The sequence below is a fragment of the Crocodylus siamensis genome, chromosome 4 (assembly GCF_052110815.1).
Source record: "Crocodylus siamensis isolate JL-2025a chromosome 4, ASM5211081v1, whole genome shotgun sequence".
Lineage (NCBI taxonomy): Eukaryota > Metazoa > Chordata > Crocodylia > Crocodylidae > Crocodylus > Crocodylus siamensis.
Window position 1 is genome coordinate 86,641,848 of NC_143398.1, and position 241,366 is coordinate 86,883,213.

Here is a 241,366-nt window from a genome sequence, read left to right on the forward strand (position 1 = left end):
GGGGGGGCGCTTTCCGAAGGTGAGTGAAATCATCCAGAGCATTGGGGAGATGCTTGCTCTCAATAGCCAGCCCTTCTCCTTAGCTGAGCAGCCAGGGTTCAGGCAGCTCATGGCACTCATGGCCCCATTCTACCAAGTGGCCACGTGCACCACCTTCAGCAGGACGGTGGTGCCCTCCCTGTATGAGGCATGCAGGGAGTACTTGAGGGAGGAGCTGTACAAGGCAGGGCTGCAGGTAACCTTGCACTTCACCTCAAACATCTGGAGCAGCCGGGGTGGAGATCATGCATACCACACCCTCACAGGGCACTGGTACAATCAGTCAGGCCATCGGGGGGGCTCTCCTTCAAGCCGAGGTGATGGACGAGTCCTCCACAGCAAGGGAGATCATAGTGGCCACGAACCGCATGGTGCAGGGGTAGCTCGTTGGGCAGGGTGAACTCACCTGTGGGTCCATGGTCAGTGACAATGGAGCCAATATGATCAAGGTAGTCTGTGATGCCAACTTTTGTTGGCATTTGCTGTGTGGCACACAAGCTGCATGTCACAGTCAGGGACACCATGGAGGGGGACAAGGCTGCCAGTGATGGCACCATCACTACCACCCAGCTGATTTCAAAATGCAGGAAGGTGGTAGGCTACTTCCACCACAGCATCAAGACAGGCAAGGTGCTGCGGGACAAACCGGCAGAGCTGAGCATCCCACAGCACAAAATCATGCAGGATGTGGAGACTCAGTGGAACTCCACACACCTGATGCTGGAAAGGCTGGTGGAGCAACAGAAGGCCATTCACAAGATGGCCTTGCTTGGGGAGATTGGGGTCAGCAGCCCCCTTAATACAGTGGGATACCATCTCCCAGATCTTGGTGGTCCTCAAGCCCTTCCTCGAGGCCACCAAGACCCTCAGTGCTGGTGATGCCCTCCTTAGCCAGGCAATCCCCTGGTAGTCAAGGAGCTTGAGAACCAAAGGGAGAAGTTCCAGGAGATTAATATTCCCAGCTGGGGCAAACCACTTTCACCAGAGGCACAGGCACTGGTGAAGCGGCTGAAGGAGGGCATCAAAAAATGGCTGGATCTGTTGCAGTCCAGTATCATCCATCTGCTGGAGGACATATACCATCCAAGGGCAAAGGGGAGCACATGCAACACCAAAACCCTTGATCACTGGACAGAGATGCTGGTGAACAGAGTCAGGGAGGCAGAAGGGCAGATGCGAGTGGCCATGGAAGAGGAGGAACCACTTTCCCATGCCAACACTCCCAGCACCAGCACCAGCCAGTCTTCTCCACACCAGCTGCTGCCAAATGTGGGCCAAGGGCATGGCTTCAATGTTGGGGTCCCAATGCACCAGACCCCAGCCTTGGGCAGGTAGTGCTAAGGCTTCGGTGGCTACCTATCCCACCAAGGACACGAAGCCGCTGGATTGTGACCCCTTAGCCTATTGGGCAGCCCCCAGCCAGATGTGGCAGGTTCTGGCTGCAGTTGCCTGGGAACACCTGTCCTGTCCACTGACCAGTGTTCCAAGGAAGAGGGTGTTCAGCACTGCTGGGGATGTCGTGACACCCCACTGCACCTCCTTGGATCCTGGTTTGGTGGCACAGCTGATGTTCCTGAAGGTGAACCTCCCACTGCTGGGGTTCCCCAAGCTCCACCTGCAGATAGAGTGAGTGCCACCTTCCTCACTCCATCTGCACCTATTTTTTTTTTTTAAAAAAAACCTCTCTGAGCTGCAGGCAGCACTCACTGCATCACCAGCCAGCAGGGGAAGAACATGTCCCTGCTGGGCTCCCATGCCAGGATGAACTTGGAGGTATGGGCTGGGGCTATGGGGAAGGAGGAGGCACTCTGCCAGGGTTGGGAAGCCTGGTGGGACTGCCAGAGGCGTGGTAGCCCCAGGAAATGCCAGGACTGAGGATCTCCCTGGTGAAAAGAAGGTAGGAGGCACCATAACCTCCAGCTACAACACACATGCACACAGTCCTGGCTAGGGAAAGCCCAGACCCATCATGTCTTTGACAGGCCTGAGGCTTGCTGGTTGCAGTGGAGTTGTGAGGTATCAAGTAAGCTCAGCTTAGCTGCCTGGGATGCCAGCTTTCTGGTTGAAAAACCCATTGTCAGGCTGAGGAAGCACCTGCAGTTGGTGCGTTCGCTGTTCCTGGATGGAAGGAATAGTAAAGAAGCCAGAGGCTGGCATGCAATGCAGGCAAGAAAGCCTGTCAGTAAAAACAGAAATGGAGGAGTCAGGGGGTGAGAGAGACAGGCTGCAGTAGGAAGGAAAGGGGATGTAGCAGGTAAAAGTGGAAAGGCACCTGCTGCTACCTGGGGAGCCAGATATCTGGCAGGTTGTAGTGTGTCATAAATCCAATGTCTATATTGAGTCCATGAGTTTCTGTATGTAGGAGGTTGATGAAGTAAAGTTCATAGGGCTGTGTGTGAAAAGTGGTTTGTAAATTCCCTTTGAGGATCAGGCCTGAGAGACTGGAGACAGAGCAGTTTTTTTGTGAGAATGTGCCCCCACAGTGAGGGCACGCCTTAACACTCACACGTCATGAGTTTTCCACGTCAGCAGCTTAAGGTGCAGTGTCCCAGAAACCCCTGCACCCATCCTCTTGAAACCTGGCAGGCTTCATGGCCTCAGCGTGGGCTACCATGCCTGCAATTTTTATCTGAATCAGCCAAAAAATGACAAAGTTATAGGTATTTCAGTGACTCCTCATTATATACTATGGCTGAATCTCCAAATCTCTCCAAATCAGCGCCAAATCTTCAGAAGCCAATTCAGCCAAATCTGTTCGGGACAGCGATCCGAACTGAATCGCTGTCCTCCGAATCTGAATATAAGATCGAATTGTTCCCTATTTGCACATGCTTACTGTTTACCTCATGCTTCCCATTGAATTAAGGTGGCCTAGCAGCTACAAGGACTAAGAAACAGTTTAATCCTACAAGTTGTGCCTCCTAGCACTAAGGACATTTTTCAGGCTGCTGAGCAGAAAATATTTCTTCTTTCCACAGTTGCTTTGTGCCTCCAGGCTCCCAGCTCTGACTGCTTCTCCTGGCAGAGCCCAGGCTGCAATGCTAATTGCCTATGACATGGAGAGGAAGTTTCCCTTGCCTGTGACAGGTCACACACATTAGTTTGACAGGTCACACACACTAGTTAATTGGAGCAGGCACCAAGCAGCTGTTCAGTTGGGGCAACTAGCCCTATAGTACCCTGCTAAAGTACATTTCAGATCTAGAGACCGGCTGCACATAGGCTCTCCTGCATGACAGTAGCATAGACAGAACCAAAAGTTTCCAATACTCAGCCTATTTGGAATAGTGACTCTCCATAGCCCAAACGAAACAAATGAAGAAGATGCCTGTTATTGTCTTCACCAGGCTCAGGAGCCAAGAGAGTGAAGCAAAAGTGTTTCCACCCCACCCCCTCCCCCTAGCCTCACACACAGAAATGACAGTATGCATGTTGGACTCTGAAACTTGACACATTGAACTGCAGCCAATCCACTACTCAGGCCATCCAAAATAACTTTGCTTTCACTTTCTTTTCCTCTAAGCACAGTTCAAATGATTTCTTAGAAATTGAAAAGGGGAAAATGCCGTTCTGAAAAAAGAGGACGAGCTCTTTATATTTTGCACAGCATCAGCTGAATATTACTTGCATTTCTGACCCTGGTTATGAAGCCAGAGCTACAAAAACCCATGGTCAGTTAGGCACACTCAGCCAACACTGCTATTGCCCTATGGTTTATTTCTCCAAGATCTGTCCACTTCAGCTTTGAATACCTCAAATACTGAAGCCTCATTTGGTGACCTTAAGCAGAAAGTACTCTTTGCTCAATAACCTCAGTATACACGGTGCAAAATTGAGAAGAGGAACACAGAAAAAGAAATACAAGATTTTCTACCCCCATTACCCAGGCTAGGTGGGGTGAGCTCAGCTTTTCTAACCTCTGGGAAGTACTTGGCTAACTAGGGCTCTATGTTGAAGTGCTTTTAGTAGATCTGAAGTCTCCCTGCAATGCTTCACGTGACATGGACATGACCTCAGGAAGGAAGGGAAAGTGTAAAAGGGTCAGTCCCTGTTGTGAGTCAAATTTATGTTCCTTTTTGACTATCCAGGAAGATGGCAGGAACAATGATCAGCAGTTCACCAAGGTATGTAACCTGTTTAGCCTACCAGTGGACAGACTACATATACAAACCACTTATCTTTTTGGGAGACCATCTAGGAAGCTGGCTGTCTTCTCCATGCTCCTAACCCTTCAGTGGCATGGGAGCAGGAGGTTTGAATTAGGATTCTCTTCTATTACCTCATGCAAAGCAAGACTTGTTGACTACCATAAACAGGCAGCTGACTTAAAAGATGTTCACATCCACTACAAGGATCAAGGGGTCCTCTGCCTCATAATTGCCAAAGGACAAAAAAAAAAAAAAAAAGGACAAAAGAAAAAAAAAAAAATAGCAAGCTTGCTAGGTGGAAAATGGCACAAAGTCACTGGGCATCAAGGTAAGAAGAGCGCACAGGTGGACACTAAAAATATTACCACTGGAGAATCCTGTTATGCCCCAAACCAGGAGTGCGCAACCTCTTTACCTTGCGGGCCAGATGGGCAGTGCCCAGTCTATTTCTGGGTCAAATCCAACTTGTAGCTCCAATCTGATGCCCAGGGCAGGACCAGTGGGGACCCATAGTCGTGTGAAGGGGTGTGGGGGGCAATCTGGCCCTGATCCAGACATGTAGGGGAAGGGGGCATGGCTTGGCTTTGACCCTCTGCACCAGGCTTGGGAATCTGGCAGTGGGAGAGGGGTAGTGATATTAACTGCCACTGCTAAGTTTCTGACCTGTGGGCAGGAAGCTGCACACCCCTGCCCTGGTTTTGCTGTCTGGGTAAAGCATTCACCCGAGATCACCTTACCATTTGCCTTGTGACACTGCTCCCAGCCAGAGGAAGATATAGGGGGAAGGGCAGTTGCACCCCCACCACTTAGGATTTATGCAATGCACTATGCTGCCAGGGTGCTTTAAAACAAATTCTTGAATACTGTGGGTCCCTTTCTCCCCTCCATGCAGCCACTGCTGAAATAGAAGGCTGATCTTACGCTTCACTTTTAAAACCTGTCCTAGGTCTCTCTCTCCCAGCAAAGGATTAATTCTGCTGCTGCTGTTTCACCTGCCTCCCCCGCAGCCTGTTTTTTCTCCAATTCTCTTTGCTCCTAATATAGAGGGATGAGAGAAAAAGTAGGGGGACAGGGGGAAGGCAGGTAAAACATCAGCAAAAGCAGGATTAACCCCTTCCCCTCCACAGGGCCATGACTAAAAACAGTCTGCAGGGCTGAGACAGATTATCAGAGAAAAAGATAGCTTGATTAGTGGAAGATCAAGATTGTGAAAAAGAGGGAAGGGTCATAATAACATCTGTGGATTGAAGAGAGAGTAGCAGCAATCAGGTAGAGTAAGGCAAGCTATTATTTCTTTTGCAGTTTTACTGTCTCTTAGCTGTCCCCTCTTCTGACCTGAAGCAGAATGCCCCATAGCTGAAATGGAAGAAAAGAGCAGAGAAGGGCAGACTGAAAATGAACTGGTCATGTTCAACATTAACTCAGGAGTGGAAATAACTGAGTGACATTTTGGATGCACAGTCAAGATGCTCAACAGGGCTACATTTTGTTTTATGAATCTGAAAGTGATATACAGCTAATTCTATGACTACAGGACTAATGAAACATCTTTTGGATATTTTTGCCTAGTTTTGTTATAGTTAATATATAGCAAATTAATGCACATTCTAGTCAAAAATTTGTTTTGGTTTCAATCTTAAACTAAATATAGCCATAGGTCCTTGGCATATTAGTAAATCTTCTAGTTCCTTAACTGGAGAAAAATATGTGATGATACATATGCCACATCACCTAAAAAAAAGGGAGTGGGGAAGAGACATGGCTCAAAGATATGTTACATTTCAAACTGCTGCCTTTAAAGGCAAACCAGGGTCTTCAGTGCTCCTGCTCTTTATGAAGAAGTGGAGGAGAGGGCACTACAGACTGGCTGGCTGGCTGGCTGTGCACTGCAAGCAGCAGTTATGCACACATCCCCTTTCTACTCCAAAGGAGGCTATTGCAAATGAAGCTTTGCAGGGGACTTACAATCTTCACCCCATTCCCAGAACAATATAGACCTATACCTTTGTGGCAGCGTGGGAGTGAGGGTATAGCCATGGTGATTCAGGAAATAGGCGAGAGGAAAAGATTTTTGTGGGCAATATCTTTTATTGGACCAACTGTGCAGCTGAAAGAGTTTTAAACATGCTTTTGAATGCGGGGCATTCTGCTTCAGGTCAGAAGAGGGATAGCTAAGACAGTAAAACTACAGAAGAAAGAATAGCTTGACTGTACTGTACCCAATTCCTGCTAATCTCTCTTCACTCCAGATGTTAATGACCCTCCCCAGGAGGTTGTGGGAGTGGGCTGGGGTTAGAAAAACATAGTTATAAACAAGATGAAACAAACAGATCAGAAACTATCCACTTTTGTCATGTCCAAACAAACTTACCAGACAAAAGCTATATGCGAAACGCATTTTCATGTGAGGTCTCTAATTCCAAGGGATTTCTTTGCTCATAGACATGATCCCAACAGCAGCAAATTGAGGCAGTATGCTGCAGTGGGGTCCAAACTGAATGGTAGTCCAAATTCTTATTTGGCTGCACGTGCATAGAGTACCAAAGAGAAAAAAGAAGTAAGATATCAGCACCATGATGCCCATGTAAAATGCTGCTGCCAAGCAAGAATTATTTTTGATCTTGCAGTGCCTTTCACCTTGAAGGATCACAGCATTTCACACTTTCTTAGCAACTTTGGGATGAAATGTGCATATTGCACAGCAATGCCACAGAACAGCTTACCACAAGCAGTTAACTGTGCCACTCTTGGGAACTGAAGGCAGAATTATATACATACCTGGGTTGAATAATTCTCACAAAGAACCTGATCTTTGCCACCTGAAAAGAATAAACTTTAATTACAAACAGGCAAGGATGTCCTAAGGCAGCGAGGGCCAACCTTTTTGAAGGACATGCCACAAATTAGTGCTGCGCTCTTCCCTGAGTGCTACATTGATCCCTTTCCCATGCCTGCCCTACTATTCTGCTTTCTGTCCAATCTATCAGTGTACTGCCTGTCCCCTCCCCACTCTGCTAGGTGCCACACACAAACACTGATCATGCTGCTTGTGGCACATGAGACAGGTTGGCTCCCAGTCGTAGGGGACAGGAGGAACTTCTCAGAGAACTGGTCAGTGACAAGTCAGACATCAAAGCACTTTGGTTAAGGAACTTCTGAAAGGTTGAGAGCTGATCAAGAAAGGAGCCTATTGAACTATTATTTTCATCTGCACGGTTTTTCTGGTGTTGTGCAACAGGAAACTTCACAATTGGCATGAAGCGTTATAGAGGTTGCTTTTATGCATACAGAATGGAGCATGACCACCTTTTTAACTCTTTAAAGCATTTTTTTTTGTTTAAATGAATGGCAGGAAGGGGTTCATTTCACATACCACAGTTCCATCTGATGAAGTAAGCTCTTGCTCATGAAAGTGTATGCATCTCTGATTCAATTAGTCTGAAAGATGCTCTCTACTTTGACTTCCATTGATAACAGTATACACATTTTAAGATGAACACAGATTGGATACAATGCCCCAGGTCATTAAGTTTAGCTTCCTTTCAGGCACCATGACACCATCATTCACCCCTATATATTTACTGCAGTCCCATTTAAAAATAGTTTGGCTGTAGCCTTTACTTTTTGATAATGCGGACTAACTTTTCACATGGAAGCTGCTAAGGGTAAACATCAGTAACAGACAGGACACTAGGATTTTAAGAACATTTGCCTATTTAATGACCTTCAAATGATAAGGATTTAACTTATGTTTCACTAGACAAGACATCTTCAGTAGTATAGCAATGTGTATTTTAAATAAATTCCTCCAAATGATAGGGTTCGGAACTGTTTTTTATTCTCCACATTTGATTGACCTGTTAAGAGAAATACAATTAGCAGCACATAACTTGAGAAATCAATGTGCTCAGTTTGATTTACTGGACAATGACATTTCCTTTTTTATTTTTATTTTATTACAATTAAGGATGTGCAGTTTACACCCCACAAGAAAAAGCAGAAAAAAGTTTTTATGGAAAAAACCCAGATATACTGAACACATACCAAATGAATGGTACAGAGATGTGGGACTGGCTTTGATTTCAGAATTTTAGTAAAAATAAAGATGTAATGCAACAGCTGCTCAATTTCCAAGTCTAAATAGGCACTGTAAAAAATGACATTTCAGCATTCTCCAGCACATATTCCAGTCTAAATGCTCCCACTGTAACCAACTCCTAAGTTCCCATACTACTGCTGGGAAGATAACCTTAGAATAGAAGTTTAGTACCTGCCCACCCTCTTAAAACAAAACAAAAAACAAAACCTTTCAATGTGGCTGTTTGGACTGGAACAGAATTGGAGAATTTTATAAAGGTTTGAGAGCACCCAAGGCAAAAAGTACAATATAATTTGTTCACTATTTAACTTGTATTTAAAAGGAGATTAAAACATTGAGATCGCACCATGGTACATAAAACTGTTGTCCTGAACAGAGATAAATCTTTCAAAAAAGTTTTACATCTTGGTGGAATCAAGGACACAGCTTTAGGCATCAATTGAAGAGGATTTAAATTTATAGTTGGTTATAACCGCTTTTATATACTGTACATCTACCCTAGTTGGATCAGTGTCTGGAACTGCTCAATGGTGTCCCTTTAAATTGTAAACTAAACCATAGTATGCAACTCCATAGGAAGCTAGAGATCAGGTGAATGTATAGCCACGGTTATATCTCCCCTGCTTCACGCTCTTCTGAGCTTCTCCGGTCTTCTGATCGTCCATTAGCACTTTCATAGGAACGTTTCTTGTCTTTCTGCTCTCGGGGTGACCTCTCTCTTGAGCTTCTGTCTTTGTCACGCGATGTTCTGTCACTATCTTTTGATCGTTCTTTGTCTCTGGAAGATCTTTCTTTTGAGGATCTGCAAGGGCAAGTACATTTGGAAATTCAAATTAGTCATGGATTTGTAATTACAATACAGAACACTCTGATTGTGTTATCCCTTTTCATATATCCTTTGCAGCCAGACAGACCTGTTTCATTCCATACCAACACAAACATGTAAGAAGCCATCAGGACACATTCCTCTGTATACTGCCCATTTTCAATTTCAAAATAATAAGCTAATCAGAGGCAGCATTTTTATGTATATTATACATATGATGAATATTATATGCATGTATCTGGAGCCAAGGTAAACTCCAGATTTTCCTTTTCATTAATCTTGATTTTGAGCCATTTCCTTGAAACTTTCATCAATGGAAAAGTCTGCTTACATTTCCCTTCTGTGATATAAAGAGCAAGACCATTTTATGCACAACTTGAAGTCAGCCAGATTTTCAAAATGCACATTTGAGACAATTTTAAAACTAATTTAAAAGCTTCCTTGTTTTGTACTAACATCTTCTAAGAACAAACTGTTCTATGGACTCTATGCTGTTTTATCAGATCATCTCCTGATGAAAATTATTTCTTGAGTGGTTTTAAGAAAGCTTAGTAGTTTATTTAATATTTAGATATTTCACTAGACTAATTTGAGCTTCCAGAAACTACTAAAGTTAGCCACGAAAGGTTTGTTCTGCCACAGATTTGCTAAATTAGCACAATCAAAAAAACCCAACCGGTGCTTAATTTTTCCAGTTTGAAAAATAGGGGTTAAAACAATCCCACTTATACCACCTTCCTAAAGCAGAGAGATTTGTGGCTGAAAAAACCTCTAATGCCCAAATTTGAACACTGAAATCATAACAGATCTAAAACAACAGCCTAATACAACATTTTTAAATAATGTTATAAAATCTAATATACAATGACATCTCTTATTGTCAAGAAATGCTACATGTTTAACACCAGAATAAAAGGTTGCACTGTCCCCACCAATGGAAGGCCTCTAAGAATTAGAATGTTAGTATCTTCAAAGCATAAGACACTCTGGAAATAGAGGAGGATCTACAAAAAGTTCCCAAGTCAATGCCTTAAAAACTCAGAAGCTGCAGCTACTTAGTATTTCAGTATTAATTTCACAGTAACTCCAATTACAAGTGATTATATACATTTTGCATCTCTATTTTTAAAATCTACTTTTGATTTATTTTTTGTGGCTTCCATCCTTCCGAAAGTAGACATGGCTGCTGTGTCACACTGCTTCTAAAGCAATTAGGACAGGGGAGATTTGACTAGTAGCTGTTTCTAGCACTGAGTGTACATGACACATTTATAAGCTCACATATTTTGTTCAATACTTCTTTGGGACATGGGATAGAAGCCCAGCCATTTCAGACCTTAAGATCAGTGACTGAGGTCTTTGGATCCACCAGGCAATTACATACACTCTGTCAATCCTCTGTTTTTGCTGTGGGTACTCCAAATATCTAAATTTAGCCCCTTTTGACACTATGTTTCTACAAATATGTTGGTAGCAAGAGGAGGAGAAGGGAAAATGTGGGTCCCTTACTGAATGGGGGAGGCAACCTTGTGAGAAAGGATGCAGAAAAGGCTGAAGTGCCCAATGTCTTTTTTTGCTTCAGCTTTTATGGTCAAGGTCAGCACCCAGACTACTGCACTGGGCAGCATAGTTTGGGGAGGAGGTGAGCAGCCAACAGTGGCAAAAAACAGGTTAGGACCTATTTAGAAAAGCTGGACACAACAGGTCCATGGGGCTGGATGGGATGCAGAGCCACTGGCCATCATCTCTGAAAACTCATGTCAATCGGGAGAGGTCCTGGATGACTCGAAAAGGGCAAACAGTGTCCATATTTAAAAAAAAGGAAAAAAGAAGTTCCAGGGAACTACAGACCAGTTGGCCTCACCTCAGTTTCTGGAAAAATCATGGAACAGATCCTCAAGGTATCCATCTCTAAGCATTTGGAGAAGGAGATTAGGAACAGTCAGCATGGATTCACCACGGGCAAGTCATGCCCGACTAACCTGATTGCCTTCTATGACAAGGTTTTGGCTCAGTGGGTGCAGGGAGACCAGCAGATGTGATATACCTTGATTTTATCAAGGCTTTTGATACAGTCTCCCACAGCATTCTTGTATGCAAGCTAAGGAAGTATGGGCTGGATGAATGAACTGTAAGGTGGACAGAAAACTGACTCGAGACATCAGGCTCAGAGGGTAGTAGTCAATGGCTCGATGTCTAGTTGGCAGCTGGTATCAAGCGGAGGGCCCAAGGGGTTGGTCCTGGGGCCGGTTTAATGTCTTCATCAACCCAGAAGATGGCATACAGTGCACCCTCCACAAGTCTGCTGATGACACCAAGCTGGGGAGAAGGAGGGGGAGAAGTAGTAGATATGCTGGAGGGTAGGGCTAGGATTCAGAGTGACCTAGACAAATTGGAGGACTGGGCCAAAAGAAATCTCATAAGGTTCAACTAAGACAAGTTCAAAGTCCTGCACTTAGGGTGGAACAATCCCATGCACTGGTATAGGCTGGGGGTTGACTGGCTGAGCAGCAGCTCTGAAGAAAAGGACCTAGGGGTCACAGTGGACAATAAGCTGAATATGAGCCAGCAGTGTGCCCTTGTTGCCAAGAAGGCTAATGGCATGCTGGGCTGACCTAGTAGAAGTGCTGCCAGTAGGTCAAGGGAAGTGATTATTTCCCTCTATTCAGCACTGGTGAGGCCAGATCTAGAGTATTGTGTTTAATTTTGGGCCCCCCACCACAGAAAGGATGTGGACAAATTGGAGAGGGGCAGCTTAGGGCAATGAAAATGGTGAGGGGGCTGGGGGGAACATGACTTCTGAGGAAAGACTGAGGGAACTGGGCTTATTTATTCTAAAGAAGAGGAGACAGAGGGGCCTTAATAGCAGCCTTCAACTACCTGAAGGGGGGTTCAAAAGATGGCAGATAACAGAACAAGGAGCAATGGTCTCAAGTTGCAGCAAGGGAGGTTTAGGTTAGATATTAGGAAGAATTTTCTTACTAGGAGGGTAGTAAAACACTGGAACAGGTTACCCCACAGGTGGGCAATTATTTTGGGCAGAGGGCCGCTTACTGTGTTTTGGAAAGTTGTTGAGGACCACAAGGGTAACCCTACCCCTTGACAGTTGCGCCATCCCCTGGTCACCATCTTGAGACCAGAAATCCCACCCCCTAGTCCCTGACCTTTGCCACCGGAAGTCCCTTCCCTCTTCCCCAGAAGTACTCCTTTCAGCAAGGGTTTGCCATCTCACAACCAGAAAAATACCAAGTTATATTCTAAAAATAAAACATCTACTACAACATTCATTAATTTGATTTCAAAAAATATTTTTGTCCTGATTTACATGAGTTTGTGTAGTGTACATAGAGGTGATTGCATAATAATTTAAAATGAAACCTTACTCTTGTATATTATGTAGGGGTGTATGTGGGGAGGGGGAGGAAGAGAGAGAGAGGTGGCAGAGCATGTGTGAGGTGGGGGAGCATATGGGGAAGGGTCGCTGGGGAGGGTTGTGGCATGTGTGGAGGGGGAGGGTTTGCCTACAGCCCCCCTGCAGCAGGCAGAGATCCCTGCACACTACTCCAAACCCAGGCTTCTGCTTCTCCTGGTCTTGGTGTGGCCCCATGCTCGCGCTCACAGCCACTTCCCCCTCCATCTGCCACTGCTGCCCTTCTGCAGCTGTAGGGGCTGTGGTGGCATCCCCTGCTTACCCCAAAGCTCCCCACCCCAGACATCCTGGACTCTCCTTGGCCCTGCCCCCAAACCCTCTGGTGACATATCAAGGGTAGAGGGAATTTGCCACCCCCCCAGATCTCTGCACTGATGGTGGGGTGCAGGGCTGCAGCCCTGCTAGAGCCAGTGCCCAGCAGCACTGGGAGGTGGCAGGGGTGCTGCCCAGCCAGGGCAATGCCTAGGGCCAGGGCAGGCACCTGTGGCTTTCAGGCATGGGGTCTCTGTGAGGCTGCTGTGAGGGGGGACAGGCAGTGGGCTGACAGAGACCCTAGTGCCTCCCCTGCACTCTGAGGGGTGGGCACATGCCCCCCCAGTGCATCCTCGGGGGTGGGGGGTTAGGTTTTATGAGGGCTGGGGGCCGAACTCTGGCAAGCCCGAACCATCTGCACTATTGGGGGGGGGGGGGGGCGGGAATGGTACAGGGCCAGTGCAGGCATGCCCCTTCCCCAACTTGCTCCCCTGGGCAGTTGCCCTTCCTGGAAGTGGCAGGGCAGGGGTGTGTAGGTCAGGGCAGGGGAGTGCAGTGGCAAGTCTGGGTTGAAAGCAAGGGGCACCAGCATATTAGGGCTGCTTAGTGTCACAAAGCAGTGTGGGGGACAGCTTTCAGCTGGAACTGAGTCCTAGTGCGCGAAGGGGGCAGGGGAAACTAATTTTCCGTGATAAAAAATACCCAAAGTCAAATGCCAAAATACACAGGTATTTAGAATTATTTATTATAACAACAGATGCACTGGTAGGCTTCCAAATTGCTTTAAAATTGTAAATATATCAACAAAACACTGTGTTGAATGGATTTTGGGGGTTTTAAATCAGAATTTTTGATTATTTTTTTTTTAAAAACAGAAAACCAGGATCCCTGGTCATGAAATGGAAAGTGACTAAGGGTAGTAAAACACTGGAACAGGCTGCCCAAAGAGGTTGGGAAGTCTCCATCCTTGGAAGTTTTTAAGAGTCGGTTAGACAAATACTTGATTAGGACGGTTTAGTCAGGGATGATCTATCCTGAGCAGGTCCTATGGACTAGATGACCTCTTGAAGTTCCTTCCAGCCCTATTTTTGTGATTCTACATCTCAGAAACTGGTAACTAAGGCAAATACATAACCATGTTTTTCTTCAAGTATGCATTCATGTGGACCCCACTGTAATGAACTGGCAAGGAGTAACCTCCTTAGACAGTAGGATGGCAGACTGACTGCTGGCATGGTTACCTACTTGGCCTTAGTTACCAGTTGTTGTTTTTTTGAGATGTAGTACAACAAAAAATAAGTGAGGGGTACTAATCAATGGCTTGATGTCTAGTTGGCAGCAGATATCGGGTACTGCTTTGGTTGTCACAAAGCAATTTATTTAATGAACATCAACAGGTTGCCTCTTGAGGCCCCCCCTCCAATTTCAAAATATTTTGCCAATAGTACCTACCATCCAAGGACAGGGGAGGAGACAAGCAGCCTAGAGTAGTGGAAGAACATGTTAGGGTTACCTAGATGTTTGCAAGTCAGCAGAACCAGATGAGATCCACAGCAGAGTACTGAAGGGATTGGCTAATGTAATTTCAGAACCATTGGCTATTCTCTTTGAGAATTCAGAGGGTGGCAAGGTCCCAGATGTCTGGAAAATGGCAAATATAGTGCCCATAAGCCAGTCAGCTTGACCTCAATATCCAGAAAGATCTGGAGCAGGTCATCAAGGTATTTATTTCTAAGCACATGGAGGAAACAAGGTGATCAGGAACAATCAGCATGGAATCATCAAGAGCAAGTCACACCTAACCAATCTGGGCTCTTTCTATGACAAGGGAAGAAGCTTTGTGGATGTGTTATACCTTGACTTTAGCAAGCATTTTGACACTGTTTCCCATGGCACTCATTAGTAAGTTAACGAAATACAAATTAGATGAAAGTACTGTGAGGTACATAGCTGGCTGGATCATTGTGCTCAACAGCAGTCATCATGGTTCAATGTCTAGGTGGAAAGAGGTATCCAAGTGGAGGTCTCTAGGAGTCTCTCCTGGGTTTGGTATTGTTTAATATCTTCATTAATGATTTGGAGGACAGGATTGAGCTCACAGTTGGGATACATCCAGATGACACTAAGTTGGGTTGAGTTGGAGACAGCCTGGAGGATAGTGCTAGAATTTAGAATGACCTGGATAGGCTGGAAAAATGGTCCACTGTCAACCTGATGAACTACAAAGATGACAAATGCAAAATCCTGCGCTTGGAACAGAATTATTGCATGCATAAATACACACTGGAGAATGGGTGGCTAGGCTGCAGTACCTCAGAGAAGGACCTAGGGGTTTCAGTGGATCAGAAGTTGAATATGAGCCAACAATATGCTCTTCTGCTGGGAAGGAAATACAACAGTGTGCACACAATCTGTCGGGGACAACTTCCTGGTGCAAGTGCTGGGGTGGCCAAGTAGGGGCCATGCTTTTCTTGACCTGCTGCTCACAAACAGGGAAGAATTGGTGGGGAATGTACTAGAAGATGGCAACTTGGGCAGCAGTGACCACGGGATGATTGAGTTCAGAATCCTGAGGAAAGGAAGGATGGAGAGCAGCAGAGTAAAGACTCTGGACTTGAGAAAAGCAGACTGACTCGCTCAAGGAACTCCTGGGCAGGATCTCCTGGGAAGCCAGTTTGCGGGGCGAGGAGTCCAGGAGAGTTGGCTGTACTTTAAAGAAGCTTTGCTGAGAGTGCAGGAACAAGCCATCCTGATACGTAGTAAGACTAGCAAGTATGGCAGAAGACCAGCTTGGCTTAGCAGGGAATGCTTCAGTAAATTAAAGTAACAAAAAGGAAGCTTATAAGAAGTAGAAGATGGACAAAGAACTAGGGAGAAGTATAAGAATATTGGTCAGGCATGCAGGGATGAAGTCAGGAAGGCCAAAGCTCAACTGGAGTTCAGCTAGCAGGAGATGTGAAGGGTAACAAGAAGGGTTTCTACAAGTATGTCAGTAACAAAAGGAAGATGTGGGAAAGAGTGGGTCCCTTACTAAATGGGGGAGGCACCCTAGTGACAAAGGACGCAAAAATGACTGAAGTACTCAATGACTTTTTCACCCCAATCTTCAGATGCAAGGTCAGCTCCCATACTACTGCATCACGCAGCACAGTTTGGCAAGAGGTCAGCAGCCAACAGTGGTGAGAGAACAGGTTAGGGACTATTTAGAAAAGCTGGGCATATACAAGTCCATCAGGCTAGATGGGATGCACCCAAGGGTGCTGATTGAGTTGGCCAATGTGACTGCTGGCCATCATCTTTGAAAACTTATGGCAATCGGGAGAAGTCCTGGATAATTGGAAAATGGCAAATATAGTACCCATCTTTAAGAAAGGGAAAAAGGAGGATCCAGGGAACTACAGAATAGTCAGCCTCACATCAGACTCTGGAAAAAATCATAAAGCAGATAATCAAGGAATCCAATTCTGAGCACTTGGAGGAGAAGGTGTACCTTGATTTTAGAAAGGCTTTTGATACCGTCTCCCACAACATTCTTGCACACAAGCTAAAGAAGGACAGGCTGGGTGAATGGACTGTAAGGTGGACAGGAAACTGGCTAGAGCATCAGGCTCAGAGGTAAGGAAAGTGATTCTTCTCCACTGTTCTGAACTGGTGAGGCCACATCTGGAGTACTGTGTTCAGTTTTGGAGACCCCACTACAAAAAGGATGTGGACAAACTGGAGAGAGTCCAGCCGACTGGAAACAAAAATGGTGAGGGGGCTGGGGCACATGACTTGAGAAGCTGAGGGAACTGGGCTTATTTAATCTAGAGAAGACAAGACAGAGGGAATTTAATAGCTGCCTTCACTACTAAGAACAAGGAGAAATGGTTTCAAGCTACAGCAGGGGAAGTTTTGGTTAGATATTAGGAGGAACTCTTTCACTAGTTCTCACTAGAAGAGTAGAAAAACACTGAAAAAACAGGTTACCCAGACAGGTTATGGACTCTCCATCCTTGGCTGGGATGTTCTAGTTGGGGATGGTTCTGCTTTGAGCAGGGGCCAGACTAGTTGACCTCCTGCAGGCCTTTCCAGTCCTAATTTCTACAATTCTATGATTCTCGTTGTAAAAAGGAGGCCAATAGCATACTTGGCTGTATTGATAAAAGTGCCACTTGCAAATCAAGGAAAATGGTTTGCCTACTTTGTTAGGCACTGCTGAGGCCCTGTACTGTGTTCAGTTTGGGGCCCCTCATTGCAACCAGTGTCACGCCTTAACTCCACAGTGTTGATTCAGCCAGGGCTTGGCGAATTAACTAGAGTAAAAATAAACAGGGAATGCCTGAACCCTGGATGCTTCTTACAACGCTCATGGATCTAGATGTATTATTCACTGCTTCCACTGAAACTTGGTGACCCATTTTTGCCATCAGCCAGCCAACCAGCTCTCCTAAATTCTCTCCTGAGGAACTCCTCGCTGCTTTCATGGGAGAACCTGACAATGGACAGCAACACCTGCACCAGGTCTGAAATTTTTATTTACAATGCAAGTGATGCCAACACACTTTGTCACCAATGCTGGTGCTGCCCATGTCAGTTTCAGCTGCTTGCTTAGTATAAGTTTCTCTGCCAAAGTTCTGGGCATCAGTTTTCTTCTCTGTGTTGCACTGAATGATGCTGCCTTGGCAAGGGTCTTGGAACATAGATGTCTTCTGGAGTGGACATCACTCTCATCACCTGTCACAAGGCATGAAATTTCAGGTTTTACACCTCTGAATTTGCAGGTCCAAGTGAAGAAGCAGACTGAGCATTTACTTGGGAGATGAGAGTCATTCAGGTGAAACTGACACCTGCTGTGTCTGTCTGTAAAGGGAATCGTTCCAAACAAAGCTTAATGCCTAAAATTCTGAATTTGAAAATTCCGGTAAATGGCTCTACAGGGCAGCTGTAAATGGCTCTACATGGCAGCTGATTTCAATCCAGATGGGTAGGTTACAGTCTAAAATATTAAGTTTAGAACAGTGAAGTCTGCTCTAAAGTACCTTAGAAGTCAAAGACCTGTAAGGGAATCAGCTGGACTTCTGGATGATCAGAATGTAAAAAGGGGCACTAAAGGATGACAGGACCATTGCTGAGAAACTAAATGCATTCTTTGCATCAGTCTTCACTGTGGAAGATGTTAGGGAAATTGTCACGAGATCCACTCCTCTCTAGGGATAAGTCAGTGAAGCTGACCCAAACTGAGGTATTAATAAATGAGGTTGTAGTGGAAATTGAGAAACTAAACAGCAACAAATCACCAGGACTTAATGGCATTCACCTTCAGGTCCTGAAGGTCAGAAACTGCTGAACTCCTAACCAGTATGCAAGCTATCACTAAAAACAGCTTTGATACCAGAAGACTGAAAGGTTGCCAATGTGACATCCATATTTTAAAAAAAGGTCTAATGGGGAAGCACGGAACTACTAGCCGGTAGCACTGTGTGAAACAGCACTGTTCTGCTTCAACTTCTGTTTCGACGGAACAGCGTTTCATTTTGTTTCAAAAGCACTGTTGTGTTTCGTTTCGGAAATGGAACAAAAGGAGGCTGCTGCTGCCACTGGCCCCAGGTGGCAGAACCAGCGTCCTGTCATCCAGCACGCAGATCAGAGGCCTACACCTCTGGGAGGAGTCCAGCACAGCCCTGTAGCCCTCCCAGTGGGGCAGGCCCCCAATCTGCCTGCAGGATGACAGGAGTCTTCTGCTGTCAGCTGGGACCGGTGCTGGGCGCAGTCTGTGCCGACCGCCAGGAAGATTGGTGCTGCCACTGGCCCCAGCCGGCAGTGACAGCATGCTGTCATCTGGCACAGATCCAGGGGCCCACAACCCCAGGATGGCTGGGGGCTGTGCCAGAATCCTCCCGGGGACTGAGGTGAGCCAAAAAGCCTTCAAAACAGCCCTTGTTTCATTCTGAAGCTGTTTTGAAGGCTTTTGTTTTGTTTTGATTTTGGTGTTTGGAGCTCGAAATGCATTGAAACAGCTTCAAAACAAGACACCCAGTGAAATTTTGCGCAGCCCTACTGGCCAATGAGCTTAACTTCTGTTCCTCGAAAACAACAACAAAAATAAAAATGGTTAAGTACATGGATGAACATGACTTGTTGGGGAGGAGTCAACACAGTTTTATCAAAGGAAAATTGTGCCTCACCAAACTATCAGAGTTTTCTGAGGGCATCAATAAGCAGGTGGATTTAGTGATTCAGTCAACACAGTATATCTGGACTTTCAAAAAGCATTTGACAAGGTCCTCCATCAGAAACTCTTAACTAAGTTAGATTCTGTGTTGGGTTCAGTGCTGTTTTCCAGATCATTTATGAATACAGGTTTCCCTTGCTTTACGTGGGTTTCATATGTGCGAATTCGCTCTTATGCAGTGACTGCTTTTATACCAAAAATTTGTTATATGCAAGGTAAATTCACTCTTAGGCGATCAGTGTGGTGGAAGCATGCAGTAAGCTGCTTTGTGTGGTGCATTGTGGGAATGACTCGCACCAAAATATAGTCTCCTGTGTGGATTTTCTTTCATTTTTTTTTCTTTTTTTAAAAGAGATTTTTTTGTGTTCCAGGCCAAATCAAGTACAAATCCATGAGTCGGTTCAGAACTGTAAGTGGCCCTACAACTAGCAAACATCCTCAACCCTCACTGGGAGCTTCAGATATTTCCAAAGTCTTTTGGTAGGCATCCTACATGCAGGCCCAAGCCCGGAGGCTTGGGGTTCGGATGCCCCCAAGTTTTGCCTGCCCTCAGCCATATGGCTGCAGGAGGAAGCTAGGGAGGAGTCTCCCATTTCCATAAAGCGGGCATAAAGCCCTAACACCATAGTGGGTACTAACCACACCAGAAGAACAGTTATCCCCAGGAATGCTTAAGGAAAACTGCCTTCATGGACCCAGATACATGGTGTTTCCAAGGGATCTGTATTCCTTGCTTCTTGTCTGCAACATGTTTCTGTAGTTGCTGTTCCCACTATGATAGTGCCCTGTGCTTGTGTGTACTGTCTGCTATTGGCGAGTACCAAAATTGTCTTGTAAAAGTAGTAGAAATGTGTCTGGGAATCAGTACAGTTGTGGTCTTGGATGTATCCCTATGTGTTACAAAGTGGGTACCTTTATCCAATGAGTTATGCACTATTTTCCAAGAATGCAGGTACAGCATAAAGCAAGGGAAACCTGTATGTTAAAGGGGGTGAGTAGAAAGATGGCTTAATCTGCCAATGATAAAATTATTCCAAGTGGTAAAGACCAAGGTGAGGAACTATAGACAGATTGGTACAATTGAGTGAACAGGCAAACAAACTGCAGGTGCAATTCAATTCAGAAAAGTGTAAAGTGATGAACCTGGGCAAAAATAATCCAAACTATACCTACATTATTTATTATTACAGAGGAGAGATCTGGAAATCACTGTGGACATTTTGCTAAAAACATTAGCTCAGTGCTCAGCAGCTACCAAAAAGGCAAATAAAATGTTAAGGGTTATTAAGAAAGGAACTATAAATGGGAGATCCTGGGGTCGAAAAAGCCTGTGAGGAAACAAAGCAGGGTGGCACATGTGGTGGCAGCATGTGCTGCCCAAAACTGGAGCTTGGCCAACTGGAGCCATGCTCCAGCTGCCAGCCAGGCTCCCAGTTGCAGGAATGCCATGGCTGCAGCTTCCCTGGCCTCCAGGACCCCAGGTAAGGCTGCTGGCCCCAGGTTCCCCTACCCCATCCAGGGTAACCTGCTGCATGCATGACACAGGTGTTCCCCCAGGGACAAGGTGTGCTGCTGCTACTTGTCCCCAGGGTACTAAATATCTGTGCTCGTCTGGACACAGCCATATAGGAGCAGAAGAAAACTAAGAGCACATGCAATCTCAAGAGATACTGCTGTATAAAAATAAGTCAATCCTGTAGGGTGGGTGCATATGTACTTAGAGTAGGATTTAAACTGATAAAGTCAATGCAAAACACAGACCTAGTAAAATAATTTCTCAACCACATTTACTTTGTGTGCTTTCTAGAGTTACAAAACCTGAGATTCATTGAAACCAGGCATCTTTCTTGTGAGGCCAAACTCTGTAATGATTTCAGACTGGGCACCCTATCCTCACTTCTGTAAGTGCTTTTTATGTACAACTAACCCTGTCTCTCTGCTATGTGTTCACTTAAGAAGCTCTGGGCCTCTTTTGCAGTTATGCTTGTGGCACATCTAGAAAAAAAGATTATTCCTGAGGGATGGGCCAGTAATACAGTCATTCACTGCCAGTGTTCCCTTCAATGAGGTATTAAAATGACTTCCCCCAGCAAAACAGTTCTCTGAAACGCAGCAACAATAAGTTGCCTTTACGATCACCTCATTTTATTTAAACTCCTGCTACAACATACAGTTTATACATTTGACATGGCTATATCCCACTGTCACGTCACAGCAGTCTTCGCTGCCATAAACCAGATAAAAAAAGAAATCTTATTGTTATTATCACAACTTTGTACACACGCTAAAACAAATTGGAAAAGCTTCAAAATGTTTATTAAAATCGATAAATGGGCTTGGAAACCATTTTTATTTTTCGGAAAAATGCTACAACCATTTTCTAATCTGTATCTCTAAGAAGGGAAAACTAGCAGTCCCTCTCTGGGACAACACTTACCGTTTTTTGGAGCTGCGCTCTCGGCTCCTGTCCCTGGAACTATGCCTGCTTCTATGGTGGCTGTGGCTCCTGCTGCGGCTGTTAGAGCGAGATCTGTGACGGTGGCGTTTCTCCCTGGACTTGGAACGAGTTCTCCTTTTTCGTTCCCAGGAAGGAGAACGAGACCGATGTCTGCGGCGATCTCGAGACCTAGATCTGTAAACAGTATGAAGGATTTACACTGAATGACAGTCACCCTAATGCTTTACCAAAATAATTATTTTGTGTTCTATACATAGTAGCCTGTCTGTCCAGAGACCACTCTCTAATTTCCAGTTACAACATATTTTTATTGTAGATCAACCCAAAGAAGAGGGAGAACCATTTAAGAAATCTGTTTCCTTTGTGATTAAGCACACATGGCTAAGTGGGGGAGCATGGTTAGAGTTTTGTCACTTCTCCCCCACAACTCCCCTAAAAAAAAAAAAAAAAAAAAAAAAAAAAAAAATTCAAAATCGCCCATTTGACCAAGTTGCCAGTTCAATGGACAGATACCGTTACAGCATGTTGGTGGCAGTTATGAATAGATACTTAGCCTCTGGCAGCTGTTGTATACTTGCATTTGCTTAACTAGAAAATGCAATGCATTAATCTGATGTACTTACTACTGAAGTTTTAAAATAAGAGACTTTAAACTGACTACTACAATGAGAGTATATTGCATGCTTTCAACACTGATCTCATTTATATATACACACTACTGCACAGTCAACTGTAGCATTCCTCATGGGTAAACAAGGTACTTGGGACTTCTGAATCTAAATGCATGAGCTGCTTAGGCTAAAGAACTTAGACCATGAGGTAGTGGCTGATTTAACCTTTTGCATGTGTTCCAACCACTACCAGAAGACAAAAAAACCCCCAAACACTTCACCGCAGCTATGTGTTGTGTAAGTAGTGCAGTATGTTGGTGAGGAGCATAAAAGCGGAGAAGGATGGCAATACAATAAGATTCTCTGTCCCTAAAGGAAGACAAAGCAGTCTAATCATGTTTCATAATGAGATTTATAAAAGGATCTAGCAGCTTGACTTTACTAGCAATGCAGATTCCTGCAGATTACACACCTTTTAGCTTGCTTGCTATGGGATCTGGACCTAAAAACAAATTAGAAAATTAGATCAGGTTGCATGTCACAAACAAGGACATTTCCAGTTAAAGTGTTGGTCAATACTCACTTTATCCCACATCCAAGGCAACTTTGAATTTAAGATGACTCCCCACCACCCCATCCAGATGACGTACCAGGGGTAGGCAATGTTTTTTGGCCTGAGAGCTGAAAAACTCACAACGTCTACCTTGTAAGGTGTCAGAGTGCCAGCACACGAGAAAAACAAAACTGGGGTGGGCGGTATATGGCAGGATGCACTGAATATTAATATAGTTAATAATCATAAGTGTTTCTTTTTATAGACATTTTGCAATTTTTTTTTTTATGGTAAATACCAAGTTTTCTAAAAATTCGAAACTTGGTGAGAAACAAAACTTCATAGGGGGGAAAGAGAGAGCAAAGAGAGAAGGAAGGAGGGAGAGGCAGAAGGAGAGGGAAAGAGAGAGAGGTGCAGGGGGGAGGCACCCCAGGTAGGCTGGCCTGGCCAGGCCCTTAAGAAGGTGGCAGCCAGAGGAAAGAAGGGGCCAGGAGAGGCATGGGGACTGCCCCAGAGCTCTGCAGACTCAGGCCACGGTGGAGGCACCCAGTGGCACCCAAGGCGGGGGCCTGGCTTAGGTCGGCCTGCACAGCTCCTTGGAGATGGGGTGCAGCTGCCATGCCTGCAAGAGGATGCTGGCTGGCCAGGGCAAAATGCTGGGCTTGGGGGCTCCCGGCTTGACCCATGCACGCTGGGCACAGCGCGAGTGGGGCAGAGTTCCCCAGGCCGCGGCAGGAGCCCCTGGGGCTCTGGGAACAGATTTGCAATGCTTGCCCTGGCCCTTTATGGGGAGCTGCAGGTGGGTAAGCCCAGGGCCTGGGCAGGCTGGGTCAGCCATGGCAGCTGTTCCCAGAAGCTCCTGCAACCAGGCCCTTGCACTGGGGGCAGCTCCACCCTGCTTGTGCTGTGCCCGATGTGCAGGGAGGCCAAACCTCGAGCCCCACCAAGCCCAGCGTCCTGCCCTGGCCAGGCAGTGTCCCCCCAAACAGCTGTGCAGGCTGGGACAGACCACACCTTGGGTGCCACTCAGCACCCTGCCAGTCCACCATGGCCCCAGCCTGGGAGCAGCCCTTGCTTCCTGCCTGGCCCCTGCCTTCCTAAGGCCCAGTTGGGCCAGCCTGCTCATCCAGGGGCCTGGCTGAGCTGGGGGATGCAGCCCAGGGGCAGGGGGTGGGGTCAGCAGAAAAGAGACAGCTTCCCTGCCTGTGTTCTTCTGATTTTACCCCTGGTGCCTTCTGTGGTGCTGGAGAGCACAGTGCAGCAACTTAAAAAAAAATTAAAACAATTTCCTCACCCACCTCTTGGCATGCTGGGGAAAGTGTCTCTGCGTGCCACTAATGGCAGGCGTGCTGGGGGTTGCTGACCCTTGTGCTATATGTAGAAAACTTATAATTTGGAGGGTTGTCTTATATTTGTCCCCACCACCACTACAGCAGGGAAAGCAGTGGCAGGAAGACAAACAGCCTGGCCATCCTTTCCCAGCCTTGCCTTCCCCTCCCCTTCCCCCAATGCCTACCCCCACCCTTTGGTGCCCGTCTGTGTCCTTCTCAGTGCTTACGCCTTCTAGCATCTGCTCTCCCCTCCCTGCTTGTTCAAAATATGTCCCAGGTTCCAGCCCTGCTTCACTTGGGGCCTGGAGCACATGCTGGCTCTGGCCCCCACTTAACTCACAGCAACAGTTGCAGTGGAGGCAGCTCCAGCCCTGGGGCTGGAGCTAGAGCTGTGGCCAGTGCTGCTGCTGTTGGGACAGGGTTCAACTGAGTGCAAGCGTCAGCAGCAGCTGGGGGTGGGGGAAGGGGAAAGAGAGAGAGGAATAAGCAGCACAGAGCAGAGATAATGGGGTCAGGGATGATGTAAGGTCATGGCCATAGCAGTTGCCTGATCCCTGCTGCTTTGTACTGTAATCCAAAATGACCACCAACCCCACCATCAAAAGAAAGGAGAAGAAAAAAACTAACTCATCTTGGATTCAAGTAAAGATTATATACTGAGAAAGTGTACTGACACAGAATTTAGGCTTAACAAGTTTCTAAAATGGCTATTAAATTATTCAGGCAAAAATAAAACAGATTTCTACCTCCTCAGCTTCTCTCTTTCCTCTCTTTCCCTCTCCTCTCTCCGTTTCAGACGTTCCTGATTTCTTTTTTCTTGTTTATCAGCCACAATCCTCTTAAAAAACAACAAAAAAAAGTTACATTCATAATCTTATATTCCAAGACCTTCAGGGGGAATGTGTTATAAAAATAACTTGGACAGACAACAGTCAGTTTTTTCCTTTTGTCCTCAGCACTTGTCATGCCTCATTTTCTCCTCAGTATGGTATCTGGGAACAACTTTGTTAAAAGAATGATAGTTACTGCAAGAGAACTACAGAGAAGAGGAGAGTATTACACCAAGACCTGAAGGAAGTAAGTTTATACAAATCACCGTTTCTCATGAAATGAAGAGCAAATGCAGTCAGGTCAAAACTTTAATGTGCAAATTTGCAGATGAGTCAAACCATATTCTGGTTAGCAGCCGGCAAATCAGAAAAAACAGAGGTAGGAATTTAATAAACTCTTTCTATTTATACTGGAGCGTAATTTCCTATTCTTGTTAAGTCTCTGGCTGATGCCTGGCTCTAAAGCTCCTTGCCTCTGAAGTGCAAGCATGGCAATTATAGGCCTCAGACTCATCTGTACCATGACAAAATGGTGAGGAACTTGCACTACTACAAAACTTAGAGCACTATAGGGGAATATACACATTTAAAGCCCCCTGGTTGGAGAACTAAAGTTAACCACAGTATACTCTCTGAGGAGGGAGCTGGCCCAGAGGAAGTTAGGGCAGAGCTGAAGTCAGGACTGCAAGAGAGTGAGACAGGGGAAAAGAGTCCTGTGGAGAAGGAACTAGGGACCCCACATAAGGAGGCTCTGCTAACGTTCCTGAAGGAATGGGGCCTGAGATGGGAACGGTGGCAAGGGCAGAGCATTATGGAAAGAGAACAGCTGAGATGCCAGCTGGAAGAATTACTCCGACCTCGAGAGGAGGGGGAGAGTGTCCAAGTTCCCACAGGAGGTGAAGTGTCTCTCGTACCTGGTGGAGATGCAACACGACCGGCCAGGGGTCCAACACAGCAAGGGCCTAAGAGAGGCCGGAGGAAAAGGGAATGAGTGGAGCCCAGTGGAAAAGGAGGTACCAAGGGGCAGGAGACAAAAAGTAGAAAGCCATTGCCGAGAGGGGACGCAAGGCAGGAGAAAAGGCCTGAGATTTATGTTAACGGCATCCCCAGGCTCATTGGGTGGCACTTGTTGCAGGCTGTCCTTGAAGAGAAAGTAGGAAGGGTAGCCTACGTGAAGATCCATAAGGGGCCCTGGGGAGAATCTATGGGGCGAGGAAAAATAGAGTTCTGGAGGAAGGAGGATGCTCAGAAAGCCTTAGATCAGCAGTGGGAGATCTGGGGAAGAATCCAAGATCTCCAAGGGTCTATGGAGGGGCGACGGCCCCCACGATGGCTTCAGAGAGGAAGGCCAGGGGAGGTGGGGGCAGACCAAAGAAGAAAAGGAAGAAACCCCCAGGGGGAGGCCTGGTCTGTGATGGTCAAGGCAGGTGTTGTACCAGGGTCTGCTAATGTGGGGGGACTGCCTGTGGCGGGGCAAATTCCGAGAAATCCCACAGGTGGCGCCCTCGGTAAAAGGGGAGCAGGAGGCGCCTTAAAACCTCTGCCAGTGTAGGTTGGAGACGACCGTGGAAGAAAGACCCGAGCTGCAGAAGATGGACGCGCAGGCGTGAGTGAAGAACGAGAGTGAAGACTTGGCTCGGTGAGTGAGAGCTGAAGAGGGGGAGGTGTGTAGCAGGGCTATTGAGTTGCCTGCTACTGAAGATAGGGAATGGCTTAGCTGCCAGTTAGTAAGGCAGCAGGTGTTAGTTGTTGGGAGCTGATTAGATTAGCTGACCGCCAGGGGGCGAGGCTTGGCCTTCATAAGGAAGGGAAGGCTGAGGCCAGACAATTCCCCTTTGGCAGCCGCAGGAGCTTTGTGAACTGAGCTGAGCAGCCCGAGTCAGTGGTTGCAGCCTGACCACTCTGACTGGCTGCAGTGATGCAGGGGTAAAGAGAACCCTGATGGAGGTACAAGAGAGAGCCAGCATTGAATGGAGCGGGCATTATGAGCTTGGGGGCTTATGATGCTTTATAGCCGGCTGGCTTCTAGTTTTGTGGAGTTGTGAGTATTACACCGGAGGACCGGGCGAGGCTGTAGGGGTGGAGGAGGCCTCAGCAGGAGCTCCCCAGTAAGGTGGGGGAGTTCCTGGCACCACGGAGGGTGCTGCGTTGTGGGGTTGTCCCAACCCCAGCCCACTGGGGCAACTTCAGGAAGAGTCTAGTAGAGGCGGAAGCCCAGTAGGGTGTGGGCCCAGGCAGGTGGGTCTAAGCAGTGGGGGTGTCCCGACCCCAGCCCAGCGTGGGCATTACTGGGACAGGCCCCAATTGGAAGTCCCAATTGGGAAGAGCCCCAGTGGGGTGTAGGCCTGAGTCAGGCATAGAAGGCCCGAGTGCGGGCAGCGAGCGCAAGGGGAGCAAGCAAGGGCCCCAGTGGGGGCATAGAAGGCCCAGTGTGGGCAGCGGAGTGCAAGAGGCGCGATCACAGGCCCCAGTGCGGGCGGAGAGTGTGAGGAGCGCGAGCAAAGGCCCCAGTGCGGGCATAGAGACCGCGGGGAGCGTGGGACACAGGTCAGGACGCGAGTGGCCGCGGAATATAAGGGAGGCAGGCCCGAGTGGGGCGCTGCCTGTGAGATACGAAGCCCGGGAGGGGGCGCGTGTATTGAGTTGGCCCCGGGAGAGGACCAGCACCGGGACTCGGAGAAAATCCTGGCATAGTAAGATCAGCCCCGTTCCAAGAAGGGTAGGAAGACAGCCTCCTTAACTGAACTAATAAGATCAAAGATGTGGCGGGCGAGACGGAGGATGTGTTAAAGACCGAGACTTGGCAGGCAAGGGCATTAGGGGAGGTCACGGCACCCTTAGGGGCCGTCCTGCCACAAGGGGGTTACTCCTTTGTTCCCTCAAAATCCAGGGCACTTGGTCAGTGAGCCCACTCACTGACAACTTGCCTCTTTCCTGCTGGACATCGATTCAGGAGGCAGTCTACCTCTCACAGAGGGCCTCACCCTGCTGTCTTAATAAATAGGGTGGCTGTGGGCTGCCATCTTGCCACCCTCCCTAGGACGGTTGTTACACTTGTCACCAGGGCTTTCATAACAGCAGCGGCAGGCTTCTCTGTTTCCATGGCAGTGGCAGCAGGATCCCAGCAGTGGACTCTGACAGCTTACCCAGGTGAGCAAAGCTGCAGCCCCAGGTCTTGGCTGGGCTGCAGCTCTGCTCCTGGTGGGCTGTTAGGGAGACAGCTGCTCTTCCCTTCTCCCCTGCCTTGGAGGGGAAAAGGGAGTGGGGGAGGGACAGCAGAGCACTGTGGGATACTGAGGGTCCAAGACCTCTAAGTGGACACACACTGCATGTGGTGCTATGAAATTTGGCACTACAGAGAAGTTCCTGGTTCAACTGTCAACACTCAGCAACAAAACAGGAACATTTCTGTAGTGCCGGAGCCACTTTTGTATCACTAGTGAAGGTGTGCACAAATGCATTCTAACCTTTCGGAGTGCTACAAGGACATATATAGTACTACAGATATAATGTGTCTATGGCCATAATCAGAAAGGATGCTTCCTTGAGCTCCCATAGTTTGGTATCTCTTTTTCAATTTATTAACATTCTTTTCAAAATGTGGACACCAGAACCAGGCACTGGTTGTTGACAGCAAAAAATTAAATAAATATTGCTTTCCTAATTTACTAGATATGGGATCAGCAACCTTTCAACAACAGTGAAATGAATTAGCAGAGTGTAGTTCTAAAGCAGGCTGCCACGTCCCTGGCTTGGCAGGCTAGGTAACAACTCTATGTGTCGCAGGTTGCCCACTTCCTGCACTAGATCATTCCTTACTACTATATCCAAGAATTATAATTCCCTCTGTCATTGTATCACACTAGAAACTTATGTTCAGTTTGTTAGCCATGATCATTCCTACTTTTTTTTTTCTGTCACTGCTTTTCAGGTTACAGTTCCCAAGTCTGTGACCCTATATTTTTAACTTCAAGTAGCATGACCTTGCATTTGGCTGAATTAAAACATTGCTCAAATGAATTCAGATCACCAGGTTACTCTGAACCATCTATCTCTATTAATACTCCATCAATCCAGAATACCTCAAATTTTAAATGTACAAATTGAACACAAGAACAAAATGCATGTATGTGTACACACACAAAGTATAAATTTCCATCAAAATCTCTGGGTAAGTAATCAAGTAAAGAAAAACAGTAAGCCTAATTTACCCTGAGCTCCTCAAGTTTCTCTCTTATTTCAATAAATCCTAAGTGAAGTTTTCCTCCAAAGTGGTCAGCAAGTCGCCTGTCGTTATCATGGAGACCCAGGTAGGCAGAACACACTTCACAGACCCGGAGCTTCTGCTGCTGAAAGCTAGATGCAGGCATAGAGTTCCTGTATACTTCCTGGAGAAAGAGACATTTGGAAAGCAAGAACTTATTAGAAGTAACATGTATGATAATCAATCAGATTCAGTCATTCTTGGTTTTGAAGGAAGGGTGACATTTAAAATGATGTAAAACTTGTTTGGCCATTTGAGTATCTGAATACAGATAGCCGAGACAGCAAAACCATGCTTATACTACTGTATAAAAAGGATCCAGTTTTCTAAACTAGAAGATGAAATACAATTTCAAGTGTTCCCCCTTGAAGACTCTGCTACTTGATTGTTCCAGCCAAAAAACAAATTTGACTTGTCTGAACTGCAAGTATATTGAGGAGAGGGGTCAGGAGGGGACACAGCGCGGGGGGGGCAGGGGAGGTCTCACATCTTGCTGGGGTCATTTGACCCCAGTATTCTTTCCTGCCATGGCAGGGGGTCGGACTAGATGATCTGCTCAGGTCCCTTCCGACCCTAGAAACTATGAAACTATGAGGTATAAACAATAAAAAGAATGTGTCCTTTATTGAAGCATTTCAGGCAGTAACTATTAGTAAATACTAAAGACTCATTACTAGGGGTCCACCTAAATTGCAGAGGAAGGCGGGGGAATTGCCAGTTTTCACAGGTTGACTGAAGCCTAAAGCTTTAATTCTGTGGTCATGTCGCAGGGGCCCTGTCCCCCACCCCTCAGCAAGGCCTTGGGTGGCGAGGCCCCACCCCTTAACACTGGCAGGCAGAGGAGGCCCAGTGCAGGAGAGGGATAAGGGGGCAACCACCATCTTTTCTGCTGCCCTTCTGGCACCCTGCCCGCCAGTGACTTCCCCTCCCAGCAGCAAGGATAGCTGGCTCCCGCTGGGAAACTTGCATTTTGTTTTTAGTAGGTGCTTTTTTGTTGTTGATCTTACAGATAATCCCCAACTTTGTTATTTCTCAGAAACTGAATTAAGTAAGCCCCTACACATCAGTAGAAAAAAAATATTTTAACAGTACAAAACTATATATCTATTGATCTATGGCTGTTTTTTGATATATAAAATTGATGGGAATACAACAGATACCTCCAAAAGCTCCACTGAACTGACAGAACAGCAGTGAAAAATTCTTGTTACTGAGGCAGCAAAGTTAAGATAGCTTTATAATCAATTGCCACCAACTTGCACTCAAAATTTAGAAAATGCTAGTTGATACGTCAATATATAGCACAGGGCTGGCTGCTATATTATCTCTGTGTCCAAAAATAGGCTAAATGATTGTCTAAATAAAAACTTCAGTCAAAAACATACCAAACCATTTCCATTTTTGCCATTAAGAACAGTTTCAAACCTTTAAAATTAAAAAAACCAAAATGCTGAGGAATCTGAACCAGCCTACTTGGAGAATGTGGTTTATTTTATCCTGCCTCTACTCCAAAGAACTATTTGGAATGTGAAAGGTCAAAGAATTCATGTAAATGAAACAAAATTACCTCTGCTTCTCTCTTCTTGGCCCGGGCTTTCTCCACTTCATCCATTACTTTCTGAGACTCTTCCACATTTCCATCAGCTCCAAGCTGTTCGACTTTGGCAAGAAGCTTCCCAATCTCTTCATTCAATTCATGCACTCGCTCAGCCTTGGAAAGAACAAAAGCAGCTCAATACAAGCAGTGATTATTGGGTATGGGTTTTGTTCAGAGTGTGCTTTTTGGAACTACTGATGCTTAACATTCAGAAACCATTGCTGCATGAAACAAACTAAGTCAATGGAAACATGCGTGAAGACTGGACACTTCTGGATATAAACAGAAACAAATGGCATTTCCCAAATCAAACTGAAGGAAAAGCAACCATGCCTCCATGAGTATTCTCCAAGCAGAAGACCCCTCAGCATATGTACCTACCAGTTAGATTTTTCAAATTGTGGCTTAATTCAAGAGTCACCTCTGGGAGTTTTGTGATTAATGTATGATGGGAAAACTTGCCTGGTTGTAAAAGAGCTGTATGTGCATTCTACTTACTTTACTCAGGGTTATAATTCTGCTTCCAAAGTATAATTTTGTTCAGCAACTTAGAATAATGCAAAAATCACATGGTCATTGTTCTCCCATGAGCACATTTGCAAAGTAAATGTTTTATATAGGCTTTGCTTCAACGCATGCATGCACACTGGAAGGAGGCCTGAATTTTACAGTTACACAAACTAGAACCAACAGCAAGAAACACTATATTTTCTTCACAGCTTAACTTTTCAGTAACAGCTAGGATGATTTATCACAACTTTACAGTATGCTTTGCCACAAGGCTGGAAATTTCCTGAAGGAAAAACAGACTAACCAGTCCTTTTTCCCTTGTACTTCCACCTCATTTTAGGACCAGATCTGGAGACAGTTGAACTAAATCTTATTTCACCTATACATACAGGTCTGTTAAAGCCTAACATTGCTTTCTTATATGTAATTTCTATTTTCACCACTGGATTCAGCCTCATTTGGATTTCAACCTAAGTACACTTGAGTTAAAAAGAAATGGTTTCTTACTGATTAATAAAACACTCCTTTTCATAAGTATCTCTCCTAAGTACTCCTGCAGTGCTTTGTATAATAGCAGAAACCAGTTATAAATGCTTACCTTAGCTGCAACTTCAGCACTGATCTCTTCCTGGGTTTCTGCTAATCTCTTCTTAGCAACTTCAGTTCTTCTGTCACAGTCTGCAATAAATGACTGCAGGTGATCCATTGCCTAGAACAACAATCAAAAGACTATCACTTACAGAAAGAACATGCATTTTTATTAAACTAAAAACAGTGACTATTAATAAGAATTTGAAAAAAAGGGTTAGTTTTACAGAAGTTTTGCTCTCTGGACCAATCTGTTTTTAAGCTGCCACTCTGCCTTCTGCCCGACTTCAAACTAACACAGCTAACTACGTCTCTCTAAACAGCCTAGTTTCCTTCAACTACTACATAGTACTTCAATCGCTTTGTTATGTGACATAAACATTATGCCTGTAAACTTGTAAGAAGCTTGTAATTTATTATATATTTCTGCTTCCCATGCAAGTCAATACTGACACTTTAAATCAAGCCAGTGTTATATTTAGAATAAAGATCCAAAGTATGAGAATAGTAAGTTATCTGACAAAGAAAGAAAAAGGAAAGAAATGCCATTATAGGCTACTAAAATTATGAAAGGTGTGACATTCACATGTTACCCAACACATGCTAATGAACACGTTAAAATCCGAATCTACACAAACCTATAGCTAAAGAGTGCACGTGGAAATTCTAAAGTAAATTCCATGTGGGCTCTCCTTACGAGGAAAAATGGAAGCATTTTAAAACAGTGAAAAATTATAGAGGGGAAACCTCATATTTATCTCATGCAATCTATATATGAAAATTACATCTGTCTTGGCTTCACATGTGGATTGGTCAACATGAGTTAAAGACCATGCATTACTAATTCAAAGCACTGTGGACTGGACGATGGCATGCTAAATGTTAGCCAAGGAATACATTCTGTCTTCTGCAAACAGGATAAAACGTAAAAGACTTCTCAAACCATGCATTTGTGTTTAGCCATTTGTCTACTTAGTGGGAGAATGTTAACAGCTTAACACAGTGGTACTCAACCTTTTTAGACTAAAGGCATCCCTTGGAAAATGTCAGCTCTTAGGTTTTCATTCATATTTTGACTACAGAATAATAATACAGAAACATTTCTGTTGCAAAAAGCTCAGAACACCACAACAGGTCTTATGTATATGTATATATATTTATTTAAATACTATGGATTTTTAGTTGAAATCATTGGGTTTATCTTCTGAATAATGCTTGCACACCTAACAGCACTAACATTGTGTGGCACCCTTGCTAAGAATCATTGGCTTAGCCCCACAAACAATCCTCAGCATTATCTAGCCTAGCACACCAGATTGGATACTCAGATACTACAAGAGAAGGGCATGTAAATGTCTAGTCAGTCATATAGGTGTCTTTCAGGATCCCTCAATCTCTAAACTAATTTTAATAAATTTACTGGCAAGATTTATGATCTTTTAGTACAAAGAACAATGCTGTTGAGTAGCTCTTCCATTATAAGCATATAACTAATGTTAGCAAGAATAGTATAATTAAAGACAAAAACATACATCAAGTTCAAAGAAGAAGTCTTGTTCTTTAGACGCGATTTCATAATCTGCTCTTAATGCCAGGTCATGTACCTTCAGACACTCTCCAAGGTCCATTCTCTGCAAATAGACAGCAAATGGTCACGGAAGAGAGAAAAACATTTTCATTTTATGCAACATAAATATTACTCCAAGTGGAGTTTGCATAACTCTTCTTCGCTTGTCAAATATTGCGGAGCAAGTGGTGAAGCACAAACTGCGATTTGTTTTACTTAAGACAAAGTTATTTCAATATTTGTCAGTGTATTCATTCCATAAATTACTTTTAAGGAGTTTTTTTTCTGAGGGCTGGGCTGAGTAGCAGGACTAGAGTTTTCTTTAACTGATGCACAGAACTTTAACCATTTTGTTATGTGACATATGTAATAAATTACAGATTTAATGCTTATTTCTGCTTCCCATGCAAGTCAATACCAACAGACTTTAATCAAGCCAGCATTATATTTAGGATAAAGATCCAAATATGAGAACGATGAGTTCTCAGATAAAGCAGCAAAGAGATTCTTTAAAAATAAATTCCAACACATTTGATTAGAACATTAGGAAGTGCCTGCCTTGCAGCGTCAGAGAATACTACACAGTGAATTAAGGGCACTGTTGTAATTTAGCTAGCCACAATTTCAACCAGTTAAAGGACTGACCTTGGATTTAAAAGTAAATTTACTCCAATTTAATTTGTGTACAAGACTTTACATCAGATTTTGGTGACAAGGCAATCAATATAAAATACTTACATAAAATCTAAAATATGATCAATCTAAGTGTTAAAAGTAAATAAACTCATACATTAGTAAACCTGAAATCTTACTAATACAAACACACAAATATTAGGTTATAAAAAGAACTGCAAGTTATGCTTTTAATTAGTACATTAAGTAACATTCTCTTGCCCCCCAAAGCATCATGGAATTAATGTGATGTTTGCTGCCATCACTATATTCACTCTGCTTCTTTTTTACCCCTTCCTCCACCTTTTGCTCATCTTATCTATTTATTCAGAGTACAAGCTCTTTTGGGAAAGAAGCATCTAAAATTCTGTAGTTGTACTGTACTATTCACGATTAGGTCTTAGATACCACTATAATAAACAGGAGGAAGAGGACAAACAAACTTTGGGACAACAGAAAATTCATATTTAAGACTCCTGTGCCAAGTTCTAAACACATAAGTGAAATCTGGAAACAGGACTCTAAAACTGGTAAGCAGATGATGCAGTAGGAGCCAAGGGGAAGTCAGCCAGTTTCATAAGCAGTAGGCTCCATTTGGTGTTCAAGTCCAAAGATGTGGTTAATATTGGTCTATTCATCTAAACAGGTTCTAAACAGGTTCTTGGCAAACTGATCAAGTTCTTCAATACTTGGAAGCATCAAGACTTGGTAGTGCTTGTTATCATCACTAAGTCTTCTGTACATGTTCAGGATTTCCTAGATTCCACAACAGTTAACACTGATTTGCTTAGCTTGGGCATTTGACTACATGTAAGTCTAGCACTTGGAATGGAATTGGAAGATAGAAGAGAAAGTTACTTTCATCATAGTAGGCCTCTGCCTTATGTGATTGGAGGCTAGGACTTCTCCTTCCTATAAGGATAGGGAATACATGTTGGTTATCCATTTTTGGAAGTGAAAAATGATGGCACAGTAATTCTATATGGCTCTTCATAAGATCCAGCCATTATATAACTACTGAACATTTAATGGAATTAAATCATTTTAACACTTCTCTACTCATGTCATGTCTTCTAAACAGATCAGCTATGTTCTTAGAAGTCCAAATGATTTACAAAGGAGCCATATTGGGTAAAAACATGAAAAGAGAATGACTAGATCAGGAGAAATCTTTGGCTGAATTTGATTGCCATTTATAGATTATCTGAAGTAAAATGCAGTAGCTTGCAGGGGACAAAGAAATACATCTTTATTTCTGCCCCATTTGTTACATCTCTTACTGCAAGTTTGATCTAAGCTGTCTTGGTTACTGAAGGCCAGCATGTAAGTACAGAATATATTAACAGAGAAATAGCCAGGCCTTTTAGCATCTGACGTGGGTGGGAGGTGGGGGAAAGAAAAGGAATCTTACTTGCCATAGTAGCACGGGTTCAGGCTGCTGTCACTGGGGGATATCCCAGGGGGCTGGGCTGTGCCTCCCATGACAAAGTTCCCAGGGTAGGGTGGAAGTATTATTTCTTTACCCTAGATATAGTGTTAAACACGGGGCTGCTCCTGCTGTGACAAAGACTTCTGGTGGGAGAAGCCATACCCATGCTCCCTTTAAGTCAGTGCCAGGGGCTTACCCTGCTTATGCTGCTTACCCTACCATGGTTATGCTATTGCATATTAACAGTTGAGACTGTCATACCACTCTGAGGCTTTTAAATGGCATAGGATATAAAAAATCTAAATAAATACATAATAAAGATATCTATATCATCACAAAGCCCTTCCTTAAGGGACAAATAATTTTATTTTTTTTTAAACAATTAACAATCCTACCACCCATGTTCAAGCCTTTCTTTTTGGCAATGTCTTGAGTCCCAAGATTTCCTAAATTAAAGTTAACCAACTTTAGACAAGAACTCACATGCAGACTACTGCAGGCATGTGCAGGTTAGATCTGCAAATCTTACAAATTATGTAGAGGTTGGCATACTGCTTACTCTGGCAGAGTTTACTACCATGTACATTTAAATGAGGTCATTACAGTAAATAAGGAACTATGGATAGCAATGAATTCAGCATGCTAAACGGCATCTCTTTCAAGCACATCAAATGCAACTATATGGTTAAATGAATAATGTCTTTATGAAGTCAGAACAGATGAGGGAAAATGGATGGGAATTAATTCAAACAATACTGAAATTATAAGGGTACGATGGGAGAACAGCTGCAAGCTGACTATGCACACATATGCAGGTGATTCACAATCTTAGCACTGAATCTAATACAGTTCAACTTCAGGAAGCTTAAAAAGAAGTTACAACTAAATAGGCCTGTCCCTAGAATCCAGTTAGAGTGAGAGTATATTAGATACATAATGTATTACTGTTGTTTGTCCCTTTATCTCTGAGACAAAGCATTATGTGGGGCTGGAAAGGGACTACTCAGAAGCTGCAAGCCATGCAAAATGAAGACAGACTTATATTAAAGCCAAGGATAATACAACCATATACAGCATGAATACTGCCATGAGTAGCACAGGCTCCTGTCAAGTTTGAGAAGAGTAGTTTTTTATTCTGACTTTAGAACTATAACATTTTCCCTTAGAAAAAAAGAGACTATGTTTCAAGACTATCTGGAGCATATCAACAGATTGTGGAAATTAGGCCATGAAGGCAGCTGTCAGATGATTCTTTTAGAGAACTGCTAAAAATATCACCGATCTATTTATTATAAAACAATGCCTCTAAATGTTGTTTTGGCATGGTGAGTTACACTCTTCCTCTTAATTCCCAGATTCATGACACATGAAACCTGAGGAAAAAAACAGGAGATAACATCAGCCTCAGCAAGTGGAGGCTGAGGGGGGATTTGGTGGCTGCCTACAAACTCATTAGGGGAGATCAGCAACAAATTAGGAAGGGCCCTATTCCCCACAGCAGCACCTGGGGTGACGAGGAACAATGGCCAGAAGCTGCTGGAGAACAGGTTCAGGTTAGAGATTTGGAGGCCCTATTTCACTGTTAGGGTGGCTAGGATCTGGAATCAACTTCCTAGGGAAGTGGTCCTCACTCTTACTCTGGGTAAATTCAAAAAGAGGTTGGATGAAAACCTGTCTGGGGTTGTGTGATCCCAGCGCGTGCTCCTGCCAGTGGCAGGGGGTGTCAGACTAGATGAACTGTTCAGGTCTCTTCTGACCCCTAACTACTATGAAACCATGAAACATAAACATTTAGTTTATTTTCTAAATTTTATTCCCTTTCCCAAGGTTTCATCAGGCAATGACATCAAGGAAGAAGTATGAAGCTATATGCTTAGCAGGACTGTTGTTCACTCATCTGCTAGCACACAGAATGATTTGAGATTTGGAGCCAGTGGGTGAGCTATGGCATTCTGAGGCTACCAAAGGAGGGATTTCTAGTGGCAGCCAGCAGTCACTTTCACCACCAACCCACTAGAGCAGGGGTGGGCAACCCCCGGCATAGGTGTCAGATTGTGGCACATTTTGCTTGGCACACATGCCTCTGGGTAGATGGCGGGGAAGGGGCCAGCATTGGGCCCCTTGTAGCTCCCCCAACATCCACCCCTAGCACATCAACATCTTACAGGTTGGAAGTGGTGGGTGTTTTTGGCACTCTGCCCAAAAATGTTGCCGACCCTGCACAAGAGTGAGCACTTGCCTATTTCTGGCAGCTCCACTAAAGCAGCTGTACTACCAAAGCATGAGATACACTCTGGGAAGGCACTGAACTTCTCAGCAGACTACAGCAGCCAGCTGAAGTCACAGTCTTGGCACCTCTTTAACTGAATGCCAGATAGTAGTAGAAACCCTGACTCCACTCAGAACTGAAATCACTCTGCTGACAGAGATAAGGGTCCTCAGCTGGCACAGAGGCACTCTGAGATGTACTCACTCAGTTTGGCTGGCAAAACAAATTTTGTCAGCAAAAATGTACATACCAGAGTCTTGCTTAACTTGCCAAAATGAAAGAAGATAAGGCTTAAAGTGAGCTTGAGTTTTGAGGTCTTATGTTTCTAGAGCATTCTGAAGAATGGGGAAGGGCTGGGGTCTTTTAGTTTTACATGTGCATTAGCACACTTTTCCTAAGGTGCATTAAATTTAGTACCTCCAATGTGAGCTACTAAATTAATGCGCAGCAGGCTGCCCTAATGTGCAGTTGTGCACGTGCACACTTTTTAGGTGACAATGCGCAGTAACCTATTTTACTGTTTATTAGAGTAACACATAGTTGTGTGGGTTTTTTTTGTTTGTTTGTTTTTTTTACACAAACACCTCTTTAATGCAGAGTAAAACAGGTTACTGTGCATTAAAGCGTACATACAGACACATCCACAGTTATCTTTCAGACTGGATGAAAAATTAGGTTGAAGTATGGAGGAGTCTGTTTACACATACCTTTGTAATCTGGTGAAGTAACCCCCATCAGATTAGAGAGAGCAATTACAAATTTTGAGCATTTTTGTGGAAAAATAACTTTATAACAAAAATAAATTATGATAAATCTAAAATAATGTCTTGCGGAAGCTGTTTGATGAAATATCCAAGGAAGGCAGGCTGGAATGAAATTTGAAGTTGTTAAATCCTATAGGTACTTGGGTGTGATGTTTACAGCTTTTCCATCATGGAAACACCACATTCAGTCGGTTAAAATTAAGGCAACCCAATCAGCAGTGGCTATAAAGAAATTTTATGATACCACAACAGGATGATTAGAGATGTACTGAAAAATTTGAAGCCATGGAAAAATGTTTTCCCCTCATTTTTTGTTGGGTTTTTTTTCCTGGAAAAAAAATAGAAGACTTGGGAAAAATGAAATATATGCAATACTTGTTTTCTTAACACCCCTTGCAGCTCTAAATTTACTTTACTACTTTAAGAATATAAATGTATTATGTATAATTTGGTTTGCTCAGAACATGATCATGTTTGGTATATTTACTGAATTTAAAAGTATAGTTTATTTAGGCAAGAATTACAAATTTACTAATTGAATTCACTTTGAAACATTTTTAATTTTTGTTACAAGTGGAGCTACAAGCTGCTGAACTCTAAGGAACCTAGCATCTCTTAGTTTTTGCCAGTTTATGAGAAGCAGGCAAAAATTAAAAGTTGAAAACAGAAGAAACCATCAACATTATAGTCAAACAAAGAAAGTTATTATGCATTCTGGACTTAGTCTCTTCCATAGTGTCAAGCACATACAGAAAGAGAGCTGAGAAAAAAAAGGCAGAAAACCCCCGACTCATTGAATACAAATTTTGCTATATGAAACTTTGTCTAATCAGTCTCATTTTCTGAGCTATCACTATCAGCAGTTTTTGCTTCTTCTGATCCTTCATATTTAACACCTTCATGGACTTCTGAAAACTGAAGGTTTGCCCTGATTGAGACAAGCTTCTCTACTCTTTCACATGTTAGTTCATTTCTCAATTTGGTGCATTTCCAAACATAGACCAGTTTCTTTCACATTCTGCAGAAGATGGAAGAATCTGAAGCAGGTGAGAAGCAAGGACTCAGAGGCTGTATAGTTCAAAGGTCTTGCCACCATGTTGCAGGAGGAATATGCTTGGCAGTTGCAGACTGCATTCCTGGACCAAAGACCTGAAGATGTTCTGTATTCTGCAACATTTGAAAAGTACCTTGTCAACATCAAGTCCTAAGTATGTTGCTTGTTTTGTAATCCAGTCAAATGCAGTAGCAGTGCTATCATCATCACTAACGTTTCTGCCTTTGAATCTTGGATCCAAGAGATTTGCAGCAGCATGAATTGATTGGCAACAAAATTCTTCCCATCTGTTAATAAAGTCTTTCACTTTTCTTCCTTCTGTACTTGTAAGTGGAGATAAAATCAACTGCTTTTGAGAACTGAAGTGTATCTGGACCATTTGGTAAGGAATGTCTGACAAAAGTGCAGTTTGATTCAGATGCAGTGATTGCTGAAGAAATTGGCTTTGCAATCTTTAGGGAGTTCTGCAGCTGAACTCAGAAGACATCCTCATCAAGTACAGTATTCCTTACACTTCTGGGTAGTTTAAGACCCTCAATTATTACTGTTTCTTGAACAGCTTTGTTTTTTAGTAAACTTTCAAATGAGATCACCACTCCACCCCATCTAGTTTTGCTACAGTTTGTCACTATTTTATTCTTTACATTCTTTTCTTCCTGCTTCTTCTTAAAGACTGCAGCTATAATACAAGTAGCTTTTACATGTTTTATAACTTCTTTTGCTCTTCTATAGATCTTTTGCTGTGTCCAACTTCACAAGGTCATTAAGAAGCAAGTTTAGCCCATGGGATGCACATCCGATTGCAGTTATATGTGGATATTTATCTTTTATCATCTCCCATGCTGCTTTCACGTTACTTGCACTGTCAGTCAGCAAAGCAAATACTTTACCACTCCCAATCTTATGTAGAACTTCACATATTTTACTACTGATATACTCTGCAGTATGTCTGTTTTCTCATTTCAATGTTTCTGTAAAAAACTGGTTGAGGTGTTATCACAATGTTTGATTCCTTCTTCCCGCACATTTGTCCATCCATCTGTAAGTACTGCAAGACACAAGGCTTCATTGATTTTTCCCTGCAGATTGCATTACACATTCATATTCTGACTCTAAAAGAAGTTTGCTCAAAGAATGTCTGCTGGGCAAACGTTATGATGGTCTTAGTAATTTAAAGGACTCCTGCTAGTACACATTTTCAGTTACTGGCAATGGTGTCCCAGAAGAATATATTGCTCTTGCAAGAACTTGGTCATTTTTTTCCTGATCTTCAGGTGTCATGTTGTCTACAAATTAAGCTATTGAGAGTCTTTTGTATACAGTTGTTGGTTGCAATATTTGGTTACCTGAGAATGTTTATTGGGCACCCCTTTGTGATGCTGATGTTATAAAAGCAGCAGCAGCAGGAGGATTTCTGGATTGAGAACACTGAAAAGAGCTACTTGCACTTTCACCATCATGATCTACTTCCTCCTCACTTACACCCAAGAAGGATTTTTTAATGTCAGGGAAACTTGTTACATACAAGAATGTGTTTGGCCATCCTAGTATCATTTGGAAATGCGTATTTCATTTGACGTTATTTGCAAATCAGATTTTTTTTCCTCAGACTAAGTTGCAGTGTGGAAATGCTTCCATATGCTAGAAGTTGGTTGTACCACTTTGCTGAGGGAGAAAAAAGAAAAATGTAATTTAGTGGCTAGCTTGCATATATAAACACTAAGCTATAGCATGTAGAAATTTAGTCATGATGGAGGAGAGGCCTCCTCAGAGTTAACTGTGAACAATTTCCCTGCCTTGCAGACCTCATCTCACTGCTGAGGTTGGGTGATTTGTCACAAAACATCAGATTAGTAGGAATTCAATTATGAATTACATAGGTTATGAAAATATACCAATGCAGCTAAAATACAGTTGAATAAACTAAATTCAGAGAAATGTAAACTCTTACCTTTCAAGACAGTATACTTTCTTTCAATTTCTTTGTGCTGCTTCTGTACTTCTGTGGATCTCAAGATCACAGGGCCAGAAGGCGGCAGGTTCTTCCAGCTCTAGAACCTTTAGATTTACTTTGTCTCCTCTCCTGAGGCTTTTAAGCAAGAGGGCAATAAGCTCCTTGTTTCTAATCTTTACAGGAATGAACAGATGCTGCTGCTGGTGTCCACACCCAGTCCTTTGACGCTTAGTCAGGAGGACAGGAGGAGACCACCAACCTGTAGATCAAAAATCAACAATAGAGGAAGTGCACAAGCAAAGGCGGCACTGAATCCTTCTTCCTTCTTTTGTGAAAATGGCAGTGCCCCCTGGGGGCAGAAATGCATCTTGCTCTTGCATTTGAGAGTTGTACCGTACTGCTTGCCCTTAGCATACAGCAGAAGTAGGCAACATTTTTTAGCCGGAGTGCTGAAAACCCCCGCAATGCCTATCTTGGAAGGTGCCGGAGTGCCAGCATGCCAGAAAAACAAAATGAGGGCAGGGGGTACATGGCAGGATGCCCTGCTTGTGCCCCTTGCCCCCCACCCAAAGCCCCCGCCCCCCAGCGTGGGCTCTGTGGCTGTCAGCAGCTACCCAGAATTTGGGCAGGCTGCAAACTTCTGTTGCCTCCGCACCGCGGCTCCAGCTGCCTCTCAGCCCCAGACCCGGCCCCGGGCTCTGAGGAGGCAGCAGATACCAGCAGTGCTCCCCGTTGTGCTGCCCTCACCGCTTCTGCAAAGCAGCGTTGGAACCCAGTGCGGCAGGGCACAGTGGCAGGCACAGAAAGCTGCCTGCTCTGAGCTCCCTGTTGCCCTGCCACACTTTCTGTGAGCATGCTAGCAGCGTGGGCAGCAGCGCAGGGTTGTTCCCCTCACTGCTGCCCCTGCCTACAGGGGAAGTGTGGCAGGGCAGCGGGAAGCTCAAGAGCAGGCAGCTTTCTGCACCCCCCACTGTGCCCTGCCATGCTGGGTTCCAATGCTGCTTTGCAGAAGCGGTGAGGGCAGCACAGCTGGAAACACTGCTGGTACGTGCTGTCTCCCCGGAGCTTGGTCTGGGAGGCACCTGGGACTGGGGCACAGCAGCAGCAGATATTTGCAGCTGGGCTTTCATGGGAGCAGCCCAGGCTCCGTGGCCATCAGCGGCTACCCAGAGCCAGGGCCAGCTGCAGCCAAGAGGCTACAAATAGCTGTTTGCCTTTCTGCCCTGGCCCTGGGCAGGCAGCAGGTGCCAGCACAGTGCCCTTTTGGGGCTGGGGAGGCAGTAGTAGTCTCCCGGCTGCAGGCGGTCCCAGCTCTGGGTAGCTGCTGGAGCCTGGGCTGCTCCCAGCAGGGTTTGCAGTGTCCCAGTTGCCTGCTGGGAGCAGCCCAGGCTCTCTTCCAGCTGGCAGCAGCTATCCAGAGCTGGGGCCAGCTGCAGCTGAGAGGCTGCAAACAGCTGCCGCCTCCCTGGCCCCAGTGAGTGCTGAGGAAAATGGCCTCATGTGCTATGCTTGGCACATGTGCTGGGGGTTGCCACCCCTGGCGTATAGGAATTGTAATGATCTGATACTGTAGATAGTCTTACATAAAAGTCTTCCTATTACACAGTTATTAGAAAACATTTTTGTGGACTAAAGGGTAGATATATATGAACACTTTATCTTAAACATTTTATTCATCATTCTAAAAGAAAATATTTCATAAGGTTTTTTTTTTAATTTTTCCAAAAATTTTCAATTTTTCAGAACAAAACAAAAGAAGTCCTTGGAAAAAATGGGGACAAAAAAAAAAATTCTGCCCCTGAATTTTACTGCTTTTTTTCCAAGCCTTCACAAGTCCAAGCTCCCATATTAGCATATAAAGTCAAAGTTGCATCTCAGATCCTTTACGGTGCTGAAGTATGGGGCTATGCTGTCAACAATGATGTAGACAACTCTCAGAATAAGTTTACCTGGGCTCTTTTGGGTCTTTCTCCTTCAACTCCTGCATCCTTGACGGGATTAGATTCCATTTTAACTAATATAATCATCAAAATGGCAGGATTGTGGTTTAAAATCCTGCCTCTTCCATTGTCTCACTTGCTCAAACAACCAGAGTGCTCCAACAGAGTTCCAAACCGGAGGCAGCAGTGCAGCAGCGGCCCCATTATGGCGGGGATGGGGCGAGGACAGAGTGGGGGTGGCAGAGCGCTGCCATGATGGTGAGGTTGGGGCAGGGATGGAGCAGAGAGGCCAGAGGTGCTGGCCTCGCCTCCTACCTGCCCGGCGGTCCCTGCTGTCACGGTGGGGGCATCCCCACTACCCTACTTTGCTTCCAAGGAGCAGGGCTGCAAAAGGGGGGAGGGAGGGGGAGGAAGAGGAGAAAGAACAAGGCCAGTGCTGCTAGCATTGACCCCACCCCCCAGCTGTCATGGCAGTGCCACCCCACAGCAGGGCCAGAGCAGGGGGGCAAGTGGCACTAGCCTCACACCCCACCGCAGCCCTGCTCCTTGGAGTCAGAGGGGGAAGGAGAAGGAGCAAGAGGCCTGTACCTGATATTGGGGGGGGGGGGGGGGGGATAATGGGGGAGGAACAGGGCCGGATGAGAAGCGGTGGCAGGGCCAGATGCGAGACTCCATCGTTGCCTCCTCAACACGCCCCCCACCCAAAAACAATGACACAGAAACAGGAGCAGCTGGGCGAGCTGCGGAGGGGGGCAGCCATAGGCAGAGTGGCAGCACTCCGTTATTATTATGTTTGTATTTCTATTATTTTTGTTTAAATTTATATTATGGTTCGATGTCTGTTATGTTGTTTTTGGGAGCATGGCTTTCAGCCAGAACTCTTAATAAACTGAACTGAATCCGGTGAAGTTACAAATGGGCTTTGTAAATGAACCCTGAATAGAAAAAGTCCAACTACTAAGAATCCATTACATTTTCTTTGTTGTTAAAAGAAAACAAGTCCTCCAAGTCAGCTGCACAACTTATTTTTCCATTTTTTCTTCTTTGCTTTTCATCCATTGGAGCTAGACCTACATTTTTAGAAGCTACTAAGAAGGATAGACCAGAACTTTGAATTACTGATCTTGACAGAGAATGTCAAGATTAGTAAAATAGGACCAAAATAGGGATGCGGAAGAGTCCTGTGAAAAACAGCCACGAAAGGTACTAAGTGCACTCTTTTGGGCATGGTAAAGGTAAACTGGATCAGTCAGCATGGCTAACTGGTATCTGCATTCCATACAAGGTGCCAGGTACATTGCTCACCAGCTCCACCAATTTCAGTACTTCTGTCTTCCAACTAGGGTACCATTAGCTCCTATGTTGCTTGAATTATCCAGGAATGTTTTCTGGAAGGTCGAAGCACAGAAAACTTGTGAGAAAAATAAGGGGAGGTAAGATCCTGCTTCAAATGGCTAAACATTATAATTCTGCAATGGTACTAAAGTAGAGGTAAGGGTTGCCCATGTGTGGTATTATGAGTAGAAGCAGGAGGAAACCTCTGGGATTGTCATATTGCATCCTTGTACTACTATTAATACTCCTGGCACCAGGGAAATGCTGCAGCATTTCACCAATCAAATATCTCTCACTCACCCTTTAATGTTTAACAACAGTTCTGGGGACGGAAAGCAGTTCAGCTAGAAGGAGATGAAAAGGCAGCAAAAAATTTGTACTGAGAGAATTAGCAAAAGAATCTCTGACTGATCAACATGTCACACAGGCATGGCTGCTGAGACTCACAGAATTAAGGATGGTGGTATCTCAATATTCTTTTCTGAAGAAGGAATTGTCTTTGAACCTGTTTTTGAGCTTTGTGGGAGTGGCACAACAGTCAGAAATAGAGGACATAGAGCAGATTCTACAACAGGGTCTTCTTTTTCAAGAAGTGATTTCATGGGTAGCATGGCACCCTAGCTTCAATTCTAAATAGCCAATGTCTTTTGTTGTATTGGAAAGGCTATAAAAAAAAAAAAAGCGTCAAAAGTGACTGAAATACATGCAGATTGTATAGGATACTATGCATGCTAGAATAAGAGAGAGTGAATTTGAGAAATACATTCATGGGTTGTGGGGGAAATAAGAAGGTACAAGGTGTACACCCAAATATTTTGGCTACACACAAAGAAAATGCCTATGCTACGCTGAAAAACTAACAGGAAATCAAAGGCAGATATTTGCTGAAAAACTGCAAAGTTAACATAGGTATCAAAAAGGGTATATTACAAGAATTAAAGAATGACTATACTAATGTTTCTATTTTGTGTCTGAAAATAAAATGTAAGATTTAGCTACATACGGTTCCAGAGAGGACATCATGAGGGCAGCAGTTGAGGAGGTGACTCTTGCACACTCTGTCATCACTGAATTTGATTCGCTGACGGGTAGTGTCTCCTGTAATATAGAAGCAAAGACACTCCAGGTTAGATGTGTGGGGAAGGTAGCCTCTTTTCACAGGTTACATACAAATGATTAACTTTCTTTAACCTACAACAATGAAAATTTAAGAGAAGCTAGAATTTAAAAGTACTATTTAATCCCTATCCAAAGTTTAAATATCTTACACACTATATAATGTTGTTTAACTATAAGTAAGCCTACACTTACACTTTAAAAGTATGCCTGAGGCTGAAAAAAATCAGTGTCGGGTGAAAACATACCTTTGCTATGTAGCACCTCTTTAAGATGCTGCACAGGTGGCTATTCCAGAACCTGTATAAACTATACTGATGTAACTGTACTTGGCAATTAGCATATACAACAGCTTTACAAATATTTAATATATACTAGGAGTCTCCACTGAACCCCACCTGCTTCTTCTTCTATTAGTTTGTTCTTGGATGCAAAACATCCTCTTACTTCTAGTGGGGCAGTGCAAACAGATGTCAGAAACAGATTACATGCTTACAAACCTGGAAAAAAATCTGTCACACATATGGATATATTGCCTACGTGCAACATTACTTTTCTAGAAGCTTACATAACCCATATCATAAACCATATATGCTGCATGTTGCTGGACTGGGAGAATTTTAATTATATCTTCATAATGGCAGGGGCAGTTCCTATTGAATCAGCAGAGGCATCAACCTGCTTACCACACACCGAGGTCCAACCGCAAGTTTAAATATTCCCATCTGTGAACAAGGTTGGAGACTAGTTCCAAATAATCAACTAGTGAGGTTACAGCTATTGTTTTATTGCAGAATTCGTTTCCTTAAAAGTCATAACAGAACTGTCACCATTCAGGTTTTGGAAGTGAAGTCTCTCATAAGGATTTTTTCCTGTAAAGATACAGGAGTTATAAAACATCTAAAAATCCTTTCAGGGTGCACTATTTATTAATTAAAATATAACAACCTGTGAAGATTGCTAGTCAATGAAAACCTACCGGTGAATTACTGAAGCAAGGGCAGCTGCTGGAGAAAAAGTACGACTTCAGTTTCCAACTTTTTCCCACCTCACCTTAGAATATGTTAAAAGTGTGGATAAATTTTGCAGTTATGAATGTTATCATTTCATTATATTGAACCTGAGACAGCTAAGAGGTCTTAATCTATGAAATGGTTCAACAAACCATTAGTTAGATAACCATATAAAAGGATGCTTTTAGTTGTCGTGTCCTTTGTTCTATGTTACCTTTTTTTAAACATCACAGCTATGTATAAGTAAACTAAATGCAACATTTTCAGAAGGCTTAAATTTCATACACTTTACTAAGCAAATAAAAAAACTCTCCAAAACAAGACAGACTTAACTGCCTGTAGGATACAAGAAAATCATAACACTAGGATTCACAGGCTAGAACAACTTCACAGCATATCAACAATAGGTCTTCTAGAGGCTAAGTCTCTTTTGATAGGCCGTTTGTAATACTAAAAAATTTAGAGTTATCCCTTTATAAAATCATGCCTGCCACTGTAGTGAAAGACTTCCTGGGAAGGGGGAGGGCCCATTTTTTTAAAAAACATAACTGCGTTTGTTCCACATTCATTAACACATCTGAAAAGTTAGTGATAACTCACGGCTCGGCGAATGCGGGGCCTTTCTGACACTCCCTTGCAGACTGAAGTAGGCAGGCATAGATACATTGAACCTTTATAAATAAAACAAGGGGCTAGATTGTTCAGTTTGTATAGAACAATAGACTCTGCCAGCAATTTCAACACAGCATCTAGAAATACATGTTGACTGTAAAGATTCATGTACATAAAAGCAAATGAACAAAATCAGAGTATTAAGAAAAGACAGCTGATGGCCTCATAGGACTAGACTACTGAGATGGATATTGAGACAATGAAGCTTCTAAAGTTCCTCACCCCAAATGGGGAAAGGGATTTTCATAAAGGTTACAGCCTCCAGATGTAAGATTCTTTGTACCTCTCTCACTAACCACTAACAGCTGATTGTACAAAAGCAGCATATTCAATCTGTCTTGCTTTTTCATCTATGAACTAGACTATGGCAAACTACAGTTTACTACTGGGAGAATAAGAAAGAGGGGATGGGTTGACAAAGAGAAAAGAAATAGCTGGAGAATGAATGCATGAGTGAAAGCCGTAGGAATCAGTTCAATATTTACATTTTAGTCTATTATGATTTTTGTTACTGTTCTCACCCCAGTATTCAAACATTGCCCAGGTAAGTGACACTTATATGAATTCTAGTCTATACCTTTAGTTGCTTCATTTAATGTATACTTTCATTTTTTAGTCTATACTATGATGGCAGGAAAGCTGTTTCAGAGACTTGCATATATTTACACTATACCCTAAAGAAGGTTAAGCTCCAAGTTAGCAAGAGCTCATTCCACAGCCAGATCCCCTAAAATGAATATAGGCTTCACCTGTCACACACTGTGAACTCTACTATCCTAAAGTATTGCACATGCCTTGGGAATTCACAGATGAAGCCTGCTTTTAAATATACTGATAACCGTTTACCTTCAGGAGGTGGGGGCCCTTGTGGTATGTAACCTTCTTTGGAGGATTTATATAAAGGGAGGAATGAGAACTACCTCATGCCTCAGGTTCAACCTACTGCAAGAGGAGGGAACTTCCAGACATTTTTGCATATTCAACTGCAGATACTATTTTATGTAGCTTCTCAAAAGCCGAATAAATTGAGGCATGAAAACCGCCAATTTATGATGTCATTTGATAATCAAGATGAACACACCTCTTTGCTCTATTGGGTTTAATTAAACAATCACGGAATCCAGTGTACAGTAATACTTTATCATCAAAAAGTTGCTGAACAAATTTATAAATTAAACCTGTTCCCGCCCTCCCCCCCCCCAGGAAAAAACCTGTTTACCTAAATACCCAGTAGTAACATAAAATGTTTTTTAAATTAATCTAAATGCAGTTAAACAAATACAATTAAACTTATCCTTTTAACAATTATGCATATTTATAAGAAAATGGAAAACTACCAGTGGTGGTCTGGACATTGTTACATATCCAATTTTTGTAAAAGAAACCCCCAAAACAAATTGTAGTTATTACAACAGAAATAATAGGGAATATATTAAATCCCATTTCTATGGAGCAGCAGAGTGTTTAAATGCTTGATTTCTGTATGTTTTTAAGCGTAAGCCTTAAAAAGTCGGTGTCACTGAATCAGTACCCATTCCTACACTAGGATCCATTCTAGCATTCCCTCTCAATTAGATCTTATTTGTTAAAAAGTTATACACTGACTGACAGTGGGTTTATATGGAAACACAAGAATGACTAAAGTTCACCTAGAGAAACAGTAGCTTTAGTTTTTTTTAAAGGCATCTGGACCAAACCACATTTCTATGATGCGTTACTTTGAGAATAAAGAAAAGAAGGATTTTAAAGCAGGACTAAAACTATTCAGGAAAAAATCCAACTATCATTGATGTTTTTATGTTTACATACTTCATCTCCCCTAAATACATGGGCACAACACATCTATTTTTGTGCATCAGGAGACCAAACCACGAAAAGTGGCAACAAGGGCTAAGAGTACAAGTACCAGCAACCTGTCAGTATTTTAAGTACAAGTAATTTTCTATATTAAGCTACATTGACCAAAACTGGTCACTTTTGCCAATAACATATATTGTGATACCACCTATAATGTCTTTACCGCAATATTTTAAAGATATACTTTTAGTGTCTTACACTATAACAAGTAAGAATGACAGCTACATTCTGTACTCACAACTAGCTCTCTCACTGGCTTTTACCTTTGTGCATCTAAAGCAGCAAAAAAGGAACACCACTGCCATGACTATGCCAACAAATCACCAGAGGTGTCACTCCACTTTAGGTTTCAGTTCCTGAGCCTGAATCTGACAGTACTCGGCAAATTTCAAGGGGAGAAATTTACAACAGTGATATCAGGTTGCTGTTTTAATCCATATCCCCTTTCCCCAAGGAGGCAGCCTACCTTCTCCAAAAGCAGATACACTGAGCATAGTCACTGTCCTTGGAATCTTTCAATCACTTCTGATGGCATAAGGAATAGTATTCCCAAGAAATAGGCCAAATTGATAGAAATTAAAATAAGCATCAAGAAGTGAAACAAAAAAAAGAGTTAAAGGTGAAAAAGCAGGATCTTTTCAATAAAAAGATTCTGAAAATCAGAGTTTAGATGAGCAAGTAAAAAAAATTCTGGTGGAATTGTATCAGGATTTACTTCTTGTTTAGAAGGGACCATCTAACAACATTCTAACTCCTGGAGAGTATAAAGCAAAACACTATATACTCATGGGATGCCCAAAGACAGAGCCAGGCTGATGATCCAAAGGATAAATTAAAATTGAATAATGTAAATTTTGCTAAATTTTAATATAGCCTATTCCCCTACCATCAAACAAGCAAACCACTGCTAACATAAACAACGTAGAAAACCTCAAAATTAAGCAACTCAACTACTGGGGGTGGGGAGGAAAGAGTAATACCTCACCACCACTGCCCTTTAGTGTCAAGAAAGTATTATTTACTATTCTGAGGCAGATTCTGTAGCAGACCTAAAAATGAGAGGCTTCCCCTCAATAACACTCAATTCCAAGCAGTGTTGCTTCAAGAATATGCAGGAAAGAACCATGAAAATGTGATACAAAACACCCCAAAATAAGGAAAACAGGTTTTGTTTTGATTCAATAAGGCTTGACATCACTAAGCTGACTCAGACATTTCTGCAACAATGCAAAGAGTCAGCCACTTGGATCTAGTCCTTATACTACTAAATAGATTTCAACTGAAATAAATTAATGGATATCAAAGGAAGCTCCCAAGATGTTTTAACATTAAATATATGGAGCAGGGTAGGCCTCAGTTGGTTAGTTTATATCAGTGGTTTTCAACCTTTTTTCATTTGTGGACCCCTAAAAAATTTTGAATGGAAGTGTAGACCCCTTTGGAAATTTTGAATGGAAGTTCAGACCTCTCTGAATTTTAAATGCAAGTGTTCACATACTTTTGATTGATCACAGTCATCTTTCACAGACCCCTTAGACAGAATCTGCAGACCCCCAGGGATCCTCAGATCACAGGTTCAAAGCCACTAGTTAATGGGAAACTAGAGGGGCCTACCTGGCATTTTGGACACTGCATTACTAGAGGTGCAGCGATATATCAGTTCATAATGTACTGGTACTGATAAAAGCACAATTGACATTATTGGCAATCGGCTGTTTTTGGCTGATGCAGTCAATAATTTCTCCAATAAACGCTGTGTGCATGAGTGCAGCCTGGTAGCTTGGAGAGCAGCATCCAGCCGGTAAGTCTGTGGGGGAGAAAGGGGTGGAGGGAGAGGACAGATTGAGGCCCCTGCAGTAAGGGAGGGGGTGGGGGTGGGGCAGGCGCTGCCCAGCCAGGGCAGGGGATGGAGCTGTATGTGGCTCGTTCGAGGGAGTGGGGGCTCCCAGTGCTAGTATACCGTGCGGGAGGCATGGGGGGCACTTGCCCCCCAGATCTGTGCAGGGTGAGGGTGGGCTGTCATTGAGGGCTGGGGTCAGGGACGGTGCCAAGCTCTTCTCAGTGACGGGGGCTAAGCTGGGGCTGCGTGCGGAGCAGACTGCAGCGGCACTGGGAGGAGGGGCTCCAGGGTGGGCTATGGCAAATTTTGAGGTGGCTGTAGCTCACCCCATAGCCCTCTCTCCCAGCGCTACCACCTGCCCCATGCACAGCTCAGGCCCAGCCCTCTCACCAAGAAGAGCCTGGCACCACCCTAGCCCGCAATAGCAGCCCACCCTTGCCCCGCTCACGTCTGGGGGACACATGCCCTTCCGTGCCTCCCTCAGGGTGTGCCAGCAGCAGGAGCCACCCCCACCCCAAGCCCCTGGATGAGATGCTCACAGCTCCATTCCATGCCCTACCCTGGCTGGGCAGCACCTGCCCCTACCCCAGCCCCACTCCCTCCCTCACCATAGGGGCCTCAATCTGTCTGTCGCTCCCCCCCCATACACCTTTCCCCCCGCACAGACTTACCAGCTGGGCTCTGCTCTCCGAACTGCTGGGCTGCATATTGGCAATCGGATCAGTATCGGCTGACATGGTTCGTTCATAAATTGCCCATCGGTATTGGCCCAGAAAATCTTTATTGGTGCACTCCTACGCATCACCTTTTCAGACACCAGATTTCAGAATGGCTACAATCTATTTTAGAAATATTTGCATCACTGGAAAACACATGTATAGATTTTATTTCCAGCGACACAACAAATTTTAGACATGGATTTTAGTTCTGCTGTCTGGTTACCCCAACTCAGGCTGAACAGACCTATGGCCACTACTTTCATGGCAGTTTAAGTCCATTTCTAAGCAAAGCCTGTCCAAAACAGCCCTGAAGCTGTTGGTCCAAGGACCACTGGCAAATAGTGTGCAATCCATTTTCACTGGATCTCATGATCCACTGAGATTCTCTCATACAGAGCTGTAGCTGTGGGATGTCAGTTTCATTTTTTTAATGGTCAAAGGCAGCATTTCATCTCAAGATTGACTCAAAAAGAGATAGTTTCTCTAGTGTTTGATATGCTCAGTTTTTGCCTAGAATTTAAAGTTACAAACTAGACGGATTATGTCAAATGTTTCAGCTTTTTGAAGGACTAATCCTGATGCCAAAACTTTCATCATAGGCATCTGTTCTCTGCATATCAGACGCAATGATCCCCAAAACTGGGTATGTCATCACAAATCAAGGTGTATCATGTTTTTTGTACATGGGCTTTTGTTCCCAGTTCTGAATGCCAATACCACACTGATTAAGGATTATTAAAAAACAAAAAACCCCAAAACCCATGTATCTTTATCACTGCCCAATATGTAAGTCTCCCTCAAAGTACAGTTTCCATAAAGAACTTTTTGTCAGCAGTTATCAGACTACTAGACAACTGGATCACCTTTATGGTGTCTTCACACATTGTAGTGCCATGACAAATGTTTGCTGGATGGATTTGGGATTCCCTCGCCATTAGATAGAAATGGTTCATCTTTTTGGCATTATGATGATAGATTATCCACAGTTCAAAAAAGTAAAGTGGTCAAGACTACCACCTTGGAGAGCAGTGATTCTTAGCTATTGCACTGCAACAGCCTATGCAAGATTAGCACTGCAAGCACCTACACGTGGTTCACAAGATAAACCCATATATTTCAAATCTGCATCTACAGTATCAAAACTATTCTGACCTGTTGTGGTCTTCCTACGTCCTCTGCAACACAAAAATTGTTCTATTATTTTCCCATAGTCAAAAATGTGTGAAAGGTAAGAGCTGGCATTTTCCAAGGAGCACCTTGAGCGTAACAAGATGGAGAACCACTAAATGTAAACTTTCAATTTTGTCCGAAAAGTTATACCTCTCTGTCATGGACTAAAGACACTCATGTAACATTCCAGAGACAGCAGGCTATTCAGTGGAGAACAACATTGATGTTCACTTCACACGAGCAAGTTCAACACAGGTAAGTGAACTCAGCTACAGACTGAAACATATGCACTCCACTTATAACTGATGGCAAATAGGAATTACCAGGAGTAACCTTATACATAAACATATATTTTTAAGGACTATAACTGATCTGAAAGAATGTGAGCATGCAGTAGCAAAGCAATCCATGACAACTTTCATATCATCCCAGGAATGAACAGTCAAAGCCCAGGTGTCAGCAAACAAAACTTATATGGAAATGTTCCTCAAGAATCCTTACTTTTGCTAGCAGCTACTTGGGATTGAACAGTTTTCTATCAACCATTAATTTAATTTGAATTCCTAATATCAAGACTGGAAAAACCAACTAACAGCATGGCAACAAACAAGCTATTTTATAGTCTGAATGCAAGGGCAAAGCCATGTTTTACACTGCTTGTTACAGGAAGCAGACTGAAGATATTCCCATCTTCCATCATGAAACTGTGGCACATTCATTATAATTGAACAACAAGAGCCAGTCAAAAGCCTGGGTCAAATTTCTCTGTAAGATCAAAGACAGTAGAAATCAATACTCTGCTTTCTCCATTTCCCTTGTATTTGCTGTGCAGAAAAGGTCATGTGTGTTGTTCCTCTTTCTTCTCTGAAACCACACTGGCTATCCAGCAAAATTATTTCATCTATGTCAAGGAACTGAGTATGAGTCTGACAAGGATCCTGTCATCAAACATTATTAAGGAGATGCCCAGGTGATTGTCTCACATGACACAATTACCTTTCTTCTTTAATACAATTGACAATAGAAGCATCTTTGTTTTCTTGTATATGGAGCATCATTCTTTTACACCACCCTGATTAGAAGAATTCTTTGAAATGCTTGGTTAAGTGGTCCTAGACATCTATATAGGTCTTCGCTGGAATGGTACTAGAGTTAGATGAGAGCAATGCAATTGCCTTTTCACTCTTGTAACAAATAGCTTTCAGTGAACATTTCAATGATGGCATGTAAAGCTAAGGTGTGAAGAGATGAACAAATTATAATAAGTTAAAGGGCTAGATTTGGCACATGTCCCCTGATTCACATTTCTTTTGTGCATCTGTTCTGTCCCAGTAAATACAAGCCATAGTTGATCAACAACTTTATCATCAAGCTGGATTACCTGTTAACCATATTTTTTAAACTTTTAGCTAACTTTTTCAGAACTTGGCTGTTTTCAGTTAAGAGGGTGTTTCCATCTGAATCCCTCACAAGTGTGTAGCCCCTTGGCTGAGGCCCACACAGTTTTATAAGCATCAAGGAATTGTTTCATATTGTTTTAGTCCAAGTGTGACTATGGCTCACTGACATCCTTGCTCCACCAAGCATCACATACAGCTTTTAATTTTAGTTTACAACATGTGTATTGTTTTTCAATAAGTGGATTTCTTGAAAGCTTATATTTTATCAGTCATCCAAGATAAATGCAGTGGATGGTTCTCATCAGGCAATTTTTTCATATCCTCAGCACTCTCACCAAACCAGTCTTGATGTTCCCAGACTGTTAAGCCCAGTCTTGAGAGCAGCTGTGTAAATAGTAGTTTGAAGCACTTCCAGTCAGGTTCAACATCACCATAGATCAATCACAGATACTTCAAGGATTGCAACCATGCCTTTAGACACTCTTGAATACAACACATCTCTCCCCCCAAATCCAGGCATTCTCAGCAATGAAATATGGTAAAAGCAGTTTCTGCCTCTAAGGTTGGGGGGTGGTGGTGGTGGTGAAAGTAATGCTACAGTACTGCACATGGGGCTCCCTAGCTGCTGGCTGTGGACTTGCACAAACTGCCCCTCAGTTACTTACTGCTACTTACGACTGTTCTTAAGGAAAAATCTTTTGTTCCTTCATTCTACTTCTCAGAAAAAAGGTACATACTTTGTCTGGGGGCCTGGTATATGTGAGCTTTCTAACAGCATTGAGAGGCAGAACCACATACTGAAAGACTACTCTTAAAGCAGAAATCAAACATGAAAGCCAGCTTAGCCAAAAGAACCAAACCTCCCCTTCCTTCCTTAATAAAAGGTCTGAGAAAACACAAGGGAGCCCGATTTCTTTATCATTTTGCCATGGGACTTCCATGTGGCTCCCCCCCATACCTCCAAAAAACCTCTCCAATGCAAAATCTCTGAACTTTCTGATGGAAGCCAGAGACTTGAAAGTCAAGCAGGTAACAGTCCATCCTTGCCAACATGTGACCTGCATCAATGGCTAATGATACAGCATAGAATCACAGAAAATTAAGGTTGGAAGGGACCTCAGGAGGTCATCCAATCCAACCCCTTAAAACAGGGGACGATCCCCAATTAGATGATTCCAGCCAGGCCTTTGTCAAGCTGGGCTTTAAAAACCTCCAAGGATGGAGCTTCCACCACCTCTCTAGATAACTGGTTCCAGTGCTTCACCACCCTCCAAGTGAGAAAGTTTTTCCTAATATCCAACCTAAACCTCCCCTGCTGCACCTCAACACAACTGCTCTTTATTCTGTCATCTGCCACCACTGAGAACAGTCTAGCTCCATCCTCTCTGGAACCACCCTTCAGGTAGTTAGATGCTGCTATCATATCCCCTCTTAGTCTTCTCTTCTGCAGACTAAATAAGCCCAGTTCCCTCAGCCTCTCCTCAGGAGTCATGTGCCCCAATCCCACAACCATTTTTGCTGTCCCTCTACTGGACTCTCTTCAACTTGTCCACATCCTTTCTATAGGGGGGGGTCCAAAACTGGACACAATACTCCAGATGTGGCCTCACTATTGCCAAATAGAGGGGAAGAATCACTTACTTTAATCTGCTGGCAATGCTTGCACTAATGCAGCCCAGTATGCTGTTAGCTTTCTTCTCATCAAGCACACACTGTTAACTCATATCCAGCTTATTGTTTATTGTAACCTCCAGGTTCCTTTCAGCAGAGCTGCAGCATAGTCAGTTGGTCCCAAGCCCGTAGTGACACATGGGACTGTTTCGTTTTATGTGTAGGGCTTAGTACTTATCCTTGCTGAACCTCACAAGATCTCTTTTGGCCCAATCCTCCTTTGTCTAGATCACTCTGAATCATATTCCAACAATCCAGAATATCTATTACTCCTCCCAGTTTAGCATTCATTGCAAACTTGCTGAGGGTGCACTCCATTCAATCTTCCAGATTGTTCAATATCTTCATTAACAAAACAGGCCCCAGGGGCATTCCACTTGACGCAGACTGACAGCTAGACATCAAGACATTGATCACTACCTGTCGAGCTTGATGATTCAGCCAACTTTCTATCCTCCTTATAGTTCAGTCATTCAACCCACACTTCCTGCTTGCAAGAATGCTGTAGGAGACCGTATCAAAAACCTTGCTAAAGTCAAGGTATATCATGTCCATTGCTTTCCGCACATCCACAGGGTCAGTCATCATCATATCATAAAAGGCAATCAGGTTGGTCAGGCATGACTTGCCCTTGGTGAATCCATGCTGACTGTTCCTAATCACTTTCTTCTCCTCCAAGTGCTTAGACATGATTTCTTGATGACCTGCTCCATGACTTTTTCTGGAGACTGAGGTGAGGGCTGACTGGTCTGCAGTTCTCTTTTTAAATATGTGCACTATATTTGCCCTTTTCCAATTGTCTGGGACCTCCCCAGTCACTATGAGCTTTCAAAGATAATGCCCAGTGGCTCTGCAATCACATCAGCCAACCCACCCACTCCCCTCAAATGCATTGCATCAGTGCCATGGACTTATACAGGCCCAGCTCTTCCAAGTAATCCTTAACCTGTTCTTTTACCACTGAGGGCTGCTCGCTATCTCCTCACACCGTACTGCCCAGTGCAGTAGTCTGGGAGCTGATTTTGCCTCTGAAGACCAACGTGAAAAGAGCACTGAGTACTTCAGCCTTTTCTTTATCTGTCATTAGGTTGCCTCCCCCATCCAATAAGGGACCGACACTTTCCCTGACCTTCTTGTTGCTAATGTGTTGGACCTTGTCTGCATCCTTGCACAAGATTTTCTTAGAGATTTAACCCAAATGGAAAAAAAGTGAGGCATTGTCTTGCTTTTAGTCACTGCTACCTTCACGATCAGCCACATTTCTGGTTTTTTTATGAAAGGTTGATGACATACTCTGGGAAGACTCATCACACTTACCTTTAAGATAGCAACAGCCATACGAGGTATCTGCTACAAATTCCCACACTTCATTCTATGCTAAAACAACTGTTAGGACATAACTATTTGACTTCAGTCATGGTATCTCTTTATAGTACTACTTGTAGATTCCAGGACTGGAAAGCATTTTTTTGTTTTTTGACAGCTGCTGAAAAAAAATTCAGAAAGTCAGAATCACTCCTGCTAAGTTATTTTTGTGTTTTTTTCTGTGATAGAAATACAGCGGACCTGCGGAGTCTCTTGCCTAATCATCTCAAGTGGCCAGAGCAGTCTATTATATGGAAAAAGTCGTCGAACATCAACACTGCTTTGGGAAGTGCCATCTACCATGGACAGAACTTTTGTCCATGAAGAACAATAGCCTTAATACAAAACCTACCCTCAAATACTTTGAGAGTTCTAACCATGTTAACCATATATAGATAAATATTCTGAAATTGTTACTGCCTTACAGTAGGCCCATCAAGGATTTGCAATGAGTTGGCTACACTGAAAAACACTTACGGAAACAACAAATTATCATATCCACCTCAAGAACAGAAGAGAAAATTTAAGGCTTTCTGACACAGCTGTTTGAAGACTGAGATACTGCAGCAGCGCAATAGGGCAGGCCTGCCCAACTGGCAGCCAGTAGGCTGCATGCAATCCCCATAGAATTTATTTTTGACCCCCCCCCTCCAGAGCTCTCATCCAACTATGGCTCCCCCCATAATCCTGACTACAACAGCAGCCAGCCAGGGTCTCTATGCTCCCTCTCATTCCTCTGGCTTCTGCTTCCTGCCCACCCTAGAGGGAGATGCAGCAGGTGGTAGGGGAAGGAAGAGGGAGAGAAAAACGTTTTCAGTGTGGGGTTGCCTGGCCACTGGATGTCTTCATTGTGGGGGACACTGGCTGCTTATAAGTTGGGAAGTTGGAGAGCCCTGCATTGATTCTGATACCTGAGGAGTTAACAGGAATAGAGTATCATTGATTTCAAATACTGAAGCTTCAAGCATTATGAGAAAACAAAGTACAGCAGAGCACTTGAATTCAACATGTCTCCTTCACCAGAAATAACCTACGTTTGTCCCAAACATGTGACCATGACTCCATGTCCCAGGGTTAAAAGGCTGCTTCCTCCTTGTGAAACTGGCTCACAATTCTTCAAAGGCTAGATCCTCATCAGATGTATAGGAGGTTCCCTGGCTGCCTCAAGTACAGATGTGAGAAGTTCTTCATGTTCTCTCAGAGTCCAAAATGATATATGCAAACATATCTGGCACTGTAACTTTGTAGCTGACTGTGAGGCAGACAATGTTACACATATGGCCATCTGTCATCCCTATTTCAAGGATAGGGTCCGGGGCTACTGAATGACCTTTCTAGCTCCCTACATTTTGGGGGAGAGGGAAACAAACATCCACACACAAGTTTTAACCAACCTATACTTAAAAGTGATCCACAATTTCATGCTTGTAAAGCAGAGGTTAGCAACCTTTTAGGACCAGCAGGCTGAATTAATGGAGCTTGGTCCAAAGGCTGACCACAGCTGCCACTTCATCCCTCACATTGCCACCAACATCCCCTGTGATCAAACTGTTGCAGACACCCTGGCTTCACAGGCTGGACAAAATTGCTTGGTGGGCCTGATGTGGCCCATAGGATATACGTTGCCACTCTGTTCTTCTAATTCATCATGTCTGTTTTAAATTAATCCACTTGTGTGTGACCTTCACTGCACCCGTTTTGTTTAAAAGTGAATTGGCAGCGGAGTGTACCTTTACCTTTTCATGTTTCGGTTGATGTGGATGAAAAGTGTGTTACATGTATACTTATCTAAGATTCTGTAAATGCCTTAGATAAGATTACTTAAGTGATTTTTCTAGTATATATCCCAAGTGTATCTGCCAATACCAGCCCTGTTACTCAAAAAGCAGAAGTATTTTTCATAACTGAGTTCTTTCTACTGTCAAATAAGCAAAGTCAGAAAGGTCAGTGCAGTAAATCACGAGGGTCCTTAAGACCAAATATTTTTTCTATGGGTGCACTGATAGATTTGTTGGGCCAATACCAAGGGTCGATTACTGACTAGCCGTATTGGCTGATACTGATTTGATTGCTGATATGCAGCCTTGTAGCATGGAGAGCAGCATCTGGCTGGTAAGAATGTTGGGGGGGGGGCATAGGAGAGGCAAGGGATGAAGTGGGGGCAGATCGAGGCCCCCTCAGTGAGGGAGGGAGTGGGGCAAGGGTAGGGGCTGCCCAGCCAGGGCAGGACAGGGCGCAGGACAGAGCCATGGACAACTCCTGCCGCTGCACGCACCCTAGGGCAGGTATGGGAGGGGGCATGTCCCCCAGATCTGTGCCTGTGGTGAGGGCTGGTTGCCTGCTGTGGGCTCACAGCTGCACTGGGCTCTTCCTGGAGGAGGGACTAAGCTTGGACCAGGGTGGGCAGTGGTGGGGCGGGTGGGGGGGAGGGGCTACAGCCACGAAGATTCACCATAACACCCCCCCCCACACACACAGTATCCTTCCTTCACAGCATGGCTGCTGCCCACCCCAAGTGCAGCCCTGGCCCAGACACTGGCCAAGAAGAGTCTGGCACACCCTCGGCCCTTGGTGTGCAGCAGGCAGCCCACCCTTGTCCCATGCACAGATCTGGGGGCCATGTGCCCCCCATGCCTCCCTCAGGGTGCATGCAGTGGTGGGAACCGCCCCCCTGGACGAGCTGCCTGTGGCTCTGTCCCATGCTCTGCCCTGCCCCAGCTGAGCAGTGCCTGCCCCTATGCTGCTCTAGCCCCACTCCCTGTGGGGACCTTGATCTGCCCCTTCCCCGCTACAGACTTATCGGCCACATGCCGGTCTCCAAGCAGGCAGGCTGCATTCACATATGCAGCATTTATTGGTGACATTATCAGCCACATCAGTCAAAAAAGGCTGACTGCCGATAATGTCAATTTTCCTTTTATTGGTGTCAATACCATATGGTCCAAAGTATAGGCGCACCTCTATTTTTTTCTAAAAACGTTTTGTTTGCCGTTGATTTTCTAAGCAAACTTCAAATGCGGGAAGCACTGTTATCTAAGTGTTGTTAGCAGGTGCTTTAAAAGTCTTAATGAGCTTTAAGACACAAGCTTAGGATTGCATCTGTATATCAAATACTTCAAAACAACTATCACTCAACAGTAAAAAACAAACACACACAAAAAATCCTTTCCGAGAGCTGAAATTTTATTTTCTTTCTGCTTTAAGGATTAATCTTTGCAGCAAAGCCCTTATCTACAAGTCAGAGCAACTGCCTTCCTATGCATATTGTACAGTACTGCATCTGTGCTAGGGCCTAAAAAATTCTCTTCTCACAACACATTTATGATATGCAGAATACAGAACGTTTATAAAAATGAGCCTATTCAGAGTGCTGCCCTGGTCTGTTTTTTTTTTTTTTTTTAAATGGCTACAGAGAACAGACTGGCCTTATACAGACTGAGGGAAGGGGGCTTGTCAGGGTAGTTTCCTACACGTCAGTGTCAAACTTAAAGCAAAAATTGGCAAAGTTCTTCTAGCCCAGCAGTTCTCAACCTTTTTGTACCAGGACTCATTTGTAGACATAAGTGGTCAGTTCCCACCCACTGTCCCTCACTCCTGACAAGGACTCCATCTTTTCTCCAACACCAGATTTACCTGCTAGGAAGGGGGGGCCAAACACTTTCTCGTCTGACAAAGCTCAGCACCCCCTCACCGGCCTGAGGCTACTGAGAAAGTTGCAGGCCCAGTTGAGGCTCTCAGGCTCCTTACAAGGGAGGCAGCTGCTGCTGAACTTGAGTCTCCCCTTCCCCCATCAACGTTTGTGAACTAAGGGGCTGCTAATTTCAAGATCTAGTGCATCGAGGGCAGCTCGGGCCTTACACGAAGGATGGGCGGGGTAAGGCCCGTCCAGGCAAGGACAAGCCTGCGGCAGCTGCGCTCCTCTGCCGGTTCCCGCGGAGACTCCCGCGAGGGCGCTCGGCACGGCTGCGATAGCTGCGCCCGCCCGTGGGTCGAAAGTTCGAGGCCCCGCTGTTTCTCGCGGGAAGAACTGAAGGGCCGGGGGAGCGCTGGCCGAGGCCGAGGCCGGGGCCTGTTCTGCGCGGCAGGAAGGGATGAACTGGGCCGAGGCGGCGCTGCGGGACGCTCCGCCCCCGCGGCCTCCCAGCGCCAAGCCCGGCCCCGTTCCCGACCTGCGGGCACCGCGCGGCGGCAGGCGCCTCCCTTCCCGCCAAGGGCAACCCCGCCCGCCCGCTCCCGGCGGCCGCACTTACCGTCCCGGGACGTGCCCATGAGCTGGTCCAGCATGGCGCGCATCTGGGCCTGCGCCGACATCCTGCGCGCGAGGCCCGGCCCGGCTCGACAGCTGCGGCCTAGCGGCTCCTTGCAGCTCGGCCCGGCCCGCGGGGGATGGGAGGAGCTCCGCGCCGCGCGCTCCGGACTCAAGCCTTGACCGACGCGGGAACCCACCGCCTCGCGCTGGTCGTGGCCTCGCTTCCTCCCCCTCCCCCCGCGCGGCGCCCCCCCCAACAACCAGCCTAGCCGCTCGCGCGCCGGCGCCAACGGAAACCCGCCCGCGCGCGCGCGCTGCCCCCACCCCTCAGTGCAACGTCAGCGCCAGCAGGCCCTCGGATTGGGCGAGCGGCCGCGTTTGTGAGCCCAACGCAGGGGCGCTTCGCGTTTCCCGACAGCCGCCCCAACCCCTGGCAAGCTTTCTTCGGGCTGAGGTAGCGCGTGCCGTGATTGGCCGCGAGCTCTTCTGCGCCTGCTGTGACGCCGTCGTCCCGTCCCCGCGCCTGGCTAACCTAGAAGGGCCGTTTCCCCTTTAGCTACAGTCCCAAGGGTCGTTCCCCCCCCCGCGCAGCAGTGGTACATCCCGGGTGCCCGTTGGGGGTGGGGGGCGCGCCTGACCTTTCTGGGCTCCCTGCATAACATAGGCTGCGGAACGGGGTGGGTCACTCGCGCCATGGCCCGACCCAGTTTTAGCACGTTAATTTAGCTAGCTACGCAGTTAAAAAAATAGCTATACAGTTTTAACTGGAATGACAATTGCGCATTTGTGGGTTATATAAATTAACAGGCTAAAAGTGTGTTGGGCCACTGCCCGGGTGGCCCAACCCGTTCCACAGCCTATGCCCTGCAACGAAAGACTTGCTGCTTTCCTTTCGTCCAAAAATAAATACATACAAAGGGTGAAGACTAAGAGCTGGCCTTTCTCCAAGGCCATGGGCAGATCTAGGACATTGAAAAGGGGGGTGCAGATGGCGAGGTGCCTCATCCCAAAGAACACAATGCACATTTCTCTCCAGTTGAAAAGGAGCTAGGAGCTTTATGAACATGCCAGGGGCCTAGGCTTGCCTCGTGGTTTAAGATTGAAGCAGAAATGGGCAGAACTTCACTGGAATGAGTTCTAAAAACAATCTGCAGGATCGTGAGCCAGGAGCTCCATTACCAGGAACAGGCAGCAGAATCTCAGAAGAAAGGCCAGCTGGATTGGTGGGGCATCAGGGGCATTAAAAAGAAAAGAGGCTTGTTAAGGGTATGGAAGGAATAAAGAGTTTAGAAGGGATTGTCAGTAGATGGTGAGCCATGAAGTCAGCTGACTCCCTCAGCGCTGCCTGATGCCCCTGCCACACAACTGGCTTTGAACTTTGAATGGAGCAGGTGTGAAACATGGGTTTCCCACTGCAACCCCTGGATCTGCCCCTGCTCAGCCCAAGCAATGCCTGCAGCCTATTGAGGAAGGCCCAGTCTAAAAAGTTTGGGAACCACTGAGCTAGAGCAACCAGCTAGATCTGTGATCTGGCTGAGCTCAAAAACAAGACAGGCTTCCCATCTCATTGTACTGAATACGAAGGAGCTTGATATGTCCTCAAGATATCAGAAATAATATATTAAAAATGAAGAAATTCTAGATAGGCAAAATAAAGGAAGTGGTAAAGATAGCCCTGCAGTATGTAGGTGTACTGGATCAAGTCTGGACAATGATACATGCATTTAATAATCAATACTTTTATGTAGTACTTTTCATCCAGTTTTCAAATCGCAGACAAATACAATCCCTCATTTTACAGAGACCACTGAGAAGTGAAGCCAAATGCTTAAATCCAAACAGTGAATACAGAGCAGAACCAGGTAGAGAACTCAGATTATAAAATAAAAGTTATGAAATAAATATTCACAAAGCCATATGCTGACTAGATTGTCCATTTAGAATATTTACCTTTCACATAAATAGTCATTTTCTCTCACAGCTTTGTACTACTTCCGTGGCAATAACATGCTATCTAAAGGAATTTTAAATAGAGGCAGGGGCAGATTGGGGCAGGGTGTGCAGTAGTGCAGGTGCAGCCTCTTCTTGGCTCTGCCACTGGCTGTTCCAGGTACAGGGGAAGCCCAAGCCACTTTTGTCCTGCTTCAGACACAGGCTGCAGCTGTGTGTAGTGCTAGGCTTGCAGGGGACAGTGGCGGTAGGATGCAGGTTCCCTTTTCCAGTGTAGTTAAGACCCAAGGATGTCCCCTACTGGCTAGGAGTTGGAAAGGGAAACCTGCATGCCATCACTGCCGTCCCCTGCTGACAGGGACATGATGGGAACCCCAGAGCTGCCCCTGCCCCTCACTGCAGGGAGTGGATGTGCAGGGAGCCCAGGGACAGCAATGGCAGCATGCAGGTTCCCCCTTCCAGTGCCTGTTCTCTGTTAGCAGAGACCAGGAGGGGGAGGTGTGGACAGGAAGCAAACCCAGATCTTCCCTCAAAATAATTAAAGCCCCAAAATTTGTGGAAAATTCATGCTGCTCTTTTCCCTCCATCACTGCTACATAGCCCATGGCAGGGTATAATGCACTAGTTAAGTGTTGCAGACTTAGTTCTTCCAGATTAAATGCTGATTCAAGGTCTAAAGAATTCACACTCATTAGGAATCCCCAGACATTTTCCTTGTGAGCCATCTTCTCTCTTAAACCATTCAGCAATTGTGGGATGGATGGATCCCAGGAAGCACGTGTGTATAGGTTTTAGGCAATACACTGGCCATACGCCCCTTGCCTAAAGCCTTGGGAAAGTTTCTTGAACAGAGGATGGCAACCTATGGCCTCTGGTGGCAGGGCTAGCAATCAGCAGCGTTTAGTGAGGGGAATCAGCAGCACAGGGTGGCAAATGCCAGCAACAGAGGGGCAGTGGCTTACCTTGGAACTGGGCTCTGCTAATCTGGACCAACACTAGTAAAAGGTGGCCCACCCTTGCCCTGGAAGATAAGGGTGATTGGAGCAAAGGTATAATCCAGGCTTAGCAGAGGCTGGTACAAACTGACATTTCTAATGGATGGTAATTTTCTGACAACTTGGTTCAAGCAGGACTGTGCCTAAATAAGAAACAGCAAGAGAGTAATTACTGTAATACAGCAAACACCCAAAGCAGGTACAGAACTAGGATCCACCAGTTTTAATCAGAAAGTGATGTATTTACAGGTGTAGAGATCTAAGAAGAACCCAAGAACATAAAAAGTGTTATACTGGGTCAAGACCAATAACCCATCTAGCTCAACATCCTGTCTCTGACTGCCCTGAACCTAGCTGACCAACACCCAATAGGCCCCTCCAACAACAGGGGGAGCTGACCATTACTTTGTGGACGCTAAACCCATAGTTCCCCTATGCATCAAACAGGCCTATCTCGGAGGTGGCAAGGGTGGATGCAAGGAGAGCGCTCAACCACACAGATGTTGAACAGCGGTGTTTGAACATTTGGCCTCGTGGGCCAGGTGAGTGGTATGGGGCCAGTCTGTGGGCTGGATCAAACCCAGCATACCAGGCTTGTGCCTTAGGAGCCTGGCACCAACTCTACAAGCTAAGTTAGGGCCCCAGGAGCCTGGTGTCACATCCTCCCACCACCTTATGCTGGGATTGGGCCCTGGCACCATGCTTGCCTGACCCAACACACAGGACTCATGGCTTCCCATGGGTCTGGAAATTTGGTGGTGGGGGAGCAGTTCCAGCACTCCCGCTGCCAAACTTCCAGACCTATGGGGAATCCCGTAGGCCAAACAACATAATGCTGTTATTAGGATTAGGCCCTGGGATCCTGGCACTGCCCCTGCATGCTGGGCTTGCATCTCAGCACCACTTCCTCCCATCCCCAAGCACCAGGACTGGGCCCCTGGGGCCTGGCACGGCATCTTCCCACCCCCACATGCTGGGACTGGGCCTTGAGACCCAGCCTGGCCCGGAACACTGGGATCAGGCATCTGACCCAGTGAGCAGGGCTCTCCACAGATCTGGAAATTTGGCCACGGGGGGAAAAACAGCATCACCCCTGCCAAATTTCCAGACCTGTAGGAACCCCTGTAGGCTAGATGACAGAGCTGCAGGTAGGGAGTTGTGCATCCCCAATCTAGAAATGCATCCCTATTTGCTACCCTCCCTGGCACCCACAATTTTAGTCAGAAATGATGGAGAAAAGCCTCCAACTTCCTGCCCAACAGCCCTCAGGGGATCCGAGACCCCTGAATTTCTTGGGTACCTGCCCAAGCCTGGCTGCACCTCCCCCTTTTTGGGGGGCCACGGGTTCCCCCATCCCCGCCATGGCACCCAGGGAACCCCCCTCCCAGCTCCACCTGGGCCTGGCCTCCCCTCCCCTCAAGAGCAGCAGGAAGCGGGGAGCCTGGCTGGGCTCGGGGCCAGGCGCAGGCGGCTGGGACACAGGCAGCAGCTTGGGTGCAACCATTTTAATGTGCTCTGCGCCCCGCAGGGCCCAGCCCGGCCAGGAGGCCCTTAGGTTTGGCGGCCGTCCCCGCCGGGCCGCGGCGGCAGCGCAAGCCCCACGAGGCGGGCGGCGTCGTGGGCGGAGCGCGGGCCGCGGCCGCGGCCGCGGTGCTGGCAGAGCAGGGCGAGGTGGAGGCGGGAGCTCCGCAGCAAGCAGAGGTAGGCGGCGGCCTGAAAGTGTAGCTCGTGTTGGGCGCGACACAGCTTCTCCTCCGTCACCTGTGGACACGGACAGCGCTTGACGGCCGCCCCGGCCCGGCCCGGCCCACCCCGCCCCGGCCGGCCGGCCGGCCGGCCTGCCGTACCCGGTGTGCGCGGAAGGCCTGTACCACGTGCCGGTAGGCCGCCATATCGCGACAGGGCCGCTCAGCGCAAGCGCTGACGTAGCGCAGTTCCCGCAGGAGCCCGCGGAACGTGGCGAGTGGGGAGCCCAGCGCCGCCATGGGAGCGCCGCCAGGAAAAGCAGCGGAGCGCCGAGACAGCTCCGCCACGCAGGCATCGGTAGCCGAGCACCGAGCGCATGCGGGAGCGGAGACGGGGGTTGGAGGCTTAGCCTAGGCTGCAGAGCGCTGAGTTCCGAGAGCGCTAGGGCGCGGTGTCGATAGCCGAGCGTGTGAGAGCGCGTGGGCCCCAGCCTCGCCCTGGCCGCGGTCGCCCCCGCGCGGCTTGGGGGGCCAGTGCCTGCAGCGAGGGCTGGGAAAGGGGGATGCGGGTGGAGCGGACGTCCCGCGGGTGTCGCTGTGGGGAGCTAGGTCGGGGAAGCGCCATCATGTAACTCGACCACTTAAAGGGCAGAGCTAAGCCCTCTCGCGGGACGGACTGAGGGCTAGGGGTAAAGGCGGGGCTGCAACAGCTACGAAGGGGAGGGGAAGATAGGAGGGAAGGGGGACGGGGGGTGGGGGGGGCAAAAAAAAGGCAACTCACCCCAGATGGGACTCGAACCCACAATCCCTGGCTTAGGAGGCCAATGCCTTATCCATTAGGCCACTGGGGCTGCCGCGTACAGTTGGCCTCTGATTCCTTATTTGTGCTCGTGCCCCCGCCTCTAGCTCCGCCTCATGACAGTTTGTAAGTTCGCTGATTGGCTGATGGCCAGGGAACGCGCGTGGCCTCCTGGGACCGCGCAGGCGCAGTGCGCTCGGGCCCACCCCCAGGCACTGGGCTGCGGCGCACAGGGTGTTGCACGCGGGTCGCGGGCGCGTTGTGCAGTCCCGGGACTGCGAGAGGGCACCAGCTGTGCCTCTCACTGGCAGCTTGGTGGGATTTAGCTACCTCCAGGGCCGATGGGCGGGGAGGCCCACCCCACTTCACAGCTTCCTCAGAAATAACGATCTGCCCCCACAGTCGAGGACCGTATTAAAATAGGACCAAGTGAAAAGTACTGGTACTAGAGGGAGGCAGAAGAGGACAGTAGGAAAGTAATAGCAGACCTCATCTGATGGAGAGCAGTCTGGCGCAGACTTTCAGGAGTAGACCCTTAGAAGGCAGTGGTGGTGGTGGAGGGGTAACAGGAGATAGGTACATGGACATGTGGTTGTGCAGTATGAGCTATATAACAGGTTTTTAGTGTACTTTGAGCTACCACGTGAGCCAAGAGGACCACTTGCAGCATTGGAGAGATATAATATATATATTTTGCAAAATAATAGGTAGGTTGGCAGGGGCAGAGGACAAATCACCCCATGCCATGTAGAAAGGGGGTGGTTCTTGTTCACCAGCTGACTAGAACCAAGAGGCAGCTGCCGAAGCAAGGTGGTAGGTTTAAACCTAGAAAGAGGAAATGCTTTGTTAAGATGGTCAGATACCAGAAGGGGATGTGAGCACAGCTGACCCAAGAAGGGTGCAGGGCCCAGGGCAAGTCAGCCCACGTGGGACCTCACCCCTGCTCCGATTCCCCCAGCCCTAAAAAAGCTGCCACCGTTATTGGCAAGCAGGGGAGGGGGGTAGTAAGCAGCTGGACAGAGGTAGCTGGTTGGGTGCTGTTCCTGCATTGCATCGGAGGCCAGTGCAGACATAACCAATTCCTTGGGAAAAAGAAAACAGGGAAGGGAGGTCACAGGTTAATAAGGGATCCAGAAGGCAACAATGAGCAGAGAATACTGCCTTCTCCTCCTGAACCAGTTGAGGGAGCCTGTAAGCAAAAGTGGCTCCTGGGCTAAATGGACCACTAATGTGACCCAGCCTGGCACTGCCCACATTCTTATCCAGGCAGAGAGGGACAAGCCTGAGCCTGGCTTATGTGCTTACCTCCTCAAACTTTGGAGTTACCTTTCAAAGGATCTGGGATGCTCCAGCTCCCCGGTTTAAATAAAAATCACTGGCCCAAGGGCTGGGGCTTTGAAGGAACTCAACTTGGAATGAAAACTATAGTAAGGAAGCTCAGATTGGACAATTTATATCTATCTTTATTATGCTGAGAAATTATTTGAAAACCACACGGACATGGCTAATATGTACATTCCTCTTTATTTAATACAGCACAGACACAGAACACACACAAAAAGAAAAAGTACACTCATGAAAGAGTCCCGTCACAATTAAGGACAGGAAATGTCTACGCTGAACTGAATAAGGCTCCTACTGTAGAACACAGGTCTGCTAGTTACACTTGGAATCTCAGAGCAAGTCTGTTGCCAGAAAATCTTTGCACCCCATTTATTAAAATATGGGGTGGGGGGAAGGGAAGGAATAAAAATGAAAAAACACACACACACACCTTTCCTGAAGTCTTGCAAGGTCAGTACAGTAAATCCACAAAGATCTATGAGAATGAACTTCTGCACATCTCTGTTCTTTTTTTGAATCAATGAAATTCTGATAAAGAGTAATTAAACAATTTTTTCAGGTATTCTTGCAGAATGTCAGATATATGGACTTGTCCAGAACCAGACCTGGTGTGCAAAGTGCAGGACAGTCAACCTGAATATTTGGAAAGAAGTGAAGACATCAAGCATTAAAGCTCTCCAGCTTTACATCAAGAGAGTCTCCCTGGTGGATAGAACTTTGTCAGCCATGTCTGGGAATGTGGCGGGGAGGGGGGAGGGCAACAGGGACATGGGACACAGAGTTTCCAGTAAAATGGCTAGCCTCTATTAAAAAATATGTGTCACAACAGTATATGGTGCATATGTTCAATATATGGTGCAGGCTTTTGTGGCAGCAGCTCCCTCATTTTCTTACTTTAGTTCATGATGGAAGTTAACCAGGCACCAGTTCCTCTGGCAAAGAGCCGTATGCTTTGAAATAAACTAAAGTATAAAGAGGGAGATGGGTGTATTTACAAAAATCCATGGCTGGTACAGTACATTGTTTTTAAGACACACTAAATGCTACAATCTTTCAGGTCCTGAGATTATTACAAAATGAAGAGAAAAAATAAAACAACTTGAAACTTGCAATTCAGGTCCAGTTTTATAAGGAGAGAAAAACCAATCAAAAGAGTCACACTCGTTTAAAATACAGTATCCCTTCAAGTTAGTGGAATACAGCTCCCTAAAAACCCAAGCCAAAAGTAATTTGTGCTAGTTACCAAAAAGTAGCTGTATTTGGTTATCCAGGTCCCTCCCCTTGAGAGCAGCTGTATACGCTTGTTGCATGGGGACCGTTTTACAGTGGAGTAGTCTGGAGAGATCAAGTGAGCACACGGCTGTTTGGATTTTCTCCGGGTCACTAAGTCAAGGATTCTTCACCATGTTCTTAAATATGCAGGTAACAAAGGAACAAGGTGACCTCCTATGAATTCTTGCTAGGCAAAATGAAAATAAAAAAAAAATTAGAAAAAAAGTAACTTATTTCAGCACATTTGCCACCTCATAGGAATTGGACATTCCCTTTCTTGACATTAAGGAGGACTATGCAGGATCCAAGTATTGGTACAGTTTTGGTTTAGGAATTTAAGTTAGGAGACAAAATAAGCACTTTGCCAATTTTTCATTTAAAACTTGACACCAACAGGCAGGAAGCAACCATGAAAAGCCCCCTTAAGTCCCTCACTTTATATTGCTTCCTCCAGTCTCAAGAGGACCAGTAAGCTAGCCACAATTCAACTGGTTAACTTCCCAAAATTGGAAAAACATGCATTTTATTGTGATAACAAATACAAAGGATACTTCTGCTTAAACCCTTTCACTGGGAGGACTCATTGCAAATGGATGTAAAAGCAGCTTTTAAGATTGGAAGCTCTGTTGTTGGAGCAAATCCCTTCACTAGGCAGTGGTAAAGGGGCTCAAATGTCTGTTTACAAGGAAGAGTTTTAGCACAGGTTTATCTTTCTATGCAAGTTATGAAATTATACAGATGCCCTCCTAAAGTAGGAATCTGCTTGATTAGTGGCCTAGAAAATGCCAACATTCAAAGGGTGAATCCATGAAATGCATTCTAAACATCACCCTCAGGAGAAAAAAAAAGAGACTAATACAACTGCTAAAATACAACATTTCTCCGGAGACTTTTTGAAAGGGGACAGGAGTAATGTATCTTGCTATTTTAAACCAAGAGCCCAAAGTATTTTAAAAACAGCTCCTATCTAAACCCAGCATAAAATCTTGAGAACATATGCAACATAACTGCACTGCTTGCTATAGCAAACTAGAAATACTAACTTTAAAACATGCTTGCTGTAGCAGTTGCCTCTGAGCCAAACTGTTCTGTAACAAGTACAACACAGGAGCTGATGAGAGAGAAACAGGGATCACTATTCATCTTTTATGCAGGGAAGATGCCACTTACAGAGATCCAGCCGCCCACTAGCTAAGATTGCTTGGTTAAAAACAGTCAAATTGGACACTGGACTTTCTAGAACCTGTTTCAGTCGCAAGGACATTTATTCCCCCTAACCCCCAATGTAACTGGTATGTTAGACATGCACTGCTGTGGCTTCTTGGTCCAGTTCTGCAGAGCTGAATATTGTGCACCTATCTAAAAAGCTCTCAGGATCAAACCTGCCTTCAATGAATAGGAGATTTTAGTTGTCCCCCTAAAGCACTTTTCATGATAATTTTGACATTAGACTTTGTACCAGTGAAAGGGTTTCTTTTCCCCCCTCCTTTTAAAATACAAAAGTTCATTCTTCATGTTGAAAAAACAAACAAAAACCCAACCTTTTTAGTACAGACCTCAAAAAATATTATGCCACATTTCTTTGGGTAAACATTTAACATTTGTTAATGGGACAGCAGGGAGAGGAGTGTACATAACACTGGAACATGTAAAGAATACTTATCTGCATAGTTGATATTAATGACTACTAATTGAACTAAGGCCTTATCTGGAAAAAGCTGAGAAACAAATTCCTTTTCCCCCCAGTTGGTGGAAACTAAATGAGTCCCAAAGAAGCTCTTGGTGTCTCACCAGCTGCTGGGTCTGACTCAACTTGGTGGAACCTTCCAACTTGTTTTGTTTGGTTAACAGTCCTTTCCTTCTTGCACCTTTTTTTGGGCATGGGGCAGTTAGGAAAACCCATCCAAGGTTGCTTTTGGACTATGCCTGCACATATCACAGAGTCAAAAGCCCTCAGTACTGAATGCTGTCAGAAGTTATTTGAAAGATAGTATACATTATTTGCTTTGGATTCTTTCACTAAGATTAGAAATTTAGGGTTAGTTTACTGCTCAACATGCTTGTGGTGGTGGTGGTGGTGGTGGTGGTGGTGGTGGTAAGGGAAAATGGGACTGAATTTCCATTCTAGAAACATAGAACACTTTTAAAAATCCCCTTTTCTAATGAGTTGCTCTATAGCTTTATACTTATTAGCTGGACACTAAAGTACAGATTTTGATGCCTGGCTACAGCCAAGAGCCAACACAGAACTAGTGTGGAGGGTATAAACACTACTGTAGAGTGTGTTCCCCTGAACTCTGGGGCAGCTGCAAGACAGGCTGTTTTTTTCACTGCAACTTAGAAAAGGTCCTGGAGTTGCTCTATGTTGCTTCAGCTACCATTGGTTCTAAAAGATTGTTACAGAAGTGAGGAATTGCAGAAAGGTGTGGAGAAAGAAAAACTTAAGGTTTATGGCACAAAAGCAGGCTGATCTTTCAGTGGCACAGTAAACCAACTACAGGGCTGCTTTGTGCTGGCAGTGATCACTGATTTAGATAGACATTTTTATTAAAAAAGTATTACAAAAAAAACAAACAGGCTTTCAGTTCAATTAAACTTAAGTTCCCTCTGACAAGGAAACTGGTATTTCTTCTGATGAGACCATCTGCTGTATTGCTCTTTGTTCTAGGATTTGGGAGACCAGCTCTATTCAATTCCTGATCTGGTTTCTAGAAGAGAAGATGTCTTCCCACACTAGAACCAAAACAAGATGAAGGCACTACCCAGTAAAAGCACCTCACAGAATCACTATATATTAAATCATGCTGATATTGGGCATCTTGGGGTTGTATTCAATGTTAAACAACTTTTCAATCAGACTTCTTAGAAAAAAAAAGTATAAATATGGAAACTAGACAAATTTGTTTAATTATTTCCGGTGTATGGTACACCTTTTCTAACTTGCAGTAAATCCTTACACATCCCCTTGCATATCTGTTAGCTTTGCCAATTGCATAATAGCTAAATAAACACAGAAATATTTAATTTGATCACCACCATTAAGATACTATTTTATGTTGCTCTTAGCATACTGTCATTCTTTTGATAAAGAAAAGCTCTTAATGGAAATCTAACTCTAGCTCTTTGCTGAAAGTTGGAGAGAAAACATTTTGACACGATGTAGGCAATTTATGGATTATAGCAAGCTTTTACTTTAATAAGGGAAACCCCTCTTTACAAACTATTGTATGGGAAGTAGTAACAACTTTGGTGAATTCAAGCAAGATTCCTAGCAATGCTTAGAGCAGGGCAGATGCGAGTAATGCCATAAAAGGTCTCTCTCCTGAAATACAGCTCAATTCAGGATTACTGCAACCTATTTTAGCCAAGTCTATTCTATTTAAAAGGGCCATCAATTGTGGGAAAGTGTGCCAAATGGTGAGTGTGAGAGGTGGTTTAATATTTACATGTAGGCAGATTGGAACCATCAAATAAACTTAACCCATGACTCACACAAGATTCAAAATTTACATCTTCAGAGGGAAACATACCAAGTCCCTTTCCTTCTAACCACCTCTTCTCTCTCTCTCACACACATGCTATACTGTCATTCAGGTGCAAATTTTCACTTTCCATAAGTAAGATGTGTCGTAAAGCCAGTAGAGAACAGAGTGGAAAAAACAGGATTCTTAAGAATATTGTTGTGTGTGTCAGGGAACATACAGAATGAATGCCATGGTACAGCAGCTGTAACATTACATACACGTTACACACTTTATACAAAAGGGAAAATAGTTTAACAGCATAAAGTCATCTTGGCAAGTTTAAGATTTTTTTTTCCTCCCAAATGCCTCCTCAGCACTTTAGGATCTCTGAGAACAGTTTAAAGGAGGGAGAGTTGGGGGGGGGGGGGAGGAAGAGGGGGGAAAGAGGGTAATAAAATAAAGAAAAGGCACTTAAACAAAGGACAAAGGCCTGAATCAAGTAACTCTTGGAGGGGTAACAGCCATTTCACCAGAGCTAGGACCAATCAGAATCTACCAACTTTTTTTTAAAAGCTTCTACAGAATTAAAGTTGCATAAAGTGTTAATTAGCCAGTCATTTACCTACTGTTTTTACCTTCTGGTTCATTTAACAGAAACAGCAAGCATCCCTATTCTGACCCCACCTAAGTACAAAGCCAGGAACTGGAGACCTGGGTGGAAACCTTCCAGAGCTTAGCTTGACTACAGGTTTTGCTTTTTCCTGCAATTCCATTCCCAAAAAAAGTTCACAACCAAAAATAATAAAGGGACCACTGTGCCTTAAACAATGCACTCAAAACAAAAACAAAAAAGCCCCAAAACCCAGAAAGCACCACCCCATTTCTAATCCGCCCATGGGCAAAACCTATTCCAAAAAAGAACTGTAAACTAGATTAAAATGCTAATAAATACAGCCAAAAGTTCATTTTACGAATGTAGCAGCAAATGTGGTAAAGTTAGTTGGAGTCCTAAAAGGTGACCCCCAGAGGGTTATGGTTCATACAATTGATGGCAGCTTGGGAGAGTTGCAGGATTTCTCTGCTTTCATGTCCTCATCTCAGACCAAGTGGAGAAGAAGGTGGAGGAAGGGTCAGGTGGCTGGAGTGGTTGAGGGGAACAAGGCCCAGGTGCCTGCCCCACCCAAAATATGACAGCTTTGACTGGATTCAGACAGGAAGCAGAACTCTGATAATTAGAAGTCACTTCTGATTAGCTGAAAACAGATGTTAAACCCACAGCATCCACACCTGTGACTTGGTTACTCAACAATATTCATTAATCTTCTTGAGCTAAAATGCTGGATGAAATAATGATTTAGGCCATCAACATCCTTCTGGGGGAGAGAACACTGCTATAATGATCCAAATTGATCAGAAGTCTTGCAGTCTGTGCTTCATCTAGCCTGGCTCCTTTCTATACTTTTCAAAGCTCAAAGAGGATTTAAAATTGCTATGTCTACTGGGGCTTTGGATCATGTAGCAGAAGGCATTACCCAAAGGGAGTTAACTTCTAAAACCTGTGTTTGAAATTATTGCTTGCATCTGTTTGAGGCTGAGCGAGCTTGACATCAGCTCACATTCAGCCCCCAAACCAAAGTTCAGCCCTGCTGCCTGGAAAGACAGCTCTACTGGCTTTCTTATTGCTTGTGAATACTGAGGGTTATTTAATACGTACAACAGTTTACATTATATATATATATTATCAAAGGCCCTTAAAAAGTAGTAAGACTCTTGGGGGAAAAAAAACAGCTTAAACAAGATGCTGCAGGAAGGGTGTTACCTAATTTTGCATCAGGATGTCACAAATATCCTTCACTTTCCACCCTGCTCATGCTCCCCACTCTTTCTGCAAAGATCCTGGGAATCACTCAACAGTTACTTTTTGACCTGGCTTTGCTGGGTTAAGCAAGTGAAGAATACTTTACTAGTTCCAAAGTACTCCAGGCTGGTAGTGAATGAAAATAGTTATCCTCTGGGTGTAGTTTCATTAGACTATAGGAAGAAAGTTTGTAATCTCCATATTGTTTCCCATTATACTGCCCAAGTCCATAACTCATGCTAACCTATGTTCTTCCTTGTCAAGATTGCTAACAGGACTAAAATTGAATGGCCCATGGAAACTAAATTACCTTCTAAATTCAAGAGATAACCCTCCTGATTAAAGGATGAGGCACAATTGAGGTGGGGCAAAGGAAATTTGTGCTGTCACCATCTGTGCTGTTAGGATAAAAGCCTTCAAACTCTAGGACTTCTAACTGTGTACCTTTTATCAGATCTAGAATCTCATGTCAGAATGAAAAAGTGAAGGATGGCAATTTAAATGAGACACCATGATGAAGGAAATACAGAAGAGGGTAGAGCTCTTTTGGGGTAGGGTGGTTGTTTCCACGTATTGCTGTATGATAGTTGTCCACTGCAATTCCCCTGCTACATGCATTATTAAAAAGTATGTGATACATTTGACACAACTCAGAGTTAATACCTCATCAAAAAATTTCTGGCTTCAAAATGTCTTCTTTCTTTATCCCCTTCTGGGGAAAAAGATAAAACAAAAAGCACAACTTGTATAGTACCTTCTGAATAATTTATGGTATTCTATACTCTGGAGAATTTTCATCTGACTAGGAGGATTCAAGCTATTTTTCACAGAAGTTTTGTGCAAAAACATTTATCATTGGGCTCAACCCAACATTCGTTTTATACTATATACACAATATATTACTTTAAGTTCTTGTTTTTTATATATATATATATATATATTTATATATAAAATTAAAGTGAGATCTAAGTAGAAAAAATGTTGTCTGGTCTTTGTAAAAAAAATAATTCACGCATGTCAAAGGGAATTGAAAACTAAAACTTAGTATAGCAAAAAGTATCAAGAGATTTAATATCCAGGGACCAAAGTCTGTACAGGGCAGGTGAGGCAATAAGTAATTACAGGTTCAATCTCAGATCATAACTGACAGAGAGGGAGAGCGCGTGTGCATGCATGCGCGAAACAGATTAGAAGCTTCAGTATCTCTGGTCACAGTGACATTTTAGGTTTGAAAGAGAAAGGGCATCAGATCAGGGACTGATGTTCTAGCTTTAGTGATCCTGAAAACCTTTTTATGCCAATTCCTGCCATGCTTATCTTACCTTTCACAGAAAAAAAAAAAAGACACAACAGTAAAGTTTTGACCTAAGAACCTCCTCTGTCCTACTGCTGAAAGTGCAATTTGTGCTGAATATTTCCTAAATGTACAAATCAACCACCCAAGATATTGCTATCCAAAAAAGGAAAGCCAGCCTTGCAATCCTGAGTTACCAAGCAGGAAAGAGTTCAGGCCATGAGCTCCCCAGGCCAGCAGGGGCTAGGAATGCTGGAGAGACAATGCATTCAGCCCCAGGAAGAGAAGGCACCCGAGGTCGCTTTTGAACGACTCCTCTTTGGCTAATGCCTGAAGCAGTATTAACTTGTCTCTGAAATAAGTCACATCCAGCTCTCCTTAGCTGAAGGGTTACTGTGGTGTGTGGCTTTTGGGAATACTTGTATGAAAGAGGAAGTAAATCCAGAAGACAAGGAATTGACCTTGGGTTTAAAAAGGATGAGAATAGGGCGTTTCTTCACTTTAATAATAGCAGAGAAGCTCAAGGAACCAACTGAAGAAGAAGTGAAGCAAATTTATAAGAGTGGAAAACCAGTGTCCATCTTTCAAAAAAAACAAACAAACAACAAGGTCTGAGAAGAGCTCTCAAGCTAAACCAACAACATTTTTCATTTTTCTTCCTTTTCTGTAAGGAGATATATTCCACCCCAACATACACTTTAAATATCAATTATTCTATGCTAAAATATCCCAGGGATTATTAGGATCCCCTTTAATTCTTCTCTTGCCTCTCTACCATGAATATCATTTTGAAAGGGAGTTGTCTGGGGATTAATGAAACTGCGTTAGTAGAGGCCCCAAAAAACTCAGAGCCTGTATTTGCTACGCTCTTCCAAAGAGGTAATGTTGGACAAACAGTCAAATCAGAAGCTTTGTTTGTATCCATAAGGAAGTTTCTTATTTACTCCACAGACCATCCAAGCAGAAACCACCTCTCGTCTGCAACCATACAGTATGTTCAGGACTGATGCATACTCTTACTAGCATCCTGCTCTTGCTGAGTGGATGACCCCAGCCCCAAAACTGGATGGAGAAATCTACTCCAGCTTCCCTTGTGCTTCCTCCTCATCACTGGACATTACCCAGAAAGTAAACTTTGTGCCGCTGTGGGTTTGACAACTAACATTTTTTTAAAGCCAATCAGAGTGGATAAAAAAAGATTGGTTTCTTTACGGCAAAAATCCAACTATGACCAGTCTGCATGACCAGGAAGGACCATCCTCCTTTTCCTTCTCTTTTTAATCAAGTACTGTTTTCTTTTGCTTCTTCTCACCACAGTGCTTGGGATCGGAGTATGTAAACATTGACAAATACAGCAGCCCTGTGACCATGTAAGCACTTTCCCAACTGGGCAGATTCCATCAGCCAATCAGAACTACTTCAGCTCCCTTGTTCGTCCAGAAGTCACTGGGTTTTCCGCTGTAATTTAGTGTCCCCTTTGCTTTGGCCTCCATCTGGGGTTTGGAGAAAACAAGGGGTTGGGGAGGAGTGGGATAAAAGAACAAAGAAAGAGGCATCAAAGAATTTTATTTGATTATGAGAAATACAATATAAAACATCTGCAGTGCAAAATTCTGAACAGCATTTTGAATAGGTTCCCTCCATGTGTACGTTCCTATAGCCAGTGGGAATATACAATAAGAAAATATGGACTGTATCCTGCAGTAAGTGGAAGTGCTTTGTTGTACCGAAGACTGGTAATGTTTTGTTTTAGGCTGCTAAATGACTAAAAAAATTAAATATCCTGTCCATCAATCACAAAGTGTGATGCCTTCATGGGGCAGAGGGCTCCTTTCAGTGACTTACAATTTATTTTATATGAAATAGCACTGAAGAAACTACTCTGTCTGCAAGTAGTAATTATGTTGTCACTGAGAAAGTAAAACATGTGGCTATAAAAATAGTGGCGTCTTTACTCTTGTACAGCAAGCATAAGAACAGAACTCTGCTACAAATTTTTTAAAACAATTCTATTGAAGATAGGTTGCGAATCTATTTGGAAAACCCAGCTCTATCACCCTAGAACTACATTTTTGAGCCACACCCCGTGACAAATCCCACAATTTTTTGGTTGAAAAATCATTCCATATTCATATTGGGTTCACAAACCAAATGAAGAAAAAGTGGGGAGAACCAGTACTCTAGACCATTCTGCATGCCTCAGTGGGAATAGGATCTTCAGGAATAGCTGACAGTGTTGGATGTAGTGAGGCACTGAAAATATATATATGTAGTTCAAAATAATGAAATTTCCAAAGGGAAGATCCTGGAGAATGGAAGGGGAAAGAGAAGCCAAGGAACCCTCCCATTTAACTTGCAACTCATAAAGGAAAGTTTACTGGGTAATATTTTTTTTTCATTAGATCACTCATATTACAATTGGCAATCTTGGATCTTTAGCTTCCAAGGCTATAAAGCATATTTGTTCTAAAATTTGACACTCAGACAATGGTATATGCAATTTGGGCATAAGACCTGCACCATTCTGCTTCAGTGTGTATTATTGGAACAGCTCAGTCATCATTTGCCATTAGGACAGCCTTTGCAGTCTTCATCTTCTCCATGGCAAACTCAATCTGATTCCCAGCAAAGAGGCTACAGTGCATTTCAATCAAGGGCTGAACGGAGAATCTGGCTTTTTGGGGTATGTCTATATGGCACAAGGCAGAGGACATACACAGATGTCCTGTGGTAGCTCTGCAAATGCCAACTCTTGGTGCCTCGAAACGGTATAGACATCAACCAGAGTTCTAGTCTGAAAAAGGAAAGGGGTATACAATTTCCTTACCTGTATAAGTTTGCTGCAAGTGAGCAGGCAGAGGTGAATGAGACAGCGTCGCTGCATGCTGAGCACCTGGCTGTAAACCCTTCAGTAAATCTGAAGGAAGTGAAAGAGACAGAAACAGGAGTTGTGGTTCAAAGGACACTAAATCTCCTTATAGCAAAGGTAGTGGCCTCTAATTTCTTCACCCCTCTGTACTTTTGAGAATAATTAGATACATATCAGAACAAGTTACACTGTTGGAGATAAAATACTTTGGACTGTTTTGTTAACAGAAAAGTCCAATTATCTTCAACATTGCCCAGGGAGCAATTCTAATGGGATTTTTTCAATGGAAAAAAAAAAAAAGCCAATCTTGTCCTGGACAATATTCTCTCTTACAGTTTTAAAAAAAAAAAAAGCGGCCATTTCTGCATCATAAGCTCTGTGCAAGCCATTAGCAAAAAAGTGTTTGACCAGTTACCGCAAGACCCGAGTACGTTCTTGAATTTGTTTTGTAGAACCTAGAGGATTCTATAATTTGATTCTCCTTTTAAAAAAAGGAGGGACAAATTAGTATAAGAAGCTGAATTCCATTTAAGCACTATTAAGTTGGTAATACCATCAGTCTTCTAGGAAAGTAGACTGTGATAACATTTGTAGAATCATCTAAATACTTAACAGATCACACTATGTCTTTGCCTTTGAAAAATCATGTTTCCTATAATTATACACACTATAGCTCATTGCCCAAACCAGTTTCGAGTTACTCAAGCAGTGCTGCTTCTATCACTTCCCTTCCCAGTTTCAGACTGCATGCAGCAAATGATGTAGTTGCCCCTGATTTACACTGCAACATGAATAAACTAGTCACACTTACTCTGAGTTAGGCTGTGGTGGAAAGCCGCTGAGGTAGATCCCGAGGTGGTTGTCACTCCAGCTGTGTCTGCCCCAAAGCCAAGTAGCTCCAAGGGAAACTGGAACGGAACGGTCACAGGAACAAGGCCACCCAGCATCCCAAAAGGAGTCAATGGTGCAGACGTCACATTCTGATTGGTTACAGACAGTGGTGATGTCATGAGAGTCAGAGGTGAGGCATTTGCCAATAATGATGCTCCTGCTGTTGACTGTACAGAGATAGGGGTTACTTTTAAAAATTATTTTATAGCCATATTGAAACCAAAACCAAGAACAAAAGGTTAATAAAAGACCACATTCATTCTGTTAATGAATATTTTTGTTAAGAAATTCTTTATAGGTGTTATCAAGGTTTGACCTTTCTCTACATACAATTCAGGCACGTTGTTCATCTCCTGTGCTTGCCTTAACATACTGCAAGTTAATCTTCACACCACCATTTCTTCCTAGATATACATTCAGATTGGAAATCAGTTCTAGCAAGAAATTTTCCATTAATTTTTGCATTACTACTTTTAAATTAAAAAAAAAAAAAAAAAAAAAGCTCTAGATTCCTTGGGAGCATGGAAACAGATGGGTTTATTTTTAAACCAAACCTATCTTAACATGCTACCAGCTTTCTGATTTCATAATAAATGGCTTAAAAGTACATCTCTCAAAAACCAAACCCATTTATTAAAAAAACAAAACAAACAAAAACAAAAACAAACCAGCCCCTTTTCAAGGATAAATGATTATGGCTACTTTACTGTGATACCTTAAAAGCATTTCAGAGGAAAGAGACAGAAGTATTTACAATCAGAAAATGTGATCCCCACCTACTAAGCAGGTATCAGAGTTACATTCCCATTCATTTCACCTCCAAGATGGAAAACAAACTGCAAAGCATATTTTGGTTGTAATACCCTCCAAATCACATTATGTTTTAGCTGGTTTACTACTTAAAATACTGGCAGTTGTCCTGCTCATTCACATTAACCTCCTTTCTATTTCAATCTGATACTATTGTTCATTCAAGAGTCAAGGTCATCTCCCCAACAAATGAAAGAGAAGAGAAAGTCTACTTGAATGGACAATGTGGCTATATTATAGGCATCTGATCCAGATAGACTCAAATGCTGAACAGGACTTGGAAATAGTGAATTTTGGATTACTGATTTTTACTGAAAATGAGAACTTGAAATCATTTAGAATATTAACTGAAGAGATCAAACTGGAGAAAAAAAATCTTGAATTTTACCACAGGCAAAGGAAAAACAAAGCCATGAAAGCTCTTGACAAAAGTTAAAGTATCTGCTTACTGGATCAAAAATGAATAAACAGATAATTTTTAAAAGGTCTATCTCTGTAGGGTCAGGGCCAGAGCCACTGCATTCAGTAAAAAGGGGCAGCTAAGGGAGAGAAGGGCACAAGGCACTATGGTACAAGGAGTCAGGCTACCCATCCCCTCCTTACCTCCTCACACTGCTGCTGATTTCCCTGCCACAGCAAGAGAGGGAATGAATTTAAGATGATCCCCCCCTCCCAATAACTTTCTACATGTAGAAAGTCTGGAGGTCATCTTAAAATTCCAAGTGGTCTTAGATTTAAGTAAATACAATATCCAAAATGCTCTTTTCATATAGGTGCTTGCAAGTTGCAATAGTCACCTGGATGAAACTTTGTCTTGGACAAACTAAAGACTGAGCTCTAATTTTGCACTATAAAACAGATTTTCCATACCTAGATTCATTTAGGTAACACTTTTCTGAATTATTTCTAATTTGACAGCCTTTCTGGAACATGGAAGTAAGAAATGAATATAGTATCCCAGTACTGGTCTCTTACTTATGCCTTCCCCACCCCTTTCCTATTTCTTCACTTATGTGCCAACATTTGCATCAGCTCCTACATATTCTTGCCACAGAGCTCATCTGCAGTTTATTATTCCTCATAACCTTGAAGTTCTTTTCTTAAAAAGTCAGTACTTCAATAAAGTATTTTTCCATTTTATTTGACTTGCATTCTTTATTTCTAGAAGTACTCTCTCTCTAGGTACCATATCCAAACAGGACATTGGTGACCCTAGACTTCCACAGATCTCTTCTCTTTGAGGCATACAGAATTTCCAGTGTTGATGCATTAATCCGTTTAGACAGACTCTTGACATAAGTCAACCTCCGTCTTCCATGATCTTTCTTTCCTTCAGTCTTTCTAGTTACAACCAGACTTTCAATTTCCTCTCCTTATAATAGGCCTGAGAAATTCCACCTGTTTCTTTCTGATGTTAATAAGCAGCTTCCTCCTGCAGCCTGCTCTTAAAAAGATATCTTCACTTAAAGTGCGACTTGTCCAACATACCTTCAAGATGTGCATTGAGAACCAGATCTCACTTGTTTTAATTCTCTTTTCCATATTTGATGATATTGTCCAGCTTTCTGATGGATACACAAGGACTGGTCTAACATAGCAATCCACAACTCTTAACTTCAGCTCCATAGAAATACTACTATTTCTCAATATCTTATTCATTTTCAGAAAGGCTTCTTTTGTCATCCTTAATCTCCATTTCATGATCACATTTACCATCTGAAGTTATTCAGCTTCCCAAGTAGTTAAATTTATTGACCAATCTTATCTGTTCCTTTTCCACTTTCACTGCATACAGGAATGATCTTCTTTGTAATTACCATACATTCTATTTTTCTACAGTTGATACTTAAATCCTTCTTCTCACTTTCACTAATAATTTTATCCAAAATTCCCTGCAGCTTCTCTTCTGAATCAGCTATTAAGACTATTAAGCTAGTCTATTATGCAAAAGTACTACCTGGCATTTAGCTGCCAACATATGTTTGCGTGAACTCAGTTTATGATGGAGTCCAGATTATTCTATAAAATGAAGTTGACAGTTAATACTCTACCAATTTCAGCATTATCTGCAAACATGACCATAAATTATTTTTTCTCTTATTTCGTTGCAAATTAGTTAATGGCATTAGGCAGTGGTGCTCAACCTTTTGGTCCCATAGACCAGATAAGTGTCCCGGGGACAGTTTGTGGGCCAGATAATGCTCCACAAACTAGATGCAGGCCCCATCCCTTCTCTGCTGCCACCCACCAGGATTTGGCCCTAGTGCTGCCCTTGCCTGGCCTGCACACTGGGATTGGGTGCCTAATCCAAACACAGAACCTGGAGCTCATGGGTCTGGAAATGACAGCAAGTAAATGGTACCACCACTCCCTGCCACCAAGTTTTTGGACCCATGAGGAGCCCCACTGGGCAGATGATGTGGCACTGTGGGCCAGATCTAGCTTGCGAGCTGGGGGTGAGCATCCCTGGCATTAGGCTAATAGATCCTTGTGGGACTTCATTAGAAATACCCCCAGATAATGCAAATTCCTCTTTTACAATTTTAATTTTAATTTTACAATTAAACAGATTTTCAACCTATTTAATGCAAGTAACATTGATTTTACATAGAAACCCTATTATGTTTTTTTTTTTAAATGTTACCATAAATGATAAAAAAGTAGTGAAAATAAGCTGGGGAAAGAGACACTAGAGATTGGCCATGCGGTTAAAGTGATTCATAGTATTGTGCACATCAAGGAAGTACTGAATTCAAAATAAGTGCTGTTGTCTCTTCAGTAAAAACTAACATGCTGTTCCAGACTCAAAGTGGAAAATAAGGAAGCAAAGATGCGAATGGAAAGTGACAAGGACCAAAAGAGGCCAGAATGAAATTGGAGACATTTAGAATACAAAGAAAAGCCTGGGTTCCATACAGAAATACTGAGAGCCAATGCAGACACTAAGGAGACATGACTGAAGAAGAGATGAATTTTAAAAATAACTGGAACAGAAAGACATCAGAATGTGGCAAACTGGAGAGAAAGTGGTAGTAACTATACTGACACTAAAGTCGTAATCTTTTCACATTTTAGGAGAAAGAGCTAATGCGCAATATAGTTGAAAGTTCCAAGAACAGGATAGGGTATGACAGCAGCCAAGAGGTTATTAGAAGCAAACAAAGTACAACCTGCAAGGTCTTCCAAGAACTCAGATTCCAGCAGAGTTAATTTAACCTGCCCTTTTTTCTGCTGACACAGATAAGCCAAGTAACTGCAGTTTACTATATGCTGATCCTGTAGATTAAACCTCAAATTCAAGGGGGTGAGAGTAGGGTTGTTTTTAGTAATCATGTACATTTTATATATGTATATTGTACTTTAACAAAAAACTGAGTGAATCAGGTAACTGAGATTTAATATTTGTGCCCAACCTGTACATTCACTATATGCATATTTCAGTTGGATTTATAATACTGTACTGATTTATTGTGCAAGCAGCAACATATTGAAAGTATACAGTTGCTTAGGACTGGTAAGCATAATTTTATACACACTTAGTAGATTTCTACTGTATTTATAAATCATGCTCTTTTGTCCTCAAGGATCCTATACTTTGCAAGTAAAGCCCTGTAGTAAAACACTGAAATACTCCAATTAACAAAACGTGAAAGTTTTTTCTAAGTGGAACTGTAGGACCAGTTTTGGTTTAGGAAGACAGAATTTAATTACTGTTAATAGAATCCGATTAAAGTCACCAGAATTATTACCTCTAATTTTGGGAAAAAAACCCTAAATGGGATCTTCAGCGACAAGTAAAAACATTTCAAATCTCATCTAATTACACAGCCATTTCTTGAAGCAATCTAGGTTTTATTAAACTAGCTCTACATTGTACTTTACATCTGTAGAAGTCAAAGTGCTTCACAGTAAGAATCAGTACCACTTATCCCCATTCCACAGATGCAGAAATGAAGATAAAAGGAAATAGTTTTCAAAGTGAACCATGGCAAGTCACAACAGGCATAATGAAAAGATCCCAGGTTTCCCCAAGTCCTAGTTCAAGTGCTCCAGCACTACACTACCACTCAAAAAGGATATATAAATTCCAATATAGATCCCCACTATAAATTCTGACCAGGTCCAATGGTCCTTGGCTTATGTGTAAACAGGGTACATTGGATGGGTTCAGGTCATATGGCAATCTAAAATAAGCAAAGTGCCCATAGTGTACATCCTTAGTGTCATGTGGTATTATCTCCAGGGGTGGCTATAGAGTTCCTGGAGCCAAAAAAACAACCTTTTACCCTGCACTATGGGCAGGTCACCCCTCTCGCCTGCCATACCTTGATGTCAAATGGTTATTTAAGAATGCAGAAGGCTGTCCTGGTCTTATAGCAATAATCACCAGGGTTGGGGTCAAGGCTGTATGGGCCAGTTGCCTGGCTCCATTCCACTCCTACACCAGCCCCAAGCCTCAGAGAAGCCTTGACCATTCTTACTTCACACTCTCAACACCTGTCTGAGCCCTCAGACCCCTTGGTCTCCCACACATCCCGCTGGGTCCCTCAGACCTCTTGGTTTTTCACTCATCCCCTCTTTGAACTGCCAGATGCTTCAGTCTTCCACCCAGACCCTCAAGTGCCTCAGTCTCTTCCTTAGCCCCTCCTTGAACTGCCAGACTCCTTGGTCTCTTCCAGACTCCACAGGTGCCCCTCTTTCTTGCCTCTTCCTGGGACACTGGACCCTTCTTGTCCTACTCTATTCCTGGCCACTCTGAGCCTCTGAACTCTTCTGGTCCCACTCTTTCCTTCCTTTTCTGTCAGGGTGTGGGACCACAGGGTAGCCCGCAACGGGAGCCGAGCCTTTCAGGTACCCCTTCCTCATCTTTCCCGGGGGGGGGGGGGTGCACACATGACATTTCATGGAGGCTGCCCTGCCACAAGCAGCCCTGCCATGCTAGCCAGCCCCAGTAGGGTACAGTTTCAGATCTTATCCAGGACCAGCTTCAGCCCTTCCCGATCTAACTATTCTGGCCCTCTTAGGCTCCCCACTGATGTTGTACGCCCTTCTTGGGCTGAAGACCTCTGGGCATCCTGCCCCTGGCTCAATCTCACCTCTGGGCTCCAATTCTTGAGCCCGCCTGCTTAGATGGCCCTGCATCAGCCATCTTCATCCTGGGCCATATGCCCCTTAACCCCCATCTTTTTAGCTACGGCCACACATGGAACTTTGGCTTGTCCCTTCCAAGGCTCTGTCCCTGTGTTGGGCCAGCTGTGGTCTTCACGCTTCCCTGGCTCTGGCAGTTTCTGCTGTGGCCTATTTCAATCTTTTGGCCCCGCACAGGCCAGCTGAAACTCCAAGGGTTAGTCCTCTGCCATCAGCCCTCTCTCACTTATGGGTCTGCCCACTCAGACCCTCTCTATGAACTTCTCACCTCTCCACCTCTCTCTCTCCCTGGGCTCACCCACAGCCCTCTGCAGGTTGCAAAAACCCAACCCCTCTCACTGGGTTTACCTAGACGCATCAATAGGTCTCAAACAACCCCTCTTTTTAGGCTCACTTAAAACCTTAAATAGGCCTCCCATGTAGTCAGCCCCTCTCTCAGGGTTCTGGACCCTACACTAGGTCCCCAAGAACCTCCTCTACTCTGTTAGTCCCTTCCCAAACCTACAGACTGCTTCAGATGTCCCTGGAAAAAAAAGTCATGGGACAGATCCCCAAGGAATCAACTGCTAAGCACTTGGAGGAGAAGGTGATTAGGTACAGTCAGCATGGATGCACCAAGGGCTAGCCATACCTGCCCAATTTGATTGCCTTCTATGGGCTCTGTGGATGCAGGGAGACCAGTGGTATACCTTGATTTTAGCATAGCTTTTGACAGTCTCCCACAACATTCTTGCAGGCAAGCTAAGGAAGTACAGGCTGGATAGACAGACTGTAAGGTGGATACAAAAACTGGCTAGACCATTAGGTTCAGAGGGTGGTAATCAACAGGTCAATGTCTAGCTGACAGTCAGCATCAAGTGGAGTGGCCCAGGGTCGGTCCTGGGGTGGGTTTTGTTCAATATCTTCATCAACAACCTAGAAGATGGCATAGAGTACGCTCTGAGCAAGTTTGCAGATGACACCAAGCTGAGGGGAGTAGTAGATATGCTAAAGGGTAGGGCTAGGATTCAGAGTGACCTAGACAAATTGGAGGATTGGACCAAAAGAAATCTCATGAGGATCAACAAGGACAAGTGCAAAGTCCTGTACTTACAACAGAACAATGCCATGCACCAGTGCAGGCTGGCAGCTGACTGGCTGGGCAGCAGCTCCGCAGAAAAGGACCTGGGGGTTTACAGTGGACAATAAGCTGAATGAACCGGTGTGCCCTTGTTGTCAAGAAACCTAATAGCATACTGGGCTGCATTGGTAGGAGTGTTGCCAGCAGGTCAAGGGAAGTGACTATTCCCCTCTGTTCAGCACTGGTGAAGTAGATCTGACATACTGTGTTCAGTTTTGGGCCCCCCACTATAGAAAGGATGTAGACAAATTGGAGAGAGTCCATCAGAGGGCAATGGAAATGGTGGGGGCTGGGGAAAATGACTTGAGACACTGAGGGAACTGGGCTTATTTAGTCTGAAGAGAAGACGACTGAGAGGGGATATAACAGCCGGCTTCAAACTACCTGAAGGGGGGTTCTAGAATGGATGAAGCTAAACTGTTCAGTGGTGGCAGACAACAGAACAAGGAAAAATGGTCTCAAGTTGCAGCAACAGAAGTTTAGGTTAGATATTAGGCAGAATTCTCTCACAAGGAGGATAGTACAACACTGGAACAGGTTACCCAGAGAGGTTATGAACTCTTCATCCTTGGAGTTTAAGACCTGGCTAGACAAAGCCTTGGCTGGGATCATCTAGTTGGGGGATTGTCCCTTCCAGCCTTAAATTTCTATGATTCTAGGAGTCCATTCAGACCTGCAGCCATCCTGCTTTGTAGATGTTCACCCAGCAGCCTCCAAGATGTTATTTTCAGGGCCTGGGCTTATACCTGCTCTAAGCTCAGCCCTCCTCCTGAGTCACATGACTCCCTTTATCAGGCCTAACCTCTTCTGCTGGCTCCCTGGATTAGCTCACTTCACAATTAGCCCTGGCCCCTACCTGCCAGCAGCTCCGCACACTGCCTGACCTCTTAAAGTGGCAGCACTTTAAGTGCCCTTCCACACTAGAACAAGCACACACATCCACAGGAGGTCTCAAATGCCTCTACACAAATGCTCATAGTATGGGTAAAAAGCAGGAGGAACTCACTCTCCTGCTGGCTGACACCAGCCCGGACATAGTGGGAATTACGGAAACGTGATGGGACGCAACGCATGATTGGGCAGTGAATGTCAAGGGCTATAGGCTGTACAGGAGGGACAGAATAGGAAAGAGAGGTGGGGGCGTGGCACTCTATATTAAGGAGGAATACACATCCTCGTCAATTAGCAAGGAGTCAGGGGAAGGGCACTCTGAAGTGCTTTGGGTTAGAGTACAAGGCAGTCGAGGAGAAAGACTTAACGGTGGGGGTCTACTACAGACCTCCCAACCAGGGAGAAGAGCTTGACCAGGAATTCTTGGGTCAGCTCACAGAGGTAGTGAAGGCTAAGGATGTGGTAGTCATGGGGGACCTGAACTTCCCAGACATCTGCTGGGAAGAACAGTTAGCCAGGTCTGAAAGCTCACATAGGTTCTTGGCCGGAGTACAGGACCTCCATCTAACCCAGGAGGTGCACAGTCCCACCAGGGGAGATGCCTTGTTGGACCTAGTACTGGCCACGGGTGATGACCTGGTGAGGGGGCTGCAGGTGCTTGACCACTTGGGCGACAGCAATCATCGCCTGCTGGAATTCACCATCCAGCGCAAGGTGGCAAAGGCATGCAGTAAGGCAGCGGCCCTAGATTTTAGGAGGGCAGACTTCAACGAGCTAAGGAGGATAGTTGGAGAAGTGCTGAGGTCTCGGAGGGGAGGGGAGCCAGGTGTCCAAGGAGAGTGGTCGCTCCTTAAGGAGGCGATCCTCCAAGCCCAAAGGAAGGTAATCCCAACGAGGATCAAAGGGAGCAGGAGAGCACACAAGCCTCCGTGGCACACCAAAAGCATCTGGGAATGTCTCCTTGCTAAAAAGGAGGCTTACACCCAATGGAGAGAAGGGGTCATCACCAGGGAGGACTATTCTGTAGTTGCTCGGGGATGTAGGGGGGTAGTTAGGAAGGCCAAGGCGGAGATGGAACTGGGACTAGCTTCCCAGATTAAGGACAATAAGAAGTCCTTTTTTAAATACATAGGGGGAAAAAGAAGGTCCCGGGTAACGTGGGGCCCTTGCAGGACACATTGGGAAACTTGGTCGTCACACCAGACGGCAAAGCTAACATGTTTAACGATTTCTTTGCCTCCGTCTTCCTAAGTAGGGACCAGAACAGCCACCTCCCTGCTGGGCCCCCTTGGGGCCCCGGGGGAGGCACACCTGGGCCACGGGTTAGCGAGGATTTAGTTAAAGAGCTTCTGGAGGGGTTAGACGTATTCAAGTCAGCCGGTCCAGATAATCTCCACCCTAGAGTTCTAAAGGAACTGCCTGAGGTCATTGCAAGTCCCCTGGCATGGCTTTACGAGCACTCGTGGTGCTCTGGTGAGGTACCGGAGGACTGGAAGAGGGCCAACGTGGTTCCCATCTTCAAAAAAAGGGAGGAAGGAGGACCCGGGAAACTATAGGCCGGTTAGTTTTACCTCAATCCTAGGCAAGCTGTTTGAGAAAATTATGCTGGCACACATCCATGAGGAGCCAGCAGGGGACTGCATGCTTAGGGGCAACCAACACAGGTTCATCAGTGGCAGGTCCTGTCAGACCAACCTGGTGGCCTTTTACAATCAGATCACCAGATCATTAGATGTAGGGGTAGCAGTGGATATAGTCTTCCTGGACTTCCAGAAGGTTTTTGACACTGTCTCTCACCCCGTTCTCATTAAGAAACTGAGGGGCTGTGGTGTAGACACCCACACAGTCAAATGGATCGCCAACTGGCTGGAGGGCCACACCCAGAGGGTGATAGTGGATGGGTCCTTCTCAACCTGGAACGATGTGGGCAGTGGGGTTCCGCAGGGCTCAGTCCTTGGGCCCACACTGTGCAACATCATCGGTGATTTGGACGAGGGGGTAAAAAGCACCCTGTTCAAATTTGCTGATGACACTAACATGTGGGGGGATGTGGGCACACTGGAAGGATGCAACAGGCTACAATCAGACCTAGACAGGTTACAAGCGTGGGTGGATGAGAACAGGATGGGTTTCAACACAGACAAGTGCAAGGTGATGCACCTGGGGAGGAACAACCGGCACCATACCTACAGGTTGGGGAACTCCCCTCTTGTCAGCACAGAGGCGGAAAAGGATCTGGGGGTCATCACTGACTCCAAGATGAACATGGGCCGGCAGTGTGGGGAGGCAGTCACGAAGGCCAACCGCACCCTGTCATGCATCCACAGATGCGTCTCGAGCAGGTCCAAAGAGGTGATCCTCCCCCTCTATGCGGCACTGGTCAGGCCGCAGTTGGAGTACTGTGTCCAGGTCTGGGCGCCACACTTCAAGAGGGATGTGGACAGCATGGAGAGGGTCCAGAGGAGGGCCACTCGTATGATCAGGGGACAACAGGGCAGGCCCTATGAGGAGAGGCTACAGGACCTGAACATGTTCAGCCTCCAAAAGAGAAGGCGGGGGGGGGAGGGGGGATCTTGTGGCCTGTTATAAACTAGTCGGGGGGGATCAGCAGGCATTGGGGGAGTCACTGTTCCCCCAAGCACCGCCAGGAGTGACCAGGAATAACCGTCACAAGCTGGCAGAGAGAGTAGGTTTAGGTTAGATATCACGAGGCGCTACTTCACGGTCAGGGCGGCTAGGGTCTGGAACCAACTTCCAAGAGAAGTGGTGCAGGCTCCTACCCTGGGGGTGTTTAAGAGGAGGTTAGATGAACACCTTGCTGGGGTCGTTTGACCCCAGTACTCTTTCCTGCCATGGCAGGGGGTCGGACTAGATAATCTGCTCATGTCCCTTCCGACCCTAGAAACTATGAAACTATAAGTGGTTCTTTCTTGAACTAGAATACACATAACAGAATAAACCAGGGATCAACCATCTGTGGCACAGGCCAGACCTAGCTTATGGATACGGGGCTTCAGTGGTGGTAGCTCTCCTTGTGCTGCCATGGAGAAGTGATGGTAATAGCCAAATCTTCGCACCTGCCTGCATGCCTCTGATCCAAGACTGGACTATTTCAGTACTGTTCGTTCAAAAAGGATGAGCAAACAAAAAGCTAAAGCAAACAAACAAGAATAAAGTTTTTTTGAAAGCTTGGCAAAATAATTTATCCCCTTAAATTTCAAGTGAACTGTTGTTTAGGTTCTGGTATCCATTTAACAAGCACAGATTCTCTTAGGGGTGCCTAATGAATATCACGAGCTGATCACCTTCATCATCTGCCGTAAAGCTGGCAAGTCAGTCAGCAACATGGAAGTCCTTGACTTCAGGAAAGCTGACTTTGACAAGCTCAAGAGGCTTGTCAGTCAGGCCCTAAGGGACCACAACCCCAGGGAGATGGGAGCTCAAGAAGAGTGGCTGCTCCTCAAGGGAGCAATCCTCAATGCACAAGCTAAGTCTATTCCATCTCAGAGGAAAGGCAGCAAGAGGGCACAGCAGCCCCCCTGGCTCTCCAGGGATCTAGCAGATCTCCAGAGGCTAAAAAGAAAGGCCTACAAAAGGATGGAGGACGGGATTCACCTCCAAGGAGGATTATTCTGCACTGGTCCGGTCCTGCAGGGAGCAAACCAGGAAAGCCAAGGCTGCAACTGAACTCCAACTAGCTTCGAGCATCAAGGACAACAAAAAGTCCTTTTTCAGATATGTGGGGAGCCAGAGGAAAAAGCAAGAGCAACACTGGACCCCTGCTGAACCAGATGGGGCAACTGACAACTGATGCCCAGGAAAAAGCCAACCTATTAAAATGGGTACTTTGCGTCAGTCTTTCATCAGTCCCATGGGACGCCCATGCCCACTACAGGACAGGGAGGTCCAGGTGAGGGGGATCCTGTGCCCTCCATTAATGCTGACCTCGTGAAGGAACACCTTGAGAAGCTGGATACCTTCAAGTCAGCTGACCCTGACAATCTACACCCCAAAGTACTCAAGGACCTGGCGAGCATCATAGCACAGCCCCTGGCACGGATCTTTGAAAACTCCTGGTGCTCTAGTGTAATGCCCAAAGACTGGAAGAAGGCCAATGTGGTGCAGATCTTCAAGAAAGGGAGGAAAGTGGATCCAGCCTATCAGCCTGACTTCTATCCCAGGGAAGATCTTAGAAAAGTTTATTAAAGAGGCCATCCTTAACAGACTGGCCGACACCAACATCCTGAGAGATAGCCAGCACAGGTTTGTTGCGGGTAGATCTTGCTTGACCAATGTCATTTCCTTCTACGACCAGGTGACCTATCATCTGGACAAGGGAGAAGAGATTGATGTCATATATCTTGACTTCAAAAAAGCCTTCGATCTGGTATCCCATGATCGCCTCTTGGTGAAACTGGCCAATTGTGGCCTTGAGTCCACCACAATCCACTGGCTGGGAAATTGGCTCCGTGGTCGGACCCAGAGGGTAGTAATTGATGGAAGTCACTCATCACGGTGTCCTGTGACCAGTGAGGTCCCCCAAGGCTCTGTCCTTGGACCCTTGTTGTTCAACATCTTCATTAATGATGTGGACATTGGAGGCAGGAGTGGACTGGCCAAGTTTGCCGATGACACCAAACTTTGGGGCAAAGCATCCACGCCAGAAGACAGGCAGGTGGATCCAGACAGACCTGGACAGGCTCAGGAAAATGGGCAGATGAGAACCTGATGCTGTTTAACACCAAAAAATGCAAGGTTCTCCACCCTGGGGAAAAAAACCTGCAGCATCCTTATAGGCTCAGCAGTGCTACACTGGCTAGCACTATGGAAGAAAGTCTTGGGGGTCATCATTGACCCCAACATGAACATGAGCCTGCAATGTGATGCTGCGGTTAGTAAAGCGACCAAAACGCCGGCTTGCATCCATAGATGCTTCTCAAGCAAATCCCGGGATGTCCTTCTCCCACTGTACTCCGCCTTGGTGAGGCCGCAGCTGGAATACTGCATCCAGTTTTGGGCTCCACAATTCAAAAAGGATGTGAAGAAGCTTGAGAGAGTCCAGAGAAGAGCCACGCATGTGATCAGAGGTCAGGAATGCAGACCTTACAACAAACTGAGTCATGGGGCTCTTTAGCCTGGAAAAGTACAGGCTCAGGGGTGATCCGATGGCCACCTATAAATTTATCAGGCGTGACCACCAGCATCTGGAGGAACGTTTGTTCAGAGTGCCCCAAGGGATGATGAGGTTGAATGGCCATAAACTACTGCGAGACCGTTTCAGGCTGGGCATAAGGAAGAATTTCTTTACTGTCCGAGCCCCCAAGGTCTGAAACAGCCTGCCATCGGAGGTGGTTCAAGCACCTACATTGAACACCTTCAAGAGCAAACTGCATGCTTATCTTGCTGGGATCTCATGACCCCAGCTGACTTCCTGCCCTTTGGGCAGGGGGCTGGACTCGATCTTCCGAGGTCCCTTTCAGCACAAATGTCTATGAAATCAGGGCTGTGTGAAACTTCAGCAGCTGTTTCATTTTGGATAGGTCTTGGCCCGTTACTGAATCCAAAATTAAATGGAAAGCACCAAAACATCTCTGAAACAAAATGATCAGAAATGTTTTGGAAAAAGTTTCAGATGTTTTGGAGGCACGCCCCCCCCGGGAATAGTTCAGCACAGCCCCGTGGCTCTCCTTTTTAAGTGCCAGGAGGCTGGGAATGGGGCCAGGCAGGGCAGCCATCGGGACTTCTCCTGAGGCTTCCTCTGCCAGGGCAGAGGCAAGCACAGCTGAAGGAGCTGCAGGAGAACCTGCAGGCACCTGGCTGTGCCTGCCTCTCCCCAGCCGATCCGAATCTCTGAAACAGTACTGAAACTCCAAAACAGAGAGTCAGTCAAATCCGAAACCAAAACAAAACATAGCTATTTCACACAGTCCCAATGCACAGACAACTCATTTAATATGATCTCTATTCACACTTCTGGAACAGATTTGAATAGCTGCTTTGCTGGCTGGTTTGCCAATGCTTTAGAGGTTTATGCTAGCTGGATGACTAATATGGGATGTCATTTGATTTTTCCCCTCTTAGGATCTTTGGAGATAAGATTCCTCACTCTGGACACAGAAGACATGAACCTCCAGTTCTCATATACCGTGGCTTCTTTGCACTTTGTACCTAGATGCTGTGACAAAGCAGTCCAAGAGATGAGTTAATCAGAAAGTTTGTCCAAATCACCTCAGATCGGGAGCCAAATTCACCTGTTTCTCTGGGCCAGATCCAAAAAAACTGTGGGGCTCCTCACGAGCCAGATGCAAGCTGAAAGAAGTCTCCTGGCATGGATTTGGACCCAGCAGGGTGAATGGCAGTGATGGGGTTAATGTGGCCATTGCTTGCCCCTCCCCTCACCCTAGAGCCATTGGGACTTCACTGTGGGAATTTGTTGGCAGGGCCTGTCCTTGAATTACCAGCCCCTCTGGGAGCTAGGCCAGGCCAGATAAAACTGCTCTGCCAGCCATGTTTGACACCCTTGCTTGAGAACAAGGACAACCTCATTCAGTATAGAGGCACTGTTCCTCTTGTGTGCTGCTGCAGAGGCCTGGATATGCTTGTTTGACTACAAGAAAATTCTACAACCAACTAAAAATCATGAGGTTTCTTTTTAAAGCCAAAAGTCCTTTTATCTGCTTGTAACACGTGGATCGTGTGCTTAATTTTTCCTTCCACATCACAAAGCTGGCACATTTGTTTAAAAAAAAAAAAAAAAAAAAAATCAAGCTGTGATTCTCAAAAATATAGGACTCTAGGAGCTGAAGAGTTAAATAATACCAACTACTGAGAAACTGGAGAACTAAAACTATGGACAATAAAGTGGAAATCTGATGACAAATATAAAAAGAGTTGTCTATCAGAAAATGGAGGATGATAGCTAACTGATTCAGCAACAGCTCTGCTGAGAAGGATCATGGGGTGGATCAGGATGATTCAACAATGTGATGTTGCCCCACACACAATAAACCCCCCCCAAATGAGATTTTGGCTTGCATTAATGGAGGCATTGTAGGCAAGACCCAGGAGGTAGTAAGGCCTCAGCTAGATTACTTGGAGACTCTAGAGATAAAAAAAAGAGCATTCTGGTAAGCAAACTATGATGAAAGGTTGAAGGAATTTGATACTTAATTTGGGAAAAATAAATGAAAGAGACACATGACAGTTGTTTTTAGATACTAGAAAGGCTGCCATAAAGACAACTACGAAACATTTTTCTCCCTTGCCAGAGGGCAGAACAGGTTAATTAGCTTAAACTGCAGGAAAACAGATTGAGATCGTATCATCTCAGGAAAAAAAAAAATTCTTAACTGTAAGAACAGCAGGAAAATGAAACAAATGAGGTAGGGATATTGTAGGGTCTCCTTTACCAGAGATTTTCAAGACCAGGTTTAGTAGGTATCTGTCTCTGATGGTTTTGGAATAACATACCCAAAAATTATTGGGGAGAACTAAGCTAGATGACACTTGAGATGCTTCCCAATCCAAAATACTGACAAACTTGAGATAAAATGATGGAAGCTGACAACACTGTAAAAATGGTCCCTGAAAAGTCTGAAAAACTTGAAATCAACTGGAATATGAAGAAAGGGGGTTGGGACTTGTGCCCGAGGCAGAGCGCACAAGGCTGAATCCTGTTCTATCCCGACTAGTAATGAGCACTCGACCAGACCCAAAAGATAAGGGCCAAAGTACGTGAAGGCTTAACAGTCTTGCCAACGTTTATTAAACCACTATGATTAGGAGGTGCACCAACAGAGAATTTTTGGGCTGATATCGATGGTTAATTTTTAATAAGCCATTATCAGCTGCTACCAATCCAATATGCAGCCAGGCAGCATGAAGACTGGCATATGGTTGGTAAGTTGGTTGTGGCGAAAGGGACAAGGGAAGGGATGTAAGGGGGCAGACAGGCTCCCACAGTGAGGGAGGGAGCGGGGCTGGGCCAGGGGCTGCCCAGCCAAGCAGAGTGGGGAACAGAGCTGTGAGCAGCTCATCCAGAAGGCATGGGGGAAGGGGCTGCTCCTGCGGCTGTACACATCCCCAGGAGGGCATGGGGGTGTGTGCCCCCAGATCTGCATGTGGGATGAAGGTGGGCTACCACTGTAGGCTGGGGCCAGGACAGCACTGGGCTCTTCCTGGCAGGGGGATTAGGCCAGGGCTGTGCTCAGGGCAGGTAGCAGCAGCGCTGGGAGGCAATGGTGGCCCTGCAGCTACCCCAAAATTTGCTATAGCCCCCCGCTCCCAGCACCAGCACTGCCTGCCCGAAGTGCAGCCCAGCCCACACCCCTGCCAGGAAGAGCCACCTCAGCCCCACCACACAATGGCAACCTGCCCTCGCCCTGTGCACAGACCTGGGGGGCCCATGCCCCTGATGCCCTCCTGGGGGTGCGTGCAGCAGCAGGAGCCACCCCCCCCAGACAAGTCACTTGTGGCCCCATCCCCTGCTCATCCCCCCCCACCCCATGCCCCTTCCCTCAACAGATCTACCAGCCAGACCTGGCTGCTTTCCTGGCTGCCTGTGCTGCACTGCAGCTGTGCATGCAGGGGGCATTTAAAATCGACCACATGAGCCAAAAAAACCCGACTGCTGATGGTCAATTTTACTTGTGTTGGTGCCGATCTGATATGGGACTGATGTGTCCATGGCACCTGTAAGTATGATGGGCTATGAGAGTCTGGGAATATTATGGAAGAAAGTGAACTCGGGTGGAATAAAGACAATGACTCACACCAAATAGCAGCTTCTGCAATCAACTGGGAATTCTAAAAGATTAAACTACTGTTTTAACACAGGAAATGGCACTCTGTTTTAGAATAGGAGAATCTGGAGGGCTGAAATGGTAGCATTCCAGAACCTAACAGTAATATGCAGGACCCCAACTAAAGGCCAAGGGGAAAATATACACCATTTAAAAATTTATCATCATCAAGATTTCCTAGAAACTGGAGATAAAAGTAACATTGCAGAGAAATTTGATCATCTTTCTACAGTGAAAATTTGAAAGAATGTTTTGGAAATAGCAGAAAAGAAAAATGCCTGTGGTAAGTAACTAAAATAATGTCAGAAATTAAAATATCAACAGAAGAAATGAAAAAGTACGGGAAAAGCTTATAGAATAAGATGGCATATAGCCACTTCATACTGAATGTTTGGCTACATGATCAACAAAAATAGATAAATGTCTTTTAAGTCACCTGCTATGTCAAGAGCAGTATAGTAAATTCCATGTCTATAGGGTTACTTGATGTTATTCCAAACTAAGCGTGTAAGAATTGAGTTAATTAGTTACATAAAGAAAGCATTACATAGGAAATTCAGCCAGACTCAACATTTATGGCATAACTGAAACCCTGGATTGTTTCTCTGAAGCCCGGACTGTGGGATAGCTGGAAAAAAAAAAAGGGAGAGGGTCACTTGTGGTAAAAAAAGTCACGCTCTTCCTCAGTAACTTTATGGTCAGTTATGGATTATACTGTAACTTATGTCTGTGTCTACAGAACTGTGGTTGTCTTGGAAATTTCCTTTTCAAGACTAGAACATGTAGGTCCTGCAGTCTCAAATATCCCTCTAAAAGCTATTTGAGTATATAAATTGTTGGCTGTACTACTATTTAAAAAGTCACAGTTTTTTAGGGTCAGACGGGACCTCAGCAGACCATCTAGTCTGACCCCCTGCCCCTGGCAGGCAAGAAAAGGGTCACCAAACCTAGGATCATGTGATCCCAGCCAGGTGCTTGTCCAATCTCCAAAATTAGGGGGAAGGGGGGGGGTTAGGATAATAAAAAAGGGGAAAATTTTTGATGAGCTGGCATTTACCTGGGATTCCCCATGCCTGCAGGCAACAAAGAGCCTGTAATGGTCACTGTAATGGTTTTAGCTACTGCAATAGCCATTGTTCAGTCATGCTGTGTCAAACTCAAATACATGGAGTAGTTTGGCTGACCTGCCATAAAGCTTTTTGATTCCTCTTATTGTAGCAAGTCATACTTGGCAAGTAGAGATGGACAGTTCAACAATCCCATTTGGAGGTTTGCAGGAGTGGGAAGAACATTTTCCTCCAGATGAGGCACAACCTTTTCGGGGCTTCTCAGTGGGTGGACCTTGGTTTGCTTTGTTGTTTGGATCTCATGAATAAGATGAGAAGTCCTAGCTAGCAAGGAGAAGGTTACCAAGTAAAAAACATTCAGACTTTTAATGGGGATCTAGTATGTCTTCTCAGGCCTTTTACTCACCAATGCAATTAAACACTGGTGTGTGCCAGCTTTTTGCTAGTTTGAGATGTTCCTCGTGAATTGTCATGGCCAAATTTTATAAACAGGAAGATGCACAGAACTGTAGAGAGGCAGCGTTAGAAGGGACCTTAGGAGGCCATTTTATCCAACTTCTTGGTCAAGGCAAAATCTTCCACATCTAAGCCATCCAAGCCACGTGTCTGTCTAACCTGCTCTTAAACTTCCAAGGATGAAGATTCTATAACCTCTTTAGGTAGCCTGCTCCAATGTTTAACCACCCTCATGAAATTCTTCCCAGATTTCCACTGCTGCAACTCAAAACCAAGACTCAAGACTATTTGTCCTGTGCTTTGCAGCCACATTGAAAGTGGCAACACCCCATGGGTATTTGAAAACTGTAATAAAATCCCTAACTTGCTTTTTCTTCTTCAAACTAAAAAAAAAAAAAAAATCCAGTTTTTAGCCTTTCCTTGTAACTCATGTTTCCCAAACCTCTCATCACCTTTGTTGCTCTCTGCTGGGCTGTAATTTATACAAGACTTTCCCAAAATGCAGTGCCTAAAAATGTGACAGTGCCTCTGCTAGTGGCAAAACAGAGTGGAAGGATCATTTCCCCTGGCTTTAAACTGATGGTCTGATTAATGCAAGAGACCCTGATCTGCAGAATACAGATAGAGCCAGCTAACCCACTGTTGGTAACGGTAGTAGAAGGGGCATATAAAGTATTTTCAAATAACCCCAATGACCTTTCCATTTCCCTCACAGGTTCCTGTTGATGTTCTGTCCAACCTTCACAACACTACCCATTGACAGGAAGGAGGGGTGTATAGAAGAGATTCCAATTCTAGTTGTGAACAGAAAACAGCCCTCTTCAAATGAAGAAGTTGACCTAGTTAGGATGCTGGTCTCAGCATCTGTAGAGAGGAGTTTGTAATGGTTTCTCAAAGAGAATCAGCATGGAAAAAGTTGTCTTGGATACTGCAAAGGTCCTAGCAAAGGGAGTTCATGCATTTTCCTGGTTTAAGTTAAACTAGAGCCCCCCAGTATCTTAGCATATTTTACAGCCCTGGGCTGTGCTGTGCTCTCTAGTGGAGCAAGGGTGGGGGTGTAGCCAAATGCCAGCCTGGAACAGCCCCCTATGGAAAAGGCGGTGGGGGGGGAGGGGCTTGCCTGGCCAAGGCATAGCAGCCTGTCAGGGTCCCCCCACCATCCCTTCACCACTCTAGCAATATGGGCAGGGGCATGGCTAGAAACTGGCCAGCATGGCCCTTAAGGAAAAGGGGGCAGGGAAGGGATTTATTCCCCACTTCCTCCCCTCTCCCACTAGGGGACCACAGCCAGGGTCTGCCAGCCTTGGCCACCACCTTTGCATAGTCTCAGCACCCCCTCACAGGGGCTCTGCACCCCAGCCCAGCAGACCCTAGCTAGGGTTCCCCAGAGGGAGGGGGGAAATAAACCCCCTCCCTGCCCCCTTCACCTCAGGGGGACATGCTGGGCAGCATCTGGCCATACCTCTGCCCTGGAGAAGCAAAGGGGCAGGGGGGTGAGGAGAGACCCTGACAGGGACAGCAGCCCCTGTTATCCCCGGTGGGGAGGCTGCACTGCAGGTGGAAGCGAAGCGGGCACAGCTGCCACAGCCTGTTCAGCGTGGCAGCAGCAGTGAGGCTGGGAGGAGGACCATGGGGAGGCTAAGCAGCAGCAGCACTAGGAGTGTTTTGGGGGGCTATGGCTAACCCAAAATGTGCCTTAGCTCTTGTAGCCATTCCTCCCAGCACAGCCGCTACTCATCCTGTGCAGGCTGCAGCAGGTATGTCCACCCCACTCCTGCAATGAAGGGCTCACTCTAGCACCCCTTGGCTTCTGGCCTGAGCCACTGCAGGCTGGTGGCTGCATTTCTGGAAAAAACTGAATGTCTATTCACTTGCTTGTCCATTCAGTCTATGCAGGTAATTAGCCATTGACTGATTAGTCTAAGTACCTACATGCAAAGCAAATGTGTTCATAAAAAGGTATATCAAGACCTAACAGCTGAAAACTAAAGTTCTGACACTGTCAAATTTTAAGTAACATGCTAAATTAAGGGGGAAAAGTAACAACTTCAATGATTTTAGTGAATTCTCCATCACTGAACATTAAAAAAACAACACCACCAAAACTGGATGTTATGTTCAAAGTTAAGTGCAAGTTCAAGACTGCATTAATTCAGGGAATTTTTGGTCTTGGTTTTATTCCCAAGGTCGTATCGGATAAAAAAAATCATAATGGTCCCTCCTAGCCTTGGTATGAACCGTCTTACTCAAACCCAGTTCATAGCTGTAGAATCTACATGGAGTTAACTCCCATAAACCCTAAAGGGGAAAGAGCCTGCAGGGAAGAGACAGGGCAAGTTTCCCCTTTAATCTCTGGGACCTCCTGTACAGTACTTGTAAATCCACTCTGAAATAAAAGCTGTCTGTCAAATAATGTAGCAAGTTCTACAACTCAGGTGCTACAAGTTGTGCTGGAATTCTAATATTATAAAAGCCTACATCTGTCCACAATGCTTTATTTGCACTCTGATTGGCTGATGGAAACAGCCAAATCAGAATGCTCCAAGCATGGGGGGGAGGCACCACCGGATTTTGAAGCCATGCCGAGGACTGGACAGAGGGTGGGAGAGCCAAGGCCAGCATCCTTGCACTGGCAGCACAGGGCATTAGGTGGCAGAACTCCATCCCATCCCTCTTGTCCCTCCACCCCCATCATTCTTGATGGGCAGTTGGATGGTACTTTAATATCAGGTTTCAAAACCTACTGATACACAATTTAGGAAGTTGTTACAGATATAAACAAATACAATACAATTTTTCTTGGGGGAAAAAAAAAAAAAAAAAACAACCAGAAAACTACATCCAAAACCCACATTATTTGGGGTACAAAGTGAAGCCTTTAAAGGTTAGGAAAGAGCCAGATTTATGGTGTCCCATGCAATTCTAGTTTGGCCTAAATGCACAAGTGTATTATTAATCTTTAAATCAAGTGATCAGGCTCTGTCCTTCTCTCTTTCTTGTGCATTCTTTCCAGTAGAGATAGTAGAGGCAAGGTGTAGCCCATGAATTTGCCTCATGATTTTTTTAAAACATAACTCTACACAGCCTTCGGATCAAAGTGCTGGAAAATGTGCCATTAAAAAGATAACCATCTAATGGGAGGGAGACACCATTAATCTAAGAATTTTTTTTTGTTTCAACTTAACAAACAAATTATTTCTAGGAAGTAGTACAGAATACTTGGGTAAACAGACTGCCTTCACTGGTTAGAAGTGCCACAGTTCTTATTAAGTCTAAACAAGGTCTATTTTCAAATGTTATTTGACACAAATACTTGTGAAGACCAAGACCTGTGGACTCCTCTTATGTAAGCAAGTCTTGCTCAACCACCTCTTTAAATCAACTAATTTCTAGGGTTTTGGGGTTTTTTTATGCTTGCTGGTGAACTGCCACACTCCTTCTGAAACCTCTCCGCCTCTGCAGGTAGTATTCAGTTGTTTTGGAAGGTTTAGATTACAGATACATATTAAATATGTTACATTAAATTCTTTGAAAATAAACAGCAACTACAAAAATAACCTGGGTGAAGAATGGGTACTTCAGCTAGTAATATACATTAAAACATACATAAATACAAACCACAAGCACTAACAAAGCACAGTTTGCCAATTCAATAGGTGTGCTGCTTAAAATATTGAGAAGTCAGTTATATAGATTTAGAATAGGAAGTCAATCCTGGAAGCATGGCAACAGACGTACGAGACACTTCCATATAAATGGCATTGCAAGAAAAGAAAAATCAAGACACAGAAGAGGTGGAGGAAGGACCAAGCTCTTTCAATGTAATGTCTGGAAATACCATTATGCGTCTGTGGTCCACTAAATCAAATATTTATCAGTGTCCTAGAGAAAAACAAAAATTTCTCCCCCATACCATAGACCAATGAACACACTGTGCTAAAATTCATCCTTGCCAGCAAGTGTTCATGACCATTTGGAAAAACATCTTTTGCCTGTATGAAATAATTTCAGTACACACATTAAAGATGTACATAATACTTCAAATACTTTTGTGAAAAGAGACCGTTACAAAAAAAACTGGATAAATTGCATGATCAGACTCGATAACTGTGTCCCCAATAATACATACCTGCACGGTGGCTGCTACAACTGGAGACCCTGAGGCAGAAGATGGTCTGTGTGGAGTTGACAACTGTTTAGTAGCACCCTGTGTTCCACTGCCTGCTCCCCCAGACAGACTAGTCCTACTAGCTCCACTTGAGTTAAGATTACTGCCTCTGCTGGCAGGTACATTCATTCCGACGCCACTCAAGTTATTTTTGCCAACAGTTCCAGAGGGAGAAGAGTTGGGCAATTTTGAAGAGGCCTGAGGGTTTTTTGTAGGTTGGAGGCCTGAGGTGCGACTAGAGGGCAACAAGTTCATTGTGGGAGACTGCCTGCTGATATTTACTCCGCTGGTCTGTTTATGAAGGGGACTGTTGCTGGAGTGACTACTCTGGGATACTAGTGCACTTGAACTGGAAGAACTGGGTGTTGTTGTGGGCCTGGGGGATGAGGTGGATTTAGATGAGAATTTAGGTGATGCAGTGGGCTTGGGTGTCACAGAGGGTTTGGATGAAGTGGGTTTGGGAGAGGCCGCAGGTTTAGGAGAAGCAGCCATGGTGAATGGAGGCTTGAAACCCTGGGAAGAAACCTGCGATACCATAGCCTTGGCTAAATAGTTAGTAGAGGTAGAGGTGCTGGATGTTGTCCGAGAAACCAGTGGGTGGGATACTTGAGAGCCGCTTCCAGATGAGGGGTTAGACAAAGGAAGCCGATATACTACTGGCTTATCTGGAGTCTTCATGACTGGGGATGAACAGGAGAGTTTGGGATTGCTACTCAATTTCACCACTGGGTTGGTCTGTGACTTACTAATAGTTGCTTGTAGAGGAGACACATATTTCTGTTGGACAGCTGAATGCTGGTGCACCTTTGTCACCTGTAACGTTGAGGAAGAACTACCTTGGGCCTCTGAAGAAGATACTAGGACAGCAGCATCCTTGGGCCTCTGAGCAGGGGTGGAAGTAGCTGCTTGAGCCTTGGAGGAGGAAGAAGAAATATGGGTCTGTGAAGAAGAGGAAGCAGCTTGGATCTGGCTTGACCTCTGTAGTCCTTGCTGAAGTAGTTTGGCTGGCAAAGGCTCTAAGGAAACCTTAGGGTTTTGAATTGAAGATCCAGCAATAAGGCCTGAAGAGATGCCAGTGTGAACCAAATCTTGGGGTTTCTTTGGTACTGGCCCCGTGTGACCAGCAATAAGACTTGATGAATGTGGAGTCTGAGCTGACTCTACTTTCTTTGAGGTTGCTAGAGGCAACTTACTCATTATGCTTGCTAGCTTTTCTTCCCTTAGCCCAGGGCGAGGTCTTGAGGTTGGTGTGTCGATAGTGGACCCAAGAGGAGAGCCCTTTGCTCCATTGTTGATAACTGCCAGAGCATCAGAAATAGAATCCAGTGAGGGTGGGTGGAAAGAGAGGTCTTCATCCAGTGAGTCATCCAGACAAATGGTTTCTGGAGCTGGTGTACAGATAGAGCTGTTTGGAGTACTGACAGATGTGCTGGAATTCACTGTTATAGCACAAGATGAAGTCACTGAAGATGCACAGGTTTTCTGCTCTTTCTTTGGACTTGAGTCCTGGGAGAAAACAATTAGAAAAGGAAAAACAATTAAGTCGCACCGCCTCTGCAAAAGCAGATCACCAAGACTCAAGTGCGATGCCATGACTCTGCAAATGAAGTGCAACTCAAGTGTTAGGCTTCCTTTAAAGATCATCTTAGCACTAACAAAATCTACCATAGGAAGTATATAAAATCCACAAGTGAATATAAGCATGAAATAAATAGAAAGACATTGGAGTTGGCTTCCATGCCACCTTGATTCAGTATCAAGATGGCTATGCAAAGAACAGTTTATAAAAAAAATGTAGAGAGAAACTAACTCCACAGTCTCTTGGCCTTGGTAGGGCTAAAGTGTGACCTTTCTACTTTTCCTTACCTGTCTCTCTAAATGCATTAAGAGACTGGACAGCAAGGAAATGCTTTTAATGATGCACTATCTTAAAATGGGTAGCCTCAAAAATTAGCCTCTGTCCTGCAGATATAGCTTTTTTTTTTTTTTTTTTTTTAAAGCCATCACATGGCACACTGTTATACAGAACATACTCCAGGAATAAGCTGATTAGTACATCATGTTGCAAGACCTTGTACTATAGTTCCACTTGGAACACTAAAGGAGGAGAGTATGTTGTACTCTAAACTGTTGTATTAGTTGGTCTTCAATATCCAGAAAGTTAAGGAAAATCCGATTTGCAGATAGCCATAATCAAACAATACATTTCAGAAATTATTTTGCTTTGCCGATTTAAATTTTCATATCATCCAAGTTTCAATTTAAAGCTAACATGTATATCTTGCAAGGACAACATATGCAATTAAATGCTGTTTGAACCAGACGATAAATATCAATTTGGGAAAAAAAACAAACGTAACCGGCTCTTTTACAAGATGCTAACACTAAGTTATTTGGTATGAAAAAAGATTATTATGCAAGCTGACATCAAGTTAATTCAATTCTGTTTTCTTCCTGATATTAAAAATGCAACAACAATTATTTTGGGTGGAGGGTCACTTAGTGAGTTTTGGCAAGCCATTGAGGGTTGCATGACAGGCAACCAGAGGCAGATAAATATTAAGTGGTTTTTTTTTGTTTGTTTGTTTTTTTTAGGGGCTCTGCAGGTTGGATAGAATGGCCTAGCTGGCTGCATTCTGCCCACCCCCGTTATGGATCCAAAACAAGCTCCATTTACAGAAGATAGTTATTTATAATAGATTAAAATCCATTATAAAAATAATAAATATATACATTATGAATAAAATACAAAATTAGAGAACATATAAATATTTTTGTGCATTAACCATTTTGTACTACTACTAATTTACACTTTTCTGGTGAGGTTACCAAACAGCTCCAAAAGATCTAGATCAATGGTGAGATTTATAGAGCTGACCAAAAGCAGAATTTCTGTCCAAGGGGAAACACTTTAAATTGGTTGTCCTGAATTGGAATGAGAAGTCAAAACCTTGAGTTTTTTTGCAACCAAAATATTACAGAACATTTTCTATTGAGCATATTGAAATGGCATGATTTAAAATTGTTTAGACTTACTTAATACATAAGTGTTTTGATAATCTAGAATACAACAAGAGTTGGAAACAGTAATATTTACAGTACTTCGTTCTCCTTTTACAGTATTTAAAGAGTCCATAAGCTCTCTAATTTAGTTTCCTCAAATTACAGTTTTCAGATTGAACTGTCGTCTGAAAAAAATGTTATAGCTACATCACTAGGGTTGGTTCAAAAGAAAGACATTTTTTAGTATGTTCCATATTCAACATTTCCTGTATATTGGTATAGACTGTTCCAGCATTTACCTTCACTTTGGGTTTAGGTGCCAGAATCACCTTCTTCTTTGCCCTATGGAAGTGCATAACAAAAATTAGAAGAAACAGGGTGAGTCAGTTTCATGCAACTACAAGATACAAACATAAGTTCATGCAACTACAAAATTACTATATTAAGTTTCTGCTGAAGGTTAAAAATGGAGAAGGGAAAAAGGAAGAAAAAAGGAGATAACATGATGTAATATCATACTTGTCCAACTTCACTGTGTTACCCTGAATAGTGTCAATGTAAACTTTAAATGCTTTAGAAAAGTTATATTAAAAAAGGGAAAGAGATAGCTATAAATCTGAATTTTGCTTGCCCACCAACCAACAAAACAGCAAAAAGCATCCATAATTAACTTTTGCAACTCTGCTGTAGGATATTGAGGCCAGCATTTACTAATTTACAGAAAAGTTTAGGCATCTAAATAGACAGAAACAGAATCTATAGATACATGAGCTAGGATAGCAATAAGGACAAATAATACTCAGCTTCAAAAGTATGACTACCACCCAGATCAATCCCCATCATTTTTCCTCATGAATGTCTTTTTTGCTCAGTATTACTAAGATTGGGAATTATAATGTCAGTATACTGTTTTAGGAACAAATGCAGTAAAAAAGGGACAATATGGTAGACAGCCCATTTCTCAGTTTTGCACTATTGTATGATTAATGTAGGATTTTTTTCTGCCATTACAGAAGTTACAATTTGGCTGGTGTTCAGAACTGTAAATGACTATTCCAACCCTGACTTAACCAGGACAGCTCCTCACAGAGGAAAATTGTAGTGTCTAGGGTTGGAGGTGGTAAGAGTTCCACTCAAACAAACAGAAGTAAATAGATCAGCAGATGTATTTGTAGAGAGGAGGAGGACTGACTTGCATGCTGCAATACATATTTGGTAGATTTCATGAGATTTTGGATTTCTAAAGCATTTTGAAATCTTTGGGTGAAATGCATTAAGTGTTTTAGACACTTAACCATTTAACCCTTGAATACATCACACACCCTAGCATCTCAACACCACTGAAATGTCACATCAGGGTTAAAGAATTGAAAGAAACTTCTGGAGCACTTCAAACAAACAAGGAAATGAAATGAAAGGACAAAGAATAAGCTTTTAAGAGAGAGCAATATACAGAGCCACTTAGAGCTGAAGCACAAAGAAGTATCAGAAAGCATCTGTATTGTACTCACGGAGCAGAAGTGAGATGATTGTGAACACTTCGGCTTTCTTTAAAGAGCATCCTGAAAGAGAAAGAGACAGAGGGGAAACACGGACACACTGAGATTATACATGGGCAAAGCTGACATGGACACTAACACTTTGTTCACTACTGGATTTTTGGATTATCTGTCCCCTTAGAAAAAACTGCTTGCTTGATTCTTAACTGCTAGGTTGGTATAGCTATAGTCAACCACAAACAAAAATGTTGAAAAACTTATTACAATCAAGTCAATATAGATAAGCTACTGTGCTAGCAGAAAACAATGCAAGCCAATTATTCTTCAGTGGAATGTAAGTAACAGAATTTTACATGTCCCTTCCCCTTGCCAAATCTTTTAGAACATGTAAAAATTGTCTTAATATTTCAAAACAGCTTAGCATACTGGTCCTTGAACAAAACTGCTTACACAACAAGCGGGCATTCCCACATGCAGGGGCATGCACTTGTAGGGGGAAAAAAAAATGTAGTGGCACAAATTTGTGCTGCTATGCATGCCACTGCACATATGCTGTAGCGTGAAATAAAATGCCCTGCTTTGGGGAAACTGCCGTTTCCCTGCTCCTCCCAGCTCCTGGCATGCTGGAGGAGCTGGGATGGAACTGGAGAGCAGGAGACACACTGGCTAACATCCAGAGCATCTCCTGGGAGATGCGAGTCTTCATGCTGCCAGCACACACTTGTGTGACATGCACCCTGCCACTTACGACTTTTTTTTGCATCCAGAATTTCCTGGTAGCAAATATTTTGCTCCCATACCGCAAATCTGCAGCACAAGGTACATTTTAACGTGCTAGGTGTGTGGTTTGCAGTGCCACAAGCTGCACATGCTTGCATATCTGGATCCAGGCCAAGAGTCCACATATGAAGGAAGAATCAGAAAACGAAAAGACAAGCTTGTTCCCAAACATCTCAAGAGCACACAGAGAATGTTATAATATTACTTTAGGCTGCATCTAGACCTGCAAAAAAACTCCTCAGTGAGGGAACAACATTGTGGTAAAAATTCCTGAGCCCTGGCTATACTAAAACTTTCACTGTTATAGAGGGAACTGCATCAGTAATTAATTACAGCCTTATTTTATTACCATAAACGAGGCAAAATTTAAGGGGCATTTACACTACGAAAATGCTACTTTTACACTACTGCCACCAAAAGACAAAATTTGTCTGCAGCATCACATAGCCCTGACCAGCTGCTTAACAGTTTTTTGGCAGCATACTATAGAGTTGCTTCAATGAAGGACAAAAGATTTTTAGTCTCTCAGGACTTTAAGAAGGCATTCCCACAGATGAAAGAGCAAAAAATCACTTGACTGTACAAGGCAACCCCATCATTTCTCTGACTATGGTTCCAGCCCCCTTTTTCTTTAATTCTATTGTTATATTTTTCATTCAATTATTACAATCGGCTCTTTACTTAATTCCTTCTCCCTTCTTTCCACCCTACCAATCCTCAGTTCTATTGCAACGCATTGTTTCTGATCCTCAATGATTAAAAACTGCAGGAAATCCAGACACACAGACCTCCCCCACTACAAGTCTGTTTTGTCTTGCTTCATATTGTCATCTTCTCCAAACAGTTTACTACTTCTCTGACTACCTTATTCTCACCTTAGATTCCCTCATTCATTAAGATATACCAGTCACCATTAACTTGGAATACAAGATAGAAAGTGATAAGGCTCCCAAGACAGAGCAACAATGCTAAAAAACTACAACTTAAAAAGATAATATTCAAAAGGAAAGAGCAACGTTTACAAATAATTCAGGACATTTCTATGGTTTTCCATACATAAATAACACTCAACACACAAATGATTAATGTAACAGGAATATTGTTTGCTATAGTCAGAATAACAACTCTATAAGCTTCAAATCAAATTGTGTTTGCTTACACTGCATCAGAGTTACCACATCAGCTGTGCCAAACACAACACAAGCCTAAAAATCACCACTAAAAAAAAAAAAAGAAAACATAACTCCTACCCATCTATATACACAATACAAAGGAAAAAGATTATATCCAAGGTGAAAAAGTGAAAACAAGTGCTACATATGTTTACAAAGAGTATCTTTTATTTTTCTAATGCTTTTTATCCCAAGTATCCCAGAGCATTTTAACTGCATACACACCAGTGAAATAATCCCCTGGTAGTGTGAAATACAGCACTGATAGTTGGGTGAGGGACTGGGGACAAGTATTAGTCAGTGCAACTGGGTGACCTGCTAGTTAAGTACCAGGAGATTTTTTATTTATTTATTTTTTTAATCCTCAGCAGGGCAGGTAAGATACTGATTTTGTGTTTTATGGACATGAAACACATTTGCACATTAAAATACAGGGAACTTTCTCATAACAAAGAAACTGAATTGGACCCGTCATTCCAGAGCCCAAGTGTAACAGATCTCAGGTTAAGATTACTAGCCCATTCCATCTACAGTGCTGCATGCTTAGCCATCCATAAACCATTAGACACAAAAGTTACTTTTCCCCCCATCCTGTTTACATAGTTGCTTTCTGTTAAATTGCCACACCAATCCAAAGCTAGGGACCTGTATAACTAACTAATTGTTCTTGCTGTTCTATCACACTCACTACCTCCTCCTCCGACAAAATAAAGAAGCCGGGTAATAAGCAGCATCCAGAAATATGCAGTGCTAATTGTTTGTTTATACAAGTACATGGTTTATTGCATTTTACATCACCAGTCAGACCCTAAAAAATCTTTCCTTTCTTAATTTTTCCTTCCCATGTATACTTACTTAGGCTACAAGATACACCAGACAACTTTCTAACAAACAAAAACATAGAAAACATCTCCTCCATAGCTTGGAGACAAGACATCTTTTATAAAAGATTTATTAAAAAGATTAGATTGTAAACATATATTTATTCAAAATGTTAAGATTCCTTCTAGTTACTGCATACAGCCTCCCAAACTATATATGTGCTACTACCCTGCAAAGAAACAAGTAGCAAAAGTTCATCTCCTCTAGGCAAGAATTTGTTTACTACACACCTATGAGAAAATGCTATAGCCGAATTGCTAGCTAGGCCACCAGAGGTATTAATTCCCCCTCTCAAACCACTCTTCTCAGTCCAATACTCTTTTTGCATAGACCAAAACAGCAACCAAAAAGCAGCCCCACAGGCTAGAGGAGTGATGCACGAACAGTTCCATAGTCCTGATGAATGGTGCAGGGCCACCTCACTAAGCCCCAGAATGCTGAGCGGGGAACACGTTCCCCAGCCTGTTCTCCCTCCAAACAGCTCTGCCCTTCATAGAGCTGGGCAGGGAACAGGCTACCACTGGGCTGGCTCCAGGAAATCCTTATCCCAGCCTGAGTCCCATGGTTGTGGGACTCTGGCTGGAAGACCCTCATCTCCCAGCCCAGGCTCTGTGGTCAAAGCCAGCACTGGGAGATGAGTCTCCCAGCCTGATCCTTGTGATGGCAGAGCTCAGGCTGGGAGATAAGAGTCTCCCAGCCCCTGCTGATGATCAGAGAGCAGGAGGCTTGGAGCTCCCTGCTGCCAGGGTGGGGGAACATGGTCCCAGCCCAGGATCCTGTGGTGGAGGTTGACTTGGCAGCAGGCTGACTGGGAGCAGACAGATGGCTGCTCCTGGTTAGCTGTCTACACAAGCACTACTGCACTGTTACTAATTGTAGAGTAAAATTTTCTACTTGCACTTGCAGGTAGTAAATTTACTTGGGATTAGGGAAGTTTACTTTGTAGTAAGCATATGCATGTGTAAATGCACACGCTTACTTAATAGTAAACTATGCTAATGCAAAGTTAAGTGTCTTGTGGAGATGTGCTTCTTGAAATCTCAACTCTCATTTCTCCCTGTGGTTTGCTATGCAACCTCTGGCAAGTCACTTAATCTGTGCGTGTCCCATCAGTAAATTATGGGTACTGCCTACTTCACAGGGAATCTTAGTATCTGGAAAATAAACATTTGGACAGTAAGTCCTACGCAAATAGATTCTGGATTTTACTGAGATTATCAAAGATCACTCCCATAATAGATAGCCATATATTTAACTTAATCTCTGGGGCTTGGGGGTGTGTTTTTTTTTTTTTTCCTTTGGATACAGGTTTCCCCTCGCTTTATGGGGGTTCTGCATGCACAAATTCATTCTTATGTGATGACTTTTATGCCAAACATTCATTATATGAGAGGTAAATTTACTCTTATGCGATTGGTGTGGTGAAAGCCCACAGTCAGCTGCTTTGTGCAGAGCGTTGTGGGAGTCATGCATGCCAGAACAGTGTCATGTGGATCTGTGCTCCTCACTTGCCTGATTTTGTAGTTGCCGTCCCCACTATGATAGTGCCCTGCACTTGTGTGTTAGTGAGTACTCACTACTGTTAGTGAGTACCAAAGTCATCTTGTAAGTCATGGTAGAAACGAGTCAGGGGGTCAGTACAGTCAAGGTCTTGTAACAAATAGGGATACATTCCATTGTAAAGTAGGTTCCCTTTATGTGAATTCGAGTTACGCGTTGTTTTCCAGGAACGCATGTACTGCATAAAGTGGTAAAACCTGTATTTGGGACACACTGCTGAGTGGTTCAACATGGTTTCAGTGTAGGAACTATCATATGTGGGATCTCCTGGCAAAAAAGTCTAACTGCAGAGTATGTAGCAGGGGTGGGCAAAATGTAGCCCATGGGGCCCCTAAAAAAATTTAGAAAATTAATGTTTATCTGCCCCTGGCTGCCTGTCACACGGTCCTCAATGGCTTGCTAAAACTCAGTAAGCAGTCCTCCACCCAAAATAATAATTGCCCGCCCCTGGTATATAGCATCAATATGAAACTATCAGTATGCAGCCATTGCCCTAAAGACCTATCAAATTATTTCTGTAACAATTGCCAGCTAGATACTGTAAAACTATTTAAACCTTAACACAAGACAAGACAATTTATGTTCCAGATTGTGGAATTCATTCCCTCTGTGAGATCCGTCTCTTCTCCTCTCCCTACTTTCAGAGGTTATTTCAAACGTGTCTTTCAGCAGTATTACTGAAATCAGCCTAATAATTTATAACCTTTCCCCTCCTGCTTTGTCTTTGGACTCCTTTTAATTAGTTTGAACAAAATTTAACAGATTGTGTTTTAAAGATAATTGCATAGCATCCTAAGTACTTCATCAAGGGACGTATGAAATATAAGAGAACAAAGTTCATTTCATGAAATGTTTAGCAAAAATTCTTATTTTTATTTTACATATGCTAGCTTACCAAAAGAAAAAAGTCAGGTCGCATGTAAAACTCCTCAGACTACAGTGCGACAGAGGAATGGAACTGTTGCAAGAGGAGTCTCCCAATGAACATCCCATCATTTCTCACAAGCTTTTTTCCAAAAAAGGCACTGTTTAGATCATGCTTAAAAGATCAGCAAATTAGGCTATGTATTGATGCTCAGCTTTCCCTGGGAGAAGCACTGTTCTCCTGCTACAAAAAAAAAATCAAAAATGGGACGTGAACAACCAATTCAGGCTCTCCCACAGCGATAAAGGCCACGCCAAGAGAAAAATAACCCTGGAACAATCGATATGTTATGTCGATCCCAGGAGACTGAACATCTGCACACTTTCTCCTGGCTTCATTCCTCCTAGGAACTAGGAAGAGTTGAGTTGAGAGAAAGGCTCCCATGCCTTCCCAAAACGGGGGTCATCCCAGCCTTGAGTAGGCATGTGGAGGAGCTGTTCCTGCCCCTCAAGGACTGGGAAGGGAGGGAAAGAAGAGTCACCAATTACTCACTGTGGCTTCTCACACTAGGAACTCCCTTAACCTAACTCCCAGTTGTGCTGACTTAAAACAGCTGCTCAAGCTACTTATCTGAATAGCAGGGGAGGCGGGAAGAAGTCAGCTGGCAGAAAACCAGGCTCAGGGAGGCTCTCCCTGGCCCAGTGGTGTAGAGCACTTACCTGCTCCTCACACTGAAGTTTTAGGTGCAAGGAACAGGTGGGGGTTTGCCTCACTGCTTTGTTCCTTCACACTGAAAAGCACTGTGAACCCTCATCCTGCTTACTACATCCAAGTCCCAGGAGTGAGAAGCAGGCAGGGGTTTTACCTGCTGCTCCCTAAGACCAGAAGCAGAACTAAGCAGCAGCTACTCTGCATGCTGCAGGGAAGGAGGGGGCAGGGAGGGAAGGGAACTTCTTCACTACTTTCCCTACCTGGAGCAGAGAGCACAGGGGCAAAGCCCCCACACCTCCTTCCTTAAGCCAAGCAATGTCTGGCTTGTGGAAGAGAGGCAGGGACTATCAGTTCAGGAGGGGAAAGGAAATGAGCAGCCGCCAGCGCTTCATACCTCTTCCCCAAGATAGACACTGTCCAGCTTAAGGAAGGGGCTGGGGACCTTCCCCCAGTGCTCCCTCCACTCTGATCCTAGTCTTCAGGAGTGGAATTGAGCAGGCAAGGCTGCACCCCCATCCTGTTCCCCCCAGCTCAGATTGGGACAGGTTTGGAGAGTCTTTCCCTACTGTTCATCCCCCCTGGGGACAAAGGAATAAAGTAGGCACAGCTCCCCTCACCTTTACCAGACTGAGGATCACCCACTGAAATGTCTATACTGCTCCTTCTTCTGGAAGGATTTCTACTGGATTAATTTTCATGAATTTTCCCCAGTAGAAATGAACATCTGTATGCAATCTCAATCTCTGGCAAGTCACCAAAAGGAGGGAACCTCTTATGAAAGCATTTTTCTTTTACCACTCAAGATTCTGTGCAAATCCAACACATTTACCTTATATAGAAAGAACAGTTTTCCTAAATGCTCCAGTCCACTGGCCACTATATTCAAGGTAAGTAGTTTACTTCTCTATTCTCTCAAGCACAGATTATGTCATGCCAATGACCCTTAGTAGTCCAAAAAAAGGGAGCCAGAGAGTGTCACAGAGAATTTGGGTTGGAAGGGACCTCAGGAGGTCATCTAGTCCAACATCGTGGACCACGACCCACACTTCCTGGCAAGGGATTTCACCTCTCAGCAAAAGGTACAAGTCTTTTCTCCAGCAGGTTGGCTGATTTCCTACATTGGGCTTTAAACTAGCTCAGACGGGGGACAGGGAGGCAGAAGGAGAACATCAAGATCCTGCAATCCATGGGATGTCCAGCAGTACAGCACAGGTAAGCAATAAGGGGCCCATTGGGCATCAGAGCCAGAGGGCAACAAAGGCGCCAGTCACAGGGCTCAAGCGCCTATACACTAATACTAGGAGCATGGGGAACAAGCAGGATGAACTAGCACTCCTGCTTGCAGAAAACACTTATGACTTAGTGGGGTTAACAGAAACCTGGTGGGACTCTACCCACAACTGGGCGGTACACATTGAGGACCATAAGCTGTACAGAAAGGACTGGTATTGGTAACGGGGGATTGGCAAAGGATTGGTATTGACTGGACCTGGTATTGGCGATGGGGGATGACATGGTAGGGGACCTACAGATCAGTGGTCACCTGGGGGACAGTGACCACCAAATAATAGAATTCACCATAAGGAGCAGAGTGGGAAAGGTAACTAGTAGGGTAGAAGTGCTAGACTTTAGGAAGGCTGACTTCAGTGAGCTCAGGTGTTTAGTCAATGATGCACTGCAGAGTAAGAGACTTGGTGAGATGGATGCCCAGGAAGGGTGGCGGTGCAACAAGGAAGCGATCCTTCAGGCACAGAGGGAGACAATCCCAATGCAGGGAAAAAGCGGCCAAGAGGCTTCCTTGGCTGACCAGATAAATACAGAGCAGCCAAAGGGCAAAAAGTGGGGCATATAAGCAGTGGAAACAGGGAAAGATTGCCAAAGAAGAGTATACCTCCTCAGCTCTCAGTTGTAGGGAGGCAGTTAGAAAGGCCAAAGCTACCATGGAGCTGAGGATGCCATCCCAAGTTAAGGATAACAAAAAATTGTTTTTCAGATATACAGGGAGTAAAAGCTAACCACCTTTTAAAGAGACACCGTTAAAAAGAAAGGCACAATATTTTAAAACAGGTAAAATGTTCCTGAAAGCATTTTATTTCTATTCAAAGGGGTATCTTGCTACTGAAACATTTTGCTGAAGTGCTGGCAATCTAAACAATCACAGCACTATGTTATTACAAAAGATTCAAGAAGTAAGCTACAGTGGCTCATGGTTCAATGCAAAAAGAAAAGCAGAAAAGGAAAACCTATATATTTACAAGTTACTTGGTTTTAATGACCCATGACACCTACTCCTAATTTGTTCTGGTAACCTTATTTCCAGGCCTGCAACTCCACTTGACAGTCCTTTCTACAGTGCCAGCTTCATTCCCAGTTATCAGTCCTATTTCTGCAACTGAATTTCCATGTAGCTTACTACCCCATTTGTAAGTGCTGTACTGATCTAAGGTAGTAATAGGTTAAAATACTGTTACTGATTTTTTTTTAAATTGTAAGTGTTCCTTTATACCAACAGTTTGTAGAAGTAAAGTCAAACATCACCCTAAGTGATTCAAGAAGTTGATAGACAGCATTGAGAAAAGTATCTTACCTAGCCTGCATCCAGCCTTTAGGCCACAGCGGTTTCACTTCTGTTTCCATAAAGGTCTTGAGGTAATCCTCCGGAGACTGACTTCTATTTGGCTCTAGCTCATAACATCCCAGCTTGATCTTGACAAGGTTACACAACAAGGCTCTGTTGAAAAGCACAAAGCAGGAATGAAACATGCAAATGAACTACAAGCACCTAGTTTGAATGCTAAAAACAGAAGATAATGGAATGGAAAAAACTCCACTGGCATTACATGATAGCAGTTCAGTAGCTTATGTGAAAAGAGTTCATGAGTTTCAATCTAGTTCTGTGGAAAACATGTCAAGTGAAAATATCCGTCTTAACTGGGATAAATAGTCTTTGTTCTCTCAATTTCCTCCAGGTCTTGTAGCCAACTGCTTCCACTGTTAAAGTGTCCTCCTACTGTCATAGTGTCTTTTTACCATGGCCTCACCATATGTGGAACTAGCTCCTTAACCCAGTCTGCCATGGTCCTTCTTTTCTCCTTAAAGTAGATTTTATCTAAAATCCATTTTGTACCATGACATTCTATTTAGTTATACTGAAAGCTCTTCTCAACACGTACTCTTTATGGACAGTAAAAACTCAGCTTCAAGTTTTGTTCAATCTAACAAAAAAAACCCAACCCTATTACATCAAGCCTTAGTGAAAAGCTATATGAAAACTAAAGTTTTCCATTTGCCCTTAACAGGTAGTCCCTTTAATTTAATCTCAGATATACTGCTCACATGCGTTACATGTATGTACAAAGAGAGCTTGGTTTGCTGTCATTTATGGTGTACTTGTGAATATGTAAAGACTTTGGTGTCCGGAAACTGAATCCAGAGCATCTCACACTAACAATTATCAGTTTCTTCTCTTTAAAATACCAGTATGGGTAAAACTAAAAGCTGATTTAGCAAGATTCTTTTGCTAAAAATATTCTCAGTAATCATCTGATTTCCTAGAGCAGGTAAGATTTTAGTATCTCAGGAGAGAGTCTGTGCTATATCTACACGGTAAAAAGGAACAGAATCACAGCTCAAAAAAGGGAGGACTGAAGTAGCTTTAGTCACCCTTGCTTCTTTCTAATGTTGGATTGCTCAGGGACTGGAAAGGCCACTGGACCTGGAAAGCCTCTTTCATTAGAATAGCTACCTTGAACTGCTATAGTGACAAATGGGCTAAGCAGAAACACTACAAAGCAGTGCAATACAGCCCTACTCCAGCACACGCTCCTATAATACATTTCAAAGACTGTTTGCAAGGATATCTTATTTGATTTTTCATCTTTCTACCTCTTGAATAATCCTCTTGTGACTACATGTGGGTTTTTACTACAGAGCTCTTGTGCAATGCAAAAGTATTGAAATGGGACCAAGACATTCACCCCTTAGATGCTATGAATTCATAGCATCTGATGAAGTTGTATGTTGCCTACAAAAACTTAAGTATCTGAACTCGTTTTTAAATGAGTTAGTCTTTAAGGTGTCATCCTGCCTTGTCTTTTGCTCGATTTCAGACTAAGTAAAATTTATCTGGTTTATTAGTCAGTCATTCTGCCCTTTCCCATGCCTCTACAAATAATTCCACTCTGAAGCACACATTATTAGATAGCAAGGGTATCAAAGCTAATACAAGGTAAAAAATGGTAGAGTTATGTCGCACCTCACGGTATCATCCCAGTGGAATTTCTTTCTTGGCCCCACAATCCTCTTTCCTGGCTTCTCATCATCATCTTCCTCCGACCCGTTCTTCTCTCGTTCATCTTCTGCTAGCAATCTAAGGGCAGAACAATTGTTTATGGAAGAAAGACAGAGTATTTTCCCCAGATCATAAACACTTTTAAGTAGGTTCCAGAAAGAGAGGAGAGCTGCCCTCAGTTGTTCATATGCCTATCTAAAGAGGCAAACATTTGACCTTCCCCGGTCTTATTTTTCTCCACCTCTCATCACCTCTAGCAAGGTACGTCAAATAATTTCCCTCTCATTTGTCTGCAGGGTTTCTTTTTTTTGAGGGGGTGAGGGAGAAGGAGAGTGGGGAAGGACAGGCTTTGCACTTTGTTTTGGCAAGATGTTGTTTCATTTGTTATTTGTTGATCAACAAAGAGTGTGCTTCTGGTGAGGCTGAGGCCTTGTTTGTACAACAGGAGAACAGTTTGGAGAATCTTTCTTTTACGAGGTCCTCTTATAGTATAGGTCAATGATCTTGTAGCAGGTTCCACTGTTGGACAGTATGCAGTAACCAGATGAGTGGTTGATGGGGGTTTTCTTTCTGTACTGGAGTAGGTTTTTGTGGTGTGTTAGGGTGACTCAAAGATGCAATCTTGGACAGTGATAGCTTCTTTCCCAGACCTGACAAAAGATGCTTGAAACTCCAAAAGCTTGTCCCTTTCTCTTCCAACTATACAAAGTGGTCCAAGAAAACATATTGCCTCACCTTACAAATCTTCCTTTCCTCATGTTATGGTAATCAAAACTGCAACCCCCACCCCCCTTTGCTACAGAAGCGCTGCTATTCATGCCATGAATCCGCTGACAAAATGCAACAATGACCAATCAGTTCTCATCCCTCCCATCCAGTCCCAAAATCTAAATCAGATGTTTGTTAGCTGCCTAAAGGAAACAGGCATAACGTGGTGAAGAACATTAATACATCTCAATTCCATTTCCTCTGTCAGCCAACTACTTAAGGGCCTACAATAGTTTATAACCTCTGATTTCACCCATCCTTAAATCCACCTCAAATCCACCTACTCAGACTTCTTTTCAGAGTTATTTGACAGCTTTACTTGCAATAAGGCACACAAATTGATGTAAATTGGGATGCAAATTTACAGCATATTAATGATTCTTTAGTAACTGCTTTGGAACTTGGTCTTATCCTGTGGTAAATGCAAGGCAGTTTATGCCTCAATGAATAATTCATGGTAAATTTGTTTGCATGCCCATAATCTTAACCTGAAGAAAGTTAGGAGCACCTTTTCATGATTTCCTTCTACAGTTTTGCCAGCTCTAAGTGTGTTGCCTTGGCAGCATTCACAAGACAAAAACTGAGATAAAACAGAACTACATTTCTTGCTCATGGTTCCCTAGGGTAGCCAAAACAGCTTTAGCCTGACTTCAGAGGTACGTACTTCGCATTTTTGGCTTGACTGCGGGCCTGGCAGTCTTCCTGGTATTTGCATAACTGTTCAGGCATGACATTGCTGACAGCCAGTTTCAGCTTTTGCAGTGGTTCCCTCAAACGGTCATCCTAGGAAAAGGCAAACAAAGTAAGTTTGGTATATAATTAGCGTAAAGCATATACCTAAGATTAGTTATTGCTCCAAAAATACACTAATTTTGAAGACTCATTTTAGTCAGTCCTGTGAAACCACCTGAAAGACGGTCCAAGAAACAACTATGCATTGACAGCAAAGAAAAAAAAAGCATTCAAAGTCCCCTCTATGGTTCTCTAAAAAGACCCCCCCGCACCTCATTTGAGCCCATACCAATGCAAAGTGACATGCATCATTTTACAACTCTAATATATACGACGACTCCTCCAAACCAAGAGATTAAAAAAGAAAAGAGAGGCCAGTAGGAAGGAAACATTTCTACCTTCAAAACATTAGTGCTTAGTCTTTCTAGATTACCTTTTTTACTGAAAAAAGATGAGAAATATCTGAAAGAACAGTAAGGTTGACAAGCACGTGTCCCTCAGATTAGTTTTTATACAACTGACAGATTTTGGCCAATCTGGATACTCAGCATGACCAAGTCCTGCAAGTCAAGACTCCAAATGGGGGGGAAGAAAAAAAAAAAAAAATGAAGACTTCAAATGCAATATTATACTGTGCATTTACCATCTACACCATTTCTAGTTCTCTATTTGCATCTTCTGACTTTCTTACCTTTGCCTGTGGCAACTGTTTGCCAAGAAAGCTACAACAATGGTTCAATATTCAGCAAAAGGGTACAGGAACACATGGAAATTTTTTTCCTTTCCAGAAGGAACTTTTGTTTTATGGAACTTTCACATCTTGAAAAGGCCTGGCCCTAAACTCATCAATACCCAGATTTAGAGCCTACCAGGTCTACTCTTATCATCCAGTTATATAAATGCAATATGCTGTCTTTACTAATCAACAAATAAAAATACATATTCATATTTCAAAACAAAGCAGCTATAGAAATGGAGCATAAAGAAACAAACAGATCTAAGCAGATAGGCAGCATGACTCTGAATGTTATAAAGGCTTATGGGACTACTACTTTCTTCATTGGACTATTTTTGATTCATTTGCTGTGCAATGTGTTAACCATCTGATCTACCATTAAAAGCAAAGCTAGGAAGTAGTTACAACTGCAGCCACCTTCACACTTAGTCTGCATTCAGCATAAATGAAGCCATTTTATATCCAACTCCATAAATGTTTGACACTGAACTACCCCTGCTCTCAGGATGCCTGTAATCTTATGTTCAAAAGGTAACTTCTTAAAAACAGCCCCAGAACAGATCCAAAAGGTCCTTCTGTATTGGAAACCCACTGCTGCTCTTTTCTCCCACACTGAGCCCTCATGATTACCTACATACATTCCTGCTTGAGCCACTCCCTCTTTTTACCTGGACATTGAGGTGCAACTTCTTCAGACGCTTTATCAGTGTGTCCTTATTGCATGGCACAAAAGCCTCAAGGTGGGAGTACACTCCATTGCGGATGGCAGGATTTATCTCCTGTAACTGTAGCTCAATACTGACAACAAGAAAAACAGACAGCAAACTATAAAGGTACTCCAGGATGAAGATGAAGACTGCACAGAAGGCTGAGGAAGTCTGTATGCATTACATATTCTAGTTGTGTGTGGATAAATTAACCTGGGGTGTTTTTTTTTGGGTTTTTTTTTTGTTTTTTTTGTTTTTAAATACCTCGACCAGGGTGTCAAACACTTAGCCACTGGGCTGGTTTTGAAACCGTATGTTCCAGTCTGTGGGTTGCTGGACCAGCCGCATGTGAGAACCTCAGCCTTATGTACCGCATCTGTGCGCCCTGCACACTGGTCCTGGGGCCAGTATAGATTGGGTCATGCCAAAACCAGCACAAAGAGCCTGCCTGGCCCCATGCACAGTACACACAGGCCCATGGGTTTGCAGGTCATGCAGCAAGCAAGGCCGCCACAGGGCATGAGCTGCCTGCAACATGTGGGCAGGCCTTAACACCGCACATAGCAAGAGGAGTCTTGAGTCCAGGCTCCATGCAGGACCCCAGACCCATCCCCGGTCCTGCCTGCAGTGCCAGGTCCAGCCTGTGCACTGTGGGCAGTACATCCCCAACCATGCCAGCCACACATGCACAGCAAACCCAAGACTCTGCACATGCTGCACAGGACATACAGGCTGGACTTGGCATTGTGGGTGCTGCACAGGGGTTGGTCCTAATCCAGCCCTCAAACCAACACAGACTTATCTGGCTCATAGGGCCAGAAGTGTTTGACAACCCTGCCTTAGACTAATTCTTGCTGAGATAAATCTCTTTTAATGGATAACAAAAGCCCAATTCAATAAAAATTGATGTACATGCACATGGCCATGTGCATCATGATTCTGTACATCATTCAAATTTCAATTACTTCCCCAATGATACTGGGCATGGCTGTTTTAGCTGTTACTTTTTTTTTTCCCCCCAAAAAACAATTTTGATAACATTTCCAAAATGTTGTTAAGCTGAACCGTGGTTCTATGCGACAAGAAAAACAAAACAAGAAGAAAAAAAAACAAAACAAAACACAAGAACACTTTCTACACCAGACATTGGGATGCGAAGACTAGAGAATTATAGTGGGCTATTTTTCTTTAATAATATCTGAAGCGGTTTTAGCTTATGAAAGTGTGGGAGAGTTGGGAAAGGATGGGAAAAAATTCGACAGAACTCTGCCAATTAACTCAAGAACACAATGCGCTGTAAAACATTTCACACTGGATGAACTATACATATAATGATGGCTACCAGAGACAAAAGGATCATCAGCTAGTCGCTAATCAATTTAGATTAACTTGGTTTTCCCTCCGAGTCTCTTTTCTTTGTTTAAGATCTTTGTTCCAGACATTGAAATATATGCCTCTTCTCTAAAAACACACAAATCTGAAGAGGGGAGCACTTACTCCAGCAGAATATTGTTCATGTCCTGTGTGAAAAATTTCTTCCTGCCTTCTTCATCAAACAACTTGGCAGCCTGGAAAGACAGCAGTAAAAGTACCCAGAAGTTTATAGCACATTTCATCCTAAAGATATTTACAGATTTCAGCACTGCACAAACTATAAACATAAACCTCACTCTCCAGAAATGCAAACGCCATTACAATGAAATACACCATGCCACATGAAAATTTTGAATACCAAGTGAAAAACATTGGTACATCCAACAAAAAAAAAAAAGGCAGAAAAAGTTCAGGTAGGCATAACAATCATTTGGTTTGGAATGTGACCAGATTACTGGGAATAATATTCCATTCTTGCTAGACAGGCCAAGAGACCTTGTCACTAAAATAATACCTTATCAAGAGAGAGTCCACTAGCGAAATAATGATGCTACCTCTGGGACAATAATTTTCTCCTTACCCCAAAGAAAAAGCACTATACTTAGAATATCGAAATAAGGGGCAGCAAGGTACACGTTCCTATTCAAGCCACGCAAGACTTTTCTTCTTAAGTGGCTTTGCCCAGCTGTAAATCCCTTAGTTCTTTTGGGCAGATCTACCCCAGTTCCTTCTGTCAAACTTCCTTTAAAAAGGTACCATGAATACAAGAGGTACCCACTCCCTCTTTTCTGGTGTTGTCCCATATTCTCTCCGCATTTAGTCCTGTAATATGGATCCATCTGTACTCCCTCCTGCTGTTCCTGAGTCTTTGCACGGCCACTCTTGCTGGGACAGAGGCAGATCTGTTCCTACTCAGAACAAGCAGCAATTGTCTCAAATTGCACCAAGGGAGGTTTAGGTTGGATATTAGGAAAAACTGTCACTAGAAGGGTGGTGAAGCACTGGAACAGGTTACCTGGAGAGGTGGTAGAATCTCCATTGCTGGAGGTTTTTAAAGGCCCAGCTCCACAAAGCCCTGGCTGAAACGATCCAATTGGGTGGGGATGGTTCTGCTTTGAGCAGGGGGTTACACTATATGAACTTCTGAGGTCCCTTCCAACCCTAATTATTCTATGATTCTCCTTTATACTACAGTCATTTTAAAAGTCCTTCCTTAAAAAGTCCCTGTGCGTGGCTCTCCAGCTTCTGCTACTGCCAAATAGACTGGCCTCTTGCTGTCCTCACAGCATGATAGCAGCTCAGGAAACAGGAGACACCAAGCTATCAATAAGGTCTTCCTCTAACTTCCTCCATTCCTCACATTTGTAGGAGTCCACAGGTGAGAAGACACTTCTTCCTTTTCTATTTATGTTCAGGTGATGGGATTAGAGAACATCCAAAGGAGAGAAAGGGTGAGCCTGTAAACCACAGGGTATGAGCCATGTGTCATTCTACCATAAGAGAAGTAAATGACAGTTGCCACTTGGTGAACCTGACTATATACACAAGAGTAATATGAAATTTAAAAATCTGGAAAAATTCTCCAATATGTTGAAAGTAACCCACTACTGAGACCACATGAATTAAAGAATATTGTCAGCTCGAGACTCACCTGTGAGTAGGTTTTTCTTAAATTTAACAAAATACCTGTTTTACTATTTAGAAATAAAAAAGAAAAAATTCAAAAAGAGTCTTTGACTACCTGTCAAAGTTTTGTATGGCAAAGTAATTTAATACTCAGTAAGAAATCAGATCTTATTTTACATATTTTGTCCTTCCAATCTACCAGACAGTTTTTTAGTAGCACATTAATGTAAGCGCTCAAAGTCTAAGATGTGTTAACAGCACTGAAACATTTGCTCTCCAAGAAGACTACTAAAAGTTCATAGAATTTCTTAACAGTGATTTTTAAGAGAAGTTAACAAAGGACTGGAGGTTTAGTTTTAAACCTTCTAATTTCAGTGCACCTTTAAAAAGTTAATTATTTGAAGTGGATTATACACTGAATTATCATTCTTTGGCGGGCAATACTGCTACAGTGTTTTTCATCCCAATTCCAACAATTATTTTTCAGTTATTTTGTATTAAGTTGTCTTGTATTTTTTTTAGTTGAGTTTTAAAAGAAGTGGGGGGGGGGATTCAGATGGTGCATGAGTCAAGTTGATTAGAATAACTAAAAATGACTAACATCCTTGGGGCTTGTGTTCCACAGAAAGAGGCATACCATTCCCAAGACACAAAGGGGTCAAAGTATGATTTCACTGGAGTAGGCCTAAACAAATGACATGCATCTTCCATTGAAGTGTGAAGCATCTGCAGGTTCAGAATCATTCTACCATGTGTATTTATCTAGGCCAATATTGAGCTGCTCACTTGTAGTCTAAATACCACATAATAGTTAGCTTTTTCTAAGGGTTATTACAATAGAAAAAAGCCGTATTGTAGTTTCCCAGTTAGACTGCTAGATTATGATAGAGTTTTAAACCATATTTAAATAATCAACTGCCTTTCAAACAGATCATTTAATAAGCCAACTTGTATTTTTAAACAAAATATGTACTCTCTCTTACATGCAAGGAATGACTCTAAAAAAAAAGGAACTTGAAAATTGCCAACACTAGAAAAAAAAAATCTTTGAATTAAGTCTATGGGAGCCATTTTGCTAATGTTCACTTCCAAAATGTTTTCCTCGCCAACTAGTGTTTAAACAAGGTGACCACAATTTCACTGTAGGTCAAGAAAGCACCTAAAATTATGTTGTTGTCAACACTACCACCACCACCGCAACCTAGCTTTCCATCATGAATTTTAAGGTTGGGGTAGATAAGTCTCCATGCTATTCAGAAACATTAATAATAAAATGCTGACTGAAAATTTAAAGGAATGAGTTTCCCAGACCAACTGTAGACCATGAGAAATGGCTAAATGGATGGTTGATTTGGAACACTCATTTCCTGGCTCTGGAACAAGTCTGTTTCTAGATATGCTATATGTGAATGAAGACTCTCACTAAGCAATATTGCAGAACCTGCAAAGTTGGTAAAAAAAAAAAAAAAAAAAAGTTGGTAAAGAAGTTACTACAGTAGACAACATTTTCTGTCGTTTAACCTTTACAATTATTATGGCCACCACTCACTCATTTTAAAGTATTACAGTTAGTTATACAGGTCCAAGTAAGATTATTTAAACAAACTTGTATACAGAATAAAATGCAAGGGATTTATAAAAGAATCTTCCAAATCCTAGTGAAGAAAGACAAAATTAGCTGAAAGGAATACATTAAAAATGCCACCCTTGCAGGAATCTATGGTCCAAAAAATTGGGGTTTAAAGGGCACCGTTTTCAAACCTTAAGAAAAACAAATGTTTATATTTCCATTGTTTTAATTCATATGCAGACATATCTAAATAATCCTTCCCCTGTAGCATTTGCATTTCAAACACTGCAAAAGCTCCTCCAGTAATAGGAGAACTTGGACAAGTAAGTCTTGAGAAATGACCAGCTTATTTTCAACTTCCAGGCTGACCTGCACAAATGAAACAAGTAATATGGAGGGGCAGACAGTGGGACAATATATAAATTTATTACTGAACATATATAAAATATGTAACTGAAAATACATGCACCCTTTTAGTTGCATATTTTTCTATATTTTTAGTAATACATTTTTTCAGTTTGCCTCCCTGACTGCAATAAGAAAAAAAACCCTCTTAAAAATATCAAAAGGTTTTCTACGTCCCTCAACAAGATTCCACTTAGTTACCAAGAAGGGCAAACTTACAATAGACCTCATTAGGAAAAAAAAAAAAAAAAAAAGTCAAGCACACTAGCTAAGAATGGAAAAACAGATGTAGATGGTATGAAGTCATCTACTCCATCCAGAGATAGATTTCTCTCTACAAAACGTTAACCTCTTTGCTTAGTCTAGTTTAGCTCAAGTGCCTAAGCTAGCTGCCTCTGCTGGGAAACATTCCACCAGTTATTTTAAACTGAAAATAAACCAAACCATTTTGCAACTCAGAAAGATCTACTTTACAACCTACACTTCCCTTTGCTTAATAGTATCTGATTTGTCTAGTTACAACCACTGGAGTTAATCTGAACAATTCCTTCTTTAGTGTTCCTACCAGGCACTTCATAAACTTGAAATATAAGTCAGACTGCAGCTATTTCTCTTGGCTCTTGACAACTCTGAGCATCCTTTACCAGTGAATTTATACTTACTATTCGAAGGTCTCCAATGCGTTTTTCAAGTAGTACAGGCAGACCTTCTGGGAGGGCAGGCACCTGCTTGGGTGTCATGACCTGAGAGGTTTGGGTTGGCTGAGTGGCATTTCCATTTTCTCCTGACAGCTCAGACACTGGGCTGCCATCAGAGGCGCCATCAAGCAGCTTGTCAAAGTCAATATCTCCCAACATCTCCAGAGCACTTTCAGCTTCCTGCAAGAGCTCACGCTCACTTGTGCTACCAAAAATGGAGAGGACAGGATCAGGGACCCTGAGGTTCAAGTCAGAGACATCATTTCCAGTGCTGGCAGAGGAGGAAGGAGGTTTATTAGGAGCGGAGATGGAGGTGGAGGTTGCAACAGTCACTAGAGTTTTTGGATTGGATTCTTTCTGCCTCAAAGCTTCCTTCTCCTTCTGGAACTTCCGGAGCATGGCAGCAAGAGAAAGTGAGTCCTTGTACAACTTCTTCTTCTTCTTCTCTGACTTGTGTGAATTCAAGGCTATTACTCTGGAGAGAAAAGAGGCTTTTGTTAGGATTCATTGAACTTACCAGGCCAAAGTTACTTTCTCCAAGTATGCTCAAGTTCATTATTGTTCAGTGAAACAGCACTCTGGACAGGTACCTTAAAACTTTCTTATCAAATGTTAGAGGCCTGCACCAACCCCAAACTTCTTCCTGTGCTGTTCAATACCACTATATTTTAGTGGTAGTGCATATACTATCAAAGTAACATTTAACTTAATGAATAACAAAAAGAGCCAGTAGAGTTGTCATAGTTACAATGAGTCACACTTCTACATTAAATTTCTTCTCAATGATAACCAGTTCTCTTTGCAACTTGGTGTTCATAAACATGGTGCAAGAGAACTTTACTATTGAGAATTTTGAAGTGCAAGATTAGCATTTTTGGCCAATGTAGGGCTGTCCAACTTCTAGGGCTATGCAAAATTGACAGCTGTTTTTTTTCAGGCAGTTTCAGTGCCCAAAACACCAAATCCAAAATCCAAAGTGGAAAGCTCAGTAACATCTCTGAAATGTTTCAGAAAATTTCAGAGCGTTTCAGAGCCGAGTTTGCGGGGAAACAGCAGTATGCTGCTGCCCTGCCGCACAACCTGGCTCTGCAGGGAGCAGAGATCTGCACCAGGGTCTCCTCACCGCTGCTGTCTGCCTTGTGCAGCCCCACATCACCAGGGCAGCACGGGGCAGGCAGCAGCGGTGAGGAGACCCCCAGCGTAGATCTCTGTCCCCTGCGGACCCAGGTCGCATAGCAGGGCAGTGCTAGTCCCTACCACACAACCTGGCTCCACAGGGAGCAGAGATCCAGGGCTGCATGAGGTGGGTAGCAGTGGCAAGGATCTCTGCTCCCTGCAGAACCAGGTCACGCAGCGGGGACCAGCAGACTCGCTCCCCACTCTGCACTGCGACCCAGCATGACAGGGGATCCATGCAGGGGTCTCCTCACCTGCATGGATGGCAGCAGCCCTTCCCCACCCCTGGACAAGCCACACATGGCCCCATCCTGCTCCCCACTGGGGCCCTGCAGCCCCACCTGGCTGGGTAGAGCTGTGTGAAGCTAGCAGCCCGTTCAAAACAGATCCTACATGAATCACTGTCCTCCAAAATGGGCAAGTCTGAAACAGAATTGAAGCACAGCTGTTTCGCACAGCCCTACCAACTTCTGGGCAGCTGGGGCCACCTACCATGTGGGCCACAGACCAAGTGTCCTTCCCCTCCCCAGGGCTTCTCCCCCCCATACTGGTTGCACAGGGCAGGCAGCCCTGCTTCACCTCTCTCATCTGCCCACATAGTTCAGGCAGTATCCCACTCCCATTTCTCCCTCCCTCTCCCCAGCCCCCCAGATGGCCCAGCTCTCCTCGCACAGTGGGCACAGCTGGGAGTTGCTGCATGCACAGATAGAAGAGAGCAGAGACTAGCATCCTCTCAGCTGCATACACAGCACAAGCAACCTAGCTCCCTCCTCCCAGCCATGCAGACTACACTCCCCATGCATCTCCACACAGGTGTCTCAGCTCTCCTGCTGTGTGCGTGCAGCAACCCCCACCCACCTACAGTGCACGCAGGCTTCCTTCTCTGCTGTACCCACTGCTAGGACACTTATAGTTCCATCCTGGCCATGGTGCTGGGAACAACGGAGGGAAGTTGGAAAGTTGAGGGAGGCAGGGCAGAGATGGAAACGGAAGCTGAGCAGGAGCCTGAGGGTTGCATGCTAATGCTTTGCAGACTGCTACCTAGACAGCCCTGGGTTAAATGCATCAAAAAGGAGTGTTTTATAAGTTTCCCCCTTGAAATCTCAAAAAAGGCTTCCTGACATTACCAGCAACAACAGATTTTCAGAACCAATTTCTAGATATTCAGGAATAGAACATTTGTCAGATCATTTTATAGAAATCAATTTAAAGATTTTACTCCCTCCACACTAGTCATAGACCAGAGGTCAGTAACCTTTCACCAATGTGGGGCACAGGTTGTGACCTGGCTGGCACTGCAAGTCACCATTCCACTTTCGCTGCTCCAGGATCAGCGACCCAGTGAGCAGAGGCTACAGTGATATTAGCACACCATTAGCAAAACACGAAACAGAGCAAGTGGGCAAGGAATCAGAGCACTCTTAGTGAAATGTAGACTGCATCAGATCTTCACAGGCTGGATCCAATCCCCTTGCAGGCTGAATCTAGCCCATAGGGTATGCTGTCAACCCCCGCCACACAATCTGATGGCCCAAACTAACATTTTTCTCATTATCCTAAATGTCTGTCACTATCATGTATGTATAAAGTGTTGTTTCTAAATCACAAGCCTCATCACAATGCAACCAACAGCTCACCTGCCATTCTGGGCACAAGCTACAGTGCTTAGCCAGTGGCTATGGCTGTAAGAGAGTTAACACAAGACTCCACACCTTCAGTCAGCAGCTTCCCTGCATGCACAGCAGTATTGCCAACCCCACCATACCAAAGATAAAAAAACCAAGAGACAAACTCTGAAACCCCCCCAAAAAACAAAACAAACAAACAAAAAAAATCAAGCTATTTGGTATGCAAGTCACAAGATACTCCATTCTAGCCCTCTTTCCCCCTGGTTCCTCATGCACATGTCCTGAGCAGCTCCACTGCCTTTTGCGGCCCCTGGCTCAGTGCCGACTTGGTGGGTCTTCCTGACCTCCCCTTCCGCCCAGTCTTCCTGGGACTGTGGCTAGTTCCAGCTCGGTTGGGCCAGAAGAAAAAAAAAAATCCCAAGATTTTGAGAGTTCTATCACAAGATCATGAGTCAGACTTAAATTTTACTTAAACTTATCAAGAGTTTCAATTTTTGTGAGAGTTGGCATTACTGGCACCGTCTCCAGGCTTGCTTCTTTTCCAAGAAAGAAAACAACATCCCTGCTTAAAACCTGCACCCCAGTTTGGGGGAGCTGATTTTGTGGGGGGGGAAAAAAAAAAAAAAAAAAAAGTGTGCCCGTTATAAGATTACACCCTTCTAAAAAACATTACTGCCCTGGCCCTGCAGTATCTCTATTTTGGTGCAATAGACTGGTCTTGGGCCCATCTCATTTCTGTACTGTTCTGATGTATACATTTCAACTGTTTTGCCGAATAAAATTCAACATAAGACTCCCATTAAGAAAGATAAAGGGACATTATTTGCTTCTTGTTGCAGTGAGGTACCCTCTCCTACAACCCACCAGACAAATCTATCCACAGACCAGACTTACCCCAATTGCTTAGGAACTTTCATTTTTCGAGGCTTTTTCTCCTTCTCTGTCCCTTCCTCTTTCCTTTTGCGCTTCTTCATCCCATGGTCCTCTCCTTCTTTTAGCTTGGATACCTAAAGAAAGGACCAAATTGGTGACAGTATTACCATTACTGCTTTGTTTTTAAAGCAATAAGTGATTTGGCTACCTCCTCTGGTAATTCCAACCTAACAACATTAAAAAAAAAAAAAAAAAAAAAAAAAAAAAGGCCAAGAGGCACCCAAGGCACCCTTTATCTTATCAGCTTATCAAAAGCTTAATGTTCCAATTATATTTTCTTGCTTTTTTTTTTTTTTTTTTTTTTAATTTCTCACATCTTCAGAGAAAAAAAACAAAAAAAAACAACACACAGACAAACAATCTTGGACTTCACATTTTTCAGACCAGGACCACGTCCTTGAATGAGTTTAACAGCAAAGAGCACAATGAGTGTCTTGATAGTGATCTTTGTCAGTTCTTTCTTATTAATAAAAAGCAATGCATTTAAAAACATCAAATAGCTAACTAAGTGAAATTGTTCAGTAAGACTCCTGGAGAAACCACATTTGGCTCCATAGATACCATATTTACTCCAATATAAAAGACAACCCCCGCCCCTCCCCCCAATCAGCATAGAAAAAAAAAAGTCCCATATCTTTTATACTTGCACATCAGTAACCCCCACCCATTACATACAGTAGTTACCATTAAACTGCTGCTGAAGCAGTATGTGCTCAGTCACAGAAACCACCTCTGAAGCCGATTAAATGAAAGCCATGCTGACCATGCCTATAACACACATGGCCCACACTGGGCAAACACGAGTGGGAACCTACCACAAGGTTAGGTTAGCGCACACCATCTGAATAAGACATTGAGTCCATTGTGCTTAGTCCTCATTGCCAACTTTTTCAAGTCATTGTGAACCACTACATGAAATACATTTGGACTTCCTTTTTACTCCTACAGCTGACCAGTGCCATTCTTTCCCATTTCCAATGATTCTGGTTTCTTCACCAGCTTTAAAATGCCTGACAAACACTGGCAAACTTCTACGTAGCTGAGGCTCTGTCACTCCTCCTCTCAGAGTTTATCATGTAAACTCTGCAGTATGCCAGTAGTGTGGTCCTACCCTGAATGGAGTGAAGACAGACTAGACAGCCCTGCACCTTACCTACATGTATATTTTTGAGGGGTCCCAGGACTTGATAAGAAAACTCAGTTCCAGTCACAAGTAGGGAGAGGAGAGGGCATGGAAAATGGTATCTGAAGTACACACACACTGATCAGTGCTGGATTGTGGGGCTGTTGTAGGTTCATTGCAGCCCTGCAATGAACTAACAAGCTGCTGATTCACTCTCAGCTCAGTGAACTACATGGTAAATCATAAGTCTTTTGGCTCTGGTTTAATAGAGATAGTACAAACAATGCATGGCCTTTTGGCCAAGATCAAGAGGCTAGGGCTTGAGCCTCAAGATCGCCAAGCCTGGGGTATGCACATAGGATACATGCCATGGATTTGGGGAGTATCCAAAGCCCCACACTGATGGGTCTGGGAGGGAGGATACTTGTTTGGTGGTAGAGCCACACACACACACACACACACACACACTTGACAATTGAGCTCTGCTCAGTGAAATACTGGAACTCTACTTTGGCGCTGCCCAACTATATTTGAAACCTATTTGGTCCTTGAAAGGAAGAAAAAAAATTGTGCATGATAAATAGATACAAAAGTGGTGCTCAGAAGTATGTTTATGGAGTAATTGTGCTGAAGTTTGCAGCAGTCAGCCAGGAGTCAAATCCACAACAGCCTCTGATCCCCTCTACAGTTTCTGCCCTCTGTTCAGCCTCCTCCCCTCACCCTTACTGTCACATGAAGCTCACTTACAGATTGTATTTAAAGAGGAAACAGTCTGCGCAAGTTCTGACAGTAAGTGGGGAGGGAGCAGAAAAACTGCAGGGGGAATTTGGGAACAGAGGGCTACTTGACCCCCACCCACTAGTTTCCCTGCTATAGCAGTGGGAGGGAGGGGGAATTCAAGATAAACACTCTGATAATTAGATTCTACACCTGGAAAGTTATGAATTTATAATGTTTCCATACACAGAATTTAAATTATTGGGGAGTTATCTTATATTCAGGGTCATCTTTTGAGTAAATATGGTATTTAATCATGGGGGAGGTTCCAGAAAACAAGCACAGTTGGAAGTTTTAGGAGGGCCAAAGAACTGCTGAATGTTTCACTGACCTTCATCAGGTATTAAGACTACAATGAGCTGTAAGTCAGCCAGACAGAGTGCAGATAAAAGTGTGTGGAAATTTTTAAATGAAAACAAAAAGTCACTTGTCAGAGTGAAGAGTCAGTTGAAGAAATATATGGGGGGCATTTCAAAGACTATTTTCAACCTTAGGATCAATGTTAAATCATTCAGAATTCAACAAAATGAATTGTTATCTTATGGAATTTTAATCAATTTTTTTTTTTTTTTAAATCTGGAGCTGTTAGTTTCTACAGAAGTAACCCAAGCAAATCTTTGGATACTTCTTTAAAATAGATGGATGAATTTCTGTATCTGAAATATATGCTTGGCCTTGCAATCCTGGACAACCTGTGGAATTCTTAAGCTTTTTATATTAGGGAGCCTTGAAACTTCTTAAACGCTTATATACAAGCCACAAGACTGACTCAGGTAACTGATAATTTCTACTACATACAATCTTGCTTTTTAGTCTCCTCACTTTGATATGTTTTAGGTACCATATCAATCTTTTTCCGACTTAAATCAGGTATAAGCTTCAGAAAGAGAAATTAAAATCACCACTCACTTTAGGTGACCTGTGCTTTTTGTCTTCTACAAAGTCTTCATCCTCTGAATCAGATGCCTGACGGAACTGCAGCGTCCCAGTGTTGATGTAAAACCCTCCATATTTGGTTGTTAGAGATGCAGGAACCAATTCATCATACTAGGCAGGAAATAGAGATTCAGGTGATTAACTGATACCTACCATCTTATAAATATGAAAAAAAAAATCATTTAGTTAAATGAATCTATAAACATGCATCATTCAACATAAACACATTATAAAACTTTCTAGATTATTATACCATACCAATGCTCCTAAAAAGTTACTGCTCCAGGCTGTAGAGCAGTAGATGCAAAGCAACAATCCCTACTTTTGAAATAAGTTAAGCAAACTTCATATTTCAAAAGACTGGGATCACTTCAGTGCTAGTCACATTCTACTTCTAAAGATTGGTGCATGAAGTATACCACTGCCCTCTGTGAGCAGACATGGTCCTTCTAACGCAGTGGTTCTCAACTTTGTTAGACTTTGAGAAGCTCCAGCTTAGTTTTTACCTGTTTTTCTGACTACTGAAAAATAATTGAGCACTTTTGAGTTCTATGCAACCAACAAAGACCACAATGTGTCAGGATGGTTTTCTGACATTATGCAATCCTGTTTCCAATTTCCACATTTATCATGTAAATCATGTTTGCACTCTTAACAGTTCTGGGGTGCTGCACAGTTTTAGAACACCCTTGAAAGGTTCTCAAGGCACCATAGGGTGGTATGGCACCCTAGTTGAGTGCCATTGTTCTAACAATAGTTCATCTAGGTCAATACTCCATCTCTGATGGTGCTTAGCACCAAAAACTTCAGCTGAAAACATGAAAAATTATATTAGTGAAAAATTACAAAAAACTTCCAGTGGGGAGCACAGGATATTTGTTCCCAGTTCTATCCATTACTGGGTGAATTCCGCTCTGCTGTATGAAGCTTTAATAATCCTTATAAAACAGAATAGTCAATTAAAAAAAATCCTACCAAAAACCCCAGAACTTGGTATCAATGCATTTTAGCCATGGACTTCACAGGTTCAGCATAAACAGCAAACGAGTATTGCAAGTATATTGGATTTCACTTTAAGTGCATTTAAAAAAAAAGAAAAAAAGAAAAGCAACTCATTTGCATTAAGGCATTCATTATTTCTGCCCTGAACCTCTCAACTCTAAGTAGTTCCTCTTTTTCCTTAAAACACTTTTATTAATGTCTCTAGACTTCTTCTAACACTGCTTTTCTAGAATGAACATCATATTACAAGTGAAAGGTTCCATCAATGTCTACAGTTCTACAAGATTCAGTTTTACAGTACTTTCAGTTCCATTCTCTCATATTTCAGTTATGTGCAGTCTTTGGGTTTTTTTAAGCCTCTGGTAGACCCATAACATTTGTGTCATTGACATGTTCACAAAAACACTACGGTCTTTCCCATCTACTTTAGAATGCAGCAGTATGTACAAATAGTTTGTACTATTCCTTCCAACGTGTTTTACTTTGCAAACAAACACTTAGCTGCTGCTTGCCTATGCACTATACATTCAACTAGCTTCCCTCCTTTGGAGTTCCTTAGTCTCCTTCTGTTGAAAAAGAGATGACTAAGATAATAGTGAGCTGTATTTGCAGGTGACTTAACTTCACTTCTAGCTCATTCACATGTCTAATACCACATGATACCAATCCAGGATTAGTCTTTTTTCAAATGCTGAAAAAAAAAATAAATAAGAAGATTAACCTCTACTGTCACAGAAAAAAAAAACTAGACAGAAAACCGTGTTCCACTTCTTACTTATGACCGCTACTGTCTAGCCCCCCACAACAAGCTAGGGTAGGGTTGTCAAACATTTGCCCTGCAGAGCTGCCCAGTCATGCCCCACAGGCTACCGGAAGTTGGGGGTCACTGTAGAGAACGCAATTTGCATCAAGCCAAGCTGTGTGCCCAATGCCAGAGCTGAAGTTACCGTCATTACTTGCCCCAGGACAGAGCCAGAGTTGCTACTGACATAGTTTCCAGGTTGGATCCAGTCGACAAGGAGCCCCATGGTCCAAATCTGGCCTCAGGAGCCACGTATGTTAGACACCCCCTGAGCCTGGGGATTCCCAGGACCTGCACAGCAGGGGGCAGGGAAGGCAACTGGCTCCAGTGCATGGGGCTTCCCTCCCGCAGCATGCAAGTGTGGGGGCTGCATGTGCACAGCAGGGAGCACCAGCAATAGAGGCAGCTAGGCTGCACTCTTCACTACAAATGTAGTGCTGGCTGGAGCTGTGCGCTACTATGTGGCAGCACCTGCACTAAGTACCAGTGCCCTGAGGGCCCCAGCCTGCTGCTGCCACCACTGCCTGCCAGGGCTGTGCACTGCTCCCCCTCCCCCCACACTCACCCTGTGCATCCGAGCTCTGTGCCCAGGGGGACAGTGGCAGAAACTGTGTTAGCTGGGCTGGGAGTAAGGTGCAAGAGGGTATGTTGGCTGGGGTGGGAGAGGCAGTATATGTGGGCACCTCAGTCCCACCCTCATAGGCAGAAGGGCCGGGCAGGGGTACAGTTAGTTGGCAGGGTTCCATGGTCCAGATTCAAGTACCCATCAGGCTAAATATGGCCTCCAGGCCATATTTTGCCAGTCCCTGGTTGACACTGATTTACACTAATATTTAAAGACATGCACTATTAGTCTAACCATAATCAATTTCTTGTACATACTTTATTGGCAACAAGTCTTTAGGAAGCTTTTGGACATGGAGAAAGTAGCAGCCTTCTATTCATGAAGAGTAATGCTACCTTAAGAAGTATCATGAAAGAAACACTTGTAAAAGAACTAAGAGAAGGACCCTGAAGCTGGGATCAGTGACATGGTGGAAGGATACCACACAATAAGTGGAGAACCTGAAGTGTGATACAGCTCAGGGAAGAGAACTGGAGAAGTTCAAAGAGGTAAGGTACAAGCTTAGATAAGAAATACAGTTCTTTATATAGATACAGAAGGATTGCAAGTTTGTGCAACTATAAGACCAGAGGGGTGTTTATAATAACTAGGAGAGAAAGTTACAAGAAACAGAAAGGACTAGACAACAAAGAAATGACTAAGATGTACCTTCTCTATTTTGAAAAAAGGGGAAGATTTGAATGACTTGGGAGGTGCAAAGCACAGAAGAGGGAAAAGTGAAAGATGATCGTTAATTTTTAAGGCTACACAATATGAAGGCTGGTAGCATTGTTGTACAAAACACAGAATTAAAAAGGAAGAAAAAGCTTTTTCAGGGTGAGGGGAAGGGTTGGGAGAAGAATCTTACTTTGGCTATAAATCGCAGCTTGAGCTAACATACATGAAGAAATGATGAAGACAGACCAAAATCTGCGAGTAAAACAGATTAGGGGACAAGTCAAAAACGTGAATCACTGGCATAGATAGATAGTGAGCAAAAGCATGAGGGCCAATGAGATGACCCAAAGAAGGGAACAAAGAGCCATATATGAACATCACTCAAAAGTGACTCAGAAGGAAGGAACAACCTGAGGTACAGGGCAAGGTGGGGGTAAGATGTCAACTAGAAGGGTATGATTAATAGTGTCAAAAGCAATAGAAAACAATAGAAGGACGAGCATGAATTAGAGACCGATCTGATGAGGAAGAAGTAATTAGAACTTCATTGACAGCCATTTCAGTGGACTAGAAGGGGCAGAAGCTGGACTGCAGTGAATCCAGTAACAAGTTAGGAAACAGAACCTGTGACAGTTATTGTAAACTATTCCATCTGATAATATCAGAAGCAAAAGGAATACCCAAGAGTGAACAGACTGGAGAAAAATACCTAGTTAAAGAAGGGCAAGACAAAATGCATAAGAAACCAGAAGGGGAAGCAACCCCTGGGACATGCTAAGGTCAAATGAAAGATCTTGAAAGTAAGAAGGCAGGAGCTTCTTACTTAAGGTGTTAGATGGAGACAAAAAGAGGAAGAAAGAGCTAGCAGTAAGTGTTGTCATTCCTTTTAAAAATCAGCAATGTCTAAGTAAGAAGGTACAGAGGGAACTTCAAGTGGAGAAGCATATTTGACATTCATCCTATACTCTGGGATGGTTTCAATATGTACATGGAGATAAAAAAAAAGAAAGAAATGAAAATGCAGTGAACTGTCTTTTTTAGTGAAGGTTTAGTTTTCTTCCCAGAAGAGGAGATGGTGAGTGCCATAATGCTAAAGCTGAAATGAAAAAGGTTCAGAAGGATCAGGACAAGGACAAGCTGTAGGGAAACAGGGGTTGGTCAGAATAAGAGGCAATGAGCAAGGAGCTGGTAAAAGAGGAGAAAGCAGAAGCAGAAGCACCTTTGCTGAAGCTTGGGGAAAAAAACCCCCAAAAACACACACATGAAAAGACTAGTAAAGAAGTATAAAAGGCAGAAACTATGCTGCAGATAATTAGTATGATCTGCATGGTGGCTACATGGAAGAGATCCATATAAACAGCAGTCAAATAAAAAGGTAGGTTAAAAAGGAGTTAACTTAAAATGCATAAAATTAAAGGAGCATTATATAAAGTACTGAGCAGTTAAATGAGCAATTAAAGAGTGGCAAGCAAGGTCAATAAAATACAGAAGAAGTGCCAAAGATACCAACTGAAGTTTCAATAGGCTCTGTGGAGATTTTATCAAGGCACTTTCTGAAAGCCTTGATAAATCTTCCCAGTACTCCCCCCACACACAGTTTTGTTAACATGAAAAGAAGAAGAGCAGGCAGCCCACCCTTGCCCTGCATGTTAATTCAGGGGGCACATGCCCCCCCCCCCCCCAATGCCTTCCCCAGGGTGCATGCAGTGGCAGTAGCCACTCCTCCTACCTACAAGCCACCCATGGCTCCATCCCACACCCTGCCCGGGCAGTACCTGCCCCTACCGCATTCCCGGTGTCACCGTGGGGGTCTTTATCTGCGCTCCTTTCTTCCCCTGCCAGAGCCTTACCAGCCAGATGCTGTTCTCCAAACTGCCAGGCTGTGCTCCCGGCTGCGCGCATGCTTGACTGCACATGGCATTTAAAGTCAGTGACATTACTGGCTACAGGGGCCAAAAAAAGCCAATTACTGGTAATGTCAGTTTTCCTTTTATTGGTGCCGATCCAGTATGGACCGATATATCAGTGCACCTCTAATGAGAAGTGATCTGTAAAGCCCAGTATTGCACCTAATGCTTTTTTTTTTTTTTAAAAGAAAATATATTATATAAAACCACCCCCGCAAAAAACTGTCCTTTGCTGTTCCAGTAAAAGCGACCAATTTTAACGTGATTGTATAAAATTGCTAAGAGTTACACAAATTCATTCTGAAGCTGCTTCAAAAAAAGACTCTTGGATGAATAGCATCTGAATCTGGTGGAGTTGCAGCCCTTCAAATTATCAAAATGAATACCCAACATGGTACCTAATCATTATTACCAATAAATCACAAGATGATAGCAAGTCTTTCCTCCCTTAACATCCTCTACAGTGAAGACTACTCTAGAAGTCATTTAACTTTTTTTTTTTTTTTTTTTTGCAGTGCTCCAATTCTCATTTGCTCCCAGGCTAGGGATAAAAATTCTTATCACAGAACCACAGTCAGCTAAGACCTCAAATATGGTCGTCTGATATGAAAGAGTGGTGCGTCTCATTTTGGGCTGCAAGCTCGCACGCAGAATTAAAAATACAATTATTTATGACAGCTCATCACACTGTTCATTTTGGACCACTGTGCTGGAGCTCCTTACTCTGTTCATCTAATTTTTCTTGACTTAAATTTTTGTCTCTAAGTAAATGAACCACCACAGCTCCATTCTGAATTCTTGCATTAGTAAGCCATACATAAAATATCCATTTAGTTTTGAAATCTCAGTCTGATCACTAGTAGCATTAGTTAGTTAGTCCTCCACTAACACTGTAGGCTATCATATCTGACTACTGTGTAGATTAAAACCTTCACTAAAAATAGAAAGAAAATTGTTTCTATGCCATCAGATTTACATTGGGCTACTTGCTCACATAACTATTAAATATCAAAAGTAGGTTTGCTAAGTATTCATACATGTATTCAGCTGTTTTCTTTTATTTTCATTTGTTGTGGACAATTCACATTCTTCCACAGAAGCTCTACAGGACAAGTACATATCCTCTAAAAAAAAAAAAAAAAAAAAAAAAAAAAAAAAAAAAAAAAAAAAAAAAAAAAAAAAAAAAAAAAAAAAAAAAAAAAAGAATCCTGAAAGGGAGAAGGACCTAACAGCTAAAAGACTTTAAAATGTGCATGTGTAGTCATTTGTTGCAACTCTGATATTTAGGACAATTTTGCAGATAACCATTGATAGAGGTTTACAAAAAAAAAAAAAAAAATTCAAATTTTTCTCAATACTAAACTAGCAAGTATTTTGTCTGTAGAATCACAGAAAAAAAGTGTTTAAGTTCAAGTTGCTTAAGACTATTTTTTGTACCACATGCTTTAAATATTATTTCACTAAGCCAAATACCATCTCCTGTCAATCCAGCCTTTTTGCTTAAAAACATAAAACCTAATTGGTGATCATAGAAAATGAAGATTGGAAGGGACCTCAGGAGGCCTCTAGTCCAACCCCCTGCCCAAAGCAGATCCAGTTGGGGATGGTTCATCCCAGCCAAGGCTTCATCTAGCCAGGTCTTAAAAACCTTCATGAATGTAGAGTCCACAACCTCTCTGGGCAACCAGTTCCAGTGCTTTACCACCCTCCTAGTGAGAAAGTTCTTCCTAACATCTAATCTAAGCTGCCCTTACTGCAACTTGAGAGTATTGCTTCTTGTTCCATCATCTGCTACCACGCGGAACAGTCTCACACTCCATCTTTGGAACCCCGCTTCAGGTAGTTGAAGGCTGCTATCAAATCCCAACCCCCTCAGTCTTCTCTTCTGCAGGCTAAATAAGCCCAGTTCCCTCAGCCTCTCCTCAGAAGTCTTCCCCAGCCCCCATACCATTTTCCATTTTTGCTGCCCTCTGCTAGACTCCCTCCAATTTGTACACATACTTTCTGTACTGGGGGCCCCAAAACTGAACACAGTACTCCAGATGTGGCCTTACCAGTGCTGAATTGAGGGGAATAATAATCACTTCCCTTAACCTGTTAGCAACACTCCAACCAATGCATCCCAGTATGTCATTAGCCCTACTTGGAATACATTGTTGCCAAGAGGCCTATGCATTTCAATGTATTTTTATTTTTAAAGCATAACCAAATCCATGCGTACAGTTTCTAATACATAGATATGCTTAAAATGATGCATTTAGGCTTAATCTCAACATTAAGTTATCTGGCCTTCATGGCAGCCATTAAGGCCTCAAAGTACTTCAGGTCATAACTAATTTTAAGCACTTGAATTGTCACACTGATATGAACAGGAGTGCATAACATACTTCATAGTAGGAATATCTACTTTTCCATATCTAAGCCTAAATTTGCAGTTTTAGGGCCAAAACCATTTTTTTTGTTGCACCATGAAGAAACCAGATTATGTTTTTGTAGCTCCAGCATGTGTTCAAGCTGCAATGCATTTCACCACAAAGTTTATTTAGGCCTTATTTAGACAAATACAATTATTGCTGCATTTCTGGCAGAAAGAACTGCATTTGAATGATTTGTCTGGGGGCTGCACAGTGTGAACTTTGTTCTCCATTTTAAACAACATCAGGTCTGTCCAACTTGTAAGCTCCCAGGGGTCACATCAGGAGGAGCTGCACACCACCTATGAAACTATGAAACTGCACAGGCCACACCAGGCATGTGACAGACCGCATAAACACTCCCCCTTCCAATTCTACATGGGTGCCACCCTCTGCTGATGCACTGCACAGGCACATCTCCTGCCTCCCTACCATTTTGAGGAAGACATATCGTGTGTCAACAACTTATTCAGAAGTCCCCTCTGTAGATTAACACTTGGGAAACAGGCAATCTTGAAGCTTGTCTGCTTGAGAGTTTGCGAGAGATCTTGTACAAGTATAAAATTCAGCTCACAAGTATAAAACAACATTGTGCTGTAATATCTGGTGGTGGGCAGGTAGCACAGATATAGGTAACCAAGAGCAAAAGCTACTGCTAAGTAGCTTTTCTCTGTTGAGATTCTCTGCACAGTCTCACTTGCAAATTAGCATGAATGCTATAATCAGAAGAACAGCGGGACAGAACCTCTTGCATTTGAATTTTGCCGAGATACTCAGGATCAAAAAAACTCAAAAATCACCCAATTTGGTGTCAGGTAGGAATATTTTCCCCTCATCAGATTTGCAAGGGCCATTTGGGGTATTCCCTGCCCCGCCCCACCCCTGCTGTAGCATGGGACATGGTCCATTTTCTAGGATCACCTGAGCATATTTTACTTAACTTCCCACTTACTGTAGGGACTCATATGGGCCTTGAGGGCAGATGAGGAGCAGGTAAGGCAGACAAGCAAGACTAAGGTTTAAAACTTAAGATGTAGAAGGGACTCTAGGTTTGTACAGAACTCAGATGATGAAACAAGTCTTTTACCAGTAGTCCAGATAGTAAAACTTTTACAGTGTTGTTATTTATAGCTTTGGATCATGTAGTACAGGGAACACTATAAGATGTCTGAACACTCCCAAAGCAGGGGCACACCATATTAATTAAGAAAGTTATCCTGCACAGTAGAAGGTGGCCTGCCTCTATGTTGGGATGCTAGTACCAATGTTACAGTGAAACTATTCAATATAAAACGTTAACTCACTGACTTGGTTTTTCTTTTGATCCTGGGTATCAGTGAAAGCAAAAAGAGATATCCGTTTCAGTTCCTTTTGCTAGTGTGCTCCTGTGCAATCACTGTCATACGGCATTTTGTTTGAAACAAGAAGCATCTATTACCAGTTAAATCACACCTCAGATCATATACCAACACCACTGCTCTCACTGACCACTTGATCCCAAAGCCTCCTGTTAAGGAAGTCTGTTTTCACATTTGCTGCCCCCATGAAAGGAAAAGCTACAGAGTGGATTTAGTTTTGGATACAGGAACCAGAAGCTCTCATCTGGCCCTAAGACTGGTTGCTGATATGGAACATGGCTGTGGTGCTCTCTGAAGCACACTGTACTGCACAACGAAGCAGGGATAAATGAAAGTCTTTGAAAGTCCACTAAACTTCCCTAAGCCCCAAAAAGCCGGTATGGAGATTAGCCTCTCAGGCTACATAGAAGTCTTAGTCACATGTACCCCAGCCAAAATTGGATACACTGGTGGTTACGGTACACATGTATAGTACGGCAAGCCAAGGACACCTCTCCAGAAGTGTGGTAATTTTATGCATGTTACAGCAACACCTGTTCCCACCAATGAAGCAGCCAGAATTTTCAAGGAGACCAAGTCTCCTTGAAAAGCTAGATACATACACTTAGTATTACAAGTAGTACAAGGCCATCATGTTCAGACAAGAAAGCAGTACAAAAAAGGGTGATGAAGCCTTTAGGTCTAGGAGCGTTAAGAAAATGTACATGCTCTCTATCAGTTATTGCATGAGGTATCAGAAGGCTTACTAGAAAAAACAAAAAACAAAAACAAACAAACAAACAAACAAAAAAAAAAACACAACTTTTTTTTGGGGGGTGGGAGGGAAGTGGGGAGAAAGGCTCCAGCACAGGTAGTACTTAAGACTGTGCAGGCTGAAGTGTGGGTGTCTCAGCTGTTCAGCAATCCTCAAAACTGGAAAAGAAATGTGTATGTATTGGAGTGCTGAAAGTAGAGCTTACTGTCTAGTTAGAGGACCAGCTCATTCAGGTACTGGTAGACAAAGATATCCTGGGGATCCAAGTTGTGCAGCAGCCACCACAAGACACTTAGTGGAGACTTGGCATCATGCACACGCCGAAAATTGTACTGTCCTTCATCCACAACTCTCAGGTACTGTGTGCATGTTGATTTCCACATAAAAGCAAGCATCTCTAGTAAATGAGAACATGCTTTCTCCCCCCCAGATAGTACCATGCAGGGCAGGTGTGCGCAATTATTTGGGCCCAAGGGCCACATGGGGAGTTTTGAAGAGCAGTCACAGACTGAGTCAGGAACCCCATCCCCCTTTCCCCAAGAACTCACCAAAACTCCCTATGGGGTGGCAGGCAGGTAGACAGCAGTGTTCAGGAGTGGGCAGGGGCAGGGAGGCTGGGAGCAAGGGTGAAATCACAGGGCCAGGTAGCAGAGCAGTGACAGCTCCCTACATAACCCTACCGGGGTGGGGGCAGCATGCCTGGGCATTAGACCCCAGAAGCCTGCAGTGGGTAGGTGGGGGGGAGTCTATGCAGCAGAGCTCATCCAGCAGTTGCTGCTCTGCTCCTTCCCACCCTGCTACCTGACATGCTAGGACAGGAGCTGCCTGGCTGAAGCTGCTTGCCCACCCACCTGTAATGGCATAGTGCACCATGGCACGGGCAGCTTCCAGATGGCCGTTTCTGGTGCAGCTGCAGCCAGGTACTGCTCTATGCCCCCTGCCTCCAGCAGTGGCTCCTGCTTCACATCTTGCCCTGCTGGGCATTCCTCGTGGGCAAATTGGAACTCCAGCTTCAGCTCTAGGAGCTGGAGCCAGAGCCCCATACGCTAGGGCAGAAGCTATCCAGCTAAAGCTGCTCACCTGGAGTGGTGTGGCACAGCAAGAGTAAAAAGCAGGAATAGGAGCAGCCACTGGAGGCAGGGGGAGAAGAGGGCATGGCACAGAACAGCACTTGGCTACAGCAACACTAGGAACAGCCTACCAGAAGCTGCATGCACTAGTTGGGGTCAGGTTGTGGGCACTGGCTTAGCCCCAGGCCAAGAGCTGTAGGGACAGCCAGTCACCTGGTGGGCCAAATCCAGCCTGTGGGCCATATCTTGCCTACTTCTGATGTAGGGCAAGCATCCTCAACTTCAGCATTTATGCAGCTGTTGAGCTTTCTGCTTGGTGCAGGGGGCTGGACCTGATGATCTTCCAACGTCCCTTGCGGCCTTACAATCTATGAGGTCCAAGGGGCTCCGCCCACGCAGTCTCTGCTGTTGGAAATCAGATTTTATTTCTATTCTCTCCTATGATTCCTGCAGAAACTTCTATTGCTTCTTTCTAGAAAAGGGAATCCCTTCTTCCAGAGGGAGACTCTCACAGATAGGGTTTTTGAAAAGGCAACCAGCTGAGGGAAAGTATCTACATTTGGAACTGTATGAAATACATAAACAGAAGTACTTATACTTCAGGCAAAGAATAATGAAGGGAGGACCGGAATCCCATGAGTAGCTATCACCTAGAACACAAAATTACCATTTGATGACTAATCCTGAGACTTCCTGAATCTTGTTTTTTGTACTACTGTTTGACAGTAGCAGATATAGAAAATGGTACATTATTTTTGGGGCTGTACCCCTGGGTGTTGTCAGGGAGTCTGTTGTTGGAGGTGATGCAAGTAGGAAAACTTCCTCAGAATTCAGGAGGAAGATGTCTTTTTGGCACCTAATGTTCTTATGCCATGGATACCACAATGGCATTTGCTAAAAGGTGTTGCAACAGTAATGTGTCTTTCAGCTGATGCAGGAATCACCTTACAGGCGGTTTTGGATACACATGGGGAATAGAGAAGACGACTGCTCTGCCCGATTTGAGATGGCTAGAGCCAATACAGCCAGCTTCTCAAAATACAGCTGATACAGGCTACTGATGCAAACAAACAAGTGTTCAACATCAAAATCGCCTTTTGCAGCTGGACAACATTTGCCAGTCTTCCTCAAAGTTTCTGAAACTGGTCTTAGTCAAAGAAATAGTACTCCTCTGATTTTCTGGTAAGGTGCCACTTTTATGTTCCTAGGAAGGGGCATTACACTTCCCTTTCTTTCCTTGAAAGAAATTTCCTCTCGATTCTTCAAATAAGATTGGCCTACAGGTATGAAAGGATTTGGTGCAAGCAACACTGGCATCAATATTGCTAGAGTTAATCTTATTGCCTCAAGCAGGTTTCATGAAATCCCATATGCTCAACTACATGAGGAGGCAAGAGAGTCTCAGCCTTGAGTTAGGATCTTCCAAGTTAATCACTGAAGATGTCAAAAGGTACTGAGAACTGTTCAAGTTCAAGACTGGAAAGTACAGACATCAGATAAAAAGGCATGATGGAGGATGGCTAGCAGTCTTGAAAGGTGGATCCCCACTTGAGCATACTGCAGTTTGAAATTACAAGGAGTTCACGTAAGCTGGTGCTGAGATGTCCGACTCTGGAGAAGTGTGGATAATAAGCAAGAATGGAGTCTTTGAGCCCTAGTGAGTAAGAGTATGAAGGGAGAGAGACATGGCACTTTCCTTAGCTTATGCTTCCCCTTGTGAAGACGTGCTTCTCCTTTCTTCTGACTCCAAGAAGAACTGCAATACTGACACAGAACCACTGGAGGGCAGATTTGGAGGAGTCAATGCAAAGGACAATGGTGCTAAAACAGGGACTTTCTGGATCAACATCAAGACCTGAACAGGCAATTCTGTTTTTAAAATTTAGTTGGCACTGACAGTGCCAGGCAATGGATCTGCTCCCACAGTATAAAAGCAGAAGACTTTAAGTTATAACCCATGGTGGAAGTCTGCGCCAAGACCAAAGCAGTAAAAATGCATCCCAAGTTCTATGTAAAAAGACCTCAATAAGCACTGAAGTATCAAGAGGTAGGCACTGAGAAGTCAGAAAAGCCTGAAGCCTTAGAAAAGCAAAGAAGTAAAGTCAAACCATTTACTGGGTTAGAATAGGTCTCACTTGAACATAAAAAAAACAAAATTTGAGCTCTGGACTACAGCCAAAAATCACCAGGCAAGACACCGCTTGAAAGCCTTTTACAGGACCGGGCCTGACATGGTCCAATGGTGGGCCATCAGCTCCTGTAACACCAGAAGGCCGTCTATACTTACTGTCCTGGGATATACCTCTAGCTATTTCAACGAAAGTCAGAAGCCAGACCAAATCAAAAGTCTAACCTGAGAGCATGCAGACAACATCAATCGGCTGTCAGTGATAGTAAAGGAACTAAAACTACTTTACACATGGTAAACCATAACGAACACCTTTTGTGCAAGACCCCTTCACACCCAGCAACTGGAATCTGCTATTGGAGGTACTTCTATAGCTCTATACCAGTAGCAACATATAAACCCTTAAACAACTGTTGTACTACAGTTCCTTTTTAGTACTATTGTTATTGAAAAACCCAGACCTAGTTTCTCTAATTAAGACATTAACTAATACTATACTGAGACTCAGCATGGTGTATGCCAACCAGTGCACATCTCTAGTATTTTTTTTCCTCCTTCTCATTGCTAATTTGTTAAAGTTCTTTGCCCTGTATCCATGTAGACCTACTGACCACCTCTTCCTTCATATATGAGCTCAGTGTTCCTCTGCCTGACATCACACAGCTTTCCTCCTTTATAGTTTATACCTTTAGGTAAAAGCCTAATATTTTTTACTTAGCTGAACAGCACTTTTACTTTTTCCATATAACTGGATAGTATGATCTCTTACAACCCATTTGCCTCTTTAATATCACTAATGCTCTGCAACTTAATCCTTCTGACATACTTAAAAAGAATTTCCTGATATTAGTGATCTGACAAACAGCTCTTCATACACCACTCAAGCTCTTCAAAATTTCCATACTGAATTTAGCCTGCTTCTAGTTAATACTTTTTCTTATTTATTTCAATTGGGCAAGATTGCCAGGTTTCAGAAGAATATCTACTTAGGTTAAAGAATTCACTTAAAAAGAAAGTAAGGTTTAACATCTTGGTTTATCTCCTATACTTTTTGGGTATGCACTTCTGTAAGTATATGTTTAAAAGATAATGATAATGAAGCAGTTATTCTGAGGGTAGGAGAACTTCAAAATTTCTTGGCAGTAGGGAACACCGACACTATCATTTTGCCAGTACCAGACTCAGTCAAACAGCCTTTGAAATGTCACTGTCCAAGATGAGTGAAGTAGGACAAAATAAACAAGTGACATTAATAAAAAGTCATTGGTTTAAAAACTGCAGTTTTAATAATTAAATTTTCCCTTGTTATTGCCCCATAAGATATGCACTGTAAATTGACAGTACCTTTGATCTTCTGATGCACCATGATGCCTGCAAATAACTATAAAAATTAACATAAGAGTTTCTTGGAGGCATTTGTTTAGAATTATACCATTTATACAATAGATAGCACAAAATATCTTTCCCACATCTTCCTTAGAAATAAGATCTGTTGCATGTTCTGTTATGGCTTAAAATCAGATTTACTCACAGCTTCAGAATTATCAATGAAAGGGTCTGTTTCATCATAGCCATAGCCTATATCAATCAGATCCTGCAGGCGATCCTTCCGATGCTTGTGAGACTTCCCACCCTGCAAAGAAAACAATAGCGTTAAGATGACTTGAGAATCACATTGTGCAAGCGACAAATTCTATTAAACAGAACAAACATTCTAAATGGGTGGACTACTCAGGAGTCAGGTAGTGAGATGGAGGCTTTCACTTTGTGGATACTCACTTAAAGCTCTCCTAGACAGATAAAAAAACAAAAACAAAAACCAAAAACAAACAAACAACTTAAAATATTAGTACCAAACAGCTATATTTCGACTAGCACAAAATGAATTCATAATATGCTACTATTCTGTACAGTACAGCAATATCCACACGAGAAATTAAAAGACCGCATTTGTTAGCACCTTTGTTTCCCGTCTCCACAGTGACCCAGAACCAGATGGACCACAGGAAATCTCTTCTCTCATTTGGAAGGGATTCCTCTACCTCAGATTTCTTCTAATATGTAATAAGTAGTGATAATGGGGGTCTGGGGACTGGAAAGATTTGGGGAAGTCTTCCCCAACTTGTATTTTACTCGACTACTCTAAAAGTAGAGAGCAAAACAATTTCCGAGTTAACTCGCACCAAATATTTAAAATTTCCTTTTTTCTTGCAAATACCTAAAGACAAAAGAACTAATGTGTAGAATACCTATATACCCCAGACCAACATATGACAAGTTCTAGAAAGACTGTGTTTGTTCAATTAACAGAGAAACTAGTTTTAACAGTTAAAACAGAAGAAGGACCAAGTCAATTATAAACCAGTCAGTCTAATTTTAAGTGAGAAAGATTCTAAAATCAATTAGTAACCATCTAGAAGGTAGCTAGACAGTAAGAAACAATCAGCATGGATTTGTCAAAAACAAATTACATCACAACAATCTAATTTCCTTCTTTGACAGGATAACCAGTCTAGAGCTGTAAGGACACAATAGATGTGATCCATCTTGACTTCAGTAAGAGTTTTGACATGACATCCTCATAAGCAGATTAGGAAAATACAGTCTAAAGGAAATTACTAAGGTAGATACACAACTGGCTGAGAAACCATGGAGCAAATATCAGCTATCTGCTGTTGACCTGGGAAGGCATAGCAAGTGAGGGTCCATAAAACCCTGATCTGGTACCATTTAGAGTTTTCATTAAAGAGTTGGATGATGGAAGAAATGCCACTTAAAATCTGCAAGTGATACCATGCTGAGGGGGCCTGCATATACTCTGAAGGACAAAATTCAAAGTGTTCTTGATAGATTTGAAAAAGAGATTGAAACCTACAAGCTGAAGTTATTCTGAATATAGACATGTGCAAGCCACCAGCCCTTAGGAAAAAAAAAATCATATCTATAAATACAAAATGGAGAACAAGTGGCTATACTGTTGCTTAACAAGAAAGAATCTGGAGATTACACTGTATCACAATATATGTGGATACATGTTAATTGCATGATGCCTATTTTTGCAATAGAAAGTGTTATATTCCTGTTAATGTCCCAGAATATCATATGCAAGATAAGACATAATTGTTCTATTCCATTTGGTATTGGCAAGTCCTCACCTGGAGTATTGTGTCCAGCTTTGGGTACTTTGCTTTAAGAAACAGGTAGACAAAGTGGAGATCCAGAAAAGAGAAACAAGAGTAAAGGGCTTAAAAACCATGGTCTCTGATGAAAGACTGAAGGATCTGGGTCTGTTTACAGACAAAAAGATGAGACAGGGAAGAAGGAAGATAGCTACCTTCAAACACAGAAGCAATTTTTATGAAAAAGGAGACTGACTGACTGTTCTATATGTTCTTTCGGGACAAATGTTTTAATCACTATATAATATAAAGTGGCAAAACACCATCTCCACCTTTAGCTATATCTCGGAAAGAGTAAACCCCGATTAGTCAGGCATCTATACTAATGATGCTGGCCTCTGGTCAAAGGGCCATGTGCAGCCCTGCCTTAAGTATCTAAGCTTCAGAAAGGAGCAGAGTTCAGACACGCCTGTGCTCAGCATTTCCTATTAGCCAGCTCTAGGCAGCTCCTTTTTTAAACATACAAATTTAAGGGAATTACCCTTGAGGGGTACCTAAGTTTCTTATTTAGGTAAGAGGAAAAATTAAGTGCTTAAATCAGTTCCACTGGATCATCCTGCTGGCACCAGGTGCCTAATCTACAGATATTGTCATGTTTAAAGTTGAACCCATTTTATGGCTTTTGTCCTAAATCTCTACAAACCAGAAAATACTTCATTCAAATTCTCTGAACAGCAACAAAAAAAAAAAATCCTACTTCACTGTTAGTTAACATAACACTTTTTAAAAACAATGTGGCAAGTTCATAAGGAAACTAGTTACCCTCATCAAATCATACAGTTTTTCTTGTGGCAGCTACATGTCAAAAAGCATTACATGGCTTACATTTCTAAAATACCTTCCTACAGAAATGTCCCAAAACAAATATTCATGCAGCAAGATACAGTCATATATGGGGCTAAGTGAGACAGCCATTTGACAAGACAAAATACTACTACACAACAGTTAAAACAATAATTCAAGAAACAAGCTTCAAAGAAAAATCTTAGGAGTAGTAATTTCAGATCAAAGAGTACTAAGTTTAATTCATTCAAAAAAATGTCACTTTTTCCTTTTTACACACACAGTAGCTGGGTGACAACAGACATTACCTAATGACACAAGAAGTGGTTACTTGGGCTAGAAGCACAGGAGGGGGTGGGGGAAAAAGACTTTTACCATGTGGCTTCTAGAAAGAAAGGAAGAAAAACTACTGGATTTAAAAATGAGCAGTTGTACAGAAGTAGAGGGAAAATGGGCCACCACCACTTCCTTGTGATACTGTCTCCTCCCAGTACGGACTAGCAGGAATCCATTTTCCCTTGTGGGATCTATCATGACTTCTGAACTACAGGCACAGCCGTTTAGGAAACCCATTCAATAGTATATACACAAGCAAACATTCAGTAATAAGTCACATTCTTTTAAAACAACAGAGCCTTAGTAGACAAAAAAGTGTCTCCATTACAAACTTAGCAAATGAAATAACCCCATTGATGTACATAGAGAAATAGAGTTGTGAATTCATAGTAGCAACCCCACATCTAGGAAAAACTGAGCCCCTATTATTTAACATCAGTAAATACTATTAAATATTTGTAATATAGTAGCTCTATGAACACACTCACATATTTCGCCTCAAACTTCTTGGCCAGCATTTCCACCTCATGCCGTTCACGCTGTTCATCATTAAACGGATCTTCTGAGTGGGCAGATTTTCTCTATGAGGAAAAAAAAAAGATGGGAATTTCATTCATTACATTACAAAGGAAAACCTATATCGAACAGTTATGATTAAATGAGAACTTGCTTTAACACCAATAAATCACACTCTGGTGGCAACTGCTTCATTTAACCTACAGAAAACTTTTCTACTTCCAAAAGCTATTAAATACAGCATGATGTGTTTAGAATACCACTCTAAGCTACAATTGCCCTTTCTACTCCCTTCAGTTCATCTCTCTTTCTCTGACAATTAATGTCAGCAGACTCCAATGTATTCTACAAGTATCTTATTTGGAAAACTTCAGCATTTGGGAGAGCTGGGACAGGAACTACCCATTTCTTTCAGACAGTGAGGAATTACAGCACATGTTATCCAAGTCTGCTATTGTGGCAACCACAGGGCTATTGCAAACTAGAAATTATCATCTCACAACGTGAATAAGTAGGAGAGGAAAGAGATGCGTGTTCGCACACATTTGGGAAGAGGGCCTTGGTGGCTCCCACCTCCCTCCAAACTGAAGTCAACTATGGCCAAATATAAGAAAACTGATAAAAACATACCAGAATAAATGCAAGTTATTTGGGAAGGGGGAGCAGGGGAGGGAGGGTTGGGAGAAAGGCTAAGGAAAATAAAAGGTGCAGCAGAAGAATCAGGGTGGCATTTTCAGAGTTTATTTACCGAATGCAACAATTATTGGGAAAAAAACAAAAACAAAAAACAAACACACACAAAACACAACCCCCCGCCTCCCCGCCACCAAGTGTCCAGAAATATTCTTCAGGCTAATAGAGCCATTTATGGATGCTAACTAATTTAACTAATTTTATGTTATCCTTTTACAATAGAAAAAAAGTGGTTCTAAAACTTAAAGAAAAGCAAGTTCCTTCATATGAATATGAAAGAGCAGCATTCAATGAACTCACAATGCTAACCCATTATTCTCCAGTTCAGTAGTGATGCTGAGCTGCAGGTATCATAGTTCTAAAGAACTAGGACCTTCAAAACAAGTGCTTAGAGAAGAGATTCAAAAAACTACATTTCCATCTATAACATCCACTGAACTGAGAAATTCAGTAGGGTATCAGAAGTTCCCTGTCAGATTACAGTGCTCCTCTCTTCATATACTTCATTCCTCTGCTACTCTTAGGTAGAAAAAGACACCCCGTCTACATTTTTGTTGAGAAAGATATAATAGCATTTTAAAATTGTTACAGTAAAACACCATACTGGGAGGCAGAGGTAGAAACTTATCAAGCTTGTATTGGAGGACATCAGCAGAAATTAACCTTGAAATAAAGGGCTGTCAGTGCCATACTTGCTTGCAACATTACCTCTGTTTAACAGAATGAGCTCCTCAACATTTCAGAGTAAGTGTTACTGCTGCTTACTAGGACAATCTACCGATCACACAGAACAATCTTTCGTCCTGAAAATTAGTTCAGTGCTGACAAGATGAGCTACCAGTGAGTTGACAGATGAAGTCCTCAGTTTACCCCAGAACAGTAGAACAAGGATAGTATAAATTTCTTCCAACAAGCACTTCCACCCATTTCTCATTCAAAAATTCATTTATAGAGCTGAAAAGGAACCAATCTGTCATGCCCATTAACGTTTTGGGTCACTACTCAATGCACCAACAAGAGATCAGTTATTATAGTGATCAAAGTGTGAAATGCCCTTATACTCTTTGCAATAACCAACCTACTGCAGTTCCATCACTTACTGCAAGAGAACAAGACTTGCTCCTAATTTTATTACACAATATCAAACTTCCAATGGGAGCAGCCATAGGAAAGTTCAGCAACTCCATGTAAGGGAGTGAAGAATAAGCAAAAACTTTCAAACATTGATACTTCTCCGTGCAATAGCTGTTTTTAGGGATATGTTTATATAAACAGTTTATTTTAAAGTATGACATATAGCTAAATAATGTAAAAGTTTAAAATCTAAGGCTTTAATATCCATTGGGAAGGAGGAAACAGCCTCTCAGATTCTATAGAAAGATAAGGTAGGCACAGGACTTTGCTCTTAAGCCTTATTTCAGTACATTTTCTCCATCACATTTAGCTGGCAATACATCTATGTAGCTCTTCCACTTGACAAGTGTAATTAGTTCTGCTCCAACACCATGAAAGCCATATCCCTGATACTTCTGTGCTTTACAATATTCTGATGTCCATTAAGCTTGATGTTTTTGTAGATGTGAGACTGGAAACCAGCAGGGCCATACAAGATTGCTATAATCCAAGCCCTACATTTCTTGCATTTTCTAGGATTACTTTCTCCTCTATTTCTTTTATTTAAGTGAAAAAAACCCTCAACAAAACTAATGGTTGCATAAGAAAGTAGAAAACAAATGGAAAAAAAAACCCCATACCAAATAACTGTACTGCCATATTACTGAGGGAAGCAACTGAAATATCTTTCCATTTCTTACATTAATGAAGTAGACGCTCATGTCTCCCTTTCTCTTATCAAATTAATGCTTAAGCATTAATTTCTCCACAGCAACATAGTTAAAATGACTGTAGGTAACTGTACACTGGAATTTCAGAGGAGGAATAAACAGGTCACAAGACTACTTTAAAAAACATAAAACGTGTTGTTTCACATTGTTGAAGAGAGAAAAAGTGTAAATTATGAGTCAGGACTCTGCAAGAAACCAGCAAAAAGAACACAACACTTGTTCTTTCATGCCAACTAACTCCACATATTTCTTCTAAGGCCCAGTCTACATTTGAAAGTTGGACTATTAGTATAATTATGTCAGAGGTGCATTTTTTTTTTAAATAATGTATTTCTACCAGTACAACCTTAGAGTAAATCAAGTTGTATTAGTATAAAGGTGCCTTATAAATGATACAAGTTATTCCCTTTTCCAGAGAGGAGACTATGTTAATACTAAGTACCTTTATACTAGTGGCTCCCAACCTTTTCTTGCTGCAACCCTAAATCTGGGTAATGACCCCCACCACCACCTCACTCATGCCCAGTAGCACCAGCAGAGCCTGGGCTGGACTGTGATTGGAGGTGGGGGCAGCAGCAGCAAGAGCTGCGTGGACCACGTACAGCAAGAGTCCCGCAGGCGGGAAGGGTGGAGAGAGGGGGACCCCCTGCAACCTTGATTTGGGTCATGCCCCAAGGTTAGGAGTCATGGCTTTATACCAACATAATTCTGCCCCAGTAGAAGTTACTATGCTAATATAGCTCAACAGGACAACTTTTGAGTGTATGCAGAGTCATAGCAAGTGACAGTGGCCAAAACACTGATCTTGGCCAGAAAGGGAAAACAGAAGTAGTGCAGCTGAACTACGAGTTGCAATATGTATATCTATGTAAACCAGAACCACTAAACATACCGAGACTGACCTACAGGGAAAAAAAATGGACTAATGGAGAATGCACAAGACCTGCACAGGGAAGCTCCACAGACATGAAACCTCTAAACATTAATATAGTTTCTATCCCACAAAAAGAGCTAATGAAGTATTTGAAATACTTCATACAGCTCTATAAGCAGTAAAGCAGCACCCCTCCATTAGAGTAGAGATTGGCCATCTGAGTGACCTGGGCTAGAACTGTTTGTTTACAACAACTGTAGAAAGAGAAGAGAACTAGCCTCCTTACTTGGACAGAAAGATCTGAGAACTTTAAAAAAAACAAAAATGCTGATTTTCTCTGTTTCCATTTGAAGTGGGAGTGATGCCATTCTTCCCAACACCAAGAATAAGCAACCAAGCACAGGGAAGGTTATGTTATACCTCCTTGAAAGATTCTGGCTAACAGCTTATGGATTTATCAATCTAAACATACATGCAAAACACCAGACTTCTCTACATCCCAGAAGAGAGAAGACCAAGGATTACATAAATCACCTAGAGACTTTGCACTATGATTACATCTTAGGGTAGGAAGGACTTGCATATATTTTGCTGGACAGCAGTACAAAACTCAGAAACAAAGCGATCTTCCTCAGCCAGTTTCACTCCACATTGCAGTCCCTGAGAATCAAAATGGGTTTTCTGCCTCCTAACAAGATTATGGAAACAATCCTTTTTCCCTTCCGGGAAAGATTCCAGTGGCACGGAGAAACTTTCTCTGACGAGCACAGAAACGGAGGCTAAGCCACGTGGGTTGTTTTTTTTTTCCCCTGGTGCAGAACGTGTGTTTTCCAATCAACGCCATTGTTAGCAGTTCGGGTTGAGTTCACAACCTCTCTCGTCCGCATCTGCGTCCCAAGCCTCCAGGAACCCCTCTCCTGCATTGTTACAGCTCTGGGCCTGGGCTCACACCACTTTCATTTTGCTGCGCCCAGCCTGGCAAGCAGCAGTGAAACATGCTAGGCTTACTGGCCTTGTTCCCCACCCCCCAGGCAGCTCCATGCCCTTGTTTCACAGTGTGCCCCGAGACCTACGGACGAAAAAAGGCCTTCCCCAGACTTGGCAGGCGGAGAGCGACAGGAAGGGTCTCAACCGAGTTCGAGGGCAGGGACAAACAAACAAACCAAAAACCAAACAAACAAACCAACAAAACAAGGAACCGACAGAGAAGCGGCACCGCCCTCGCAGGGCAGAGTCCGGGCGGCCCCCTGCCCCCGCGCATACCCGCGGGTCCCCGCACAGCAGCAGCTCGGGGTAGCTGAACTCCACGCAGCCCTCCTCGGTCGGGTCCTTCAGCACCAGCTCCAGGCGGACCGTGCGGCGCGGCGCGGGCGCCTCGTGCGGCGGCGGAGGCTCCTGCCGGGTGCCCTGGCGCGGCGGCGGCGGCGGCTCCGGCCGCGGGGGCTCACGCTGCGGCTGCAGTTGAGGCGGTGGCGGGTCGGGCCGAGCCGCGTCCCGCTGAGGCGGCGGTGGGTCGGGCCGGGCGGCCTCGGGCTGTGGTGGTGGTGGTGGTGGTGGCGGTGGCGGCGGCGGCTGCTCCGGCGGCGGCGGCGGCGGGGGGGGGGGGCGGCGGCGGCACCTCCGGCTCGCGCTCCAGCGCCGGGCTCTCGCCCTCGCGCCGCCTCACGGGTGACAGGCTGATGAACGGCACCCGGCGCGGCTCCGCCATCCTGCGCCCGCCGGCGCCCGCCTCCGCCGCGCGGCGACACCCCCTGCCGGCGGCCCCGCCCTCCGCGCCGGTCGCGGCCGCGGTCGCCCCTACGTTCTCCCCGCCGCGGCCGCCGCCGCCATCTTGGAGCGCCCCCAACATAAATAGAAGCAGGCCCCGAGACCACGCATGCGTACAACTACACCACCCCCAGCGTACCACCCCGCGTCGCGGCTGTTATTGCTCAGCTCGCGTGACGTCACGGCGGCCTCCGCGCCCACGCGCCGCTGACGCAAGCTCCCGCCCCCAGTTGCCTTGGAAATGTGCACGCTGTCCGTGGCGAGGGGCTTAAAGGGCCAGCGGCCGCGGGGCTGGGCGGGACGGGACGGAGCTGCTCGAGCCCGACACAACATGGCCCCTGGCACGTCACTGGGGCCGCGCGCCCCCGCGCGGCTGCCATTGCCCCTGCGGGAGGCGGCGCGAGGGCGGGCGGCCCCGTGGCCCAGCTTGCCTGGCCGGGGCCGCCCGCGGGCTCCTGGGGGGCAGTTGCCGCCCCCTTTCCTGCCAGGCGCGCAGTGCGCCTGTCGGCCGATCTCGCCGCCCCCTGGCTGAGGACAACGTCTTTAGATATAGGCCCGCTCTGAGGAGGGGTTGATCTCTAGTCAGAGGTTTCCCTTTCTCGTGAGCGTTTCCCAAGAATGGGGAACAAAGCAGCGTTACTCACCCCGTGGGTCACCAGCATATATGAAAGGGTTTGTAGACAGACTTTAAAAATGGAGCAAGGCAGGCACGGTTCTTTGAGTAGGTGCGGTATCTTTATTAGACCAACTGAGTAGTTGGGAAAAAGTTCTTGGTGTGGGGAGACCCCGAGGCAGTGAAAATGTAAATAGATAGAAATAAGCAAGACAAAAGGAAAAGCAGGGAAGGTGGGGGGAGGGAAGTCAGGGAAACAAGAGAGATAAATACAAGGTGAAAAAGGCAGTCTGTGAAAAAGGGAATGGTTGGAGATCAGGAAAGCAGGAATGGGAGAAGCTAAAAGTATGACAGGAGGTCAGTGAAAATATAAAAGGGTAGAAGTAGGAAAACAAAAGGTAAAGCAGGGGAGGGAGGGGGAAGAAAACAGGGGACAAAAAGGTCAAGAGGGAAAAACCAACACAGCTACAACCAAAAGCTCAGCAAAAATGGATCAACAAGCTTTAAAAATGTACTCACCTTTTAACAGAGAAAAATGTGGCAAATTGTGGCTTTTCCGTTGCAGGCTGGCAGATCTCTAGCCTGCAAGAGGCTGCCTGAGGCTCCTCTCCCCCAGACATATCCATACCTTCCCCCCACCCTGGGACCTGGGGGGCATTGCATCAAGAGTGAGGGGCACTCAGTCAGGACTGGCCCTTGATATTTACAAACAGGTCCTGGTACAACAAAGGTTGAGAACTACTGCACTCATGACTTAGTTGAGCTGCTGCCTATTTCATTTTGCTGAAGTCAGAGGAAGGTAGTGTAGTACCGCACCAAGACAGCAGGGAGATAGAAGCAAATGTTATTGAGCAGTAAGTGTCTAGTTCTGCAACATGTAGGTACATTTCAGAAAACCTGCACAACTCTCCATAGGAAAAAAGGAAAGGGATTTTTTCCGAGTCTGAACTGTGCTGGAGCCATGAAACAAACCTGCTAACTAATGTGCAGGTTGTGTGCTTCCAAGGAAGGAAATCAAGAAGTACATAGAAAAAATACAAAAAGACTCTGTTGAGAAGTCTCCGGTAACCTAAAAAGAAGAGAAAAAATAGTTAAACCATAAACAGAGAGAAAGGAAGCAGAAATCAGTAAGTGGGCAAGCTGCTGGAGAAATCCATACAGTACTGAAGAGCTCTTGCGTGGAACATGCTGATTATAACCACCCATCATGCAGCTAAAACTTCAGCTGAGCTGCCTCTAATGGGTGGCTCTCCATTGCGCCATGTGTTATGAGAATCTTATTTGCTCATTTTGCAGTTTAGAATCACCTAGTTATTTCACAGGGACAGGAAGAATGATGGAGTTTGGCTTGATGTGCTATTTTTTCTTAGTGTCATGATTTCCTTAAGGATATTTGTTTACATGGGATACCTGTCTCTGACAGAAAAAACTGTCCCATTGGGGCAGCACATCTGGAGATAGTCTAAAATAGCCATTGTGATTTATGTTTTATTATGCATAGTGAGGCTTGTTTGCTGCTTTAATTCTTTCTTCCATTAGTAACTTGGGGAGGAACTATATATATGAATCACAGTTTTGTTTTAAGCAACCACACCTATTTGTAGCATGAATAGGAAGGATTATCCTTGCTTATAAAGAATCTCTCTCAGCAAAAGCTTGAACTGAGAACTTCTGACTGCAGAGGCAGTAGTGTGGTCTGATGAGCTAAACAAGGCCTGCATGCTACACTGGTGTAGAAAAAATACATTTGTGCTATGAGAAACAGTCTTTAGGCAGACATGGACCAGGCAAAATCCTGCTGTGCTTTTAAAACAAAAAAGGAACTGTTCCCATTCCGGGCAGAGGAAGTTTACTCATTAATCAGCTTGCAGTTTTCTCTTTCACTGGCACCCAGTACTTAAGTCCCAAAAGTGACTAGACACAAATTTGCTTGTATACAATTACTCGTACAGGTAACAAGTTAAAAGCTGTCAACAGGAATCCTGTTGAACAATGTTCATTCTGATTAAGGACTGGTTTATTTAAATATATGTAAATTACCTATATGAGACCCAAAGTTTTGTAAATACACAACAGCTTTCTAGGACGGGTTGGCCGCCCAAGCCACTTGATCCAGCCCTTGCAAGTGGGGCTTCCCCTGGCACCATCTGTGGTTCCTCTGCCCATGGTAACTGGGTCCTGGTATCTGCCTGTCTACTACCTCTGACCCAAACAGGGTTGCTGAGCACTGTTTGAGAAAACACACTGAGTTGGGAACTAGTATTTAACTGCTGTGTCTTACCTACTTCTCTAACAACTTCTTCTTTTTAGGAAAAAATGAGTCAACTATTCTACACCTCACTTACCAACCTATTGAACAATGCTTCCAATGCCTTTTTGTCCCCTCAGGGCTTTGTAAGATGCTTTGAATTACTTAGATGAAGAACTATTATCACAGACTGCAGAGAAAGATTACAGAAACAGTTGCTCATATCTTAATTTTCATGCATGCTTAAAGACAGAACAGAAAGGAGAATATTATGCATCAGAATTTTCATGCCTTCATAATCTTATTTCCAAACCAAATTTCCTTCAAGACTGCAAAGCACATATTCATCATTTGGAACAATCTACATGCCAAACCTGAAGTTTCAAAACAAAGCTCCTTTGATTTGCCAGATTATTAAAATAGCAGCTGAAAAAATTACTTTAGTTGTGAAAAATGGTTTCCCACACAAATAATTGACATAGACAAGTGGAATGTAACTGAACTCCTCCCTACTACCCAGCCCCCAATAGGTATTTTTAAGAACCTTCAGAGGAACTCTTAGCTCTAGTTTGCAATGATCAATGAACCTAAGCCATAATATGGCTACTCAGATGTTAGAAAACCAAGTTGTAAATTGTAAAATTGCTGTTTCAAAAATGTGTCACTTTTCTGTAATGTCTATTTCCTTTCCCATCATGATTACAACTCCTCAAAGCATGTGCATTAGGTAAACAAAGCTCTCTTACTTGCAAAAAAGTAAATACTTTATGCATAGCTAAGTTAAACAAGGAGAATGGAGGGTAACTACAATTGCTACTACTACTTGAAAGGTGTAAGCACCAAGAACCAGATTATGAATCCGTTAACTCAACGCTCCTAAACAATTACATGAGTAGACAGATTTAAGTCAATAGGACTATTCCCAAATAATTACTTACCATTTTAAGGGGTTCACACTGGCATGATGAAAGGAATGATTCAAGACAAGCTTATTTGCAGACTTTTATGTGAAGATCACAACATACTTTTGAAACAAATACCACTTCAGTGCAATACTCCTGTGAAGTTGGACAAGCCAGCTAGAGCAATTGGATTAGAGGGACCAAGGGAAATGGGGATGAAACAGAAAATGTAGAAAAGAGAAAATGGTTGTGGGCATAAAGGAGAAAGAATACAGGAAATATGGTGCGCTCATTAAAACAAATGCAATATTGATGCATCACAGAATATATCCAAAAATGCATGGATACCATAAGTAGGAAAACTTGTACATACATGCCTTCAAGATTAATCAGTGCATGATTTAATAGAGCTTTTCTATCTTTACTTTACATGACTATGATAACCAGCCTTATTCTCTATTTATTCAGCAATGACTCAAGTTTAGCATTTATGACTAGGGAATGAAGCAGATAAAAGTGATATATTAGAAAGAGATATTTTACAGGCAGATGCCATGATAATAAGCAGTGCTATGAATGAAACACAAAATTTAAGACTGGGTTTGACAATTTTGGTAACAAAGTTTTCCTGAAGTTTGCTTTAGTGTGGTGGTAGTTCAAGAAATAATTTTAACGCTATCTACTTACTTTACATTGTGTGCATAAAAGCAAAGATACCTTTCAGATTTACATAACAGCTATAGTTCTTTTCTGCATGGAAGAAGATGTGTTTGCAACAGTCACTTTATACTGGGCATATCTGTTCCACAGAATACTGACCATATTGAGGATTCTGACAATATAATGTAATTCCTGGATGGATACATGGAAGTGCAGTTCTGAGACCACATCAGATCTTTTCTCCTATTTTCAGGTATGTTTGATTGGCACACAAAACACCATATTCCAAAATTCAAGACAACTTCAAATTTAAGATGATTTGCCCTCCCCCCTGCCCCACAATTAGATTCTATACATGGAAAAATTATAAATGTTATAGTTTTCCATGTATAGAATCTAAATTATTGGATGGTCACCTTCACATTTGTTCCTCCCTCTCCACCCCCTCCCACTGTTACAGTGGGAAAGCAGTGGCAGGGAGTTGGGGGGCAGGGAGAAGGGGGCAAGCAGCCTGCCCTGTCCCCCCCCCTGCCGCGGGCCATTGAATGGGGAGAAAAAAGTTTTGAATTAAATGTAGTAAATTGTTACCCATGAACTCTTGCATATATTTTCTGAATATTTTCAGCCAAAATAGCTCAAGACCTGGATTTCCTATGGGAAGAAAATCACTATACAGGTATGTCAAGATATTTTTACAGCACTGCTGGTCTTGGAGAAAATGTCAATATATTAAGAAGCCACTAAGCCCAGCAGTATACAAAACAGGAATCATGAGTATGTGTGGAATACACTGGATCTTTCCTTAACCTACAACGCTTAGTGAATACAGAACGATTTCTATGAAAAGGTTATGAAAGGTTAATGCAGATTATGACTTTAAATGATTTACAGAAATTTAGCAATTGTCTCATTGAGCACAAATGTTAGACACCTAACTGACTTGTATGTCCTGCATGGCATACTTGGATTTAAAATAAAAGCCTAAGATTTCTGCACAATTGAGAAGTTTCTAACTCTTCTGGTTTTGAGTATGACTTTCCAAATATAACCAATATAGTAATGTATTCCTGAGTTTGAAGACAGCCTGAAACAATGGCTAAGAAGTATAAATTCCAGTAGTCTCATTGGGGTGATACAGAATGCAGTTGCTGAAGAATTAAAAGGCTAAGACTTGTAAACCAGGTCTGATTTAATTCATATACGAGACAAGTTTAATTGAAAAGTAGGGGCTTAGATGCTGTTTAAAAGTGCTTGACTTAGAAAAACAGTCGTTTAAAAATAGCACTATGCAGAAATAATAAAACACTGTTAATAAGATTTGGCTAACATCATTTTTTAATTGTATTAGTCACTGGGGACTCATCACCCTCATCCTCATTTAAAAGTGTATAGTGGGGTTCCATTCACTTTGGTAGTAAATCCAAACCTGATTTGACATTTTCCATCAATGATGTGGAAGAAAATATAGACATCACTGGTAATAAAATTTGTAGAAGACACAGATTCAAATTAGGGTGATCAAGATACAGCCCACTGACTGTATCTGACCCACAAGTCTACCCATGGGTCCAGATTTTGGTGGTGAGATAAGGGGAACAGCATGAATTGCCAGAGCTCCCAGAGCAAGGAATACAAGCTGTACTTAAGGAACTGTTCAAGAATACAATTATTTTGAAAAGGATCTACATATAGGGAATATGTAATTCCCAGCAACGTATAGCATGATGCTGTGGTCAAAGGGGATAATGCAGTCTTTGGATGAATGATAAGGGAAAAAGTGAGTATTACCGATGGGGTAATTTTACCTCTGTATAACAGCTTTAGAGAGCTTGGATTAGTACACCCAGTTCTGGTATCCACCTGTTAGAAAGGATGTTGAAAAATTAGGGAAGATGCAGAAAGAACCACACAAAATATTCAAGGGCTGGAAAAGCACCTTGTAGAGAGATTTAAAAAACTTAAATCTGTTTAATTCAGAGATGACTTGCTTATACTAAATAAAGTACATTCACAAGGGGGGGAAAAGTTCTTTGGGGCTGTAACGTTGAAGGAAAAGGCAGAGCAAAAGCTAATGACTGAAAGCTGAAGCCAGACAAATGCAAATTGGAACCAGATACCTATTTATTAGTGAGGATAACTAGCCACTGATACAAATTACCAAGAACAGAAGTGGATTCTCCATCATTTGTCTTCAGATCAACACTGAAAGCCTTCCTTGAAGATATGCTTTATCTAATGCAAAGTAGTTTACCCCTCAGTGGCAGGTTTAGCTTTTGTCTGACACGGAGCAAGAGCATGTACCAGGCAAGTACCCCAGAGTAGCTGACACAGCAAATCCATGCCTCCAATTGCCTTGCAGTAACTAGTTTGTATAAAAGTGCCTTGTGATTCTGAATAGCTAGCTAAACCTATAGTTATTAATTGGAGGTTGTGTACTGTGTTGACCTTTGGGAAGACTTCTCATCTACATGAGTGGGAGACACATTTTCCCCCTGAGCTTCAGTGGAAGTCTACATTTCATTCTACCTTAAACAAAATGAAAACTTCCCTATTCTGGGGACTGTGACATGCTTTTCTTTGACCAGAGGGGTAGTCAGCCATGTTAATCTAAAATCAGGCAAACTGCAGGGTAGATATCCACCTTATAGACTAACTGAAACTTCATAGTGCCTCTCTGCCATCTATATTGGCCAGATGAGGTGATCCTTATGTGAAATAATGGGCTGCACTGATCTGACATTAAGTCCAAACACACACACAGTCCTGTGGCAGAACACTATCCTTCTTGCACATTCCATGGCTGACTTCAGAGTAGCTTTTCTTATACTGTACAGTGAAACTTTAAAGCAGATTTGAACACACAATTGCAGAGCAAGAAATCATCCATGGACTGGATTGTGTTAAGTAGAGGGACTATGGACTCTTACCACACTTCTTGGATTAGGTTTTGTGACCCCTTTGTTTGTATGGGTTTTACTGCTTCTTTGCTAAACTTAGCACTGCTCTCCCCCACCTTTTCCCCATTCTCTCTCCCCTTCTTCCCTCCCCTGTCTTTTCTATTCAAATCACCCTCCCAATTTGAAAGCCTGCTCTGCCCATCTTTTCCTAGCATCTGATAAAGTGAGCTCTGGCTCATGAAACCTTGTGCATCTATAATTTAGTTAGTTAGTCTATGAGGTTCATCTCTACCTCTTTCCCTGGTAGGTTCCCTGATGCCAATTGTTACTGCCTTTGCAGTTCACAGTGGGCGCACCTACATGTGCATTAATGCACCTTTTCTAATGCACATTAGATTTAGTGCTTCCAGTGTGAGGCATTAAATTACTGCGCATTAGGCTGTGCTAATGCACAGTAGTACATTTGCATCCTTTTTTTTTAGTGATGCTTAAAAAACAGCAGTAGACTATTTTACCGCACATTAACGTAATGTGTATTTGCTTCTCTAATAAGTTCTCAAGCTAAACCAGGGAAGATATTTGTAATATTTAGAATTGAAAAGATAAAACAAAACCAATATGAATTTCCAAAATAATCCTTTCAAGCTCTGGTGCTGGTTGAGGATGAAAGTTCTAGGTGCTACAGTAATGCAAATTACGAACACAAATACATTATATAAAGCAAAGGTGTACAACCCTCCCCAAATTCATCTTGTCTTTAATTTTGGAGGTCTAATCTATACTAGAGAAATGAACTATATTAGAAGCGATGTTAAGTAACACTAATAACATACTAAAAACTACTTAGTATGGCTGTGTGATGCTTTGGTCCCTGATTTGATTCGGCCCGATTCAGTGGCTGAATCTCTGAATACGAATCGAATCAGAGGACCCTTCAACTTCTCAAAATTGAATTGGAACCCTCTGAGTTGATTTGGAGAGATTCAGAAAGAATCAGCGATTTGGACATAGACACAGCTTTAAATATTTTTACAACATACCTCTAGGTAGCAGGCGGCTCATGAACACTGTGATGCTGGGGCACATGGAATGTCCCACAGAAGCACGGGAGTGTCCCCCGTGCACCTGGCAGCAGACCCGAAAGTGGACCAGAAGCAGTTCTGGTCCACTTCTGCATCTGCTGGGGAGCACACAGGGGGGGCCCCCATGTTTCCCCAGCTAGGTGACTGGTGCCTCCTGGGTCTGGGGGGGCACCCAGGGTCCCCCTGCAGCTGATTGCCGAGCTGGGGGGCATCGGGGGGGCCCCCTGTGCACTCCCTGGTGGACCTGGAAGTGAACCATAAGCACTTGCTGTCCACTTCCAGGTTCACTGTCTAGCACATGGAGGGCCCTCGCACTCCTGTGGGACATTCCATGCGCCCCAGCATTGCAGCATTCACAGGCCGCACTGGTACCTTGAAGTATGTAGAAAATACTTTTAAAGCTGTGTCTATGTCCAAATCGCTGATTCTCCAAATCAGCATTGAATCTTCAGATTCGGGTTCAGCCAAATCGAAACAGGAACAGTGATCCAAATCAACAAACTGAATCATTGTCCCCGATTCAGGCCGAATCCAAATCCAAATTGAACAGGGCCTGCTTTGCACAACCCTACTACTTAGCAACTGCTGTAAACAAAAGCAGGCATCAAAACAGTTTAGCTGGTCATGCATAAACTCTAGATGGTTAGTTACAAGCAGCTAAGATATTATTAAAACATGACATTTAGGAATGACTTAGGGTTACCAAAACATAATATTTAAAATTAGCCTATGGCATTGTATATGTGCTTTTAGAGATGTAAGACTTTTTGCAAAAGAGTTACTTTTAACATGTAAAGCGATTTGCAATGGATCTGGAGGCTTTTCATCTTTCTGTCTGATTATACTTCAGTGAACGAAATAGTTGCATTTAATATCTGTCACAGTCACCATATTGATTTTTCTGCAGCTTGAAACCAAGGCTCACAGCATCCATTCCAGTCTGTTTCCAAATTAATTAATCTGGGAAGGAAAACAAAAATACCTTACAAATGGAAAGCATTTTGCAGCTGCTTTCAACTAAAGCATTTTAGTGTTCTTTAAACAAGGGTCAGTTAGAAAGTAATGTCCTATATTTTTCTCAGCCAAATATTATTGAAAAAAATATTAAACGTCTATGAAAAAAATTGTATGAAAATCACTGAACACACAGCTTTTGTGCATCATAATCTCCCTCTCCATCAATGGCCTTTTCCCACCAGTGAACAAGGGCACATATCAATTGTAAAAGTTCTTGTTGCATAGTCTCCATGGTTTGGCTATCATCCCATAAATATCACTTTTACAATTTGTCCTTCAAAGGCACCCAAAGATGGTAATTGGAGGGTGTCATGTCTAGGCTGTATAGAGGATGGGGCAGCAGTGTATCCAACCGATGAGATTGCCTCTGGGGTGCAGGCAAGCATTGACATGCAGAAACAGCACCTGAGACAGGTCTCTGTCATACAATGTTTCAGTTTCAAGTGGAGGTTCAAACATTTGGACAAAAAAATTCTCACGGACCGATTGTGCCTCACTTAGAACAGAAAAATTAGGAGGCATTACTTTCTGACTGAGTATCATACATCACAGCAGCCTTGTTTCTGTACTGACGTCATTTGCAGGATTTAAGAACTTATTTCTTGTTACTAGTATGAGGGATCTAAATTTCTGGATTTTTCCACATAGAAGCAAGCAGCCTACAATGTACCAAGCCATTGACAGCTACGTGACTGATGGTACACATGGAAGTTCTTGTCAGAACAGTCAGACATGCTGCAGTAAGATAATAAAAGGTAACTTAAAAGTTGTGGACTCCAGCATTGAGAAATGTGGTAATCTTCTACCACGAATTAGAAGTCTTTCTTCTTATAGCCTGAGGAGAATTCAGCATCTCTGCTGGGGTATGATAACAGAACCAAAACCACTTCCAAGTGGAAAGATTACTTGAGCCATCTTTATTTCAGTATCTAACAGCAAATGCCATTGAACAGTTCATAGATGAGGTTCCTTTAACTCAGTTCATCTTTGACTGATTAATGAATCAGCATTTTCATGACCAATTGCAAACCTATCATCCTCCACAATTAAATGAATTTGCGTCCAACTGCCTGGTCATGATGAGGTAAACACAACCAAACAAGAAGCCAAATTATAAATCCAAGTATAAACTTTAATCAAAGTATTAGCAGAGAGTACAATTTACAATAAAGTATTTTTTCACAAGGTACAAAAAATACATAATAAATAAAACAACTGTCCTTTACAAATATGGTACAGGTGTTGCTTACTATAATGCACTTCTCTGTCACAACCCCTTGCTCTCCTCCAGGATTAAATTATATATTCTGTGAAGGGTTCTCCTTCAGGAACAGGAGAGTATTTGCAGAGCAAACTGTCAGCCAAAATCATGATACAGTGACGATGAGGGTAGTGACTGATGAAAGGATCGTGTAAACATATACGTACCTTCATTTACATGAGTAGTGAAGATACCAATATGTAAGTGCATGGAGGATCAGGGTTAAACCAAGACTGAACAGCTCAGTTAAACATAACCTCATGCTCCTGAAGCGGCCCAAACTTTGTGACTGTTTTTAAAATAAGAAGCGATATTGGGGTCCTGCACTTCTGGCTGATTGAGTCTCACGTTCAGAAATATTCTGACTACAGCAGGTAAGGGAAAACCAATTTTTTAGACAGAAATGGAAGATGAATAAGTTATTAATTACCAGAATCTATATAGAAATGCATGTGGTTCAGTAAATTGTGTTGCGTTTTGTTCAAACCAAAAAAAAAATAAAAAAAATCAGCCGTCAATGGGAAGCCGATCACTGATAAAATACCACAATCCTTCTTCCTTTTGCCATGTCTTCTCCTGAAGCACATTTGCTCAGTCATTTTATAAATGATTCTTCTCTGAAGAGCAAAGACCTATTTTAAAATACAAAACACTGGACTAATTGCCACAATGCATCTGTTGAAGCTGATGCAAGGGAGTCTGGGTTACATCCAAGGAGTAGTTTGAGAAGTAAAAGCTGGAACAACAGTATAAAACAAAATCTGACAGGCCCTGAACTAGAAACAGGTATTGATACAGACAGAAAATGTACCATTGGGATTGTGGTAGAAAGGAAACAGACTTCAAACCTTTTCCTTCCAAAAATCAATCTTCAATATTAAATTATTCATGGAACTTTTTGCAATCTTACTTCTGTACTCTACTTACTCAATCCTACAGTTAGGTCATTGTGTTTAACATTGTAAATGATAGGCCAGGATCCACACTTTCCAGCCATAGACAAAAAAATGATAACTGACTTGGTATTTGGTAGTGCTGGTTTAGACAGGGACTCTGTTGTCCTTGGCCCACTTCTTCATGATGCGGATGATGTACTCTACCTGGGGGTTACCAGTGCTCCTTAGGAGATGCAGTACTTTGCGTAGGGTTTCTCTGGGTAAATGAAGGGCAAAGATGTAAAAGAGAGTGAGGGTCACTTTACTAAATAACAACTGACATTTCTAAAGAGTGTGCCCATGAACTCAACTTCATCACCACTCTGGACACAAAAAATCATGGACTGAACAGAGACGTGAATTATCTTCCTCACTACAGTCTGCTTAAACTCCAACCATACTGGGTACCCATACCATAACCCACAAGAAATTTCTTTTCCTTCCCCTGCCATGTGGACAGTATGATTGCCCTCAGAGCAGTTCAACTAACACATCCACTTGCACAGACTAGCAACAGATTTCCCCAGCATACACAGGAGAGTCACCCCCTTCTGCACTCCACTTAGCTTGAAAAAGGATACTGTGTTATCTGAAAGCTTACCAGAAACATCAACCCACCTCCAAGCTGGTCTAATAAAAGATATCAACTCAAACCAAAAGACTGTCTGTCATATAGCCCCAGACCAATACAGCTGACCCCAAAAGAAAACTACCTGGCATTTCTATGCTTGTTAATATCCTGAAGGACACAAAAACACAAGACTCTAGAAATAAAGGTCCCTTTCCCTACTACTGAAGAGGAGGAACAGCTGATAAAAAACACACAGTAAAGCTAGACAGTGGTTCAGGCCTAAAAAGAATAATGTGTTTAGTTATAATGAGGGGAAATTTTAAGTGATCAACATGTAATTATTCAGGCTAGAGCCTGGTCAGAATATAAAAATTAAAAATAACAACTGCTACAAAAAAAAGCCACAAAACTCAGCAAGTAGTTACAACCTCAGTTTTTCATGCCATGTGAAAAGACAGCATATAAAGAACAGCAACATGTACATTTAATGCAGGAGCACTGCCTCAGGGCTTAAAAGGTAATTATACCAAGTGTCTGACCATGTGAAGAATGGCACGTTTATTATTACTCAGAAAGAAAAGGACTGCTTGCAGAAGCATCACTCTCTCATGCACCCCTATCTTCTTTAGGGTATGGATAGTCATAGCATTTGAAATGTTTCAAAAAGCTACCATATAGATGAGCACATGAGATAAATTGCTCCCAAGCATGATAAAACAGTACCCAAAGGGAGCTGGTACAATTTTTTATTGTTTTATGCCACTGTACATCTCTTCAGGTTGTGGATCCTTCATGCAGTGATTGCCCTCACACCTTCTCCCAGCACCCCGGCTGCTACTGCCCCCCTCCCTCAGCCACCCCTCTCCCTCGATCTCCCTGCATTCCTTGCACACATGGGCTCATGGGACTTGAGGTGCTCCTTGGGGTTGCCACCACTTGAGGCACTGTTGTTCCCTGTAACCTGAAGCCAGGAGTCCTAGTACCTGGGACACCCCAAGTGCCAGAGGCCAGGTGCTCTGAGTTCTAGAAACCCCAGCCTTGCAGTGCAGGAAGCAATGGTGCCCTAACCAAGAGTCTGCTTGGCTCCTGTAGGAGGGAGAAAGAGTGGAAGCAGAGACACAGGTGCCGTATGCACCTCGTAACACCCCAATGTCTGGAGAGCCTGCTGTAGCATGCAGCTATAGCAATTCCAAAGTGTTCTGGTCAGAAAGTGAAGTAAGGGCTCCCTGTGTGTTCCACAGCAGAAGCACTATGTTTTGAAACGTTTTTAAACCCACATTTCAAATAGCCTGCCTATTTTAGACTGCTCCTGTTGACTACTGACAAATCTTAGCCTTGTCTAGCTAGAGATATCCAATAAATATATTTGCAGTCTGAGGCGGCTTGCATCGGGGGGGATCTACTTAACTTAAAGATAAGTCAGTAGGTCATCCTTCACATCTCCTGTACCCATTAGATTAGAAGAAAGACAACAGAAATGCCATTTGAGTACATAACCACTGGGGCAGCACTTGTCTCTTTTAAAAAGTAAACGAGTTGGAGAAGGTAGGGTTATCCATTCCTTTTCATAAAAGCAGCTCTTAATGCAATTCTGGCTTACTGCTAGTTAGACAAGGAAGACTAGGTGAGAATTTCATACAAAATAAGAGTACTTACTTGGGTTCTCGGCCAGCTAAGATCATCTGGAAGATGCCCACGCAGGCACCTCTCTTGCCTTCCCAGTATTCAGGGTTAGGGTCCTGTCTCTCCAAAACATCAAAGGCCTGGGCTGAATAATAAAACTGGCCCATCTGTGTAGCAAAAGAAAGCACCACATATCTCAGACACACGTGACTGTCTAAACAGAAAGAGATCCAAAATTCTGATGCTATTTTTCTGGAGTTACAGTTATGCAAACAGCATACTTTTTCCTGCTCTTCCAAACTGCTCAGAACTGCAAGAGGCACATTTCAGTTTCAAGTAGATTGCACAGAGATTCGGAAAATAAGTATTATCTTAATCAGGACTTTGAATTATTATTAGTATTTTGCCTACCCCTGCTGTAGGTTGAATATTCTGTATCGGGGTATCTTGAACTTAAGGAGAAACCCTTTCCCCTGGTGCTTAACCAGTCAGCATCCAGTCCATCAAGTGAAGTGTTTGGGGGTCCAGGCTTTTGACATAAAAGTTCTAGTTGGCCTGGGCTTGATCAGTGCTTATGTGGACATTTTCAACACAACCCTGTCAGCCAAAACTGCTTCAGGTGGTAGAGAGCTATGAAGATGAATATGACCCAGTTTCATCTGGCTTTGGCAATCACCCAGAAGATTAGAGAAATTGGTGAGATGTTCAAAAGGCCTTGATTCTACCACAGAAGACAGACATCTGGTAATGATTCTCAACTCAAACAGCCTCTGAAATAAAGGTCTGAAAATCTGACCTTGTTCTTGACAAAACGGGTCTAGCAGAAATGTCCCCCAATCACAGATTACCAGAATGGTGGTTTGTAGCACTAAAGCCCCAGTGTTGCATGTACAAATATAAAACAAACAGACAGTTCCTGCCTGGAATAGTCAAGGCAAGTCTAGACTGTAGCAGCCAGTTATGATCTCTCTGTGTTCAATAATAACCAAAGTAAGAGTTATTGGAAGTTAAGATCTCACTCTGGTGGAATTAATATACATTTGTTCAGTCTCCTCAGAGCTAAGATAGGATAAAATCCCCTATATTCTCTTGGACATAAAGAAATATCAGGAATAGAATATTTTCCCTCCATATTGTCATGCCACACTTCTATGCTTTCTTTAAGTTAATAACAACAACAACAACAAGTGAGGCCACTTCTTTCTTTAATAGGCTTTAGGAAGATAGCACCCTGAAGAAGGATAGGGGAAGGGACAAAGAATGAAAGTGACTGGGACAGCTGCAGGCAACAATGTCTAGTATCTATTTCTCAGCTGTAACTTCTGTCTATGCCCAAAGGAAGGGTATGAGGTGACTTTTCAAGTTCAGTTTTTGGTTGGACTTGTCATGGTTCTTGACACTTGCCGTGCTTCTAGGAGGAACCCTGGTACTGACAGAAAAGGAAGATGACTGACACCTTTGGTATAAGGAAGCTTTCTGGATGAGCATTCTGGCTGATGAAAACATTCTTAGCCTTTGTTGAGACAGCTACCTAAAGGAGCTTGTGGAAGGATGGTATAGTATGGATACCAACAGACCTAGTTGTCCTCAGATCCTTGAGGGAATAGAGTACTTCTTCCGTCTGGTTGCATTGTTTCTCTGAAAAGGAAATCCTGTGTTGTCACCTAAACTTCTTTCAGAATCTCAGAATTGCTCTACATATAAAAAAGATGTACGTGTACATTTAGGAAACCTACACTTAAAATTCCTCAGTTGTTTAAAACCTGGCAGATATACACAATGGCAAATTTCAGCCTTAAAATGAGCTGTACATTATGACTAGGAGTATTGGGTCCAGTTTTGGGCACCATTCTTCAAGAAGGACGTGGATAGAGTTGAGAGGGTCCAGAGGAGCCCACTCGTATGGTCAGGGGCTGGCAGGCAAGGCCCTATGAGGAGAGACTGAGGGACTTGGACCTCTTCAGCCTCCACAAGAGAAGGTTGAGAGGGTATCTTGTGACTGTCTACAAATTCATTATGGGAATGCAGCAAGGGATTGGAGATGCTCTTTTCACCAGGGTGCCTCTTGGGGTAACAAGGAACAATGGTCACAAACTGACAGAGAGCAAATTTAGGCTGAATATCAGGAAAAACTTCTTTGCAGTAAGGGTGGCCAAAATTTGGACTGGGCTCCCAAGGGAGGTGGTGCTGTCTCCCACCTTGAGGGTCTTTAAGAGAAGGCTGTATAGGCACCTGGCTGGGGGCATCTGGCCTGCGCTCTTTTCTACCCAGTCAGGGGGCTGGACTCAATGGGCAGGGGGCTGGACTCAATGATCCTCTGGGGTCCCTTCCAACCCAAATGTCTATGAAATCTATTAAATATGCCAGAATTATTAACCTGGGACAATTCTCCAAGGTTTGTTAACTTAGTAAAGAAACTTATCCAGAGCCAGGTATACAGACATTTGAATGCTGAGGCCCTGAAGAGTGCAGAACTTGCAGTGATGATGACACTGTAGAACTAGGGGGAAAGTGGGGCAGGGGGAGAAGGGTGCTGTGCAGACATCTCAGCATGCTCTGCAGGCTCCCTTAGTCAGTCTGGCAACAGATGGCAGTAGTGCATAGGGTAGACCCAATTGGCTGACCCAGACTGGCCATGGTCAACCTGTGTTTCCCTGTGACAATTGTGGGGATTACTAAGGGGGTTTGCTCTGCTCCCTGCTGGAGCAGTAGAGTCCAGCAAGCAACATGCTGTTTCCCTGAGAGGTGGCACGAGGAATGTTAGAGGATCATGATCTGAAAGAAGCCAAAGCAGATACAGACATTCGCTCTCCCAGGAGAAACTCTCCCAGGAATAATTTAACTCTGGTTGTTCCCCAACTCATTTTTCTCCTGGAGCAGCCATTTTAAACCTCAGAAAAAAAGCCTGAACATCTGTACTCTTGTAGTTTCTCCTGGGAGATCAGTGACTCTCCCAGGAGAAACTGAATGCCTATACAAGGCCAGTTTACAAGACTACATAGCTATATCACTTACAAGGCAATTATTGATGTTTTTTTAACATCCAACACTAATAAATTCTGGAAAAATCCTAGTACTCTATTCCCAGTGATTTCACCAAATTATTCATTGTATGTACTCTCAAGGTTGTGGGGGAAATGGGGTTGAGGAAGAAAAACCATCCAAAGCATCAGTGCTGATATTCTAAGTCTCAAACAGAAAGAGAAGAATTGCTAGGAAGAGCTTCAAATCTCCTCTGGAACTTTTTTCTCAAAACTACTTTCTGTTGCTACTAGTAGTAATAGCTCTTTCTGTGGTAGAAATGGTGATTAGCCCTAATGATAGCACTAGTACAAAACAATCGCAAGAGCTTTAATTAGTGTAATCGCCTGCCCGAAAGATACCCTGGTTAAAATGCTGATAAATCCTTCTCAGTCTACCAGCATCACTGGAGTTTCATTAGTTCAGAAAGTGGTGGGGAATATTAAGAATGAGAGTCTACTGTAAAAGAGGCCTCTGAGTGGGATGCAGCAGAATTCAAACAACTCACTTTGTAGCAATCATTTGCAATAAGCTGCAAGAGGCTGAAGGATGCTCCTGAATTTTCCATCTTCAGATAGAGTTCCCATGCTAGTCGAGGTTTCTTGTTCATGATATCTGCAATGAGAACAGGAAGTTGAAAAGGCAAAGAAATACTGCCCAATAACAGCTGAAGTAAATGTCTGTAACCTTTTAACCCCAGTCTACCAAAATCTCCCATTCATACCAAACACCACAGAACAGTGGTTTTCAACCTGCGGTCTGTGAACCCCTAAGAGTCTACAGACTATATCTAAGAGGTCCACAAACATTACTATGATCAATCAAAAGCATGTAAATACCCACACTTACAATTTAAAGGGGTCCACACCACCATTCACAATTTCCAAAGGGGTTTGCACCTGCATTCAAAAATTTTTAGGAGTTCACATACAAAAAAAAAAAAGGTTGAAAAACACTGCCATAGAATAAAGAGCAAATTCCTCAGCCCCACCAGTAACAATTATAAGGCTAGACCTGCAAATGATGCAAGTCCATAACATCTCAGATTTACATTATATCAACAGAGTAGGCTAGAATGGATCACTGGTTCTTCTACTCTGGAAAACCATGTGACAGATTATTCCACTGGTCTACTTCATATGAAATACTACCCACAGGAAAAGGAAATGCCAAATGTATAAAAGGATTCCAAGAAGCGGGGATGGAAATAACATCTCAGATTTACATTATAGTACATGAACAGAGTACTAATTAGGCTGGAAGATACAAAGAAGGCTCTCTGCATTACACATCTGAAAATCAGGAAATGGCGACAGTAGTAAGAAGGCTTTAAAAGTTTAAATTTTGTGAAAAAAAAGCTGTATCTTGCTTCACTATCCTTCCAACTTAGATACTCCACAACCACAAAAATGAAGAAACATTACAAATCTGTTTCTTGTTAGCACTTATCTTCCTTTAGCAAAGAACAAACAGCGTTTATAACAGCATTCTTGGCCAATGAAACAGTCTCAAGACTATGATGTGCATTTTAACATCAAGTTGAGCTTTGACTGAATGTAATCAGATGCCTTAGCAAAAACAAGTAAAATAATCTTCATATCCTTTAAATAATAAAAATTGATTGAAAATCTTTCAGCTCCATCTTGGGAGGACATGTCTGTTGTCATAAAAACTGAAAAGAGTTTGTATCAAGTTTGCCATATGTATTCTGTTACTTGTAGCATAGTACTAAAAAAATAATAAGCAACTGAAATTCACTTACAGTTTCTTAAGCTTTGGTATAGTCATAAAGGTACCATCCACGAATGACCTCCATCCTAGATGAACTCCTGAGGTCCCTTCTAACCCTAATTTTCTATGATTCCATAAAGTCTTAGGGCTTTTAGAGATAATTAGTCAGAACGTGGAGAATGTTTATACTCAAGAAAGTATTTAATGTGTGGCATTGGACTGTGGCATCCTCTTATTTCTGGATGTATTCAAAACTGTAAGAGTCAATATTGTGCATTTTCACATTCACAAAAACTTAACAGAAGGACACAAGACTGAAGTCCTCAATGCCCAGTGTCCATTTGATTGTAAACATTAATTTGTATGGTTCTATAGCCCAAAGGAATACAAAGTGTAGGCAAGACTCTTATCACCATGCTTCCAGTGGCAAATTTCTTTCAAGAACCCTTAAAATCTTGCAGTTATTTTAACCCTGCTTATGTAAACAAGAGGTAGGCTTTTACCTAAAACCTCAATAGTATAAACATAATTAATCATACAAGTGCCTGAATGGAACTATACTTGAATTCCAGTAAGGAGATTTGCCCAATACTTTGGGAGACAAAATTCTAAAAGTTGATCTTCTAAAGCTAAGAAATCTGATCTTTGTATTTAATTTAAAAGTTGGCCTGTTAATTTCAGACATAACGATGTATCAGTGGAACTGGATAGTTTCTTGAATTTGAGCTAGAATTGGAGGGGAGGGATAGACCTTTCTGAACACTGGCCATTAACATAGGGAAGTTTTCTGCATTCTTGGCATTACTGGCACAGAAGTCAAGAGGAGCAACAATTATTGCCTATGTTAACTGGAGATACCAATGTAAATCTGAAGTGCATTGAAAAGATACTCAAAAGTAGTTTCTCTGCACAAACTACCTCTACTGATAAGTAAAATGCTCAGTTAAGTTAAAGATTACATAACATTATCATGTTTCTGAGCATAATCTACTTGCCAGCCAGAGACAGTGAGAAATCAGGAAGACCTGTCCATATGGTACAATACTGCAGAAGTAAGTGCAGTATGGGAGATGATAATGGCCATCAGAATAGGTGTTTAATCGGACGTTTTCTGCAGGGCAGGAAGCAAGACATTTGTTTTGTTAGCTCTGGTAGTAGCACACACTACAGGGGAGAGACGTGTCTTATATGATGACCTGATAACCAGTCACTGAAAACCTAACAAACCACAGTTCTCTGCATGAAAAAACAATGCATTTATAGTTCTTTAACAACTACTAAGCTGTGTATATGCAGAAAGACAGTACTATGCTGGGAGATGAAACACAATGAGTTTTTACCTTTTTCAGGATACGATCTATATAATCAGCAAAAGAGCTGACTGTGTAATGCACCTAAAAAGCTGCACTACCAGCATCTTTGGCCCCTTGCAAATAGTTTAAGGTAGACATGTCTACGACTCAATACTTGTTCATATTCAAAATGAGTATGCTATAATACTTATATGGGGCCTTTCAACCAGAAAGATCCTAAAGCTATTTGCATGCTTGGCAAATAAAGGGATCACTACACCTATCCCTGAAAGCAGCTTTATCTGTAATGAAATGCAACAGTTGTTTACCTGTGCATTTTAAAGACAGATAATAATTTAGCAACTCATCTTCCACATGTGTGAATTTAGTATGAAGAAAACAATTACCAAGACAGCATTTACCTAATGTACCCAACAATACTTAACTATCCTTATGCAAGTGCTGTGAGATCTTTTAATGACCAAACTATCTTAGTTTTAAACTTTATCTAAAAGGAAGTATTTTGAGCAGTTACAACATGCCTAGCACCAATATCAAATAACTTCTTTACTACATAATTAAAAAAGGAAGTACACTACCTACCAAAACACCATTATAATCTCCTGCTGAACCCAAGAGATCTTTCATCAGGTTGAAACCTTAATAATTTCCAGGGAAAAACTTTAACAAAAAAAACCTGACAATAAACAAACCTGCTAGTTTTATGGATTGGGAAAGAAATTCTGGAATCCCAAAGCTGAGTCAGAGAGAGGGGTTAGCCGCGCATGTGTGATGTGATGTGGCAGGCCCCAAGTGACCTCTTTTAGAAGGTCACATCTATATGCTGATGATCTCTCTTCAGCACAGACTACGTCCTAATGGTTGCTGCTCAGGAAGTTAAGGGTGTTGTTGAAGGAAATGGGTAACTTGAGAAAAATCTCCAGATCTGAGTTGGCCTACAGAAAGGTACCACCAACTGTGTGATTTCAGACTGATTAAAAGCCATGTAAGCAATACTGGCAAGCAACCATCAGACTGAATGCAGTGTAGATATATCCTTAATTAGCAGGATATTTTTAAAATTGGAAAGGAAACATTTGTGCTACTACATTAGGGAAAAAATTAAGATTGGTAATCTCTGTTCAGATTGTTGAGAACTGACAAGAGAATATTCCTACAGCTCAGGAAGGAGGTACAGTAACATCGATAGAATTATGCTAGGGTCAACACCAAAATATAGGTATTTAAAAAAAATCAGCCAGATGCACTGCTTGTGCAGTAAATTGGCCACACTGTAGCTGATCACAGTTAAGGCACTTTTCTGTTCACTTTCGTGGAGCACTAGATCCACCCACAACATAGAATGAGCAGAGTGCCAAGACGGATGCAAAAAGGGGGATCTGTATCTAGCAATTTTGAGAGTAAAGTGACTCACAGCAGCGAGCTAGCCAGCTAAGGTAAACATAATCATTCTTTATCTTCTCACTCTGGATCAACAGGAACACCTGTGGGGGGGGAAAAATAATTAGGAGTATGTGTGTGTATGCATGCATGCGCGCTCTGCAATATAGAGAAACTAGATCCATCTCCACAATACACAGCCAAGGTTTACGCCAGACAAAGAGCAGCTTGATAGGAAGAACTGGGAGTATAAAACTGCAATGTACAGGGGTATTTCTGTCAGGCAGGTGGAGAACTGAAACAGTACAATGCTTATCATGGGATTTCTGCAGCTTTACAGTGCCAAACTATGGGGAGGGTATGGCTTTGCTTGAACAACTGCCAGTGGGTATTGATATACAACAAGCAGAGCATAAAGGAAGATGGGGCTATGGGAAAAACAACTAGGAATGCAACTGTTTAGCATGTAGTGCAAGCTGTGAAATTATCATCCTTCTAAAATACCAGAAGAGGCCTCACGGTAATGATGATCTCTTCCATTCCCTCTACCACTTACTGTATGAAACAAACCTGAAGTTCCTGAAGTAGCAATAACAGCCCTTAAACCATCAGTTTTAGAGAGGCTCTGGGTCAAAATACTATCTTTTACAATTTATTATGGAGACAGAATCATTACTGCATTTGACAGTCAGAAGGAGGTAAAGGTGGTCTTGTGTTCTTAAATCTTCTGTGGTGGCTTCACTCAGCAAAAAAGATAAAAATACCCATTCTTTATTGGGGATGGTGGCAAAAAAAATCAAACCCCTTTCTCCATGTACATGGGTTATTCTGCCCATAATTATAAAAAGCACTTACTGGAAAATAATGTTTTGCCAATCAATCAAATGGTTTTATTGTTTAAACATTGCTAATGCTCTAATTCAGAATGGAGTGTTATTGCTATGAGTAGCATTTCACCCCGCAGATTGGTCCCTTATGCCCAGAGGGGCCACTCTTTTTGAAAAATTATGTTACACAGAGGGTTACTTCTGGAGACATTTAATAAATTTATGAACTGCTGAAGAGGGTAATCCTTACATGGATGCGTGGCCACAGTCACAGATCACTAGACACCAAAACAGTACCAATGGGCTTACTTAAATTTATAAGCAGTTCCAAAATTGTCATCTATATAATGCAAATCCACTCAGCACAGTTTGTAAAAATACAGACAAAAGCAGGAGGACCTATTATTCAAGGCTAAATTTATAAGTCTTTGGTGTTTCTGCAACCCAGATGCAGTATATTTAAAAGTGCAATCATTTAGTTCAAATTCTGGCCTGCGGGCCAAATGCAGCCTATAGAGCCATCGCATCTGTCCTGCGGGGTTCCCCACAGGTTGGGAAATTTGGCAGCAGGGAGCAGTGGCCTTTAATATGTGAACCCAGTCAGAACCAGATCAGGTCTTCTTCCCTCACGCAGGGCTGGGCCATGCCCTCTTTCCTCCATGGGGCTGGGTCATACCTCTTTTCCCCAGTGGGGCTGGTTTGGGCCAGGCCATGCCCTTCTTCTCCTCAAGCCATGTCCCCTTTTCCCCTGCAAGGCTGGGTTAGGCCCAAGCCATGTCCCCTTTCCCCACACAGCCAGATTGGGACTGAGCCATACCCCTTTTACCCCCTGGTAGGCTCACATCCTTACCCCACTCCCCACTGCAGAGCTAGGTGAAGGCCCCTTCTCCTCTGTGGTGCTGGGCTCAGATTGGGCTGCCCCCTTCCCAACTCCGATGGTTGGATGATGTCCGCCATACCAGCCCCAGGTACTAGTTTGGAACCACCATGCAGCCCACAGTCTGACCAGACACTGTCCATCTGTCCCACTGGGAAAAAAGTTTGAGCACCACTACCAGAGACTACAAGTGGCCTCCTAATATGACTTCAAACCTGTTAGCTTGAATTTTCACAAATGTTAAGAGGGGTTATTCAATTGTATTAAACCAACTAAACTGAGCTGATAGGACTGTAGCACATACCCTTTTTGCCTATCAATCTTGGACAGGTTTTTGGAGAAGCTTTAATTCCAATCACAGAAATAAGAAATTAACTCTTCCTGTTCTTCACCCAAACCTCTCATCATATTGCCCCAGAAATCTAAGGTTCAAATATCAGAAGACTGTTAAAAAAAAAAGAATTTTATCAAAACCATCTGACTTAAAATAACAAACCACATGCTGGGTTTCTTGTCCTACCTCCCACTCCAATTTTCTGATCTTTACTGCTTTTGAGAAGTCTCACTTAATTCTTCAGAGCAGTTATTACTCTGTGTGTATTTCAACTTCCAATGCACAAAACATGCTGTGCATACGAAGAAGCAAAACTCCTCAAGCCTACCTGGATGTTGTGGAAACATTTTTTGTTTTTTTTTCTCCTCTCACATATAACAAACCCCTAAGTCAACGTTCAGTTATCCAATCTCTTTCACTCAACAGACTTTGCTCTGCCTGAACAATAAGGCTGCCTGGGATCCCAGACAGACAGAAACCATAATCAAGGGGGTATTCTCTGATCAATTAGAAACAGCTGGGAGTGCTCCTGTGATACACTAACAGCATTATTTCCACAGTGCAAGGTTAGAACAAGCTACTTCTTCTGAATCCTATTAATTGAGAGCAAGATATACTTTTCAATTCTTGGAGCTCAGGTTCCACACAACCTGCAGGATCCCAAACAGAGTGAGAGCAATACTTGTATGGGGGAGGGGCATGTAGAAAACATTCCCATTGTTTAAGCCAACAGACATACCTCCTCACCCTCACTGAAATTGCCAGTGGCAGCTTTGGCTTGGGCGTAGTTAAAGTTAAAAGTGTCATCATTGTAGAAGTAACTCTGGAAAATAAGCCATACACAGGTTAAAAGAAGAAAACAAAACAAAGCACAGTTCCACATGGTATACAATATGAAAAATAAAGAATCAAGTTCTAAATCAGCCTACACCAGACAAATGGGTTGGAGAGGGGGAAAGAACACTATAAACCTAAGTCATTTCTAAACACTGGCTAGAGAATTAGAGTGGCTTTCCATCATGAGTTTGTGACTGCAAACATAGCTGAAACATTCCAGAGTATTAACAATAGCAGGTCTGGAGTATGTTCCAACCCAGAAATTGCAGGCTGGCAGCTTTTACTGGGTTGATCTTTCATTCTAGGCATGCTAAGACATGCTATGGTGCCATGGCTTCTTTCCCTATGACCACTCCCATCATGCACACACCTTAAAACTTAAGACTGCTTAACAGAGAGCTTTCTTTTCCCCACTAGTTTAATGGAGTGAGCAGTTTCTCCTTCCTACCTCAAGTTAGTTAAGTTACCCTTAAAACTAAAATGCTACACTGTGAGTCTCCCTCACAGATGGTTTGCCTGAATTAGTATAAGTCCCAAATCAAGCAAACTTGGTGAACAATATGCCATTTGTGGTGCACATACAGCCAACCCTCTTACTCAAAGTTCATTTTCAATATCCTCTCAGTGCTGGACACCAAAGAAGCTCAGAATTATCTTTCCTGTGCTGCATCTTTTCCAGAGCACATACAAGGCCATGTTCACACTGCAATTTTTATCAGAGCTCATGACAAGCTACGGGTACATTTGGCTTTGAACATGGTAAAAAAAAAAAAATCTGTTGCCAACTATAGTCAGCTGTATCACCTAGCTTGACTGTATCTGCATTAGAAATCTGAACTGCTGCTGAAAAAAGTAGTGGACTAGAACCTGTTTAAATACCCCAGGTTCAGTGTCTTAACACTAATCAGGCTCTTTTACCTACCAGAGACAGTTTTCGCCCTGGATAAAGTCTGTCACTATCCTCTTTGGTCTTGCACTGAATTCACCTTAAGCCCTACAATCTTGTCATAACATTACTTGCTGCTCTGAGTGGTATCTATCTCAGTTAGTTGCTCAGACAGTCAGTTGAACAATGGAGCATTCCTTGTGACCAGAGCTCAGCTGGTGCTGTATTAGATCATCTCCCCAGATGGTCCTTAGTGCCAAAAAGCCAGCTTCAGGCCAGCTGGCAGGACACTCATAGCAAGGCGTCCTTTGAGGCATGCTAGTGCCTAAAGCAGTTTTAATCAATCATTGATGGAGGTGATGTTTGCCAAAAAAACATAATGCGAACTCCACTTGTCCACATCTCTACTTGTAAAGCTAGACAAGTTGGATACCAGACAATGAAGCACAAAATGCAGACTGGGCAATCCACCCAACTATAAGAAGGTAGAGAGAGAACACTATTTGGACTGCTGGAGCTATAATAATACAGCAGTTGCAAAACTGAAACAGAGCAGTGGTCCATGTACTCAGTGTTCTGTCTTCAACAGCATCCAATACCAGTTGCTTCAAAGAAAGGCACAAAAAACCCTGAAGCAGGAAGATACGGGATAGCATGCCTAACAGGAATGTTTAAATTCTCTCTATTATTTAGACGTTGCATCAGGCCATGAAGTATTAGGGTTGTAGTCCTTTTAGAAACACATTTAAAAATACTTAAAACTGAATATTTTCGCTATTTGTATAAAAGTGCAGTCTCTTTGAATCCTACTAACCTCTTGAGCTCAATGAGCATTTTTACACATGCATGTGTTGCAGTGCTGGGAGCTTTGAAAAGCACCCAGCGCTGCAATGCATACAGTTGTATAAGTTGCAAAATGCACATCAGCACTGAGAAAATGGCAGTGATGCACTTTTGAACTAAAACACTTTGGAGGTGCCAAAAGTGCACCGTTCCAATTTTCTGCGCACTGATGCACATTTTGCTATTTATAGAACTGCATGCAGTTCATGCAGTTCACCTCAGGTCGCATACGGATTAATCGAGTCTGCTACGAAGCGGCAGATCTCCTGCTTGTCCCAGGAAAAAAAATACATGTATAAATGCCCAATAATATCATGTAGCAATGAGTTCCACCAGGCTGCATCCAATACTGCTGCTATGACTCATGCAAAGGTGGCATGGTGCCAACTGGCACCCAGCCTTTGTCAGGAGGCAATGTTCACATAGGATGTGCTACCAAACTTCTAGAACTGGCTTTCTGCAGCACCATATTTTTCCAGCATGCCTTACCAGTCCTCTATTTTGACAGCTACAGTTTGTCAGTTTCATGTCCTGCTGCCTTTATTTTAGTTATCTTGTTTACATTTTTAATGCATAGTTTGCTTCCTCCTCGTCTACTTTTTCTTTCTAAAATAACTTTGAACTCTGGTATGTTATTGTGGGACAAGATAAATAATGTCAAACCATGGGAACTATCTGCATAGATTTCACATGACATGACAGATCAAAGAAGTGGGGACAGGGATGAGTTTGTGCATACACCACTGTCTTCTACTGGGTGCTACATGAAAGATGCACTCATGTGTTTATTAGTATCTCTTAAATAACTGAGTTACAGGAGTTGCTTTTTGAGTGTAAGATGGAAAGGTGTAAATATGCACACAATACACCACTGTTCTGTGATGAATAGGACCTGCTGATTGATTCTGGAAGGGAACTGCTATATTGTTCCTCTAAGTCTAACTCACGGCTGATCAACTTCTAAGAGGCTGGGAGCTGTGCCCCACATGGACCACAACAGTGCACTGGCAGATCTTCTCTACCCCACTCCATCATTTGTGCAAGCAGCCCCCTCCACCCTGTTCCACTGCATGTACATCCATGGGAGCCACCCTTTCCACACACTTCAACAGCTCCTAGCTTCCCCAGCACTGCCACATTCCACTGTGTCACCCAGTGGGGTAGGCACTGGAAGCAGAACCTGGAGGAGGGAGAAGCCCAGAGCCCCTGGAGGCAACAGCACCCAACATGATAGGGAATGCATCAGCTGGGTGGCAGTTTAAACCCTTGGGGGCCACATGCAGCCCATAGGCAGCCAGTTGGATAGCTCTGCTCTAGCTCACCAGCAGCTGAAGAAACACTTCTTGATGTTACACAAAAATATATCATTCCACAGCAGCATTCCCTCGATTTCCCTTCTCCTCCAACAAAATCAAATCAAGTACCAGGCAACCAAAGAAGCTTTCCCTCTCTCTCAGACCTTCCCCACTGCCCAGTAGGATCATTTATCCTCTTATTTGGACTGAGAGAAAGAAAATTATCTCCACCAGCTGGTAAAACATAGCACGAGTTAAGGTACTCACACTAATCTTTACTGCTACCTCCTTTTCTCTCATGTCATTATTCCTAAACCTCGCATCCACCTTCCTCATTTCCTCTCCACCCAGGATCTTTCCAGTTTACTTAGAAAGAATATAGGCAGTCCTTGACTTACAACATTTCAAGTTACAACATTTCACACTTACAACGTTTAGAAATTGACACCGTGTTTCAACTTTATGACATGAGTTTCGACTTACAATGCTTGCTCCAATGCGACGCTACGCCAGCGAACAAATTCGCTGTGTCACATCTCCCTGGAGAACATCTGTTCAAACTTGCTTGGACACTTTCTTTAAGAAAGCAGACAAGACTCCAGAAAAACCTGCAGCCAAGACTCCTGAGAAGACTGCAGCTGTTCTAAGAACCCTTCAAAAAGTCCAACCAAGAGCCCTTCGAAAAGTCCAGCAAAGTCACTTCAAAGAAGTCCTTCCAAAACAGTATGATTTCTATTTATGATATAAATACATTAATGTAGCTATATTACTCATCTATAATTGATCGAGTACAAAAATCTGGGGTATTTTTGATGAAAACAGGGTATCAGGCCCTGGTTCAGGAACCAATCCCCCATTTATAACATTATTTCTTATGAGAAAATTGGTTCCAAGTTACAATGTTTTGACTTAAGACACAGTTTTTAGGAACCAATTGTGTCATAAGTCCGAGGACTGCCTATATTTACAAAATACAATATGGGCTCCTGCCCTACCCTTCCCATTGCCTCCCCTTCTCATCCTACAACTCCATTTCCTGTTTGCCATCATGGATGTAGATATTAGCTAGACTGTTCTCTTCTTCTCACCTTTCTACTTGCCTCAAAGGACTTCAACCTATCCCCTGATCTCTGTGTCCACATCTCCCTCACTATTTTTCTTAACACCTCACTCTTTTCTGGCTCTTTCCTTTCCTAGTATATGCCATGGATTAGTCTCTCTCCTATTTAAAAAAAGAAAAAAAACCCAAACAAACCCTGAATCCACTTACCTCTCCAACTTCCCTTCACTTCTAAGCTGACTGAGCCTGCTGTCCACAATAGACATCTGGAGTTTGTCTCTTCCAATTCCATCGTAGACCTTCCCCAAGCCAGTTTCCTGCCTTTTGCATTCCACTGTTACATCTATTGCTGGCATCTCTAATGACCTCTCTCTAACCAAAGCTCTGAACCAGTCCTCATCCCCCTTGACCTGTCAGTTGCCTTTAGCACCATAAAACACATATTTCTTCTTGAGATATTGTCCTCCTCAGGCCTCCATAACAGTCCTCTTTTGGTTCTCCTTTCTAATCACTCCTTCAGAGGACTCTAGGCATTCCCCACTTCACCTAGCAGCGTAGGTTCTACAGGGTTCTTTGGTCCCCTTCTACTCTTCATTTATACCCTTCTTCATCTACACTCTTCAACACCCTTCTTCAAATGGGTAATCCCATCTGCAAACACGTATTCAATTACCATTTTGTACAGTGACAAAAATATCCAAAATATCGTCTTCATAACACCCCTTGCGGACATTGCAGCATCACATCAAACTCAATATGGTGCAACCCGAGCTTCTCTGCCATCCCAGAACCTTCTTTCTAAACCAACACCATGTTGCCTATCATTTAGTTCCATAAAATGGGCATCTTAGGACTCTTTCTATGTTCTCATGTCTACGCTACATTTAAATCTTCCCACAATATGACTTTTCCTATGTGTTTACATGTCTAAAAACTTTTTATCATCTTGCAACTTGACTACTGCAACATCCTTTTCTCTGGCTTTGAGAAATGCAATAATGCCATGCTCACATCCATTCTGTATCCTGTTTCAGAGATCATTTTACTAGCCTATTTCATTGGCCATGTCAGTTTGCCTCATTCCCTCTCCTAGCTCCACTTTTTCTATCAAACATGAGCCTCAGTCTTTCCACACCTTACATAATACCATCTCTAATTCACTGTTGTTGGGGGGAGGTCAATCTCCTCCCTTGGATCAGCCAGTGATGTTTCACCACATACATATCACATTTTCAGACACTTTTTGCTGTCTCCTATGCTGCTCCTCACATCTGTTACATATATAAAACATGATTAGTTTCCTTTAAAACCCTCCTCAGAACTCCTTTTTCTTAACAACAATTTGGTTGCTGGTATGGTATCCATCATGCTGTCTTATTGTTTTCTTATAATCCTGGTCAGGTTATCTGTATTCATTTAATGCCTCTTGCCTAATACTTAGATTGTGAACTGCACGTGCGTATATTTATATACAGCCTAGCACAGTGAAGTCATGGTCTATGATTAAGATTCCTATGGCCTATAGTAATGCAAATAAATAATACTGACCTTGACTGAGTTGAGGTAAATCAGGACATCATCAAACTGCCTAAGCAGAAAGAAGCAGGAAGCCATGCACTGTCTCCCTGGGATAGTATCTGAAACAAGAGGGAATACAGTTGCATACAGTTTAAAATTGGGTGAGAGGGGGAAAAAAGAATCAATACTACAGATATGTGCTTCTTAAATTATTGAGAAAGTCCAAAGTATAGTATCATCTGTCTTTTTCAGCCAGGTGACTATACTAGAGAATGAGAAAAGCAATTAGATCTTTTTGTACACCTCTGCTAATACAAGATTACTCCCTGGTAACAAATTACTTAAAACAACAGACTATTTCCTATAGAATATCCTCCATGTGTCAGAGACAATTTTACCATGAATCACTACCAGTTCCTACAAGTGAGAGTAAGTCCTGCATTTGTAGTTTTCAACCCGTTAGCCCTAATTTAAGTGCCTTTAAACCATCTTAAACAGTTATACTCTCTTGTTTGTGTGCCCATATTCAAAAATTACCACAAGGGGTACACTATCTCACATCGACCATGGGGTAACAGTGGGCACACAAAGGCAGTTACTATGGAGTGGCTAATGCAGTCTAAGTTCAGACTTTACCTTATTTTACAGTAACTTGTTCATTTGCCCATACCCTTTATATTCACACCCTTAAAAACATTCCTAGATGGTGAAGGTCTATACATGTAAATCTTAGTGCTGACACCATAATAAACTTGAAGCATAGAGAACATTATGCCCACATATTGCAGCTTTCTATACACAGTGTAGCATGAAAATTTAATCAGTCCAGTTTGGGTGGGCCATATTATTCACAAGTGATAAAGCCAGGAATGACTGTCCCATCCCAAATGAGTACCAATATTTTATACTACAGCAATGGTACTTAAAGGTATGGTCTGCAAGCCTGATCCAATCCACTGAGCTGAGTCATCCAACCCCTGAGGCTCCCATGGGTCCAAAAATTTAGCAGTGGTAACGCCACTGTTAATTACCACAGCTCTGGGAGCCCAGCAGCAATTAACACACCAGCTCTCTCCTGCTGCTATATTTGTGGACTCATAGAGAGCCCCACAGGCCAGATGACATAGTCCTGTATGCCAAATAGGGCTGGCATGCTAACCCAGTGTGCAGCCCTAGACCCAGCATGCAGGGTTTGACCTGGTGCATAGTCCCAGACCCAGTCTGCAGCCCTGGACCCAATGCATGGGGTTGGTTTGTATACTGGAGCTGACCCTTAGAGCAGCTGCACCCATTCATCTGACTTGCATGCCGGAAAGATTGAGCACCACAATCACCTAGTCTGAAAATACTGTGTGTTGCCAAAAACCACCCCACTACCGCTGCCCCAAGAGCCATGTGATGGCATATGCCTGCTGCTGCCAGGCGGGCAGGGGACAGACACACACACACACACACACAGAGGCAGATGCACACACCATGCATGCAGAGGCAGACACACACACACAGACAGCCCCCCAGCAGGTAAGTGTATGTGGGGGGAAGGGGAGAGGTAGGGGAGGGGGAAAGGGCTAGGGGGGCCAGATTGGGAACGGCAGGGGGGGAAGTGTGTCTCTGTGCCTGCTCCCAGAAGCAGGATCAGGGGGAGGGAGGGAAAGAGGGCAGTGGCACCCCACTGCGGACTGCACATATGCCACATGGCTGGCTGGCTGGCTGGGGCAGGAGATTTCATAGATTTCATAGACATCAGGGCTGGAAGGGACCTCGGGAGATCATCGAGTCCAGCCCCCTGCCCAAAGGGCAGGAAGTCAGCTGGGGTCATAGGATCCCAGCAAGATAAGCATCCAATTTACTCTTGAAGGTGTTCAATGTAGGTGCTTGAACCACCTCCGCTGGCAGACTGTTCCAGACCTTGGGGGCTCGGACAGTAAAGAAATTCTTCCTTATGTCCAGCCTGAAGCGGTCTTGCAGGAGTTTGTGACCGTTCGACCTCGTCATCCCTTGGGGCGCTCTGGTGAACAAATGTTCCCCCAGATCCTGGTGGTCACCCCTGATAAACTTATAGGTGGCCATCAGATCACCCCTGAGCCTACGCTTTTCCAGGCTAAAGAGTCCCATGGCTCTCAGCCTATCATCGTAAGATCTGTTTTCCTGACCTCTGATCACGCGCGTGGCTCTCCTCTGGACTCTCTCAAGCTTCTCCAAATCCTTTTTGAATTGTGGAGCCCAAAACTGGATGCAGTACTCCAGCTGCGGCCTCACCAAGGCCGAGTACAAGGGGAGAATGACGTCCCGGGATTTGCTCGAGAAGCATCTATGGATGCAAGCCAGTGTTTTGGTCGCTTTACTAGCCGCAGCATCGCATTGCAGGCTCACGTTCATCTTGTGGTCAATGATGACCCCCAAGTCTCTTTCTTCTGTAGTGCTATCCAACGTAGCACTGCCGAGCCTATAAGGATGCTGCAGGTTTTTCCTCCCAAGGTGGAGAACCTTGCATTTTTCGATGTTAAACACCATCAGGTTCTCGTCTGCCCATTTGCTGAGCTTGTCCAGGTCAGCCTGGATCACCCACCTATCTTCTGGCGTGGATGCTTTGCCCCAAAGTTTGGTGTCATCGGCGAACTTGGCCAGTCCACTCCTGACTCCAATGTCCACATCGTTAATGAAGATGTTGAACAGTATGGGTCCCAGGACAGAGCCTTAAGGGACCACAGTGGTCACAGGGCACCACGATGAGTGACTGCCATCGATTACGACCCTCTGGGTCCGACCACAGAGCCAGTTTCCCAACCAGCGGATTGTGGTGGAGCCAAGGCCACAACTGGCCAGTTTGGCCAAGAGGTGATCATGGGATACCAGATCAAAAGCTTTTTTGAAGTCAAGATCTATGACATCAGTCTCATCTCCCTCATCCAGGTGATAGGTCACCTGATCATAGAAGGAAATGAGATTGGTCAAACAAGACCTACCCACAACAAACCCGTGCTGGCTATCCCTTAGGATGTTAGCTTGGGCCAGTCCATCAAGGATGGCCTCCTTAATAAACTTTTCTAAGATCTTCCCCAGGATAGAAGTCAGGCTAATGGGCCTGTAGTTAGCCGGATCCACTCTCCTCCCTTTCTTAAAGATTGGCACCACATTGGCCTTCTTCCAGTCTTTGGGCACTACACCAGAGCGCCAGGAGTTTTCAAAGATCCGTGCCAGGGGCTGAGTTATGATGCTCGCCAGCTCCTTGAGTAGTACCCTGGGGTGCAGATTGTCAGGGCTGGCTGACTTGAAGGTATCCAGCTTCTCAAGGTGTTCCTTCACGAGGTCAGCATTTATGGAGGGTAGGGGATCCCCATCACCCGGATCTCCCTGTCCCATAGCAGGCATGGGCGTCCCATGGGACTGATGAAAGACTGACGCAAAGTACCTATTTAATAGGTTGGCTTTTTCCTGGGCATCAGTTGTCAGTTGCCCCATCTGGTTTAGCAGGGGTCCAATGTTGCCCTTGCTTTTCCTCTGGCTCCCCACATATCTGAAAAAGGACTTTTTGTTGTCCTTGATGCTTGAAGCTAGTTGGAGTTCAGTTGCAGCCTTGGCTTTCCTGATTTGCTCCCTGCAGGACTGGACCAACGCAGAATAATCCTCCTTGGAGGTGAATCCCGTCCTCCATCCTTTGTAGGCTTTCCTTTTTAGCTGCAGGAGGTCCGCTAGGTCCCTGGAGAGCCAGGAGGGCTGCTGTGCCTTCTTGCTGCCTTTCCTCCGTGTTGGAATAGATTTAGCTTGTGCATTGAGGATTGCTTCCTTGAGAAGCAACCACTCTTCTTGAATTCCCATCTCCCTGGGGTCATGGACCCTGAGGGCCTGACCAACAAGCCTCTTGAGCTTGTCAAATTCGGCTTTTCTGAAGTCAAGGACTTCTGTGTTGCTGACTGACTTGCCAGCTTTACGGTGGATGGTGAAGCTGATCAGCTCATGGTCGCTGTCACCCAGCTTCCCATCGATCACTAGGTTGCCAATTAGGTTGTTCCCCATAGCCAGTACCAGGTCGAGCAGCGCTTTGCCTCTCGTTGGCCCATAGACTTCTTGAGTCAGGTAGAGGTCATCCATGCACTAGAGAAAGCTTTGCGACCGCTCGGATTTTGCTGAACGATCTTCCCACGAGATGTCCGGGTAACTGAAGTCACCCATGACAACCAAGGTCCTGGAGCAAGCGGCCTCAGTCAGTTCCCGGGCAAACTCCTGGTCAAGCTCAGGACTTTGAGTGGGAGGTCTGTAGCAGACTCCCACCGTTGTGTCCCCTGTGCCATACTTCCCACGAATTTTTACCCAGAGGGTCTCTAGCTGTCCATGCCGGTCACCAACATCAGCTTGCAGGGACATGTAGCTTTCCTGACATAGAGAGCTACACCCCCACCCCTTTTGTCAACACGATCCCTCCTGTACAGGGTATAGCCCTCTATACCCGTGGTCCAGTCATGGGTGGAGTCCCACCAGGTCTCCGTTATCCCAATGACATCATAATTCTTTGCACTGAGCAGGAGGATGAGCTCCTCCTGCTTGTTGCCCAGGCTCCTGGCATTAGTGTACAGGCAGGCAAGTGTGCCCTTGGGGGCTCTTGCCTTGCCCACAGATTGTGCCAGGGCTGGGGCAGGGGTGGGCTCCCTTAAGTGCCTTGGTCTGCTGGCTTTGCAAGGGTTGCTCAGCGGGCTAGCAGTGGCAGTAGTCCCCCCATCCCCCACCGGGCTTAGTTTAAAGTCCGGTGGAGCAGGTCAGCCAGCCTGGCTCAGAAAAGCCTCCTCCCCAGGGGGGAGAGGTGGAGGCCATCTCTTCCCAGCAGCTTGCTGGGAAGGGGGAGGTCTTGCACGCAGTGGCTGCTGTCATCATCACCACCACCCACTGTCCCGCACCATCACTGCTGCCACGCCCGCACTGCTTTCCTACAGCACATCGCACGTGTGGCTCCGCAGGCTGCTGATGGGCAGTGCACAATTAGCCAGGCATGAGGCCCATCAGCAGCCTGTGGAGCCACACATGCAACAGGCCACAGGAAAACAGTGTGGGCACAGCAGCTGCACAGGGCAGTGGGTGGTGGTGACGACAGCAGCTGCTATGACAAAACATATATGGAACTATCTCTGTTTCAAGGAACATATGACCTAAACTAAACAAAAATATGGTATATGAATATAACAACACAGACCTGGCATCTGCAAAAAGATCAGTGCCCAGCAGAAGCATCATTTTGTTTATGGGATTATTTTTAAGAGACAGACCCATTTTACATGGATAAAGATGATTTTTATTAAAAACTAAATCTGCTAACTAGAAAAATGTAGATATTATATTACATATAAAAGACTTGTTCATGTGGATTGCACCACACATCCTCAGCGTCCTGGTGTAGCAGACATATTGTGTGGAAGAATTCCATGTTTTATTACTGGTACAACTACAGCAAGACAACGTCTACTACCAGATGTGCTGAGTCAGCAGCTGCAAAGGCACCATTAAACAAAATGCACACTGTTGTATCAAAAGGAGAGAGATTATATAATGAAGAAAGCAAACTTCAAAACATACCACATTCACTGGCTGATCCTCCCACAAGCTGGAAGAACTGCTGAGCAATTTTCAGATGATCCCTCTTGGAGAAAAACAAATTACATAAGATCCAGAGTATAGAGCAGGGCCATAAGACAAAGTGAACATTTGGTTTGGGGAGGTGAGTAGGTGAAGTGAAACACAGTGAAAGGACAGATGTGAATGGAACAAAACAAACAAGGTTTATTTAATGCATGGGCCCAGGTACACAAAACCACTGCAAAAAAAGGAAAGCTTTTATTATCAGGACAGAGAAGCCTGAATTCAGTCTGGAGGAGTCTAAGGGCTACTAAAATCTTGCAATTCATTCATTCTGGACTGAACATTGTGGGGTGAGAAAAGGTGGTATTTGGAGAGCATGAAATCTAAATATAAAATTATCACCTCTTTCCCCATCAGCTGCATCCCAAATCCCTTATTTCTCTTTCTTCTCCCACTTCAGTGATGGAATACCTGAGGAGTTTTACTTACTGAGCCCACTTCTTGTCCCAGGGCTGCATTCACTACCCCCTTGAGAATATATTCCTGGAAGAAAAAAAGGATTGGAAACAACAAGTTAAAGAATTCAGAAGGTATAAAAACATTATGAGTCAACTACTTAAAATGAGTGTTATCTTGTCCATGCCAACTCTATCCAAGATTCCGTTATATTAAATGTCAGATCCTAGTGATGGGTGCTTCAAGCAATACATGTAACAAATAATGTCTGAAAAATGGCAATCGTATATGTGAGCTGACCACTTCTGCAAAATAAGCTGGGGTTCTGCTCCAGTACCAAGCGTAGAAATAGCCACATTACACAACCCACCATCACATAGCACAAACTATGCTGCTCTCAGTAGCCTCGGCAGAAAAGTCCAAATCTGGAAAACTGCATGGAGACCAAACCCCACTTTTGGCTTTGTAGGTGACTCCTTCAGCGAAGAGACTACCTCAAGATCTGAAAGCTGGCACTGCCTCTACCCTATGAATAAAGTGAAACAATCTCTGTGGCAAGTAGACTGGTGCTTTTTAACCAATATCAACTTTATGAAAAAATACTGAGCAAATTTCATGTTAATAAAAAAATTCCTGACAGTCCTCAAGGTAGAAATCCACTACTCTTAAAGGAGTTTACAGCAAGGGCAGTCTCTACCCACACACTTCTTCCTTAGTCCTCTCCTGGAGTGGGTGGGAAAGTTTCTGATGCCTCTTCAGTAATTGAACCCATCTGTTAAGTTTGCCAACCAGGGAACAATTAAAGTCCATTGTGATTACCGTTTTTATGAGATGTCCATTAGCACAGCAGGGGGCACGTTACCAATAATAAATAATGGCAGCTGAACTGAAAACCTCAATGTATTTCACACAAGCAACAGAACAGCTATTAAATCATTGGAACTGGCATAACTGGCCAAAATGCATGCATTTACAACATAAACAATATTATCAGTTATCCAGACAGGACCAGTGTGTACATGCACAGGGAAAACTTTTACCTTCTTAATCTGAGTAGCTTCAGTCATCTTTTAAAGAAACCCTACCTGAGAAGCATTTCTCTCTCAACTTCAGAGTGGGACTCAGTCTAGAATCATTCTTAGAATCCGCAATTGCACAGTACTAAATATGGGAATTTTAGACAACTGATGCAGAAATATTTCCCTTCTGCCAGCAGGAACCAACACTGATTCTGGCCCTGGATATCAGATTTTTAAAATTCACATAACAACAACAAATATTACGCTGGGAATCTGACTCTTGTTTCGTTTTACACCACTAGACCAGGGGTGTAAAAAATATGACTTAAAGAGCCCCATCACATGGCCCCAGAGTTGCCCCTAGGCCTGAGTTGACCCATATGCCCCCAGATAATAATTATAAAAGAGATATTAGTAGTACTGCTGCTTTAGATTTTACTTAGATTTCTCTAATATTCATTATAATTTCCTTTTCTTAAACAGCTTGTACAGTGGAATTCATGGTAAAAAAATGCATCTGACCTTACAGGCAGAAATAAACAATACCAATAAACATTTTAAAAAGTGGTCTAAAATATTTTTTCTGTAACATTATTTAGTACTTGCACAACACAGAATGGTGGTAGCATGGGAAAAGAGATGTACTGATACTTATGTATAACTGTCTATAAAACACTCACAGTTTTGCTACTTTCAAATTATGTTCATAACATTTGCAGCACACCTACTAACAGTTAACAGACATGATACATATGAACACAACTAGCTAAGCCTTATGGAATAGCAGCCTAAGTTTGGGATGATCTGCTGCTGCAGTCTAACTTACATATCAGACAACCACACCATCTGCATTACTGAAACAGAGGCTGTCTAAGAAAAAGAGTATATAATTCACTACTCATGTCAGTTCTCTGTTAGTAACGTTGTCAGTTGTATATATGCAGGTCCCAAGAAATTTAGCCACTGCATCATCTAAACCTTTCTCCAAATAACCTTTCCTCAGGATCTAAAATAGGTATTTCTCTTGTTCACATTAAGAGTATTATTGCATTTATTCACATTATTTTAAAACCTTAGAGCAGTGGTGTTCAACCTTTTTCCTTGGTAGTCCAGATGGGTAGTGCCCAGTCCATCCATGGCCCCGATGTGGCCAGTGGCCCTGATCCAGCACCCAGGACAGGCACAACAGGGTGCTATCTGGCTGGATGGGTGGAGGAGGGGAAGGGGGCTCAAGGGATGGTCCCAACCTGGTGGTGTGGGGAAAAGGGGGCATGGCTAGGCCCCAACCCAGCTGTACCGGGGGAGGAGGTGTGGGAATTTGGTAGTAGGGGTGGGGAGTGGCCACTGTTCCCGCACCACCAAATTTCCCAACCCATGGGGAACCCTGCAGGCCAGATGCAAAGGCTCTGTGGGCCGCATTTTGGCCAGTGTGCAGAGGTTGAGTACCCCTGCCTTAGAGCATTAGTCAAGAACCTCCCTCTGTGGCAAACAATATATAAATAGACAATCCGTGGCCAAAAATCTTATCATCTAAGTACAAGACAAGAGGCAACAGCTAGATACAGCCCAATACAGGTATAAGAAACAATAACAGTATTGATTAGCGTGATAACCGATTGTCTCAGCATACCAGCTGGCTAACTGCTGTCAAGTTTTTTGTAAGCATCATGGCAAAGGTGCTGTTTGAGAAGGTTTCTGAAGGAGGATATGTATTAGTTTTGCAAATGTGTTTCTGAAACTCCCCAAACCGAGAGGGACAGCATACAAGAAAAGCACAATGGTGCTCATTTCACAATTTAGTGAGCAGGCAATGGAGGATGCCACCATGACATTTACACAATGGATGAGCAGCTGTGTGTTGTGAAAGAAAAAACACAGGGGAAAAATGAAAGATTAAAAGCACTGCAGATGCAGAAAACAGTTCAAGTAAGTGCAGAGGAGGTTATAACAATGATGAACTGAGCTGAGGCAATTCCTTTCCTCAACAAACCTCAGCCCAGTACCATGGAGGACTCCCCTTTCATTACTTCAAAGAGCCATAAGATATTTCCTCTCAACCCCAGCTCTGTGACCTTCGACAAACAAACCACAGGGAAGAGCCAACCAGAGACTGAAGCCAGCACGGCACCTGAAGAAAGCAGTTCAAATATGAACCAAGGGATACTATACTTTTTACTCAGTGCATTTTCCTGCCTATGCTGGCTGGTGGTTGCTACAACTCTCCCTTATCCCTGCTTTTCTTTGCTTTTCCACCTAGCTAATCCCAATGTAATCTCCTGGAAACTATTTCAAGACTTTATTTCAAAACTTGAACAAAATACAACTGCCAAAAACAACAGTACAGTTTACCACTGCTGTATTATTCTCTATCCTTTTACGTTCTATCACTTTCCTCTAATCTTATGGCTTTCTGAATGAGTTAGTCTTTAAGGTGCCACCCTGCCTTGCCTTCTGCCTGACTTCAGACTAATGTTTCATCATTTCTAGGGTCAGAAGAGACCTGAACAGATCATCAAGTCCTAACCCCTGCCCTGGGCAGGAACAAGTGCTGGGATCATAATACCCTAGCCAGATATCTATCCAAACTCCTCTTGAAGACCCCCAAGGTAGGGAAGAGGACACATCCCTTGGGAGCCCATTCCAGAGCCCAGCAGCCCTAACCGTAAAGTAATGCCTCCTGATATCAAAACTGTTCTCAATCAATTTGTGGCCATTATTCCTTGTTAACCCAGGTGCTGCCTGGGGGAACAAAGCCTCACCTATTTTCCACTGGTTCCCCAAAAAGGGGCCCAGGGACCTCCTGATCTGAAGCTATATGCTCCTCCACCAAACTATACCCTCCAGCAATATACCCCTTTGTTATGTGGTTAACTACCTTTCTTGTTCCTCAACCCTGTGCCTGTGTTTAGATTGTAAGACTTAAGTTCTTTGAGGCAGGGACTGTATTTAACAGAAACTAGGTTTCAAATGATCTTCCAGGAATGACTGTAATAAATTTGCTAAATAATAAATAGTATATATAGCATGTACATTTTATATATATAAAACTTCATATACAGAATTTTACCCAAAGTGTTAGCACCAATAAAAGCTGAAAGACAGACAGATACAGGATATTACATGTGGGAAGAATGCAAGCACCCACAGTATATTCTTTGTATATGGCAGATTCCACCCCAATTTAAAGCATCTCCCTTCATGAACAATTCCATAAGCTTCCAATTACCTGTGGAGTTGCAGGCTCCAGATCCTTAATCAGGTTATAAGCCTCTTGAACATCATCTGAAATATCAGACATTAGAATGCATGACAAACTATAACACCCTGTACTCAAACAAATCACTCATTCCCCACAACATTCCTTCACAGTCACAGCCAGGGAAAGTATTTGGAGGGGAAGAGAAAGAGGACTATAAATTGGTGTAAATTTATATCTTGCTGATGATGGCTGCTGGAGCCTGAATTACAAACATGGATTGAGTAATAGGTTCTTTATTACTACATTTTTCCTCATACAGAGATGACTTGGCCCCTTGTTCATAGTTCAGTGCCTGCCTTCTCAATAGTACAAGGTCAAGATAATAAATCCCTCATCTTTCTCTCTCCCAACACGTTTATGCCTCCCTTTGGAGAGGACGGGGAAGAGGTTAGTTGCTTCTGAAGACACCCCTCACATTTTCTTAATTAAGAGCTCAACATCTGGTTAACTACTCTACTTGATCCCAGATCTCCCAAGAAAAAACCTTTGTTAATGTAAGAGTTAATTTAGGAATTTAACTCCACACACTAATACATTCTAAATTAAAGAATACTAGGATCTTTCAACATTAAGGCTTCCTAGTAAAAGCCAAACTACCTACTGCAGATTCTAACTGTACCGCTAAAGAATTCTTTTGTCAGTACAGGTTAAAAATAGTTCCCCATACAAAATAGGCTAAATCATCAACAGGATTTTTTTTTTTTGCTGGTGCAAGTTACATATTAAAAGTTTGGTGCACTTAGATGTGTCAATTAAGGATAGTCAATTAAGGTTCCTTCCTGGCCCCCCTTTTCTCCCCCTCCCTTCCATTCTTAACAATCTTCACTCCATTCCTCTCTTTTGTACATATTAGTTAGATTTACTCTACAGTGAAGGGCAGAATTTTCAACTAAATGGCATGTACTAACACATTTAAAAACATTTGTGTAGTGAGTACTATTAGTTTGTTATTAAAAATATTGTACCACAATTGGTAAAAGTTGTAACGTTTTCATAGCCTGAGACTTTACTGTTGCTCTCTAGTATTATTTTTTTAAATAATAAAATGGAGCAAGATTGCCACATTTTGTGAAAAGTAATGTGACTGCAGATTTGTAGAGATTGATGAGGTTCTACTGAACAATATGCCATAACATGATTTATATCCAGCTAGGATCATAGAAAACATGATGTATGATTCATAGAAGTAAGCAAGTAAAGTTCAGCTTGGATATATAGCCCAAGACAGCCTGATATGCAAAAAAAGTAACTTAAGATTTAAAAGGAATCCTCAAAAAGGTTTAAATTGCATTAACCTTATGAGTAAAACTGTCTTCCCAAATAGGTATTTCAAGCTTCAGAGTTAATATAAGCAAGCTATAAAAGGTACATTGAACTTTTTCCCCTCTGTTACATCTTTAAAGTTACTCAGGGATGTATTTGGTAGCCGTGTTGGTCTGAGACAAAAAAAAGAAATGCAAAACTCTAGAACTCTTGGTTCAGAGATGATACCTTTTATTAGATCAACTAAGAAATCGCAAAAACAAAAAATCTTTTTCTGCAAGCTTTTGGGCACACATGCCCTTCCTCAGGCTTAGGGAAAATTAAAGATAGTAAAAAGTCCCTATACATAGAAAATACATTTCATTTTTGCACAGAGGGGGCTGAAATCTGTCCCTCTGGGTCCTTGGAAGTGTCTTTGTGAGTTGCTCTTTAAAAGTTGCTCTTTAAAGTTACTCATGCACATATTGGGAGATTTACCATGAAAAGTTCAGGGTGTGGTTTATTTCTCCACACAAAATAAGTCTGAAGTTTTTCTGACTATATTTCTTTCATCTAAGAAGAACAAACATTTGCAGAGCAGTAGGGTACAAGCTAAAACAGTAAACATTCTCTGAAATGCAACAAAATTTACTGAGTGGGACAGAGTAAGATTAAGGAGATAACATTAACTGCTTTCAAGTACCCAGATCTAAACAGCTGGTCACAGAAAGGTGTGACAATACCATGAATAAGGGAGGCATTGGGTGGAAAAGGAATCACCATATCCCTTTACATTAGATGGCTGCAGTTAACAACAACTCAATCAATCAATCCACTGGTGAATGGAAGAACACAGCAGTGAGGAGTAGAAGGGGAAGAGGGAAGGCTTTTTAACCAGTGGTAGGACTGAAATACAAATAGAAAGATACAGAATAGCCTGGAAGTAAATAACTTGGAAACACGGGAGATTTTCCTGCTGCCCAGGACCACCTACCTGCATTATTCAACTGTTAGAAAATGTGTTTGGAATGTATTGTCTCATTCACAGTGCTGCCTTGTTTCTTGTTACTTTAGTTCACAGCCCGCTTATGCTACATTTACAAAAATAGTTTTTATAGACCAGATGGGAATCCTGTCTACTAATGAAGTACTGTTCCATGTTAACAAGCTCAGTTAAGGGTGTTCCGCCAGTGCAAAGGGGGAAAAAGGGACTTCTGATCTTCTGACAAAGTAGATTTGTTCAGACACTTACAGCTGGCCCTTCTCCAGACACCAAAAATGTATAAGCCATTAGCTTATTTCTCATAAGGCTATCAATCAAACACATTAAGAAGCAATGCTAAAAATATATATATTTGTGGAAAACCAGGCATGAGCAGGTGAACAGGTGTCACAGAAAGAGAAAGGGTTCCACCTCCTGCACCCAAGAAAGAGCCAGAGAGAGATTTCTTTACCCTGACGGAGATAGTAAATCACTAGATTCAGTCTGGCTTCAGGAATAACATCAACCAGGGGAGGAAGAACCTGCAGAGCCCCTTCTCCTCCTCGGAACACCACCTGCAGAGGGAAGTACCCACTTTATTAACATCTATAGTATGTTTCTGTTTCTGGCTTTGCAATCAGCCTTAGAATTCCTATATTAATGATAAGCTATGATCAAGAGAACTGGCATTAGCTGAATCCCTATTTATTAGTAATTTTAATAATGTGAGGTATTTATAAGTATCTTCACCTCAAAATAGTCTAATCCACTAAACTAAAAGCAAGACCACACATAACAGTGTTAGACAAATTAGATAGGATGTGACCTGAACTGAAGCTGCAAGGGAAACACAGCTGGGCAATTACAATTTTATTAAGCTGAAATTATGTTAAAATATTAGAGCTAATAACCCTAGAGTTATAAAGAATACTAGGGATAATTTAAACAAAAGTAATAATGGTTTCCAATTTACATAATAACATCCCCAACAGTATTCAGGACATGGTTTCGGAACTTAGGAGAAAAGACTATCTATCATCTGTTGAGTCATTTACAAAGAAAGCAGAATAAAATTACATAAAATGTTCATTTTTCCAATCTAAAACCAGAATTAACTTTTGAATGCCTGATATGTTAGGGAAAAGTTATGATAAACTTGTTGCAACTAGCTGAACCACAAAATCTACCTTTTCGACTGGTCCGTCACTAGTCATTAGTTTACTTCCCATAAAGCTAGTGCAGCAGTTCCCAAACTCTGAAAGATTACACACCACCAATTTAAAATGATACAACCTTAAGTACCATCAGCAAATTTGTCCTATAAAGTAATTATAATAAATCTATTAATGCAGCGCTACCACTGACAGGTTGTCTGCGTAACACTGGTGGTACCTGTACCACAGATTGGGAACTGCTGGGCTAGTGGATTGTCATATGCATTTTTGGTATATGGAAAGTAAGCAACTCCACCAAATAGAAACACACTATTATAAGCACTGGTAGTTTAGAATAATGCTGAACTACTGCAATGCACTTCTGTCAAATGATCAGTTTCTGTTTTGCTTCAAAAGGCAAATATTTTTGTTTTGTCTCAGTGTGTGCCTCCCGTGAATTTCTTGCTATTTACTTTGCAAATGGAGACCATTAGCTTGAGACATTTCAATTCCACTGACATTGTATGCTGGTTAAACAACAAAGTTCAGGGTAAGGCATCTACCACAATCCAGGTATTGACTAAGTTGCCCCAAGAATCTAGAAAGGTATGCAGCACTTTAAACCAACATTGTTTTTTCATGACATGGTATCATTCTGACAATATAAAATAACAGAAGATGAAATTAAATAAAAAACTGGGAGACATATTGAGAAGAGCCATGGCTGCACACATGATGACATTTCACCAACTCACCTCTCACACCCTGCCTCCAAAATTCCCCAGAATATTTCACGCTGCAGTCTACCAAGAACAGCTCCCCAGGCCACAGTTTGAGGCATACTAGTATAACTCACCAAATTATGCTTAATGAGCTCCTTTGCAAACTCAAAAGATGAGGAGGCATTGTCCATTAGGCTCTTGAGTTCTGCCTGAAATCATACATAAAAAGCTTAGCCAAAAACAAACAAAAAATACCCTTCATTGCCAGTTCACACAACTGCTGAAACTAAGCGGTATTCATATCCAGCTGTGATAAACTGGTTTATGGAGAAAGTCACCTCCCCACTTTACCCTGATACATTTGTACAAAAGCAGGACAAAAAAAATGGTCTTCGAAAATGGCAAGGTAAGCATGCAGACAGAAAACCTTGGTGCCTGAGAATGTGTAGACTAGAGGTAGCTGACATCCCTCAAAGGCCACTGTGACATGATAAAAACAAATTGTCAACAACTGTGATTAAGCACAAGATAGATAAGAGACTACAAGGGGAGAAATGAGTGTGGGACCTTGAATGAAACTGACAAGCCAGAAGAGCTTTCCAATGGTTACCTCAGCAGCCTTGCCGTTGTAAAGTCGGAAGTGGTTACAAGCCTTGAGGTTAAGAGCAATGGTGCTGTCAGGAACTTGCTGAAGGTAAACAGCCAATACGTCTTGAGACACATCATAGTAATCCAGCTTGTAATAGCATAAAGCCACATACACATTCAGAGCCAGGTACTCCCTGCAGGGCAAAAGAGGAAGTGTTCACCAAAGCTTTGAGTTCCTGCCAAATGATTATGCTGCAAAGAATACTAACAGCAACTAGATATTCTTTTTCATTTTCTACAACACCCTTTACAAACACCACAAAATAGGGGGTTCTGAGAACAGCTTTGTGTGTGACTTTCCAGATCTAGTTTCTGTTGCACGCAAAAAAATATCATGGTATTTAGGGCCATGTGCAAGAACAGGTTTCTTTCTACTATTAGTGCTTCACCTGCTTTCACAGGTCAAATGACTGACCTCTGAATCTTGGGACTTATTATTCTGGGAGTGCATAGTAACCTTAAATGAAGGGAGAATGTAATAATTTCATTTGGACTGATCAACTAGGGTTCATAAACATAATACACATAAAGCAATTGTCTGCTTTTCATTAATAGATATATTCTATGGGTAGAGAAACTTACTGACATTTATTTATTTATTTATTTTTATATTGTGCATAATTGCCTCTCAAACTCATTGCAGGATATCAAGCCACAAAGAACAAAACATTTCTAGGAATAAGAAAAGAATTTGCAGGAGCAACAACTAGGATAACCATCACAAACATTATGTTAAAAGCAGGGCAGGTAAACTAGTTCATTCAGAAAAGCACAAGCTATCTTAGGCAATAGCCTCCTTTGTCAAATGTTATGGATGCTACAAACTTCATGTTGTAATCATCATGGACATAAATTGATCACTACCCAAGCACTGAAGCTGAAATTTCCTCCCATAGCAAAGAATTGCACTATACATATTACAATGGCATTTCAACTTTCTCTGAAGCGTGGTTCTCAACCTTTTTTGTGCCAGGATCCATTTGTAAATGTCAATGGCCAGTCCCAACCCAGTACTCCTTGCTCCTGACCCACTGCCCCCTGCCCCAGGCCCCACCCACCAGTGTGTGGGGCAGAGGGTGGGTGTGTGGGGGACAGGGGGAGCCCAAAGCATTCCCTTGCAGGCTGGAACTGTCAGTCTGCAAGGGAAAAGCCACATTTTTTCTCCTTTAAAGGAGAATACATTTTTAAAAAGTTTGTTGATCCATTTTTTATATCTGTTCATGACCCTTTCAGATATTCTTGTGACCCACTTTTGGGCTGCAACCCACAGGTTGAGAAACACTGCTCTGAAGCATTTAACACTCTAGAAAGACCATTGCTTGTTTTGACAAAATAGAAACTACTCTTCCAAGTCCTTTGAGTTCTGGATCATTGCTTCCCAGACCAGCAGGCCAAAAAGACTACTATAGAGAGAGCATACCAAGACATTTGTGCTTTGAATGGCTCAAAAAGCACCCCCACATGTACTTAGGAAGTGGTTTGATTTCTTTCCACTCCTGAGCTGAGTGTTTAGTGGTTATAATATGGAACCTCAGGTCAGCAGTTGTAACAGAATAAATATAAATGGGAAGAATCCTCAGAGCCTGAGAGAAACACGAAGTAACTCCAAAGTAAAAGTGAGACTGAAGCCTTCTCTTCCACACCCTGGCTTTCAGTAGAATTCAAAAACTAAAACTGAGAATTTTCAGGTAGGAAATCTGCAGAAAAATTAAGTGTCTGTCTACAGCTTCGCATTGCAAAAAAGATATGGGCAACATATTCTTTGGTCTGCTTGCAATTCTGTAGATTTTCATAAGAAAAAAGAAAGAAAGAAAAGACTTGTGATGGGTCACAGATTGAAGCATATTACAAGGTGAACGATGGTGGACATTTCCCCCCTACATCTAATTGGCATAATGGTTTAGAATAGAGTGATAAAGTGAGGAGGGAAGCACTGTACTTTTCTCACAGAAGAAGAGACAAAAGCATAAAACCTACCACAAACAGTTGATTGAATCCAAGCAACTACATGGAATGCAAGTACAACACATGAAGTGAGGTTCTAAGAGGGGAGAGAGACAGACACCAACCTATTATCAAGAAGTATGCGTTTGTAAATATCAATAGCTTCTTGGTAGTGGGACCGCATGTAATGGATAGATGCCAAGCTGAGCTGATCTTCTGTAATATCCTGCAGATTCTGGTGGAAGCTCATCAGTTTCTTTTCATCACTGAACTAAGAGAGAGAAACAGACACCCTCCAGAAGAGTTCAGATAAGAAAACAGTTAGCCACATCAATCAGCAAGTGAGATTTCTACTGTAGTTCAAAGATTCCAGTTAGAAATTAGAGAAAACTTTCTTCTATTAAGACCTGTTTGGCCAATGGATGCTGTGGAGAAAGAGGTAAAACACCCCTCACCAGAAGAACACAAGAGACAAAATACACGTCCCTACCAGGCGTGATTTTAGAATTATTAAATCTTATTTGCCATGATGCATGGGGAGAAAGGGGTGGACTAGATATACCATTGTCAAAATAATTTTAGAAAATAAGGTTTCACAATGATCAGTTGAGCTAGAGAAGAGTTTTGCTATTTTTGGATTCAAAGCTTAGTTCTTGGGGCCAGAAAAAAGTCATGTTATCAGACCAACAACCTACTAAGACGATTCTCGTAATTTTTGGCAGTTCTGGCAAGTTTTCTTTGTAACCAACAAATTTGAACTATATCAAGATTCTAAAGCAGCCAAGAATATCCACTTAATTAGTATGCTCAAGTCACTTACCATTCCAATGTTTCCCTCTACTAGATATATAGCTGCTAAGAGTGGTAATTATAAACCTCTACTGCTGTCAGAGATGGGTTATGGAAGAGACACTTACGCATATTTTTTAAAAAATTGGTAGGTTTTCTTATTTAAAATATCTAGCTGCTCATCCTTACATCTTACCTCTTTTCCTTTTTACCTGAGCTGCCCTTAAAAAGGACTGTTCAGTACTGACAAAAGAAGTTTCCAAACAGAGACACCTGTGGGTGCCAATGTCATCATTACACAACAGTTTTTCAGCTGTCAAATGAATAATTAGGTCTCCACTTGAACTTGCAAGGAGATTTAGGTATTTAAAAGGTGACCATCCATATTAGAATTTGGCTGGGACTCCAAGGTTAGCATTCCTGTTGCAAAAAGTGCCAAGACATTTTTAATGACTATACATGGCCAGGACCTGGGTTTGTCCTCATCCAAAAAATGCCTCTCTAGCTACACAATTCCCCTTTAAACTTGATCCTAGCACATGACAGAATATGGATCCAAAGGAAATAATACTACCTACTCTGGCCCTGATCCAAAGTACAGTACTTCAGGCCCCTGGCAGACATTACAGTTATTGTACAATTCATGATAGGCACAGATCATTTGTGCATCTCACTGGCATGGCAGGAACAGCTTCCCAAGTATGATATGGCAAACATTAATACAGTTACGTGACTGGGATCAGGAGTTTTATACTTGATCCCCCAAATTGTGTGTTCTGCAATACCAGATGTACATGGAAGGACACACAATTTTTGGGATCAGGCATACTTAATATTCCTCAGATCCCAGCTCTGTGGCTGCCAGCAACTTGAAAGGCAAGCCATGCAACCCTGCACAGGAGATCTAGTTCCCCTACCCTGGGCTGCACTTCTGAAGGATACATGAGCATAAAATTCCTCTGATCCCAATCATACAATTATATTAATGTCTGGCAAGGACTTTAATTATAGGTTGCTTAATTTTAAGATATATGTAGCTTGTCTGTCACAATGCAGAGCATGTGCTCATAATCACCTTTTTATTTGTCATGTTTGACTGATAGACCACTCAAAGCACTTTAAGTAAGACATATGCTTGAGTGCTTTGTTGAATCTCAGTGTGAACAATAAATGCCACTACCTGGGTAGCTGTTATCTGGGTTTTCAGTGACCCTGCTTAGCTAATAAGGTCTGACCAAAAGAAAAAAAAATTACAGCAGCGACAGGGCCTGGACTAGATAACCTTTGAGGACCCTTTCATCCTGATGATTCTATAATATTAAATACATTTGCTGTAAGAATTTTAAACAGCAGCATTTTATGCATTCTGTTTTCAAGTTTGAAAACACTAGTCTGAAACACAATCCAATTTTATCAACACATTTACTTTGGGGGACCCCCCACCATCTTCGTGTGCCTGTTCCCTTAACTTTGATGTTTCTAAACTGACAGCTATTTCTTCACAAGAATGTTGTGCCAAAGAGATAAAAGTTTCCTTGTTAGTCAAAACAGATACCATGCTCTATTTATAGAACAAAAGCAATCTAAGTAAGAGGCTAAAAATGGAGGAACTTTTCCTAGTGGGCTTGGATAATACAGGCCAAGTCCTTCCGTTTCATTAATCTTCAAGATACCGATATGCAAAAAAATGAAACCAGTGTTTTTATCGCTGCTGAAGAGAAATCAAACCTCCCTGCTACATACAAGATTGTGCCTGGCAAATCACTCAAGAGACTAGTAACAGAATATAGATCTTTTTACCAAAGTTGTTGGCTCCAAGATAGTTTCAAGCTAGAACAGCCCAATATTCTGAGAAGAATGGAAATGCACAAACTATCCTTCCATATTCCTGGTTCAAACTAAGTCATGGAATTCAATGGTCAAAAATACTATCAGGCCATTGTTAATTGGTCTGCATGGAGTGAACTGATAGGTCTCACTCTTAATCCTACTAGACATGGGCCTATTTTGAGAATCTCTTGCACTTAAGAGATAGTTCTTTTAGTCAGAATAATGCAGTAGGGTTGGGTTTTGGAAGGTCTGTTCTGCTAGTGCTACACATACTTGTCCTGCCAGGCTATTGATCTAGCAACCAACACCAGAATGAAATTCAAAAACCAAAAGGAAATGTGTGCAAAGAAAAGACAAACATACCTTATGTGCCAGATGAAAGAGGAGACGGTTCTGAAGTGGACTTTTAGGTGCTAAATGGAAAAATCCAACAGTAAGTACCAATGTGGGGGACAATTCAATACTTCTATCACTGTTTTTAGACTCTCCTAATACACAGACACCCCCCCTCCGCCCCATTAACTAATCCAAGTGCACCTCACTGACCCACTCACCTCACTTTTCTATTAGCATCCTTTCCTCTGGCAACTTCACACAATTTTACCAATACTTGAGAGTGTTTCTGTATTTTTTATATTCATCTACTCTTCATCTCTTAAAATTGTTTGCTGAACATATCTTCTCCGTGCCTTTGTCTCATGCTCCTTAACTCCTTTTTATTTCTTGCTAAAACATTTTGTACATTTGATAGTTTGTAGGAGTGACACTGCAAAGCATGCAGGGCACAGTCTCTTATACACGTGCAAAACAGGTGACTAACCCATAATCAAAGACTTTTGCACCATGTCCCACATGTAACATACCTTTTGTGACAAACCCCCGTAAAATTATATGCCTTAAAATTCCACTATTCTTGCCAAGACCCATCATATCATACCATTACCATTTTGCTACCATTCACTTGATTTATGCCTTCTAATGCATGGCAGCTCTAATCTTTCTTCTCTTATATGCAAAAAAGGCATATAGCATCAGCTGGGAGGAAAAATGGAGAGTCCTGGGAAGAATCTTGTATTCAGGGGCTGTGTCTAATATGAGATTTATTACTGCACAGTAAGCATGTGCATCTACATGTGCACACCCCTACTGCACAGTGAAAACCCTTAATTGTGCTTAAATTTGTTACTTGCAGGTGACATATGCAGGTAGCACATTTATGCGTGATTAGTTACTAGGCAGTAATGCACATGTAGACACGACCCAGGAGCAAATTTGCTGCCATATATGGCCAGCCCTAGTGCAGCAGGCTAGGAGCCTCTCCTGCTCCAGGGCTGGGCTACCTCTATGGCAGCCTGTCTGCGGGCTATAAAAGCCTGCAGACATTTTGTGGCCTGGGGTGCACACCACAGGCAGCCTGAGGGCACTGCAGCCCGTGTCTCCCCGGGCAGGCCACAACTCTGCTGTGCCTGCCTGCCTGCCAGCACTGCTCCCTAGCAATGTACATGGCCTCCATGTACCTACTCCACCCATGACTTGTGAAACAGCTCCCTCCCAAGCCTTGCAGATGTTATACAGTACATGACCTGGCAGAAGTTCTCCTTGGTGACCTCAGTGTATGTGGTGTGGGAGTGCCAGCAGCCCCTGAGGCAGCCAAAGGTGCATTTGACCAGGGTGCAGGTCCAGCCTAGGTGGTAGTTAAAGTGGGCCTGGTGGGGGTCCAGGTGGGCAGTATATGGCTACATCAGCCAGGGAGGAGTGGGTAGGCTGGGTTCCTGATGAGCCAGGGCAGGACAGCGATGGTGCCCACCTGGAGATCCAGCTCCCTCAGTGCAAAGCACCCATTCTCCACCAGTCCGACCAGGCCAGAATGCCAAAACACACTGCACACCGCCTACCCAGCCAGCACTCACATGGGTGAATGTGCTATGGTGATCCACAACTTGCAGGAGCATGGAACGAAACCGCCTGCAGCTGTAATAGGGCTGGTCTCCGTGGGGAGAGCAGTTGATGGAGAGGTGGGTCCTGTCCAGGGTCCCGATGCACTACTGCCAAGGGGTTGAGGATTCGGAGCACTATGTGCCCCAGCACATCCAGGAGGGCACTACACACCTCCAGGACAGCCTTCCTGGCAGCGGCCTTGCCCATACTGACCAGGTATTTGACATGCTGGAGACTGTGGACGTGGTCAGCTTCAGCAGAGTGAGAGCCAGCCAGGTGTCTATGGGGAGGACCAGTGGTGTCCTGCTGCTACAGGTGGGGTTGGAGCTGCTACAGTAGGTTCCAGAAGGTGGGCCGGGTCATGCAGAAGTTGGTCAGCCACTGCTCATTGTCCCAGGTGTGCTGAACAACATGCAGCCACCAGTGCTGGCTGGCGCAGTGGACCCAGAGGCAGCAGGACTGAAGGCCCAAGAAGGCAATGACAGCCATGGCAGTGGCATCATAGAGTCCCTGACTGGCATCCCTGGCGGTGGCAGCAGCAGCCCTATGATGGCACACTGTAGGCGGGCAGGTGGTCACTGGGCATGGGAAAAGCCAGGCAGGATGAGACACCCATGGGGCAGGCAGCAGTCAGCATGATGGCCCAGTAGGGTGATCATGGCAGCCAGCAGGGTCACAGGGTACTGGTTGTTGCTGCTAGGGCCATGGGCTGGAGCAGCCATAGCATGGGGAGGCAGAGTAGCCAAGGAGAAAGCTGCTGCACACTGCTCCTGGGCAAGAAAGAGGTTGGTCAGAGAGCAGGTCTGGCTTTTAAAGAGGGCTGCCAGGTTCTGGCAGCTGCAGCCAGAGCCTGGAGGAGATCCCCCTGGTGGAGACAAGGGCACACTGCAGGGATGCAGGGAACTGGGAGCAAATTTTCTCCCTAATCACTGCATGTGTAGACACCAACCCCAAACCCCTTATTCTGGCTTAGTTTACAACACAGTAAATCTAGGCCAGAGTAAATGCATGTGTAGATGCGTCCCTGGTCACCATCTTGGGATGGGAAGTCCTGTCCCTAACCCTTGACCTTTGCCACTGGAAGTCCCTCCTCTTGCTCCCAGAAGTACACCACCATTCCCCATGATCTGCACGTGGCAGCGAGCAGGGCCAAGCTACTGGCTCCATTGTATGGCTGGGGTGGATAACCCAGGAACTGCATGTAAGCCCCAGGGAGCCCCATGGAACAGAGCAAGGTGGACTCCATGCCCTTGAAAGCCCAGGTTCCTCTCTCCTGCTGCTCCATCCTGGGCCCCCACCAGCTGCAGCCCCAAGGTACCAGCACAGGTCCGTGCTCCTGCCCACTGCTGCAACCACTGCCACTTCCACCACCCCTGGCTGCCGTTGCTCTTCCCCTGCTACTTCCCTACCTTCCTGACTGCCGCCATTCCCACTTCCCCCAACTATAGCGACTACCCTTCCCTACCTGCAGGGCTGAACACAGAAAGTTCATGTTCTACAGAGCTATAAGCTCCTTTGGAAAAAATTTTCCAAAAGTCTTCCTTTGTTTCCTGGATTTTCTTCAGTCACCCTGACTAATGAACACTCCCAACCTCTGTCAAAGCCACCCAAATAGCCATTCCTGCATCATAAAAAGGAATGCATTTGGCATCTTTACAAAGAGAGAGAATTATGCAGTTTCGTTTTTTTGTTTTTAATCTGTGTGGTCACAAAGCTGCAGAGTGAGCAGAACAAGGGCCTGCAACATAAGGCTATAATTCTGCTACATCCTAACCCTACATGGAAGCAGGGCTCAAACCACCAAAATGTCTCCTTCCCAGAGATGGAATTTCCTTGTGTTAACTTCTAGATTTTTTTGAGTAACTGAGATAAACTGTCAAACTCACTTCTTTCTCTTTCCTGTTTTCCTATCTACTACTCATTCATTTTCCTCTAACAAATAAGACAGACATTTTTCTTCCAGCCCTTCTCAAGCACAATGCCAGAAAACAATCTCTTCCCAAGGGGTTGTCAGCTCCATGCTCACTTCACCTTTGCATTGGAACTGTTTGGACACACCCCTGTTCCCCACCTCTGCTGCTGCATTATCTCCAACAGCATATCAATTTCTCTAAAAAAGGAAGGTTGGTCACAATTTGAGAATAACCCTTACCATGAGCAGCATGGTAGGGAAAAATGGGACTGTTCTTCTCACAGTAAAACATCCTGTGATAGCTTCTTAGCAGATGATCAACAGTTTAGGACACTGAACAGTCCTGGACACGGTAAATATTTAAGGCTTGCCAGTGGCATGAATAGAAGTTTTCAATCCACAACAGAGGGAGGGTATAGAGGGTACAAAACCTTTTTGTGAATATTCATTAAAATTAAAAAGTATACAGAACTATAAAGGTAGATGCCTTCATTAAACTATAGAGAACAGGACAAATTTGAAGTAGAAGTAATGAGTCAGACATTTGTTTGGTTTCACCATACTGCTATACTGAGTACAGCAAACTGAGAGTTGCAACCACTCTATCCTTTGTGCTCTTTTACAGAAGCCTGAAGGTACAAGTTGCACACGCAGCACAAATAAACCTACTTTACTTAAAATACCTGCTCTACAATGCATAAGCCATACGAACATGGGGGGAAAAAAAAACTCACAATGACACCCTCAGAGAACTACTTTTCTTTTCCCAATTGCTGAGAGCTTTCTCTAACAAATTCAAAGGCTTTAAAGTAGAAATGCACTGATACATCCATCCAATATCAGATTGGCACCGACATAAAGAACATTGACTGTATTAGAAATTGGCTTTTTTTGCCTGATATGGCCGATAAATGCCCCATGGATGCACACTGCCGCAGCACAGCAGGTAGGTGGCAAGGAGCACAGCCTGGCAGCTTGGACAGCTGCATCCAGCTGGTAAATCTGCTGTGGTGGAAGGGAAGTGGGGAGGGAAGGGGCATGGGGGCACAGATCAAGGCTGCAGCCCCCCCCCCCCAATAACCCCTCTCCCAGTGCTGCTGCCCTAGCCCCCGCCAGGAAGAAGCCAGTGCAGCCCCAGCCTCAGCCCCAGCCTGCAGTGGCAGCCCATCCTGCCCTACACAAATCTGGGAGCATATGCCCCCTGCATGCCCTCCCAGGGTGTGCCCCTCCTTTTCACGTCCCCTGGACAAGCCGTGGCTCTGTTCCGTGCCGTGCCGTGCCCAGCCCTGGCTGGGCAGCACCTGCCCCGGCTGGGCAGCACCTGCCCCAGCCCCACTCCTCCCTCTCACTGTGGGGGCCTCAATCTGTCCCCCCCACACCCCTTCCACCACAACAGACCTACCAGCTAGACACTGCTCTTCAGGCTGCATATAGGAAATCGGATCGGTATTAGCCAATATGCCTCCTTAAAAATTGGCTATCAGTATCAGTCCCAAAAATCTATAATCAGTGCACCCGTGATTTAAAGTTCGCTCATGGCTAGTGTCTGACCAAAATGCTTTGCTTGGTAAGAGTGAAAGACAATTTTAATTGGTTTTCAGTTATTTGGGTATGACCAATCATGATAATTTAAAAATTGCTGAAGTGGAAACTGTTAGCTATTCTTGTTTTTTAAGACTTGCAACATGAGACACTAACTGCACAATAATGCGTCACAGCACAGACAGTGCTAATACACTACTGCACAGTATTATTAGGCTAGTGCACAGTAGCTTCACTAAAAGGCATTTGGCAGCATTACTGTGCAGTAACTCTGGTTACTGAGCACTTATTTAATACTTGATTATACAAGTACTAAATTAAATATGCAGTAATTAGGCCTGTGCAAGTCAGCAGCGATCTGATCCAGCTTCGGATCCACCCATTTCAGATGGCAGTGATCCAATCTGGAGGTCCGGACCAGGTTTCCACCTCAATCCAGCCAAAGCAGCTCCGAAGCTTCGGAACCACCTCGGAGATCCGGCCATAGGGTATAATGGAGAAATCAATGGACAAAAAAACAACAAAGTTACAGATATTTCAATTTGGATAAAACTTGCAGGGAGGGTAGCCTCTGCTGAGAGCATGAAACCTGCCAAGTTTCAAGAAAAGCTGTGCAGGGGTTTGTGGGGAAGTGTACCCTATATTCTTGAAAGCCAAACCCATGTCACAGCTGTGTGTTACACCACAGGGGGGTGAAAACTGCAGAGATGTTGGCCTCTGGTGAGGCCATGGAGCCTGCCAAGTTTCAAGAAGATTGGTGCAGGGGTTTTGGGAGAACTTTCCCCCAAATTCTTGAAAGAAAAGCTCCTGTCATGTCTATGTGCTATACCACAGGGGTGTCAAAACTGCAAGGGTGGTAGCTCTTACTGAGGCCACAAAGCCTGCCTAGTTTCAAGAAGATTGGTGCAGGGGTTTGGGGGGAACTGAAAAACTCATGACATGGGTGACCCTGTGTATATTAAGGCACACTGGGCTGACAGCTGCAGGGATGGTGGCCCCTGCTGTGGCCACGATGCCTGCCAGCTGTCAAGGAGATCGGTTCAGGGGGGTTCTGGGGCCCTGCACCCCTAGCTGCTGACAGGCAAAACTTGTGACATGGGTGCTTGTGGGACTGACTGTGTCAGTCTTGGGGCAGTTGATTGTCTGTATTGATTCTTTCCTCTCCTTAGCCTGGTTTTGTAGGTGCTAATTGATGGCAATTAACTGGCTACATTAGCTAGGTCTTGTGTATTGAGCTGGTCTCTAAGTGAATCATGATTTATTGGTAACTGGTAACACAGTAGCTTAGGAGCCAGGCCTGCAGTAGTGTCTCCCACATCCCAAGACAGAGACAGTCAGTTGCACAAGCACCCATGGCACGAGTTTTGGCTGTCAGCAGTTAGGGATGCAGGGACCCAGAACCCCCCTGCACCCAAGTCATCAACAGCTGGCAGGCTTTGTGGCCACAGTAGGGGCCACCATCCCTGCAGCTGTCACTCCGCTGCGCCTTAACTAACACACACACACACACACACACACACACACACACACACACACACACACACACACACACACAGTCACCCCTGGCACGAGTTTTGCTTGTCCACAGCTTGAGGGGCAGTTCCCCCCAAACCCCTGCACCAATCTTCTTGAAACATGGCAGGCTTTGTGGCCTCAGCAAGAGCTACCATCCCTTCAGTTTTCACCCCCATATGTTGTAACATCTAGATGTGACATGAGTTTTGGTTTCAATGATTTGGGGTGCAGTTCTCCCGAAAACCCTGCACCAATCTTCGTGAAACTTGGTAGGTTTCATGCTCTCTGCAGAGTGTACTCTCTCTGAAAATTTCATCCAAATTGGACAAAAACAACAAGGTTATAGATATTTTATCGTTTCCCCATTGTACCCTATGGCGGGATCTCTGAGGCAGCTCCAAAGGGCTTCAGAAGCTCCAAACCGCTTCGGGAAGCCTAACAAGGCCAGCACTTCAACCTGGACATGCTGCTTCTGACCCCGAAGCATCCAAAGCTTATCCGGATCTGAAGCTCTGTCCGGAGCCTCGCACAGCCCTAGCAGTATCCACTGCGTATTAACGAACATGTATATGCAACCATTAGGAGGTACAAAACAAGACAAGTAAATAGGCTTAGCAGTTCTAAAATTATGAATATGTATGATTGGCATTCTGTGCGCACACACAAGTATTTTACAGAATAATTTTTTATTAAGACAACTTAAAAACACTTTTGTCAAGAATAGCTACTCCAATGTGAAAAATTTCTGGATTACAAAACCTGTTAACCATGTCCCCAGTAGAGACAAAAAGACGGGGCTGCTGTTCTGAAGATATACAACCAGAGTTAAGACTAGATAGTTTTGCCCAAAAAAATACACAAGTCACTTGAAATATATGTGGGAAATGGGAAGGAAAATCAACACTTCCATTCTAATATAATAAAAAGCTTAGTACTTCTGTCCATCTGTCTGGCGGCCAACTGCACATGTGCGGCAATTGGCTGCATGGGCTCCAACCCCTCAAGCAGAGAGCTGGAGGGAGCCCTTAGGCTTTAATACCGTATTGACTTGGTTCCTGTCAAAGTTGACAGGAGCACTGGGACCAGCAGGAACTTCAGCAGGATTGAGCAGCCCAGCCATTGCACTCCCTGCTGGATTCCCACAGCCACCCTGGTAGGGTGTGTGTGGTTTGGCGGGGGGGGCGGAGAAGAGAGAGAGTGTACACACGCCAGGGGTTGCGTGGATGTTGATGTGCAGCCATGGGCTGGGTGGGTGGGGGTTTGCAGCCAGGGTCAGAGTGGGTGAGTGGCTGTGGGTGTGTAGCCAGAGGAACAGTATGTGGGTAGGTGTGGGTTTTGGTGGCCAACCACAGGCTGGGTGGGTGGGGATGTGCAGCCAGGGTCAGAGAGAGAGAGAGAGAGAGTGTGAGTGAGTGAGCACACATGCACATGTACACACACAGGCAGAAGCAGAGTGGGTGGGGTGTACATGTGCTCATAGGATGAGTCCTACATGCACACCCCACCATAACACACACACTCACATGCACCCACACTCACCTCGCACTGCCATATACACAGACCGCCACAAACCCCATACCCACCCACACCCCACATACGTAGACACACACACACCTATAGCACCCCACAACATACTTCATTCTAAGCTGTTGTGCAATCACCTCTATGTACACTACACAAACACATGTAAATCGGGACAAAAAATTGTTTTAAATCAAATTAATGAATACTGTACGTTTCCTTTTTTAGAATAAAATTTGATATTTTTCTGGTTCCAAGATGGCAAAACCCCTTGCTGAAAGGAGTACTTCTGGGAGCAAAGGTCAGGGGCTTGGGGGCAGGACTTCCACTCACAAGATGGTGACCAGGGGGTGGGGCACCTGCCAAGGGGCAGAGCTACTCACGCAGCCCTCGACAGCTTGCCAAAACTCTGTAAGTGGTCCTCCACCCAAAATAATTGCCTGCCCCTGTTTTACATGGCCAGCCCCAAGGGGGAAGGGCGGCATGTAAGCTCTCCCTGAAATGCTCCATCATTCATAACAGGCAACTGACTGGTACTCTTTATAATTGCACACTTTCACCACTGGTGCAACTATCCAACAATAGATACCACTGCTTGCAAAAATGAAACAGGCCAGGGAAATGGCATTAGTCTTATTAGCATGTAACTTTGGTTCTGCTTTTGTGAAATATGGCATCTTCCAGTATAGACTATTATATAAGAAGTGTCTCTGTTCAGTTAAACCACAGTCTATGCTGACACACACAATTCTGTGCAAAAGCAGAACAGTTATGAAGTATTTCCTGCCAAAAATAAACACTCTCTTCTTGACTGGTTTAACAGCACAATTTTGCTTATGCATAAATCCTAACTGTGGCACTTTGTAGTTAAATGGGTCATGAAAAGATTGCTTTTCCTAACTGATTTAACTGCTCTCCCAGGTTTGTGTCAAATACCATCTGCTAGTTTGTACAATGTGGTTTAAAGAAACAATTTTGCCTGTCAATCTGTCTTTAATGCACGATGAGCCAACCGATGCTAAGAGTGCCCCAAGGGCTAGGCCTAAAGGCCTTGGGGATTAGGGAATAGCATTTCTACGGAAGTGAATCAGATTCAGTTTCTGGTCCTTGGCCTTTGCTTCCTGAACCAACAAGGATTGAAAACCCTGCGTAAAGCCATTCAATTGCCTACTGATTATCATTTGTTATGATCATGTTGCAAGCAAAAGCTCAATCTCTTGACCCAAGGCTGGCTTTGCCAGGATGTGCTGTGGAAAACGCACATTCAGACCCCATATTAAGGCACAGAAGCAAAGAATATCTTGAACCATTTGATACCAGTTCTATCTGACTACAGAACAACAATGATCAGCCTGAGGTAGTCCCAACCTTGTCCTCACAGACTGAAAGGTTGGCAACGGGAAAAAGAATCAGAGAGCTCTGATGGAGATCTGGCAGTGTCCCCTGAGGAAATAGTATTTCACATTTAATGATCTTTCCCCTCTTTTCTAAAACACATCCTGCAATAATGATGGTTTATGTAACTCTAGGGATGTAAGCTTTCTTCATCTTGATACTCTTTGCATTATAAAGTTATAATTAAAGAAACTGGCAGCCACAAGCTGATATATCACTCCAAACTTACCACATATTAAGTATAGGATCTTCCTCCAGATGCAAATGTTTAGAAGGAATTTTATATGAACTGCAAAAATTATTTCATGGATATTAACCATTATTTTCTAATTCCTGTATATCCTATATATTTTTCATAGATTTTATATAATAATTCCTGGCTGCAACCCATTATGTATGCTACACAGAAACTTTATTTTATTTCCAGTTATATTTTAATCGTTTTGTTCTATGTATCAAAACAATGGCACTTATGTATCAATAGCACAGACATCCAAAAGCATTAGAAAAGTCTTTAAAAATGAAAACTAGAAATAATTATTCACCCATAACTGACATACTACCAGAGCCACTTCTGGGAACATAAAGTGCTTAAACTATAAAACAATTGAATGCAACCCTGTGTAAGAGTACACAGCCAAAGCCTGAACACAGCAGGAACAAACAGCCCAACGTTACAGTGGTACAAATCGATCAACTCATTGTTACTGGGTGGTAGTGTTGGAAAAAAAAAACATGCAGTGATGGTACTGTGTAGTCATTTAGTACTTGCTTATGCAAATGCTAAATGACTGCAAATGCTAAATGACTGTATGACAACTATACAGTCTGCCACTCATGTAGATGTGGCCACAAGGATCCATTTTACCCTTTTCTCTTTTATATACAAATGAGAACGTGGGAAGAGATCATGAAATGCCACAGGCTCAGCTGCCTACAAAATACTCTAGCTTCCCTCCTGCCAGAGCTCCTGTGGGGACCAAAACCCAGAGGTCCTTGGCTAGATGATTTTGCCCCTCCACTCAGGGTCAGATTGATTGCAATATTTGGGGTCAAGAAGGAATTATACCCCATGGTCAGATTGGTATGGATTGTACAGATTTTTGTCTTCCTTTGCAGTGGGTTCTAATCTCTTAAGCAATTAATGAATTACACACTGGATACATTAAAAATAGACTTTTAAATCCATGACTAGCCAAAACAATCACTCTCCTTTGAAACAATACAGATTGTAAAAGTCTAAAATGAAACATGCAAGAGCCAGAGGAAAAAAAAAAAATTCTCAAAAAGAGTGAGATCTAATCATGAAGTGAACTTTCAAAAGAAATTAAGTGAATTCAGAGTCTGATTGTTTTTAGGAAATGCTGGAGGAAAAAAAAACCCCACAAAAAACCAAAAACAAACCACATACCCTTTGAAACTACTTTCCCCCTCACATTCATGATACCGGTACCCTCATCTACAGAAACAATTCCTCCCTCTCCACTCAAGTCCTTCTTCAATTAAAACAGAAACAAAACAAAATTACCAAACTTCAAACAATGTAACCAGAAAAAGGAGAAGAATCCACTAGAGACTTCACTAGAACTATCAGTTTTACACAGCAGGCACTTAGATGCCATGATGGTGGAAAGCAGCATAAGACAGTAGGACAAACAGAAAGTAATGGGTAACTTCTCTAAATGAAGTAAGAGGAAAATATTTAGGAATGCGTGAATCAGTAATTATCCTCCTTGGAATCTGGTCCTCATCTCCTCTTTTAAACAAGTTCCATGCGATCTCTCTGTAACAACCATACCTGTCTTACAAGATGCTGGGTACAAGGTGCTTTGCAACTCCAAAAGAAGATAATAGGAAGCAAACTTAGCATCTTGTAGAATCACACCTAATATCCAAACAGTATTGGCTCACCACTTAATTATATGGCAACACAGCACCTAGTAAAATCATCAGAACATCTGCATAAGCTGCTTGACAGCTGTCAGAGAGAATACGGCACCGTTTCATAGACTGATAATATTCTATTTCATGGGTTGCACTAGGTAGCTTCAATTGCACGAGCTGAAAGTTATAACAACCCTCAGAAGAACAGTAACACCCTGCTGCATTAAGACAGATTTCAGATTTAGACATTAAATTTCCAATAGACCATTTCAGTTTCAGCTGTTCTACCTGCTGAAAGACTTTCTCACAGAGCACGAGATATTATAGCCTTGTTTTTTAATGTAAACAGATCCTTCAACACAAGCATCTTGCATGCTTTTTATAGACTTAAAGAAAATGTTTGATGACTGTGGAAGGTAAGAAGTAATGTAAGGGTTTGTAAGTCACCAAAACTCCCACCACAGTCAAAACAGGGATGTACCTCACCTTTCAGGGCTGACTGTTCAGCCTGTGTATACATCCCCAGGAAGAAATAAGTGCAGGCTAGGTTCACCCAGACATCAGGGTTGCAACCTGGCTTCTTGGTAAGAGCCTCATACTCCTGAAACAGAGAAGGTGTTTAAAAAACGGTGTTTGTGATAAGACAAACATTTGACCAAGAAAAGTGCCGTGCAGGCACCATAATTCTATCTTTTTGATAACGGACAAAATACAACCACATGATATAAATCAACTAACTCCTCCCAAGACAAAAAGATAACCGGATAGTAGGAACAACATTTGATTCTGTTTAGAGTCTGACAGAGTGTGCTACTGCTTCCTCCTACCCACTCTACACAACATACTACTAAAATTGATAATAAGGGCCTGCAGGATTATCTAAGGGGCTGGATATCCCGCACAGCAAGGACTAGAGGGGTAATAACACAACTACTTCCCTAACATTTACTGAACCCCTAGAATACCTGATTATCAGTTCCTACCCCATATTACACACTATCCTATGCGCTGTTCTAGAGATCAGAAAACCCCACTAGATAACAGAATCCAATAATTGCATAGTTATTATGGTTTCTGATAAGCACCTTTTATAACATCTGTATAGCATAATTTAACAAACTAAAATACAGGCAGAAGAGAGAATATTGGTCAACTCCAAAAACTCCATAGTTCTAAAAAGAAAAAGAAAAAAGCTAAGTGTGAGAAGCTAATGCCTAATGATAGGCTTCTCCTTTAAAGATCTTTATGTATCAACCATAATTACTGAAAGCCACTGAATTTGCAGTATCTGACTCCTGATTTCCTTTACATCTATGTTCATTCCACATATTTGAATGTTGCCATATTTGCTGCTTTATTTTCTCACTAATTTCCATAGAATAAAAGTATATTTTGCTCTGTACTTTTAAGAGATTGTTAAATTTATTTTAGAGTATATTAGGCATTAAGTATTATGCTAGTGAAAAGTACAGTTCTGATATCTCTGATGATAGGAATCTTTCATCCATAGACCATACAGCCCAGGCAACAGAAGGTATACAGATGCTCAAAGGGAAACAGCTGTTCTGGGCTAATTTCAATCATGAAGAAAACTGAAATGCCTATATCCTACTCTATCCATCATTAAAACTAGAACTCAGCGCCTGATGCTGCTATTAGAAAAAAAAAGTGGAGGAAGGGATTCATTCAAATATTTGTACTTCTTAAAAAACAGGAACAATAGCTTCACCTAGTGGTGAAACACAATGTAGACAGAGAAAAAAAAAAAAATCAGATAATTCAATTTCCTTAAGTCCTTCTGAATTTTGCATCCCAAATTTAAAGATCTCTCTCAGCTTTCCTTCTAGAAATAAAAGTTTTACAAGGTATTGAACAAAGACTGCACTTCAAAATGGAAAGCACCTTGGATTTTTTAATACAAGAGAGAACCTTGGGTTTATTTTACCATGTCTCTCCCCCTCCAAAAACAGTTACTTGCTGCATACAACTAAAAAGGTTTTCAGTACTTTCATGTCCTTTAAATCCAACTCTAACATTTAAGATGATAAAGGTCACTTTGTAACCGAAAGCAACCGATCGCATAGGAAGGATATGTGCCCTGATCAATGTTCTGGGACATGGGGAAAGCTAAATACCTTCAAAAGTCTTGAACACATACTCAGCCATGTTTGGGAATGGAAATTCTACCTGAGACACAAATTTGGAAACCCTTTTAACATTGTACACATGAACAAGATTCGCTGCAGTTAAACAACTACTTGTACAGGGGAAGAAATTGTCATAAATACATAACGTACTTCTTTTAAAGCATAAGATGACATCTTTCCCATTATCCCCGTGACGCCTATTTTTAGAAATTCACTGCTTTATTACTTTTCCCCAGTATTAATGGAGATGTGAGAGTAGGAAGCTATGCAGACAAGTTAAAAGGCTGTGAAAACTCATTTCAAAATGACAGAAGGCCAGGTAGACAAAAAAAAAGTAGACTAACGTTTCATCAGATGTCAAAAATAAGAGACATACTGACATGCTTGATAACAGAGTGCTTTCCAGTTTCAATGATCCCAGAATTGGCAGCAAATTCTACTTCCAAGAAGTAGAGGCGCAGAGAACATGAGAATGATAATGGAGAGAAAAAGGCAGAACCATTGTGGAGGATACAGGTTCCCATCAGACAAACATGCAATAAGTACCATATGATACAAGTACCTGGATAACCTATGGATCATTCAAATAACCAACGTATTTTCAAAAAAAATTATGGTGGGGGAAGGTGGGAAAAGGGATGTTTTACTTATATGTAAATTATCCAATTCCTAAGAATTTACAGAACAACACAGATCGTTCAAGAGTTAGCAATACTCACTTGTAAAAAGAGATTAAGCCTGTATACACCAGTAGCACTCAACCTTTTTCCTAGGCAGGCTGAATGGGCAGTGCCTGGTCCATGCACAGGCCAGATGTGACCAGTGGCCCTGATCCAGCACCCAGGACAAGTGCAGCCCCATCTGGCTGTGTGGAAGGGGGAAAGGGGCAGCTGGGGGGGGGGTCCAACCCAGCAGCATGGGGAGAAGGGGATGTGGCCCAGCCATAATTCAGTTGGGGGGGGGGGGTAAGAGGGAGGCTATGTGCAGAGAAGAGGGTGTGGCCTGCCCCCATCTGGCTGCACCGCAGGAGGGGGTGTAGGCACTTGGCAGCAGTGGAGAGAGTGGCCACTGGCCCCCTGCCACCAAATCTCCAAGCCCTTGGGGAGTCCATGGCCAGATGCAATTCTCTACAGGCTGTATTTGGCCAGTGGGCTGGAGACTGAGCACTCCCTGCTGTATACTAAGCACTGGCCAATTGATAAAAAGGAGGACTCGGTAACTTCCACCATTTTGGAAGGTGCAAATCCCAAACACTGGAAAGGTGACTGGAGCACACAGGAGCAAACTAAAAAGGCTTCTTGAGGCTTTTAAGCAAAGACCCTACCACCGGACCAGCCGGCTTCAGCATTTAAGCACAGACCCTCCTGCCTTCCAATCCAAGCACGTGGCCAGTGTGGCTGCAGCTGCCAGACAAACAGTTGGAGCAGCCTCTTCTCCCCCATGACTGCCTGCCTCCCCCTTTCCTCCCCCCACCCGCACCCTTCACAGGGCAACATCCTGCTCCCCGTCCCCCCTCACCTCCAGCGCTCTCTTGTAGTCCCCGAGGTGGAAGGCGCAGTATCCAACCCACAGGTCGGCCTCCTCCTCCTCCTGCTCCCCAGCTTGACGCTTAAACTTCAAAGCAAAAGAGACGAGGAGGGATGGCTGAAGTGACATCACACCATGGCGTTACAACGCAATTATGACGCAGAGCCAGGAGACACGCGCTCCCCGCAAGATGGGGGTGGGGCCTCGGGGGTGCCTCACTGAGGAAGAAGTGGAGGGGAAGGTCAGGGAAGCTACCCGGCCCCAGGGCCCCCGGTACCTCGAGCAGGGCGATGGCGCCGGTGAAGTCCCGCTGGGCCAACAGCTCGTCCCGCTGCGGCACCTTCTTGCCCTTCTTCTTCCGCTTGTCGCCCAGCGGCGCGGCGGCCCCCACGGCCGGCTTGGCCCGCGACAGCATCTGCGCCCAGCACGGCACAGCACAGCGAGGCTCAGCGCCGAGGACGGCGGCCGGTCCCCCCGCTCCCGCTCCCACCCCCAGCCCCGGCCCCGGCACCGGCCCCTCTCACCATCTTGGCCCCGGCCTGGTCCCGGCGCCGTGCTCCTCCAACGCCTCCGTTACCCTGGCAACCGTGGGGCGGGGCTGGAGGGAGGGGAGGCGGCGCGGCGCCGAACTGGGCCCGGCTGGACCCTCGCGTCCCGCTCTGGGTTCCGGCCCCGGCGCGGCTCGCCGCTGCCAAAGCTGGAGGGAGGGGCTTGAGACGACTCATTTCCGGTGTGGCGGGCGTCTGTCTCCATAGCAACCGGAGGGCGAGGGGTCCGTGGCCTCCTTCCAGAATAGCACTGTGATGTCATGGCGTGATCTCACTGCCGTGAGGAGCGGGGAGACCACCTGGACCCAGACTTGGCACCAGGACCCACCTGCCTCCCGCTGGAGCCGCAGCCGGGCTGGTCTGCCGCTAGCCCATTGGGCAGCTCCTGCCCACGGAGCCCTGGCCTCCACCCAGGGGGGGTTGCGCAGGTGGGGAAATTTGGCAGCAGGAGAGCAATTGTAGCTCCATCAGTGCCAGAATTTCTGACTCTGGAGAGCCCCGTGTGCCTGACAACGGGGCCTGTGCACTAGATGGCGAGTAGGGCCTGGTGGGTGGGCCAACTGGGTGTTATCTGGTCCCCAGGGCCAAGAGCACTGAGGTAGATAACTGCCTGCCCTAACTACTCCAGCCTGACCTGGCCCTGGGGCATTCGGGCAGTGAGAGAAGTGTATTTGCCACATATTTTGCTAAAATGATTGTTAGCGAAGTGATTATTGTTGGGCTCGCAACAGTCACAGTTGCAGAGTCAAGGAGGCCATAAGCCTTATGTCTCAGAACTACTACTTCGGCCCCTCTGCCCAAAGACTCAGGAAGAGAGTACTACCTCAGCTGTGTTGTCTTACAGCCAATAAGTATTAGATACGTGCAGTGCAGTATTGACAATACTTCAAATTCCAGGTAGCCCAACACAATCAATGAGTTTATTAATAAAATGGAAAAGCAGGCTTACACAAGAAGTCATATTGCCTCTTTGGAAAGCAGTCATGCATGTTATCTCACATCAGAGGTTTGCTACAAAAAGAAATACTCAAAGGTTCCTATTTATATCCAACCTGGTTTCAACAAACAGATTAAGGGAAGTTTGGAGCCTTTCCCAAATCGATTTAAGTAGTTTGGACCAACTCCATACTTTGGTTTTGACCTCAGTATCACAAGCTCAGCAAGTAAATAGTTTATAAAGCCTTTTTTTTTTTAATATCAGTAGTCATCTAAGCATTCTTGACTTCATATTTATACACTTAGTTTAAATACAGACAGTGCTGAAGTAAACCTACTAGCCAGACTTGGGGATAATCCTAAACTGCCAGTGCACTGGGACATGTTCCGCCCACGAATAGCTTGGCTCTCCTCAAGTTGCCCAATATGGTCTGTCCTTTCAAAACCTTTTGACTTTTCCTTATTTACTCAATGGCACAAAGAATGGTCAGCACAAGCATCAATCAGTCACCACATCTGATCCTACAGTCAGTCAACCAGGGTTTAACTGGCCATACATACTGTTATTGGGTACTTCTTAGCCATTTTCGAACTGGACAGGGTCGCCATGCCTTAAACCTATACCAATGAGGCCTTCACACTGACAACAAATGCCCTTGTAGACAAGTTCAAACCAATGTCCCACATTATTGACTTGTGTCCATTTACAATGCTTTCGTGGCCTTGTCGCTCTTCACACTGGTGATGACATCGCCTTAAAATGGCTGAAACAATATGCCAAAAACACATATGCTAAAAAAATAGTTGTAGAGTATAAGCCACTGACTAGTATTTTTTTCAGATGACTTGCTTTGCAAGCCAAAAAGGCTAGACATTTCTTTTAAGAATTTTATTTAAAGCATACTAACATTTAGGAGGGCGTAGCTGCTCTCTGTTAGATAAATTAGTGCCCAACAAATCTCCTACCAAGAGCAGGTAGACCTCTGAATCCTGCTACAGTCTAGAAGAGTGGCCCAAAGTTAAAAAGGAATAGGGTTGGCTGTAATTATTGTCTAATATACTAGCTCTTGTGACTGCAGCTATTCTGCCCAGGCCTGTATTTGTGTTAGTTCCTTACATGGACCTCCTCAGTATCTGACAAGCAATCTCAAGAAAATCCCAGTGAGCTCCATGAAATGGGGTAACCAAACACCAAGTAAAGAACACTATTCTAGTGGAGTCAGTGCTGTATCAGTGCTAAGCATGGCTGGGGGATTCTGTGCTGTTGGAAGTGGTGGTGTCAATTCTCAATGTTAGACCATTAGGGTCTCTTATGAAAGAATTCAAGAAGGAAAATGGAAGAAAGCAGGAAGGTGAAACAATGTGTTGGCATCATTATAAATAAAGTCCAATTTGATCATATTGTCAATTTGCTTACTTCAGTCAAAATATAGCTTTTCAAGCAATAAGTATCTGTTCTGCCTTTGCCTAGTTGGAATCTGTAAAGTGACTCATGTCAGTATCTTCATTTTACTTACCATGCCCTAGAGCCAGCTATTTCTTGGCAACTAAGAACATGATATTTCAGGGATTACTTACAAGTAATTTACAGTGATACATTTTCTGCAGGATGAAAGAAAATTATTCTGAAGTGCTGTTTCAGACCTGAAAAACCAAAGTATATTTTATAGTATACCTGTCCATCTAGTTTTTTCTCCTTGATTTCACAGATTTTGATAAAGCAATTCTAGTACTGGATAAGCACTCATCCTACTGACAGGTGTTTTAGCAGACCATTTTTTTTCATTAGATAGTATAAAATCCTAGAAAACTGACAAGAGTATATTACTGCATTATGTGAATTAGAACTTATATGTAATCATGACTGTACAAATGACAACATGATTCATGCTCAAATCTTGAATAAAATTAGATAATTGTTATTCACGGAGAATGGTTTAACTCGACTTGACATAATTTGTCATTGCAATTAAAGAGGCAAAAACATGTATTTGGATCACCTGCTTCTTTATTTAAATGCAGGCATCTTCTTGTGGTAGGACTAAAGGCCCTTCTCAAGCCTTGTGGTGGGGGAGCTGGGCCACTGAAAACGGCCAGGGCCAGATTTCCATTGTTCCAAAGATTCATGGTTGTTAGAACAACCCCTAAACAGAATTGTAGCTTGACAGAATTTACAGCAGGCTTGCTACTCTAAATTGGGCCAGGGCTAATTTTTTTCAGCTGAACAAGGGGGTATAAAGATGATGCAAAGTATATGATAAGGAAGAAAAACTGCTGAACTGGTTTACAAAAGAGTGTCATGCCTCACACATTTGGTTATTCCTGCCAGAAATCTCCTGGAACAAAAACTTGGTTTTCTTTTTTGTTGAGTGCAAAATATTTCTCTTCACTTAAGCTTGCCATATACTATGCATCATGAATGCTGCGTACCCCCAGAGGCTGGGGAGGGGCACGGCAATTGCCCCTAGGGAGTGGTGGCGGCAGTGACAGCAGCAAGTGGGGAGCTCCCACAGGCAGCTGCAGTGGTGTTGGTTGTGGGGGGTGGTGAGCACCAACCAGCTGTTGGTGACCACCCGCAGACACCACCAGCAGCGTTGGCAATGTTCAGCAACGATCAGGGACCACCCACAGATACTGCCAGCAGTGTGTGTGTGTGTGGCGGGGGGTGAGTGGTGACTGCCCGCAGGTGCCACCGGCAGCATCAGTGGCACTTTTTGCAGGGGGCGCACCACCAATCTCCGGGTGCATGTGCACCCGTGTGCACCCCCTACTCATCACCAATGCTATGAATTCTTGGGCACTTAGTTATCTAGCCAGTCTTGATGCAGATAATCATTTTGACTAAGTAAACTCGTAGCAGAAGACCAGGATGTTTTGCCACACCACAGGGGAAATATTAATGATCCTTTTTAGACAATATAAAAGGTACCTGGATAACACCATTGTGGAAATCATTTACCTGAATAAAATATAATTATTTATGATACCTTTAAAGTCCCTGAGCTAAGTGTCCAGTTTCTTTCAAGGAATTTGTATTTTAAGAAGGAAATCCCTAAAATCCTTCAACATGATACTTTTCCATAGCCAGGATGCATCAGCCTTGCTTATCAGCAGATTGCAATGCTTCGAGTATAATTGTAAACAAAATCCCAGAAGCATTCTAAAGCTGGATTTGGGAAAATCTGCTGTTGTTGCAGTTACAAAAAATGTGCAACCTCTGCGTGTGCAAAGAAAGTTTTACTTTTATTCCTTAATTAAAGAAGTATGGAGCTGATAGGTACCTGATATGGGCCTTAGTGTCTCCTGAAATCGCTTGGATTATGTTCTGTTGGATAATATACATGAAACCATTGATTTAGAGAGGGTTTCTCCAAAAGGAGTAGCACAAAAATCCAATAGCTAAATGCAAATGTATACAGATAAGAAAGACTTGAACTTTCACAACTTTTGATTGCCATCCTTTACAAAAAGTTGCTGAAAGATACTAAGGGGATAAATAGAGTTATCACCTGCCTTTCATTAGATACTTGCATTTGGAAAGTATTAAAATATCAGTCTATGTTTGTTTAGGTACCTAATTATGAAACTCAATGTGAACATTGTATTCTAAAGTGACAAAGCTCATAAAAAAATAACAACTACACTATTTATACAGATAAACCTGAAACAGGGTTCATGGGAAAATATAGTCTTAAAGATAAGAATAACTGATGGTTGGGTAGGGATTTGAATGTACCAGTGATTCCTTCAGATAGTCCTGAGGCAATGTCCTCACCTCTATTAGCACAAAAACAATAATTATCTTCACAAATATCTTTCCAGAAAATAAAGTTGTCTAAAAAATTGTAACAGATAATCAAGTAAAACTAATCTTCAAAGGAGAACTCCTTCATGATGAGTAGTAAAATTACCTTCTCTTTATCTTCAGATGGATATGCAAATAGATAAGCAGAAACATGAACAGACTACAAAAGCTTGAAGTGTATCCAAACTTTGGAAAGAGACGGTATAAAAATGATTGCTTGGAGAATGATACTGAGTTTAACAGCTAGTATAATACCAGCCCCAATGAGAATATAGTCTTTTTTCAGAGGGAGAGGATGCATTTTGTCTAATGCTAAGTGATTGCTCCAAGAATGACTAAAGTACCATACTTTGAAACAGCAGAGGGATCTTAGGAAACTGGTCAGAAACGGAAAGGTAGGGGAAAGAAGACAGACAATGATCTGTTGCAGACATGGATGTTTGATTAGACAGGGGCGGGCAATTATTTCAGGCAGAGGGCCGCTTGCCAAGTTGTGACAAGCTGCCGAGGGCCACGTTGGTAGCCCTGCCCCTTGACAGGTGCCTTTCCCCCTGGTCACCATCTTGGGACCAACACCCAATGTCTTGGGACCAAAGTCCCAGAGCCAGCACCAGTGGGGCCCAGAGCAGGATGCAGGCTTTTAGGGGTTTGTGGAGCCAGGCTGGGCGGCACTAGCAGGGAGAGGGGTGAGCTGGCCTGGCTCCATAGAGCCCCGGCCAGCCGGGACCCGGTACTGCTGCCACCCTGCTCTGGGCCCTGCTGGGGCTGGCCCTGAAACATGGGTGCAGGCCCTGCTCCTGTACCCACTTACTCCCAGTGCCCCCCCAGCCCCATGATACAGGTGGGGGGCAGCATGCAGCCCTGACCCCATGTTCACCAGCAGGGAATGGTGCTTGTGCTAAGCACATGGGAAAGGTGGCCCCTCGTCTGCCCTGTGGCCCACACTCCCTGCTGCCACCACTTGCAGCCCATGTGGGGCTGTCCTGAGCAGGCACAGGCCGTCCCATGCAGGCTGTGAGTGGCTGCAACACGGGGCGCCGGCCATGGGTGACAGAGGGGCTGCTTTTCCTCTGCATTCAGCACCAGCTTGTAACCTGCCCCATTGCCAGCATAGGCCCTGCACCAGCTCCAGACTTACCCATCAGGGCTGTGCTGCCACAGCAGCAGCTGCTGCCCCGCCCCCCTTACCATGCCAGGCAGTATTTGCTGCTGCCGCCTGCGCGGAGCTTGCGTGTCGGGCAGCCCAGAGACAGCGGCGGCAAACACTGCCCAGTGTGGCAAGCAGGGCAGCTGCAGCTGCTGCCGCTGTGGTGCAGCCCTGAAAGACGAGCCTGGAGCCACCTCAGAGCCCAGGCTGGCAGTGGGGTGGGTTACAAGCTGGTGCTAAGCGCGGGTGGGGAAAAGCAGCCCCACCCCCACCCCGTGGCCAGCACCCCATGCTGCAGCCGCTTACAGCCCACCTGGGACTGCCTGTGCCTGCTCAGGACAGCCCCGCGCGGGCTGCAAGCAACTGCAGCAGGGAGCTCCGGGCATGGGGCAGGGAAGGGGCCACTTTTCCCCTGTGCTCTGCACCAGCTCATCCCCTGTCCTCCCCCCACCCCTTATCAGAGCTTCCCACACCCAGGGCAGCCACATGGTCCCAGGCCAGAAGTCCCTGCTGGGGCTTCTGGCTGAGGGGCAGGGCTGCGCGGGCCCTGCTGTTGAAGGAGTCCTCCAGGGGCTACTGCCCTTGGGTCCTCTCTGACAGGAACCAAGGACAGATAAATTTAAATTTCTACATTTTTTTAGGGGCCCTGTGGGCCGGATAGAATGGCCTCACGGGCCAGTTTCAGCCCGCGGGCCATTTTTTGCCCACCCCTGGATTAGAGGATCCTATTGACTTCTAACTAATTTCAGTTAAAATACCATAACCATCTTTTGAATGAGATATAAAATGGAGGTAGCAAGAACTTGGGGCTTTTCTACACTACCAAATTTGGGTTGCTAACTGCTGTGTGGCAGGCAGTCTTAGGTTACTGTAACACCTTGGTTAAGTATAGACAGTCAAAAAGCCCAAAGCTGAATTGATTCAGCCTTTGGGGTTAGTCTAAACTGCAGAGATTAAACTGAGAAGAGAGTGAACAGACATTCACTTTTGATTCAGGAAATGTAACCACATGCCTGCAGTGGCTCAGGCCAAACACCAGGGGGCACTAGAGTATGGCTCTCTGGCAGATAGCCAGAAGGTCATTTTACCGTGTGTTTGCTTCTTCTTCCTGCTGCCCTTGAGGTCTCTGGGATTTACAGTAGAAAATCACAGCAGCAGGACTGTGCAGGGTTGTTCATCATTTCCTCTTCCTGCTTCCAGGTGCCTCTGGGATTTGTATTCCAGTTGCAGCCAGCAGTAAGTTTTGAGCAGGACAGAGCAGGTCTACTCAGGGGAAGGGAAATTTAACCTCCCCTTCCTGGCATCAGTCCCCAGCCAGTGTTTGCCTGGGGGCAGGGTGGGCAGTCCCTGCCTCCCTCCTCTTCCTAACCCTTCTCTGCTGAAGCAAACAGCACAGCCCAAATCAGGGCTAGAAAGCATGCTAGGATGCTGGGGGACTATGATTTAACTTGAACCAGGAAAGGGTCTGGGACAGAAGTTTCAGAAACTGGTTCGACCCAAATCAGTTACATCTGGTACTACATTCAACCAGGCTTATCTTAAACCAGTTTTAGCCATTATGTGCACTGAACTTCTGTTTTGTTACAGGTTTAAACCAGTTGCTGATTACTTGAACCAGTTTATGTGTAACTTTTGTCCCTAGCCCTCATGTTCACACAACAAATTGCTCACAGCTGTGGCACAGACATGACCAGAATCTATTCAAAATAGATTTTCTAACAATAGAACGAACACTCTTGTCTAGGAATAATCAACTGGTGTGTTGCTCAGTTCAGCTACAGTTCAAATCACAGAAACTACCATCACAAAGGGTACTCATTGCCAGTCTACGTGGTCATCTCAGCAGAAAGGCCCTGGATTGAACAGAACACTGAGAATTAACTTCTTTCTTAAAGTCTTGGGATATTACCTACATGTCAGGATTAAGAGAGCTAACCAGTTGGCAGACAGCTAGAATTTTGCACTATTTCTGTTGTGTGGGCAAGTCTAGAATTTTGAAAAAATAGGTGCAAATAGTGTGGTCACATATAACACTAACTTTTCTCCAGTTAAAGAGAAAGTAGAAGATTTACTAATATGCTAAGGCCCCAGTGCTATACTATTAAGTTTAAGATCAAAGTAAGAAAAATACTATTTTATTAGAATGTATACTGCTTTGCTAGATTACATACCAAGCTTAAAAACCACAAGAAACTAGGCAAAAATAGTTAAAAGATACTGTGTTAACATTCCTGTAGTTATTATAGTTAAATGTCCATCTCCTCTTTAGTTTTATAAAATAAAATCTAGTCTTATTGAGCATCTTATCAGTGCATTCAATACTTTACTGTCAGTCATTGCTACAGCTGAGTTAATGTTCACCTGAGTTAGTATCACACTTGAGCTTATGTTTTCAGCTAGAACTAAAAACTGTCTGAAGGGCTATTAAAAAAGTAGAGAGGGGTTGTTAACACCTGTGGAGTGAAGAGAGATTAGTAGGAATCAGGGAGATATAATGAAACATGAAGTAAATTGACTTCTTCAGCACTGAGTAGAAATACTGCTGCCCTTTCTAGCCACTTGGTTTTAAACTTTAGGTAGAACAGGAATCAAAGGTGGGTGCAACTGTACCACTGCACTTAGATTTCATGGATTTCATAGACATCAGGGCTGGAAGGGACCTCAGGGGATCATCGAGTCCAGCCCCCTGCCCAAAGGGCAGGAAGTCAGCTGGGGTCATATCCCAGCAAGATAAGCATCCAATTTACTCTTGAAGGTGTTCAGCGTAGGTGCTTGAACCACCTCCGCTGGCAGACTGTTCCAGACCTTGGGGGCTGGGACAGTAAAGAAATTCTTCCTTATGTCCAGCCTGAAACGGTCTTGCAGGAGTTTGTAACCGTTCGACCTAGTCTTCCCTTGGGGTGCTCTGGTGAACAAACGTTCCCCCAGATCCTGGTGGTCACCCTTGATAAACTTATAGGTGGCCATCAGATCACCCCTGAGCCTACGCTTTTCCAGGCTAAAGAGTCCCATGTCTCTCAGCCTATCATTGTAAGATCTGTTTTCCTGGATCCATCCCTGTGCTGTTGGTAAGCTAAGGATTCTGTGTACAAAGGGACAGATTCAAAATCAGCACAAGTCAATGGGATTCTTTCCCTTACTGCAGTGGGTTTTGGATAGGGTGGCCATCACAGAGGACTGTAATCTCTGTGCGTGTCCTTCGATGACCAGCAGGACCCCTGGCCTAGAGAGTGGATATTTGTTCTCTGATGTGCTTGCCAGCTAGGGCATCTGTGTGGGTGTGATCAGTTCTCTCCTGCCATGACTTTGACGTTGCATGAAAAATAGAGAGGCAGATCTTCTTTATCCTCGTATAGCCTCCACACAGACACCACAGGTCCTGCATTTCAGAGCTCCACCTCCTCTACATGCCGTCTTGCACCTCTCAGATGACAACACAGGAAAATAATGTTCAATCAGAATTTACAATAGTTTCTTCCTGATGCTGTCATGAAGGTATATACAATCCTCCATGCTGGTACATTTCTCCCTCCCACTCAGGAGCTTAAAAGTCCTTTTCACACCACTGTTTGCATACTGAGGCTAGGGGAATTCAGCTTTCTTTCCTCAGTGTTCAGCCCCAGTGCTCACGGCTACACTGTGTTGCCGATAGATCGTCCTGGCTTGTCTCCAGTAGTCGTCACTGCTGAGGCCCAGTCTCGGCTCTCCAGCAATTGATCCGACTCCTCCAAGCTGGCTCTGGTGAGAGCTGCTTGCTGCTGTGGTTCACACCATTCACCCCTGCCAGGGCCTGCATCCAGCATGCAGCTGCTGTGCTGTGCTGGTCCCCGTCTCCACTGTGTCTGGGTGGGTTTCGAACTCTGCCGCCATGTTCTGCCCCTCCTGCCAGGCCCGGCGGGTTCCTCTTGGCCAGGTTCATCCTGGGGCCGGCCTCCCTGGACATGCCTGGTGTGCTTCCAGGTTGCCATTGGAGAATTTTGGTCCAACTTCTGCTGCAGCCAGTCAGGCTCTGCTGCCACAAGGACATTCCAGTTTTCTGCTACTCTGTCCTCTATCCTCTATTGATACAGAACCCAATGCCTTTATGTCCTCTGTTTTTCTCTTGAAACATAAAGGTGTCCGGTTTTGTATCAAGAGAGGACAGAGGACAACTGGGCTGTCCTCTATGATGGCCACCCTAGCTTTGGTTCATGTATAAATGCAGACTTTCCTCTTTTGGGGCATCTAATTCAGCATGTTTTAGCAACACTAAATTCATTTTAGCAAATTAGCAAAATTAGATTTAGAAAATATTATAGAAACTCAGCTTAAAGTTGGTAGATACTATCTTGGTCCCCATATTTAATGCCAACACTCTGCTTTATAATTTAAAACCAGATTGAGAAGCATGGTTGCTCAATTAATAATTCTGGCATTCTGCTGCAATAGCTACCAACACCAGCCTATTAGTTGCTCGCATTATCTCCTAGGCGGTGAGTTTTAGAAAGATTAACGATCTTGTTTATCACACACAGTATTGCTGACAGAGAGCGAATTTTCCTATACTGATAGCAAAAGGGGAAGTCTGCAATTTGGGCCAAATGTAGAGATAAGTTTGGGAGCCCATAAGAATTTAAATGGAAAAACAAAAGTATAGGTAAAGGGTCAAGAATGGGAGGAAAGGGGAAAAAGGTAAATAGGAAAGAGAAAAGAGGAAAGGGGGAGAATGGAATGGCAGGACTTTAACAAGCAGGTTGTCAGTTCATAAAAAATGAGATGGTATTAGAGTATTAAGGGATAATAGAACAGATTTAATTGAGACAGTTCAAAACTACTGAGTTAACCGTAGGCTTATATGAACAGTAAATCAAATGTCCATGCCCACAGCATCTCAAACTGCATTGTGATTATTGTTTATTATATGTATTATTGTAAGATGTATTATTGTAAGGCTTTAAAGTAAGTCTATGCTTCAGACTCCTGGGCACATCTACATGAGATGCTTTACTGGGCAGTAGAGCTAATTACTGTACACTAAGCATCAAGTATACATGTGCAGACACTTACTGTGCAGTAATTGGTTCTAATCTTGAGTAAATATGCTACCTGAAAATGCAAGTAGCAAATTTACTTGCGAGTAGTTACTGTGCAGTAGCGCATATGTAGACACCTGACTGGGAGTAAATGTGCTTCTAGTCACCTGGGTAGCAGGGGGTGGGAAATTGCTCCTTGCTCCCTGGAGGTGCTTGCTGATGGGGTGGGCTCCACCACCGGAGCCTGGGTAGCGACAACGTGCCCCTCTGTGTCTTCCTTGTGTCTGCTAGCTAGTGTTTATTTCATGCTTCCTAAAATACCTTCCACAATCCAAGGGCTATGAAATATACTGTAAAGAAGTTCCAGGGCTCCCTCCAGTCCCAAATGCCTGAGTTATCAGGTGGCCTCTCATAGCAATAACCTTGATAGCACTGGTAGTATTCTCTGATATAATAAATTTTAAATGGTTTGGTGTTATTCAGTGCAACACTCAATTAATTCAGTTAGAATTAATTAAAGAGAATGTATTTACTCTATTAATTTTAGTTTGCTCCATTTCACCAACAGTAATTTAGCTTCTTGGGTAGATGGAATTATCCTGTTGTATTTCTCCCAATCCTTTTATCAGGCCAAATATCCCTAATACCATTATTAGGTAGTAATGGAGTTGAACTTCATTGAGGCTAAGAAACACTTTCAGAGGGTAGGTCCAAAATTTGTGTGACACTTCCACTGTAAAATGTTGTAGGATTATGTCCACATGACATTTATTAAAATTGTTTCCATTCCATCCCAGAAATCCCAGCCACCTCTGAGGCTTGTGGACATTGAAATACATGCACTGTGATCTATATGGCTTCTCTCCAATCAGTACTGAATGCTGACCCTGAAGTTAGATAAAACAGTCACCCATCTCTGAACTGCAGCATTGGGTTTGTTATGTGTCAGTATAAGTACATTATTGTCTGCCCATATTTGAGGCTGAACACCACACAATTAATCTCAAAGTATTTTAAGTTACAGCCCATTTTAAAGGCCAGGGATATCAGATCATGAATGAGGCTTCACTCTCCGGGAGTCCTTGGTTGGCAAAAGCCATATGATTTCACTAGTCTTCAACATAGCTTTCAAAATTTGACATAGTTTTCAAAATTTCCAAATTAGCACATATGTGGAGAATGGACAAGCAAAGACTGGTACAGGGGCATGAGTTAAATTAGCGACTCCCAAACTTTTGGGATTAATATGCCACTGTCAATTTCAAAGCATCTTGCAGATAACTGTGAGCCATTATCATCAAACTTTTAATTACATAGAAGGAGGTGATGCAATCCAATCTATGAACCACTTAACATGGCTACACATACCATCTATTGTCTACAGGTGACAGTTTGGGAATCATTGAGTTAGACAAAGATTTTCAGAAGCCTTTTTCACATCTCTTATCCCACTATTTTCCTAAAGTACAAAAGCCACATTGTGTTTCTGTTCAGCAGGATTTTCTTAATTTTTGCTTCAGATTTCTTATCAGTCTTGATAGACTATCATCCTCTGGTGAGGTCATTCAGTGGCTCTGTGATGATGACAGCAATATTCTTCACAGTTCTGTGGTAATAGATACTAGCTGCTAAGAAGGTATTCAACTCTGTTATTACATAACATAGTCATACAGTGAGTGACTTTGTTTAATCAGAGCCACACCTTTTTGGCCTCCAATGTGACCCATATATTTGACTGTTGTTCAGCAGAACTGTTATTTTTCCATTGACAGCTTCAGTCTGTGGCTTCCCAATTGGCAAATGCATTCAGAAATGTTAATCTTCATGTTCTTCTATCTTACTTTCATGAGAAAAAATGCTAGCTATGAAATGCCAATTCAGCTTCTCTTCTTCCACACTAGTTATCATCAACCACAGATCTGAATGATAAAACCATTACTACCAAACATGTTTTAAAAGGCAGACAAAGGGTGATTTTTCTGGCCTCAGATGAATTTTGTTGCATCAGCACTTAGAGAGGCATCTTTTTGACTAGGCAGATTGAGTCTGGAACCCATTGATCCATAAGTAAATGTGGACACTACATTAGTGCCATATTTTTTTTCTAACTGTAGTCAAATTTTGATCTCACCCTCTAAAAATAACTGAATACATTAACTAAAACAGAAACATTTGTTAGTGACTTATGTGCAAATGGACTCTGCTTTTTAACTAGAAAACGTTACTGGAGTCCCAGAAGATGAGGAACTTCTGAAAAAAAAACTTGGTTATGTAATTCAACGTTATAACACAGTAAAGAGGGATGTATGAGAACTTTTCATATATTATACCCCATAGGTGAAAGCCAAAGATGTTAAATACTACCACAAACCTGAGAGGAAACGTCCTATACAAGCTTTACGTATAAGTCACCTACAACTGAAGGAAATGGTGCTGCCAAAACCAAACATTGGGTGGGTGGGGCAAACTATTATTAGACTAGCTTAAAATTCACAAGAATTTAAAACATAATAAAGGTGTGATCCTTTCTGTTCACATTCTGACTTTTCAGCATTTTAGTGCTCTTGCTTCATAGTTTCCAGCATGTCCCTGCAACTATGAAGGCCAGAAAACTGGAAGCTAAGATTTTCAAGCAGGATCAAGTTTTCAGCAGCCATGGAAAAATGGAACTGTCCTATGAATTACAAGACAAAATCACAGTAAGTGGCAAAGTTGAGGAACTAAATATTGAAGGAATTATACAGGGCAAAGCCCCTTTTCCAGGGCACTTTACCATAGTGTTTTATTTACAGTACAACAGCAGCATTTATATCATGGTGCATGAAGTCTTCTCATGACTATTGTCTGAAAACTTACTAGTTAGCTGATTAAATGCTCATTATTCATTCATTCATTATGGGTATGGGTTGTAAGATATTAAGCAACAAACAAAAGATGTACCTTAAAATACAGGATGAGTGGTCAGAGTGACATGAGTGGCACTATGTATCTTCAGAGTTGTTTAGGCCAAAGAAATGATGTCAGCAACTATGTTAGTATAATTGCTGCTGCTATTATCTCGTGTTTTCACATGATCTACTGGTTCTTAAGAGCTTTCAGAAATCCTTACTGACTTGGCTTTGGCCATTGTTTCTCTGGCTCTGTCTTCTTAGGAGGGAGATAAATAAATAAATAAAAGGGGGGATCAGCAGGCACTGGGGAAGTCCCTGTTCCCCCGAGCACCGCCAGGAGTGACCAGGAATAACGGTCACAAGCTGGTAGAGGGTAGATTTAGGCTAGATATCAGGAGGCGCTACTTCACGGTCAGGGCGGCTAGGGTCTGGAACCAACTTCCAAGAGAAGTGGTGCTGGCCCCTACCCTGGGAGTCTTTAAGAGAAGGTTAGATGAACACCTTGCTGGGGTCGTTTGACCCCAGTAATCTTTCCTGCCACGGCAGGGGGTCGGACTAGATGATCTACTCAGGTCCCTTCTGACCCTAGAAACTGTGAAACTTCCCTAGGGGTATAACTAGAAGTGACCAGATATAATTATGAAAAGATTGGATGTAGTTGGATACTGGACATATTCCTAATAATGAACTATTTTAAAAGGTAGATTATGACTGTGCCCCACTCAACCCATGTGCATCTTTAGGTTCTGGGCTTTCAAGGCAAAAGGACCCTATTTCATCAGTTCTGGCACATTCAACCGATTGCACAGCACTCTTAGGGCGTGTATAGATGAAATGGGGGCCCTAAATTGAAGCGGTGGGTTTTAAAAATACTACTTCAATTTAGGGCCGATTAAAGCCTCATGTGATGCACGTAACCAACTTACCTGCCTCTCCAGCAGCGGGGAGAGAAAGGTAGCACCAGGTGGCACCTGCCTGCAGGCACCTGACCAAGGGGGTGCTGCAGCTGTGGAGGGAAGCACCCGGCCCTGCGCAAGTCAAGAAGGCAGGCAGGCTCTGGACGGGGTGGGGGCGGGAATCAAGCTTGCTGCTTTTCTTGGGCAGAGCCTGCTTTCCCAGGGTGCTGCCAGGCTTCCTGTAGAGCCTCAGAGCTGCATGGAACCCAATGCTTCACTCCGCAGCTGTAGGGGCAGCAAACTCTTCAGAGGAGGAGTTTTAGTTCGCTGTGCCCCAAGTCATTTAAGGCTCATTACGCTGTTAGAAATATTATTAAAAATGCATTATCAATAGCAGATTTAGAAAAAAAACACAGCTGCTACCCCTCCTTGTCTCCTTAATGGGAGAGGGAAGGGGGGGGTTGGAAATTGAAGGGAAAAACCACCAAAGGCCCTTTGTACTAAGGTATCACTCCCTCTCTGTTCTGCAAATTTACTATCTCTTTGTTACACTAAATCACACTTTCTTTCATGACCCCCACATTCTTAGGCTAAGATAAGAGCAAATGCCATTTTTGCCTTCAGGTTGAACCTTGAGTAACCTTGGGTCCCATCTACGCACGCATGATAACCTAATGCATATTAAGCCTACCCGCCCCGCATACTTAAGTAGTTAATTATAATGCACATGGGACGTATGAAGCGACATGTTTACATATATGTTTGTATGAACCGGAAATGAGTTGTAAAAATTCCTCCTTCTGCACACGTGGTCAGGAGAGAGGGGATAAAAGCCTGCTAATGATTGTGCCCGGGGGCAGAGTGATTGATCTTTTGTCTCTCTCTCTGACCCTATTTGCAAATATATACCTTTTGTGTTGCTAATAAAGTGTGTCTGTAGCTGAAGATTTTTTTCCGCCTCCCGAGAAACGAACCACGATTTTAATTCAATAATTGGCGCCCAACGTGGGGCTTCTCGAGGACTACCCCGGAATTCAGTGACGGAGCACCTCCGGTACCAGGGGTTTGTGCACACCGAGCCGACTTTGGACTCGCCCTGGTATTTGAGGTTTAAGTCCAAATATCCGGGAAGTTAAAGGAAGTATCCTATGTAAATTCTGAGTTTCTGGAGAGGCAGACACACTTTGGAATTTGGATCGAGATCTCTGGGGTATCTGAGTGAGTATACGAATTCCCTTTGCCCAATCTGGTGTATGGATCTAAAACAAAGGATGTGTAAGTTTGCTGAGAAATTCTAGGCTTAGCTCTCATTGTAAATCATCTGTTGTTGAGATCTTTTTGGTATTTGGTGTGCATTGGGCGCATTTTTGTGGGCAAATGGGTACGAGTAGCTCTCGTGTAGAAAACAATATTGATACCCCTCTAAAAGTCTTATTACATCATTTTAATAAATTTGCAAAGCCGGCCGATTATGGAATAAAAATGAAAAAAGGTGATTTAACTAAGTTTTGTCAACTCGAGTGGCCAACATTTGGGGTCCACTGGACCCCGAAAGGATCCTTTGTGCTAAAAGAAGTGATAGCTATCCATGAAATTGTTATGCAAAATGGGTATTGGAATCAGTTTCCTTATATTGATTGTTGGTTGTGGGTGGTTCAAAATCAGCCACCTTGGATTAAGAATTACTTAGCAAAGTGTCATGTGATGCTTGTTAAGAAAAAGGCTCGGGGGGGGGCCGCCTGTACTTCCTGAGTCTAATGAGGGGGGGATTCTGAATTGGCTAAGTACCGGACCCGTGCTCCGGTTGCCCTGTCGGGTAGCGAAGATGAGTCAGACGCCTCCTCGGCATCCAGTCCTTCTGCACCACCGCCCCCTCCCTTAGAGAGACCACCACCGACGTACCAATGCATACCTAATGAGTTAGAGCGTGAGCCTCAGCCAAGTGCCTCATCTGAATCAGGACTGCAGAGGGCAGAGAGCTGAGTGCACGGTATTTGGGAATTATAGTGGAAGCAATGGGAAAGGCAGTGCCTCGGATTACCAATCTGTCTAAATTGTATGAGGTGAGACAGGGAAGAGAGGAGGATCCCTCAGCTTTCCTTGGGAGGCTGTATGAGGCGTTTCGCAGGTTTTCGGATCTGGATCCAGAAGCCCCAGATAACCAGCGCATGGTAAATCTTATGTTTATTGGTCAATCTGCTGCTGATATCCGTAAGAAGTTACAGAAAACTGAGGGAGGTGCTGGGAAACCGATTTCAGAGCTGGTGGAAATTGCATATAAGGTGTATGGGAATCGTGAGCAAGTGCAGGAGCGCAAGGAGGATAAAAAGGCTCAGCGACAGATGGCAGCACTAGCAGCTGCTATAACTGGAGGGAACCCTGGAAAGGCTGGGATACAGAAGAGGAAGGGAGAAAGAGTGGGAGCAGATGTTTGTGCTTATTGCAAGGAGAAAGTCACTGGAAGAGGGAATGCCCGAAGTTGAAGGAGAAGAGAGAGGGGAAACCGAGAGGTCACCTCATGCGGGCAGAAGACAAGGGTGAGGATTCAGAATGAAGGGGACAGGGATCTAAGACCACTACCCTTCGGGTTGGAGCCCGAGAAGATCCCATGGTAACCATTAGGGTTGGTGGCAAAAACTTTGAAGCCTTGGTGGATACTGGGGCTACATTTTCAATGATTCCAGAAAACCCCCCCTGTGCAGGAACTAGTGAACAGCATGTACTTGTAGAAGGGATTGAGGGAATGGAAACTCGACTCCCTGTTTGTAAACCACTCCTCACCAAGGTGGGAGACCATTTGCTCGAGCACTCCTTTGTGTATTCTCCAAGTTGCCCGGTTGCACTCCTTGGGCGGGACTTACTCACAAAATTGCAAGCTGAGATCTTTTTCAGAGACGATCAGATGGTGGTCCAGCTACCTGTCAAGCAGAGCTCGAACTATCAGATGGCTCTCCTGGAGGACCAACGCCCTGCAGTAAGTCCAGAAGATCACATGACTGGAGTAGACCCCTCAGTATGGGCTGATGGAACCCCTGCGCGAGCTAAGTTCGTCTCCCCGGTAAGGATCGTACTCAAGGATGGGGAGGGGCCCGTTCGGGTAAAGCAGTACCCACTCAGCCGAGCGGCCAGAGCTGGACTCAAGCCGTTAATAGAGAAATACAAGAGGTACGGATGGCTAGTGGAAGGGTCTTCACCCTATAACACCCCCATTCTTGGAGTGCCAAAGGCAGATGGGGTCTCATACAGACTGGTCCAAGACTTACGGGCAGTAAATAAGAAGGTCCTTTCAGACCATCCTGTAGTCCCGAACCCTCACACGATTTTGACACAAGTACCGGGGGAAGCTGAAATATTTTCAGTGCTAGATTTGAAAGATGCTTTCTTCTCTATTCCTCTTCACCGAGAGAGTCAAAAATTGTTTGCTTTTGAATGGGAGGATCCAGATACTTTCCATAAAGCCCAACTCATGTGGACAGTTCTTCCACAAGGATTTATAGCAGCCCCCCATATTTTCGGACTTGCCCTTCAGAAGGACTTGGGGGAATGGAAGGGATCACACCCCGCAGTGACTCTCCTCCAGTATGTGGATGACCTGCTAGTTGCAAGCCCAAGCTTGCAGCTCTGCGAGGAAGCCACCAGGTCACTCCTAAACACTCTGGGGAAAAAAAGGATATAAAGTCTCTAGAGAAAAAGCCCAAATATGTCAGCCTGAAGTCACATTTTTGGGATATAAGCTCTCAAAAGGAGTCAGAGCCCTGAGTGCAGATCGCATACAGGTGATTCAAGGTCTAACCCCACCTAAGTCACCCAAGGAGCTGTGAGCATTCCTAGGGCTAACTGGGTTCTGTCGACTATGGATACCAGATTACGGTGGGAAGGCTAGACCACTGTATGAATCCCTGACTAAGGAGAGTCTCACTAAATGGAAATGGAATAAAGAAATGCAGCATGCTTTTGATCTGCTGAAGGCAGCATTAACCCAGCCCCCAGCCTTAGCCATCCCAAACAGTAAAAAGCCATATCGACTGTATGTTCATGAGAATCAAGGGGTTGCATCAGGGGTGCTGACACAGCCATCGGGCCTGACCTGGAGACCCGTGGGATATTATTCAAAGGTTCTAGATCCAGTTGCACTCGGGTGGCCAGCCCGGGGTTGCATCAGGGGTGCTGACACAGCCATCGGGCCCGACCTGGAGACCCGTGGGATATTATTCAAAGGTTCTAGATCCAGTTGCACTCGGGTGGCCAGCCTGTCTTCAGGCTGTGGCAGCCACAGCAGTGGTTGTTGAAGAAGCCCAGAAGATAGTCATGGGTGCGGATATGGAAATACTCACTCCTCATGGAGTTCCCCAGATCCTAGGGACTGAGGGAGGGAAATTTCTTAACCCCTCCAGACAATCACGGTATGAGATATTTTTGCTCTCTAATCCAGGACTTACTTTCAAACATACTACAGCCTTAAACCCTGCAACCTTGCTGCCAGAGCCAGGGCAACCGACGCATGACTGCCTTGAGGTCCTGAATCAGACCACGCAGGTGCGACCTGATCTTGTTGAGGACCCAATTGAAGACCCAGATGTTGAATACTTTGTGGACGGCTCCAGCTCTGTCATCGATGGAAAAAGACGAACAGGATGTGCAGTGGTAACCTTGGATAAGGTACTTCTAACAACCCACACCGCTGTAAAGATTACTGGCCATGATCGTTGGATACACCATACCCGTGTGAAACGACATCCACAAGCGTCAGAGGACAACATCTCCCAAGACGAACTCACTCCGGAAGCTGAGTCGTCTTCGGAACAAGAAGCCAGCAAGTGGAGCTGTGAACCTACTGGTGATCTCCAAGTGCACCTGAGACGGCTTAATCAAAGCTCAGAAAATTAGACAAGAAAGTAAAAGGGAAAATATGGTGGGAATCTTAATGTGCCTTGTTGTTATCTGCATAATGAAAGAAGCAGAATTGAGCAGCCTTAACCGCTGGCTCACACCCTCGCTTTCCCAAATTGCTCCCCCAGGGACAAATTTGTATGTTGATATGATGGAAAGAATTGCAGGTACTTTTAATCTTACCAACTGCTGGGCCTGTGGGGGCTTCGGGAGGCCGGAGGCCAGTGGCCTTGGAGGGCTTTTCCTTTGGCCCCGAAATGGCTAGTAAGTAGTAAGGCAGATGTTAAAAGTACTAGTCAAAAATGGGATGAGAACCACAGTTGGGAACTTTCCCAAGTGGCGTTAGGAGAGTATTGCATCAGTAATAATGGTACAGGAAAAAGGTTGGGACACAGCCGTTGTATATGGACTTTAAAAGTAAGGTGGATGAACCTTACAAGATTAGAATGGCTTTATTATCCTAATAGCCCAGGGTATAATCGGCTAGTGTGGCAGCATCCCAATGGAACAATTGTGTGGTTTAATAAGTATTGAAGTGCCACAAATCAAAGTGATGATCGGACAGATTGTACAGACAAGAACCAGGATGGGCTATGGGAATGTTCCATGAAAGGAGGCCACGCAGTTGCTGGTCCTTTGGGTCCAGAAGGAGGCTTGGGGTTTCCCGAGATGCCCTATGGTTGGGCCCCTCCAAATGCCACCAATAGAGAAAATAGGGCCTTAAGAGGATACTATTGGATTTGCAGACGACGGGCCTATACAATATTACCACAGGGGTGGACAGGAACTTGCTATATGGGAGTAATTGTACCAGCTTTCTTTTTGTTACCGTCTGAGGTTGGAAATAAGCTGGGAGTCTCTTTGTATGATGATTGGAAAAGGGCCAAGAGAAGTATTGATGTAAGTTTGACACAGGGTAGCTCCCAAAAGTGGAAGGAGGATGAGTGGCCTCCTCAGAGGATTATTGAGTATTATGGACCAGCTACATGGGCTAATGATGGGAGTTGGGGATACCGGACACCAATATATATGCTGAATAGAATCATCCGGTTGCAGGCAGTCTTGGAAGTAATTACTAACCAGACCGCCACTGCTCTCGAGTTATTGGCCCGACAAAGTTCTCAGATGAGAGCAGCCATATACCAAAATCGGATGGCCTTAGACTAT

The 241,366-nt window shown here is 43.6% G+C and overlaps 4 protein-coding genes, 1 long non-coding RNA gene and 1 other non-coding gene across 11 annotated transcripts; 1 reads left to right on the forward strand and 5 right to left on the reverse strand.

The window, feature by feature from the left end:
- Positions 1-8,003: 8,003 nt before the first annotated feature.
- On the reverse strand, positions 8,004-62,099 carry LUC7L2 (LUC7 like 2, pre-mRNA splicing factor). Of its 3 annotated transcripts, XM_090042739.1 has the most exons (11): positions 61,808-62,099; positions 47,464-47,534; positions 45,738-45,832; positions 33,283-33,381; positions 31,761-31,871; positions 30,623-30,766; positions 29,003-29,179; positions 24,708-24,799; positions 22,550-22,579; positions 21,446-21,640; positions 8,004-9,088 (listed from the first exon to the last, which is right to left on the reverse strand). In XM_090042739.1, the coding sequence occupies exons 2-11, from the start codon at positions 47,519-47,521 to the stop codon at positions 8,896-8,898; spliced, it is 1,194 nt and encodes a 397-aa protein (XP_089898865.1). In that variant the 5' UTR covers positions 47,522-47,534; positions 61,808-62,099; the 3' UTR covers positions 8,004-8,895. The 3 variants fall into 3 exon arrangements, with proteins under 3 accessions (XP_089898865.1, XP_089898863.1, XP_089898864.1); XM_090042737.1 differs by lacking the exon at positions 47,464-47,534 and having other exon boundaries at positions 61,808-62,017; XM_090042738.1 differs by lacking the exons at positions 47,464-47,534; positions 61,808-62,099 and adding an exon at positions 46,537-46,689.
- A 1,426-nt stretch (positions 62,100-63,525) lies between these two features.
- Positions 63,526-67,170, reverse strand: FMC1 (formation of mitochondrial complex V assembly factor 1). Of its 2 annotated transcripts, none has more exons than XM_090042741.1 (2): positions 66,623-67,170; positions 63,526-66,512 (listed from the first exon to the last, which is right to left on the reverse strand). In XM_090042741.1, the coding sequence occupies exons 1-2, from the start codon at positions 66,734-66,736 to the stop codon at positions 66,303-66,305; spliced, it is 324 nt and encodes a 107-aa protein (XP_089898867.1). In that variant the 5' UTR covers positions 66,737-67,170; the 3' UTR covers positions 63,526-66,302. The 2 variants fall into 2 exon arrangements, with proteins under 2 accessions (XP_089898867.1, XP_089898866.1); XM_090042740.1 differs by having other exon boundaries at positions 66,599-67,103.
- Positions 67,171-67,214: 44 nt separating this feature from the next.
- TRNAR-CCU (transfer RNA arginine (anticodon CCU)) lies at positions 67,215-67,287 on the reverse strand. The gene has a single exon. It is a non-coding gene; the product is annotated as a tRNA-Arg (tRNA).
- Positions 67,288-68,682: 1,395 nt separating this feature from the next.
- UBN2 (ubinuclein 2) lies at positions 68,683-155,463 on the reverse strand. The gene is given in 18 exon segments (XM_090042736.1): positions 68,683-77,960; positions 79,295-79,384; positions 80,148-80,394; positions 102,650-104,194; positions 105,991-106,033; positions 107,203-107,253; positions 115,748-115,891; positions 117,416-117,529; positions 118,884-119,002; positions 120,356-120,485; positions 121,892-121,962; positions 126,032-126,542; positions 129,766-129,878; positions 132,614-132,751; positions 146,889-146,990; positions 150,144-150,236; positions 154,846-155,170; positions 155,172-155,463. Coding segments are annotated over 18 exon segments (4,146 nt in total). The 5' UTR covers positions 155,432-155,463; the 3' UTR covers positions 68,683-77,910.
- A 592-nt stretch (positions 155,464-156,055) lies between these two features.
- Positions 156,056-191,158, forward strand: LOC149865962 (uncharacterized). The gene is made up of 3 exons (XR_016441820.1): positions 156,056-160,025; positions 160,398-160,448; positions 191,109-191,158. It is a non-coding gene; the product is annotated as an uncharacterized LOC149865962 (long non-coding RNA).
- On the reverse strand, positions 165,880-220,774 carry IFT56 (intraflagellar transport 56). 3 transcript variants are annotated; one of them, XM_090042742.1, is made up of 18 exons: positions 220,599-220,772; positions 220,352-220,489; positions 220,066-220,161; positions 216,887-217,001; positions 205,057-205,106; positions 202,200-202,345; positions 200,093-200,264; positions 199,617-199,691; positions 198,079-198,181; positions 195,350-195,405; positions 191,138-191,191; positions 190,646-190,709; positions 185,111-185,199; positions 179,381-179,464; positions 176,638-176,707; positions 172,688-172,794; positions 169,192-169,325; positions 165,880-167,181 (listed from the first exon to the last, which is right to left on the reverse strand). In XM_090042742.1, the coding sequence occupies exons 1-18, from the start codon at positions 220,599-220,601 to the stop codon at positions 167,070-167,072; spliced, it is 1,668 nt and encodes a 555-aa protein (XP_089898868.1). In that variant the 5' UTR covers positions 220,602-220,772; the 3' UTR covers positions 165,880-167,069. The 3 variants fall into 3 exon arrangements, 2 of the variants coding, with proteins under 2 accessions (XP_089898868.1, XP_089898869.1); XR_016441819.1 differs by lacking the exon at positions 165,880-167,181 and adding an exon at positions 173,029-173,078 and having other exon boundaries at positions 169,297-169,325; positions 220,599-220,774; XM_090042743.1 differs by lacking the exon at positions 220,066-220,161.
- Between the last annotated feature and the right edge of the window lie 20,592 nt (positions 220,775-241,366).

Bases quoted from the DNA above. Each gene is read 5' to 3' on its own strand.
- LUC7L2 (XM_090042737.1), bottom strand. From the start codon at position 61,868: ATGTCGGCGCAGGCCCAGATGCGCGCCATGCTGGACCAGCTCATGGGC. The intron at 24,800-29,002 runs GTAAATTAGGCT...TTGTTTTTTAAG, and splicing joins AGAAACTTGAGGAGCTCAGG to AGGATTGTGGCTGATAAACA. The intron at 22,580-24,707 runs GTAGAAATCTGT...ATTTGTTTTTAG, and splicing joins GAAAGAGAGAAGCTGAGGAG to GTCCAGATCCCATAGCAAGC.
- FMC1 (XM_090042740.1), bottom strand. From the start codon at position 66,736: ATGGCGGCGCTGGGCTCCCCACTCGCCACGTTCCGCGGGCTCCTGCGG. The intron at 66,513-66,598 runs GTACGGCAGGCC...CCGTGTCCACAG, and splicing joins AGGCCTTCCGCGCACACCGG to GTGACGGAGGAGAAGCTGTG.
- IFT56 (XM_090042742.1), bottom strand. The intron at 205,107-216,886 runs GTGAGGTACATC...TTTTCCATTTAG, and splicing joins TGAACAGTCAGCCCTGAAAG to CACCTAAAAGTCCACTTCAG. The intron at 169,326-172,687 runs GTGAGTTGTTTG...TTTGCTACACAG, and splicing joins TTGCAAATGATTGCTACAAA to ATGGGCCAGTTTTATTATTC.